General features: G+C 47.1%; 5 protein-coding genes across 13 annotated transcripts; 2 read left to right on the top strand and 3 right to left on the bottom strand.

Moving 5' to 3' along the window:
* The first annotated feature begins 19379 nt into the window (after positions 1–19379).
* Positions 19380–41987, top strand: NDE1 (nudE neurodevelopment protein 1). Of its 3 annotated transcripts, none has more exons than XM_053363993.1 (9): positions 19380–19467; positions 28663–28773; positions 29992–30145; positions 33067–33215; positions 33480–33616; positions 34794–34970; positions 36644–36735; positions 38161–38288; positions 40988–41987. In XM_053363993.1, the coding sequence occupies exons 2-9, from the start codon at positions 28688–28690 to the stop codon at positions 41079–41081; spliced, it is 1017 nt and encodes a 338-aa protein (XP_053219968.1). In that variant the 5' UTR covers positions 19380–19467; positions 28663–28687; the 3' UTR covers positions 41082–41987. The 3 variants fall into 3 exon arrangements, with proteins under 3 accessions (XP_053219968.1, XP_053219970.1, XP_053219969.1); XM_053363995.1 differs by having other exon boundaries at positions 19383–19467; positions 41249–41987; XM_053363994.1 differs by lacking the exon at positions 19380–19467 and adding an exon at positions 25175–25303.
* Positions 41988–42703: 716 nt separating this feature from the next.
* Positions 42704–137903, bottom strand: MYH11 (myosin heavy chain 11). 5 transcript variants are annotated; one of them, XM_053363992.1, is made up of 42 exons: positions 133945–134067; positions 128361–128722; positions 123079–123235; positions 108646–108673; positions 99134–99236; positions 97709–97729; positions 95096–95188; positions 93867–93930; positions 90049–90147; positions 89262–89405; positions 84957–85052; positions 83876–83994; positions 83547–83699; positions 82378–82551; positions 80838–81011; positions 79162–79276; positions 78847–79040; positions 77432–77553; positions 76574–76643; positions 75965–76125; positions 74014–74122; positions 72924–73055; positions 71469–71675; positions 69695–69832; positions 67728–68023; positions 65621–65833; positions 64493–64637; positions 62873–63079; positions 62199–62303; positions 61955–62107; positions 59385–59633; positions 58610–58822; positions 57689–57901; positions 56352–56513; positions 54941–55069; positions 52506–52594; positions 51609–51732; positions 49842–50050; positions 49111–49219; positions 47030–47202; positions 45408–45440; positions 43351–43454 (listed from the first exon to the last, which is right to left on the bottom strand). In XM_053363992.1, the coding sequence occupies exons 2-41, from the start codon at positions 128703–128705 to the stop codon at positions 45416–45418; spliced, it is 5832 nt and encodes a 1943-aa protein (XP_053219967.1). In that variant the 5' UTR covers positions 128706–128722; positions 133945–134067; the 3' UTR covers positions 43351–43454; positions 45408–45415. The 5 variants fall into 5 exon arrangements, with proteins under 5 accessions (XP_053219964.1, XP_053219963.1, XP_053219965.1 ...); XM_053363989.1 differs by lacking the exons at positions 45408–45440; positions 133945–134067 and adding an exon at positions 137785–137903 and having other exon boundaries at positions 42704–43454; XM_053363988.1 differs by lacking the exon at positions 45408–45440 and having other exon boundaries at positions 42704–43454.
* A 4530-nt stretch (positions 137904–142433) lies between these two features.
* Positions 142434–146008, bottom strand: CEP20 (centrosomal protein 20). Of its 2 annotated transcripts, XM_053365224.1 has the most exons (5): positions 145893–146008; positions 145182–145379; positions 144770–144854; positions 144162–144282; positions 142434–142927 (listed from the first exon to the last, which is right to left on the bottom strand). In XM_053365224.1, exons 1-5 carry the CDS (start codon positions 145918–145920, stop codon positions 142901–142903), a joined length of 459 nt encoding a protein of 152 aa, XP_053221199.1. In that variant the 5' UTR covers positions 145921–146008; the 3' UTR covers positions 142434–142900. The 2 variants fall into 2 exon arrangements, with proteins under 2 accessions (XP_053221199.1, XP_053221200.1); XM_053365225.1 differs by lacking the exon at positions 144162–144282.
* An 11642-nt stretch (positions 146009–157650) lies between these two features.
* On the top strand, positions 157651–235116 carry LOC128401328 (multidrug resistance-associated protein 1-like). 2 transcript variants are annotated; one of them, XM_053364209.1, is made up of 32 exons: positions 157651–157997; positions 178706–178882; positions 179673–179798; positions 180903–181040; positions 182277–182402; positions 188231–188292; positions 189560–189691; positions 191023–191250; positions 192827–193004; positions 194821–194982; positions 196024–196116; positions 196808–197011; positions 200114–200260; positions 201712–201799; positions 202419–202491; positions 202848–202974; positions 203620–203796; positions 204139–204306; positions 206341–206518; positions 208165–208188; positions 212220–212304; positions 214458–214596; positions 220416–220623; positions 221760–222070; positions 224040–224239; positions 225583–225709; positions 226788–226889; positions 228258–228404; positions 229557–229715; positions 231426–231592; positions 232794–232988; positions 234515–235116. In XM_053364209.1, exons 1-32 carry the CDS (start codon positions 157947–157949, stop codon positions 234621–234623), a joined length of 4608 nt encoding a protein of 1535 aa, XP_053220184.1. In that variant the 5' UTR covers positions 157651–157946; the 3' UTR covers positions 234624–235116. The 2 variants fall into 2 exon arrangements, with proteins under 2 accessions (XP_053220184.1, XP_053220182.1); XM_053364207.1 differs by lacking the exon at positions 208165–208188 and having other exon boundaries at positions 157818–157997.
* A 3784-nt stretch (positions 235117–238900) lies between these two features.
* LITAF (lipopolysaccharide induced TNF factor) lies at positions 238901–266806 on the bottom strand. The gene is made up of 4 exons (XM_053365092.1): positions 266672–266806; positions 242323–242513; positions 240614–240770; positions 238901–239535 (listed from the first exon to the last, which is right to left on the bottom strand). Exons 2-4 carry the CDS (start codon positions 242507–242509, stop codon positions 239427–239429), a joined length of 453 nt encoding a protein of 150 aa, XP_053221067.1. The 5' UTR covers positions 242510–242513; positions 266672–266806; the 3' UTR covers positions 238901–239426.
* Between the last annotated feature and the right edge of the window lie 18329 nt (positions 266807–285135).

Here is a 285135-nt window from a genome sequence, read left to right as displayed (position 1 = left end):
AGCACTCCTCTCCATAGGCCTGCTCCCTGCTGATTACCTTTTTTGTGCAAGGAGAAGCTGTTGGGGGAAGGAACATCCTCAGCTTCTGTCCTTGAGATCAGTGGCCACTGAAACAAACCAGAAATCCAGCTGCAGGCGGAAATCTCTTTCCAGAGACATGTTTCTTGAGCAGCTGTTCTGATTTGTTCAAATGCAAATGGGCGCTTTTCAGAAGAACTGTTTCCCAAGAGGCACCTCTGGTAAAAGAGACTGCAGAAAACCAGCTCCCCCCTCGACCAGTTACAAAGAATGGGCCGGCCTGGAATGCAAAAGTCCTTTATCAACTGCTGTGCATGATATCAGTTCCAGATAGCTGTCACCATCTTGAATTCTAACGAAAGCCCTTTTTGGGTGGAAACTGCTTATCAAAAAGCCCAGGGAGATGCGGAGTGATAGATCATTTGAGAAGGAAAGGGAAGGGTGTTGGTTCTTGTGGTCCTTCCTGGAAGAAGGTTTCTCCGGCTGCAGGTCTGGGAACTCCTGCTGGGAAGGAAGGCCCCGTTGAACCCTGCCGGACTCCTTTCCAAGCAATTGTGCACCAGCTCTTGCAACTTCAAAGAGGGCTTGTTCAAGGCAGCCCCGGCAGATAGGGACCTGATTCCCTGTGCAAAACGGGCAGCTGAGCTCTCAGCCCTTCTAGGTTAAGACAGGAAAGATTTCAACAGGTCGTCTCTTCCAGGCATTGATGCAACTTGCATTCTGAGAAATCTCAGGCCATAACAGCCCAGCAGGATCAGGCCTAGTCCAGCATCCTGTTTTCGCAGCGAGCACAAAGATGTCCCAGTGGGAAACCCACAAGCAAAATCTGAGTGCAACAGCACTGTCCCCACTGGCGATTTCCACTGATATTCAGAGCATGCTGCCTTTGTGGCTGGCGGCCCCTTACCTCCATCAATGTTATCCTCTTTTAAAGCCATCCAAGCTGGCAGCAAACCGGAGACTGTTTGGAGCGAATTGGACAACGCTGGGTTTCGCGGTGATAGCCAGGACCCAGGTTTTAATATCAATTGTTCCGTTTGTGGGGTGCTGCAAAACATGGGGTTTCCGCTGCAAAACTCTTGCCAAACTTTGGATGCTCTTGGGTTTGGGGGCGTCAGCTACGAACCCCGGGTTTGAGGTATCAGTTGCTCGGTTTGTGGGGCATTGCAAAACATGGGGGTTTTGCTGCAAAGTGCTAAAAAACCATCCCTAACATGGGATATACCTTTTTGCAGCTGCCACACACTGGGTCAATAACTTAATAGAGCAATCCGCTGCAACCCCAAAGTCTCGTTCCCAGTCAGCTACCATCACTATTAGCCTATATATGCCAAATTAGGATTTTGTGTCCCAGCATGCAACGCTGCACACCTCTCTACGCTGAACTGCATTTGCCGACGTAGTGTAGCCGTTAGAGCAGGGGTAGGCAACCTAAGGCCCATGGGCCGGATGCGGCCCAATCGCCTTCTTAATCCGGCTCGCGGATGGTCTGGGAGTCAGCGTGTTTTTACAAGAGTAGAATGTGTCCTTTTTATTTAAAATGCATCTCTGGGTTATTTGTGGGGCATAGGAATTTCTTCATTCTCCCCCCCCCCCAAAAAAATATAGTCCAGCCCACATGGTCTGAGGGACGGTGGACCGGCCTATGGATGAAAAAGGTTGCTGACCCCTGGGTTAGAGTGTTGGGCTGCGGCCTGGGAGACCTGGGTTCAAATCCCCACTCAACTATGAAGCTCACTGGGTGACCTTGGACCAGTCCCTCACTCTCACCCTAACCTACCTAACAGGGTTGTTGTGGGAAGAGAGAACCATGTACACTTCCTTGAGCTTCTGGAATGAATAGGTGAAATATAAATAACGATAATGATTCATAATAATAATAATAATGCTACAGCCCATTCGCTTAATTTGGAGAAATCTGTTGGGAGCTCCCCACAATCACTTTTTGTTTCAACCATCCAGAAACCAGCACCTGTTGAATTTTTGCCTGCTCTGCAGATGTTATCGACGCAGAGCCCGTGCCCGCAGATAGGCGCCGGAAGATCTGGGACAGATTGTTCCAATGCAGCAGACCGGATCACGGTGCGGGTTTTCTGGCCCCTGATTGGCTGTGGCGGTTGTTTGTTCTTTCCTCCGACGTATCGCCTCCTTTTTCTCAAGGAAGGTCTGCTTAATAAATATCTCTACTTCCAGTGACTCTTGACATCAAAGCTGTTTCCTGAACTTGGTTTCTGATCCTCTTGAAAGATTGAAACTGTGGTTTCTGACTTTTTCTGAAAAAGCTGATTTCGGGGAAATTGAACCACACGCATATGAAACTGTAGAATATCAGCTCTGCCCATGGACCGCCGAGAAGGGTCCCCGATTCCTCCTAACTCCCAGTTTCTCAGTAGAGACAGAGATGGGAACAATTTGTTCATGTTCTGTTGATGCAGTTGCTTGGGGTTAAAACAGCTCAAAGGAAAGTCTAGGTCTCTGTTGGGTATCCTGAGATAACATCATAACACTCATTTAAATCACTCTTACATCACTTTTAATAGTCATGAATTCCCCCCAAAGAATGCTGGGAATGGTAGTTTGTTAAGGGTGCTGGTATACCACTGTAATAAATAAAATAAAATCAGAATGCACAGCGATGGCGGCCAATAGCCATCAGGGCTGGTAGGGTTAAGCAGTGTTAGAAACTGAGATATGCAAGTTAGGCACCAAACGGCTCCTTAAACCAGGGTTATAGTCGCCAAAACTGAATGCCTGGTTGCCATTTTGGGGCCAGACGGCTAAAAAGTATTTTTCAATATCGGTTCGTTCTGATTGCGCAGATAAAATATCGCCGATAAAATTCTACAGGATGTGTTGCTGGCAGGTGAAAACAGTCAAGGTCCAAGGATCCCCGGTTGGTGGAGATATCGGGCCCCATCCTGGCACCCGGGCACCATCACTGGGTCGCAAGTTGCCCATAAAAGGTAAAGGGACCCCTGACCATTAAGTCCAGTCATGGCCGACTCTGGGGTTGCAGCGCTCATCTCGCTTTATTGGCCGAGGGAGCCGGCGTACAGCTTCCAGGTCATGTGGCCAGCATGACTAAACCGCTTCTGGCGAACCAGAGCAGCACACGGAAACGCCATTTACCTTCCTGCCGGAACGGTACCTATTTATCTACTTGCACTTTGATGTGCTTTCGAACTGCTAGGTTGGCAGGAGCAGAGACCAAGCAACGGGAGCTCACCCCGTCGCGGGGATTCGAACCACCAACCTTCTGATCGGCAAGCCCTAGGTTTAGACCACAGCGCCACCCGCGCCCCCAAGTTGCCCATGTTGTTGTTGTTTAGTCGTTTAGTCGCGTCCAACTCTTCGTGACCCCATGGACCAGAGCACCCCAGGCCCTCCTGTCTTCCACAGCTCCCGCAGTTTGGTCAGATTCATAAGTTGCCCATAGCCAGGTGCAAAATGCGCCTGGCAAATTTTGAACACTGCCCATAAATCGCTGACCCCTTACCCTGGATCATCCTCTGCCACACACTCCTCAGAGCCCTACCAGCCCCTGACTGGATGCAAGGAAGAAGATAGGCATGTGGGGGCTGCCTGAGAGCAAGCAGAGGTGCCTAGTGCATTGCCCATTTGCTGTAATAGACCAGCCTCCCCTGCCATCAAGCACTTTGCAAATTATATCTCAGAAATGTTTGAGGGAAGTGGGGCAGACTAAACGTCCGCTGAACACACAGCGATAGGGTTGCCATATTTCAAAAAGTGAAAATCCGGGCACTAAAGTTGTTGAGCTTTCTCTCTCTCCCCCCCCCTTCCCGCCCAAGTTGTTTTTGAGCTATTTTTTAGCAAATTCACCAAAAAAAAGAGCAACACTTCCGACTTGGGTTGCCCTACGCCCTGGTTTCCCCAGACATTTTAATCTGTTTGTGGAAATTCCACCCGGTGGCTGTTTCTGGCGCATGAATTCCAGATATGTCATGGAGATTCTGGGTGTATGGCAGCCCTACGCAACCATAATATAGCCTGTTTTTGGAATTCTGCCTGGGCGGAAGCAAAGCCCACGCTGCCCAAAACCGACGCAGATTCGACAGGAAGAGCTCGATACTAACATGGCTCAAATCGTTAGAGAAGTACAAGACAGAAGTACTGTTTTTGGGGGACAGGGGGCGGGCGGGGGTGGGGGACTCCCTGGTCCTGAATGGGGTAACTGTGCCCCTGAAGAACCAGGTGTGCAGCCTGGGAGTCATTCTCGACTCACAGCTGTCCATGGAGGCACAGGTAAAATCTGTGTCCAGGCCAGCTGTTTACCAGCTCCATCTGGTACGCACGCTGAGACCCTACCTGCCTGCGACTGTCTCGACAGAGTGGTGCATGTTCCGGTTATCTCCCGCTTGGACTACTGCAATGTGCTCTACGTGGGGCTACCTTTGAAGGTGACCCAGAAACTGCAACTAATCCAGAATGCGGCAGCTAGACTGGTGACTGGGAGTGGCCGCTGGGACCACATAACACTGGTCCTGAGAGATCTGCATTGGCTCCCAGTACGTTTCCGAGCACAATTCAAAGTGTTGGTGCTGACCTTTAAAGCCCTAAACGGCCTCGGTCCACTATATCTGAAGGAGCGCCTCTGCCCCCATCGTTCTACCTGGACACTGAGGTCCAGCGCTGAGGGCCTTCTGGCGGTTCCCTCACTGTGAGAAGCCAAGTTACAGGGAACCAGGCAGAAGGCCTTCTCAGTAGTGGCACCCACCCTGTGGAACACCCTCCCTTCAGATGTGAAGGAAATAAGTAGCTATCTTATCTTTAAAAGGCATCTAAAGGCAGCCCTGTTTAGGGAAGTTTTTAATATTTAATGCTGTATTGTTTTTAACATTCGATTGGAAGCCGCCCAGAGTGGCTGGGGAAATTCAGCCAGAAGGGCGGTGTATAAATAATAAATTGTTGTTGTTGTTGTTTTTGTTGTTGTTGTTGTTGTTGTTACACGAGGTTCTTAATCTCAGGGTCGTGGGTTTGAGCCCCACAGTAGGCAAAAAATTCCTGCAATGCAGGGGGTTCATCTAGATGACCCCTGGGGTCCCTTCCAGCTCTGCAGTTCTATGATTCTGTTATTCTACTCTTGCGTGTGTTGTGCCCCAATGAAGCAGGCAAGCAGGTTGTGCACGCATGCACAAGCACACAGGTGCAGCTGTTGCACCACATACAAATGCAGGGAGCGCCGGCAGTTGCAAATCACCTTTGCCACACATTTTTGGCCCAGCCAAGCGACGGCCTGTGCAGTCATCACGGCAGACATATGCAAAGCGAGCGCAATGAGCGATGCGGCAGAGATTTCCTCCCCTGGCTTTGCCCTCTCCCTGCCCCCCCCAGCTTGGGAAACAGAGAAGCAGCCTATCTGTATCGATTTGCTTATTTCTGGGGCTTGTCTTCCGAGGAAGCGCCACTTTTATCTGCAGTGCTTTGCAAAAGTTCCCATAATTAGATACTTGGGTATTACTCAGCTTCCAAAGAAACACACACAGACATATGGTTTTGTAAGAAGTGGCAGGCAAAGGTGGCCTGTTCACCTCTTGCCATCTGCTGGACAAAAGTCTCGTACGCCAGAAGTTCACTTTTCCTAAAAAGAGAGGGGTGTGGGGAATGAAATGCTACTTCAAGGGAAGGGAACTGTTTTATAAATAGAGTTAACATTCCCTCAGTTTCCCAGGAAGAGGAGTTGGTTGCTAAACCACTCTGAGCATTGTAGCTCTGGAAGGGGAAGCAGGGATCTCCTAACAGCTCTCAGCACCCTTAACAAACTACAGTTCCCAGGAAACACAGGAGCCAAGTCCTGGTTGGCATCTGTCAGTCTTGAGAGACAATGGAGTGCACCTCTGGGGGTAAAGTCAAACCACTGTGTTCGCAGAACCAAACTGACCTCCCCAGGACACAAGCCTGGGCAGTGGTCAGCGATGAGGGGAGTTGTAGTCCGCAGGTTCCTCAGCCCCAGTCGACCCTCGACTGGTCAGAAGCTGGTAAATGCTTTGTTGTTGTTTAGTCATGTCCGACTCTTTGTGACCCCCTGGACCAGAGCACGCCAGGCACTCCTGTCTTCCACTGCCTCCCACAGTTTGGTCAAACTCATGCTGGTAGCTTCGAGAACACTGTCCAACCATCTCGTCCTCTGTCGTCCCCTTCTCCTTGTGCCCTCCATCTTTCCCAACATCAGGGTCTTTTCCAGGGAGTCTTCTCTTCTCATGAGGTGGCCAAAGTATTGGAGTCTCAGCTTCAGGATCAGGGCTGATTTCCTTCAGAATGGAGAGGTTTGATCTTCTTGCAATCCATGGGACTCTCAAGAGTCTCCTCCAGCACCATAATTCAAAAGCATCAATTCTTCGGCAATTAGCCTTCTTTATGGTCCAGCTCTCACTTCCATACATCATTACAGGGAAAACCATAGCTTTAACTATACGGACCTTTGTCGGCAAGGTGATGTCTCTGCTTTTAATTCCATGCCTGTTGTCACCATCTGCAGTGATCATGGAACCCAAGAAAGTAAAATCTCTCACTGCCTCCATTTCTTCCCCTTCTAATTGCCAGGAGGTGATGGGACCAGTGGCCATGATCTTCGTTTTTTTGATGTTGAGCTTCAGACCATATTTTGCGCTCTCCCCTTTCGCCTTCAATAAGAGGTTCTTTAATTCCTCCTCACTTTCTGCCATCAAGGTTGTGTCATCTGCATATCTGAGCTTGTTGATACTTCTTCCAGCAATCTTAATTCCGGCTTGGGATTCATCCAGCCCAGCCTTTCGCATGATGAATTCTGCATATAAGTTAAATAAGCAGGGAGACAATATACAGCCCTGTCGTACTCCTTTCCCAAATTTGTGATCTGCAATAATAGTGAACATGTGTAATCTGTTGCTTTCAGTTCCTCTCATTTCCCCACATTTCCACATCGGTTTGCAATGATTAAAAATAAGAAAGCCCTCACGAAAATTCATCAGCATTTATTTGCTATATATATATACATACATACTATGCTTGACCCACACATTTTTGCAAAGCCATTTCCCCATACATCAATATATACATTTTTATGCACACTTTACTCTATCCGCTGCATTTTTTGCACACATGACACGGACTGGAGAGCTGTGCTGCAAAATTCAGACAGGCGTGCATTTCAAAGGATGGCTGTGTTTCGGCTCACATACTTGTTTGGGGAGGTGCAAATGACATCGCTTCACCTTTCCGTGTGATTGGAATAAAATATCTCCCAGAGAGGATGCTTCGAACAATCCCCAATGCGCTCAAACACCCCTAAGCTGTAGAGATTCTCCATAGGTTGGCTCCCACCCCTGTAGTATCTCCTTATGTTGGCGGGGGGGGGCACTCCAGGCTGCACACTGCATTGGCCCTGGTCCACAAAAACACACACACTGTTTTGAGTGTATTTTTGTGGCTGGAACAAGCTGTTGAATTGTGCTTACGCATCTTGGCGGCCTGGGTGGAGAGATGGGGCACACACAGGTGTGTATTGAAACCTCTGGCTTTGGAGCGCTCGAATGTGATTCGCCCAAAGATGGAAGGAAGAAAAGGTCCCAACGAAAGAGGAATGGCAACAGGTATTATTGGACTATGCAGAAATGACGGAGCTTACCAGAAGAACAGGAAATCGTTTATTGACTACAGTCATACCTCAGGATAAATACGCTTCAGGTTGAGTGCTTTCAGGTTGCGCTCTGCGGCAACCCGGAAGTAACGGAGCGCATTACTTCTGGGTTTCGCCACTTGCGCATGCGCAGACGGTCAAAATGATGTCACACGCATGCATGGAAGCGGCGAGATGCGGCCCACGCATGCGCAGACGTGCTGTCACGTCTTGCGTTCCGTTCGGGATGCGAACGGGGCTCCGGAATGGATCACGTTCGCATCCCGAGGTACCACTGTATTTACGAACGTCTTGAAACAGAGTAAGACATTGGCAGGATTGATGTAAAGACATGCAGTGCTATTAAACAACAGCTGATTATATGTGTTAAATAAAAAATAGGTTTAATTTGCAAATGCAGTAATATATATATGGAACTGCAGAAAGTAGGGGAGAGGAGTCAAAATATGATATAGTGGTATTTTGGTTCTCGAACGTAATCTATCTCAGAAGTCAGTTCAACTTCCGAAATGTTCCAAAATCAGCTTCTGATTAGCGCAGCTGCCCTGGAAACAATAGCCCACAACCACATTGGGCGTTCAGATTCCAAAATAGTCCCGAAACTGGAATACTTACTTCTGAGTTTACAGCGTTTGGGAGCTGGAATGTTTGAGTACCATGACGTTCAAGAACCAAGGTTCCACTGTATGTAATAACTTGATTTTTTAAATTTTTTAATATATTTTTTAATAGTTTTTATTGAGAATTTCAACATAACAAATTATCAAAACATATCATCTTCTTTTCATTTTTTAAACTTGATTTTTAAGAGTTTTTTTTTTGTAAAATGAAAATTATAAATAAAATTATTATTATTTAGTATAAATAAAAATTATTATATATATGAGAAACCTCTGGCTTCTCATCACAGAATGCATCCCTTTTGTGGAAAGGTAAGAGGCAAGTTTGTTGCTTTGCCTGTTCTGTCTCTGGCACAGTCCACCCCTGGCATGTGCCCAGGTTAACCATTCCCACCCTCCGAACCGAAGGATGGGGCAATGGCGGTGATGAATGGTGGCAGTTAAGGTTGTCGGCGAAATATTCTCTGTCCTCCCCCCCCCCCTTGCTTTTCAGTTGCCAACGAAAACAGAGGGAGGCCTGAAAGTTCCTGAGAGCTCAAGGCAAAGTCCTGCAGTTGCAAAAAGGAGACTTTTATTATTTTTGCACGGTTACCTTTTGCAAAGATGCAAAAATCCATCTGGGGGGAAAAATCAAAACGAAAAACAACCCAAGCTGTGACATTTGGAAAGGGAAGGGGGGTCTGCAAAATTCTGCACCGTTTGAAAAATTGTTCAAAGTGCCTTGTTAAATTAAGCTCTGAAAAAGAGAAAGAGGGAGGATGGTTGCGACTCATGAGTGGGTTTCATGCTAATAAATCCATTTTTAAGTGTTTTAACGTAATTATATTTCAGGCAGGGGTGTGAACTCATTAAAGTTGCCTGTAATATACTGTGAGAACAGTGTGTATCCTCCAGAGGTTAAATGAGCATTTAATCTTAATTACAACTTCCAATGAAGGGTAAAATTAGAGAGGGTTCTGCAGCCAGTTTAGCTCTGTGCAATGTGGAAAAGCAGGCTAGGATTTTGATACGTGGAACATGGGCTGTTTGAACTTGGCTTAGCATTGCCCTCTTAAATTGTTTTCAAACAAATGTGTTGTCTGTGAGTCCCTGAATGTTCAAAACTCTGTCCTAGCCTCTGGGCTGTCTCGTTGCTGGGTTTCTTCCGAAATCGTAGAATCGTATTTACACTTCCCAAAAGGCAACACACAGCCAGCCACTGAAATTCACTCTCCTCCAAACTTTGTGATTTTGTTCTCTGGCAAGATAGCGCATATAAAAATGCACAAACAGTTGTGCCTTGGTTCTCAAATAGAATGTGTTCCGGGAGTCCGTTCGACTTCCGGAACTGTTTGAAAACCAAGGCGCGGCTTCCGATTGGCTGCAGGACCTCCTGCAGCCAATTGGAAGCCGCACTGGATGTTCGGCTTCCGAAAACCATTCAAAAAACCTCACTATGAGTTCCAAGGTGTTCAGCAACTGAGGTACGACTGTACAGTCATACCTCATGTCACGTTTGCTTCATGTTACGTTTTTTCAGGTTGTGTCCCACGGCGACCCGGAAGTACTGGAAAGGGTTACTTCTGGGTTTCGCTGCTCGCGCATGCGCAGTAGCACTAAATCGCACTTCGCACATGCGCACAAGCGCCAAATCACGCTGCACACCTGCGCAGATACGCTGCTTCAGGTTGCGGGCTTTTTATGTTGTGAACGGGCCTCCGGAACAGATCCCATTTGCAACCAGAGGTACCACTGTACATGGGAAAGTGCAATATAATTGCGCCTGTTGTTGAAAACAAAATGCATTACGTTCAGGGAAATTGCATGTGAAAATGTGCATGGATCAGGCAGAACTGCATAGAAAAATGTGTGCATTGAGGAGAAATGAGTATGAAACTGCTGGCCAATTTTCATGGGGACGCTTTATGCAAATAAATAAATAAATAAATTTAAAACAAATACTGTGTCTCCGCTTTCAATTCACAGAGTCTTATTCACGGTTTGTTAACATTCGGTATGAATTCGGTTTACATTCGGTCACAGACATTGGGGCATAAGCTGTCAAGGTTTCCCTTTTTTAAAGGGAAATTCCCTTATTCCGAACAGGATTCCTCGCAAGAAAAGGGAAAAGTTGACAGCTATGCGTTGGGGAGGAAAGAGAGGGGAGGGGTGGGATAATGATCTCCCCTCATTTTCAAAACAAATTCTTTTTGTTAAAGAATTTTGGGCTGACAAAGGGACATACAGCGTCCCTGCTTTCAGTTCGTAGAGATCTTTCTGCAGATCATTCATATTCAATGTGAGGCACTAATGTTAGAGACAGCATAAAGTTGGGGGGAGAACAAAGTGGGGGGGGAGAGAAGGGGGAGGAACCATAAGAGCTTCATTAAAGTACCAAGTGTATTAAAATCCAAGGCCATTAAAATGAAAAGTTGTGATTGGGCGCCCCCTCTCTGCAATGCCATGAATTGCACTGGAAAAGGGAAAGAAAACAGGACCGTGCTGAATGTAAGAAAAGAAACCTCAAAATAGAGCTTTCCAAACTGTGTGCCGCAACACGGTAGTGTGTCGGCTGCAGTTTGTAGGTGCGTCGCACAAACGCTCCTCACGCTCCTCCTGGGGCCTGGAAAGGGGTTAGTTTAACCTCCGGTTTGACAGTAAAGCTGGGTTACTGTGTCACCGCATGTCTAAAAAGTGCGTCACCAGCATGAAAAGTTTGGAAAGCTCTGCCTTCAAAGCTCCCTGGTTCCTTTAGGGATGAGTAGAATCTGTGGCTTTCTATATATTGTTGGACTCCGATTCCCATAATCCCTTCTCATTGTTCATGCTGGCTGGGGCCGAAGGGAGCTGGAGTCCGCAGAACATCTGCAGGGCCACAGATTCCTCGCCCAGCAACTTAGCTTTGCGGTTTCCAAGGGCCTTTCGAGCCTGAATTTTTAGTGCTGTTGCAGGAATTTATGTATAGGTTGGGGGGGTTGCCCCTCCAGCAGATATCATGCACATGCAGCCCACTACCAATATCAGCCCAATCACTTTCGTGACTTTTGTGATTTGTCCCCACAAAACACTTCATCACAGTTCCTTCCTATCTATTCAAAGGGCCTTTGATACCAAATGTAAGAATTCACTGATAAATGTATCTATGTACTGGCTCACTGGGAAAACTTCAGAAATTCATATAGACATGTGAGCTCAGCTCCTCAGCAGCCCCTCTGCCTGAGTGATAACCCCTGGCATCCTGATACCTGAGTGCCAGACAGGTAGCCATTCCAGAAATAACAAACCCAGATGAAGACAAAAGGGTGTGATTAACTTGGCTGGGAAACAGGGAAATGTAAATATCTCTTTTGTTTCACTTGATGGGTGTTTGGTGGAGGGCAAGGAGAACCATGGGGCAGGGTCCAGGATGCTCAGATTACTGCCACCAGACCTCCCCTTTCATAATATAACCATGATGTATTAGTGATGTAGTTTGGGGGGTGTAACATGGGGATTAGCAGCTAATAAAAGTTTGGGTTCTCTTTTGTTCAGGGCTTCCATCTAGTTCCACCTTGTGGCAGGTGGGAGTCCCGTCGCGACAGTCTTCAATAAAGACCAAGCCTACTGGCTGCTGTTTTGCTCTGGTATTCCTGGCTGGTGTCCTTGTTTTTTGCCCAAGGGAGCCCTCAGATTTCTCCATTAACAGTGCGCACAAAATGTGTCGAGGCAGCACAGCCCTGCTGAGCTAGAACCCGTTAGATGGATTCAGAGGGTAGCCTGCTGATATTTGCATGAAGGGCGTTATACAAATATCATAGAATCTTAGAAGAGACGGAAGGGACCCAAGGGTCATCTAGTCCAACCCCCTGCAATGCAAGAAAATTTAATAAAAATAAAAATAAAATAGAGCATGCCCAGGTAGGGCTGGGAATACCCCCTTCCTCAAACCCTGGAGAGACTCTGCCAGTCACTCTTGACGATTCTGGCCAAGTGGACCAATGGTCTGACTCAATATAAGGCAGCTTATGACGTTATTAAGGCTGCATACAAAGCATAACTTCGCAGCACAGTCTTTCTCTCAAAGAATTATGGGTGCTGTAGTTTGTTAAGGGGACACAGGTGGCTCTGTGGGTTAAACCACAGAGCCTAGGGCTTGCCGATCAGAAGGTCGGCAGTTCGAATCCCCGTGACGGGGTGAGCTCCCGTTGCTCGGTACCTGCTCCTGCCAACCTAGCAGTTTGAAAGCACATCAAAGTGCAAGTAGATAAATAGGTACCGCTCTGGCGGGAAGGTAAAGGCGTTTCCGTTCGCTGCTCTGGTTCGCCAGAAGCGGCTTAGTCATGCTGGCCACATGACCCGGAAGCTGTACGCCGGCTCCCTCGGCCAGTAAAGCGAGATGAGCGCCACAACCCCAGAGTCGGTCACCTTTACCTAGTTTGTTAAGATTTTCTGGGAATGGTAACTCTGTCTAGGGGGGGACGACTTTCCTTTTCTCCCTCTGCTGCGGTCTGGGGGAGTGAATGGCTTCTCCCAGAACTTCAGTATCTTTTAGTAATATCCACTCTTTCATCCAACTCCAGCACGCTGCTTCAAAATATCTTCTTAAGTCTGGGACTGCAAATCCCCAATTTCTTTTGGCCCCAGACAGCTTTCTGGGTCATGTGGACAGCAGGACTAAACCGCTTCTGGCGCAACGGAACACCATTTACCTTCCCACTGCAGCAGTACCTATTTATCTACTTGCACTGGCGTGCTTTCAAACTTCTAGGTTGGCAGGAAGCTGGGACAGGGCAATGGGGATTTGAACCGCCAACCTTCTGATCGGCAAGCCCGATCGGTTTAGACCACAGCGCCACCCTCAATTACCAAATGTAGCAATTAACTGATAAGTGTACAGTGGTACCTTGGGCTAAGAACTTAATTCGTTCTGGAGGTCCGTTCTTAACCTGAAACTGTTCTTAACCTGAAGCACCACTTTTGTAATGGGGCCTCCTGCTGCCACTGCGCCGCCACCGCGCGATTTCTGTTCTCATTCTGAAGCAAAGTTCTTAACCCGAGGTACTATTTCTGAGTGAGCGGAGTCTGTAACCTGAAGCGTCTGTAACCTGAAGCGTCTGTAACCTGAGGTACCACTGTACTCCACTGCCCTCCTTCCCAACCACCATCAATGGCCTTCCCCTCCATAACTCTGTCTAATCCTTTTTTGAAACCATCCAAGTTGGTGGTTCATGTTCTATGGTGGATTTCTCCAGGTAAGCCTGAGTTCTCTCATTATGAGAGAATCATTTGTTCTCTCTCTCTCTCACACACACACATCTCTTCTTACCACCCACAATTTTAACATTATAATTTAAGACAACAAAGGCTGTCACTAGGTGTGTCCGGCGCCTGCTTCCTGAATTAGATGCCCAAATGAGCACAAATTACTAGCTTTGTAGCATGAGCCACCTGCCTCTAATGAATGGGGAAAAGCTGTCATTGGCCTTGTTATCAGTCATGTGCCTTCTCCCTCGTGCAAATCAGCCGGTTGGACAAGATGCTCCCAGGATAGATACTCCTGGCAGGAATTCTGAGATTACCAGGAAGCTCCCGCTAATCTGTATGACACAGAATTGATCATGGGAATCCCGCCCAGGGCCATGCAACTTAACACCAATCAAAGGGTGATGAATTGCTTTCCTTTGAATCAATCAAATCTAAGCAAACACTTGCATTAGCAGACAGTCAAATGTATTTATTTTGCCCCACATTGGGCAAAAGATCCCTGGTTGGACCAGACCTTCGTGGTCCTTTCCAGTTTTACAATTCTATGATTCTGTGAAGTTTTTGATCTATCAACATCATCATTTTATTATTTATACCTCGCCCATCTGGCTGGCTTGCCCCAGCCACTCTGGCCAGCTTTCAACACATATAAAAAACATAATAAAACATCAAACAGTGTCCCGATACAGGGCTGCCTTCAGATGTCTTCTAAAAGTTGTGTAGGACCCAGGGCAGCAGACACACTAGCAATAAAACATCTAAAAATAATTTTAATGCAGGTGCAGACTGGGAAAGGTCTGCTCTTAAGAGACTGATTGAAAAAGGAAAGTCTTCAGGAACCACTGAGAAATATAAGAGAAATTGTGTTTGTCTAATATTCCAGGAGAAGGTATTCCACAGGCTTGAGGTGCCGCAACACTAAAGGCCCAATTGCCATATTGTGGGGGACTGATCTCTTGATAAGATGGTATCTATAAGAGACCCTCACTTGCAGAGCACAGGGACATATAGAAGACACAGATTATATTTCAGGTGTATATATATATATTGTTAGGCAGGGTTGCCGAAGTCTGCACTTCTGATGTGGGTTGCCATTCGTCCGGATTTCCCAGACATTTCAGTGATTTCCGCCTGGACACTGTTTTCAATGGTCGAATCCTGGCAATCTCTGGGAAATTACAGATGTATGGTAACCCTATTGTAAGGAGTTTAAGGGCTCAGTCTGGGTTATTCTTAATAATAATAATAATTTATTATTTATACCCCGCCCATCTGGCTGGGTTTCCCCAGCCACTCTGGGCAGCTTCCAACAGAATATTAAAATACAGTAATCTATTAAACATTAAAAGCTTCCCTGAACAAGGCCACCTTCAGATGTCTTCTAAAAGTCTGGTACAGTGGTACCTCGGATTAAGTACTTAATTTGTTCAGGAGGTCCGTTCTTAACCTGAAACTGTTCTTAACCTGAAGCACCACTTTAGCTAATGGGGCCTCCAGCTGCCCTCATGCCGCCAGAGCACGATTTCTGTTCTCATCCTGAAGTAAAGTTCTTAACCCAAGGTACTATTTATGGGTTAGCGGAGTCTGTAACCTGCGGTACCACTGTAGTTGTTTTCCTCTTTGACATCTGGTGGGAGGGTGTTCCACAGGGCAGGTGCCACCACTGAGAAGGCCCTCTGCCTGGCCCTCTTTAGTCTTTAGGTCCCTTCCATCCTGTATCTCTGAGAGTGGAATGTTTAAGAGAGAGCCTGAGGAACCAGTCAAGCTAGTTCCTTTGTTAAGATAATGGTTTTGGCTGGCTAGTTAAGTGCCCTGATTTAACATATCCAAAGGAGCTGCTCTGTTGCCGTGGAGACAAATGGGAGGACCTTTCCCCACCTCACCTGGCACCCTAGGGTGCAGAACGAAAGGCCAAGGGATAGCTGGGTTCAGGAGAGTTGTGTGTGTGAGTTGGGCTGAAGCTGGAAGCTTGAGAGACAGAGACTGACGGCTGCCCCATCAACTGAAAGATAATCTCCCCTTTATTCCTACTTGCCTCTTCTCTGAATGGAAAAGTTCCAAATGCTGCACCCTTTCCCTGAGTCCCTCCGTCCCTGCCTTCAGCAAGCAAACCATTTCTCTCAGACTCCTTCCCGTTCATTGATAAGTGATTGGTTCACTGCGTTGCTGCAATGGCCGGATAAAGTATGTGAAGTTCTCTACTGGCAAAAGGTTATATTCCCCTTGCCTCCTTTTGCTCAGGAATCTGTTTACAAAAACAACTGAAGACAGTTGAAATGTGAGCATTGCCCCTATTATTTTAACAATTCCGAAGTGCCGTGTAAGTGCTAAGTGGTGGAATCTACAAACATATAAGAAACGCTGTGAAAATGCTTTGAAAACGTTTTGAAAAATAAAATGAATTTCGCATAGCTCACTGTCGCCATCTTGTGTCACATTTGCATGTTGCACTTCACAACACATTTGGAACGTTTTATCTGCAGCTGTAAAGCTGAGTCCAGTGTTTTTGCTGTGGCTTCTGTGAGTTCGTTGCTGTGCTGGTCCCGGGGGGAAGGTTACCGTTGGTGTGGTCAAAGTCCGGTCCTGGGTCACAAGTCTGGAAACAGTTCACAAAGAGTGAGGCGGGGTCTGAAGCAGGAAGCCGGGCGGGGACGGGAACTCTGGAAGGACAGGTCTGGGTCCGGGCAGAAGCAGGTATTCAACGACGCTGCTCCCACAACCTGGGACTTGGCTGACTGGCCTTTATCTCCTCTGAGGCCAGGGGCGGTCCCGGCCCCCAGGTGACCCACCTCTTCTGGCCTTAAGGCGAGCACTCCTCCTGGGAAAAACCAGTTCCCTCCGCCTCTCTGCCCTGAGCCTCTGCAGCTCAGGAGAGGCTGGAGGGTTACTGGACCCAGGGGGAGACTCACCTTCCCCTGACAGGGCTGGGAGAGGCGCACCTGTAGGCACTGTGTCCTCAATCACCTCCGGAGCCAGAGTGGAATCACCTGGTGCCTGCTCCTGAGGATCCGGCACAGGTGCAGGCACTTCAGATCCAAGGCCCTGCCCCAGCTCAGCCGGCCCTGGGGTTCCTCCGGTTCAGCCTCTGAATTGGATTCCCAGGCCATCACAGTTGCTGTTTTTAAGTGCATTTATTCTGATTTGTTTTTACATTGTACACCACCCTGAGAGCCCCATTATAGAAGAGTGGCTTACAAATCTGCTCAATAAATAAACAGGAAAGAGCAGGTAATGGTGTCCAAAACCTTTCATTCACAAAGAAGTGTGCAAATGAAAATCAGTTAAAACATCTGTGGTTTCTACTGCTGCAAATGTTTCTGTAACTTCAGGCTGGAAGAGAAGCATATGGGATTTGTCTGTCATGATTTATTTACTAAATATATATTGAAATTATTTTTATCCCACTCTTCAGCCAAAACAGTATCCGAGGACAGATTACAAATCATTACAGGCAAGCAGTGTGGACAAACATCAATTTTTTTTTTTTTATTTAAATCAGATTTTTAAAATTATTATTTAAACTGGATTTTTAAAAAATAAAATGCTTTTGGAGGAAAAAATCTTTCTAAAGATAGTTTTCTATTTACGTTACATTATAGTCCAAAGGCTATTCATCTGGAAATAAGGGTTTGTGCAGCCAGCACAGTCTTTAGAATATGCACCGCCGGGGTGCAAAGATCTGCCCAGTACCCCCAAATTTAGTTTCTAGCTTGATCAAAATTATTTGCATTTCATAACAGGTAGATAGTTAAGAGCTTAGGCGGCTTCAGCAGTGGGTGCCGGGCACCCCCCAGAATTCAGCGCCTGGTGCCCCGCATCCCTTGCACGCCCGGATAAAGACGGCCCTGGATGCAGTACAGTGAAACAAAAACACTTGTGGAGGCTGAAGGCAAACTGGTAAGGGGTGTGGCCTAAGAAAAGGTTGTGTGTGGCTGGGGAGGTTCGCAAGGGCTGGATAATAGAGGCTTGGCTCCTGCGCCCGAGGTTCCCCCCTTGAAATAAATGACACCACACTCCCTTATTATATAACAACTAGCCAGAGGCTCTTAGGCCTTAGGCGGTGCACAAACCATACATTTAAAGTGCATGACTTTCCCCCAAATAATCCTGAGGACTGTAAGGGTGCTGGGAACTGTAGTTCTTTGTGGGGCAAGCTACAGTTCCCATGATTCTCTGGGGGAAAGTCAAGTGCTTTAAGGAAGATTTAAATCTGTGTGTGCAGCCTTACATATAAAAGCAATTGGGGTTATCATTTGGGATAGAAAAGCTAGCATTATAATCAGGAAATCCCATGCAGTAATCCCCACATCTGAATGCACCTTGCAATGTGGCTTCTAGCCATGATGGCTATGGTCTGACCTGATGATCAGAGCCAGTGTTGATGTAGTGGTTAAGAGCGGTGGACTCGTAATCTGGTGAACCGGGTTCGATTCCCCGCTCCTCCACATGCAGCTGCTGGGTGACCTTGGGCTAGTCACACTTCTCTGAAGTCTCTCAGCCTCACTCACCTCACAGAGTGTTTGTTGTGGGGGAGGAAGGGAAAGGAGAATGTTAGCCGCTTTGAGACTCCTTCAGGTAGTGATAAAGCAGGATATCAGATCCAAACTCCTCTTCACCCTAGACTGATCAAATTACTTATTTTACCTGAGGCAGAAATTCCCATATGTGGCCTCCCTGGCAGTAAAAATGCTGTGGTGATAAACTGAATGACTAATAATTTGCTTTTATTTTGTGACATTTAAAAGCAGCTGCCTGAGTAAGCCCATCTGCCTAATGACAGGGCAGACCCTGAATAGAGGCCTACCTACCCTGCAGGGCTGTTGTAAGGCTACTTGAATCCATGTGGAATACTGTTGTGAGTTGCGGGGGGGGGGGTGTATGTGTAGCCTACATGATGCCCGAGTCCCTTCTAATTCCTGTGGTCCTAGATCCAGCAAGGCTTAAAACCAACGCCGGAGTGGTCCTGCACACGTTTACTGAGAATTAAGGCCTGCAATGTTCAATGAGGCTTGTTGTTGTTGTTGAGTCGTTTAGTCGTGTCCGCCTCTTCGTGACCCCCTGGACCAGAGCATGCCAGGCACTTCTGTCTTCCACTGCCTCCCGCAGTTTGGTCAAACTCATGCTGGTAGCTTCGACAACACTGTCCAGCCATCTCGTCCTCTGTTGTCTCCTTCTCCTTGTGCCCTCCATCTTTCCCAAAATCAGGGTCTTTTCCAGGGAGTCTTCTCTTCTCATGAGGTGGCCAAAGTATTGGAGCCTCAGCTTCAGGATCTGTCCTTCTAGAGAGCACTCAGGGCTGATTTCCTTCAGAATGGAGAGGTTTGATCTTCTTGCAGTCCATGGGACTCTCAAGAGTCTCCTCCAGCACCAGAATTCAAAAGCATCAATTCTTCGGCGATCAGCCTTCTTTATGGCCAATGAGGCTTACTCCCGTGTAACTGTGTTGAAGTGTGTGCAGCCAAGCTGGGCTGGAAGTCATTCGCATCCTGTCGGGTACATGACGCTTTAGAACCGCTCAACTAAAGTCAGCAGTTTTGATCGAGAAAAGTAAAGGCGGGAGAAGGACAGAATTCGGATTATACTGCCCCGATTCCTCCTGCTCTTTTCTTCAATGATCTGGGCCGTTTCCCAAGTCCCGCCCCCCCACGTCATTCAAAACATTCCATTGAGAGGGAGGGAAGGAGGGAGGAATCAAAAGGGAAGAGAAGAGACACAAAACTTTCAACGTTCCAAGAGCCGCATTCCACCGGCGCTGATTGGAGGAGCCCGGCGGAGCCGCGTGACCCGGCAGCCAATGGGAGTCCGCGCAGAGCCTGGTTGTAATGTTTCGGATCGGGCAAACGGGGCGAGCCGGTGCGAGGACTTTGCAGCCTGTTTTTTGATCCGGAGCGGAACCGGAGCAGGAAGGCGGGCGGAGGCTGTTGCTGCCGGCGCGACTCTGCTTAAGTGGAAAAAAAGAGAAAATACAAGGTGAGCCAAGGGCTGGCTGGAGCTTTTGCCCGCAATCGCTTGGACCCCCCCCCCGAAAGAGCAGGCGAAAAGGGAAGTTGAGAGGGGAACAGAAACCTCGCGGGGGGGGGGTCCCTTAAAGATCGAGAGGAAGCCAGCAAAGCTCTCCCCCCCCCCCGCTGCCGCCTTTCACTATGGATCCACTTTCTGAGCCACCCTTGTAGCCTCTGAGAGCTCCCAGCTGTTGTTTTTTAGGGGGGGAGGACCTTTAAAGATAAAAGAAAGAAGCCTCGCTTTCACCCCCTCCCCTCCGCTCCCGCCCTCCGGGGGGGGGTCTTTCCCCACTTCCATTTGTACGCCCCGCTGGACTGAATTACGTACTGGATTCTTATTTTTTTTGCATTTATTTCTCACCATTCCCCCCCCTCCAAGAAACCGAAGGGTGGCGTACGTGATCCCTCCCCCCCCCATATCTATTCCCCACAACAGCCCTGCGAGGTAGGTGAGGCAGAGAGGCAGGTGCTCCCCCCCCCCAAGGTCACAACTCACTGGGAGAGCTTCATGGCCAATGAAGGTTCGGACCTTGAGGAGTCCCACGCTCTAAGCCAGCCTTTCTCAACCTTGAATCCCCAGATGGGTTTTTTGGACTACAGTTTCCATCATGAGCTAGTGAGAGGAGCCAGCAGTCAGGGATGGTGGGAGTTGTAGTCCCAGCAACATCTGGGGACTCCGGGTGGAGAAAGGCTGCTCTAACCACTACCCACACTGCTGTAGAGCTGCTATCTCTGCGGTCATTTCCACTTGGAGAGGATCGGCACACTGCTTTTCCCCATAAGTGTGTAGTTTTGCTTGTGAACGTGGTCTGGATGCAATTGACCTGCTGTATGTGAGATGAAAATTTTCATTTTGAATGATTTCCTTTACTCTTCTCCTCCGGCATCTCATCATCATCATAATAATACTTTATCAATATCCCAGAAATAGCTTTGATCGCTGCATAAATTAAAATAGGGGCTCTTCCCTCCCACCAAAAAAAACCCCCTCCCCAGTTATGTCTAGCAAAAAGTTCTGTACAACTGGGGAGTCTTTACATCGGAGGCATCCATCCACAGATGTCAACAACATCCTCCCCTGAGCATCTTTTGATATTGCATGCTGGGCGTCCTCTGATGAAGTGCAGAGTAGATTTTCGGCCTTGTCTGCCCTGTATGTTTAAAGCAGTATCATTTTAAGCAGCCCTGGCATCCCCCAAAGGATTCTGGGAGTTGTAGTTTGTTATGGGTGCTGGAAGTTGAGAGACTCTTGTTCCCCTCCAAGAGTTTCATAGGAAGAGGAATGGACTGGGAGTTGTAGTTTTGGGAAGGGAACAGGGATCTCCTAACAACCCTCGGCATCCATACCAAACTACAGCTCCCAAGATTATTATTTGGGGGAGACGGACAGCCACAAGTGTTTAAAGTGGTATGATACCACTTTGAATGTATGGAGGCATTAAAGCACGGGTGTCAAACACAAGGCCCGCGGGCCGAATCCGGCCCGCCAGACCTCGTCATGTGGCCCGTGTAGCCGCCGGCGGCCGCCAGCCTTCACCTTTTATTCTCGTTCTTTTTTTTGACACAAGAAAGCCGCCTCTTCAGCGCATGCGCGGCAGCCTACAAGCCAGAGAACGTCTGCCCTCTAGCGGCGCCGGCCGTTCTACACAGGAAACCTCCACTTTACATGCATTCAGGAAACCTCCACTTGTTTTTATATTGAGTGCAACCGGCCCTTTGAGGGTGACCAAACTGCTGATGCGGCCCCCGATGAATTTGAGTTTGACACCCCTGCATTAAAGTAAAAGTGGGCCTCATTTGGGGGGGGCAAGGGACCCATAACCTGTTGGTGGGCTTCTGAACGATAATTATTATAGACTACCCTTTTAAGCGGTAGGGATGCGGGTGGAGCTGTGGGTTAAACCACAGAGCCTAGGACTTGCCGATCAGAAGGTCGGAGGTTCGAATCCCCATGACAGGGTGAGCTCCCGTTGCTCGGTGTCTGCTCCTGCCAACCTAGCAGTTCGAAAGCACGTCAAAGTGCAAGTAGATAAATAGGTACCGCTCCAGAGGGAAGGTAAACGGCATTTCCGTGCGCTGCTCTGGTTTGCCAGAAGCGGCTTAGTCATGCTGGCCACATGACCCGGAAGCTGTACACCGGCTCCCTCGGCCAATAAAGCGAGACGAGCGTCGCAACCCCGGAGTCGTCCGCGACTGGACCTAATGGTCGGGGGTCCCTTTACCTTTACCTACCCTTTTAAGCACCTCACAGGGATTGAAGCTGGCAGCTTTACAAGAAAATGCAAACCCCCCTCACAGTGCAAAACTGCCCCACACTGCTGGAGGCCTCTAAATATCACTTTTGAGGATAGCAAGCGAGACAGATTCTGCGCTCTGTTTGCAGACTTCCACTGGGAGAACAGAATGCTTGGCCTGAGGGCCGCTGGTCTGATCCAGAATTCAGTCTCTTCTTATGTTCTTAATGCCATTGTAAAATTGCAAATTGGTTTCATAGAACTGTAGATGCGCTCTATGTGGGGCTACCTTTGAAGGAGACCCGGAAACTGCAATTAATCCAGTATGCGGCAGCTAGACTGGTGACTGGGAGTGGCCGCCAAGACCACATAACACCGGTCCTGAAAGATCTTCATTGGCTCCCAGGACGTTTCAAAGCACAATTCAAAGTGTTGGTGCTGACCTTTAAAGCTCTAAACGGCCTTGGTCGAGTATACCTGAAGGAGCGTCTCCACCCCCATCGTTCTACCCAGACACTGGGGTCCAGCGCCGAGGGCCTTCTGGCGGTTCCCTCACTGCGAGAAGCCAAGTTACAGGGAACCAGGCAGAGGGCCTTCTCAGTAGTGGCACCCACCCTGTGGAACGCCCTCCCATCAGATGTCAAGGAAATAAACAACTACAGTGGTACCTCGGGTTAAGAACTTAATTCATTCTGAAGGTCCGTTCTGAACTTGAAACTGTTCTTAACCTGAGGTACTACTTTAGCTAATGGGGCCTCCCGCTGCCGCCACGCAATTTCTGTTCTCATCCTGAAGCAAAGTTCTTAACCCGAGGTACTAATTCTGGGTTTAGCAGAGTCTGTAACCTGAAGCGTCTGTAATCTGAAGCGTCTGTAACCTGAGGTACCACTGTATTTTACTTTTAAAAGACAATTGAAGGCGGCCCTGTTTAGGGAAGTTTTTAATGTCTGATGCTGTATTGTTTTTAATATTCGGTTGGAAGCCGCCCAGAGTGGCTGGGGAAACCCAGCCAGATGGGCGGGGTATAAATAAATTATTATTATTATTATTATTATTATTATTATTATTATTATTATTATTAGTTGGAGGGGACTTCTGGGGTCCTCTAGTCCAACCCGCTGCAATACAGGAATCTCCATTAAAGCATCCATGGCAGACAGCCATCCAGCCTCTGCTTAAAAACCTCCAAGAAAGGAGAGTTCACAACCTCCCAGGGGAGACCGTTCCGCTGTCGAACAGCTCTTGCTGCCAGAAAGTCCTTCCTGATGTTTAGTCAAAATCTTCTTTTTTGTAATTTGGGTCCTGCTCTCCAGAGCAGGAGAAAACAAGCTTGCTCCATCTTCTTCTTTATTTTCTTAAATTTTATTTATTTCAAATTTTATAAGCAATACAAATAGAAAGAAATCAAACAAATAATACCAAAATAAAGAAGAAAGAGAAGAAGAAGAAGAAAGAAAAGAAGAAGAAAGAAGGCAAACAATATTATTTTTTCTTATTGCTTGCTCCATCTTCTGCCTGACAGCCTATTAGATATTGGAAGATGGTTCTCATCTCTCCTCTCAGTCTCCTCTTGTCCCAGCTAAACATACCCAACTCTCTCAACTGTTCCTCATATGGTTTGCTTTCCAGACCCTTGATCATCTTGGTCACTGTCCTCTTAACACCTTCCAGCTTGTCTATATCCTTCTTAAAATGTGGCACCCAGAACTGGACATAGTATTTTTGTTGTTGTTTAGTTGTTTAGTCGTGTCCGACTCTTCGTGACCCCATGGACCAGAGCACACCAGGCACTCCTGTCTTCCACTGCCTCCCACAGTTTGGTCAGACTCATGTTTGTAGCTTCGAGAACACTGTCCAACCATCTCGTCCTCCGTCATCCCCTTCTCCTTGTGCCCTCAATCTTTCCCAACATCAGGGTCTTTTCCAGGGAGTCTTCTCTTCTCATGAGGTGGCCAGAATATTGGCGCCTCAGCTTCAGGATCTGTCCTTCCAGTGAGCACTCAGGGCTGATTTCCTTCAGAATGGAGAGGTTTGTTCTTCTTGCAGTCCATGGGACTCTCAAGAGTCTCCTCCAGCACCATCATTCAAAAGCACCAATAATAATTCAAAGGCAGAATAGAGCGGTACTATTACTTCCCTTGATCTGCATGCTATACTTCTGTTGATGCAACCTAGAACAGTATTAGCTTTTTTTGGTGCTGCATCGCACTGTTGACTCATGTTGAGCTTGTGGTTTGCTAAAACACCTAGATCAGGCATCCCCAACCTGCGGCCCTCCAGATGTTTTGGCCTACAACTCCCATGATCCCTAGCTAGCAGGACCAGTGGTCAGGGATGATGGGAATTGTAGTCCAAAACATCTGGAGGGCCGCAGGATGGGGATGCCTGACCTAGATCTTGTTCACATGTACTACTGGCAGCTGGTTCTTGCTGCCTAAGTGTGGAACCTCACATTTGTCCCTGTTGAAATGCATTTTGCTCGTTTGGGCCCAGTTTGAAATTCAGAACAGAGGAGAATGGACTCTGGAACAGCGAGGTCCATTTTAAACTGGCGACGGTTCCTGACACAGAGTCCTTCACCTGCTGCAGCTGTATGCTGTTATTTTCATCTGCTTAACTGAAGGAAGTATAGGCCATCCTATTAAATTAAGAAAATTCTGAGCAATTTACACACTAACAAGGACATGGGTAGGCAAACTGGATCCGGCCCAATCGCCTTCTAAATCCAGCCCGTAGATGGTCCAGGAATCAGCATGTTTCTACATGAGTAGAATGTGTCCTTTTATTTAAAATACATATCTGGGTTATTTGTGGGGCATAGGAATGTGTTCATTTTTTTCCTCTTCAAAATATAGTCCGGCCCCCCACAAGTTCTGAGGGACAGTGGACCGGCCCCCTGCTGAAAAGGTTTGCTGACCCCTGAACTAGGAATATACAGGTAGAAACAAATAACAGACTTTTAAAAATGTTGGGGTGGGATTTGCTGTTCCGATGACGTCCGTCGCCAGTTTCCCCCAACTACGACTCGGACCAGACCCATGGAATTTAATGAGCCTAAGTTGATTATGTTCATTAGCTGCAATGGGTCTACAGTGAGTAGGGCTAGCATTGGCTCAAATCCTGAACGTCCCTGCAACTGTTGCGTAGGGCGCTTTTGAAAAGCACTCCGCAAATATTTTAAAAGTAATTGGTTTGGAGAGGAAGTTGGTTTGGAGAAGTCCGAGAATTGCTTAGTGGGATGTAGAAAGCAAGCTGACATTCCTTCTCTCCCTGCACCTTCTGACTTGCGGTCTCCACCCACCAAAACTTCCAGTTCCTCTGTGACTCAGGCTTTGTTTTGTAATGTTTATGACCAGCTGTTCTACTTAAAGGAAGGAAGCTCCTCCTGTCCGTCTGTGTCTGAGTCTTTTTACGTTGGTGTCAATAGCAGAAGTTACTTGGTGTTTGTTGTGGGTCAATTGCCATTTTTCTTTGGAACGTTTTGTCACATTCGCACCATACAGAGGTAGCTTGGTTCTCAAACGCCTTGGTGCTCAAACAACTTGGAACCCAAACACTGCAAACCCAGAAGTAAGTGTTCTAGTTTGTGAACTCTTTTCGGAAGCCAAACATGCTCTGTTTTGAGTGTTACTCTTCCAGTTTGAGTGCCACACTTCCATTTTGAGTATTACACTGAGGTCTGTCTGTTTTTGCTATTTATTTTTATTTTTGTGGCTTTTTTGTTTATTTATGTGACTGGGGGGAACCCAGTTCAGCTATTGATAGATAGATTGATTGATTGTGTGACTGCAGTACATTGTTTATTGCTTTCATTTTATGGTCTCGTTAGATAGTAAAATCCATGTTAAATTGCTGTTTTAGGGATTGTTTTTAAAAGTCTGGAACAGATTAATCCAGTTTGCATTACTTTCTATGGGAAAGTGTGCCTTGGTTTTTCAAACGGACTTCCAGAACGGATTAAGTTTGAGAACCAAGGTACCACTGTACATTTAAAGCAGGTGGAGTATAAATTTACAAAATAAATGCATTTGTAGAGAATTGTCCTGTTCCCACCAAGGGTTTTCGCCACTGCTGTGCCCCATTACCTTTGCAACAACCCTGCGAGGTGGTCCAGGCTGCGTAGGGATTTGCAGCAGGGCCTTAATGCGCAGACTGTAAGCTTCCGCCACCTGGATTATCACATTATCCTTCCATGCAATTGGAGAGAGCCAAGCCTCTGTCAACTAAATTGCAAAGGGAGCTCGTAATTGGATTTGGGAGCGTCCACGGCTCTCCTTTGGAAGACTCTTGCCAGCACTGCTGGATTGGCGTTGCTTGAGTTGTGCCCTTCGCACGCTCTCCGTGGTCATTCTGCGTGTCTGTGGCAGCCACATGTTCTCACTTTCTATTTTTAACCTATGGTGTTTATTTTAAGTGTTGTTGGGGGGGGGGGAATTATTTTTAGAAATATCCAAGACATCCTTTAATCTTCATTAAAGATTAAATGTTTATTAAATGTTTATTAAATAAAGATTAAATGTTTATTGGATGGATTTCCCCCCTAAATTGATTTTTGAATTCTTAATTTATTGTTATTCATGTTTTATACTGTATTCTATGCTGTTTTTTGTTGCATCAATTAAGTGTTTTAAATTTGTTGTTAGCCGCCCTGAGCCCGGTTTTCTGAACCGGGAAAGGTGGGGTATAAATAATAAAATTATTATTATTCTTATTAATCTTGCAATGCAGCGACTTTGGGCAAGGGGGGCATATTGTTACTGTGTTTGTTATTGTGGTATGCGTTCAGCATTTTTATGCTGCGATCCTCAGAATATAAATTTAGTAAATAACATGAACATATAGGTAAGGTTAAATGGCCAAAAATGAATTTTTTGTGTGTGTGCTTTTTATTAGTTTTCTTACTGAACAAACACATGCAATAAATTGACAAAAATAGCAAAATAATAACAACAGAAAAAACATAGATGCATCCATAAATCCCTTCAGCCTTTCTCAACCTGCGGGGTCCCCAGATGTTGCTGAACTACAACTCCCATCACCCCTAGCTAGCAAGGCCAGAGCTCAGGGATGATGGGAGTTGTAGTCCAACAACATCTGGGGACCCCACAGGTTGAGAACCACTGCAAGTTAAATGGCCAGAAATGAATTTAGTTTAGTGGCTTTTTCCTCCCACTCTGAAGTTTATTCGGAAATAACATAGCTATACAGGGGTAGCTCAGTCGGTGGAGCATTTGACTTTTAATCTCAGGATCACGGGTTCAAGCCCCAGGTTGGGCAAAAGATTCCTGCATTGCGGTGGGTTGGAATGGATGACCCTCAGAGGTCCCTTCCAATGCTACTCTTCTGTGATTTTATAGCAACAGAGGAAGCTGCTTTATATAGAGGCAGATCATTGGTCTATCAGATTGGTGTCAGACCGATGTCTCTCCCAGCTCAACTTTGAGATGTCGGGGATTTGAACCCAGAGGCTTTGGCATGAAAGGCACATTCTCTGCCCCTGAGCTACGGACCTCCCCCAAGAAGTCTCATACAGTTCTGTAGGTCTTGCTCCTTTTGGGATTGCTGTGTAAAGCTCTGCAATGATTATCTACATGCATAAATAAAGAAAATAATAATAATAATAATAATAATAATAATAATAATAATAATAATAATTTTTTATTTATACCCCGCCCTTCCCGGTTCAAAAACCGGGCTCAGGGCAGCTAACGACAAATTTAAAACATTTACCGTATTTTTCCCTCTATTACACGCAGATTTTTTCTCCTAAAAAGTAAGGGAAACTGTCTGTGCGTGTTATTGAGCGAATGTGTGGTCCCTGGAGCTGACAAGCGCGAGTGAAGGCATAAATCAGGCAAATATCAAATCGTCAGGAGAAGGGAGGAAAGGAGGAAGTTGCTGCTTTCCTGCATTCTGCCTCAGGGTCTTACTGCCCACCCGCTTCTGTTTCCTTACTGTGTTTGCTCAAACGGAACAAAGAGCAGAGAAAACCCCTCCCCTCCAGGCAATTCCTTTCCGTGCGTCTGGGACTCGAAGGCAACATGCAGGTTGGGGGGGGGGGAGAGAGAGAGCTGGCTGGCTTGTGTGGGGGGGGACTTTTGCCTTCCTTTCCTCCCTCCGGTAAAACCCCTCTCCTGCATTCTTAGCCAGCTGCTTCTCTGCACACCCCTCTCCTTGTCGCTTCTATGTTTTTCCTTCCCTCCCTACTTAAAACGTGGTTCCAATCACGGATCCACATGGATCCTCAGGATCTTTGCATTGAGTCACCCCAAATTCACCATCAGATCACATAGCAATGATCTGATGCAAAAACAGGGCTGCAATGGTGCAAAAACATGGTTACAAAGCACGGATCCACATGGATCCTCAGGATCTTTGCATTGGGTCACCCCAAATTCACCATCAGATCACATAGCATGTCCATGGCTACAGCCTGCACCAAAAAAATCACGCACCCACTGTTGCCTGGGGCTGCAATGGTGCAAAAACGTGGTTACAAAGCATGGATCCACATGGATCCTCAGGATCTTTGCATTGGGCTACCCCAAACTCACCGTCAAATCACATGTCTGTGGCCGCAGCATGAAGCACAAAAATGATACATCCACTGTTTCATTCAGAATTTTTTTTTCTTGTTTTCCTCCTCTAAAAACTATGTGCGTGTTATGGTCAGGTGCGTGTTATCGAGCGAAAAATACGGTAATTGTAAAAGCAGCATAAAATACAGTATAAAAACATGAATAACAATAAAATTCAAAATTCAGAAATCAATTTAGGGGAAATAAGCATTAGATAATTCCCAGGCCCAGCATCTTTCGTTTATGCCAGCAACTGGGCATTGCATGAAGATTTGGTCAACTATAGAAAAGTCTTTGGGTAGGGGGAAAAATTCTCATTCCTGTCTTCTACCCCTGCACCCCACATTGTAGGAAACGATGCTAGAGAGCCTCTACGATGAACGACGCTGAAAGGAAACAGTTTGGCTCAGTGGAAGAAGAAAGGAACCACTGGAAGGAGCTGGCTGCGAAATACAAGCAGTGGTAAAGCATTCAGATGTCCTTCTGTGATATGGGCAAGGTGGGGGGCTTTGGAACCCTGAAATACTCACTTCTGTGCCATTGCTGAAATTGTAAGCCCCTCAGGGCAGGGACCAGTTTCCTTTTTATCGCCTGATTCCCTGACTACAGCAGCTTAGGCCCCATCTGCATTCTACATTTATTATACCGCTTTAAGCGGTCATGGCTTCCCGTGTAGAATTTTGGGAACTGTAGTTTGCTCATGGTGCAAAGAGTTGCTAGGAGAACCCCTCTTTCTCCTCATAGTGCTACAGTTCCCGGAATGCTTAGCGATCAATCCCTCTTTTCCAGGCCAATGGCTGGAACCAAACTGAACTTGGCCTGTCTGTATGTCAGGAACCCAGAGGGGAAGTGAACCCTTTAAATTTGAAATTAGCAACTTCTCGCGCCCCCCCCCCCAGTGGAAATAAAGACACATGACACAATTAAAGTTAATGGGCTAAAACAGGCCACAACTTTATTGGTTACAGGTGATGAGCGGTATTGGCTTAGGCATTGGTCCTAACCAACTATATCCGGCTTCAGCCTGTCTGCTGGAAGTCCGGGAAGATTAACCACCAGTAGGGGGAGTCCTGCTGATGAACATCAACTAGGAACTCCCCCCGGTCACCGATAGGGGGCGTGCCTTAGGCCCTCACCTCCTTAGGCTTCAGACAGGGCCACGCCCCCCGGAATCCTTTATCGGACTGCCCTTCAATATGTGGGGCAGGCGATGGCGCTTCCTCCCCTCTTCCATCTACAGAACTATACCAATGCCTAACCGCCAATACCCAGAAAGTTGTGACGATTTGCTACGAGATAGGTGAAAACCAAGTGGCTGGAGCCAATTTGCCAAGTGGGAAAATTCCTACCAGGCCCCTCAACGGCGACCAACCAAGGTCCACAGCAAGGTCAAAGAAGGAAAACCTTATAGGGCGGGAGGGTGGGGAAAACAGGAACAGATGGCAGGCGGGAAAGAGGGAGATCCCCGGCCACACCTGCATTTAAATCAGGCAGGCCATGCCCCCCAAGCCAGCCGATTGGCTGGCCAGGAGGTGACGCAGCCAGGGATTCCCCCAATCGCACAGGGGCTGGGCCGTGACGCCTGCAATCCCACCTCCTCTGCAGGGCGGAAGTGGCTTTGCGGAATATGTAGCGGCAAGGAGGGCGCTGACTCTGAGCCTGGCTTTGTCCCCACCCCAGCGCAGAGAACGCCCAGGAGGAGCTTCGCGAGTTTCAGGAAGGGAGCCGCGAGTATGAGGCTGAACTCGAGGCGCAGCTGCAGCAGGTGGAGTCGCGGAACAAAGACCTCCTCTCGGAGAACAGCAGGCTGAGGATGGAGATTGAGTTGGTCAAGGTGAGGCATCAGAGCCTGGTGTCTGGTGGGCAGAAACAACAAGGGTGTGTGTGTGTGGATTCCTGCCTTCCTGCTGACGTCCTCATGGCGTCAGATTTCGTTCTATAGTGGGGAGCATGATGCTGATCTAGCCAGACCTTCAGTCTTGAGTTGTGTTAGCTCAGTTGGTTAGCGCATGATGCTGATAGTGCCAAGGCTGCAGGTTCGATCCTACCTTGGAGCACATCTATGCTTCCAGGTGTCACAAGAAAGCTGCAGAGATAGCGCAGGATAGTGCACACCCCGGAAATGATCTCTTCCGGCTTCTGCCTTCTGGAAGAAGGTACAGGGTTATAAAGACTAGGACTGGCCGTCTGAGAAACAGTTTCTACCCAAATGCCATTTTGGTTTCAAACGCAGTGTAAGGTAGTCTCTATGGGAGTATATTGTATTTAATTATGGGGTATCAGAGTTTCTAGGGGGATAACCAGGCTGGGATAGCAGGCCTCTTGGTTTTTGAATGTCTGATGTAGATTTTTTCAATTTTGTTGTTCTGTATTGGACAATGACAATAAAGATGATCGTATCGTATTGATTCCTACACGGGGCAGCTGCATATTCCTGCACTGCAGGGAGTGATGGTCCTCAGGGTCCCTTTCAACTCTAGATTTCCATGAGTCTATGATCCTGCAAAGGGACACGGGTGGCGCTGTGGGTTAAACCACAGAGCCTAGGCCTTGCCGATCAGAAGGTCGGCGGTTCGAATCCCCACAACGGGGTGAGCTCCCGTTGCTCGGTCCCTGCTCCTGCCAACCTAGCAGTTCAAAAGCACCTCAAAGTCCAAGTAGATAAATAGGTACCGCTCCGGCGGGAAGGTAAACGGCGTTTCCATGCACTGCTCTGGTTCGCCAGAAGCGGCTTAGTCATGCTGGCCACATGACCCGGAAGTTGTACGCTGGCTCCCTCGGCCAATAAAGCGAGATGAGCGCCGCAACCCCAGAGTCGGCCACAACTGGACCTAATGGTCAGGGGTCCCTTTACCTTTAGTGAATGCAGATATTTTTTAGGGGGTCTGAGCTCTTTGTGGGGATCGGAGTGTGAGTTTGGTCCTGCCAGGTCCCTGACCCTCCTGCTTTGGGGCGACCTGCTATAAAAAGAGACAGACATTACAGCGTAGGGGTTAGAGTGTTGGACTAGGACCCAGGAGAGACCAGGGTTCATATTCTCTCTTAGCCTCAGGCCAGTCGCTGCCTCTCGCCTGACCTACTGCGCTGGGTTGCTCTTTGGGTAAATCCTGCACATCCCCTTGAAATCCTCAGTGAAAAACAGAGGGGCAGGAATGCAATAAATAAACGAAAGCCCAGGGTGGGGTGGGGCTGAATGGATGTGGTTTATCCCCGCCTTGCCCCAAGGCCTTTTGGCAGAAATGCTTTTCTGCAGGAGGCAAATCTCTCCTGACAATTGGCTCATTCATCCATCCGAGCCAAAGAACAGCATCATCGCCCAGGAAGGGAAAGGACAGAGGGGCTATTGATGCTCCGACCAGCTGGTGGCCGGTTCCAGCTGGGTGGTGGCAGAGCAGGCCAGGTGCCGGGTGCGAATCCCGTGTTCAAGGGTCGGCCTTCTCCAGCAACGGGCTCCGAGGACGCCAGCCAGAATCTGGGTAGCCACCCGAGAGCTTGCCAGGCCACCCAAGTGTGTGTCTTTCTCAGGACTGACCGCAGAGTTTGCAGCAAGAGGAGTATGGGGCAAAGGAGCATTTTTCCTGCAGAAATCCCCATGTCATCACGGAGGGACTCGCTGTTGGGCAAGGCCAAGCCAGCCCTCCAAAAACTGCATCAGTGGGGCCCAAAACAGAGAGCCTTCCCCGCTTTGTTTTTTTCTGTGTTCTGAGGGTTTTGGGGGTTTTTGACTTGGAAGAGACTGTAAATTCATTTTTGGTGATAAAATTAATTTGCCCGTTGCTCATTACCTTCCATTTCTTACTGGTACAGTGGTACCTCGGGTTAAGTACTTAATTCGTTCCGGAGGTCCGTTCTTAACCTGAAACTGTTCTTAACCTGAAGCACCACTTTAGCTAATGGGGCCTCCTGCTGCTGCCGCACTGCCGGAGCATGATTTCTGTTCTTAACCTGAAGCACTATTTCTGGGTTAGCAGAGTCTGTAACCTGAATCATATGTAAACTGAAGTGTATGTAACCCGAGGTACCACTGTATTGCAAAAGGTGTTGCATTTGGCTCAATCTAAAAAGCACAATGGGTTGAAAATGCTGTCAACATTAAGATAACTTAAACAGTGTAAATAAGTTTTGGTGGATGTAATAATGGAACTCCAAATGGTTCAGTTTTGTAAAATACAGTGGTACCTCAGTTTATGAACTTAATCCGCTCCGGAAGTCCGTTCTTAAACCGAAACCATTCTTAAACCAAGGTGCGCTTTTCCTAGTGAGGCCTTCCGCCACCGGTGCCCTTTCACCCTTCAGATTCCATTCTTAGACCGAGGTAAAGTTCGCAAACCAAGACACTACTTCGGCTTTTGCGGAGTTCATAAACCAAGTTGTTCGTAAACAGGACTGTTCTTAAACCGAGGTACCACTGTATGCAAGGATTTGTGATATGTAAAATGAACCATGGAATGAGAAGAAGGGAAGTCATTGATGTATAAAGGAGTTCTTCCAATTGTAAAACAGAAAATGCAATAAAAAACTATCTATGAAATTCCCTCTGCATTTTCCTGCAGAGGACTTTCTGGGAGCTAGCAAGGGCCGCGCTGGAGGCCAGGTTCCCGCAGTGCTCTTACATTTGCTAAAGCTAAGCAGGGTCCGGCATGGTTTTAGATTGGAAGGGGGACCCACGCTTTGAGATTCCTGCATTGCGGGGGGTTGGGCTAGATGGCCCTCGGGCACCTCCCAACTGTGCCAATTCTGTGATTCTGCAATTAGGAGAAGATCACGACCCAGCACTCCGAAGGCTACCAGCAGGTCTCCACCCTGGAGGAAGAGCTTGCCCAGACGAGGGCTGTCAAAGATCAGCTTCAGAAATACATCCGGGAGCTGGAGCAAGCCAACGACGATCTGGAAAGAGCCAAGAGGTACTGACCCAAAATGGGGCTCCCTTGTGGTGGATGGTGAAGCCCAGCCCCCCCCCGGGGGGGGTTGGACAGGACCTTTCTTAGCCCGGGGGCCGCATTCCCTTGTCGGGGACTTTCTGGGGGCCGGGTGCGAGGTGGTTCAAAGCGAAAGCTGGCAGCTTGCCGGCTTGGAATTTGAACCCAAGTCTACTCAGCCTGACCTCGGTTCCTTTATTAGGTTGCCGAGTTTGCCCGTTCTAGAGCAGTCTTTCTCCTTCTCTGCAGAGCCACAATAATGTCTCTGGAAGACTTTGAGCAGCGCATGAACCAGGCCATTGAACGCAATGCCTTCTTAGAGAGTGAACTGGACGAGAAGGAAAACCTCTTGGAATCGGTGCAGCGGCTGAAAGATGAAGCCAGAGGTTAGGAAAGGGCTGGGTGGTTGTTCGCCTCCTCTTTTTTTTCCTTTTCTTTTTAAATGAAATTTATTTGGTTTTTCAGATTGACGTTTTGCAATCATGTATCCAACATACAACATAAAAACTAGATTGCAAGGAATCTCCTGAAGTTCCCTCCTCTGCTTTGTGGGTCCTAACTGTTAATCATTTCCTCCTGCATCTTTTATAATACAGTGGTACCTCAGGTTACAGACGCTTCAGGTCACAGACTCCACTAACCCAGAAATAGTACCTCGGGTTAAGAACTTTGCTTCAGGATGAGAACAGAAATCGTGCTCCGGCGGCGCGGCAGCAGCAGGAGGCCCCATTAGCTAAAGTGGTGCTTCAGGTTAAGAACAGTTTCGGGTTAAGAACAGACCTCCGGAACGAATTAAGTACTTAACCCGAGGTACCACTGTAATATTCACCCTTAAGCTACAAGTGATATTCCAACCCTACTAACAATTTTAACTGTTTACAATGGTCCTTAGGGTAAGTTTCCCCCAACCCTCTCCTTGGCTTAAGGCACAAAAAATTCATCGCAAACCTCTTTCTCCCGAGTCGCACCATTGGTCTGTCCAGCTGAGGGTTGCCTGCACTGACTCGCAACCCTCTCTCCCGGGTTCCAGACAGAGAGTCTCTTCCCAGCCCTGCTGGGAGTTGAACCCGCTGCCTGCAAAGCAGACTCTGCCTGCACTTCCATTTTTATCCCACCTTTTCGTGCTGCCAAGGAGCACAAGGGGGCGGCCGTCAGTCTCCCCCACCCCCCCACCCCGTCCCTGTTCCATCATCGCAACAACCCTGTGAGGCAGGTTAGGCTGAGAGACACTGGCGGCCCAAGGTCACACGGCGACCTGCGCAGCTGAACGGGGATTCGAACCCAGGTCCTAGTCCAACACTCGAACCCTTTGCTGGCTCTCCTTTGCGCTTTGGGAGGGAAGAGGCTCCTAGGGAACCCCTTTCCACCCTAGAGGGATGGATCCCTCAAAAAGAACTGCCTTTGCTGATCATTTCCCCCCTTACAAGAGAGAAAAGCCTTCAGGTGCAACCATGACATTTGTGATTTAGGGGTGTCCCCCTTTTTTAACCTAACTGTGCCAAACAAATGGGAAGAGAACAGCGGCTATCGCTGTCCGTCATGCCCCTCTCTCTCCCCTTCCAGATTTACGCCAAGAGCTGGCCGTGCAGCAGAAGGAAAAACCCCGGGCCTCCATAGAAGATTCGCTGGAAGTAGATCGGATGGACACAGCCGTCCAGGCCACTTCCTCTGTGCCTTCCACCCCTGTAGGCCATCGGGGGCTCAGCACTGGAATGAGCACCCCAGGAACACCCAGGAGAGGTATGTCTTATTTTTATTATTTAATTTATATACCCAGTTTTAAGACGTAACTCCCTTTTCAGCCATCTAATATCAGGGCCGAGTTGTGCAACAGCTCCCCCTTGTGGGCACCTGAAGCAGCAGCTGCACAGTGCGCTTCAGTATACTTTAATGTGGCCCAATTAACTCTACAGTCGTACCTTGGAAGTTGAATGGAATCCGTTCCAGAAGTCCGTTCGACTTCCAAAACGTTCGGAAACCAAAGCTCAGCTTCCGATTGGCGGCATTCTGAATGTTGGCGGTGGGGAGTAAAACCCTTCTCCCACCGCAAGTCTTCAGGACAGGTCCGGGAACAGAGGAGAAGGTGCACAGCGCTTCTCCTCTGTTCCCGGGGCTTGCGGTGAGAGGAGGGTTTTTCCTCCCCACCGCCAACATTCAGAACAGCATTCTGAATGTTGGCAGTGGGGAGGAAAACCCTCCTTCCACCGCAAGTCTTCAGGACAGGTCCGGGAACAGAGGGGAAGGTGCGCTGCGCTTCTCCTCTGTCCCCGGACCTGTTCTGAAGGCTGGCGGTCCACCGCCAGCCTTCAGAACAGCCTTCCGAAGGCTGGCGCAGGGAGGAGGTCTCTCCGCCCCACCGTCAGCCTTCGGAACAGCCTTCCGAAGGCTGGCGGGGGGAGGAGGTCTGTCCGCCCCACCGTCAGCCTTCGGAACAGCCTTCCGAAGGCTGGCGGGGGGAGGAGGTCTGTCCGCCCCACCGCCAGCCTTCGGAGCAGCCTTCCGAAGGCTGGCGGAGGGAGGAGGTCTCTCCGCCCCACCGCCAGCCTTCGGAACAGCCTTCCGAAGGCTGGCGGGGGGAGGAGGTCTCTCCGCCCCACCGCCAGCCTTCGGAAGAGGTCCGGGGACAGTGGGGAAGACGCGCTGCGCTTCCCCGCTGTCCCCGGAGATTTCCCTATGGGCTTTCATCTTGCGAAGGAAGCCCATAGGGAAATTCGTCTGGCGAAGCACCTCGAAAAACGGAAAACTCTTTCTTCTTGCGAGTTTTCCGTCTTGCGAGGCATTCGTCTTGCGAGGTACCACTGTATTAGTAACGGATATGACCTCCACTATTTTTAAGCAGCATTTGAACACGGTTTGGCATGGAGTCTACTAGTTTTGAACAGTCACTGTTGATTTTCGGATCCCTGTACCACACTTGAATCAGCGCCTGAATGATCTTCTCCATAGTCGTACAGTCTACAGCACGGAAACGACTTTTGCATATATCCCACAAATTCTCAATGGGATTTACGTCCGGGGAAATCCCTGGCCAATCAAGTACCTGTATTTGCTGCTCTGTCGTGAATTTCTTCACCACTTTCGCTGTGTGACAGGGGGCTAGGTCCTGTTGCAATATCCCAGTACCATCAGGATACCTCTTTTCCAGCTCTGGAATAACTCTCTTTCGTAGAACCTCAATATATTGTGGCGAGCGCATCATTCGTTCTAGTGGCTGCAGGCTTCCAACACGATAATGATCAACTGACTTTCCATGTTTCTTTTGAGTACAGGATTGCTATGTTTCAATTAATTTGCACAAGGGTGTAGCGTTGATGGCTAGTCACTTGCTGAGTCAGCTTATGTTCCAAGGGTGCAGAATTTCTGCCTGGCGCTATTTGTACTATTTGTGTGAATGAAGATATCCTTTCCTAAAGGTCTTGAGGACAGCTACAGCGCAACTCCGCTTACACCAGCTGCCCGAATATCCGTGCTAAACATTGTGGGAGATCTGCTCCGGAAAGTTGGGGTGAGTACTTGGGGCCTGTTTGCCCTGGCCCCGTTTGGAATACAGGGCCTAGTGAAAAGTGTAGGATGAAGGACATTTTAAGAAATCAACTCGGCCCTTCCAAGATCACTGTGTAATTAATTTTGGCAATTATACCCCACCTTTTAAGCCCTCCAGGGAGCTCAAGGTAGCACACTTCTTTTTCTTCCTTGTCTCTATAGCCCTGGTCAGCAACTAGATTTGAATCAACAGCTTTTTTTGCAATAATAATAATAATAACAACAACAATAAGAAGAATAATAAGAATAATTTATTATTTATACCCCGCCCATCCCCAGCCACTCTGGGCAGCTCCCAACAGAATATTAAAATAACCTAAACATTAAAAGCTTCCCTGAACAGGGCTGCCTTCAGATGTCTTCTGAAAGTCTGGTAGTTGTTTTTCTCTTTGACATCTGGTGGGAGGGTGTTCCACAGGGCGGGTGCCACTACCGAGAAGGCCCTCTGCCTGGTTCCCTGTAACATGGCTTCACACAGTGAGGGAACTGCCAGAAGGCCCTCAGAGATGGACCTCAGTGTCTGGGCAGAACAATGGGGGTGGAGACACTCTTTCGGGTATACTGGACTGAGGCCGTTTAGGGCTTTAAAGGTCAGCACCAACACTTTGAATTGTGCTTTGAAACATACTGGGAGCCAGTGTAGGTCTTTCAGGACCGGTGTTATATGGTCTTGGCGGCCACCCCCCAGTCACCAGTCTAGCTGCCGCATTCTGGATTACAGTGGTACCTCGGGTTACATATGCTTCAGGTTACAGACGCTTCAGGTTACAGACTCCGCTAACCCAGAAATAGTACCTCGGGTTAAGAACTTTGCTTCAGGATGAGAACAGAAATCGTGCTCTAGCGGCGCGGCAGCAGCAGGAGGCCCCATTAGCTAAAGTGGTGCTTCAGATTAAGAACAGTTTCAGGTTAAGAACAGACCTCCGGAATGAATTAAGTACTTAACCTGAGGTACCACTGTAGTTGTAGTTTCCGGGTCACCTTAAAAAATGAGAACGTTGCTGGGACCACCACAGGTCTGTTTTGTGGGCCGAAAGCTGGCAGATCCCCTCCCCCGGTGTGAGATTCCAATGTACTCACCTTCCATGTACCCCCCCCCCAAAAAAAACAACAACTCCAGTGTGCTCAGATAGCTCAGTCAAGGGTCGAGGGTCCGAGCCCCACTTTGGGCAAAAGATTCCTTCATTGTCAGGGGTTGGAGTCGATGACGCTTAGAGTCCCTTCCAACTCTGCAGTTCTCTGAAAACTGATTTGCTCACGAGCCATTCAGACCTGTAACCCTGTTTCCCCACCTGACCTGGTCCATGCCAGATAACGCATATGCTCTCTGCCTCCCCCCCCCTTCCTTGGGCTTCCGGACTGAAACTAACTTTGCCTTTGCTTCTAGGCCCTGGAATCCAAGCTGGCTTCGTGTCAGAACTTGGTGTACGACCGGACTCCGTACCGAAGCCCCGCGCCCCCCCAGGTCCACATGGTACATGATAGGCGGCTGAGTGGCCCCTACGGACCCCCGGGGTGAGTGTTTGCTTTCACGTCTTCAGAGAGTCTTAAGTCAGGGCTTGACGGGGGGTGGCGGGTTCGAGAGAGATGGTCAACGTGATTTGTCCGGTTGTGGCATCGAGGTTACAGGGAAATGACCGAGAGCTCGATGAGCTGGGAGGGGAAGACCTTGGGAGGTTCAAGACAGGCAGAAGGAAGTCCTCTGTGCAGCGTGGTGTTTAGCTGTGGAACTCCCTGCCACAGGAGCTATCAACCTAGATGGTTTGAGAAGAGGATTAGACAGATTAATGGCAGGAAGGCTGTCAGTTACTACTGGGCACAGAGACTGTGCTATACATCTGTTGCTGGAAGCATCGGTGCTCCTGAATATCAGTTGCTAGAAGCCACAGGAACAGGAGAGAGCTCCTGCATTCAAATCCTGCTTGCCTGTATCCCATAAACTTCTGGTTGGCCACTGTGAGAGCAGCATGTCGGGACTAGATGGGTGGGATCCAATAGGCTCTTTTTAAGTTCCTAGGGTTTAGCAGAGCATCTATTGTGTTCACGAGTGGAGCCTGGCACCCATTAGGGACCAGTAAGGTGGCAGGCAGGGACGCCCTGGTCTCCCAGTTCTCCCAGTACACGGCAACCACACTGGTGCTCACGCAGGGGAGAGAGAAAAGGGAAGGCTGTGTTTTCAGCCAGTCTGCACATAGGCTATCGAAAGCCCTTTTAAATGTGTTGTGGAGGGGAGAATTAATTGGGTTGCTTTTATTTTTATTCTGTCTTTTGTCTTTTGTATATTGTCATTTTATGTTGTGAACTGCACTGCCCTGAGATTTACAGGTATAGGGTACAGAATACAAAATTTAATAATAATAATAATAATAATAATATGCTGTGGAAGTGCAGAATATGGTAGCTGATGAGATAAATCTGTACCTTGGAGGTGTGTTCGCCCTGGCAACTTATTCCTGGAATTACCTCTACAGAGGGGTGTGGGTCATCTGGTGTTTGAGCTTTAGCCAGCAATAGTTTAGTATTTTAACTTGCTTTTGGATGAGCTGTGGTTTACAGCTGTGGCCCCCTTGGCTCAGGTGGGGAGGGGAATATACCGTGCAGAGGATTCTGGGACAGGTTGCCTCTTCTCTGCAGCTGGAATTTGGAATCTTGCCTTTGCATAATTTTCACTCTTCCCGGTGCAAGCCTTGGGCCTGAATCTGTCCAGCAGAATCTGTCCGTCCAGGTGATACAGGCTGAGAGTTGCTTGTTTTGCTCGCTTGCTCATTATGTCAGCGGAAGAGAAGGCAGTGTTATGTCACTGGGCTGGGCCCGTTTTTAAATGTTTTGGCACGTTACATAACCTAAATTGCCCAAGCTTCCTCTCCAGTTCGGCTGAAATCTCCAACACATCTACTTGCCTGAATACTTGGTGGCACTGTGGGTTAAACCACAGAGCCTAGGACTTGTCGATCAGAAGGTCGGCGGTTCGAATGCCCGCAACAGGGTGAGCTCCCGTTGCTCGGTCCCTGCTCCTGCCAACCTAGCAGTTCGAAAGCACCTCAAAGTGCAAGTAGATAAATAGGAACCTCTCCGGCAGGAAGGTAAACGGCGTTTCCATGAGCTGCTCTGGTTCACCAGAAGCGGTTTAGTCATGCTGGCCACATGACCTGGAAGCTGTACGCCGGCTCCCTCGGCCAATAAAGCGAGATGAGCGCCGCAACCCCAGAGTCGGCCACGACTGGACCTAACGGTCAGGGGTCCCTTTACCTTTACCTAGGCAAGGGGGTCAGATGACAACGACGCCTTTGAGGTCATCTCCTGGTGCCCATAACACATTTGGGGCCCCTTCCTCTTTGGCCACAGGGTGGCAAGCTTGTGAGGCCCCCTTTTCTGCCTTGGAAAGGACATAGAGCCGAAGGAGGGAGTTTGAAGAGAGACGCTCTTTCCCACTTCCTTTTTCAGCTCTATGTCCTTGTCGAGGTTCAGTTTGCTTCTCCCGGATTCAACTTTCCCCCAGATTCCTTGGGAAATCCAAGTGTGTGTGTTTTTCTCTTTCTGATTCTTGGGGAAAGGAGAGAGGAAAATGATCCAAGACAGCCCACAGCACTTGCCCAAAAATCCAAATGTGCCCATAGATCTAAAAGGGTTGGTGGTGACCCCTGACCTGGCCAATTCCAACATTTAACATTGGACATTTAATATTAGCTAATTGGAGCCTCCATGTTATGATGCGGTCTACCTGCAAAAGAGCAAACCTGTTGGCACACACAGCAGAGGTTCCTTCAGGTTCTGCCTGGTGGTGGTTGGAAATGCTAGATTAGATGGGACCTCCAATGAAGCTGAGCCTTTCCCAGGCTCTGTCCCCCTCCAAATATTTGGTGGACGACACTTCCCATCATCGCTGACCACTGGCCACGTGGGCTGCCGTTACTGGGAGTTGGAAGTCCAAAATATCTGGAGGGCCACAGGTTGGGAAGAGTTGCTGGGCTGCTTTAGTATTCTGTGTGTTTGTGAAGCAAGGCTGAAACCCCTTCCTGCTTGATCAGTCACTATTGCCATCAAAACAATGAGGACTACCAGCTTGTCTGTTGGAACCTAATATTTCCTCCTACCCTTCACAAATTCTGGTGCTTCCTTACTGTGTTTTTCCCGGCTGCCATAAGTCATAACCCCTCTTGCATTTGTATGCTTACTGCCTTTTCCTTCCCTCCACCCCACTCCTGTTTCAACAGGATGGTTAAGAGGCTGGATCTAGGGACGCGGCCATCAAATCTAGCAAGGCCAATGGGCCTTCCTCCGCAAGGAGTAGTTCAGATGCTTCTCTGAGGAACCGCCAGCCCAGAGTGCCCTCCTCCTGTGTGGTGGAAACTTTGGTTTCTTTTCCTGTGTTTCATGGGAATACTAACACTCGCTTTTGGCCACTCACTTGAGATAGGAGACTTGGAGAAATGCCGTTGTACCCAGAGACCATTAACTGCATCTTGTTCCACCAGACTGGGGCTCGTCCCCACCCCACAAGCCTGGCGGTTTCTGTGATGCAGGAGATCCACACACAGAAGACTTACTTGGAAGATCCATCACAAAGACCTGCGTTGAGGCCCTGGCTGGGATGAATGACACCAGGCCCAGAACGTTGGATGGAGCCACGTCCCATTGCACCGATGGAAAGCTGAACTGAACTCCTTCAAGCTAGCACATAATGCTGTGTCTTCTGCTAGAAGATGATGGATGGTATCCGTGTCGCATCAGAGCCAATCTTCCACCGGAACGCAGCGTTGCTGGGCCATAAATCTTAATAACAAATCTGAAGGAAAACGGCTGCTTAGGAGAAGATTTCTGAAGGGGGCAAGGTTCCCTTCCTTTTTGTCTGCCCATACTTGGTCCTGAAGTAATGTGAGGCTGTGCTTAGCTGGGAGAGCCCCACCAGGAACCATTTTCCTTGCCTAGAGGATTTTAAGCTTGGTTTGGCAGCCGAGCCATCTCAGCTCGTCAAACGCCTTTTGTTAAGTGCTTTCTGCAATTGGAGCAAAGTCACACCACCTCTTACTTTGCCAGTGGTGGTTGGGGACGGTGGTATTTTTAAAAAACACACCCGCACACAGCCCTTAAAGCCAGCTGCACGTTTGGAAGAGGAAATAAGAGGTCCTGCATTTTTAGGGGGGAAACGTGCTTAAGAATTTGAAATCTCATCCATTGATGTTGCATCGTTGTTTATAAAGTTTTGGAATTCAAGGTCTCGATTGTGTTTGTAAAGAAGCAGTGTTTGCATTGCATGGAATCTTGGGGGGGGGGGACATTGTTGGGTTAAAATTTCCCATTAGTCTTTTGTCCACTAGCTGAACTCGTTGACAGATGTGCAACCCACATCTTTTCAGGAGCCTTGGGATTTGGGGCTGTGGAGAGAAATCTCAGATTCTACCCTTGAAATATGCAGTATTGTTGACTGCAGAATTTAAACATGTTGGAAAGTCCTTTGGGTGATGGGAACTGGCTGCATGAGGAGATAGTGTTTTATGCCACTGGTGGGGTAAAAATTTAACAACTTACTGTTCCTTTTCATTTTGCCCCCCTGTGTGTTCCCAGCCCTCCCCTGCTATGGCATTCCACCACCGGTTAGAGTCTCTTTAATCTTCTGGAAACTTTCTTTTGGAAACAGTTATTTTTGTTCTTTTGAAGGAGATGGAGTACACATTTTACAGTTTAGTGTTCAGTTGGCAACACTGCACTGTCAGAAGCTCACCCGAAAAACACCAGTCAGAATTCGAATCCATGTTGGGAGCACGCTTGCCCCATGAGGATTCCTGTGACTGTTTTAAAACAGAGCAAATCTCTCGTCCTCTTTGCAGGCAGCTTAAAAGTTTCCTGCCTAAAGCTGGGAAACGCTGCTTAGTACCTAATACTGTTCCCTCTGCTCACATCAGCCCAACAAAACTCGAGAGCAGCCCCAGTGATTTTATAAACCTTTATTAGTGTGTATTTAAGCACAAAATCCATCTAGAACAATAACAGTTGATTTAGTACTCTTCATTTCCCCCCCCCCAAAAAAAAGTGATGAAGAAAGGCACTTTGATCTTGTGAACTGGCTGGAGGGAGTTGGAAGAGGGGGGGTGCGCAATCTGGGTGGGGGGAACAGTACCTGAAACTTTACCAAGGAGAAGAAAGGGACAGGTAGCGAGATTAGGGAAGAGGCCAGTGCCCAATAGATTTTTGCCTTGCTGTTGTTCTATAATAAAAGGGGGGTGTTTTTGGTCGCCCCGCCCTGTTGCGTTAGTCCCTCGGTGAAGTACATTCGCTCTGGAATGATGCCCGGCAGCGGGCAAAAAGAACAGCGATTCTGCAACAGCTAGGAGGGTTGGTGTGTACATTGGAGTAAAAGGCAGCTGTGCTCTCATCAAGGCCTCAAGGGAGGTGTCAGTATGTCTTTTGGAATCAATAAAGCAGCATACAGTGCTACAATTACCCCTCTTTTATACCCCCCCTGTTTTCTTTTTTGGTGCAGAGTTAAAATCAGCAAGCGTGTCTTTTAAAACAATTTTTTAAAAAAATCATTATTATTCACTGGCTTTTGTTCCGTTGAAATCCCCATCCCGGGCGTCCGCTTCATCTTCCGACCCTTCAGCGTTTTCGATCACACGACGGCCGCCGCCACCACCCCCAGATCGGCGCGAGGGGCCGAAGGAGGATGGCTCGTTCCCACGCCTGCGGTTAAAGGAATGCAAAAAGGGAGGAAGAAATGGGAATCTAGCAGCTCGTTGAACTTTTCCACCACCCCTGGCCCTTAGAAGCAGGGAAAGGTTGAAGGTATAAGCCAGGGGTTGCCAACCTGGTGCCCGTGCGCGAACAAGATGTCTGGAAGATTGCCCTCCCTCTCCCTGTCCCCCGTAATGATGCTTGAAAGCAGAAGTCTGTGATGGTGTGTTTCCCCCCAGTTTGCAAATGCACCCCCAAAGGTTGGCAACCCCTGCTTTTAGCAGGCTGTTGTTTGCAAGGCAGCTCTACCCACTAGGTCAATCTGCTTCCTGGTGGGGGGGTGGGGGGTTAGTTTGCTGGCTGCGAACAGGGTTAAAAAGCATCGTTCTTGGATCAGGTGTGGGGCTACGTGCTCAGCTTTTATTCTGACATAGAGGGGTGGGGTGCAGCTACAAGTGATTCAGGTTGTTATAAAAGACCATGAGGACAATCAACTTTCTGCTTGGAGTGATGATGCCAGAGGACTAGGCGAAGCTGAGAATGGGGTGCGGTGGGGGCTGAAGGCAACACTATACCTTCCTTTTCTGATGGCAGACCACCTCTGACTCCAGAATTTTTTTCTAACCTTCCTCAGTTTCGAAACAAAGCTGCCCCCCCAAACATCTCTTGGGGGTTTTTAAGCAGTGGTTGGATGGCCATTTGTCATGGATGCTTTAGTTAAGATTCCTGCATTGCAAGGGGTTGGAAGGGACCCCCCCCTCCAATTCTGCCATCTTGCAGCAGACAGTTCCATAAATCCATTATGCGTTACGTGAATCTACCGCAAGCCAGTTTAATTCCGATGACCCACGCTGTTCTAGCACTGCTCTTTTATCTGCTTTCTCCCAGATATTCCTCATTCTTTAAAACCTCCACTGAGTCACCCCTTTGTCAACCTCCCCCCACTGCAAAAAAAACCCCTACAGAACCCCAAATGTTACATAGCCTGTTCTTAGGTTGGGGCAAGTTTTCAAATGCCATGAGCATTTCAGTTACATTTTGTCCCAGCCTTGCAATATATAGAGGGAGGGTAGTATGGGTGTGAATGAATGGTTATGTCCACACCCCTGTGCCTACCAGGAAGAGGAAGAGGACAGGGACCAGAATCTGTGTAGCAACAGCTAAGCAAAGCACGATTGGTTTCCTTGCAAAAAGAGAACCTACAAATATTACAGAATGCAAGTGGTTTTCCCAGGCTGTCCGTCAACGATTGGCAGTAGAAGGAGCTCAACACACCTGAGCAAGTTCCAGAATTGAGCACATCAATACTGCTAAGGTGGTCCCTAGCTGTGGTTGCGGGTGTGCATATCCCTAGCTCAGTGCTTCTCCGTTTTCCGTGCAGAAAGGGTGCAGGTGACACACAAGTCAGTGGCAAGTTTCTAGCCTTTAAGGCAGGACAGTGCATTTTGTTTTGGTGCCAAGTGAATGCACACGATGGTCAGTTAACAGTACTGCACCCCGAAGTTCTCAGGTAGTTCCTACAGAAAAGCAGCCCAGAGGATGCTCAGGCATTGTGATACATGTCTATGCCTGGAACGCAGTGTGCCATTCTGCTTACACCCGGCAGATGGCTGGTGCTTGTGGTTTTGCAAAGGCAGCGAGCATTCAACAGAATCGTCCGAGAGAGGAGAAAGTAGGGAAGGAAGGCTATGCCAAACTCTTAGCGTTTTGTGAAACAGAGCACAGATTTGCAGATGTTCACAAAAGAAGGGAGGGAGGCGACAAAGCAAAAATCTGTAATATTTGTCTCTTTTGCTACAAGACATTGACATCTAGATATCCAAGCCTTCAGAGTTTGCAGAAATCTCACATGGGTTTTATTCGGGACAAAAAGAAAAGAGGGTGGGGGACTGGGATTTGATTTGATTTGATTTTTTTTTTTTTACAAAACACAAGGGGACTGCAAAGATGAAGGCATGGTACCTGCTCAGTCACTGCGAAGGTTCTGGGTTCCCTCTGAAAGAGAGAAGGTATCCCAAGCAGTTAGCTAAAGGAGACACTCAACATCTGTTTGCAGGAAGGGTTATTTCCAAGTCATTTATTGGTTTTTGTTATTAAAAAAAACCACTCTGTTCATGCTCTGCCGGAACATCAGTCGGGAGCCTCTGGTCCACAGGCCTAATTAGCCTGATTAGGAATCCTAGTTTGGGCCACCCCTACCCATCCCACGTCATATGAAGTCGTGTGAGGGTCACATGAAGAGACAGGTGCAAAGGAGCAAGCAGGGGTCTTACAAGGCACTCCCAATTTGTCCTGGGAAGCGGAGTTTCTATACAGGGCCATTTAAATAGGAATTTGCTCCTGTGTGGAGCTGATCCCTGCTGATATGGAGCCCAGCCGATCAGTGCTAACCTCGAGCCCCACTAAGAGCAGCTGAGATCTTCCTTTGCACCAAGGCTTGAGCTCAAGCAATGCTACTATGGAGAAGAAGTTCACCTGGAGTCAAGATGTTTGGCAAGGGTCACACAGCCACATTAAAGTGACTTAATGGAGAGCTTAGGAATCTAGCCTGCTGCCTGGAAAAGGTTTCTCCATCCCAATGCTAGATGGTAAAACTTTCTGTGTGTTTTGTGTGCTACTCTCTTAATTGCAGGAGGGGGGTGGAAGGATCTGCCCATTTTGGTTCTCCCACTTTCTCATTTTTCTCCCATCTTAAACTCGGTGCTGCACATTTTGCAGCAATTTCCATTTTATTAAAAAAAAACACCTCGTGAAAACTCATCAGCATTCAAGCACAAATTTCTCCTAATAAACACATTTTAAATATGAAATTTTGACAAGCCGTCTCCCTTAATATAATCAATTTCCCCTGCTATCTTCGTTTTTAAGCATACTTCCCTCTAATAGATGCATTTTGGGTAAATGTTGCATTGCAAAATTCGGGTACGTGCAAATTTTGAAGGCTAGCTGTGTTCCAGTTTGCATGCTGCTTCAGAAAATGCAGACTGGGTAGATTCAGCTTTGAATGTACATTGAATTGGGATTTCTCCTTGCTAAATGCAAGAGAAAACGGGCAGCGGAGAGGAAGAAGGTAGCTGGGGCCGTGGAATGCTTCCTTCCACCGAATCAGACGACTGGTTTGCAGAGGCCTGCCGAGCTCACAGGTTGATGTCTTCCGCAGCCTTGCCTGAAGATGCTTGGGACTGAACCTATGACTTTTTGCGTGCAAAACGGGGGCCTGACCCCTGAGCTGTGGCCCTTCATAAATGACCCCCAACCGCTCCCACAGCCAGGGCAGAGAGGAGCCGCAGGCTGTGGCAGCGATGGCATCCTAACAGAGCCTTATGGACCAGCTCTCTCATATGTGCCAGCCTCCATCTGTGGGCAGGGAACAGAACATACAGAGGAACGTTGACAAACTCTTAAGTGGGCAATTCCATACACCAGAGTTGACACCCATCAGAGAGGCAGGACCTTTTTCAGGCAGAGGGCCGTGTTCCCACATGCGCAACCTTCGGGGGGGGGGTGTATGTCAATGGTGCATTCTCCTCTCTGCTCTATGGCGCTACCGCAAACAGGAGGAAGTTGTGCCAGAGAGCACTCACCTGAGTTTGTTCTTCAAGGCGGTCACCTCCCGCCCCATGGCCTCGTTGCTCTCGGTGGCTTCATCCAGCTCCCGCTGCAGCTTCCTGCGGTTTGCGTTGATGCGCTGGGACTCCTCCTCGGCCTCCTCCAGCTGCCTTTTCAGCTGCTTGACGCGAGTGCTGGCTTTGTCAGCCTAAAGGAAGACGGCAAGGCAAGGAGGGCGTCAGATGGGAGCCCAGAGTTGGCGCCCTCAGCCAGCCTTTTGGCTTTCTCAAGCTTTCCTGTATACCTGAAGCCCTAGGACCCATGTACTTACAGGACCGCCTCTCCTGGTATGCCCCGCGGAGGACCTTAAGGTCCACAAATGACAACACTTTGGAGGTCTCAAGCCGCAAGGTGGTTAGATTGCTCTCAACTAGGGCCAGGGCTTTTTCAGCTCTGGCCCTGACTTGGTGGAACGCTCTGTCACAAGAGACCAGGGCCCTGCGGGACTTGACATCTTTCTGCAGGGCCTGCAAGACAGAGCTGTTCCGCCTGGCCTTTGGTTTGGACTCAGTCTGACCCTTATGTTTCCCTCCCCTGACAGTTTTGATCCATGGGCTACTTTTAAAATGAGGCTGCATTTTAAATTGCATTTTAACCTGTATTTTAAATTGTTCCCCCCTCCCCATTATGTTTTTATTGTAATTTTACTGGTGTTAGCCGCCCTTATTTATTATTATATACCTGAAAGAGCATCTCCACCCCCATCATTCAGCCCTGATGCTGAGGTCCAGCTCTGAGAGCCTTCTGGCAGTTCTCTCACTGGGAGAAGTGAGGTTACAGGGAACCAGGCAGAGGGCCATCTCGGTGGCTCCCATCAGATGTCAAGCAGATAAACAACTATATGACTTTCAGTAGACATCTGAAAGCAGCCCTGTATCAGGAAGTTTTTACGGGTTGGTCTTTTACCGTGTTTTTATATTCTGCTGGAAGCTGTCCAGAGTGGCTGGGGCCACACAGTCAGATGACTAGGGTGCAAATAATAACATTTATCATCATCATCACCATCATATTTACTCTAATGTAATGTGCACCTTTTTGGGCCAAATTACGTCATGGGAATTAGGGTGCATTTACACTTGCCAGAACATACTTTTTTTGGTTTCAGGGTTTTGAAAATTGAGATGCACTTGGATTAATATAAAAGATGCAGGAGGAAAAAGTTAATTTATAAGGACCCACAAAGGGGACGAGGGAAGTTCAGGAGGTTCTTTGGAATCTTGTTTTTATGGTGGTTGTTGGATAATTGATTGTAAAACTTTAAAGCCTGAAAAACTAAATTTTCAAAAAGAAGGAAAGAAATAAAATTGAGATGCGCATTAGATTTGATGGTGCATTAGATTTGCAAAAATATTGTATTGTTCCCTTTCTCCCCCCCCCCCCAATAATCTTTATTAGTTTTCCAGTTGCATACTCCACATACACATAATGTGTTGCATTTTACATTTATACTTGCTCCTAAGCACTGACTTCCCTCCTTCCTTCTTCTGGTTTTTTATATCACATATAATTTTATTGCATTATTTTCATCCATTTTGTATATTGTTATTCATTTTCCATATTTGTCCATAGTATATCCATAAACAAATAAATCCTCCTGTTTATACAATTCTTGTTGTCTGTCTGTATTCATTTACAACTACTGTTATATTAATCTCCTTATACAGTTTGCTTCTTATTATTTTCATTATCCATCACTTTCCCTTTATGAGGTTTATTTCCAATTCCACTGGTTTCACTATTTCATCTTCTCTTTCCTATATACGACATAAATTTTTCCCATTCTTTTTGAAATGTTTCCTTGCCCTGTTGTCTAGTTTTCCCTGTTAATTTGGCTATTTCTGCATATTCCATTACCTTCTGTCGCCATTCTTCTACTGTTGGTATTTGCTGTTGTTTGCAGACCTGGGCTAGCAGTAACCTCACCACTGTTGTTGCATATAAAAACAATTTGTTTCCTTTCAACCTTCCAACAAATCCTTCAGATCAAGCCCTCTTCCCACACTGCCTTCCTGTTTGACTTCTCGGCTAGCCCACGCTACGTGACACATCAACACACCTGGTCTTTGTACTGTTCTGCTTGCTTCCTTTCATCCTCAACCTGCAACAGGACTTCCTTGAGCTTCTTGTCTTTCTGGCGCAGGGTCTTTGCTGCTGTTTGCTTTTCTCTGTGGAGCAACGGAATTGAACGGGAAGGTTAAAGGTACTAGTCCTCATGGAGGAAAGTTGTGGCTGGGAAGATGCACATGTGGTGAAGGGAGTCAGAGGGAAACTGAGCAGGATTCAAGGGCAGAAAAATGCAGTTCTCTGTTAAAATCTTTCCAGCTTCCCTAAGGGATGAAATTGCTTTGGATTTCAGCTTGGACTGTGGAATATCAGTAACTGATTCTGCAAATGATCCCTCTCAATAATTTCGAAAAGGAAAGGAAAAGGGCACACCACAATTTGCACTCCTGCATGAATATTTTTAAAAAAATAAAAATAATAATAAATGGTAGAAAACCCCAACAAAGTATGTCTATGTATGTGTGCACACACATATACGGTAATGCACAAAGAATTTCTTTTTTAACCATTTTGGATATATTTATAAAATCATTCAAAAGTATTTCCCAGAACTTAAAGCAGTTTGTGTTGTTTAAAAGCACACTGCTTATATTTGCATATTTTAAATTTCATGCAGACATTCACAAGCACACCTCCTGAGCAATAACAGATTATGACATATTTACGTCCAATTCCAGCACACACCCCTTCTTTGAGCAGGTGGGCACCCCCAGCTGCCAGTACCTGGATTCCTGTTCCAGCTGTTCTTCCAGCTGCCCAATCTTGGCTTCCAGGGCTGTGATCGTGGCCTTGAACTTGGATTTGACAGCTCCCTCCATCTCCTGCAGTTTGGATTTCAGCTCCTTGTTCTGCCTCTCCAGCTGCTGCCGGGCGCTTTCGTTCTTCTGCGCCGCAGTGCGCTCGGAGGCCAGCTCGTTGTTCAGCTGCTCGGACTGGAACCGATAGATGGGAAAGATCAATCAAAGCGGGGCAGGGAAAACAGGTCTGATTAGGGTTGGCCAAGCCAGTTCAGTTGCTCTCTGGACCCGTCTGCGCCAAACATTTAAAGCAGGATCACAGCACTTTAAGCAGCCATCAAAAAACCATGGGAACTGTAGTTTGTTAAAGGTTCAGAGAGCCTTTAGGAGACGCTCCCAGAACTACAGTTCCCAAACTTCCCAGGGAAAAGGGATTGTCTGAGAACTGTAACTGTGTGGGGAATAACAACTCTCAGCACCCTTCAAAAAACTACATCTCCCAGGATTCTTAGAGGGGAAACCATGGCTGCTTAAAGTGGTATGATGCCGCTTTAAATGTATAGTGCAGGTAAGAACTCAGTTTCCCATTTTTCCAATCTTTTGCTCCGTTTCCAAAATCAGATTGCTTTCTCTTTTTTCCATAAGAGACCGCACAAAATTTCTTAGCAATCTTTGTGCGAATTTCTCCAAACACAGCTGCTTTTGCAAGCAAGCGAGCAAAACTGCATGCATTGGGATAAGTGCACACACCAAAATGCTTGCAAATCTTTAGTTATAATGCTATAAGGAGTATGAAAAAATGGACTATTAATAAGCAAAAATCTAATGTTACATTATTTTAAGATTAAAGATTAGGATAAGCAAAGAGGGGAAGGATTTGCTGAACTGATAAATTAAATTGGAAAACAAAAAGGGAGGTTAGAGGAGGTCCGGAAAATTAAGTAAATGAAAGAATGTAATGGAAAGATGGAACTGTTTTTTTTTATTTGTATTTTTCTTTTTCTTTTTTCATTTTGTAAAACTTTAATAAATATTTTATAAAAAAAAAACAAAATGCTTGCAAATCTTCAGGGGGCTTCCCTTATATCATTAACCCCAGTTGGTGCATGTACAGGCATACCCTGGGGATCATTGCGGGTTCTGTTCCAGGCCGCTGCAATAAAGCGAACAATGCAACAAACCGAGTCGCATAATTCTTTTGGTTTCCCAGTGCATAATCAAAGTTATGTTTGCTCTACACTATAGCCTGTTAACTCGCATCCTCACAAGGAGCAATATCTGTGGGGTGCAACAAAGCAAAGCACAATAAAACAGGGTAAGCCTGTATTGGATTTCAACTAGGTTTTAACTACATAATCATTTTAACTGTCTATATGTTTGCAATATACATATGTATGTTTTTTACTGAGCCGTGAAATCGTTTTTGAGAGGCTTCATGGGAAGTGGTTCACATATGAAATAAATGTCTATATATTAAAGACATTTTCCTAGTACGTTATTTTCACCAATCTGCAAATTTTTGTGCATGCTTTCCTCTCCTATGTGCTTTATTAAAGTATGCATTCTTTTGGTTGGAGAAATGCATTGCAAAATTAGGAGAGAAGCGTGGATTTTGGTTTGGGAAGTTGCTGAGTGGGGAATGTGTTCTATTTCTCATTTGAAGGAGCTGCAAATAGCAAGCAAAATTATTTTTTGCTTTACTTTTCTTGCAACTCCCATCCTCCTTGCAGAAATCAAGGTGTCTGCAACGTACCTGCTGGACAGCCTTGCGGAAGCGGTCGCTCATAGCTTCCATGTTGCTCTGCTCCTCTTCCAGCTCCTCCTCTAGCTGGGAGATCCTTGCTTCAAGGCGCCGCTTCTCATCCTGGAGGCTGGTCCTACAATCACACGGTGTCAGGGGCTGGTCAGAATCGGACGCCAGAGACTGCTCTGACTCCGAAGATGGGGGAATGCAGACACAGACAGAGGAGTCTCTAACAGAGAATGGAGAATTTGCCCCCCCCCTTCAACGTTCCCAGCAGCCGATTCAAAGGCAGGCTGCACAGTCAGGGGAAGAGTTAGATAGCTTTGAGATAGTAGCTAGGCAACCAGGAGGGAGAGAGCGTTTGGGAGACTCTTCATTCAAGAGTGGTGGGTAATTCCCTCCCTCCCCTCGAACTCAGAGGTCTGAAAGGGTTAAGGAACAATGGAAGCACAGGGGAGGGAGAGCTGGACGTTGGCGCGCTTCTTGCTGCGGAAGGGGAGGTGATTCAGAGTGAACAGCTGATATCCTGATGGAGGGTGGCCCAAGGCTGCTCTCTGTATATCGTTGTAAATAAAGGACTATAAACCTGTCAGAAGCTCGTTAATTCTTATCGGAAGCTCCCACAGAGAAGGGGAAACTCCCATTCCTGCAAAAAGATGCACCAAGTCCTCTATTTAATTTTCATTTCTGTGAAATTTTGACACCAACTTTTCATCCCCAAAGACCCAGTCAAATGAGCAGGGTATAATAATAATCATCACCATCATCATCATCATCACCATTGTCATATTTGGGGAGGGTACTGTGTAAGGCACCTTTTATACTTCTTGTTTGGACAAAATAGCAGCAGTGAGTGGAGTTGGGCGCATGGTTCTAATAGCCTCCGAATCCTGGCCGGGAACTTACCTCCCAGAAGCAGAACTTGCCAGCTCTTCAGCCAGATCGTCCTTCTCCTGCTCGGCTTGTTTCCGTGCCCGTTCCGCAGCTGCCAAATCCTGCCAAAGGAGGCAACATTGAGCCCCTCACTCGACAAAGCAAACATGGCTACTCTAGATCCAAGGCTGGGCGGAAGTTAGATCTACTCATATACCTCTGGGAGATCTGCAGTAGATCAGCAACAGTTTCCAACTTGCAAATAGCAACTAGCAATAGCAAAAACTAAAATAAGTTCTACCCATCTTAGATTAAAGGTAAAGGGACCCCTGACCATTAAGTCCAGTCGCGGACGACTCTGGGGTTCTGGTGCTAATCTCGCTTTACTGGCCAAGGGAGCCAGCGTTTGTCCGCAGACAGCTTCCGGGTCATGTGGCCAGCATGACTAAGCCGCTTCTGGCGAACCAGAGCAGCGCATAGCGCATGGAAATGCCGTTTACCTTCCCGCTGGAGCTGTACCTATTTATCTACTTGCACTTTGATGTGCTTTTGAACTGCTAGGTTGGCAGGAGCTGGGACCGAGCAACAGGAGCTCACCCCGTTGTGGGAATTTAAACCGCCGACCTTCTGATCGGCAAGCACAAGAGGCTCAGTGGTTTAGAACACTTGGCGGGGGGACAGAAACCAGGAGTGGCTTTTTATCGTGGTACGGGTCACAATTCCCTGGCTGAACAAGTGCTCCCCTGTTCCTTAGAGCAGGAGAGGTCACACATGTAACAATTGGTTGTCCTCATAACTTGGTTTTTTTTTTTACATGTGGTGAACTCTGGCTGAACACATGGAACACAGTTCCTTGGGCCGCATCAAATGTTCTCTGCTCACTAGCGCAAGGGCCTGTCTGCTAGCGGATGTTAGTGCTTAAACGTTTGCAACAAAGAAATCCAGTGCAACAGTTGTGTTAGTGGAAGTCTGCTGGTTCCTGTTGTGCAATCTGTTGCACAACCTTCGGTAAGGCGCTTGTGTTTTTCCTTGTGCAACAACCTCCCCAAGTGCAAGTTTAAAGGGCCTTTAACTTAGCAGAACATGGCATTTGCCCTCATATGTGTGTGACATCATACTGGGTTCATAGGGAAAGTCATTGTAAAATGACTAACCAATGGGAACCCAGGGAGCAGAGTTAACTGTGTATAAGGTTGAAGCACAGAGGGTTTTTTAGGAGAGTTAGAGTTGTTGAGAAGAGTTGTCTGGAGTTAGAAGAGACAGATAAGAAAAGTATGTGGGTTGGGCTAGTCTGGGGGGAGAGAGTGAGAGAATTTGTTAAGAGAAGCCAGTCAAACAGTTGAGATAATCAGTCAGAAGGTATTAGGAAGGTATAGGCCAGTAAAGAAAATAAAGTTAAGATATTGACAGGAATAATAATAATAAAAGAAAGATATTGAGATATTATCTGAGAAACCATAAACTTGTTAATGTTTGTAAAAGAAACTTGGGTTTTTTTGTTCACTTTTAACAACTGACTGGACTCAGTGTTTTACCAGAGAGTAACTGGTTGGTGGCAGCGGGGAAGCAAGCACAGTGGTGGCACAGGGATCAATAGACCGTTAAACATCCGGAGACCCTGTGTGATCGCCACACAGAGCTACATTAGATACACGCCATGTTTTGAGAGTATACCTGTGATAGGAATTTTGAGGTCTTAGATATATGGTAATGTTCATAAGTGTACCAACCAAACATGTACATAGATCAGCACAGGAAGACCGACCTGGAACCATTTTGATTCCTAAACTGAGCAAATGTTTTCTCTGCAAGGTCAAAGTGGGAAACCTCCCCATTGTCTCTTTCCTCACAAATCTCCTCTTAAGGGCACATTTAAGATATGAATAGGGTGAGCCTGTGATCTGGCCCATGAACTAAGTATTTATCATTACAAAAGACTGGCCAGGCTCCCCAGGCAATCCAATCAAGTAACCTGCCAGACAGGAGATAAACAAGGACAGGAGAAAAACAACATTCAAATTTCTGTTTTAGACCGCCTTTTCTGTGATGTAGATATGATGTATCTGAGGGGTGGTCTTAGGTTACACCCCTTCTGTGATGTATGTATGATGTTTCTGGGGGGTGGTCTTGATCTACAGGGTGGCAATTTCAAAAGTCTTTATAAGGCCTTGCACGTCATTGTTCTGGGTTCCTCCTCCTTTCCTGTGGGTGAGGGGAGCACCCTGTTGCAACAGATCAATAAAGATCAGGCTTACTAGCTGCTTTGCTTCTCAATATTCTCTGGTTGGCCTCTGTTATTTTCTCCTACCGATAGGGAACCTACGTAAGGAATCTATGTGGGCTCTTGGATACCCCATAAGGGGAAAGGACAATTTTTGTTTACAACAACCCTTAACTGTAGCCCTTGGGCAGACGCTGAGCTACTCCATCCCTCAAGTTCTAGCCAGGACCCAGATTCTCCATTTTACCTCTTGAACCTGCATCAGCTCAGCCTCCAGATTTTTGGCTTTCTTCTCGTTTTCTCGGGCTGTTGCAAAGACTTCTTCCCGGGCAGCCCGGGCATCGTCCAGTTCACGCTGGAAGTCCTTCATCTGAGCCTGGGTGAAAAGAGACACTGATTTAGGATGGAGCCTCATCCGCATTCAGGTTCAAATCTTCCTCAGCATCGCCCTCCACCTGATGGGATGTTTCAAGGATCAAAGAAGAGAGTCTGAAGTTTAAGAAATAGGTGATTAGGGTGCGGGGGGGGGCATGATAATAATTTATAAAGGATGTGCGGTGTTGAGTGGGAATCGCACAAATCTATCCAGTTCTCTCAATTTCTGGAGAAATATGCAATTAAAAAAAAGTCCTCATGTACATTCAGCATTTTGGAAACGATTTCTTTTAAAATATGCATTTCCCCTCCAGATCTACACATTTTTCGCAAAGGGATCTAATATAACACTTTTTTAGCACAGTCGTACCTCGGATCCTGAATGCCTCGACTCTTGAACAAATCGGCTCCCGAACGGTTGAAACCCAGAAGTGAGTGTTCCGGTTTTTGAACGATTTTCGGAAGCTGAACACCGGCACGGCTTCCGATTGCTACCAGAAGCCACGCTTTGGTTTCCAAACGTTTTGGAAGTCAAACGGACTTCCGGAACGGATTCCGTTCGACTTCCAAGGTAAGACCATACATTATTTCTACTAACATGTGCATTTTGATGCACACTTAATCCTAGCACATGCATTTGTGGCACACATTACTTGGCTGAAGAACTGCATTGCAAAAATTTGAAGAAATGAGAATTTCAAAGGGTGCGTTTCAGTCCATGCATCATTTCGGAAAGCAAGAATTAGGCTCAATTTTAAAGGCAAACCGAACTGAATTTCTCCCCCATCTCACTAGGTTTGGAGGGCCCTTGGGCAAGACACCCTCCCATCCCCCCCCTCGGCCTGAGAGAGTCTCTCCCTCCTGACTGCAGTGGATCTAGGAGGCTCTTGTCCTTTGGGAAAGTGTCTCCATCCCCATCGTTCTGCCGGACGCTGAGGTCCAGTTCTGAGGGCCTTCTGGTGGTTCCCTCACTGCGAGAAGCCAAGCTACAGGGAACCAGGCAGAGGGCCTTCTCAGTAGTGGCGCCTGCCCTGTGGAACGCCCTCCCACCAGATGTCAAAGAGATAAACAACTACCTGACATTTAGAAGACATCTGAAGGGAAGTTTTTAATGTGTGACATTTTGATGTATTTTTAATCTTTGTTGGAAGCCATCCAGAGTGGCTGGAGAAGCCCAACCAAATGGGTGGGGTGCAAATAATAAATTATTATTATTATTATTATTATTAGGCCCCCGGCAGATGCCCAACCCTCCTGGGTGAAAGCAAGTGGGTTGCCCTGACCTGGAGCTTCCGCAGCTGCTTAATGGCTTCGTCCCGGGACTTGTTGGCGAAGTCCAACTGGCCCTCCATGTCCTTGATGTCCACCTCCAGTTTCTTCTTGGCGGCGGCAGCCAAGCCCCGTTGCTTGCGCTCGTCTTCCAGTTCCACTTCCATCTCGTGGAGCTAAGTAGCAGCAGGGAAGCAATTGGAAAAGGTTTAGACGTGCACCGTGGGTTGGGCTAGATGACCCTCAGAGGCCCTTCCCGCTCTTCAGTTCTATGATTCTGTGAAAGGCACTGCTCAGTGACTCACAGCTATATGTGTGGAAGGCTCACAGCACTTCCTCAAATGGTAAACACGCTAGGGGGAGAGAGAGCAGGGCAGTCTTTGGCAAGGTCCTATTCTTCAACTACTTTTTGGGAATATCTATCTATTTCAGAGCTGTACAATGGAGAGGTGGTTGCGAGCGATTAGTAAAAAGGTAAAGGGACCCCTGATCAACTCTGGGGTTGTGGCGCTCATCTCGCTTTACTGGCCGAGGCAGCTGGCATGCAGCTTCCGGGTCATGTGGCCAGCATGACTAAGCCGCTTCTGGTGAACCAGAGCAGCGCACAGAAATGCCATTTACCTTCCCACCGGAGTGGTACCTATCTATCTACTTGCAGTTTGACGTGCTTTCAAACTGCTAGGTTGGCAGGAGCAGGGACCGAGCAATGGAAGCTCACCCCATTGCGGGGATTCGAACCGCCGACCTTCTGATTGGCAAGTCCTAGGCTCCGTGGTTTAACCCACAGCGCCACCCGCGTCCCTTGCAAGCGATTAGGTTTCCCCAAAAGGCCTTTGGGTTGTAGATGCGGTCCAGCTAAGTTCATTCGTTCATTCGTTCTTTCAAAGCATTTATAACATGCTCTTTAGCCAGAAAAGCTCACAAGCAGTTTACAGATCAAGATAAAAATAACATGGTCCTTGCCCTCAGGTCTACATCTGAAAAAGGAGATGGCACAAAAGGAAACCAGGATGGGGAGAGAAGAGGAAACGAGCACAGACAGGCCCCAAATATCTTAATATTTAAGCTAAGGTTACCAGCAGGAGGTTACCACACACACTTCCATATTGAGTTCTGCTAAGTATGTAGTAGCTATCAGAAGCCATTCATGTTCAGATATCTTCCAGCCATCAACTGGAGGAGGCATGTTTAGGTATTGGACAGCCCAACGCCTAGATTCTACGCTGGCCTTCCTCAAGCTGGTGCCCTCCAGCTGTGGTCCAAAACTCTAGAATACCCCTGGCCCTGTGGGGAAAGGTCTCCTTACCCTCTGAGGCTACGAGAAGATAGGTGGTGAAATGGAAGCTCATACCTGCTTCTGCAGCTGCCTCCTCTTCTCTTCGTTCTGCTCATCCCTGGCTTGCAGGTCTCTTTCGAACTGTCCTTTCAGCGCTTGCATGTTGACCTCCAGCCTCAGCTTTGCATCCTCTGTCGCCTGGAGCTCATCCTCCAGCTCCTCCAACTGGGTCTTCATCTCTTCCACCTGCTGCTCCAAGGCCCGTTTGGATTTCTCCAGGTCATGGACCTGTTCAGAGCAGGAGGCAAAAAGGCAGGGCGAGTGACGAGAGAGGATCGAGGGGGGAACTCACCAGCGGTGAATGAATAAATAAGGCAAAAGCAAAACCTGGAAATGTGATGACTGGGCTCACTTGGAAAGAAAAGTCACTGCAAACTGATAATCAACTGGCAAACTGCACGTGTGTTTTTACAAGATGCATGTACTGTATTTTTCGCTCCATAAGACACAATTTTTTCCTCCTGAAAAGTAAGGGGAAATGTCTGTGTGTCTTATGGAGCAAATGTGTGGTCGATCGCTGGGTCCCTTTCCGGCCCCGGCCCCTTGCCCAGGCCTCCATTGTTGAATGTTCAGGCTGTTTGTTTCCCCAGCGACATGTGACTGGCTGATTAGATGATCTGTCTGGAAACTGTAGAAACGGCTCCCTTTCCTTTCCTAAAGAAGCTGCAGAACTGTGAGCTGAACCCCATAAAAACAGGATTTCCCCCTTTGCAAAGTAAGCTCAACAACTTTGAGCTGATGCTCAAAAAAGGAGCTTTTCCCCTTTGCAAAAGAAGCTGCACAACTGTGAGCTGAACCCCCCAAAAATGGGGCTTTCCCCCTTTCCTCCTCTAAAAACTAGGTGCATCTTATGGAGGTCAGGTGCGTCTTATGGAGCGAAAAATATGGTAAGTGACTTGTTTCAGGCAGGTCAGCAGACCCTTCGAGGGAACTTACGTTCTTGCCGACGTCATCTTTGGAGCTCACGAGATCTTCCATCTCCGCTTTCAACAGCTTGTTGGTTCGCTCAAGTTCCTCCTTTGCTTCCAGGGCCTCCTCCAGAGCCCGGGAGAGAGAGAGAGCCTTCGTCTCCTTCTCCCGAGCTTCAGCCTCTGCGCGGTCTCTTTCTTCGGCGTATTTGGAAGAGATGTTCTTCTCCTCTGCTAGCATCTGCCAAGGAACAAGATGCTGGTGAGCTTCTGGTCTCAGCAAGGAGGCCATTGTTTTGATTCAGGGGCAAGAGGGCTTTCCAACAGCAAAACGGCTCAGAGAAGTTGACTGCTTAAGGGGTAATATAAAGAAGGAAATCATCATGAAAGCCCAAGATGCACTGGACAGGAAGCAATAAAGGAAAACTACCAGGAGGAAGCATTTAATTAACATTGCGGGGGGGGGGATTTCCTAAACAGGACCTATTTGTTAAGTGAATAACATGGAAGGGTTTGTTGTCTTGGGAACAGGCCATAGCACTATATTATGTGCTGTGCAAAACCTCAGTAAGCAATAAAGGAAACAAAAGCTGCAAGGAGGAAGCATTTAATTAACATTGCAGGGGTCCCTTTCCTAAACAGAACCTGTTTGTGAGTGAACAATATGGGAGGGATTTTGCCGTGGGAAAGGTTATTGCTGGATAAGGGGCACATCAATGGCAACCCAATCCTATTAATGTTTTGGTCACTCTGGGCACAGTGGACAGCACAGAAAGAGAGCGTGCAGGGAGCTGGGCTCTTGCCTGGTCGAACTTCTTCTGCTTCTTCTCCAAGTTGGAGACCATCTGTCGCTGGTTGTCCAAGTCGACCACCAGGTCGTCCAGCTCCTGCTGAAGCCGGTTCTTTGTTTTTTCCAGTTTGTCGTACGAAGCTGCTTTCTCCTCGAACTGCTGCGTCAGGCCTTCAATTTCCTTCTGGAGCTTCTTCTTCCCTTCCTCCATGCCCTCGATGGTGCTGACGTACTCCTGGAGCTTCCGCTTGGAGTCGGAGAGCTGCAGTTTGGGGTTCAGAGAAAGGTCAGCCCTCGTGACACCCAGCGCCCCAACCGATGCAAGCATCTTCCCCATGAATGGGCGGAATCAGCTGATCCAACAGTATTGTGGGAATGTAGAGATGGGCCCATGTACCCTTCCAGCTCCCTCCTACTGGCCCTCTGTTTGGGGCTTCTAACAAAGATGGGGAACCTGTGGCTCCCCAGAAGTTGTTGGACTACAATTCCCATCATCCCTGATCACTGGGCTCCCATTATCCCTGAGAGCATGGATCCCGGTTGTCGTCGTCAGGGGCATACCTAGGGGTTTGGCAAAGGGCAACGTGAATGTGAGCCCAACCTTGCCTTGCGTTTTCTGGGCAGTGAGCCATGATCTTTCAACCTGGAAAATGGGAATTTAAAACAGTCTGCCTCACAGCGGGTGTGCACAGTAAGAAACCGAAGGGGTTCTGTTTTTGTTTTTAACACCCAAAGTGGATAAATTCAGCGTAACTACTGCACCGCGCTCTACGCGAGGCTACCTTTGAAGGTGACCCGGAAACTACAACTAATCCAGAATGCGGCAGCTAGACTGGTGACTGGGGGCGGCCGCAGAGACCACATAACACCGGTCTTGAAAGACCTACATTAGCTCCCAGTACGTTTCCGAGCAAAATTCAAAATGTTGGTGCTGACCTTTAAAGCCCTAAACGGCCTCGGCCCTGTATACCTGAAGGAGCGTCTCCACCCCCTTCGTTCAGCCCAGACACTGAGGTCCAGCTCCGAGGGCCTTCTGGCAGTTCCCTCACTGCAAGAAGCCAAGTTACAGGGAACCAGGCAGAGGGCCTTCTCAGTAGTGGCGCACCCTGAGGAACGCCCTCCCGTCAGATGTCAACGAGAACAACAACTGGATTTGGAGATATCTTGAAATATGACTTTGGTTTTGGTCATGAAAGTTTAGCTGGACTGTTCAAAAGCGGCGGGAAGATGGAAAGTTGGCAAGATTTTACTACACAAGAACTCGCAGACTGTTGGCGTCTGGAGGAAGTAGGGGATTTGGGGGCTCTTGGACTTGGGGACATTTTGAAACATGACTTTGGTCTTGGCCATGAAAGTTCGGTTGGATTGCTCAAAAGATGCGACTGCAACATCAGGATGGAATTTTCCTGGGATCGGTTATTTGACATTAAGGAATATGAAGAAAGCCTGCAGAAGGGGCCTGGAGGGGACTTAAGAGCCTCGGATATTAGATTTCCGGATTGAAGGACTACTGGGGATAGGACCGGCAGTGTCTGAAACCAGGGGGGGAGCTGAGGGAAGAAGATTGGAAATTTAAAGTTCTTATTAAAGCATATATTAAGCTGAAGGTTTATATGAAACTAACAAAAATTCCTTTTGAGGGATAGGGAAACGGAGGATTGACACTTCATGGATTTAGCAGAAATGTTATTAGAAGTTAAGTACTTTTAGGTTTTAGCTTTAAGGTTAAAATAAGGTTAAGAAAATTATGTTATGTATAATTGAGATATAAGGGAAAGAAAGAGGGAAAGGATTTGTTGAAATTAATTAAATAAAAGTGGAATACAAGGAGGGAGGTGTGAGGAAGTCGAGGAAATAAGTGAACGAAAATAAGGTTGTGTTATTGAAATGTTTTTTCTTTTTTCTTTTTTCTTTTTGTATTGTGTGTGGTTTTGCTCTTTTTTGTTGTTTTTTCTGTTTGTATTTCTAAAATGCAATAAAGATTTTTTTTTAAAAAAAAGAGAACAACAACTACCAGACTTTTAAAAGACACCTGAAGGCATCCCAGTTTAGGGAAGCTATTAATGTTTGATGTATTACGGTATTTTAATATTTTGTTGGAAGCCACCCAGAGTGGCTGGGGAAGCCCAGCCAGATGAAAGCGGTATAAATAATAAATTATTATTATTATTATTATATAGTAATGGTCAGAACTTTTGAATTATGGTGCTGTTTTGAATTCTGGTGCTGGAGGAGATTCTTGAGAGTCCCATGGACTGCAAGAAGATCAAACCTCTCCATTCTGAAGGAAATCAGCCCTGAGTGCTCACTGGAAGAACAGATCCTGAAGCTGAGGCTCCAATACTTTGGCCGCCTCATGAGAAGAGAAGACTCCCTGGAAAAGACCCCGATGCTGGGCAAGATGGAGGGCACAAGGAGAAGGGGACGACAGAGGACAAGATGACAGTGTTCTCGAAGCTACCAGCATGAGTCTGACCAAACTGTGGGAGGCAGTGGAAGACAGGAGTGCCTGGCGTTCTCTGGTCCATGGGGTCACGAAAGTCAGACATGACTAAACGACTAAACAACAACAATGGTCAGAACCTGCACGGTCAACGTTGAAATGTGCCTCTCCAGGTTCTGCTTTGCTTCCATCTCTTCCTCCAGCTGGTCCTGGATGCTGTTCTTCTCGTCCTCCATCTGGCGAAGCTTTGTGGACAAGTTGAGCTTCTGGCGGGTTTCCTCCTGGAGCAGCTCCTGGGGGCAGCAAGAAAGCAGAAGCCTTTGCTGGTGAGTCTTCCCCAAGACCCTCTCTGAAAACCTCAGTTTGGCTTGCGGTGGTACTCACCTGAGTGTCCTGCAGCTGAGACCCCAGAGTCGCCACGTCCTTCGTCAGCTTGATGGTCTTGCCCTCTGCTTCGTTCAGCAGCCCCGTCACATTCTCAACCTCCACCTAGAAGGGAGGAAAAGGTAAAGGTAAAGGGACCCCTGACCATTAGGTCCAGTCATGACCGACTCTGGGTTTGTAGCGCTCATCTTGCTTTACTGGCCGAGGGAACCAGCGTACAGCTTCTGGGTCATGTGGCCAGCAGGACTAAGCCGCTTCTGGCGAACCAGAGCAGGGCATGGAAACGCCGTTTACCTTCCCGCCGGAGTGGTACCTATTTATCTACTTGCACTTTGATGTGCTTTCGAACTGCTAGGTTGGCAGGAGCTGGGACCGAAGAACGGGAGCTCACCCCATTGCGGGGATTCGAACCGCCAACCTGATCAGCAAGCCCTAGGCTCAGTGGTTTAACCCACAGCGCCAACCTCATCCCTTACCTGGAAGGGAGACGAAGAGCAAAACAAAGCAGTGTTTGGATTAGCCTGACCCGCACTCTTCTCACAGGAAAATAATAATAATAATAATAATAATAATAATAATAATAATAATAATAATAATAATAATATGCTAGGCTTCTGCAGCCCTTTTTACTTCTAAAAAACTACAGAAATGAAAAAGGGACACTGCATTGTCACCTGCAGCTTGTGGACTTTTTCGTTCAGCTCTGTCCGGACGCGCTCCCCGTCTGAAAACTTGGACTGCAACTCCTGCAGCTGCACTTCCAGCTTCTTCTTCTTGTTCTCCACCTCCTGCTTGGCCTGGTTGAGTGACCGGACCTCGCTGCTCAGGTCGGCGTTGTCCTTCTCCAGAGTCTGCTTGGTCTTGTCCAGGTTGGCTTTGGCCTGAAAGCACAGAGGACGTTCGGCGTTTACGTACGCAAGAAGGGACCCAGGGTTGGCAAGTCTTCCAGCAGTGTGGCAGCCACAGATCTCTTGTATACGTCAATTTCACCACCGTCCAATCACACTTCTTTAATCTGACCTTTGACACACTGGGTCAGTGCGTCTGGCTATAAAGCAGAAGAGTGGTGGTTCAAGCCCATCCTATGGGAGGGTTCTTGCAGGGGTCCCTTCAAATGCTACAATTCTATGATATTATGAATGTTTTGGGGACCCGTCCTATTCTTATGACCGGGATTTGTTTTAGACTGTTTAAATACAGTCACACCTTGGTTCTGGAATGCCTTGTGACTCAAACGTTTTGGCTTCCGAACACCGCAAACCCAGAAATGAGTGTTCCAGTTTGTGAACGTTTTCTGGAAGCCGAACGTCCGATGCGACTTCCGCAGCTTCTGTTTGAGTGCAGGAAGCTCCTGCAGCCAATCAGAAGCCACACCTTGGTTTTCGAACATTTTCAGAAGTCAAACAGACTTCTGGAACGGATACCGTTCAAGAACCAAGGTACGACTATATTGTGTTTTAAATTGTTCAAACCTTCCTGGGGATTATATGGCGAAGAAAGGGCATGGAATAATATATCAGCAGCAGCTTTTCATTATTTTTTACTATTTGACATCCAATATCATTAACGCTCACACCTGAGACAAAAATGTGCAGTGTAAAGTAAACTAAAGCATGCATAGATTGTGTTGTTATCAAACCGGTGACCAGAAACGTTTAGGAATTACGTCTGCCTATTCATTCTGTCTGTCCTGAATTTTGTAACATTCAGAAGAAGAAGAAGAGTTTGGATTTGATATCCCGCTTTATCACTACCCGAAGGAGTCTCAAAGTGGCTCACAATCTCCTTTCCCTTCCTCCCCCACAACAAACACTCTGTGAGGTGAGTGGGGCTGAGAGACTTCAGAGAAGTGTGACTGGCCCAAGGTCACCCAGCAGCTGCATGTGGAGGAGCGGGGAAGCGAACCCGGTTCACCAGATTACAAGTCAACCGCTCTTAACCACTACACCACACTGGCTCCATTCATGCCGCTTCTGCATTTAAAACACTGTGCCCAGAATGCCTAGACTGCAGTGGGCGCTGAGAGTTGTTAGGAGACACACGGCCACACCCCTCACAGAACTACAATTCCCAGAGTTCCATGGGAAGAAGGGTTGATTGCTCAACCACTCTGGTATAAAAGGGTGCTTTAAAAATGCACAGCATGAGTGTGAGCTCTGTTGCATTGGCTGGCCCCGAGTTCTAGTCTCCTTGCAGGAGTCCCAGCGGTTTGCAAATTCTGGCTCTGAAAGAGCACAGCCACCCCCAAAGCAATGCCCTGAGTTTGTTTATATATTCGCTCGCTTGCTTGTTACCCGTTTGAATTGTTCCAGCTGCTCCGTCAGCTCCTCCACAGCCTGCGTGTGCTTCTGCCTCATCTCCTGGACCTGAGCCTCGTGGGTGCGTGTCTCCTCATCCAAGGCTCTCTTCAGGATGGTGACCTCCTGCTCCCGCTTCGCTCTGAAAAGAACAGCACAGGCGTGATTTTTTTTTGCCATCCCAAACCACATTATTTGGGGATACAGCCGGCTCTGCCGTCGCCTCCAGGCTAGGAGCGTTGCAAATGCATTCCAGGAAATTTAAAGAGGATTTGAAGTGTTCTTGCGCCCTATTGCAAGACGAACCATACGCGGCCCTCAAGTCCTTTCTATGTGGCCCTCGGAACCTCCCCCTGGCTACACACGTCGCTGGCCTCACTTTGCACCTAGAATGGTGAGTCATTTTGGACTCACAGCTGTCCATGGAGGCGCAGGTCAATTCTGTGTCAAGGGCAGCTCTCTCTACCAGCTCCATCTGGTACGCAGGCTGAGACCCTACCTGCCTGCGGACTGCCTCACCAGAGTGGTGCATGCTCTGGTTATCTCCCGCTTGGACTACAATGCGCTCTATGTGGGGCTACCTTTGAAGGTGACCCGGAAACTGCAATTAATCGAGAAAGCGGCAGCTAGACTGGTGACTGGGAACGATCACCGGGACCAAATAACAACCAGTCCTGGAAGACCTACATTGGCTCCCAGCACGTTTCCGAGCACAATTCAAAGTGTTGGTGCTGACCTTTAAAGCCCTAAACGGCCTCGGTCCAGTAGACCTGAAGGAGCGTCTCCACTCCCATTGTTCAGCCCAGAGGTCCTGAGGTGCAACCCCAAGGGCCTTCTGGCGGTTCCCTTCCTGCGAGAAGTGAGATTCCAGGGAACCAGGCAGAGGGCCTTCTCGGTGGTGGTGCCCTCCCATCAGATGTCAAGGAAATAAACAACTAGAAGACATCTGAAGGCAGCCCTGATTAGGGAAACTTTAATATTTGATGAATTATTATGTTTTAATATTTTGCTGGAAGCTGGCAGAAAGCAGTCTGAACTTGGCGGGGCAGCACCCCAGTTGCCCTGCCATGCACCAGCCTCCACCGCAGGGATGGTGTCCACTTTCCGCTCCTCTCCCGTCCTCACCTGAGCTCCTGCTGGGTGGCAGTGCTGTCCAGGGTGTCTTCCAGCTCTGTCTTGAGAGCCTCCAGCTCCTCGCCCAAGTCCCGCTTCTGCTTCTCGGCTTTGTTCCTTGCGGCGCGCTCAGAATCCAGGTCCTCCTGGAGGTCAGAGATGTGTGCTTCCAGCTCGCGGATTTTCTTCAGGGCGTTGTTTTTCTGGCCCGTTTCGTCTTCAAGCCTGGGAGGATGGGATTTTTAGAAGATATTTTTTAAAACAAACAAATTAAAGGAACCAACTTACTTAGCGGTAGATAGTTTGTCATTAAAGGCACAGAATGCTCAATCCCGTCACTACAAACTCCCCCATCCCCACGTATCTCCCAGAACCAGAAGAGGCATGAAAAGGGCAGAGAAGAGGTTGGCAATGAGCAGGCCCAGTCTCCAATTGCTGGGGGGGGGGTAACGTGGAGGGGAGGGGACTTAGGCAGCTGTGGGGAGGTGGGGGCCTTCAGTCTTGGCAACTGATTAATGGGGCAAGACCGACCAGAGATGAGTTGCTGTGCTCTTTAGGCCTGACACTCCTGTACAGAACGTCTTTTTGCTAATACAGTGGTACCTTGGTTCTCAAACGCCTTGGTACTCAAACAACTTGGAACTCAAATACAGTACTGCAAACCCGGAAGTGTTGCAATTTGCTAACTTTTTTGGGAAGCTGAACGTGCTCCATTTTCAGCGTTATGCTTCCATTTTGAGTGTTACACTTCCAATTTGAGTGTTACGCTGAGGTCTGTCTGTTTTTGTTATTTATTTTGCGTTTTTGTACTTGCGGCTCTTTTTGTTTCGTTTTTGTGACTGTGCAGAACCCAGTTCAGCTACTCACTGATTGAATGTGTGACTGCGGTACATTCTTTATCCTTTCATTTTATGGATCAATGGTCTCGTTCGAGAGTAAAATTCATGTTAAATTCCTGTTCTGGGGTTGTTTTCAAAAGTCTGGAACGGATTAATCCATTTTGCATTATTTTCTATGGGAAATCGCACCTTGGTTTTGGAACGCTTTGGTTTTGGAACGGACTTCCGGAATGGATTAAGTTTGAGAACCAAGGTACCACTGTAAAGAGCTAACTCCAACTTGCACGGTGTGATTTACTGCTGGCTTGCTCCTGACAATGTGGCCTTCGGGATGAATAAAAGATTTCCCACCCCACGTTTAACTACAGACACCAGCGGTCTAACCCAGATACAAAGGAGATGCTCCGCTACCCCATAGCTATTGCAGGAGTGTGAATCAAAGTCCTGGGGGCTCGTTTTGGCTTTCCTCAGGAGGGCAACAGAAGCATGCAGTGGTTTCAGCAGAGAGGATAGTGTGTCCCACCAGCAACAGCAAATCCTTTGTCATGCAAACATGATCCACGAAGAAATAAAGAAAATATTAAGAATATCCTATAGTAAAAGGCCAGAGGCATTCCTTTTAGGAATTTTAAATGACGATATTCCAAAAGACAAAGCTATTTTTTTCTTATACGCAACGTCTGCAGCAAGAATCCTGGTGGCTAAGTACTGGAAAGGGAATCAGTTACCCACTAGGGGAGAGTGGCTATGTAAGCTCTCTGAATACTTAGAATTAGCCAAATTGACAGACATAATAAGACAAAAACCAAAAAGTGAAGTAAAAAAAGAATGGGAGTGCCTAAATGAATACCTCAAAAGTCAAGGTTCGAGGGCAGAAATTTGGCTGAGTCTGGAATAACCTTGTGAAGTGAAAGGATATGAAAGAAGGATTTATATCTAGATGTTAGGATAGAGATGATAAAGAAAACAGGAAAACAGGAAGACACAATGAGAGATAAAGGAGGTGCTGTGGGATTGGTGGAAGTCAATGTCTTGTTGTTGTTTTAGTGTTTATATTATTAACTTGTAAGATATGGATTATTTGTTGTTGTTGTTTTTAGTTTTCGAATGTTGATTTTTGTGTGTTGTGTATTGTTATTTTTTGATATCTTTCGTGTTGTTGTTGTTGTGTGGAAAATACTAATAAAATTCATTTAATTAAAAAAAGAAATCCTTTGTCATGCAACCACAGTCCTAAATTACCAGCCATCATCTGGGGTCCCTCAAGGACTTGTCCCCACCTGGCCAGGGCCGCCTGGAGCTCCTCTTCCTTCTTGGCCAGCTGCATCTTCAGCTCCGCAATCTGGGCTTGGAGATCTGCGATCTGCTCGTGGAGGTCGCTCGAGTCGCCCTCCAGCTTCCTCTTCATCTTCTCCAGTTCCTGCCGGCACTTCTCTTCTTTCTTCAGGCGGACTTCCAGTTCCGAGATCATGGACTCGTGCTTGTTCTTCAGCTTGGTCAGGTTCTTGGCTTTCTCTTCCTCTTCTGCAAGGTTGGTGGTCAAGTCGCTTATCCTCTCCTCCAGAAGTTTCCTTTCCTATGGAGGAGAAGAGAGGGAGGCACACACAAAAAACCAACAATCAGAAATTGCATTTAGTTTGCATGAACTTACTAAGGAAAAAACCAGCATTGCTAAATGTGCCACATAATACTCATTCTGCATTTGTGAGAATTCATTGCCTATTAACATCAGACAGCCACTTCTGCTGTACTCTTCTCAGCACCTGCTTAAAACCATTTTGTTTAGGCAAGTCTATCCAGACATGGGGGACGCGGGTGGCGCTGTGGGTTAAACCACAGAGCCTAGGACTTGCCGATCAGAAGGTCGGCGGTTTGAATCCCCTCGACAGGGTGAGCTCCCGTTGCTCGGTCCCTGCTCCTGCCAACCTAGCAGTTCGAAAGCACGTCAAAGTGCAAGTAGATAAATAGGTACCACTCCGGTGGGAAGGTAAACGGCGTTTCCGTGCGCTACTCTGGTTCGCCAAAAGCGGCTTATCATGCTGGCCACATGACCCGGAAGCTGTACGCCGCTCCCTTGGCCAATAAAGCGAGATGAGTGCCGCAACCCCAGAGTCGGCCACGAATGGACCTAATAGTCAGGGGTCCCTTTACCTTTACCTTTATCCAGACATGGATGCCTCTATCCATCCATTAGACCTCCCAGTACATTTCCGAGCACAATTCAAAGTGTTGGTGTTGACCTTTAAAGCCCTAAACGGCCTCGGCCTAGTAGGAGTATCTCCACCTCCATCATTCTGCCTGGATGCTGAGGTCCAGCGCCGAGGGCCTTCTGGCGGTTCCCTCACTGCAAGAAGCAAAGCTACAGGGAACCAGGCAGAGGGCCTTCTTGGTAGTGGCGCCCGCCCTGTGGAACGCCCTCCCATCAGATGTCAAAGAGATAAACAACTACCTAACGTTTAGAAGACATCTGAAGGCAGCCCTATTCAGGGAAGTTTTTAATGTGTGACATTTTGATGTATTTTTAATCTTTGTTGGAAGCCACCCAGAGTGGCTGGGGAAACCCAGCCAGATGGGTGGGGTACAAATAATAAATTATTATACTATTATTTATTTATTTAAGATATTGTCTCACTCGTCTTCACCACAAAATCCCAGGGTGGGTTGCAGCCATACATATCGCACAATATGAAAACCCCCATTTCAATGAAACCAAACGACATTGTGTCAGACAGCAGAGGGGATCTCGCAAAAACGACACACAAATCTTCATTGTCGAAGGCCAAAGAGGAGCTTCTTCAGCAAAAGGACGGGAACTACGGGTGGTATTCAACGAATCTGTACTTCTGGCTGTGCGACAGAACATCACCGCCTTTTCCTCCCCCCCCCGTAAATCTTCTCTCAAAGGTTGGGGGGGAACCCTCTACAAATTTAGGAGGTGCACAGTGAGGGGAAGGACTACTGGGCAGCCCAGAGTGCTTGCACTCGCAGAACCTTTTAGCTGGATACAGCTCTTTGTAATGAAGGCGCTAGGCGGGCCTCTGCAGGGAGGGAATTCCACATTTTGGAAGCTGGCACAGAGAACGCCCTCTCCCAGTCTGCCAGCCCCCATGTTTCTCTGACTGGCAGAACCACCAAGAGGCCACCCTCTGCCCCTCTCAGTTGCTTAGGATTTCAGCAGGTCTTTCCCTCACCGCCACCTTTGCACTGGCTCTGAAGAGCAGGGCGTGGTTTGCTCAGCAGCACGGACCTTTGTGAGTTTGTTGTTCTGGTCGTCCATCACCAGGATGTCGTCTTCCATCTTTTTGATCTTGGCCTCCGCAGTTACTTTCTCCAGCTGCAGCTTCTGTCTGGCAGCTTCCTCTTCTTCCAGCTGATCCTCAAGTTCCTGTTTAGCGGTTCATGGGAGGTGGAAGGTAAAAAAAGGGGGGATGTGAAGTTTATGTATTCATTTGCTTCTTCAGATGCAGTGGTACCTCGGGTTAAGAACTTAATTCGTTCTGGAGGTCTGTTCGTAACCTGAAACTGTTCTTAAGCTGAGGAACCACTTTAGCTAATGGGGCCTCCCGCTGCTGCCACCATGCGATTTCTGTTCTCATCCTGAAGCAAAGTTCTTAACCCAAGGTACTATTTCTGGGTTAGCGGAGTCTGTAACCTGAAGTATCTGTAACCTGAGGTACCACTGTATTTTAAGCACCACCTGTTAGGCAAGCATGTGAACTATATGGCAACTGGCGCTGGATTAAGATCCCTGTATTGAAAATATTACGGTGCCCCCTCAATATGTAATTCTACACACACACAGACACACATATATGGTGAGTCTTTTAAAAGAGACCCTGTGGAACATGTGTACTCTGTATCCACAGGACCTCTTTTAAAGGACTCACACTGTCTGTGTGTGTGTGTGTGTGTGTGTATTCAAAATGACACAAAACCTACGTGTAGGCTGAAATTAAAAGTAGCTTCTTTCTAGATTCCCTAGATGACTACTTTGATGGGTTGGGTTTTTATTTGAAATATCAAAATCTTTCTATGTATATTTTTTGCGTGTGTTCCAGCTTTAATAGAGCTTAGTCTGCCTATCGGGTCATGCAGCCCTGAAAGTACTACCATAAAATCCAGCGCGCGCACACACACACACACACACAAAATTAGAATCAAGCCCAGTAAGTAGTTGTCCAATCAAGGACTTGGCACAGCGTTGAGGGGAAAGCAAGATTCTAGTCCTCATTGGTGTGAAAATAAATTTGCAAGTGTGCCTTCACCGTATGCGGAAGGGACTGTCTCCAGGCCACCCTCCCACTCAGTGGGTAGAGAGGATGAGACTCTTAATCTCAAGGTTGTGGGTTTCAGCCCCACGTTGGGCAAAAAGACTCCTGCGCCAGAGGGGGTTGGACTAGGTGACCCTCGTGTTCCCTTCCAACGCTGCAATTCTATGAGTCTACGTTTCTACATCTCTCCCTTCCCTGCCCCTCGGCAGCCTGCTCTTCCTCTCCATTCTCCAGCCAAGCCCATTTCCTTGGAGCAATGCTTTTAAGTCTCCCTCTAATCTCCCAGCATGAGAACCCAGTGATGGTGTAATGGTTAAAGTGCCAGACTAGGACCTGGGAGAGACCAGGGTTCAAATCCCTGCTCAATTTGGTCGCTACAAACTCACTCCTCCCCACATGTCTCCCAGAACCAGAAGAGGCATGAAAAGGGCGGAGGTTGGCAATGTGCAGGCCCAGTCTCCAATTGCTTGGGGGGGACGGACATGGAGAGGGGGGGACTTAGGCAGCTGTGGGGAGGCGGGGGCCTTCAGTCTCGGCAACCGATTAATGGGACAAATCCCTTCACTTGGCCATGAAGCTCACCAGATGACCTTGAGGGCCAACCTACCTCACAGGGTTGTTGTGGGGGATTAAATGAGGCGGGGAGGTCCATGCATACTACCCTTGAGCTCCTTGGAAAGGGGGAAAGGTGTGATATAAATAAATATATAAATGCTGATGATGATGATCATAAATTTGAAGCTTGGGTACCAGCATTTGCTGCTGCATCTTCTTCTTCTCGGCCTGCAGCTGCTGCCCGCGTTCTTCCTCCTCCTCAATCCTGGCCTCCATCTCGTGGAGAATCTCCTCCAGCTCCTGCTTCTTGGCGGCCAGTCGGATACGCATCTCCTCGGCTTCTGCGTAGAGCTCCGTCTCGGCCTGGAGCTGCTCCTGAAGTTGGTTCTTTTCTTCAGACAGCTGGCAAAAGACAACAGGACAATGTTAAAATTCGGGCAAAGTGGTTTCTTTACCCAAGGGCAAACTCGTTGTTGCTCAGGAATTTGAAGGGGAGGAAAAAATTAGCAGAGTTTTGAAGTAAGTGGTTGAAATTTTGAAAGCCTCAGTGCACTATCTTGCTTCAAAACGGCTATCCAGGAATAGCCAAAATGACTCCTTGATCTCAGAAACCATCGCACCCCATTGGGCTGAAATCAGGGCAGGTGTGAAAGGTTCAATCCCTCGTCTTGATTTGAACCTCTGCTTGCATTTGCCTGTCGTAGGGAGCAGCACCAGTTCTGGGCACCACAATTTAAGAAGGATATTGATAAGCTGGAATGGGAGCAGAGGAGGGCGGCCAAGAAAATCAAAGGTCTGCAAACCAAGCCTTATGACAGACAGCCTAGGGAGTCGGGTTTGTTTAGCCTGGATAAGAGGAGACTGAGAGCAGGTACGTTAAAAGGTAAAGGTAAAGATACCCCTGCCCGTACGGGCCAGTCGTGTCCGACACTGAGGTTGCGCGCCCATCTCGCTTAAGAGGCCGGGGGCCAGCGCTGTCCGAAGACACTTCCGGGTCACGTGGCCAGCGTGACAAGCTGCATCTGGCGAGCCAGCGCAGCACACGGAAACGCCGTTTACCTTCCCGCTAGTAAGCGGTCCCTATTTATCTACTTGCACCCGGGGGTGCTTTCGAACTGCTAGGTTGGCAGGCACTGGGACCGAGCAGCGGGAGCGCACCCCACCACGGGGATTCGAACCGCCGACCTGACAATCGGCAAGTCCTAGGCGCTGAGGTTTTACCCACAGCGCCACCCGTGTCCCACAGCGCCACCCGTTAGCCATCTTCAAATATCTCAAGGGCTGTCACAAGGAAGATGGAGCAAGCTTGTTTTCTCCTGCTCTGGAGGGTAGGATCAGAACCAGTGGCTTCACATTGCAAGGAAGGAGATTCCAACTCAACATCTGGAAGAACTTTGGGACAGTAGGAGCTGTTTGACAGGGGAATGGTCTCCCTCGGGAGGTGGTGGTATCTCCTTCCTTGGAGGTCTTTAAGCAGAAGTTGGATGGCCATCTGTCATGGATGCTTTGGCTGAGATTCCTGCATTGCAGGGGGTTGGACTAGATGACCCTCAGGGTCCCTTCCAACACTATGATTATGTGAGCACCTAACCTGGCAAGGAAGGATCCGGGCGCTTTGGGTGGAAAGGTCAAGGCACCCTGCAAGCTCACCTGGCTGTGCTTTTGTTCCAGTTCTTTCAACTCGCTCTCGGCCTTGATCTGCCTTTCCTTCACCGCCTTGAGCTCTTCATCTTTCGCCTGCATCTCTTCCTCTTGGCGGGTGACCTGGAGCAGCGGCTTCACCTGAAAGAAGAGAATTTCTATGGTCACTTCCGGAAACACGCTGCCTGACCCCTCCACACACACACACCTGAAAAAGAACATAGCTTGCCTTCCCTAGTCTTTCCCCCAGGGAACCTTTGAATGGGAGCAAGCTGGGAGATATAGTCCTCAGAGAGCAGCCTTTTGGAGGAAGGCTGTTGCGTGGCAAGTCCCCCCTCCCCCCAGGTGGAAATAATTACACATGACACAATTATTAAGGTTAATGGGATAAATAAGGCCATAACTTTATTGGTGACAGGTGGTGAGTGGTATTGGCTTAGGCATTGGTCCTAACAGACTATATCCGACTTCAGCCCATCCGCTTGAAGTCCCGGAAGGGTTAACCACCAGTAGGGGGAGTCCTGCTGATGCACATCAACTAGGAACTCCCCCAGGGTCACCGATAGGGGGCGTGCCTTGGGCCCTCACCTCTCTAGGCTTCGGATAGGGCCACGCCCCCGGAATCATTTATCGGACTACCCTTCAATATGCGGGGCAGGTGATGGTGTTACCTCCCCTCTTCCATCTACAGAGCAATACCAATGCCTAACCGCCAATACCAAGAATGTTGTGATGATTTGCTACAAGGTAGGCGAAAACCAAGTGGCTGGTGCCAATTTGCCAAGTGGGAAAATTCCTACCACGCCCCTCAACGGCGACCAACCAAGGTCAAGGAATGAAAACCTTATAGGGTGGGGTGGGAAAAACAGGAACAGCTGGCAGGCAGCAAAGAGGGAGATCCCTGGCCGCGTCCTGGTTTAAATAGGGCAGGCCACACCCCCAGAGCCAGCCGATTGGCTGGCCAGGAGGTGACGTAGCCGGGAATCCCCCAATCGCGCATTGGCTGGGTTCCAGCCACCGCGCACATGGTGGGGCCGTGAAGCCCGCAACTCCACCTCCTCCAAAGTCCTAGGCAGGGGCAGCCAAGGAAGGCACCTACTTTGGTGAAGAGTCTCCACCACTGCCAGTTCCTCAGCTTCAGGTAAGCAGCACAATTCCTTTGGATGACCTTCATGGCGGTTAACTGCTGCTGCCTCTTGGCAAAAGCCCTGACCAGAAAGAGAGAAATATACAGTCAAACCTCGGTTTTTGAACGTATCCACTGACATACATTCCGGGTTTCGAACATCGCAAACCCGGAAGTAAATGCTTTGGTTTTCGAACATTTTTCAGAACCCGAATGTGCGATGCGGCTTCCGCTGATCTCAGGAGCTTCCGCTGAGTGCAAGATCCCACGCCTAGCTGGGCACCGTGCCACGGAGGTGATATTTAGGCTTATTTGGGCTAGCTTTTTTGGTTTTATTTTGGTTTATTTGGAGTTCTCTTGCAACCAATTTGATTTTGTGACTGTGCGGAAGCCAGCACTGAGTGAAATGGATAAAAGCTGCAAAGCCAAGAGAATGGTTAACATAATAATAATAACATAATTGGCGGCTTCCAACAAAATATTAAAATACAGTGGTCTGTCAAACATTAAAAGCTTCCCTAAACAGGGCTGCCTTCAGATGTCTTCTAAAAGCCTGGTAGTTGTTCTTCTCTTTGACATCTGGTGGGAGGGCGTTCCACAGGGCGGATGCCACCACAGAGAAGGCCCTCTGCCTGGTTCCCTGTAAGTTCATTTCTTGCAGGGAGGGAACCGCCAGAAGGCCCTCAGAGCTGGACCTCAGTGTCTGGGCAGAATGATGGGGGTGGAGACGCTCCTTCATGTATACTGGACGAAGGCCATTTCGGGCTTTAAAGGTCAGCACCAACACTTTGAATTGTGCTCAGAAACATACTGGGAGCCAATGTAGATCTTTCAAGACCGGTGTTATGTGGTCTCGGCAGCCGCTTCCAGAACAACATTAGATAGTATCATTAGACAGTAAAAATTATGTCAAATTGCTCTTTTAGGGGTTGGTTTTAAAGGCCTGGAACAGATTAATCCATTTTGCATTACTTTCTAAGGGAAATCACGCCTCAGCAACTGGTACAATACGTGCATGCCAGATATCTGTTATACCCTCACAAAAGCATGTTGGCATGGGACAGTCTTAGTGTTGTGTCCAATGCAGTCCTGCTCAAAGGAAACTCCCCAAATTAATGGCCCAATGCCCATTCATTTCAGTGGGTCTGCTCTGAAGATAACTAGCATTGAATAAAACCCTTCATCATCTGTGTAAAACACCCCACCCAGCTGCGTATAAAGATAAAGGTAAAGGGACCCCTGACCATCAGGTCCAGTCGTGACCGACTCTGGGGTTGTGGCACTCATCTCGCTTTATTGGCCGAGGGAGCCGGCGTACAGTTTCCGGGTCATGTGGCCAGCATGACTAAGCCGCTTCTGGCGAACTAGAGCAGCGCATGAAAATGCCGTTTACCTTCCCACCGGAGTGGTACCTATTTATCTACTTGCACTGGCGTGCTTTCGAACTGCTAGGTTGGCAGGAGCAGGGACCGAGCAACGGGAGCTCACCCCGTCGCGGGGATTCGAACCGCCAACCTTCTGATCCGCAAGTCCTAGGCTCTGCGGTTTAACCCACAGCGCCACCCGTGTCCCAGGGAAGAGCAATTTTGATCAGCAAAATGTCCAGTAAAGGGGACCTTACTTGGGGCTTCTGGTTACAGGAACAAATAGCCTGCCCTGGAGCAGGAGCTGAAGTGGGAGGAGCCTGGTAGTTTTGCAGACTCTCCCTTCTGACAATGCCCTGCCCCTTGCAGACTGGCTTGCTTGCATGAGCTGTTCAAAAGCTCTCTGTCCTTTTGGTGGGCCCATTACACAGGGCACCTGGTCCAGCAAAATCATACCACTTGTGGGAGTGACCATGCTTGATGCTTGTGATTCTGCACCTCCCACCCATCCTAAGTTTTGTTTTGTTTGTTTTAGTTGCTCTTTGGGGAAAAAAACGTACTTTCTTGCCAGGTAGCCTCGGGATTGAGCCTGGAAAGTGATGATGACGTCTGTGATCTTCAGGTCCCTCTCTTCCTCCAAATGAGCCAAGACGCCGGTTCTGAAGAAGATCTTGCTCTGCCCGATCCTGTACAGGTTGGGGTCAAGTTCCAAGGCTTTGATCTATAGGGGTGGGAGGAGACAACAACTTGTAGTGTTCGATTAAAAACCAGATACAAGCTAACACTCTTTGTGAGCTTTGTGCAAGCGAATCAGTACGAATGCTCAATAAACGGATCACCTGGGGGAGGCTGCAGAGCAACTCAGTGTGTGTGTGTGTTTTTTAAATGGCATGCATTTATTTATACAGCATTAGAGCACCGCTGTATAAATGAATTCTGGAATACGGGGTGTATTTAAAAGATACGTCCCAAAACACAGAGTTGGTCCGGAGTGGAGAAAATAAAACATCTTAAGGGAAACGCTGGAAGCAGAGAAAAAGAAGGAAGAAAACAAAGGAGAAGAGGTGAAAGGAAGTCCGGTCATGTTGGAATGTGAAGCAGGAAAGTAACAGAAAACAAGAGTCATGCAAACAGGGACATATAGCAAAGGGTGAAAAGGCTTTGCTCACCATAAGTATACATGCTTGCTTTCCATCCATAAATCCTTTCGGAATGGCATTTGCAGCAAGAATTTCATAGCTATGGGCAAAGCACATTGAAAATAGCATTGAATTCTGCAACATCTGAATATAGGCGTGATCCAAATAATGTAAATCCTTGGGTATGAAATGTGTGTCATGAAATAAAATGTATAGTCTCTCTTGCTTCTGAATTACAATTTATCCATTAAACTATTAATGTCCATAATTTGATATTTATTTATTTATAGGACCATTTTTGGGGAGAATCCCTACTAATTTACTTCTTCCATTAGTGTGCAATTTATCTAATTTGGGTTTTGCAATTTCATTCATATATCCAGCCGATATAAGAGAAATACAGATTAGGTAAAAAGTTAATCAAAGTATATTAGACAAAAATGGGTAAACTGGGAGAAAAGCACACTAAAATGCTGATGAATTCTTAATAAAATAAAAAAAGTAAAAACGTGGAGAACTGAAGATTGGGAAAAGGAGAAACTGAGGGAAACAAAAACTGACAGATTTGCCTGTTCCTAATTAAACCCTTCGATAACAATCCTGAGCTCCGATCCATGAAACAAACTGATAGCAACAGTGCTCTTGCACAATTCCCATTCCTTTCAAAAGAGATGATCTTGGTGAATTGGAGCCTACAGTTTCACTTTGAGACCACCCATACTCCTGTAGCTTTGTGATGCTACAGGAAGCCAAGCAGTTTGCTCCTGGTCATGTTCAAGTCATGCAGCCCAGTCACTGAGATGCCTAGACCCAGGTCTGATTTGGGAAACTCTTGCAAAACATGCCCCCCCCAAAAAAACACCTTATCGCTCCTTGCAAGCCTCTTACCGCTGGCGGAATTCCTGGAAGACGATTCTGTTAGGGAAACCCTGGCGACAGATTCGGATCCCTTCCAAAACACCATTGCACCTCAGTTGCTCCAAGACCAAGTGAGCATCTAGCTTCCCGGCCTGTAAAACAGGGAGACGTTCTTTTATAATTCCATCACCCAGCATAGGAAAGGGGGCAGGAGGGCTTTGCAAAATGCCCATTTTTACGCTTCTGGAATATATAAGTGAATAAGCTTCAAAACCAGAGCAGAGAATTCTGTCTAGAGGCTTTTCTACACTAAAAACCAGTGGTTCTGAAGGAGCAATTATGTGAACCATAGTTTGGTAAAATGATGGGATTCCTCCATTAAAGATTCTTAGCTTCACATGCACAGTGGAAACTAGTCCATTAGGGCAGGGGTGGGGAATGTCTGGCCACGAGGCTGTTCTCCCTAAACCACACACTTGTTCCTCACCTGGCATCATATGTGGCATCGAGTGCATGAGCTCCTGACTGTTCCTTTCCTAGAGTAAGACATGCTTGCTGATGGGCAAACATTGCTTTGTTCCAATAGCAACAATTGGTTTCCAACTGAAACTGCTGCTAAAGTGAAGAGTTACTCCCCAGGTCTCTCCCCAGACAAGTTTCCTGACTCCAAAGGACACATCCTCTCACTGGTCCTAATCTGTACCCTCCCCTCAAGTGGGGAAACCCAGCCAGATAGACAGGGTATTCTTCTTCTTATTATTATTCTTAGGCTTCAGGTTTTATTTTGGCGAATTACATGGCTGCTTTCTAGTTGCTGTCTTTTCCATTTTGGAAACAGTTTGGTTTAATATTATTGTTGTGGTTTCAGTTTCTTGTTCTCAAATTGCTCTGGGGGCTTTTCTGAAGCATAAACAAATATAGTGATAACCTCTATTTTCGAATCTCCGTTGACGAACATTCCGGTTTTTGAACGCCATAAGCCCGGAAGTAAATGCTTTGGTTTTCGTACACACCTCAGTAGTCAAACATGCCACGCGGCTTCTGCTGAGTGCAAGATCCTGAGGCCCAGCTGTTGGCAATTGAGTTTTCAGTTCTCGAACATTTCAGAACTCCAATGGTCTTCCGGAACGGATTACAGTGGTGTCTTGGTTCTCGAACTCAATCCGTTCCAGGACTCCTGAAACCACTCGAAAACCAAGGCACGGCTTCCGATTGGCTGCAGGAGCTTCCTGCACTCAAGTGGAAGCCATGTCAGACGTTCAGCTTCCGAAAAACGTTCGCAAACCAGAACACTCACTTCCGGGTTTGTGGTGTTTGGGAGCTGATTTGTTCGGGAGCCAAGCCGTTCGAGTACCAAGGTACCACTGTACGTTCGAAAACCGAGGTACCACTGTACTTGGAAAAGGAGTGGATGTGCTCACTCTCAGTGCCAGCAGAGTACTGACCCTTTTTTCATGATTCGGGATGATGCAGCGGACAAAGTTGGGGCTGGTGTTCCTCAAGGTGGTCATGAGCTTCGTCAGCTGCTCCTTGTACAGCTGCCCAACCGTCCGGAACATGCCCTTCTTCGTCTTGGAAGCGCTCGGGAGGGAACTCTCCGTCATCTTGGCCATCTGGTCCAGCCCCACGATGCGGTCCACTGAAACAAAGCCGAGACTATAAATTCAGCCTTTAGAGGAAGCCTTTAGGGGCAGAGTGGCTACTTGGCGTGAGGAAGGGGCTATGCTCAACGGACGGCGTTGCATGCTTCATGTCCTTACCATCTTTCCAGAGATCTGCCACAAACTTCTCAGAGGACTGGTTCAGTAAGGACGTCACATTGTCGTTCAAGGGATCCATGTTCTTGGTCAGCCAGGCGGTGGCGTTGTAGTTAACCTTCCAGGAAAAACAAAAACCCAGCATGCGTGAGTCACTGCAAGTTGTCACTTGGCAACTTCCAGCAGGGGCAGATCTGGGTAATATGGCACCCTGTAAAAGGCGGAAATTTGATGCTCCCCCCAGCCCTCCCTCTGTGAGTCTACCTCAGAGGTCGGCAACCCAAGGCCCATGAGCCTGTTGACATTTCCATTCCACTTTAAGGAACAGGCATGAGATTGTTGTATGTCACATGTCTGTTTACATTCCAGCATAGTATGCTGGGAACTTCCATTTGTGTATAGCTTTTGCTTATGCTGTTCTCTCTGAGACGACATGAGAGAGAGAAACGACATGTTTCTTTGTTCTGATTTATGTCTAATCTGTTAGAGTATGACTTCACAACCCTCACGCCTATTCTGTGTGCTAATAGCGTGCCCTGGTTTTTTAAATCAGGGTCGCTGATTTACGTCACAGCATGGGCCGATGGAAGGAGACGGCACAGCTGGGGCTTATCAGCTGGCCTCCCGGCCCTCTGCATGTCGACAGAGCCACCCCCGAACCGAGCCGCCCACTCGGCAAGTCCCGTGTGCTGCGCTAAACCTGCGCAGCATGGTGCAGGGACTCTCTTCCGTGGCTCCGGAAATCGCTTCTGCACATGCCCAGACACCAGAAATCGCATCTACACATGTCTGCAGCGCTGGAAATCACTTCTGCACATGCCCAGACGCCGGAAATTGTGCCTGCGCAGAAGCTATTTCTGGCATCTGGGCATGCGCAGAAGTGATTTCCGGCGCCGTGTACATGTGCAGATGCAATTTCCGGCATTGCACTGCGCCGGTCCGGCCCACGGAGGATCTCTGCAGGAGTGATCTGGCCCACACCCGGTAAGTCTTGCAGACCCCTGGTCTACCTCCTCTCTGCCATTGTTGCCAACTGCTGATGCTCCTCTGCCCCATCACTGCTACCAGACAGAATCATTGAGCAAGCAGGCAGCAGGAGCTGACTCTTCTGCCTTCTTACCTCTGCCGTTATTTACTTGCTCATTACCCTCCAGGCCAGAGCAAGAGGTAGGTGAACAAGCAAGTTGCAACAGTGAAGAGGAAGAGCAGGTGTAGGGAAATCGGGGGGGGGGGGCACAGCAATGGCCTGCCCATGCCAACCCTTTGCACTGTCCCAGAGCACTTCAGCCTGCAGGCAGGGAGGCGGCAGCATGTGTAGGGCTGCCATATGTCCGGGTTTTCCCTGACTCAGCAAAATGAAGTCCAAGCGGATTTTTGCTCAATTAGCAAAATGTCCGGGGAAACCCAGACCTATGGCAAGTAGGGCTATTTCCCCCCCCCAAAAAAAACAAAGGAAGGCAACCCTAAGTATGTGCACTGATAAGAAATTGTCACAAAAGATGATTGGATATGTAATTTAAGCGAATTTATAGAATTAGCAAGGTTAACAGCAGCCCTAAGACTTCAGACAAATCAAAAATTAAGATTTTTTTCTATCATTTATTAAGAATAAATAAAAAAATATTTTTTTAAAAAAAGAATGAAATTGTCTATTCGGATGCCCCTGTCCTGCTCCTTACCTTTCCTGCGTAATGAATGATAGAGAACTCTGTTTTGTCCTTGAGTTGCTTCTGCTTTTGGAACTTGGGGTGGTTGCCTTGTTCGTTACCCAGCTTCTCCACGAAGGAGGTGTCCGTGGCCTTGGGGAACCAGCACTCCTCATCCAGCAAGGCCAGGACACCAGGGGGGTTATTCTGAAATGGAGAAGAACAGAACATCATCAGATCACCTCTCGGAAGAGACCTTTCCAACATACTGGGCGTTGACTGCTGAAATTTACTGTCATGCTGGTGTCCATTTGGTAAAGAGCTGGAAAGAAAACGGTGTTCATTTGTTTAGAGGAGGAGTGGGGAGTCTTGGGGGGGCGGGACAGATCATTGTCTCCTCAAGCCCTAGCAGGTCAAATTTGACAGGTGGGCAGGGTTGCCATCTATCACTGATATCAGGTGATGCTGCGCTTTGAAGCCCCGATTGTTGAGACCTCAAAGTGCAACGCAGGGCTGTTTGAAAGCCCTTTTGCAAACAGTCCTGCACTGCTCTTTGAACCTCCTAAACCAGCTGGTTTTAGGATGGTTAAAGAGCAGCGTGGGGTTGCTTGCAAAAGGGCTTTCAAACAGGCCCACACTGGGCCTAGAAACTCCAGTTTTAGAGGTTCAAAGAGCAGCATAGGGCTGTTAGAAAGTCCTTTTGCAAACAGCCCTGCGCTGCTCTGTTAATCCATGGCCACAGAGATAAAAATTAACGTAGGAAATTAAGAGCAGCCCTCCTGGGTCGGGTGAAAGGCCCATCTAGTCCAGCATTCTGTTCTCACCACTGCCAAACAGATGACTCTGGAAAATTTGCCATAACTGATTAAAATTAGCCTCCGGTTGCCAAACGCTTCCATTGATCAATTGATGGATTATACCCAAGGTAGCTAATCCTCTGTGATACAATGCTAAGGTGTCAGTGTGGTGTAGTGGTTAGCGGGGTGGAATAGTGTCTGGAGAGCAGCACTGTTCCTTAGCCCAACCTACCTCAAAGGGCTGTTGTGAGGACAAAATGGGGAGAGGGAAAGAACCTTGTATCCGACCTTAAGCACCTTGAGGGAAAGGCGGGATATACATTTTGTGTGTCTGTGTGTTAAAAATAAGAAGTCAGAATTTAATACTGAGAAATTTAGCAAGTCACACTTGATGCAATAGTTTAAATTTAATGAATTGCTTAATTTAATTTAATTTAGACCTGACCAGAAGCCTGACCAGACTGTAAGAAATTCTGAAGAGTTTGGATTTGATATCCCGCTTTATCGCTACCCTAAGGAGTCTCAAAGTGGCTAATATTCTCCTTTCCCTTCCTCCCCGACAACAGACACTCTGTGAGGTGAGTGAGGCTGAGAGACTTCAGAGAAGTGTGACTAGCCCAAGGTCACTCAGCAGCTGCATGTGGAGGAGCAGGGAAGCGAACCCGGTTCACCAGATTACGAGTCCACCACTCTTAACCACTACACCACACAGGCTCTGTGAAGATGGTTGTAATGGGTGAATGGTCAACCAGATGTTCTAGACAAAGCAATCTTACTGGTCTTTCGATCAGCTCAATGCAGGGCTGCAGGTCCAGTCCAAAATCAATGAAGTTCCACTCGATGCCCTCCCTCTGGTACTCTTCTTGCTCAAGGATGAACATTGTGTGGTTGAAGAGCTGCTGCAGCTTCTCGTTGGTGTAATTGATGCACAGCTGCTCAAAAGAATTGACCTGCAAGGGGCGGGGGGGGGGGGGTGGGAGAAAGAAAGTAGGGGTGAAGCAGCAGCCATGTACAGGGTTAATCTTCTTAAATCAAGGTAAGACCAAAACAATTGGGGCAATTAAACCTTAATAAACGAGGACTACTTGTCTCTTTATAAACCTACAAGTTCATAAAGTTTATAAAACCCACAAGCTTATAAACCTACAAACAGTATGGACAGGACCAGCCCTATCATTAAGCAGAGTGAGGCCCGTGCCTCAGAGTTGCTGGAGGATGGCAGTGAAGTGTTGGAGGGCAGAGCGGCGTATGCCGAACAGTCTGCCTGCCCCCTCTGAGTGAAGCCCACCACCATCATCTGCTCCAGAGGATGCTGCCCCATTGGACCAGCATCGAACAAGATTCAGCTCCAGTCCAGCTGGCTTCTGCACAGGGAACTGGGGACAATGCACCATGCCCTTCACCTCAGGCAGCAAAATGCCTTGGACCACGGACAGGGCCGGATTTAGCTTTGATGAGGCCCTAAGCGACTGAAGGTAATGGGGCCCTTTATATATCCAGCTGTCCTTTGTCAACAACAAATTTTTGCTGTTTTTTGGTAATTTATTGACCTAGTAGGTATCTAAAGCCATTTGCACATGTGGCCATGCAACCAGTCCATGCAGAACGTAGGCACCCTATATATAGAAATGAGCAAACCAGTGATATTTTAGGAGCAGGCTAGCAGGCGGGGACCATTACTTACATCACAGGAGCCTACACAACACAAATCACTGTTGCTGTATGTAGGTTTTATTTTTATTTTTTAATGTTATATTTTGGAAATGTACATCCAGGTTGTTTTTTCTTTAAATTTTTTTGGGGCCCCCAAGAGAGTGGGGTCCTGAGCTAGAGTTTGTTTAGCTTATATGTAAATCCGGCACTGACCACGGAACACAAGAAAATGAGCTGGCCTTGACTGAGGTCAGCTGCTCCAGTTACCTTGGGCTGAATAAAGGGGGCATACCTCAAAAATCTCAAACCCAGCAATGTCGAGGATTCCCAGGAAGGATGCTCCTTGTCTCTTGGTCTTGTCCAGGGCTTTGTTCACCCGGCTCAGAATCCAAAGGAAGAGGCGTTCATACGTTGCTTTGGCTAAGGCCTCTATTGCAAAATCAGCCTGTTGAAAAAGTTAAACAGAAGCTAGACCGAAATCAATGAAGGAACCACAGCCAGCTTTTACTGCATGGCAATCATTGGTGTCTAGGCTTGGGGAACTTCCCATAGTCTGGGTGTTGGAGCTTTTGAAGACCAGGACCAGAACTGAGGAAACAAGGGAAAGAAGGCCATCATTACCTGTTCCTTGGTCTGAGCTTTCTGAACAACATCTCGGCCAACCTTGATTCTTGGGGTGAGTATTGACCGGGTGAAATCTGTCACATTGATACCCATAAGGTGGCACACTTTTTGTGCAGCTGGAACAGAAGAAGAAGAAGAGTTTGGATTTGATATCCTACTTTATCACTACCCGAAGGAGTCTCAAAGTGGCTAACATTCTCCTTTCCCTTCCTCCCCCACAACAAACACTCTGTGAGGTGAGTGAGGCTGAGAGACTTCAGAGAAGTGTGACTAGCCCAAGGTCACCCAGCAGCTGCATGTGGAGGAGCGGGGAATTGAACCCGGTTCACCAGATTACGAGTCCACCACTCTTAACCACTACACCACACTGGCTCTCAGAAGAGATTTGAAATGTCATTTTATACTAGGGTTGCATGGAGAAATTCAATTTTGGTTGCATTTGAACAAGAAGCTACCTAAGTTGCACTTTTCCAACCGATGTGGGGATGAAAACGCAACTATCCTTCAAAATCTGACGTGCCCTGAATTTTGCAATGCAGTCCCTCCAACCAACGTGTACAAAAAAAATGCACATATTGATGAAAACAACATACCAAGATGCATTATATTCGGAAAACCTGTTTGTGAAAATGTGTAGGTCGGTCAAAGCTCCATACAAAAATGTGTTTGTTAGGGGAAGTTCTCACCCAAATACTGGTGAATTTTCAGGAGGGTTCTTTATAAACAACCCCCCCACACACACACCAAAACCGCTGCAGAAATGTGGAGAAAGGAATTTAAGACTGGGGTGGGGGGGAATGGGAAACGTGGAGAAACCAAAACTGACTGATTTGTGCACCCACTATGTCATACAGCATCTTTCCCCCATTTGAGTTGCAAGTAAGAGATGTCAGATGTACCATCAGAAAAGCAGAGTTTTGTTTTCCATGAGCAGCTGAATATTGATATACAAGTTTCTTCTGTTGTGTACAGGCCATGTGTGCATGGCTGCTTGTAAGCTATACATGGTCCATTTTTGCAGGGGGCAGGACTCACAACGAGGGCAGAAATCTGAATCCTGCACAGTCCTCTGTCTTACCTGTGTTGTCTGGCATTGAAGCTTGGTCTGTGTTCCTCTCCTTCTTGAAGACGATGTTACCAAGCTGGAGAACGGATGAGACGACTCTCAGCATCGCTGCGCGGATGTAAAGGAGACATCTTTAAGAATAATAATATACAGATTCGTACTCCGCTCAATCAACAAGGGGGCTCAGAAAAGAGTTTTAGCCCCACCACAGTCTGATGGAAAGGTCTGTTTTACATTTCGTACCCAGGATGAACCCCTAAGCTTCCAAGTCCCAAAGATGAGCGAGAGCCAATTGGGTGCATCTCTCTCATACTCAGAATTCCAGGTTACAACCCTATGGCCTGTTAAATGCTGGGCATTATGTTTTTATTATTATACTGCCTAAATTATGTTCATAATGTTGCACACCACCCTGGAATCTTTGGATAAAGGGTGATATATAACTGAAGAAATACTTAAGAATAATACTAATAATACTATGTTTACACGTAAAATTAGTTTATGTTCGGGTTCCTCTATTTCAGAAAGTAAAAACCAGGACACCCCAAAAGTTGTTGAACTTTCTTTAGACAACCCCCAAATTTGTTGAGCTTAAGGCCAGAGTTCGCCCTGCCCACAATTTGTTTCTGAGTTGTTTACTCTCGCATCTTTTATCTCAAGATCGGTTACACACACTTTAAAATCTGTCTGGAGGATACTGCAGACAGCAGTAAAATTTCTGGGCCAGTAGGTGTCACCAGACTGAAAAACTACAGACACTGTGTTCCCTTAGGCACCAAATGCAGTTAGAGAGCCTTAAAGAAAAGAGGGAGAGCATTTGGAAAACAACCATGGCAAACAATTCATCTGACTGATGTCTCCTCTTCATCCAGTCATAAAACATTTTCAACGCAGCTGCCGCTTCTCTTTATTTATAAAAATAAAAAAATAAATCCCAATCCGAACTCCCATGTCCCGATCTCCTTGCAGCTCTCTGCTTGGACGCCAGTTCTTGGAGGCCCCCTAAATCCTAGCTTTAAATGGTCATCTGTCTGGTACTTCCTGGCTGAAGTTCAAATCCCTTCTGCTGAGTTTGTGCAGAGTCCTGTCACAGGAATGCTTAAAAAGTTTATCTTTCCCTCGCTGCATCTCAAACATTCAGAGCCCAGGTTTCCAGCTACTGCTCTGTGCTGAAAAATTTATCAACGGTGTTGAATCTGCAGAAACACTGCCTTTGAAAAAACAACAATTCTAATTCATTCTTGATGGTGATCGTACATGATCCAGGCAGGGCTGGGAGAGGCCCAAACCCTGCAGATCTGCTGCCAGTCTGTGTAAAGGTAAAGGTAAAGGTAAAGGGACCCCTGACCATTAGGTCCAGTCGTGACCAACTCTGGGGTTGTGGCACTCATCTCTCTTTATTGGCCGAGGGAGCCGGCGTACAGCTTCAGGGTCATGTGGCCAGCATGACTAAGCCACTTCTGGCAAACCAGAGCAGCGCAAGGAAAAGCCGTTTACCTTCCCGCTGGAGCAGTACCTATTTATCTACTTGCACTTTGACGTGCTTTCAAACTGCTAGGTTGACAGGAGCAGGGACCGAGCAACGGGAGCTCACCCAGTCGCAGGGATTCGAACCGCCGACCTTCTGATCGGCAAGTCCTAGGCTCTGTGGTTTAACCCACAGCGCCACCCGCGTCCCTTACCAGTCTGTGTAGACAATACCAAGTTAGATGGGTCAACAGTCTGACATGTTCTGTGGCAGTGTCCTATGTTCAAAAAACTCATTCATTCGGCACAAGTTACTGATCAGAGCTGTGCAAATGATCAGCGGTAGATGAGAAATCAATGGCAATTGAATTTGTTTCTCATTTGCAATCTAATAATAATAATAATAATTTATTATTTAAACCCCACCCATCTGGCTGGGTTTCCTCAGCCACTCTGGGTGGCTTCCAACAAAATATTAAAATACAATAGTCTGTAATAGTAATAGTCTGTAATGTAATCTAATGCACAGATGCAGATCATAAGTTCCTGATGTGACTGAGTGGTAACGGAAACAGTTTCTGAGTTCTAGACATTTGAAGCTTGGCGCTGTGGTCTAAACCACCGAGCCTCTTGGGCTTGCTAATCGGAAGGTCAGAGGTTCAAATCCCCGCGATGGGGTGAGCTCCCATTGCTCTGTCCCAGCTCCTGCCAACCTAGCAGTTCGAAAGCACATCAAAGTGCAAGTAGATAAATAAGTACCACTGCAACACAAAGGTAAACAGTGTTTCCATGTGCTCTGGCACTCGTCACAGTCCTCCATGCGCCGGTAGCGATTTAGTCATGCTGGCCACATGACCCAGAAAACTGTCTGTGGACAAACAGCGGCTCCCTCGGCCCAAAAGTGAGATGAGTGCCGCAACCCCATAGTCACCTTTGACTGGACTTAACTGTCCAGGGGTCCTTTATCTTTTACTTTACCTTGACCAGGTCAGGCCATCAGTTCATCTAGCACAGGGATGAGGAATGGGGTAGTCATCTAGACCAGTGGCATAGCAGGGGGAGAAGGGGCGGTTGCCCAAGGCACAAAATTTCAATGCCTAGTGATGCCTCAATACAGCTGTGTGCTTATGTCTCTGGGCTCCATTGAAAATGGCTTCTCCATGCGAACCAGGAAATGACCTCTCCAGACAATGGAACAACTCTTATTTTCTTACCTCTGTGGCTGTGATCTCTTGGGTGATGCAGACGCCATTAGGCAGTTGAATGCACATGTGTACTCTGTCCGTTTCCCTCCCACACGGCCCTGGGTGCTGGTAACCCCTGCTATGACACTGCTCCAGATATTGTTGACCTTCAGCTACCATCAACCCCAGCCTGCATCGTGGATAGATGGGGATGATGGGAGTTGTGTCTGACAACATCTGGAAAGCCACGTACTTCCCATCCCTGATCTAACCCAGTATTTTCTGTGCCAGATATAGCCAACCTGGTGCCCTCCCAATGTTACTGGACCACAAATCCTATCCCTGCCCCCCGGCCTTTGGCCATGCTCGCAGGAACTGTAGTTCAACAATGTCTAAAAGGTACTACAGTGGTACCTCGGGTTAAGTACTTAATTCATTCCGGAGGTCCGTACTTAACCTGAAACTGTTCTTAACCTGAAGCACCACTTTAGCTAGCGGGGCCTCCCGCTGCTGCCGTGCCGCCGGAGCACGATTTCTGTTCTCATCCTGAAGCAAAGTTCTTAACCTGAAGCATATGTAACCCGAGGTACCACTGTATGTCTTTGGTCCTCTTCCCTTGGGTCGAAACCCATTGATATGAGCTAGGTTGTGACTATCACCAAGCAAATAGATGGTAAAATATAGAGAAGCCGGTTTCCAAATCTGGGTTAAAGCTGGGTCCCATATCTAAAAAGGACGAGGTCTAGGCTGACTAGTAGCACCTCTTCAGGAGAAATCTTTAAAATCACTACTTAAAACGTTTTCAGCTTTTGCAAGGAGCATATGTCTGCCAAGGCAATTCCCCCTCTCCTTTCAGCTTCTTGCAACAGGCCTTTCTGCAGAAGGCGCTGCCATTGCACACCTCATACATCATCAATGCCCTTTCCCCTTCCTTCTAAATAGCGGATAATCAGGAAGAAGAAACCCAGAGGCTCTGTGGAATCCAGTTGCAGATCCCACCCATTTTTGGGTTAGTGGTTCCTCCCCTCCCTAATCTAGGCCTCCATTAACAAAATAATCTCCCATATTGCACTCACCATCCAATTCCACGCTACCCACAAACCACCCAACATTTCACAGGTGAAAACAGGGGCGTGGTTATAATAGAGAAGGCAGTAAATTGCAAGCATAATTCTGGTGAACAAAAATCCCCCCCCCAACATTTACTAGAATAGTTGCTAAAATAAACACTCTCAGGCATTGAAGAAGTGCAGAGGAAGCTTGAGAAGGTAAAATTTAAAATACTACAAACCTAACATTGGAAATCACAATCCTTTCTCTTCAATTTTGCTTCAAGGTATCTGAAACTAATCCTACAGCAAAGCTAATTTAAGCCTGGAAGCTCAATGCATATAACTGGACCGCTCTCAATATCAGCTTTGCTGAAAGGCTCTTTTCAAATACCTTCATGCAAAAAACCTGGATCCAAATGCCACTATTCCTATGAAATACAAGACCAAAAAAAGAGAGTGATGCAGTTCACCAGACTAAATCAGGATAGTTTTAAACATCCATCACCACTCCCTTAAATATCCATCCTGCACTGGGTGACAGATTGTTGTTGTTTTCGGGATACAGAAAGAAAAGAAATGGATAAAGCACATGTGCTTTTTGCTTTCTTCCTTACCAACTTGCTCTTCCTCATTGAAGCCCATAATACCCATAGCTTCCAGGGTCTCCTGGAACATCTCATCGTCTTGCTGAGAGGGAATGGGCACGTAGCCATTAGACAGGAAAGTGTAGTTGTTGAAACCTTCGAGCAGCAGGTCATCTAGAGAGTGAACAGTAGCAGAATTGAGACGAGCCAGTGCTATAAAAGAAAACTGCAGGGTTTTATGCCTCTTATAACAAATTCTGCACGTTTTAATGTAATTTATGTCCTCCCCGTCATACTGCAAGCGGCTTTGTGTGGGTTATAACCTCAAAAGGCAGCCCATGAAGTACATGCAGAGATGAAGGGTTGTAGCCAACTCGGTCCTGCTCAGAGTAGAGCCATTGAAACGAATGAACTTAACATGGTCCCTTGGGCCCTATATATGCTCCTGTAACATTCACCCTCTAGCCCAACCTTTCCCAACCAGGTAGCCCCACCCCAAAGCCCACCCTGCCCCATTATGCCCTCGCCCTGCCCCCTTTCCCTGCCACTTCTGGGTTGCTGCAGTGTGCGGTTTCACATCAACTGGATGCGTGTTAATCAGTTGTTGCCTGCACCAAGTCAGAACCAATCTTCCACCCAGCTTAGTATTTTCTGCACTGACTGGCAGAGGCTTTCCAGGGGTCCAGGCAGGGAGTTTCCCCCAGTCTTGCTTACGGATGCCGCTGGGAACTTCTGCATGCAAAGGAGAAGTTCTACCACTGAGATACAGCCCCTCCCCGATGGTTTGAAACAGAAGCTGTCACTGCCAGTGCCTTACTCTTCATTTGTTCCGTGGCTCCAGCGAGCAGGTAGTAAAATATGTGGAAGGTCCTTTCATCTCGGGCTTGCCGGATGGCCCGGGACTTTTCCAGCAAATCTGTCGGCAAATGTTAAGCAAGCAAGCAAAAAAGCGAAACTTTGGGTGCTTTTAAATATTGGCTCTGGAGTTTTCACTACTTGCCATAGTATCTCTTGCATAGGTTCTAAATGGTTTCAATTGTGCAAAGCAATTGGATTGCTTTGTTGTTGTTGTTGTCGTCGTCATCAGATCTCCACCTTAAGTGCTAATTTAATACAGTGGTACCTTGGTTCTCAAACTTAATCCGTTCCGGAAGTCTGTTCCAAAACCAAAGCATTCCAAAACCAAGGCGCGCTTTCCCATAGAAAGTAATGCAAAATGGATTAATCCGTTCCAGACTTTTGAAAACAACCCCAAAAACAGCAGTTTAACCTGATTTTTACTATCTAACAAGACCATTGATCCATAAAATGAAAGCAATAAACAATGTACTGCAGTTACACAACCAATCAATCAGTAGCTGAACTGCACAGTCACAAAAACAAAACAAAAAGAGCCGCAAAAACAAAAATGCAAAATAAATAACAAAAACAGACAGACCTCAGCGTAACACTCAAAACGGAATTGTAACACTTAAAATGGAGCACATTCAGCTTCTGAAAAAAGTTTGCAACTGAAACACTTACTTCTGGGTTTGCAGTGTTTGGGTTCCAAGTTGTTTGAGTACCAAGGCGTTTGGGAGCCAAGGTACCACTGTAGTGGAAAGCTGGGATATGTAACCTAATAAAGTTGTTTTAATAAAGAGCCCCATGGCAGGCCAGCCGCATCTGGCCTCCTCTCCCCTCAGCTGTCAACTGGGGGCAGCCATTACATCAGACCATCTCAGTGGGAGAGATGGGAAGCAGAAGACGCACTCCATCACTTTCCCCCCAAAAGCCCATCTCCATCTGGCACCTGAATTGTGACAGCTGTGTCATTATAAGAACTGCTTTAAGAATTGCTGCCTGAGTTTGATTTCTCCACCTCCTCTTTCCTCCCTGACCCCTTTCCTTGTGCGCCATGTTTGTTTAGACCAGGGATTTCTCAAACTTGGGTCTCCAGCTGTTTGGGGACTACAACTCCCATCATCCCTAGGTAGCAGGACCAGTGGTGAAGGATGATGGGAAGTGTAGTCCAAAAACAGTTGGAGACCCAAGTTTGGGAAACCCTGGTCTAGACTGTGGGTGAGGACTGTATTAATGGGTTGTATGTGGGAGCTCCTTTTGACTCAAGAGCAAGGTATAAATGCTCTCTAATATATATATATATATATATATATATATATATATATTATAACAGCATCGAATTATGGTGCTGGAGGAGACTCTTGAGAGTCCCATGGACTACAAGAAGATCAAACTATCCATTCTGAAGGAAATCAGCCCTGAGTGCTCACTGGAAGGACAGATCCTAAAGCTGAGGCTCCAATACTTTGGGCACCTCATGAGAACAGAAGGCTCCCTGGAAAAGACCCTGATGTTGAGAAAGATGGAGGGCACAAGGAGAAGGGGATGACAGAGGACGAGATGGTTGGACAGTGTTCTTGAAGCTACCAACATGAGTTTGACCAAACTGCGGGAGGCAGTGGAACACAGGAGTGCCTGGCGTGCTCTGGTCCAGGGGGTCATGAAGAGTCGGACACGACTGAACGACTAAACAACAACATCGTCTGGGAGCGCCTTTTGACTCAAGAGCAAGGTATAAATGCTCTCTAATATATATATATTATAGCAGCATCTTTCAGAATCTAAGCCAGAGAGAGAGATTTCCCATTCGTGCCAACCTGAATTTATTTTAATTGAATGTCCCTGGGGCTGAGCACAGAACCATCTGTATGGGAAGAGGGAGCCATTCCCCTGTGACATTACCCCTCCTTTTCCGAACACATACCCTGCATGGATTTAGCAAGACCACTTAAAAGTCCTTTCTGGGGATGTCATTGGCAGGAGTGGAGAACCTCGATATATATGGCCCTTGGGACTTTCCCAAAGCCATATCCCTCATCAACTCTGCTCCACACTCTGCTCCTTAAGCACTTTGCCTTGCTGGGATGTGCCTCTTTCTTGCCAAGATAGTGGATGGAGAGGGTGAGAGTGAGCTTATCTGGTTTTTACATGGCTGGAGTCTCATCTACTGACCTCCTACATTTGTCTCTGGCCATGCCCAGCACCCATAAGTTTCCCCATGACAGATTGCAGCCCTCAGGTTCCCTGATCTATGGCAACATCTTGTAGCAATGAGTTCCCCAGGTGAGATGTTGGCCCCGCTTCTGGCTTTCTGCTTTGCTTCAGCTGTGATGAAGTTAATGAGTTTCTCCCTGATGTTCCTCCTTTTTTTCCGTCTCCCCCCTGCAGATATTTAAGCCTTCCTGTGTAAGGGAGATGCTCCTTTCCTGTGTCTACTCCAGCTCTACAGAAGTTTCGGCTTTGCCAATGACTTCACTCATTTGCTTTCGATATTTATGCAGAGGGTGACTACGGGGTTGAATCTGCTCATTTGTTTGTTTCTCTGTTTAAACAAAGCGCTTTTGCACAAACACCGCACCAAGGAAAAACGCTGCTGGCAGCCACTCCTGCACGAAAAGCAAATTTTTACTGGAAATGTTGACATTTCAGCTTGGTTACTGGGAGTGACCACCAAGAACACATAACACTGGTCTTGAAAGACCTACATTGGCTCCCAGTACATTCCCGAGCACAATTCAAAGTGTTGGTGCTGACCTTGAAAGCTCTAAACCAGGGGTTGGAACCTAAGGTCCATGGGCCACAAGCAGTCCATGGGGGTTGTTTAACCAGCCCATGGACCCCCGCTGCCCACTCAGCTCCCGTACGCCACACTAAACTGGCAGGGAGCAGAGCGGGGACCAACTTCTGGATCAGGCCCAATTGCCTTCTGGATCCAGTCCATGGACGGTCCAGGAATCGCCACGTGGATCGCCAGTGCGCGCACGTTCTTTCCCTCTCCCTCCCTTGGCAACGGTGGCAGCGCCTCCTCCCTCCCTCCCTCCTCCTGGCTTCTCCCTGCCCTGCCTAGAGGAGGAAGGGGCTGGGCTTTGTTGCTGCCAGCAGCAGTAGCGCTCGAGCGGCCACCATTTTAAGCAGCCCCTCTCTGGAGCCCTTTTGTGCACTGCTCATCGTCCTCCTACTGCTGCTGCCGCCAGTCCCTGCCACTCGCAAGACACAGGTAAGCAGCCACTGGGGCTCCTAGGGCTCTTGCATCATTTCCCCCCCAAAATACAGTCCCCCCAACAAGGTCTGAGGGACAGTGGACCAGCCCCCTGCTGAAAAAGTTTGCTAACCCCTGTCCTAGCCTATTCTCTCCTATGGCTTAGTGCCCCCACTCTGGGTGGCCAGAAGGAGCTATTGCTGCTCCTCTGGAGTCAGCTGACCTGAGGAACCACACTGGGTCCAACACCTGGGCCTAGAAATCTGCAGCTTCTGGAGTGCCTCTTCTTCCTGATCTGGGGACGAGGAAGAAATTAGGCGTTTTGATTCACCCTTTCATGAGAACCTAGCTAATTCTTGCCCTCCCCAAAGCGGCGCACAAACTCAAGCGGCAGCCATTCGAGATCTGCACAAAGAACGAAGGCACCAAGCTGCCAGGATCAGCCCCAAACAGAGTCACCCACATCAGCCTCCTGCCTCCTCTCCCCACCCGGCCTTGGAAACGTTTGCCTTTCTCAGGCACAACTCTGAGCTCTGAGTACAACTTTCTCGTACTCCTCCAAGTTCCATCCCACGTTCCAAAAAAAAGGATACAGGTTTCTATGTTTGCTCCCACGATGTAGCCGGTTACGTCAAAGTTGATGCGGATGAATTTGCCCTGTTGGTGATAAGAGTAGACGGCTTTTGATATCTGCTAGCACAACATGAGAATTATAGGCTTCCCCAGTCTAACTTAACCAGAATGGAATTGGGAGGGGGTTAGCTGGAAGGGACTCTGCACAGAGATATACAGCGGTACCTTTGGTTGCGAACAGGATCCGTTCCGGAGGCCCGTTCGCAACATGAAAAGGACGCAACCCGCAGCAGCGTGTCTGCGCACGTGTGGGTTGCGATTCGCCACTTCTGCGCATGTGTGTGGTGTTATTTTGCGCATCTGTGCATGCGCGAGCGGTGAAACCCGGAAGTAACCCTTTCCGGTACTTCCAGGTCGCCGCGATACACAACCTGAAAAAATGTGACATGAAGCAAACGTAACATGACGTATGACTGTAGTTGAAAAACCATTTTTGGACACATGGGTGGATCTGAATTTTTGAGGGCCACCCCCTCTGGTCATTCCGCTTCCCCTCTCCTAGATCAGCTCCCCCAGCTGCCCAGATAGAGAGAACATGTGTGCATGCAGAGTTCGGTTTTCCACGAGGGATCTGCGTAAAAGTTGGGTCCAGTGGAACTGAGCCTCGAAAAGACCATAGAGCTGAAAGAGGAAGTGGGGAAAATAATCCTTCTTCTGATTTCCTCCTTCAGCTCTATGTACTTTCCGAGCGAGAAATGGGTAACTCTCACCACCCCATGACCCAGAGGGCAGTGAAGGGGGCCCCTTGGTTTCGTGGGTACCAGAGGAAGACCTTAAGGGGGCCATTGCACTGAGGTGGGGGGCACACTGGTAACCCCTCACAGGGCTGATGAGAATTGTGATTGAAGTTGTTTTCTGGATTCAAGCAGAGATCTCCTGCTCCAATTGTGCCTAATTTCCAGAGGTGGTGTCAGATTTACAGAAGCCATCCCGATTTCTGATTTGAGACAGGAACGTCCAGCTTTTACTTAGGACATCCCTATTTTCATTGGATAAATGCCTAGGGTATGGGACAATGGATATGCTTTAAAGCACTGTGTCATTGAGATCCATACACCTTGTAGCTTAGTTTCCCGGAGGCAAATGAATGCACTGGGCCCAGTGCATTCTTGTTGGCACCCCATAGCTCATAGTCAAGTCCCACTTGGTCTATAAAATTCAAAGCAGTATTATATCACTTCCAACTTACAAATCGGGAAGAGTTGTCGTTCTTCACGGTTTTGGCATTCCCGAAAGCTTCGAGGATGGGGTTCGCCTGCAGCAGCTGTTTCTCCAGCTCACCCTAAAACGGATTCAAACGCCATTATCATCAGGAAGCGGACAAGTCTCTCTGCCGTAAACAGTCGCACACAAGATGCATACAGAGGCTTCGGCCAAGGCAGGTCCAGCCTTGATTCCCTCCCCTGCAGATAATCTCTTTTTAAAAAATAAATAAATATGCATGTATATTGTAATGCAAGCCGGGCAGGGTTTTCTTTTGCTATGGGCACCCCAGTCAGGATTCTACTACAACACACACAGCGTAAGGGGGTGGGAACCACAGCACTGGGTATTTTATACCAGTCTAGCCCTCCATACATTGCTGGACTCCAACTCCCACCATCCCTGGCTATTGGGGCTGATGGGAGTTGGAGTCCAAGAACATCTGGGGAGGCCATGGGTGTCCCATCACCCGTGCTTTGCACATTCCAGTCTACAAGCATTTTGGAGATTATCTCTGTAAGGGATGGGAATGAGAAGCCTGAAGCGGCCTGCCGTAAATGTTGAGCTCTCTGTTTCTTCCTGCTCCTTGTTTAGCCTGGCGCTGTCCACTGAGCCTCCTCTGGATGGACAAGGCAGCTGGTTGCTGCAGATGAAATCCTTTCTTCGGATGGCCACAACGGAGGGCAACACAACTCTTTTCACTGTGTGTCCAATGCTCCATCAAAGGCTGGCCGTGATATTTCTGGAACGGCCTGCTAAGAACTCCTCCCTCCCCCTCAAACCCCAGACCTAGAGTGTTGAAGCGTTTACTTAGCAAAGGGACAATGCTGTAAATTAGGCAAGGGGAAGAAATGGCCAAAAAATAAAAACCTGCAAGGTAATGCAGCACAAAGCAGATTACGCCGCATCTATTAATCATGTTAAATGCAGGGCTTTTGAAAAGGTTGAATATGACAATGTATTATTTTGGTTTTTTAAAAATATCCAGATTCCCCAACCCCTGTGCAAATGCATGCATGCAGTTACACACAGATGATGATGATGATGATGAACACACACACACAAGCCATGCAATGCATCCAGGCAAACGCTAATTAAGCAAATTCCGAAAGCAATGACAACAGGCCAGTTAACGGATTTAGGTCAAAGAAAGAGGAAGGCGGAATATCGGAGGCAAATATCTTTCCACAAGAGGCATACTTTGCTTTGGGCTTCTAAATCGTCTCCTCCACCAACTGTGGTGATTATGAATCAGCTCCAGGTGACTAGATAGCAAAACTCCCATGAACTGGAAGAGAACGGTTTCCTTTTTTCCTTTCAAGCTGTCAATATGGGCGAATAACTATGTTCCATTTCTTCGCCACTAAGCCAGTTGTTTGGGGAGGAGTGGACAGAGGGACAAGTAACATCTGTAGACTTAGCTGCCAAACTATGCTGTGCATAACAGCTGTTCAATTGGCACTTCACTTCTGGAGTTTTAGTCAAGTCATTCTCTGCCAAGAGCTGAAGGAATACTGGATCATTCCTGAAACCAGAACTGAACTTTCAAAATTACTGATGGACAAGGAGCCCCACATGTGAGGTTTCCATTTTCCTTGGGGGGGGTGTTTTGTGAAAGCATCAATCAAAAAGGAGAAAAGGCCTCTGAAACCTTGGAGATCAGAACTAGGGCTGTGTCCACACCATACATTTAAAGCACACACGACCCCCAAAAAAGTATTCAGGGAACTGTAGTTTGTTGAGGATGCAAAGAGCTACCATTGCCAGAACCCTTAACAGATTACCATTCTCAGGGTTCTTTTGCAGGGGAGGGAATGCACTTCAAATGTGCCCTAAATGTATGGTTTGTACACAAGCTAGAGGTCTCTGCATTGTCTCACTCAGCTACTCTTTCCCACATAACTGGTGCCTATTGCTGCTGCAAAACTGCCAAGTCTGTATTAAATAAATTCCCAAAGTTTAAAGCTTAATTCTTTTGCATGGCAATTGTTATAACCTGGCCACTTTGAAGGCATGCGGAAGGAGGCTTGTTGCAGGTGTAGCAGAGGGCAGGCAGCAAGCAATGTCAAAAAACGAACAGCGTGCAAGCAGACCGGGATGATGTCAATCAACTACCACACTGTGATCCTTGGGGAGAGTAAGGCACTCTTTCAAAAGCGGTCCAGTTTGAAGCACATCACTGCTTGGGGCTGTTTCCTCTCAAAATGACACTTCTTTTGCTCTTCCGAGATGTGTTGGAAAGAGGAAACGATTCCAGTGTGCAAAACCGAGCAGTGCTACTGGGAAAAGCAACTCTCGTGGCCTCAGTTCTCATGAAGATGGTGATCCCAAGCACACTTTTTCTGGGAGCAAGACCTGCTGAAACCCGGACCACTAACTCTGACGATGGTGCATTTGAGATCAGGGCATTGGGAGAACATACACGTGAACACTGGGTGCTATTGTTGCCCTGGGCAATGTGGGATCTTGTCACATTGAACCATTGGGTGATTTCTTCTAGAAGGTGGAGTGCAACAACACCATGCAGATCTACACTCCGTGCCTTTGTATATATATATACACACACACACACACACACCAAATAATCCAGGTTACTCACGTAAGCAAAAGATGGACCTTGCTGCAGTCAGATAACACGGCATAAAACAGTTGTCAGTATCATTCCCGTCACATCCCGAAATACTTTTTTTTTTAAAAAAGGTGTTTCCACCTGAATTCACAATCCACAGCGGCAGGTGTTTATATGTATGTATGCATGTACCATATTTTTTGCTCTATAAGACTCACTTTTTCCCTCCTAAAAAGTAAGGGGAAATGTGTGTGCGTCTTATGGAGCGAATTCAGGCTACGCAGCTATCCCAGAAGCCAGAACAGCAAGAGGGATTGCTGCTTTCACTGCGCAGCGATCCCTCTTGCTGTTCTGGCTTCTGAGATTCAGAATTTCCCCCCCTTGTTTTCCTCCTCCAAAAACTAGGTGCGTCTTGTGGTCTGGTGCGTCTTATAGAGCGAAAAATACGGTATATTATACATGCAAACAGACACACAACACACATCCTCAAGGAAAAGAAAGGCAGAAGGACCAACCTGTGGATCTGCACTGGTATGTTTAGATATGACCTAAATAAATGTTTTGCTCGGGGGCGGGGGGGGGGAGATAGGTGATAGATTAGTCTTAAATTGAGCTCTCTACTTTTTCACATCAACCTGCCATTTTTCTTTTAAGTCCTCATGAAAATTCATCAGATTCTGAGTGCGGATTTCTTCTAACAGGTGCATTTAAAAAAAAAATACACTTCTGCCAAATACAACATATGCTGGGATCTTACTTTCACCAATATTGGCATATATTGCATGTTTTACGTTTATGGAATGCATTGCTGCACACAGGAGTTGGCTAGAGGGCTGCACTGCAAAAATTTGGGGAAGTGCGGATTTCGGAGGGCGTCTGGTTCGCATCTTGTTTCGGAAAGGGAAGATTGGGCAGGTCCTTGTTAAAATACGCAAGCCGAATTGAATTTCTACCCTGTCCCTAACTCTCAACTCCCATCTCCCCTGACCATTGGCCATATTGGCTGGGGAGCTGATGGGAGATCCCACATGATCCTGAGAGCCACAGGTCCCCCCGCAGGCCTGATGGAAGGAAAGGATCCAGCTCTGTCTCACCCATAAGCTTTAAAGATGGGGAGGGACTTCCACATTTCCCCAGCATCAGCAACTCCCAAGAGGAGGAACCGCATATGGAAAGCTATGCGCTCTTCTCCTGCCTGCCTGTGCTTAAGGAGGGGATGTCAAACAAAGAGCCCTTTTTCCATAAACACACAGGGGTTGTGACATAACTGCGTCCTCTCAGTAATATGTCAGCAATTTGGCAACGAAAGGGATGCTGAAAACGGCCTGAGCTGCAAAGCGGCTGGCCTGGTCCAGGTACCATCTTTCACTAAAGACTATCCCAGTGCTCCGCTAGGAGACATTTGCGTTGTTTTTGTTTGTCGAGACAGAAGAGGCTGCTCCAGAAAATCCTTACCGTGATGCTGGTGTCCTTCTTGCCCTTGTGAGAGGAGGCCACGACAGCCAGATACTGAATGACTTTCTTGGTATTTTCCGTTTTGCCGGCACCAGATTCCCCTCTAAGAAGGAAAGGAGAGGAGAGAGGGAAGGTAGCATTGCATTTCTCTCCCACCACTCAGCAATCAGGGAAAGGGAAAAGGTAAAGGACCCCTGGACGGTTAAGTCCAGTCAAAGGCGACTATGGGATTGCGGCGCTCATCTCGCTTTCAGGCCAAGGGAGCTGGCGTTTGTCCACAGACAGCTTTCCTGGTCATGTGGCCAGCAAGGCTAAACCAATTATGGTGTAACGGAACACTGTGATGGAAGCCAGAGTGCACAGAAACACCATTTACCTTCCCGCCATGGCGGTACCTATTTATCTACTTGCACAGGTGTGCTTTTGAACTGCTAGGTTGGCTGCAGCAGGGACCGAGCAACGGGAGCTCACCCAGTCACAGGGATTCGAACTGCCATCTTCTGATCGGCAAGCCCAAGAGGCTCAGTGGTTTAGACCACAATGCCACAAGCTGAGTGCTATTTTGCTTCCACTAGGGGAGAGGGAAGGAGGGAGGGAAGGAGAGACAGATCCAGCCAAGACGAAGCCCATTCATTCTGGCCTCTGCTGGCCCCCAGAGAATGACCTCTGCCCACATTAAATGGGGGGCGCCCTTTGCGTGGTCGCGCAGCCCCCTGGACTCTATGCAGGACCATTAGCACAGGCTTGGCTTCGCCTTCCCCTGGAGGTCTCCACCTACCTCAGCCAGTTGCCCAATCCCGCCTGGGGAGGCGTTGCCAAGGTGATCAGGCCAGGTAGGGGGAGGGACCACCTGCCCACACAATAGGGGGAGGATCTTACCTGGGCATCCTCAGTTGGCTCCAGAGCTTCTCCCACCCTACCCACCCTCAGTTAAGACTTCTTTTGCAGGTTAACCTTTTCTCCACAGGGACGCGGGCGCTGCTACGTCAAGGTCGCTGTTGAAGGGCTGGAACCTGCATTGGCAGGTTTGCCTTTCCCGTTGCAAGACGTCACAACTTTGGTGGTATCAGGCCTTGGGCGGAATCCTTAGTCTATCTTCTGTAAATGGGGGTGGGCGTGTAGCGGTGACCCATGCCCCCCTCCTCTTTGTGGTGGCGATACCAGGGGGATAAACGCCCAGGGGGATAAACGCCCAATGCCTGAGCCAAGATCTACCCACATCTGAAACATAATAAAGTTGTGGCCAATTTTAATCCCATAGCACAGTGTTTCTCAACCTGTGGGTCCCCAGATGTTGTTGGACTACAACTCCCATCATTCCTAGCCAGCATGATCAGTGGTCAGAGATGATGGGAGTTGTAGTCCAACACCATCTGGGGACCCACAGGTTGAGAACCACTGCATAGCACGTTGTCTTGAGTCGTTATTCCATACGGGGGCCGCCCAGGGTTTTTGGGGACTCCGCCTGACCACGCAAATACTAGCTTAAACTTCCTACAACATACTCCAACAGCAATGGACCTACTGCCTTTCCGCTCTGCCTCTGAGAATTCATGCGACACCATGCACACCAAACTGTGAGATCTAGCAACAAACCGTTCTAGGTCCCTTGCAACATGTGTGGGGGAGCTCAGGCCCATGTGCAGAAACTGCCTTCTTGACTGCTGGACCCACTCTTGGTCTCGTCCGCTTACTCTGCCAGAACCTGTCTTCTCTTGCAGCGGAAGTCCCTAACTCATTGAGGGTTTGAGACCCATCAGCTACCCTCACCTGGTGCAGCCGGCCAGTTGAAGCCGTTTCCTGGGATTGTGGCTGCTGTCACCTGCTGACAGCTTCTAGGAGCCACAGGTGAGAGCTGAGGTGTTGCGTTCTACTCCACCTTTTGTCCAAGGAGCTCAAGCTGTGAGCACCCCTGGATCTATGATTAAAACCTAATGTATTACTTGTGTATTCCTTTGTTCTGTTTGTCTAGAAACAGTTCCTTCCTCCAATATCCTCTAAAATTGTTTCCCCTTCCCTCTCCCCAAGGCACTTTCACGTACATTTGTGAGGAAATGCCCTGTGTGATTTATAAATGTTAATTGTATTGGTTGTGCTGACTGAAGGTTTTATTTAACTAAACTGGAATATACTTTTATTCATTAGAAAAGGAAATGGGGTGAGGGCTGTTAAAGAAGAGAACACACTTTTGCTCTCCTTCAGCAGTTATCAAACGCACATGCTTAATTTTATTATATTTACTGTACTCAGTGGAGTCAACCATTACTTTAGGTTGTTCATATTTATGAGTTTGCAAGATGAGAAGGGCTGTTTAGGGCAGCCCTGTTTAGGGAAGCTTTTAATGTTTAACAGACTATTGTATTTTAATATTTTGTTGGAAGGCGCCCAGAGTGGCTGAGGAAACCCAGCCAGATGGGCGGGGTATAAATAATATATTATTATTATTATTAGTATTATTATTATTATTATTATTATTAATTAACACTTCTGCTGCTCTCCATTTTATCCTCTCAGCAACCCTGTGAGGTAGGTTAGACTGAGAAACAGCAGCTGCCCCAGAGTCGCCCAGTGGACTTTGTAGCTAAGCAGGGATTTGAACCCTGGTCTCCCAGGACCTAGTTTGGCACTCTAACCACTATTCCACACAGGCTTTCATACTCCTTGCCACTTATCCAATATTAAACTGAGAGGAGTCAGGGGTCCTAAAGGGCTGGAGAGCTTTTTGCCTTGGTTCCAAGTTCCTTCAGTCTTGAATGCACATCTTTTAAAATATTGGGGAAAGGATGTGGAAACAACACGAAGAGATAGATAGCTATCGCAGGAGTGCATAATCAAGCCTTGAAGCTTACTCATTTGTCTGGGACATCGTCCAGGGGTTTGGAAATATCCACAGCTGGGCGTTGGGCTTTAAATTTACAAATGTTATTTCACATTATCTCCAACCTGGCCCTCAGTCCCTGCCTGGCCCTTGATTCTCTCCCTAGGGCTACATACCCTTCACCAGCCCTGCTTTGCACCTTCCTTGAATGTTTTTGCCTGACTGGAATGTGCCCTTCAACTCTGAAAATGTCTCTCGCTTGCCTGGATGGAGGACTGAGGGGACAGGGTGTACAGAAAGTAGCCAACTGTACGAAGGCAACATTTACATCTGCTGCTCTCCTTCAGGGGTAGGCAACCTAGGGCCCACGGGCCACAAGCAGCCCGTGGGGGTCATTTAACCGGCCCACAAGCCACCCCCGAACCAAGCTACCTGCTTGGTGAGTCCCCGTGCGCTGTGCAAAAGTGGCGCAGCAAAGCGAGGGGACTCGCTTCCGTGGCGCCGGAAATCACATCTGCGCAGACACCGGAAATCGCAGGGATCTCCACTGGAGTGAACTGGCCCAGGCGAGGTAAACCTTGCCGACCCCTGAGTCTCCTTGCTCCTGCCTTGGACCCCCGCCCACCATTGCCATGTGGCCCCCCAAAAGCTTTGTGGCCCTCAGGCTGGAAAAAAGTTCTCTGTTCCTGTCATAACAGTAACTAAAAGCAGGGACAAGATGGTTGCATCCGGGATAACGGCCCCCAATTCATTTGCCTCCCCAACATTCCTGAAGTGAACACACAAACACATCAAGGAAGCAAATACTGCTAAGGGAACTGATGCATTTTCTTTTTTTAAAAAAAGGAAGGACATTTGCAGAGGAGTGAAGAGTGGATCTGCCTGAGGTTCCTTTGATCTTGGAGCTGTTCCACCAACTTTGCTCTGCTCAATTCCTTTTCCTAATTAGGAGGTGCCTCTTCTCAAATGCCGGCCCACAGATAAATGTCCATGCGACAGCCCCACATGCGCACCCAAGAGGAGGAAGGTAGGAGAGTGCTTTGTGTTGGCACCAAGCCTTAAGAAGGCTAGATGCTGTTTCTTCCTAGGGTGCTGTTCCGTGGGGGAAGCCACGACTGTTTAAAGTGCTACAAGACTACTTTAAGAGCAGTTTGTTAAGGGTGCCGGAAGTTGTCAGGAAACCCTTCATAGAGCTAAAATTCCCAGAGCTCCCAGGGAAGGAGGGCTGACTGTTACACCACTGTGGGAATTGTAGCTCTGTAGAAAACTACAGTCCCTAGTAGGAAAGCTGTGACTTCTAAATATATGGTGAGTATATTGTATATATTTAGAAGTCACAGCTTTCCTACTAGGGACTGTAGTTTGCTACAGAGGTACAATTCCCACAGTGGTTTAACCACAATGGTTTACTATATTGTGAGTATGTTGCTTAACTGGGACGCGGGTGGCGCTGTGGGTTAAACCACAGAGCCTAGGACTTGCCAATCAGAAGGTTGGCGGTTTGAATCCCCGTGACGGGGTGAGCTCCCATTGCTCGGTCCCTGCTCCTGCCAACCTAGCAGTTCGAAAGCACGTCAAAGTGCAAGTAGATAAATAGGTACCGCTCTGGTGGGAAGGTAAACGGCGTTTCCGTGCGCTGCTCTGGTTCGCCAGAAGCGGCTTAGTCATGCTGGCCACATGACCTGGAAGTTGTATGCCGGTTCCCTCCGCCAATAAAGTGAGATGAGCGCCGCAACCCCAGAGTCGGCCACGACTGGACCTAATGGTCAGGGGTCCCTTTACCTTTATGTTGCTTAACTGGTGCCTGGCTACAGCATACCCATTCCTCCCAAACAAACTACGGAAAACCCCCACAACACTAAACAGGTTCACACAGACCATGCTTAAAGCATGGAAAGGAGAAGTAGGTAAACTGTCCCCAACCCCATCCCCACTAATTCCCCTGGCACACCACCCACTATTCCACCACGCAGCACAAAACCTCCCAATAAAAACCTGGCAAGCCAAAGGCTTATACAGTGGACTCTCGGGTTGCAAACGTGATCTGTGTGGGAGGCGTGTTCGCAACCTGCAGCGCGCGTCCGCGCACACGCAGGTTGTGATTCAGCACTTCTGCGCATACGCAAGTATGATTTAGAGCTTCTGCGCATGCGTGAGCGCCAAAACCTGGAAGAAACCCCTTCCAGTACTTCCGGGTTCAGCGCGGTGCGCAACCCGAAGACACGCAACCTGAAGCTTCTGTAACCCAAGGTATGACTGTACAGTGGTACCTCGGGTTAAGTACTTAATTCGTTCCGGAGGTCCATACTTAACCTGAAACTGTTCTTAACCTGAAGCACCACTTTAGCTAATGGGGCCTCCTGCTGCTGCCGCGCCGCCGGAGCACAATTTCTGTTCTCATCCTGAAGCAAAGTACTTAACCCTAGGTAATATTTCTGGGTTAGTGGAGTCTGTAACCTGAAGCGTATGTAACCTGAAGCGTATGTAACCTGAGGTACCACTGTACTGCCTAGCAGACTTCTACAAAAATAACAAAGCCATATCAACACATCACCGAAGAATTGATGCTTTTGAATTATGGTGCTGGAGGAGACTCTTGAGAGTCCCATGGACTGCAAGAAGATCAAACCTATCCATTCTGAAGGAAATCAGCCCTGAGTGCTCACTGGAAGGACAGATCCTGAAGCTGAGGCTCCAATACTTTGGCCACCTCGTGAGAAGAGAAGACTCCCTGGAAAAGACCCTGATGGTGGGAAAGATGGAGGGCACAAGGAGAAGGGGACGACAGAGGACAAGATGGTTGGACAGTGTTCTCGAAGCTACCAGCATGAGTTTGACCAAACTGTGGGAGGCAGTGGAAGACAGAAGTGCCTGGCGTGCTCTGGTCCAGGGGGTCACAAAGAGTCGGACACGACTAAATAAACTAAAGAACAACATCAACACAAAGAGATACAAGACAAACTAGGGGGCACCCAAATGCCCTGGCTAACACACCACCAACTGGTGCCTGGCTGTCGCTGAGGCCAGAAGGACTATTGGTCAGATCCGGCAAGGCAATGCTCCTGTGTTCTTAAGGGAGGACATGTGAGCTCTCTGTCCAAGCCCCTCTGAAGTGAACAGCTCTGCAGCAGGATAAACTCTGCCTAAGGACCCAGCCTCTTTCTTCAAATGGTTTCTTTGGGGGGGGGGATGATGAACCCTGATCTCGCACAGTTTCAAGTCTGCCTGCAGCTTCACATGGGGCCCGAAGCTGAAATATGTGCATGTTTTATTGATAAAAATTAAGTGTTCTGGGAACGGCTCCAGACTAAACATGCCAGTTTGAAGACATTTGCGTAAAAGGCTTTCACATAAATCTACTTTACATCCTTGCTTTTGGGAAGACCAAAAACATGCTTAAAAAAAAAATACATTAACTTCACTTATTATACTTTAGCCATCCTTCCTCTTCCACTGAATTTCCTTTGCCAGAGGGCAGGAACAGTTTGCCGGAGACCCTATTTCCCCCCCTCCCCAGTTTTGAAATCAGAAAAACTGCCTACCCTGTGGCATCACAGCAAGGACCCTCCTGCAAGGGCACATCTAATCCAGTATCCTGTTTCTTAAGGGGGGGGTGGACAACAACTAGATACCTCTAGCAAAGCCAACAAGCATGGCATGAGAGCATGTATTTTAATATTCTGCTGGAAGCCGTCCAGAGTGGCTGGGGAAACCGAGCCAGATGGGCGGGGTATAAATAAAAATATTATTATTATTATTATTATTATTATTATTATTATTATTATTGCCACCCAAGCAACTGCTGCTCAGATATACACTGCCTTTAAACATGGAGGCTCCACAGCCAATCCTTTCTGCTGTGTCATGGGGGGGGGTGTCTTGGCTGCCTGACCTCGCAGACTACGCAGTTTGGAAGGGCGTCAAATATGGGCGCTTACAGACCGCTGCTATATCCGAGTGACCGTCAGTCGCATAATGGCCTATTCAAATTGAATAATCATGGCTGACAAGCCAACATTCCCACTCCCCCCACAACCTAGACTTTTTGCAGTAAGGAAAGTGATGCAGAAAATGCACTAGAATGTATGGAATGGGGCTTGCTTTGCACAGTGCCCTCCAGCCTCCCAGCAAACAAATCAAGGTGAATGCTTAGCAAACAGGTAACCTGGAAGAGGCTGGTATCTTAAAATCTCCATGCGGTTAGCCCCCACCCCCCCACCCCGGGCTGCCAATAATATTTAAATATTGCATTGTTAATGTTACAGTTCTGTGCCATCGCCCAGACTTTGCATGAAAAATATTTCCAGTCTGATACTCGGCATCTGCATTGAAAGGGGCAGGTAGAAGTTGATGCTACCGGAGAGCTGGGAAGATCTGCTGCCTATCAGACAGCAGTATAGGACTCAACAGACAACTAACCTGCTCCAGAGCAACTTCCTCCATTCCTAAGTAAATTAACTGAAGTGTTCTGTGAGCCCAAAGTAGCCACTTGCTAGAGAGGTTGGCCACTGCCCCTCTGAGTGAGTCAGTACTCTGGCCTACCCAAAAGCACACCCAGACTCAGTTCTTCTTTTCTGGGGGTACGCATACCCCTAAACATTTTGTGAATCTTTGTCCATTTACTGTATTTATTTTTCCCAATTTGAACTATAAAACAGGGATTTTCTTGAGTACAGTGGTACCTCAGGTTACATACGCTTCAGGTTACATACGCTTCAGGTTACAGACTCCGCTAATCCAGAAATAGTGCTTCAGGTTACGAACTTTGCTTCAGGATGAGAACAGAAATCGTGCTCCGGCGGCCCGGCGGCAGCAGGAGCCCCATTAGCTAAAGTGGTGCTTCAGATTAAGAACAGTTTCAGGTTAAGAACAGACCTCCGGAATGAATTAAGTACTTAACCTGAGGTACCACTGTACCTCTAAACATTTTTTTCTAGAAAAAAAGCACTGCCCAGACTGCAGACTCACAGAGAAAACACTCCTTTGAAAGCGGATGTTTGCTTTAAAACAAAAACAAAAGAAAACCCAACCTGCTACTACTACTACTGAATCTACTTTTAGCTGCAAGAGTGAGGAGGTGGCGGTGTCGCCCATTTTAGTTCCCAAACATCAAAGCGCCTTGGAGTTTGGAGCAGCTAGCGCTGAGCGTTTCTGGCAAGCTATACCTGGAGCTTGTGGTCAACTGCTTGGCAGCAAAGGGTTTGCTATCCAACATGTAATAAAATCTTTCCTTGCTCACTGATATTGCCCCAGACCGCAGCGTCACCCTGCATGCCTCCCGTTCACAGTCCATTAAAACGGAAGGTAAACACAGGGCATGGATGAATCTGTCAATACTGGCCTCTCAATTTTTCAGTCTTAAATTCAATTCTCCACATTTCCACATCAGTTTGCATTTTTAAAATAAAGAAAGTCACCATGAAAATTCATCAGAGTCTTAGTGTGATTTTCTCCTAATATCTTCCTATAGACATAAAAACGTAATGCTGTCATCAGGCAGCCTGCCTGGGAGGATGTGTAGTGCTGCATCAGTCTTGAATTAGCATGAAGTCAGAGCATAGCCCCCGTCAGAGTTTTTTAACAGTCAATCCCTCTCCCCACAGAACTCTGGGAATTGTAGCTCAATGATGGGGAATAGGGGTCTCCTGACAACTCATCGCACCCTGAACAAACTACAGCTCCCAGTACCCTTTGGGAGAAGCCATAGCTGCCCAAAGTAAGGTTACCAGACATTCCCATTTCCCAGGGACAGTCCCCGGATTTACAAATCAGTCCCCTGACAAAATCCATCTATTTAGTAGAAAGTTGAAACATGTCCCCGGATTCATTGGAAAAAAATCTGGTAACCTTAGTCTAAAGTGGCCTGATACTTTGAAAGTATAGTGCAAATACACACACTGCACACATATTTTGCAGAGGGCCTTCTTGGTAGTGGCACCCGCCCTGTGGAACGCCCTCCCACCAGATGTCAAAGAGAAAAATAACTACCAGACTTTTAGAAGACATCTGAAGGCAGCCCTCTTTAGGGAAGCTTTTCATGTTTAATAGGTTATTGTATGTTAGTGTTTTATTGGAAGCCCCCCAGAGTGGCTGGGGAAACCCAGCCAGATGGGCGGGGTATAAATAATAAATTATTATTATTATTATTATTATTATTATTATTATTATTATTATTATTAATCCAGGCAAGCAGGGGGCAATATCACAGTTTGACGACAAATTCCAGCCAGGCAAAAGTATTCAAGGATGGCGAGAAGTGCCTGGGAGCGGTTGTAGCCAGGGGAGCATCCTGATGGCGAGTCAGAGAAGATGGAAGAACAACATTTAGTAACTGACCTGCAGTTCCCCACCTCTGTTTTAGTGCCATCAGAGTGCACAGTGCCCCACACTTAGCAGCTATGCAAAAAAAAGGAAGCAATTTTTCAAAAGCATGGGGGTGAGGGAATTAACAAGCTCCCACAAAATGGAGCTTACAAGCTTAAAATGGGAAAGACAACAAAGGGAGGTGAGTTGGGTAGACAGACAGCTCAGGGCGCCTTTAAAAACAATTCCAAACCTATAGGTTTTGGTCCAGAACATGCTATTCAGTCTAAGAGCTACACATATGTCAACTGATAATATTGGTTGTACTCTCTGCAAGTGAAAATGTGAGCAGAAATCGAAAGGTGTGCATGATCAAACTGGTTCTACTTACGTGCAAAGAATGGACTGGTCTTCTCGATCTGTAGATAAAGAGAAAACAGGTATTAAGTCTGGGATATTCAAGAGTATGGTGAATTATTTGGGCTTGGTGTATACAGTACCTTACCATTTCATATAGAAACGAGATCTGAATAACAGTAATGCAGGGATCTTCAAAAGAGTTTATTAAACATCTACTAGCAACTTCATACTGGGCATTGCTTAGGAATTCAAAGGAACTTTTTTAAAAAGTGCATTTTTGAAAGGTCCAGCCCACCATCTTCATTCAAAATGGCATCCCACTGTATCCAAGCACAGGCCAAATCCTGCTCCTTGATCTCAAGAGCCACCACACCAAACTTGACGGCAATGTGCCAAAATGCGTAGCAAGCAAACACTTTTCCAAAATATACCGCTGGTTATTTATTACACAGAAGCAGAAAGAAAGCCATTCTGGCCAAACCATGCCCACATGCCCTATATGCAACATCACATATGATGTGTGGTGTAGGTAAAGAGACAGCTGGGCTAAAGAGATTTACAGGCACACTGATCAGCTGGTTTCTGGCACTTTAAAAAACCTCCCTGCACTGCGCTTTGTAAGCCACAATCAACTGAGTGCCCATGATGTCATTGTGGCATCTGGTGATTGGCATGTGGGCAGCCACGCCCACCTGTCAAACTTGGCCCAGGGGGGACGGATGGGAGAGATAAGGATTCCGATCCAATCCCCCACCCCTGTGCTAAGTGGAGATGCCAAGAGCGGAACTGAAGACCTTCTAGCACCCATTGGGACTGTTAGGGCAAAAAGCAGGGAGGTCAACAGTAGGTGGCACCAGAGAGCCCATGACAAGTAGAGCTGTCTGATTCTAGTTCTGTTCCCATCCTCTCTGCTAAGTTCTACAAGTGGCAACACTGAGACTAAAGAGGAAGAGGAGGAAGCTGAGAAGCAGGGGCACTCCCTGGATCAGTTGGAAGTCAGGTGGCAGGCAAGAGGGAGCTTTTGGTGGGTGACACATTTGTCCTAATGGACCAGCCATCACGGGCAAAGCCAGTGACCTAGCACTGAGTTTCTGCTTCTCATGACTTCTGAGCATCCGGACAAGTCTCTGTATCACTTGCCAATCTTATGCATCGGGGGATCAGCAGAAAACCAGAGACGCCACAATGCACACACAATACTTTTATTTTTATCACACTCCCTAGGTTAGCAACAATGGACATCTTGGTTTTTGTCCTCTGGGACGACACTGAAGACAAAAGGTTAAAGATTCAAGTTGTTTCTATTTCAAAAATAGAAACGGTCAAGTTCCCAATAGAGCGGTGGTTCTTTAAACCGGGGTCCACAATGGATGTGATGTTTTTGGACAGTTCCCGGGGCTGCCACAAAAAGCAAGAGAGAAGAAACTGACGTAACAGCGATGTAGGCCAGACTGCAATCCCTCTCTCCTATACTCTGGGACTGCATATACACCATACGTTTAAAGCACATTCTCCCCTGCCCTCAAGGATCCTGGGAACTGTAGTTTACCTCTCACACAATCCACAGCATCTTCATTTTAAAAAAACCTACAGTTCCCAGGATTCTTTGCAGGTGAGCGGGTGTGTTCTAAAAGTATGCAGCCGGAATGGCCAAGCACGGAACAGAGAGCAAAAGGAGAAGCGTCGTTTTGCAGCAGAAAGGTGTTTACTGCATCTATCAACTGACAAACCTCATAAGAGCATGGAGCACACACAGATCTGGTTATATATCTTCAGGACACATCCGAAGCTCTGTATGCTTCTGGAAGGAAATCTCTGTGATCAAACAACAGTCGTACCTTGGTTTTCGAACAGCTTAGTGCTCGAACATTTTGGCTCCCGAATGCAGCAAACCTGGAAATGACTGTTTGCGAACTATTTTTGGAAGCCAAACATCTGATGGGGATTCCGCAGCTTCTGATTGGCTGCAGGAGTTTCCTGCAGCCAATCCGAAGCCGCGCTTTGGTTTCTGAATGTTTTGGAAGTCGAACGGACTTCCAGAACAGATTCCGTTTGACTTCCAGGATATGACTGTACAGTGGTACCTCTGGTTATGAACGGGATCCATTCCGGAGCCTCGTTCACAACCTGAGCAGAACGCAACCCACGTCTGCGCATGCGCGGGTTGCGATTCGCCACTTCTGCGCATGACATCATTTTGAGCGCATGCGAGAGCGGCGAAACCTGGAAATAACCTGTTCCGTTACTTCCAGGTTGCCACGGGACGCAACCTGAAAACGCTCAACCTGAAGCAAACACAACATGAGGTATGATTGTACAGTGTTACCTCAGGTTAAGTACTTAATTCGTTCCGGAGGTCCGTTCTTAACCTGAAACTGTACTTAACCTGAAGCACCACTTTAGCTAATGGGGCCTCCTGCTGCTGCTGCGCGATTTCTGTTCTCATCCTGAGGCAAAGTTCTTAACCCGAGGTAATATTTCTGGGTTAGCGGACTCTGTAACCTGAAGCGTATGTAACCCGAGGTACCACTGTATAAGTTTTCGCACACACTTGAATTTACCCCAGCTGGCAGCCTCGGAGAGAGTCCTCATTAAGCTTTTCCTCAGTTCCAGGCTCAGAGTTCTGCTCTCTCCTTTTAATCCTGCTAATCACCCCTGCTGACAAATTTAATTGGGTGCACTTAGCAGAGAACGAATTCCACTTGGCCTGAGCTACGCCAACAGTCAACGCTAGAAAGGAGAACGGCCCGGGAAATTAAACAGGGGCATGTCAAAAGTTCTGACAACACGGTTGGGGGACAAGAAAAAAGGCATGGCAGTCCCTTCTTCTCCACTGTCTCCTTCCCGGGTGCCCCACAAGCGTTTTATGCGCCCCATGATCCCGGATCTGCTTGCTGCTTGCTCCATCATGTGACATTCTTGGGTGGACATTTTGGGGGGGGGGGTCCTGGGCTGGACCTCAGCCCCAAATGACAATCTATACAGCAGAGGAGACATCCAGCACAGCCTCTTTTTTCTCCCCAGGTGATGACTGGGTTAAATGGTACCACTTTGAAAGGACAAGCTTTCCCCCAGCATCCCACGCTTCCTTCTTCGAAAACAACATCGTTCTTTTGGACCCCCCCCCCTTCCTCCTCCTCCTCTAGCCTCTGTTTGCGCCCCCGCTTCCCTCCCGGAGGACCAGCTTGCTCTGCTTAATCGCAGCCTTGAATCGGATGGTTTATCACAAGGAAGCGACTCTGAGCTGGCAGCTTGACCATAAAAGGAGAAACCAACAGAATCGGGCATCCTGGCCTGCAGCTTCTTGACATTTTATTATGGGCTGGTCTCCCTGAAGGGTTTCTGCATGTTTCCAGCGCAGACAGGGGGGGAGAGAGAGAGGACGGCAGGAAGAAGACCGCTTACGGCTGCTACCATTTGACTACCAACCAGGGATAGATGGACCCGTCAATTTCAGGCCCTATCAGCCTCTCCGATCTTAAGTTTGGTTCTCCACGCTTCCCCAGTTAGCAGCTTTTGCATTTTGTGAAAAGTCGTTACGAAAAATTCATGAGCATTTAGTCAAATTTATCCAAACGTACAGACATTTGTAAACAACTTTGTCTCATATACAAATGCATGCAAAGCCATTTTACCACCCCAATGCATTTTTTTTAGTACGTTACCTTTCCTAATATATGCATTTTTAGGCACACTTCACTGAGGGATGTGTACTTTTACACCCCTTACTTGGCCGCAGAGTCACATTAGAACGTACAGAAAATTATCCATTTCGAAGGATGGCTGTTTCTTGAGTCCACATATTGTTTTGTGAAGTGCAATTAGGTCAGGTTCCCCTTTAAATTGAATTTCTGCCACATCCCAACTTACCATGTCAACAGTGGGATGGAGAGGGAAGAAGGAAAGGGACAGGAGCACAATAAAGAAAGTGATGGGAAAATGCACTAGGAAACGGGTGGTCACAACTGCGTGGAACAATGTCATATAATTTATCCTGCAAAAAATCAGAATGAATGCTCCATAGATAGCCAAAATTGTCTAATCTCCCAACAAACTCTGGGCAAATGAATCAGGATGAGAAGGCCATCACTATATGAGCACACCAGTCTGATATTTTTATGGGAGGGAAATACGTCTATAAATAAATAAATCTGGAAGGCCATCTGAAATAGTCCTAAAAGCATTGTGCAGTGGCTGGGGGCAGGGTTCAAGGGTATACCATAAATTTTGGTTGGGCAATTAAAATCTGTGCTCTTTTGAGCCTGTATGACAAATCCACCTTGTTGTGGTTTGGAAAGTGACAGGTATAGGCATTGCAAAGCACGGTATGGAAGATTAACAGAAAGACGTATAAACTCTGCGCAAGCAAATTGGGACGAATGTTTGTTGTTGCATGACCTCCCCAGAAAGAAATCTGAATGAATAAAAGCCATAGCCTAACTTCTGCACAAGCTTTGTGCTGGCGAATCAGGATGAACCCTGAATAAACAATCTGCCTGGAAGAAAGACAGCCTCTATAAATTCGTCTAATCCCCTCTTAAAGCCGTTTGAATTGTTGGCATTCAAAACATTTTGTGAGAGCAAATCCCATAGTTTAACTACATACTGGGTGAAGATGTCTGTCCCAAGTCTCCCATCATTCTGCTCTCATTAGATGGTCCCACTGGGTACTGGGATTATGAGAGAAGGAATTTCTGAAGGTGGTTGGAGGATGGATGTCGGCTAACAGATTGAGGTTGAATCCTGATAAGAGAGAAGTACTGCTCTTGGGGGACAGGAGGCAGGCAGGTGTGGAGGACTCCCTGGTCCTGAATAGGGTAACTATGCCCCGAAGGACCAGGTGTGCAGCCCGGGAGTCATTTTGGACTCACAGCTGTCCATGGAGGCGCAGGTCAATTCTGTGTCCAGGGCAGCTGTTTACCAGCTCCATTTGGTATGCTGGCTGAGACCCTACCTACCTGCAGACTGTCTTGCCAGAGTGGTGCATGCTCTGGTTATCTCTCGCTTGGACTACTGCAATGCGCTCTGTGTGGGGTTACCATTGAAGGTGACCTGGAAACTACAACTAATCCAGAATGCGGCAGCTAGACAGGTGACTAGGAGTAGCTGCCGAGACCATATAACACTGATCCTAAAGGATCTTCACTGGCTCCCAGTACTAGATTCACGTTGGTCTGATGCAGTAGAAATATATATATAAAAATAAAAAATTTTCCACTAGCACCTTAGTGACCAACTAAGTTTGTTCTTCATATGAACTTTTGTGTGTATGCACACTTCTTCAGATATATTTTTACTGGCTCCCAGTACGTTTCTGAGCACAATTCTAAGTGTTGGTGCTGACCTTTAAAACCCTAAACAGCCTCGGTCCTGTATACCTGAAGGAGCATCTCCACCCCCATCGCTCAGCCTGGACACTGAGGTCCAGCTCTGCGGGCCTTCTGGCAGTTCCCTCACTGCGAGAAATGAGGTTACAGGGAACCAGGCAGAGGGCCTTCTTGGTAGTGGCACCCTCCCTGTGGAACGCCCTCCCTTCAGATGTCAAGGAGATAAAGAACTATGCAACTTTTAGAAGACATCTGAAGGCAGCCCTGCATCAGGAGGTTTTCAACACTTGATGTTTTTATTATGTTTTTAGATATGAAGTGAGCTGCCCAGAGTGGCTGGGGAAACCCAACCAGATGGGCAGGATATAATTATCACCACCACCATCATCATCATTACCCTTTCCCTGTGCCCTTTCTCCACACCTAAGATAATTTTAGACACCTCTACCATGTCCATGTCCATTGCTCACTTCCCCCCCAAAAGAAACCTTTTAAAAACCCCAAGTGATTTCCTCATAAGGCAGCTGTTCTAGACCTGTGGCATAGCATGGGGTGGGTGGGTCACAGGCCCCGCTACGCCACTTCTCCAGACCCTGATCTAAGCATTTCCTGCATTCTACAGCATCCTTTTCTGAGCAGAACTGTACCCGGTATTCCAAATGTGGTCATATCATATAGGTAAAAAGGTAGAGGACCCCTGGACGGTTAAGTCCAGTCAAAGGCAACTATGAGGTTATGGTGCTCAATTTGCTTTCAGGTTGAGGGAGCCGGCGTTTGTCCATGTGGCCAGCAGGACTAAACCACTTCTGGCGCAACAGAACACCGTGACACAAACCAGAGCACACGGAAACGCCGTTTACCTTCCCGCCACAGTGGTACCTACTTATCTACTTGCACTGGTGTGCTTTTGAACTGCTAGGTTGGTAGGAGCTGGGACAGAGCAACGGGAGCTCACCCCGTCATGGGGATTCAAGCCGCCAACCTTCCGATCAACAAGTCGAAGAGGCTCAGTGGTTTAGACCACAGGGCCACTCGCATCCCATAATATCATCAAGGGCAATAGTCCCCATTTGCCTGGATCCCTCCCTTCCTGCACTTCCATATTAAGAACATGCAGATATAGAAAGCTGCCTTATGCTTGGCCAGGCCATTGGTCAATTTAACTTAGTACTGTTTACACTGACTGGCAGCAATGGCAGGGGACGTTCCCAATCCTATCTGGAGATGTTGGGGACTGAACCTGGAACATGCAAGGAGGATGATCTACTGTTAAGCTACACTCCTTCCCCAACTGCTCTCTGGAGGCAAAGAGGCTGCATTCAACCCACAAACTCCAGAGACCACTTTAACTAGTAGGAAGTTATATGTTTACTCACGGAGCAGCTACATTTGCCGCGTCTGAACAAAAGGACGTAACTTTAAGCAATGCTTCTGAGCATCATGCTGGAGACTCACACAGCTGTATATTTTTAGCTGCTTAATTAGACTTCTCTGTTTTATACGCATTCGGATCCTTTAAAACCTTCCAGTTGTATATAGCAGTTGTTAGTATATCTTGGCAGTCAATCTATGTGAAGGATAGCAGCCGAAACAAAACAAAAAATTAAACCGAGTGAAAATTACAACCGTAATTCAGACACTCATGGGTGGAAGCGAGGCAGAGGAAGCAAAACAGCCCCAGTTCGGAAGCTCAAATGTGCTCAACCTGTTTGTCCATTTTGAAGCGCCCAAATGCTGACAAATGATGAAACAATCCAGATGTAGACAGGGAAAGAAGGGACAAAGCAGAGAGGAAGGGGGGGGAGTGGAAGATGGAGATGGACAGGCAGAAGCAAAACAGAGACTGCCCATTTTTTGGCAAGCTTATTTCCTCTTGGCCAAATCAAAACCCATTCTAGAGGACCAAGTTTCCCAAACATCCCAAACATGAAACGCATTTGCTATTGTGAAAGCTGCCTGCACTCGGAGGTTGGATTGGGGGAGAAATACGGTTTCGATTGCATTTTAATGAGAAACGGCCTAATTTGCACTTCTTGAACCAATACATGAACCGAAACACAGCTCTCCTTTGACATTCACAATTCTCCAGCCAAACAATGTGCATTATATTTGGGGGGGGGGAGTATGTATAAAAATGCATGGGTTAGTGCGGGGGGGGTCCCGGGCAGACACTTGTCTGACAATACGAGGAACATAATTAATATTCTAGAAAAACTACAAGTGAATATTAATACTAAAGCAGTTTTGATATTTGTGGACGCGGAGAAAGCCTTTGACAATATTTCTTGGAGTTTTATGAAGAAGAATTTACAGGGGATGGGGGTTGGTCAAGGCTTTGGAAATGGTATAGGTGCAATTTACTCAGAACAAAAGGCTAAATTAATTGTGAATAATGTAGTGACGGAAGAATTTAAGATAGAGAAAGGAACACGACAAGGTTGCCCAATCTCTCCATTGCTTTTTATATCGGTCCTGGAGGTTCTCTTAAACATGATTAGAAGGGACCAAATGGTTAAAGGTATACAAGTCGGAACTAAACAGTACAAATTGAAAGCATTTGCTGATGATTTGGTATTGACATTACAGGAGCCAGAATCTAGTACTAAAAGAGTACTGGAACTGATTCAAGAATTTGGTCAGGTAGCAGGTTTTAAGTTGAACAAGATGAAAACTAAGGTTTTAGAGAAAAATCTAACAGTGACTGAGAGAGAGAGGTTTCAGAAGGAGACAGGATTAACACCGGTTAAGAAAGTGAAATACCTAGGGGTCAATATGACTGCCAAGAATGTGAATTTATTTAAGGATAACTATGAAAAATGTTGGATGGAAGTGAAAAAGGATTTAGAAATATGGTCAAATCTGAAACTATCATTGCTAGGCCGAATTGCTGCGATAAAAATGAATGTATTGCCAAGGATGCTGTTTTTGTTTCAAACGTTGCAAATTTTGGATAAAATGGATTGCTTCAAGAAGTGGCAGAGAGATATTTCTAGATTTGTCTGGCAGGGCAAGAAGCCTCAAATAAAATTTAAGATATTACCTGATGCTAAAGAAAGAGGTGGATTTGCCCTGCCAGACTTCAAACTTTATTATGAATCAGCCGCTTTTTGCTGGCTGAGAGAATGGCTGCTTCTTGAAAACACTGACGTGCTGGATTTAGAAGGATTTAATAATGTATTTGGGTGGCATGCATATTTGTGGTATGATAAGGTCAAAGCACATAAAGCATTTAAAAACCATATTGTCAGAAAGGCACTGTTTAATGTTTGGATAAGATATAAGGACTTGCTTGAAAATAAAACCCCAAGGTGGTTGTCACCAATGGAAGCGAAGGCTCAGAAAAAGCTCAATATGGAGGTCAAATGGCCGAAATATTGGGAAATTTTGGAACAAGAGGGAGATAGATTAAAACTGCAGAGTTTTGAAAAACTAAAAAATAGAGTGCGAGACTGGCTCCATTATTATCAAATAATGGAGGCGTATAATTTGGACAAAAAAATTGGTTTCCAGGTGGAAAAATCAAAATTGGAAACAGAACTGTTAGATCCCAAAACTAAGAACTTGTCAAGAATGTATAACTTGCTGTTGAAATGGAATACTCAGGATGAAACGGTGAAATCAACTATGATTAAATGGGCACAAGATGTAGGACATAATATTATGATGGCTGACTGGGAACAGTTATGGACCACAGGTATGAAGTTTACGGCATGTAATGCCTTAAGAGAGAATATAATGAAAATGATTTACAGGTGGTACATGACACCAGTCAAGCTTGCAAAAATTTATCATTTGCCCGATAATAAATGTTGGAAATGTAAAGAGACTGAAGGTACATTCTTTCACCTTTGGTGGACATGCCCAAGGATTAAGACATTCTGGGAGATGATTTATAATGAAATGAAAAAGGTATTTAAATATACCTTTCTGAAGAAACCAGAGGCCTTTCTCCTGGGCATGGTTGGCCAATTGGTGCTAAAGAAGGATAGAACTTTTTTTATGTATGCCACAACAGCAGCAAGAATACTTATTGCAAAGTACTGGAAGACACAAGATCTACCCACCAGGGAAGAATGGCAGATGAAGGTGATGGACTACATGGAATTGGCGGAAATGACTGGCAGAATCCGAGACCAGGGAGAAGAGTCGGTGGAAGAAGATTGGAAGAAATTTAAAATTTATTTACAGAAACATTGTAAAATTAAGGAATGTTAGAAGGATGTTGGAATGAAGTTATGTGGTTTTAGCAGAAATGTTATAAAGGATTAGGAAAAAACAGACTGTTAATTGGTGAAAAGAGGGAAAGTAAAGTTACATTATATTAAGATAAGGACAAAAACTGGAAAAGATGGAAAGGATTTGCTGAAATAGTTAACCGAACTAGAATACAAAAAAGGGAGGTGTGAGGAGGTCAAGGAAACAAGCGAATGAAAGATAAGTTATGGGAAGGTTTGTTGTGTTTTTTAATTGTGTTTATTTTTCTGGGGTTTTTTTCTTTTTTTCTTTTCTCTTTTCTTCTCTTTCATTATTGTGATGTGTTGTTTTGTTTTTGTTTAATATGGCGTTTTCTATTTTTTCTTTTTGTAACCTTCAAAACTTTAATAAATATTATTTAAAAAAAAATAAAAAAATGCATGGGTTAGTGAAGGTGACACAGAGATGCATTAGGGGAAATTCGCTGCAAAACCCACCCACCCCACCCCCCAAGTATCTCAGTTAAAATTGCATGCAATGTCTTCGTCGGGAGAAACTTGCGAGAAAACTCTGACTATTTTTCATGAAGATGTTTTCGATTTTTAAAAACAAATTGCACACTGCTGCAGAAATGTGGAGAAGTAAATATAAGGTGGGGGTGGTGGAAATGAGAGAAACTGAAATGGACAGCTTCATCCTTCCCCAGTTGGAGGGGGCAATTACTTGCAGAAATATGTACATTAGTCAAAACAGCATAGGAGAAATTTGCCATTTTTCTAAACTGAAAAAGCCCCATATGCTGTAGCACAGGGAAGGCAACCTAAGTCCCATGGGCCGGATCCGGCCCAATTGCCTTCTAAATCCGGCCCGCAGACAGTCTGGGAATCAGCGTGGTTTTACATGAGTAGAATGTGTGCTTTTATTTAAAATGCATCTCTGGGTTATTTGTGGGGCATAGGAATTTGTTCATATTTTTTTCCAGAATATAGTCCGGCCCCCCACAAGGTCTGAGGGACGGTGGACCGGCCCATGGCTGAAAAAGGTTGCTGACCCCTGCGTGTAGCATTTTCTCAATGGGAAGTGGCTCCACCCCCCACCCCACCAATCATTTGGGCCGCCCTTTTCCGAACATTATTCCAGCTCTGCAGCATCCCTTCTGAGATGAGGCCGTATGCAGCGCTCTAAACGTGGCCATGCGATAGATTTGTATACGGGGATGGCAACATTCAACTATATATACTTAGGTGCAGTTTGAGTAAAAGGTAAAGGTAAAGGTACCCCTGACCATTAGGTCCAGTCATGACCGACTCTGGGGTTGCGGCACTCATCTTGCTTTATTGGCTGAGGGAGCCAGCGTACAGCTTCCGGGTCATGTGGCCAGCATGACTAAGCTGCTTCTGGCGAACCAGAGCAGCGCATGGAAACGCCGTTTACCTTCCCCCCGGAGCGGTACCTATTTATCTACTTGCACTTTGACGTGCTTTCGAACTGCTAGGTTGGCAGGAGCAGGGACCGAGCAACGGGAGCTCACCCTGCTGCGGGGATTCAAACTGCCGACCTTCTGATCGGCAAGTCCTAGGCTCTGTGGTTTAACCCACAGCGCCACCCGCATCCTGCAGTTTGAGTAAAGGGCTCCAAAAGAATTTCTGAAGAGATCCTTACAAAAGATTCGGCTGCATTTTAAATTATAAACCCCTTCGCAGATGAGTACCACCGAAAGGGAACCATTTCTGTATGCACAAATGCTACGGCCTCATCTGCACCATTTATTTAAAGCAGAATCATACCTGCTTCAAGCAGTTTTATGGCTTCCGCCAAAGCATTCTGGAAACTGAAGTTTGTTAAGTAGGTGCTGAGACGTGTTTGGAGACCCCCTCTTCCCCTCAAAGAGCTATGGTCCTCAGAGTGGTAAAACAGTCAATCCGTTCCAGTGGAAAAAACAACACAGTCCCAACAAAGGATGAATGGCTATTTAAAATAAGAGAGTATCTTGAATTGGCAAAACTAACAGAAATAGTAAGAAATCAACCAAGTGAAAAAATCAGGAGAGTATGGGACGTTTTTACAAATTATATGAAGAAGGTCAGCTCCCCAAATTATGGTGATGACTGGCTTAGTCTAGATTAAAACTCCATAGGTAAACAAATTGCATCTCCACAAAGTTCAGAATGCTTACAGATAACCAAAGACATAAGAATATAAGAACTGTAAAGTAGTCGAAGGAAGTCAATCTTTTTTTCTTTTCTTTTTCTCTTTGATATTCTAACTCATGGGTAGGCAAACTAAGGCCCGGGGACCAGATCCGGACCAATCACTGTCTAAATCCAGCCCGCGGATGGTCCAGAAATCAGCATGTTTTTGCTATTTATTTTGTGTTTTTGTTTTTGAGGCTTTTTCGGTTCATTTGTTTTTGTGACTGTGTGGAACCCAGTTCAGCTACTGATTGATTGACTGTGTGACTGCAGAAATGGATAAAAGCCCCCCATCCAAACAATGACTATCATCAGTGCAGGGAAGAAAAACATTAAATTTTCATTTTTATCAGCCACAATACTGTCTTATTAATTTTATAGTACAGTACATTGATCATTGCTTTCATTTTATGGATCAATGGTCTCGTTAGGTAGTAAAATTCATGTTAAATTGCTGTTTTGGGGGTTGTTTTTAAAAGTCTGGAACGGATTAATTCGTTTTGCATTACTGTCTATGGGAGAGCACGCCTTGGTTTTGGAATGCTTTGGTTTTGGAACGGACTTTCGGAACAGATTAAGTTTGTGAACCAAGGTACCACTGTATAGCAAGTCTCACTGAAAGCCTTTCTGGCTAAAGGGTAGGGGTGTAAACGCAGAAAATAAATAAATAAATAAAATAACTTTTGCAATGCATCAGGAAGTCACATAAGGAGGAAACACTCTCTTGGGAACCTCAGCAGCAACCCGGGCGCCAGATGCTACAGTCCCGATGGCTCAAGTTCTGGACTTTGTCATCCCTGCAGCCCAGCACTGGCAGTTCTGACTGGCAGCAGCTGCCTTATATGTTGGGCAGGAGTCTAGAAAGATGAAATTCACAAATGCACCAGAGGCGAGGCCGACAAACGTGAGGATTCTGCAGACTTCTAGCTACTGGGAAAGGCCAGTTCAGTGGCAGAGCATCTGGTTTGCATGCAGAAGATTCCAGGTTCAGTCCCTGACACCTTTGGTCTGAAACCCCGGATAATTGCTGCCAGTCAGGGTGGACTATATGGAGCTTGATGGGCCAATGGTCTTGACTCAATATAAGGCAGCGTCTGATACTCCCATGTTCCCAGATGGCAGAGCGGCTGCCCCCACCAGTCCACGGGGAGCACCTCTCCATGCCCCTATTTGCCAAAAGTATTTGCAAAGCATTCGACCCTGCCCACACGCCTGGCCCAGACGGGCAAAGGGAGAGGAGCGTTCCCTTTTTGAGTCAGATTGTGGATGGCAGACAGTGCCAAAGGATTCCTAGGAATGTTTTTGCAAGCCCGCCTTGCCCCCAAGTCATGAAGCAAAGACAGGAGTTAGGGCTGGCCCCTTACGGTGCTCTGGGTGGAAAAGGCAAACCTCAGGAACTGGCGCAAGGACTAGGGATAGACGGATCTGGCAATTTCAGTTTCTCCGTTTTCCAGTCCTAAATTCAGTTCTCCACATTGCTCCACCTGCTTCCAGTTTTTTTTTTAAAAAAAAACACCTCAGGAAAAATTTTCAGCATTCACGTTTTCTCTAATATTCAGATTTTTGCAAGCAATTTCTGCTAATATAGTGCATTTCCTGGGTTACTATCAATGATACATGCACTTTCCAAGAATATACACATTTTGCTCACTTTACCAGTACAGTCAGACCTTGGAAGTTGAACGGAATCCGTTCCGGAAGTCCATTCGACTTCCAAAACGTCTGAAAACCAAATCGCGGCGTCTGGTTGGCTGCAGGAAGCTCCTGCAACCAATCAGAAGCAACGGAAGCCCTGTTGGACGTTCGGGTTCCAAAAGAACGTTCGCAAACCGGAACAATCACTTCCGGATTTGCAGCATTCGGGAGCCAAAACATCCAAGTTCAAGGGCGCTCAGGATCCAAGCTATGACTGTATTGTTTGCTCCAATTGGCAACAGGCTGAGAGAGATCCTTTTCAACTCTGCCACCTCCTGAGATCCCTTTCAATGTGATCATCGGCAGAGGCCCTTCCCCATGTGCTACCTCCAAGGGAGGTCTGGAGGGTGGCAATTTGTGCGTGGGCTTTTTAGTGGTGGCTCCCCATTTGTGGATTGCTCTTTCCAGGGAAGCATACCTGCCACCATCATAGTCAGCTTTTAGGGATGAAACTAAGACATTCTTGTCTGTCCAGGCTTTTCCTCCTTAACTTGGATGAAAACAGGTGTGATTTCTGGCCTGTTTTGTGGCAGTTATCTTTACCTGAGCGCAGGATTTGTCCTTGTTATGGTTGGATGAGCACTTTTTAGGAAATTTGCTGTGCTATATTTTCCTGATGTATTTCGAGGTTCTTTTTTTATTAATGATTGGCAAGCTGTTTCGTATTCCGTGGGCTCGTAAGTCCCTTTGAGCCACATCTTGCAGAAAGCGAGCAATAAATGCAAATAATCATGGAACCTGGAACTTTCTGAATGTAAGGCATGTTCTCTATGACTATGCTATGGGTCCATTGGTGTCAGAGACCTTATACCACAGCCAGACCACTGCTCCATGTAGCCCAGCGCTGTCTGCTCTGACTGGCAGCGTCTCCCCTAGAGAGAAGGACCTCTAGCGATGCCAAAAACCGAACCCAAGACCCTCTCCGCAGGGGCTCCTCCAAAGTGCTATATCGCCCATCATTTTCTTTGGCCTACTTTTGGCCAGAGAAAGTTGGCACAACATTTTCCACATGGTATTTATTTTTGTGACTCTTAGAAGCAAGTTACCCAGTCTTACCTTGCATCATACTCCTGTAGGCTGTGTCGGCGATGGCATAAATATGTGGGGGCATCTCGTGACGTTTCTTCCCTTTGTACATGTCGATAATCTTCTCTGAATAGATCGGCAGTTGCTTGTATGGGTTTACCACCACGCAGAAGAGACCTGAGTAAGTCTGTAAAGGGAGTAAACGTACCAACAATGTGACATGGGTTTTGTTTTTTTAGAAGCTCCCTACATTCCCTTACTGGGACACGGGTGGTCCTATGACCTAAACCACTGAGCCTAGGGCTTGCTGATTGGAAGGTCGGCGGTTTGAATCCCCGCAACAGAGTGAGCTCCCGTTGCTCGGTCCCAGCTCCTGCCAACCTAGCAGTTCGAAAGCACACCAGTGCAAGTAGATAAACAGGTACCGCTCCGGTGGGCAGGTAAATGACGTTTCCATGTGCTGCTCTGGTTTCTCCAGAAGCAGCTTAGTCATGCTGGCCACATGACCCAGAAAAACTGTCTCCGGACAAACACCAGCTCCCTCGGCCACTAAAGTGAGATGAGCGCCGCAACCCCAGAGTCGTTCATGACTGGACTTAACTGTCAAGGGTCCTTTATCTTTACTCTTAACAGTCCTTTCCTTTCCCCCACAACAGAGCTGCAGTTTTGTGAGGGGAGGTAAAGAATCGCTAGCAACATTCTCAACCAAATTACAGTACCCAGAATCCTTTGGGGGGGAAGCCATGACAGTTCAAGGGATATGAAACTGGTCTAAGTTAAGAGTGTGTGGGGTCAACCAAAATGATCAAGAGGATGGAACAACGAAGGTTGCAGTGTTGGGGGATGTTTTAGTTTAGAGGAAAGGTGTATAAGATGTAACATGACAGCAGACCCTCCAAGTGTCCCTATTTTCCAGGGACATTCCTGGATTTACAGAAGCCGTCCCAGTTTCTGATTTCACCTCAGAATGTTCGTTTTTACTTAGGACGTCCCTATTTTCATCGGAGAAATGATGGAGGGTATGGAGTTATGCAACCCCCGAGCCAAGGAGATAAGTAACTCTACAACTTTTAGGAGACATCCGAAGGCAACCCTGTTTAGGGAAGTTTCTTAATGTTTAATATCTTACTGTGTTTTTATATATGTTGGAAGCCGCCCAGTGTGGCTGCGGCAATCCAGTCAGATGGGAGGGGAAGAAGAAGAAAGAAGAAGAAGAAGAAGAAGAAGAAGAAGAAGAAGAAGAAGAAGAAGAAGAAGAAGTCCCTATTTTCGTCAGAGAAACATTGGAAGGAACGTTATAGAAATTTATAAAATTACGCATGATGCAAAGAAAAGAAAGTTTTCTCTCTCACAACACTAGGACTCAGGGGCATCCAATAATGCATAAAGTTGGAAGTTTCGGGACAGACAAAAAGTACTTTTTCACACACTTCATAGTTAAACGATGGTGGGGTTGCCATATGCCTGGGAAAACCTGATCATGTCCTCTTTTGGGGAGGCAACATGCCCATCCAGACGGATTTTTACATTTGAAAGGAAATGTCCGTTTTGGGGGGCTCAGGCTCGGCCTGCGCAGCCGCACCTACATCCACACGCCTTTTTCCACAGCTCAAGCTAGCAGCAGCTGGGGCTGTCCTATTTTTTGCTCTTCAAGATAGGGCAACCCTATTTATGGAACTCTCACCTGCAGGAGGCAACAAGGGCCACGAACCTGGCTGACTTTTAAAAAGGATTGGACAAATTTGCAGAGAATAAGCAATCGGTGGCTGGTAGCCAGTTTGGCTAAACTTTGCCTCTGCCAACAGAGGTCTGATGCTTCTGAATAGCAGTTGTTGGAAACCACAGGAGGGGAGACTTCATCTTGTGTTCGAATCCTGCATGTGGGTTTCCCACGGGCATCTGCTTGGCCAGTGTGGGAAGAGGATGCTGGAACAGATGGACCATTGGCCTGATCCAGGAGACCTCTCCATGTGTGTGTATTTGACTGAGTTGACAGTCTCATTGTCGCCCACTTACTGCATTTCAGTCAGCAAAGGACTCTTGCAGCTAAATAAACCTCTTTCATTTTTTTCGTATCGCAGCAATTATGCACAGCGGCAAACAACTTGACACCTGCACCTACAAGAAATAGGGGTAGCCAAGCAGTGGCCCCTCCAAAGGTTCTTGGGCTCAAACTCCCAGCAGCTCCAGCCAGCAGTGTCAATGGTCAGGGATAATGGGAACCGTAGCCTAACAATATCTAGAGTGCACAGGGTAGCCAACAATGCTGAAGAACATAACAAAGGCCTGTCCCGTTCCCCTCAACGGCCAACCATTCAGGCAGAATGTGAGGGCTACAGTTCTCTTTTCCCATGGCTCCATTTAGACACCTTGCTCTCTGGGAATTTGTCTGATCCCCCTACTAAAACAGGCTGCCGCCATCACTATTTCTTGTGGCAGTGAGTTCCACAGTTCAACTACATGAAGCGGTGTCTGTCCTGAATTTCCTATCGTGCAGCTTCGTTGGAGGAGCCCAGTGGGTTCCAGAGAGGGAGTTCTATCACGTCTTTCTCCCACAGTAGAATTTTACCATCACACATGTCAGGAACAACACAGGTCTGTGTTTCAACGTGGGACGCTTAAGATCATTGTCAACAGTAAGAGCACGGATACTATTCTAGGATAACCATGCAGGTTTTTTATTATGCACTACTTCACACATTTTTTTCAGGGGTGACCTCTTCTTCCCCCCGCCCCCATCTTCCTCCCTTCTCTCTCTCTTCTTCCCCAAGCATCTGTGCAAAATTTGGGATCAAGGCACCTGGTTCATGCACCCACTGAGGGCATTTCTGCAACAACTCCAGTTCTCTCCACCGCCACCCCCAGTTTTCTAATCTCTTATTAAAGCTCCCAAGTATGTAATTATACAAAAACCATCCGAGGCTGACCTTTTAAATCAACTCACTATGTCCTTGAGCACAGATTTGAAGCCTGGGGTTTCCCTTTCTTGACCATATTAGGAGACGGCCCAAACTTTTCACACAAACTAAACACTTTATATGGCATGAAAGCAAATGCAGAAATATCTGTTGGCAGCGCTGAGGACCAGAACAGCTCAGATGCCCTGGGCTGAACTGCATAGGTTCAGTAAGTCCGTAGCAACTCATTCTTCAGGGCTCTGTTTTGGCTCTGAAGGGGGGTTTGCTTTTTTTTTTTCTTTTCTCCAGAAGAGCAGAGTACATCCTACCTTCAAGGACTGTCAGCCTACGCTGGGCCTGTTTACAGAATCAATCCAGCCTGGGCAGTTGTCACAGCTAAATCCACAATGGCAGGTGATGAGGGCTTTAGCTCACCTTACTTGCAAGCATCCCAGAAATATCTTGCTGGCTGCTCCAACTACACTAGACAGACCTCTTGGTCCAATCCACAGCGGGTTGGACTAGATGATCCTCAGGTCTCTTCCAACTCTACAATTCTATGATAGTTGGATACTCCCATTCTATGTGTATATTCTGTGTGTATAATAATAAAGACAGCATCTTAAAAAGCAGAGACATCACCTTGCCGACAAAGGTCCATATAGTTAAAGCTATGGTTTTCCCAGTAGTGATGTATGGAAGTGAGAGCTGGACCATAAAGAAGGCTGATCACTAGAGAATTGATGCTTTTGAATTATGGTGCTGGAGGAGACTCTTGAGAGTCCCATGGACTGCAAGAAGATCAAACCGATCCATTCTTAAGGAAACCAGCCCTGAGTGCTCACTGGAAGGACAGATCCTGAAGCTGAGGCTGCAATACTTTGGCCACCTCATGAGAAGAGAAGACTCCCTGGAAAAGACCCTCATGTTGGGAAAGATGGAGGGCACAAGGAGAAGGGGACGACAGAGGACGAGATGGCTGGACAGTGTTCTCGAAGCTACCAGCACGAGTCTGACCAAACTGCAGGAGGCAGTGGAAGACAGGAGTGCCTGGAGTGCTCTGGTCCATGGGGTCACAAAGAGTCAGACACGACTAAACAACTAAACAACAACAAATTGTTATTATTATTGCACAGCCTCAGTCTGGCCTCAGGTACAGTTTTAGCACTGAAACATACTTGTTTGCCCTGCCTGGTGACCTTAACAGGGAGAGAGACAGGGTTGCACAGTGGCTGTTGACACCATTGAACATTGCAGGTTTTGAGTGCTCTGTCTGTGTGTGTGTGTGTGTGTGTGTGTGTCTAATTTAACTGCTTTGCTGTTTGCCGCCCGGATAGGTGTTTAATTAATAAATAAATCAAAACCCAACAGCTCCCAGTCACCAACTGAAAGGCAAAAGCCTTTGGATCCAATTCAAGGTGCTCACTTTAGTATTTAGAGCCCTATATGGCTCAGGCACCAAATATGTGAAACAGCACTCCCTTCTCTACAGACCCTCTTGGGTGCTAGTACCGATCAAGTGGTACTTCCACCGGCCTCCGAAGCTCAGAGTGGGGTGGCCTGGGGACAGTCAATTCTCTGTGGCAGCCCCTAAGATATGACAGCCATCTTCAAATACCTCAAGAGCCGTCACACAGAAGAGGGGGAAAGTTTTGTTTTCTCCTTCTCTGAAGGGTAGGACTCGAACCAATGACTTCAAATTATGAGGAAGGAGATTCCGACTCAACATCAGGAAGAACTTTCTGACAGTAAGAAATGTCCGACAGTGGAACTATCTCCTTCAGGAGGTTGTGGGCTCTCCTTCCTTAGAGGACTTCAAGAAGAGGTTGGAGGGCCATCTGTCATGGATGCTTTGGTTTAAATTCCTGCATTGCAGGGGGTTGGACTGGATGACCCTTGGGATCCCTTCAAACCCTACGAACCCTAAGGCCTTCTCGGTGGTGGCACCCGTCCTGTGGAACGCCCTCCCACCAGATGTCAAAGAGAACAACAACTACCAAACTTTTAGAAGACATCTGAAGGCAGCCCTCTTTAGGGAAGCTTTTAATGTTTGATGGATTACTGTATTTTAATATTTGGTTAGAAGCCGCCCAGAGTGGCTGGGCAGGCCCAGCCAGATGGGCAGGGTATAAATAATATATTATTATTATTATTACGATTCTAGGATTCTATTATTGTAAGCTGTAGGTTCCCTCCCCAGAGAGGTCCTCCTGGCACCTTCACTACACATCTTCTGGGTGAAGACACACCTCTTTTTGACACTCGAGATCTGTATTTTCAGGACCCACCTCACCGTTATGATTTAAAGCTGTTTTAAACTGTTTCAGATACCGTGCTGTGATGTTGTGACCTGCCTCAGGGCGAGTGACAAATCGCCACCACAGTAGGTGGCGCATGGATCAAATGCAGACTTACGTAAATGAGGCCAGAGAAGTATCTCTCTCTGAGGTTGTGCAGGACGGAGGCTTCGTTGAGGCAGGTCAGCTCGGCCATGTCTTCCACCTTGGAGAATTTGGGGGGGTTCATCTTCTGAATGTCGTCCTTGCTGCAAGTCACCTTCTTCCCATTCTCCGCTAGCTCCACCAGCACCTCGTCCCCTTTCTCCTCCTTGATGCTGGCCGCCTCGAAGCCATGCTTCTCGGATGGGATCCACACGAGCTTTTTGGCCGACCAGTCCGCCTGCGCCACCGTGCTGTTAAGGATGTTCTTGTCCACAAAGAGGAACTTCTCGTCATCGCTCAGCTGGCCTTTCTGTGCCATTTTGACTTAATGGGCACCTGAGAGAAATAGTTAAAAAAAAAAGTTTTAAAATTATTGTTGTTGTTGTTGTTGTTGTTGTTGTTGTTGTTGTTATTATTATTATTATTTGAATTTATATACAGTGGTACGTCAGGTTAAGTACTTAGTTTGTTCCGGAGGTCTGTTCTTAACCTGAAACTGTTCTTAACCTGAAGCACTACTTTAGCTAATGGGGCCTCCTGCTGCGCCACCGGAGCACAATTTCTGTTCTCATCCTGAAGCAAAGTTCTTAACCTGAAGCACTATTTCTGGGTTAGCGGAGTGTGCAACCTGAAGCATATGTAACCTGAAGCGTATGTAACCCGAGGCACTACTGTACTGCCCTATAACTGGGGGGGGTCTCAGGGCAGTTCACAGAATAAAATCAAGATATAAAACCACAAAATACATAATGAAAATAAAAACGACAACCCAATAGCCCCCCCCCGAATAAAATATTTTTAAAAGGGCATAGGATGTAAATCGGATCAACCAAAGGCCTGGTTAAAAAGGAATGTTTTTGCCTGGGGCCTAAAGGTGTATAATGAAGGCACCAGGTGAACTTCCCTGGGGAGAGCATTCCACAGTAGGGGAGCCACTGCAGAGAAGGCCCCGTTCTCATGTTGCCACCCTCCGGACCTCTCGAGTAGGAGACACACGAAGGAGGACCTCAGAAGATGATCTCAAGGGCTGGGTAGGTTCATATGGGAAGAGGCGGTCCTTGAGGTATGGCGGTCCTGAGCCGTTTAAGGCTTTATAGGTCAAAACCAGTACTTTGAATTGGGCCCAGAAACTAATTGGTAGCCAGTGCAGTCGGACCAGGATCGGTGTAATATGCTCAAACCGCCTTGCTCCGGCAACAAAAAATAATTTTGCACAACTTAGTTCACCAACCTGGTGCACCCTCCAAGTGCTTATGACTACAACTCCTATACTGTAGCTGGGATGGCTCAATTGGCAGAGCATGAGTCTCTTAATCTCAGGGTCGTGGGTTTGAACCCTGTGTTGGGCAAAAGATTCCTGCATTACGGGGGGGTGGTCTAGATGACTCTGGTGGTCCCTTCCAATTCTATAATATTCTTCTTTTATGTTTATTAAGTGTTTGGGGGAAAACCTGATAAACTTTTCAGCCCATTGGGACTGAAAACAATCACAATGAACTATGGAGGAGCATTAAGCTATTTTACATGGAATAGCCTACCCATTTCAAACCATTCAATCTCTCCAAAGCTTTCTGTGTATTTGTGAGTTTGGTTCTCCCTGTACAAGAGGAAAAGGTTGCCAAGAGGCAACAGAAGGATAATGGGTCGAATTTCTCTTTGGCGGCACGTAAATGAGACGTCTGTTTTTCTGCTGGTCCAACAGTTCAAACACCGGCAGGCCCATCTTAAGTCTTTATGAGATACCCGCTTCTTTTTGAGACAGCAACACATTGTTGAGAGGGAGGGTGTCTTGTGCGATGTGGCCTTCACAGCCACGAGCGCCGCTTCAGCATGTTTTTAAATTTATTTGCTTTATTAATTAAATCTGCAGCCTGCGCTTGGGGTTTTCTCTTTTGAAAGTGGGACCTACGCCACACAAACTGTCGCCGAACGGAGTGGGAGGGGGGATGGCCGAAAGAGATCGCCCGGCCGCCTTCCTTTTAAGATGACGGAGCTTCAAAGGCAAACCCAGATCCCCGTAACTAAAGAGTCCAAGTCGTTTGCAAAGCTCACTGGATCTGTTTGCAAGAGGTCCACGTAGGCTACCATATATGGGCATGTTCTGCTCATTACTAGCCGATCGGCCAAAAAAGAAAAAAAGGAAATCCAACGATAACAAGTTCAAAACAAATACCTTTTAGGGAATAACGAAGTCCTTTGCCATGTCGGACAATTAAAAAAATGGTACCGTTCGTGTCTGAGACAGCATGGCTGATGAGCCTAATCAGACAAGTCGATATTTTGAGGAGGACAGGACCTGAGGGGGCCACCGTCAAGAAGACACTGGGAATTAACGCGTCTCTCAAAACCTCAACTTGCATGTTTGGTGCCAAGTTAGCGAAAGAGAGGTGTTTTTTGGACGGATGGTTTTTGCCCTCAGAGTTTTTTCATGTTCTTTCTCTCACAGATCTGTCCTCCCTTGCAGGGTGGGTGTTGCTAGCCGCTTCAAGCAAGCACCCAGAGGTGGGGGGCGCTCCTGAGGCAAATTTGCATATGCTAAGGTATGCTAATTTGCCTCTGGGCAAATTAAGATGGCAGGCAGCTGGGGTCTTGCCAGCTTTGCAAGTGCACCCGGCCGCCCTGTAAACAAAGTAATAAAAAAAAAGAGAGAGAGTTTTTACAAAAGAGAGGGGAAAGAGGAGGAGAACATGCCTCTGAGGTACTCCCTGACAATGCTCCTGCTCTGAGGCACTGCTTAATAAAGGGCACATCGGCCATTATGCAACGTATTTAAAGGAATATCCTATAATTTGAATAGTTATGGTTTCCCCAGTCCAAAGGATCCTGGGAACTGTAGTTTGTTGTGGGTGCTGAGAGTTGATCGGAGGCCCCTATTCCATACATATCCCAGCTACAAATCCCACAGTGTTTTCACAATTAATCCCTCTTCAAGGGGAACCAGGGAACTGTAGCATTGTGGGAAGAATAGGAATCTCCCGCCAATTCTCAGCGCCCTTAACAAACTACAGCTCCCAGGTTTCTTTGTGGGAAGCCATGACAGTTAAAGGGGCATCACAGAGCTTCAAATGTGGATGTGGCGGAGGATTATACAAAATGAATCTTTTAGGTGTGCTTCAGGTGCTACACTTTTCAAGTGTTCAACCTAAAAAAAAATTAATGAATGATGGAGAAAAACACACACCAGTTTGTTTCCGGCCCAATCCAAGGTGCTCACATTAGTGTTTAAAGCCCCAAGCAGCTCAGGCCCTGAATACCTGAAAGACATACCCGCCAACATTTCTCTGATGAAAATAGGGACGTCCCATTCCCTAATGATAATTTATACCCTGCACATCTTAATGGGTTGCCCCAAGCCACTCTGGGCAGCTTCAAACATATGTAAAGCATAAAACATAAACAACAACAACAGCTTCCCTAAACAGGGCTGCCTTCAGACAGCTTGGGGGTTAGATAACTCCACACCCTCCAACATTTCTCCAATGAAAATAGGGACATCCTAAGGAAAAGCGGGACATTTTGGGATCAAATCAGAAACCGGGACGGCTTCTCTAAATCAGGGGTGTCCCTGGGAAATAGGGATACTTGGAGGGTCTGCCTGAAAGACCACCTCCTTCCTTACAGACACCTGAAATGTATATTTTTAAGACTTTATCTGATTTCAGTCTCGCATTTTTACATTGCTGTAACCTGACTGTGGAGGAGGACAATGATGATGATGAAGATGATGATGACAAGAATATAGCCACAGAGCCAAGAGGGAGACCAGAGTTCAAATCCCCACTCAGCCATGAAGCTCCCTGGGTGACCAGTCACCGTGCCTCTCAGCCTGTCCTGCCTCACAGGGTTGCTGTCGGGGTTATATGAGGAGGGGGAGAATCAATAGGCCATCTTGAGCACCCCCTTGAGCAAAAGGAGAGCCATCAATGCAGTAAATATGTAACAAAAAGTGGCTGCAGCTTCTTGTCAATGGGGACCTCAGCTGCAAGCCCCGCTGTGGCCATGTAACAGCGTGTGGAATCGCTCTTGTGTGGAGCGCATAGGAGGCTTGTGAGAATCATCTGCCACGACCCCCAATTGCTGTTGCTTTCCTTTACTGCCATCTACTGACTTTCCCCTTCCTTTGATTTGAAGCCTTAATACTTTCCTTTGCCTTATTTGTCCTTCTGAGGATGAAACAAAACAAACCAGTAACCAAATGTCACCAGGAAAAAAAAGGACGCCCTTGGAGCTCCTTCTGGACAGATCTGACTTTTTAACCTTTTAAAAACCAAAAGAAAAAAGAAAAAAAAACAGGTTTTTGCTTGACTATGACCATCTCTCCTGTAAGGCAGGGCCTTATCATGCATGATAACGAAGGGATGGATGGGGTGGGGGGAGAGAAAGCCAATTCAGTTTACATTGAAAGGCGACCTTAACAAATGCACATTTTCCTAAACCAAATGCAAACCGAGGGACAGCCACCAATCAAAACCCTCACCCTTCTGAGTTTTGCAGTGCAGTCTTCCAACCAAGCAGTGTTAGGATAAAGTATGCACATATTAGTAAATATTATGCGTATATTTGTCAACGCTGCATGCAAGAAATGTGTTTATTCTGAAAAATCAGCACTAAAACGCTGAGGTTTTTTATTTTTTTAGGCAGCAAATTGTTGCAGAGGCACAGAAAACTGAATTTAGGGGGGAAATGAGAAACTAAGAAAACTGAAAATTGATAGATACTCTCATGCCTGCTGACAGCCTTCCCCAACTTGTTGCCTGCCAGATTTTATTGGACTCCAACTCCCACCGGTCCCAGCCTTTATGTCCGATGGTTAAGGAGGCTGGGAGTTGTAGTCCAACAACCTCTGAAGAGCGACAGGTCAAGGAAAAGCTGGTATTTATGCTGCAATCCAAGATCAAACGAGTAGATGGCTTGAATACATTTGCACTAAGATCGCCGATTCATTAGGGGAATTTGAACCATCTGTGGGACTCATTCATCACTGTAATAACTGGCAACAAATCCTTTCTCATGTCAGTAGCTTGTTAAAAGGCAATTTGCCAAGATGAAAAATGTCAAAATTCAGTTACTTGCCATGAATGATTTCTCAGCATATATTTTCTTTTTAACAAAGCTGCAGCAGAATCTCTGCTTCTTAAAGCCTCGTATAACATAATTAACTCTGCAAAGATTTTCATTCTTAACCCTGTCCCTATACATGAAAGGCACACTTTACACACCTTGCCTCTGAGTGGTTTTGGTAAGAACAATTACTTAGCCATTTAAGAATATTACACCCTTCCTCCTTACAAATTGCATTTTAAAAACAAAACAAAACCCACCCTAAAAAAAGCAGTAGCAAATCTCCAGGAAGCTCAGCACACTGGGAATCCCACCTGCTAAAGCAAGTTCTATATGCCAAGCCATGGTGATTTCTACATCTGCCCCAAAGGAAACTTCCTAACTGCATCTTACAAAGAGGAGCAATTAATTTCAGGCTGATAGCAGGGCTGGCTTTGAACTCACAGCAGCGCTGGCTTAAGCAGGAGAATTCATTTGCTGTCAAAAAGAGTACTTACAGGGGTCCAATTGGGAAAGCAGAAAATGTCTTGGGAGAGTCCGGAACTGATACTGCTAACAGCTGGGGCAGACCAAGGCTGCTCTCCCTTTGCAACCTCCCTATATAGAGGTGGACTGACTCCCATGGGGAGGGTCCCCAGAGACCGCCCCCTGCTGGAAAACCCTGGCACTACCTGGGGGGCCCTAACAAATAAAGAAACTGTCTGTACATTCTCAGGTTCAGTTTTCAGCTGCGGCTAAAACAGATCTCACTACCACCTCCCGATAAATTGGGGTTTCTGTCTTTTGTTCGTCATGGCTTGCGGGAGAGGTTTGTGTGATGTCTCAGAAATTATCAGACTCCTCTCTCACGCTCACTTTTTAATAAGCCATTTCCCAGAAATAATGGAGGGGGGGTTATTTGGTCTGCAAAGCAGCAATATGACCCTTCTTAACCCCTTCTTGATTTCTCATGTCTCTGGGTTTACAGCAAAAGTGGGAGAGAGGGAGACAGAAAGAGAAGCATCAGTTAGGAAGGATTAAGAGTGGAGACTCCCAAATTTCCCCCCTTGCCATAAAAACAGTGTTATCTCTCATCGGCCTTTTGATGCTCTAAACATAAGAGCAAAATATGCTCATTTCCATGAGAAGGGTCTCTTCCATGGAAGTGGGAGCGGGAGACGAAAGGTCCCTCTTGCCAAGCCAAGCCAAGCCCTGGAAGGAGAGGTCTCCCCGCATCTCCCACGTGTTTATGTAACATTTGGGAACCTTGGGCCGTTTTAAGCCCGGTCTGTCTCTGGGGAGCGAAAGGGTCGTTTTTTTCCCAGCTCCTGCCCCAACCAGCTCTCCGCCGAAGCGGCTGTTTTGCAGGGAATCCCAGCCTCCTGAGAAAGTACTGCACATAATTTATATATATAAATACCTCCCTCTGTCCTTAAATGGGAAAAGATAACTGTTAAATGGCTTGTGGCATTGGAGTGTGGGGGGAGCAGGGGGGGAAGAGGGAGGGAGGGAGGATGGAATGGGTGCCTCCGGTGTTGTGGAAAGAAGAAGAGGCAGGCAGGACCAGCTGGCAGAGGAGGAATGAAGGACAGAGGTGCCTGCAGCCAGCTTTGGGGAGAGAGGAATCTGGTCCTCATCAAGGCCGGCAGAAGTTTCAAAAACAAAACAAAATTCTATGCATTCAGACTTCCAAACTCTCTCTCCCTCTCTCTGTGCGTCTCCCTTGCCTGGGCCTGGGCTTCTCAGACATCCCAAAAAGGGAACGCGAGGATCCTCCAGGAATTCCCATCAACATACCGGATACAAAATGCCCCACATGCAGCAGCAGCCTAAATAAGGAGCCCCATGTCAAAAGCAGAGGACCGATGGACCGGGGTGGGCGGGCAAGGAGATGCAAAGTGCTTTGCAGGAACCAAAGGTGGAGGAGTTCTTGAGACGCAGCAAGGCTTGCTAACTTCTGCAGGAAGGTGCCGTGGACCACCAGGCCAGGACTGCGTCTACACTGAACAGAAGCAGTCCCTGAGTTTTCACAGCAAAGGATCTTTCCCAAGTCCTACCTGTAGGTAATTCCTTGATCCATCTGGGACAAGTCACTTGATCTATACTCACCTGGGCCCAAAGAAACACAACCGCCACCCTTCTCATCCCCGTTTGACCCTGAACTTCTTCTCAACGTCACCACAGCGATCCTTTATTTAATAGCACAGCAATGTTATCGATAACCGGCATGGTCCTGTGTCTTTGCTTTTCTGTTAATGCCTTTGCAAAATGCTTGTTTTGAAACTCTGCACAAAAAGTATTTTTGAAAGAGTCCATCTAGCTCAGTACTGTCCACACGGACTGGCAGCAGCTCTCCAGGCAGAGAATCTGAGCCTCAGCTGGAGAGATCAGGGAATGAAGTTGGTGCCTTCGGCATGCAAAGCTCTGACACTCTGACACTCCCTCCCAAAATCAAGGAAGATTCTAGTCTTCCTTGTGCAGACTTAAATAGAGCAGAGTTAAATAGGAATACAGTGGTACCTCGGGTTAAGAACTTAATTCGTTCCAGAGGTCCGTTCTTAATCTGAAACTGTTCTTAACCTGAGGTACCACTTTAGCTAATGGGGCCTCCCGCTACTGCCATGCCACCGGAGCACGATTTCTGTTCTCATCCTGAAGCAAAGTTCTTAACCCGAGGTCTATTTCTGGATTAGCGGAGTCTGTAACCTGAAGCGTCTGTAACCCGAGGTACCACTGTATAGGAGGAGCTATCTTTCACCAAGTTGGAAAATAGAATCATAGAGTTGGAAGGGAACCCTGAGGGTCATCTAGTCCAACCCCCTGCAATGCAGGAATCACGACTAAAGAATCCATGACAGATAGCTATCCAACCTCTGCTTAAATACCACCAAGGGACGAGAGCCCACCACCTCCTGTCAAACGGCTCTTACTGTCAGAAAGATGTTTAGTCGGAACCTCTTTCTTGCAACTTGAATCCATTGTTTTTTCGGGTCCTACCCTGGTCCAGAGCGACCAGGGTTACATAGACCTGGATTGGCAATATGGTGCCTAGAGACACCACCAAGTGTTCCCAGGGCCCCTTCCCCTCTACACATACACACGCTGAAATTAGGCATGGGATAAAAGCCTTCCATTGTCTCCAACTCAAGGCTTTTCTCAAGCCTAACTGATGCGGAGAGGTGAGACTGGCCTTCCTGCAATTCTCGCATTTCGCCTATGCTTTCCAAGTAGCTCATTCCCCCTCCCAACCTTAGGGTTTTGAAAACCACTTTTTCCAAACTCAATAGCTGGCCAGGGATGGAGTGTGAGCATGTACATGCAGGGTTGCTGCACATGGACAATGCCCATAACACTCCCTTTGGTTTTCAGGTTTGTTCATGGGCCCCGCAAAAGGTTGAAGACCCCTAGTCCACACTGACCCACTTCAAGTCTCCGGGTTTTCAGACTGAGGTTTTTCCCTGGAGATGCCAGGGCTCTGGAGCCGATGTTCTCTGCTACTGAGCTATGGGCCATTCCGTTCCGTGGTGCTACCCTCAACGATGGCTAATGGAAGGTCCTTCCCAAGGCCAGAGAGCTCTGCTGTCCTAGTCTTCTCTTCCTAAAAGATGCCAGGTGTTTGGAGGTGATGGACATCACTGCTAAGACACACTGCCAGGAAGGATGTACGAAACTGGGCTGGGAGGAATCATAGAATTGATTGGAAGGGTCATCTGGTTCAACACTCTACAATGCAGGAATATGCAGGTGGCCCATATGGGAATCGAACCCGTGACCTTGGGGTTATCAGCACCACGCTTTCACCAACTGAGCTAACTGGCTCCACACTGCATCTTCTGAAGCAGTTTTGGATGTCGCAAAAGCCCAGAACTGCAAAGAGAAACGAGGGACTCAAAAAACAACCCTCCATTTATGCAAACTAGGAGAAAGCACCTTCTGGCCAAGTTTTCAAGTTATTGCTTTGTAAAGCTGAATGCCCCCTTCGAAAAAGCACGCAACCCGACTGTAGCAACCACCTTAAAAAAAGGCTCTGTGGTGCTCTCCCTGGAAGAGTTATAAAGCTTGTTTCGTAACTATCTGCACCTCTCAATGGTCGTAGCTTAAAAAGGAGTGGAAATTCTTTCCCATTCTCTGCGTTCATGTACATCCAGAGGCTGCTGGCAGACAAGTGCGCCTAACAGAACAAAGAGTGGCAGATGATTTATAGGGCGATAGGAAGCTGAGCTGGAAAGCTTGAGGACGATTCGTTGCAGGGTAGCGGCTGAGGGCATGCAGGTCCACAATGAAAGAGAAGCAGAGCGCAAGTGCGCTAAATAAAAAACAAGGCATCCAGCCACAGCCTGGAAGCTGAACTCACTTACCTGCGTGTGGACCGTCTAGTTGATGCTGGAGTCTACGGGACTAGGACAGCTTCAGGTTTAAGTCGGGCAGCTTAGGGAGATGGCGAGCTGTGCCATCAGAGCAGAACACCAAGCAGAGCCGAGTAGCAATTGCCAAGGTCAAGCGATTCCGCCCTCAGATGCCAGCTCTGTTCAGATGGGCAGCTGAAAAGTGCGGCTGGGCGATTTGAAAGCATCACGTGTCAATGCTTGACTGAGGCTTGCTGCTGCTAACGGGGTCCGAAATCTCTCAGAAGAGGGCCTCTCGCTGCTGGCATCAGAGGGGAAACCCCTTGCCCAGTTCTACAGACAAGATGGTGCAGAGAACAGGCTGGTGGTGTTCCTCCTCACCATGTCTGCACAGATCCTAGATGGTGGGTGGGCCGTACAAGGGGCTTCTGTAGACCAGTGTTCTTCAACAGATGCTGTTGGACTAAACCAGGCATAGGCAAACCCTCCAGATGTTTGGGACTACAATTCCCATCATCCCTAGCTAACAGGACCAGTGGTCAGGGATGATGGGAACTGTTGTCCCAAACATCTGGAGGGCTGGAGTTTGCCTATGCCTGGACTAAACCAAAAGTATTGTTCTGCTTCCCTTTGGGCCACATCAGTCTTGTCATCTGGGCAGCCCAGGACCTCCAAACACACTGCCCAGGCTTGCACCCTGGGGAGGTCACTTCGGTGCTGCTAACACAGCAGTTTGACTTCACCCCCGGAGGTGCACTCCGTTGTCTCTCAAGACAGACAGATGCCAACAGCAATTCCCATCATCCCCAGCCAGCTTAGCCATTGATCAGGGATGATGGGAGTTGTAGTCTAACATCATCTGACTGTAGACCCAAGGTTGGGGAACTCTAAAACTTAAAACCCCAACTACTCATGACATCAGCTACTGTAGCACGGGATGGCTCCTCCTGAACAATCCCCTCCTGGCAATTATGACATTCATATCACATCCTTCCTCCAAGGCTGGCACACGTGGTCGTTGTCCTCCCACCTGATTTTATCTTGCATCAAACCAGGGAGGCCAAGATACAGGGGAGCCTCCTGGGGAGATTCAGGGCTGAGTGAGGATTTGAATCCAGATCTCCCAGTTTGCAACGTGAGGCGAAAGACAAGGTGGCCCTTCCTCCTAATTCAATGTACAGAAGCCAGCCTGACTGGCAGCTGAAACTTAACTTTTAACACTGGCAATAGGACAGTGTCCTACACTGCATCTGAAGGCAGCAGGCTAGCTTAGGGGGCAAGGGGCAAGCACTGCAAGACGCAGTTTCCCTTTGGCAGACAGGCTCCACCAGGCCTCCTCTCCCTCAACAGCCATTACATCAGACTGCCGGGGGCAGGGGGGAGAGAGATGGGAAGCAGAAGGCTCCCCCAGGCATCTCCTTACCCCTGCACTATGCAAGTTGGTTGTTATAGGAACCACAACTTAAGAATTGGTGTCCGAGTTTGCATTTCCCCCCTCCTCTTCCCTCCCCGTCCCTTTTCCCTTGTGTGCCATGGGTTGTTTTGTTTTTTTAGATTGGAAGCCTGTATGCCGCAGGCATCCATGGGATCAGAGCAGGCTCGAAGAAGAGCAAAGGGGAGCAGTCTCAAAGGAGGATTCCTAACGAAATGGAACAGCATCCTGAGCAGCTAGCTGAACTGGAGACAATCCCAGAGCAGTCTTGTTGCAGCTAGTAAAACACCTTGGCAGAAGACCAACCCAGGGAAGGACTGGGGGTGAGGCAGGGGTGTCCAGTTATAGGAAAGAATATTCCTGATGAGTACAGTGGACGCTTGGGTTGCGAACATGATCCGTGCGGGATGCATGTCCGCAACAGTGCATCTGCACACGCGCGGGTTGCAATTCGGCGCTTCTGCGCATGTGCAACCGCCAAAACCTGGAAGTAACCTGTTCCGGTACTTCCAGGTTTTGACGCTCCGCAACGTGAAAAAAAGTAACCTGAAGCGTCTGTAACCCGAGGTATGACTGTATTAGCTCTGACACCAAAGGGTGCTCTCTTTAAAGAAAGGGCTGGGCAGAAGGAATAGTAGAACATGACTTCAAGTAGCAAGTTGTTACACACATAATCAATGCAAGTTTCCTGCCAGAGAGTGGCAGGGAGGTCACGAGCCGTTTCTGGAAAATCAGGACTTGCCATCAGGTGACTAAGGTGTTCCTCCTAGGGAAAGATGGAGAGGTTTCTCAGCAAATGAACGTTAATCCAATTCCTCAGGGGAGTTGCTTGCTGGAGGCTGCCTCTACTCCTGTCTCAAGTTCATTAAGGCTAAATAAGGTTGTCTGCTTGCATTAGATATAGTTGGGAGTTCTGGAGACCAATTAGGCTTGCACCTATCAATCTGCATAATAGGATCATATTACTGTGAGGACATTCCCCTGAAATGCAGCTACTATGGGAGAGGATATTTGGCACGAACCAGTGAGGTTTCCTCTTGACACTTAGGTCGAACTACGGTAGCTTTCTCCAATTCCTTGCCATGGTGCTGCCCTCACTGCTTGAAGAAAAGCAAAAGCAAAATATCTTGGGGCATATGCAGAGTGCCAGCTGAAACAGAGATTCTTGGTAACACAAGGGGGGCTGGTGTTACCCACAACATAGAGAAACAATACCATTGCTAGCTGAGACTTGCAGATAAGCTTACACAAGAAATAGTACTTTCCAGGCTCAAAGTGTAGAATCTAACCAGAGTTTCTGTGCCCCCGCCTCCCAGAAAATACAGCAGTGTCAAGTGGAATGCCCGCTTCACTTGTTCTGCAAAACAGACATCATAAACTTTGTTGCAGGCTCAAGTTTCTATCTAGCCACTGAACTCCAACCATCTGAGCACTGAAGGTCAGTTTTCCCAGCCATTCAGACCCAAAAGCACATCTCGTGAAAGGGGCTTTTGTAAAGCAATAAATGATATCGGGGGACAATCATCCTTCAGCCAGGCAAGCAGAAAAAAAGAAGAAGGAAGAAAGATTACTACATGTTCAGTGTTATTGCTTAAAAGCAGACTGATGCAATATGAAATACAGTATGCCAACTTTCTAGCCTCTAAGGAAAAAAAAGTGTATGTGTAAGAAAAAGAAACTATTGTGCCTAAAACTGCACAGATGCTTGTGGGGCCAGGGAGGGTGCACACTTTCCTAGAAAGTAAGTGACAACATAGTTTTAGGCCTCAATCCTAGACAGCCATAGCCTGGGTGAGGAAAAGCATGTATGCGGGCAGAAGTTTTTTGCAAGTTCCAGCTTCATGGGAATGGCAAGCTGCTGTTCCATTTTGAAGCGGGTCAGCTTGATGATGATGATAAAATTAATTATTATTATTATTATTATTATTATTATTATTATTATTATTATTAGAGTTTGGATTTGATATCCCGCCTTTCACTCCCTTTAAGGAGTCTCAAAGCGGCTAACATTCTCCTTTCCCTTCCTCCCCCACAACAAACACTCTGTGAGGTGAGTGGGGCTGAGAGACTTCAAAGAAGTGTGACTGGCCCAAGGTCACCCAGCAGCTGCATGTGGAGGAGCAGAGACACGAACCCGGTTCCCCAGATTATGAGACTACCGCTCTTAACCACTACACCACACTGGCTCTCTATTATTATTATTATTATTAATCTGTACCCTGCCCATCTGACTAGGTTGCTCCAGCCACTCCAGCTTCAGTAAAAACCCATGAAATGCCCCTTCTGTTGTGTACAGAAAACTTCCCCTTGTCCAGAACTAGTCTGATACAGGTTTCCTTTGTGTGTGTCTCTTAAAATTATTCCTGTGAGAATGCCAGATCAGATAGCTAATTTAAGTACTTCACTAAAGCACAGGCAGCTGCAGCTACTGTAACTCACAACAGAACAGAAGAAATGTTATATATGGGTTGGATTTGATCTGGTTAGCCATCATTAATCTACACCCTGTCTGAGGGCGTTTCCTAACCCAACCTTACATTTTACTCCCCTCTGAAGTGACAAATCCCCCCAAAGAAGCCTGAATGTTTGTGAGCATTCCATGACATCGCAGCATTTGCTCAGCCAAAGGTGGTTTGGGAGAGCTGTTAGCTGAACACTGTATTCTTCCTATTTTACATACAGATATTAATTTTTATCCTCTGATTGCAAATTTTGTCAAATGAGAGACCAGGGAGAGCAACCTGCCCTCAATCATAACACTGCAGTGCTGTTCCAGTGAGGAGAAGCAGCTAGGGGCTCAAGTCTTTTATCCTACTTCACCCAAAATTTCAATCTTGGCTTGTAGGCAGTGCTTAAACCAGAGTTACCTTGTTTGGATGTCACAGGAAACTGTGGTTAGGAAATCAGGAAGTCTCTACTCAATCAGGGCATGTGAGAAGAGGAAGGAAAGGCAGAGCACATAAGCTCAACAGCATTACATCTGCACCATACCCATAACTTGGTCCTAAATCTATATAATATCCTTAGCTGAGGCTTAACACTGTTCTTTGCTGAACACTGGAAAACACTTCAGGCTTGAAAGGAAGGCCGAAACATTTCCTAAAATAACATGATCCCATTTCTGTAATTGCTAACATCAATTATTGTGGAAAGTCCCTATCGTTGTTGTGAAAAGTCCCTATTTCCACCACATAAGGATTCAATTATCGGACACCCTCGCAAGTCAAAGTTTAAGGCAAACTATCTTTTATTCATGTACAAAGAACCAAAAATAGAATTCAGTATGACACTGAGCTGAAAAGCTGGATGCTTTTAATTTTTAGATCCCGGACCCACCTATAGCCCAAATCTGCTCCCCCCCCCCCTTTATTTACCATTTATCATACCATGAAAATAAATGAATTCTGACCCACCAAGAGAAGATTGATGCTGTAAAACTGTCACAGTTTCTTACATTTCCACACTAACATATCCCTCCTTTTACCAACAATATACCTTGGACTAGAACTGTAAAGCACAGCACAAAGATGATTAGAAATGTCACATCTACAAAATAGTCCTTACCCATTTTACCAATCAATCTTGAGAACTTTGCACAGTAACAAATAAACACCTGCTCTGCATTAAAGACACGTGATGGTTTATTTCATCTGTTTAGGCCCCATGAACTCAACATATCTTCAAGCTTTGGGCCGCCTATGCATCCTGGCTCCGCAGCAGCGCCTGAGAATTAAAACAAAGACGTTGTGTTGCATTTCAACATGGACGGCCATGTGGCAGGGAGAAAGGTAAGTAATGCCAGCTCTTGAGTGGATTGTTCACAGTAATCATATTTTCTTATGAGAGCTACTTGGGATGAGCTGAACCTACAGATCACATCACTGGCCAACTAGTTTTCCTGCATGGAAGCCAAAAACCTTCTTGGAAAATTGCTTTCAAGTTGCAGAAGAGTCATACTATGCTGTTGCACAACTCTTGCTCATTTAAGCTAGGTTTATGCAAGTTATCTTTCCAGTGAATGGCACCTCTCATTCACTGTTTCCAGACAGGATAAAGGCAAGTCTTGTGCCTTTGCTTCTGCAGTCCTGTGCACACTTAATTGAAAACAAGTCCCACTGAATTCAGGAGGACTCACTTTGAGTATAGAATCACGCTGCCAGCAGCTCTTGCAATACTAATTTGGGTGAACTGCGTAGCAGATCTCCTCTGTGACCAATGTTACCCAAACATCCCAATCAATAATATGCCATTCTTCAATACAGATTCTCAGAACAGTTTCCAATATAAACAAAACTACAGAAGCAAGCAACTTGCACAGATTAAAAGCCAAAGTAAGAGAAGAAATCCAGAATGCAATTAAAAGATAATAAACTCAGCACCAGGCAAACCACTCGAGGGAGGAAGTTGCAAAGCCCAGAAGGCACCGCAATGAAAGCTCTCTCTCCAGTTGCCATCGACATTGACTCCAACAATGATGGGACCCAGTTTTGAACCTCCAAAGCAAATCTTAACAACATGGCCAATTCATGTAGGACTGGAGCGTTTATGCCCCTCCATACATTGCTGGACTACAACTCCCATTGTCCTTTGCTGGCTGGGGCCGATGGGAGTGAAAATCCAACAACATCTGGAGAGCATCAGATTCTCCATCTTAATGCAGGAGGAAGTAGACCCCAAGGTGGCCAGGTTTTATGTTTGGTTATGTCTCAGTACCAAAGACAATGTGTGCCAGTGTCAGAACAGTAACTTCTCTTTTCCTTGAAAGTAAAGCTTATTTGCAAGCCCCTCTCGGGGTGGCAAACCTGTGGTTCAGAATTTTTTTGGTCTTCCAACTCCAATCAGACTTTGCTGGCACAGCCCAGGGATTATGGGAGTTGTAGTCCAACAACATTTGGAGAACTATAGGTTAAACACTCCTGCATTATATACACTCCCACACACCCTAACCAAACCATACCCATTTGACTCCTTTTGTTGGTTGGTTCGAAACCTGTAACGAAGGTGCTCTGGGGAATGTATTGCAGACCTTTTCTTCATTACCATGTAACAGCTGGTTTATAATTCCATACAGAAGTGGCCTGTTAAAAAATGGGGGGGGGGGGAATGTTGAGTAGAGAGAGCTGAAGAAACAAGGGGCAAAGGATCATTAGCCACTCCCATTTACTTCAGTGGAACTTGCACAGAGGGAATCTTTGCTGGACTATGCTTGCAGATTTTCAGCAAAGAACAAACAATTGCCATATGACTGTAACTCAGAAGCAAGGCCCTCTGGGTCCAAGGAAATTGACTTCTTTGTAAGCACTCTTTGGAGGCACACTTACAGCATAATCTTATCTACTCAGAAGCAGACTTATTGAACTGCACGGGACTTTATTCCCAGGTAAGTATGTATAAGATTATAGCTTTAGCAATTTACCATAAAGCCCCTGAAGTGTAGGGAAAACATTATATGTGTTGTCCTGCACATATATGATTAAGAATGTATTCATCATATATCAACACTTAAGGCATTCAAAATCCAGAGGGAGTTTATAGAACAAGAAGATATGGACTATGTCATCTTACACTGATCTGCTGTTTGGATCTTCAACTATATTTAATTCATTAACAAGAAATTCTCTGTCCAACGGAACTTCAGGCTGGCCAGATTCTGAAAAACAGAGCATGTGAAAATTAAATCTTCCCAATCCTTTCTGAACTCGGATTCATAGAATCATAGAATTGTAAAAGTTAAAAGGGACCTCAAGGGTCATCTAGTCCAACCCCCTGTAATGCAGGAATTGTATGTACCTAGCTATTTTAGTAACCCCCATCACGCATAGCTCGCAAACAAATCACTATTCACCAGCCACCAATCTCCAGCCACCCAGAGACACATTTCTGTAGGACTGTAACTTCTGTGATTTCCATTTCCATATTCATTATTTATTGGACAGTATCCATGCAACAGAGAAAAGGAAATAGGAAAAAGGCCCACCTGCTGTTAGAACAGATGAAGCATATTTGTATTTGTTGAACTCCAAGTATTCACGGATCAGTTCGTTGATTAAAAGGTTCTCATGGGACAACGATGGCCGTGGTTCGCTTTGGTCATCCAGCGCGTTGAAAACTTCAGCTCTGATCCTTGCTTTGATCTGTCCCAGCGTACCTCTCTTCTCCAGCGTGTCTGTTAAAACTAGGGAGTACAAAACCAGGCAGCTTTTCTATTAACTAGAAACCCCGCTGTAGCTGTTCCAAGTGTGAAAACAAATGAACAAACACATTACACCCCAAAAAAGAGAACAACTGACAATAGCTAAGCCTTTAGTTCTCATAAGCTGCATTGGATGGAAGCCAAGTTTCATTAGAAATGCTGGACATTAAAAAAATTGCAAATTAACAAAGAAGAATGAGATTGTCGTCTTTTTGTAAAGCAGACAGAATTAAATATGCTTCCTTGTTGGCATGATAAAACGTATCCCCATCAAGTCCATGACGGGCAGCCAGGCAACAGGTGCAGAACCCCACAACAGAATAGCAGCTGCACCAGGTGAACTTCCACCTGCTATGCAGCTCTTAAAGGCTTAGAAGCAGAGTTGGGGGAGGGCAGACACACACACACACCCCAGTGAAAAATAAGTTTAAAACAAGTGCCCCCCCCCTCCGCGCACCAAGACAAATGAAAAAGAATATTCCCACTTCCCTTTACCTGCTTTCAACTCTGTTATGGTCGCCATCTTGGAAGGGGCAACCGGAGGCGGAAGTGGGAAGGGAGAAATAACCGAAAGTTCCCGGATATAAACAAACCGGCTTCTCGGTCTCTAAGGCAACCTCAGACGCAAAGCACGCGTGCGCATTAGGGACTGAGGAGCGCACGCCTCCCTCCCCCCGGCGGCGTTATCTGCTCCCCACTGGTTGCGCGCTCAGCCAATAAGCTCATCGGGAACCGTTAACCCTTTCCTTTCCTCGGGCTTGGATTTTTTCCTTGGCGTGGAAAAAAATTGCTGATTTGCTAGTGAATGCTAATTTAGATTTATTTATGTGGGGTTATTTATACACGAATAAATTCTTCCCTCCTTGCCCAACAGCATCCGCTGCTGCATGGAAGGCAGATGCTCAATAGGTGATGCTGTGCCCACCTTCCTTGCAGTTCCACGCTGGGGGGAAAATATCTACCTGTTGGACTTTTTACTTGTCCTGCAACCATTAAGGCTTAGATGCCTTAATGCGTGTCCCGGTTTGCAACCTTTTTTTTGGATTACAAGCCATTTTGGGGCGGGGGGGATTACGAACAAATTTTTTTTGGAGGCCCCATTGGCGAAAGCGCGCCTTGGGTTACAAACTGTTTTGGTTTACAAACGGACCTCCGGAACGGATTATGGTTGTAAACCAAGGTCCCACTGTAGTGGGTCAAGACCCACCAGTTGAATGCTGATGAGTTTAATTATTAACTTTTGACAGTTCCCAGGTCACATCTACGTTAGATAGCCATAGGCCAGTGGTTCTCAACCAGTGCACTGTGGCACCCTGGGGTGCCTTACATGATAGTCAGGGGTGCTGCAGGCAACACTGCCCTCGGTCCCTCTTTCCCTTCCTCGTCTGATGCCCTCTCGCATCTCTGCCTCCCAAAGCTTTGTGCGGCTGCTTGCTTCACGTTCACATTTGGGCAGGCGGGCCACTAAGTCTGGGGGCATCCTTTTTCCAGGTCCCTGTGGGGTGACGTGAGGAGGCACTTCTCTTTGGGGTGGTGGGCAGTGGATCAGAGACTGTGTTGTCAGCAGCTGCTGCCGGAGAGCTCCCAAGGAGAGGGGAAGAGGAGAGAAGGCTGAGGGAACACTCCACAAGGGAGGGTGTTTTGCAGGCAAGGGGTGACATAACTGGGATTCTGAGGCTTGGAGCACGTTTCCCCACAGGGGAGCCACAGAAAGAATGTAGTTGGTCAAGGGAGCCGTGCACTCAAAGAGGTTGAAAACCGCTGCCCAAGCAGCTGTTTTCTATGTTGTACACTAGAGGGCAATGGTACATGCATGTGTTTATTATTGGCATGTTTTTTTTTGTTAGCCATAGTCCTGAGCATCCCATCTTCTACCTGTAACTATATCTTCTTCTTCTTCTTCTTCTTCTTCTTCTTCTTCTTCTTCTTTGGCTGGCTTGGCAAATAAAAAAAAGAAAATCCCAAAATACAATCATTAAAATAATATTGGAAGGAAAAGAAGTAGAGAATCCAAAAGAAATTAGAAAAGGCTTTGTAAACGTTTATAAACAGTTATACAAAAAAGCTGGAAAGGAAAATATAGATCGAATAGAGGAATTTTTGAAGCAGAAAGGCGTGCAACCAATTCCGATGGAAAAGAAAGAGCGACTGAATGAACTAATAGAAATGGAAGATACTCCATTTATTTTATGTCAGGCAGGGGAATTACAATTACAAGAGCTCAGGACCAAAAAAACGAGCATCCTAATTTAGATCAGCAGGATGTTGGGTGGGTATGCACTACAGTGTGATCCTAGGTAATGACCATGGCGCCCAGGATTGGACAAACAAGAATGTCTTAGTCTCATGCCTAAAAGCTGACTATGATAGTGCCTGGTGTGCTTCCCTGGGGAAAACATTCCACAAACAGGGAGTATGATCTCTGAGTCAGGACCTGACAGCCTCGCTGAAGGGATGCAAAAGGTCACTTTGAGTGTAATCTTAAAGGTGTGCCATTTTTTTAAAAAAAAATCCCGTTTAAAAGCTTATGGAGGCGCTACATTTTTTCTTTATTATGCCAATTTAGCAGGGGCAGCTTTTCCTACTTTTTCCTGCAGGCATCCCTGCATTAAGAATGCTTGCATGGGCACAGTTCAAGAAGCATCTGGTAAGCCTATGATTCTCCAGAGATTGTTGGACTCCAGTTCCCATCATCCCTGCTCATTGGTGATGCTGGTTGGGTTTGATGGGAGTTGGAGTTCTGGAGGGCCATGGGTTGCCCGTCTCTGCCATTATACCAAGGAACCTAGCAAATTGTCTTAGTTTAAGCAGGAGAGCTTCAGTTGTTTTCCTCAACTCATAGAATCATAGAATTGAAGAGTTGGAAGGGACCCCAAGGGTCATCCAGTTCAATGCAGGAAAGTACAGCATCCGTGACAGACGGCCAGCCAACCTCTGCTTAAAATCCTCCAAGGAAGGACAGTCCACAACCAGCCAGCGTTGATGTAGTGGTTAAGAGCGGTGGACTCAACATCTGGTGAACTGGGTTCACTTCCCCGCTCCTCCACATGCAGCTGCTGGGTGACCTTGGGCTAGTCACACTTCTCTGAAGTCTCTCAGCCCCACTCACCTCACAGAGTGTTTGTTGTGGGGGAGGAAGAGAAAGGAGATTGTGAGCCGCTTTGAGACTTCTTAGGGTAGTGATAAAGTGGGATATCAAATCCAAACTCCTCCTCCTCCTCCTCCTCCTCCTCTTCTTCTTCTAGATCCTTGATCATCTTGGTTGCCCACCTCTGCACACATTCCAGCTTGTCAACATCCTTCTTAAACTGTGGTGCCCAGGATTGGACACATTATTCCAGCAAATCCGGACTCGCCAAGTCCAAATTTGCAGTGAGGGTATCTTTAAATGAAAAAGAAGGAAGTGATCATCTTGCATATGTTGAAGAGAGTGAAAGTTGCTGATTAACCACAAATGCAATTCTGGTTTGTCAGAAGCTGCCTTAACATCCGGGTTCAGATATGTAACATCTGTTACTAAGGTGGGGAGGGGGACATTAATATATGATACTGTTCCAAATCTGGGGTAGTAGAGTTTGCCGGGTGCAAGGGCACCCATCACTGCAAGAGTTAGTGAAAGTTATACATTAATCCATGGTAGAGTTTAGATAATATTTGCGGGTAATGAAGAGAAGATGCCGGGCCAGTGAAAAATACAGGATGAACCAGTTCTCCTGCTCAGGAGATCGCTTATCATGATGCAATTAAAAGCACAAGGAGAACAATTGACCATGTGAACGCTGCCCTTCCCTCCGACCAGCTCAGTGTTAGGTAAAGGTAAAGGGACCCCTGACCATTAGGTCAAGTCATGGCCGACTCTGGGGTTGCTGTGCTCATCTCGCTTTACAGGCCGAGGGAGCCGGCGTACAGCTTCCGGGTCATGTGGCCAGCATGACTAAGCCGCTTCTGGCGAACCAGAGTAGCTCACGGAAACGCCATTTATCTTCCCACCGGAGCGGTACCTATTTATCTACTTGCACTTTGACGTGCTTTCAAACTGCTAGGTGGGCAGGAGCTGGAACTGAACAATGGGAGTTCACCCCATCGCAGGGATTCGAACCGCCGACCTTCTGATCAGCAAGCCCAAGTGGCACAGTGTTAGCAGAAGACAACATCAGAATTGAGAGGGGGTGGGGTTGCTAGGGTAACGGAGGGGCATGATGAAACACAGGAAGAAAATGTGCCCTTTGGAAATGTAGAGATTGGGGAAGAATGAGGATGACTGGATGAGCTGATGCGGAGGCCAGAACCATCTTGACAGGCTAGGACACTGGTATGGAAATGGTGCGCAGTTTGCCCTGGATTCCAGCGCCCCCCTGCTGTGGGGAACAAGCCCCTCTTAACAGGGGTGCCAACTTCAATACAATATTGAGGAGACCCAAGTAAGCTCTATATAACCGATCAAATGGCGCACAGACACCATTTGAAAGGCGATGCTCATCAACTTTGAGGGGACAGCAGCCTCCTCAAATTTTATATGGGGGACTGAAACCCCCTCCGTCAGCTCCTAAGCCTCTTAAGATGTCATGCTCTGAACTCTCTCCAAAGTTTGACCCAGGTGTAAACACGGGTACAATAAACCATATTTCTTGAAGGCACTAGTCTCCGCAGTGCCTTGATTTCCCAATGGAAACTCAACTTTTGGTGAGCACCTGGAACCCCCTGGAATCTTGCTACTCCTAGGCAGAGATTGGGGTGTTGTGCAACCTCTGTAATAATGCTTAGCGAGCATGGAAACATGGTAGCAAATATGAGCATTCCTTGTAAATTAATGGTGGACCAGCAGCCAAATGAAACCATCCAGGTGTCTCCTTCCTTCCCTCCCTCCCTCCCTCCCTCCCTCCCTCTCTTTCAGAAATCTCCCCAAGCCACACATACCTGCTAGTTCTGCTTCGCATCCCGTTTTTTTTGGGGGGGGGCTGAAATATGTCTTTGAACTCTGCCAATGCCTCTTGCTTGCCTAGAAAGAGAGGGGTATTGGAGTGTAGAAACAAGCCTACTGTACAAAGATAACATCTGCATTCATTGTATTGCCCACTTTTGCCTCTGGCCTTGGGCCCTAGAAGACAGCCAGAGCAGGAGGAAATAAGCTTGCTCCCTCTTCCATGTTACAGCCCTCTAGATATCTGGTAGATGGCTATCATTTCTCCTCTCTGTTTCCTCTTTTCCAGGCTAAACATACCTAACTCCCTCAAGCGTTCTTTTTTTTTTTTTAGAATATTTTTTTATTAACCGACCAATCACATCAAATCAAACCAAATTACATAAATTCCAAATTACACAGCCGAATTTTAAATTTCTGTTGGGGGTACCCATATTTCAAGTTCCGAAGGGGATCCAATCAACTTCTTGCTTCTTGCTGCTGTTTTAATGTCCACAAATCTAACCTTATGATGTTCACAGTATTATCCAGTCCTTTCTTATTGTTTTTCCACATCTCTTGTTGTTATTTTCATATATTTTTCCTTTCTCTTTGTGACCTCTGAAGTCTCCACAAGCTGGTTAGAACAGTTTGTAATCCTGCGTGGATATATATATATTTTTATCCAGTAGCCATATCCAAACGTTTTCCATATAACATCACTTCCATACATCAAAACAGTCTTAGCGTCATTAATCTTCACCAATCTGCCTCCTTTCTCAAAACCTCTGAGGAGATTCACCAGGAATGCAGTCTGACAAGTCCGTTCCTCCTCCCGGCTATAAATCCTTTGGCAAGATGGCGACTCCGAATTAATTGCTGCGCCATTCCAAAAGCTCTTATTGCTTCTCGATCTCCATAAAGCATACTTTTGGTTAAAGTTTATCTCCACACAGACCTTAATCATCCTGCTTGGGTCAGTTCAACCGACGATTCTAATGAGGAGGGGTTCTTGTAAATCACATAGAAGGGAAGTAAAAAAGGTCCCCCCCCCATTCAGTCCCGTTGTCAACATACCCAGCCTTTGGTGTATCTTCATCGTAAAATATTCCTGTTTCTCCATCCCGTCGTCTTCTTTCGCAGAGGTCACTTAAATTAGCAGACTTCACTCCCCTTCCTCACTTGAAATATGTGCATTTGCTTCTTTTGTAATTAATTATTCCAAATTGCTGCAGCTAGTGCGCAATCAGAGACAGCATCCAGGAGAGCCGAGGTCCACACGGGGGCAATCTGCCTAGGGCCCTCACCCCCTTCTTTCAAATTAGGGGGTGATTTATGGGCACAGCAGGCAAAGGCAGTGTTCCCCATTTCCTTGGGGCAACAAGGGAGGCTGCCTACCCCCATAACAGCCTCTTAATCCTGCTTGGGTCAGTTCAACCGACGATTCTAATGAGGAGGGGTTCTTGTAAATCACATAGAAGGAAAGTAAAAAAGGTTCCCCCCCCCATTCAGTCCCGTTGTCAACATACCCAGCCTTTGGTGTATCTTCATCGTAAAATATTCCTGTTTCTCCAGCCCCGTGTGGGTCGGAGAGATGGTATTGTCGGCCATCTTCCAATGCGCCCCTAGTGGCCCCCCTCCCTCAAGCGTTCTTCATAAGGCTTGGTTTCCAGGCCCTTGATCATCTTAGCCATACTCATCTGCACATGTTTTGACTTGTCAATATCCTTCATGAATTGTGGCGCCCAGAACTGGACACCACATCCCCACAGTATTCCTGATGAGCCACAGCCATTCCCTATTACTATTACTATCCATTTTAATTTGCTTAATCTCTTTTTAAAGCCATTGAAGCTAGTACCCATCAGCACATAAGATGTTCCATAGAGTAAACCTATGCCATGTCAAATGCTGTATGCCCTGAATCTGGTGCCAAATAATTTCACTAAAGGATCCTAAGTTAGCATAGGGCAGAATGCTTTTCACACACATTTGTGTCTACACTGATCTCATCAGCATATGTTGCCTAATAATAGGGCTGGCTAGTGCCTTTTTTGGTAAAAAATGTGGTGCTGGTATTCATATCTTGATAAAAGATATTGCCAAAATGGCTGCCATGGGCAACAAAAAAAGAGAGGACAGTACTTTGTACTGCTGAGTACCATCGAGGAAAAGAAACACAGGGGGTGGCATATTTTAATGGCTTGTCATGAATTCCAAGTCTGTGTTATTTTACTGGTATGCTGGAAATTGCTTTGTGATGAAAAGCTGTCAGAAAAATAAAACAAGCCACTCAAATCTCAAGAACTCTTTTCTGAGAACTTGCTGCTAAGGGGTGACTCTTAGGAAACGTGTTGAGGATTGAGGCGACACCTAAAAAGCTGTTTTATGTCCACCTCAGGAACCCAAAGCAGCGTACGAACGCCAGCCTGTGGAAAATTTATTTTCCCGTAAATGGTGCCCTGTGGAAACTCCGTGAGCTATGTTTGTTGGAAAATGTCAAAGAATGGATGGCTTTGTTTAGGAGTCTTGATCCATTTGATGTTAATCGCACTTGATCCATTCCCGCCGCTCTGACTCTGTTCCTCAGCTTTCCCTTGGAAAAGCCGTTATTGTTCGTCAAGTTTATTGTTGAATTGGCAGCTGGCCTCTTTGGCGTAATGGTTTCCTTGTAAAACTTGTTTTCTGTGAGCACCGAGTTCATCCTCGGATTGAATTTGGCTTGTATAACTTATTGTATGGGCAGAGTTGGTAAGGTGAGGCAAAGGTGTGCCTCAGGCGGCCAATTTGGGGAAAAGAACTGGGTGGATAGAACTGGACTGTGAATGCAGGTGGCGGTTCTCCTCTGTAACCCCACAGATATGGATGAGAGATGGGCAAAAGGAAAAGTGGACTATATTCAGCGTAGCTACACTGGAGCTTGGCAACACTCCTGGCTGCAGTTAAATTCTTACCAAGCCTGTTTAGGGATTTAGAAATTGGCATATTAGGGGGCACAATCCTCACTGAAACTAGGAGGATTCTGCTCTGTGTATCCATCTCCCATGTCACTGGCTTTAATGATTCCCTGAGGTTCATTATGATGTTCATATTGTTCACCAGCCATACTAAAGCCTTGGATGATGCCTTCCTAGAGCAAATTACCAAACATTCAAAAAGGAGAGCTATAGTAGTCATGGGAGACTTCAACTTCCGCGATATCTGCTGGAACTCAAACTCTGCCAAGGATGTAAGGTCCAACAAATTCCTCAGTTGCCTTGCTGACAATTTCATTTTCCCAGAAGGTGGAAGAAGCAACAAGGGGCTGGATCATCTATCTTAGACTTGGTCCTCACCAACAGGAAGGAACTGATTGACAAAGTGGAAGTACTTGGAAACTTGGGAGAAGTGATTGTGTCCTCCTGAGTTTCATGATACAGAGGCAAGGGAAAGCTGAGTATAGTCGGACATGCACTCTGGACTTTAAGAAGGGCAATTTCAAAAAGCTTAAGCAGCTACTGGGAGAGATCCCATGGTCAGAAATACCCAGAGAGAAGGGAGTGCAAAATGGATAAGAGTTCCTTAAAGTGAAATATTGAAGGCATTTCCAACAAGAAGGGAGTGGCATCTAAAGAAAGCAGTGTGGCTGCATAAGGAGCTTGCAGATGAGCTGAGATTTAAGAAGGGAATGTATAAGAAATGGAAGAAATGAGAAATCACAAAGGAGTATACACAAGTTGCGGGGAGAAGGTCAGGAGGGCTAAAGCTCTGAATGGGGTCGGGTTTGCAAGAGAGGTTAAAAATAAAAATAGAAATATTTATTTGGCTATGTTTGAAGCAAGAGAAGAACAGGCAAGTAGAAGGTCCTCTGCGTGGAGAAGATGGATAAATGCTACTGCATGACAAAGAGAAGGCAGAACTACTCAACACCTGCTTTGCCTGCCTTTATCCAAAAAGAAAGCAGTGCTGAACTTGGTGATAACAAAATAAACCATGCAATGCGGGAGCTGCAGCTCAAGATAGGAAAAGAGGAGGTAAGGGAACACCTAGCTACTTCAAATTAATATAGATCTCCAGGGCCTGGTGAACTACCCCCAATGGTACAAAGGATCTTGCTGATGTAATTTCTTTTTATTTAATCCCCCGCACCCCAAGAATAACATTCAGTGCCACAAGATGCAGGGGGTGCTTGGTTGAAACTTGATCTTCTAAGCACTCTTATTCAAGCAAGACCCAATAATTTCAATGACACTTTCAATCAGTGCTATTTTTCTACAAAAAGGGGTGTTGGAACTCACCAAAAACACCCCCTTCTTCTCTTATAATAGCAATGGCATCCACCTGAGAGGTGCTGGGACTGAGTTCTGGTGAGTTCCAGCTGAAAAAAGCCCTGCTTTCAAATATTATTATTAGTAGTAGTAGTAGTTGTTGTAGTAATAGTGGTAGTGATAGTAGCATTTTCATTCTACTTTCCCAGATGCATCTGAAACAGCTCACACAACACAAGTCATTGTATGCATACTTGGGAATAAGCCCTGTTGAACAAGATTTTTAAAAACTATTCTATTTCAATATAAACAGACATATCTGAGGATAAATGCAAAGAATGGATCAAAACATGTATAAAAGAGGGGTTGGAAATTAATGCTACTGTAGAAAGCAGAACAACGATAAGGAAAGGAAGTGCAACCATTATTTGCAATTGACATATGGGGGCGTGTGAGCAATGTAATGGTGCCATAAACCAATAAAATAAATTCTTTATTACTCTGTGCCTGTTAACTCAGAAAGCCCTATGGTGTCAGTGGAAGTTACTTGTTCCAAGCCAGTGTGGGTGGAATTGCTGCTTTAAAATGCAAATCTCTCAGCACCATTCCTCAGAAGTCTAGCTCTGCATTCATTGGGGCTGCCTGCAGAAAAATGTATTTTGGGTTGCAGCCTGAAACTGTTTTAATATTACATTAATATCCAAAGCATTTATATATCTCCTTTCAGAACAGTTTACCAACCTCCTATTATTGTGTTTATTGAGTTTTAATCTTAAAAGATTACAAAAGGGGTGGAGATAGGGAAGTGATGATCATAATGATGGTGTGGTTTGGCCAGTACAGTGGTACCTCGTGTTACATACGCTTCAGGTTACAGACTCCGCTAACCCAGAAATAGTGCTTCAGGTTAAGAACTTTGCTTCAGGATGAGAACAGAAATTGTGCTCTGGTGGTGCGGTGGCAGCAGGAGGCCCCATTAGCTAAAGTGGTGCTTCAGGTTAAGAACAGTTTCAGGTTAAGTACGGACCTCTGGAACGAATTAAGTACTTAACCCGAGGCACCACTGTATTAACCTTTAGACAGGCTTTTGGTGCAGTGACTTAATTTCTTCTTTCCACCCTGCTGTGCATTTGGGGTTGTTTCCCACTACAGATGCTGTTCGACTGAGGTTGTATTTACCTAATTTTAAGACCTGCTAAATGGGACGCGGGTGACGCTGTGGGTTAAAGCCTCAGCGCCTAGGGCTTGCCGATCGAAAGGTCGGTGGTTCGAATCCCCGCGGCGGGGTGCACTCCCGTTGCTCGGTCCCAGCGCCTGCCAACCTAGCAGTTCGAAAGCACCCCCGGGTGCAAGTAGATAAATAGGGACCGCTTACCAACGGGAAGGTAAACGGCGTTCCGTGTGCTGCGCTGGCTCGCCAGATGCAGCTTGTCACGCTGGCCACGTGACCCGGAAGTGTCTCCGGACAGCGCTGGCCCCCAGCCTCTTAAGTGAGATGGGCGCACAACCCTAGAGTCGGACACGACTGGCCTGTATGGGCAGGGGTACCTTTACCTTTTAAGACCTGCTAAGCAACAGATGGTTGTTATTACGTCCTCAATATGTAAAACCACAGAATTCAAAGCGGGAGTACTTTCTCTTTACTGTGACTGTATACATATACATATGTATATGCATGTATACACGGTTTACATCCATCTGTCTCAGGAGACATTGGAGAAGTGTGACCCTGGGAGCGAAGTCCAATTTTTGGAAGGTTGCAGTGCTTGATGAGGCTGTAGACACTGATATATGTGGCTGATAAATGTATATATCATGTGCATATATATGTTTGTGTAGGGTTGCCATTATTTCAGAAAGTTACATTTCTGACACCCGCAAAGTTGTTGGGGGACAAGCTGTAGAGACTGAAATATGTGGCTGATAAATGTATATATCACATGCATATGTGTGTATATATATATATATATACACATCAGCGGAAGAATTTTTATTTGCATCAGCCAATAAAATAAAATGTACTGAAGATAGAGGTAAAAACTTAACTATACAAAATACATTCTGGACATTTACATCAATAATCAAATAATAGATCTTATTCTAATTGACCCTGCTAAAATGTTTGCAGTTTTTTTGCTGTCACCTGATTATCTTGATCTGCTGGAAGAAAGGACACAGTAGCAATGGTTGAGCGACCTGGTATGGATAGTAGTAGAGGGGCAAGAACCTCAAATCTTTATAAAGAGTGCAAGCTAGAAGCACACGAGCTACTGATCCAATACTGCCATCTCCACATGGACATAAGCGTTTTCGTAGTGGGATTTTCTGAAACCGACCTTCAAGCACAGCTGAGGGCAGTCTATCCAATCTATCCAATCCAGTCTAGCCAAGCCCGTCTGTATGTTGGAATTGTTACAATTTTGCAAACAGGGGGCCAACGTGTCAAAATGACTAGATGGCAAATAATCATACCATGGGCAAAATGTCCTTATTATCGTGGCCAAATTAGTCTGCCGCTCGATATCAAATAGGCACTGTCTAATTGTATTATTATTATTATTGAATTATTATACACACACATTTATATATTCAGTAAAGCAAGTAATTCAATTAGATAGCACCTATTATTATTATTGAATTATTATACACACACATTTATATATTCAGTAAAGCAAATAATTCCATTAGACAGCGCCTATATGATATCGAGAGACAGAATAATATTATATATATACACACACACACACACGGTTTACATCCGTCTGTCTGAATTTTAGTCTCTTGGGTTACAGAAGGCCAGTTGCAATATATATATATCTATAATATATAGATATATATATATATAGAATTGCTATATATATATATATATATATATATATATATATATATATATATTGCAATTCTATATATATATATCTATATATTATAGATATATATATATTGCAACTTCTATATATATATAGAAGCCATGACTGTTTAAAGCGGCACCGTCGCACTTCCACCGCACTGTGCAGACGGGCCCCTATCCAAGAGCAGACCCCGGCCGAGACCAACGGGGCCTGCTGCAGCCCAGGGGACCTACTCTGAGCAAGGCGCCCGTGGCCCGCTACGTGGCCTCCTCCCCCGGCCCTCCCGGTCTCGCCTCGCGGGCAGAGAGGCGGGCGAGGGCCGGGGAGGAGGAGGGCGCGCCTAGGCCGCGGCTCTGAGGCGGCTCCTCCCGCGCCGGAGGGGGGCCTCTCCCTCGCCGCCCCCGACCGCTCCGCCCAATCAGCTCCGGCCCGGCTCGGCCGGCGGCTCCTCCTCCCCGGCAGAGGCTTCCTTTCCCTCGAAGCCGCCGCCGCCGCCGAGCGAGGCAGAGCTTTCACCGGCCAGCCTGGGCGAGCGCCGACGCCGACGCCCGCCATGGACGTCCAGCGGCTCTGCAGGGGCCCGGCCGGCTCCGAGCCCTTATGGGTGAGAGAGTGTGGGGTGGGGTGGGGAGAGATGGGGCAGCATCCCCGAACCCAGAGGCCGGGCTTTGTGGGGCGGGAGGGGGGTCCCGCCTTGCCCGGCAGCGGCGAGGCAAAGCCCCTTTGTGTGCGCCGCCTCCACCCTCAGCAACTGGGATTCAGTGGGGAAACTGGGAGGATGGGGGGGGGGACAAAGACACCCGCCCCATATCTTCCCTTTTTAGGTGCATCTCTCATCTCCCCCGGTTTTGTTTTTCATTTGGTTTATTACAGAGCTTGGAAAAGGTGCAGGGTTTTTTGTGGGGGGTGTTTCTATTTTCCCTGACAAAAAATTATTTGATTGGGGTGTGTGTGGAGGGGGTGTTTAAAGGCAAGTAGCAGCGAGGAGGAAAAGCTGCAATGCTTGGGGAGAGGTGATTTTATTTTGTGTGAACTCTGTGCATGCTCTGGGGAAAGGGAGGTCTTTAACCTGGCAGCTGTGAACTGCCCCCAAGACCTACAGAGGAAAGGCGTTTTGCAGATTGAACAGGCCAATAAAGAATTGAGAGATGATCCACATCTTTTGTCCGGCTGCACAGTTAAACTGTGGAACTTGCTGCCACAAGCTGTGGCAAATGGGGATTGGAAAAATTCGCAGGGGGATAAAGCTGCTGGCCATAATGGTGGCTGTGCTGCTTCAAGGCTCGGAGGAGGCGCCATGTGTCTGAATTTTAGTCTCTTGGGTTACAGAAGGCCAGTTGCAATTATGTCCTGCTTGTGGGCTGTTGGGATTTCTGGTTGATCCCTGTAGTAAATGGGATGCTGGACTTGGGATGTTCTTACCCTGACTAGGGGAGTAGCTCCCCATTGAGCACACAGCAGGGCCTGCTCATGAGTAAGCATATTTAGGATTTGCACTGCTAGGCAGCCACCCTTCACTCTCATTAACCTGGGAGTAAGCGCAGTTGCATATGCTTCTGAGTCATGTGTGTGCATTTTGGGCTCCGTTACTGTTTTTCTGCTGCCTGCTTTAGTCTGTAATTTACACACACTGTAATGCTAAGCATGTTTACTTGGAAGCAAGTCCCATGGAGCTCAGTGAGGCTTACTCCCAGGTGAGTGTGCATGGGATCATAGTCTTTCATATAAGTGGGCTTAACAAATTATGTTTAAAATTGCATTAGAACAGTCAGCAGTCCCCCAGCTCCCTTCATTGCCATTAACAGACACAGTTAAACTCATTTGAAGATCCCTGGATTGCAGAGGGTTGGACTACATGACCCTCATGGTCCCTTCCAACTCTACAATTCTATGATGTTGCCAACTGCCCACTGAATGCAACCTGGAGCAAAGGAATCAGGTTTGCACCTGCTCTGCTTTTGCCTGCTCTCATTCAGGATCCTCAGGTGTTCCCCTAGCCTGCTTGTAAACGTGGAACGGTTTTCATAAAGCAGAAAAAGGGAGAAGCCTTTGCAACGTGTCTGTTTTTAAAAAAATATCTGTTGGATCTTCTTTCCTGGGACTGGCCGCCTGGCAGTTACTATTGTGGCTAATCTCTGGTTCATCTTTTGTAGAAGTGTTGCTTTTGTGCTGGTGTCATGTTTAACACGTCACATGGAAGCTGTGTGTTTCAGACGGCATGTTTTACCCTCTTGCAAAACTTGAGAAGACGCCCTGAACTTGTTTTGCATTCCAATTCCTTTTTCTTGTTCTTGTTCTGAAGTGGCTTCTATCCTTAATGTGGTTAGGGTTGTCTTTGTTACGAAGCGATGTAATATGTTATACACACACAACTGTGTGCACCAACAGCTTATATAACAGGCCCACACCTAAGAGATTGTAATATTGGAGTACAGGGCAAGGAAGTGGTAAATGCTGCTGTCTTAACTCCTGTTCCTTTTCTAAAAAAACAAAAACGTGTTTTTGCTGACTTCTGCATCTGTTCATTTGGATTTAATTTCTGTGTGCAGAAGCTACTTAGGCTGCAATCTTGTGTACCCTTAACAAGAAATAAAGCACATTGAACTCTATGAACTCAGACTTTTGTCCGAGTAGACTTGTAGGTTTGCATTGTTAGTGGAAGTTTCTTTATTTCTGACATATGGTATATTTGTTGGCACACGTGTTTTAGAGAGAATCTGACGCTTGGGGGCAAATACTTATACTTTTCTGCTTTGTACTGCAATAATGAGCATTAATGCTCTTGAGTGATGCAGGTATGTGAAGTGAAGTGGCATGACTCCAGTTCGGTGAAAGTTTGCATGGAGAAATTATGTCTCATCATGACTTTCTCTTTAGAATTTCGTAACCAGTGAAAGCTGGAGGTAGTTGGTTTTACCTGGTTCTTGTCATTCGTGTATTGTGCATTAATAAAGTGGCTTTCTTATTAAATAAAAGGGGCCTTATTTGCTTAAAAGCATTTATGCTGCATAATTTTTGTAAGCTGTTTGAGGGTTATTTTTTTAAAACAAGCAAGCAGTATATAAATTGCATGAAAAAATGAGCAAAATTTTTTTTCTGAACCTCTAAGCAATGTACAGTCTAAAATAACAAAACTCTGTAATTTAAAAAAAAATGCAGCCTAAAATCAGTAAGCAGCAGTATGAAAAGAAAGTAAAACAGAAATTAAGAAGATTCAGACACGTGAAACAGAGCCCTATCTTATGGGCCAGGGAAAACCTGAAAAGAAATATCCCATAATGTGCCATTTGATCCTTCTTTAAAAAACAAAACTGGAAAATCCAGGTGTTCAATCTGGCACCTCATATATGCAGAGCCCCCTCCCTTAGCACTGACCGTTTCCCTCCACTGTCTAAAGCAGCTGTTCCCAAACTCTGGATAATTTTGGCCTACAATCCCCATTGTCCCCAGTCACCAGTATCAGCTGCACGCATCAGCTTCTAGTTTAGCCCTCCCCAACCTAATGCCCTCCAGGTGTGGTTCAACTACCGCTCTCATCCCTTCCCATTGGCCATGTTGTCTGGGGCTGATGGGAGTTGTAGGCCAAAACCACTGGCGGGCGCCATGTTGGAGAAGACTTGGTCTAACTTTGGAATTGGGGCAGAGGCACCTCTCGCACGCAGTTGTGTGGCTCTGTAACTGCCATACATTAATTGCACTGTGTGAAAAAGCAGCCTTGCACCACCAGGAAGCCTGGCACTAATTTGCATGCACCCATTTGATCTGACATAACGCTGGGTGTGTCAACCTGCCTGCTCTTTTAGATGCCTTTCCCCGAGTGCACACATCCGTTCTTTGAAAGAGATCAAGTTAGCTTTCGCCAACCTGGTTCCTTCCAGATGTTTTAGACTTAAAAGTTCAAATCATTGGGGAAGGCTGGGTTAAGTTACCAGAGTGGAGCCTTGTCCTGTGTGGCAGCACCCTGTTTATGAAACTCCCCCCTGGGACATGGCAGTAAATTGATTGCCTGATGTTTTATGGATCCATTAAAGCATCTGTTGGCAAAGATTCCTGCTTTTTCACGCCTCCAGAGGTTGCCTCGATGTCTGTTTTTCCTCCCTTTGCTGTTTGTACTGTTCTTGCGTCAGACTTTTGTGGGTGTTTTATAATCTGATATTCTGCATGAGATTTAAATTACTTTGATGGAATATTTTTTAATGGGAAATTTGGGGTATAAAGGAGTTAAATACAGCATTTTATAGCTTACCATTGGTGGCTACCATTTTTATGCTTAAGCAAGGACAAAAAAAGTATTGTAAGTTAGTAAGATATTGGTGGGAAATTTGTGAGAGTGATTAAAATGGGCATTTCTGTCAGCCACTTTCCTTTTTTTTTTTTACCCTGTGTAAAAACTTCCTCCATGCTGAAATTTTAATAATGGTCATAAGGGTGGATAAAAATCAATGATTTTTTTAAAATAAAAAAATGGATTTTTTTTATTCAAATCATTTTTTTAATTTAAATTGGATTTTTAAAATAAAATGTTTTTGGAGGAAAAAATCTTTCTAAAGATAGTTTTCTATTTAAGTTACATTATAGTCCAAAGGCTATTTATCAGGAAATAAGAATTTGTTTTAAGTTTTTCATGTGTGTTGAAACTCAGCCTAAGTTGGGTGTTTTGTTTTGTGTTTTTTTTAAAAAAGTTTAACCACATGGTTAACAAACATGGATGCATATGCTATAATGTTATTGTTTTAGTTAAATAAATGGTTTAAATTGTTATTAAGGAAATGATTATTTTTCTCCTTCCAATAAAGTACAGCAGAAAAGTTGTCCAAATATAAACAGTTAACCTATTAAACCTCACAGTAAATTCATAATTATCTGTCTATATATTTCTAATAGTATAACCAAATCAGTAATTTTTGATATCCCAGTAACTGTAAAAACTACTGTGAAAATTTATTATTCAAAAAATGAAACCTTCATCTGGTTGTAAATATTAATATTATACCAGCAGGAATGTCTTTCTGTAAAAAAAAAGATTTAAATCAAGTCTTACTGACTAGTGATTTAAATCGTGATTTAAATCGATTTGATTTAAATAAAATCCACCCTGGTCATAAGGGAATTTAAGAATATGTGCAACACTGTGGGTTACTGCTTAGGTAACTGGTTTGTCCGTCCTCAGACTTGTGCAAGGGTGTATACAATGGGGTTCCTCTCACTCATCCAAATATTATGATTTACCACTTGCTGTCTACATACAGCTGAAAATTGCACAGAAGACTCTATATATAAGTGATCTGTCGCTGTTGACTGAATGAGCGTTCAGAGCACTATTTGCAACAAGAAAGGAGAGAGGGATCTGACTTACTGGGATCACAGTGTCCCGTGGGTGTGTGGGTGTTCATGGGGGTGCGTCCCTGCCCTGAGGTGCTTGCAATTGCTAAGCCAATAAATAGGTTCTTGCTCTCCTGACTGGGTAAAGCACCAGCAGCTTTGAAGTCTCACTTAGCTGCCCTTGTAAAGTCAGGATAAGTTGTAGCTTGCTACTTGGCCAAAGGTTTGTGACTAATGAAGGACTTCTGAAGGTTGGAACGCTTTGATAACTGGACCCACCGGCTGGGAAATAGTTATTACACAAGCCAAAGTTGCAGTGGAGACTTGTTGAAAGGGAGGTTCCCTGTGGAGACTCAGATTTTCCTAGAAGGCACTTCTTGTGTGTTCTGCCTTGCTTGCGATGGCAGTGTTGGCATTACTGTAAGGAAGCATGCCTTAAATTGGATTCCAGTTGTGTGCAGCTAAACAAAATTGGTAAGGGGTGTTTGTGCAATGCTTTCTAGAATACTTCTGCTATGAGGCAGCTCTGTAAATTAAGCAGGTAAATAGATATGGGGAAAACAAAATGTCACTTGGAGAAGGATCTGAAATATTTTCCTGGAAGCTTGAATTTGTTTTACAGTCGTACCTTGGTTGCCAAACGCCTTGGAACTTGTATGTTTCGGCTCCCGGACGGTCGAAAACCAGAAGTGAGCGTTCTGGTTTCTGAACAATTTTCGGAAACCAAGCATCCTGCGCGGCTTCCGATTAACTGCAGGAAGCCGCGCCTTGGTTTTCGAATGGTTCCGGGAGTCGACTCCCGGAACGGATTCTGTTCGAGAACCAAGGTATGACTGTATTCTGGATTGTTTCCTTTGATGTTTTAACGTGTTGCAAATCACTTCGGGATTTTTTTCTTTAAAATATAAAGCGGAATAGAAATGAAATAAATAAGAAAAAGAAATTTCTTTGAGGGGGAAACAGTGCCTATACTTTCCATTGCAGCACCAGTAACCCAGGTTTAAGTTGGCCTGGAGCCTGGGGAATTTCTAACACTGCTCCCCACTAGTAATTTGCTGTTTGCATTCCTGTACCTGCTTTGATTTTGGTGGGAATTTCTGGGTTCCTAGTTCCACTATAGAGCTGCAATATTATGCACTCTAGACTAGAAAATATAGGCGTACTTAAGCCAGTTAGATGGGCATGGTGTGACACAAGTTGTGTCATCCTCCTCAGCCTCATGGTCAGAGCTTTTTTCTTTAAAAAAATTGTTTAGGAGTACTCTTATTTTCCTACTCATATGGAAATACTGCCCCTCAATGAGGCCAAACATTCACAAAATGTTTAGGGGTATGTGTAGCCCTGCGTCCCCCCCAGAAGAAAGCACTGCTCAGGGTAACTATTAGCATGCCAAGGGCCCAAAGTATTCATAGACAGAGGGGGCTGCCTGGTGTACCTCTGTGTGAATCACTGCTCTGGTCTTCCTTTCTGTGTGCCTCCATTTGGGACGGGTAATTCTTCCTCCAGCCTACATCCCCTGTGTTTGAATAATTCAGTCACTGCTGATGCAGACAGCAAAAGGATCTGTTCTCCGTGGAGGCTACCTGTTGCCTCTCTGTAGCAATTGCTGATTTCAGATTGCCTCCATCTGGTTAGAAGGCATCCTTCAGACAGGTGACTTGCACAGACGGGGAAGGTGGGCCTATCTGCAGATGGAGAATTCTTAGTCTTCCACACAAGTTAATTGTTTCAGGTGTAAGAGCATGTCTCTAACATTGATTCTCAAAACACATGAAGGCCTAGAAGTTTCAAGAATGCAGTCATTGGAAGAAGCCTTTCAACACTGAGTTGGCTGTGGGCAGAAAGAAAGGGAGTTTATTGTTTGTTGAAGGTCATGCTAACTCCCTGCTAAGTTTCCTTTCTTATAGTTTTTAGCAAAAGTTTCCATCGGTGCAGTATGCAAAGTCCAGTGTGTCTAGTTTTCAATATGTGTGGATGTCCCTTTCCTTGTACTGTAGTAACTGATTGAACATCATGCACTCTCAGTCTCGCTTCTGTTTTTGGCTTTTTCCCAGAGTTTGACAAGAAAGCCAAAACCTTTACCCAGTTCCACTTAAGTCCTGCCTTGGTGGCCTTAATTAAAGGAGCAATTACTGTTTTCTGATTCTGCTGTTTTGTCTGCTAACTTGTAGTCGTTCTAATAATGGTTGAAAAAAGAATGGCTTTATCCTGTTTCTCTTTAGGAATGGAACTGTGTGGCTGATTGTAACAGCCTGAGTTCCCAGTGCAAACAGATAATTCACCTAAACAGGCTCAATTGAAACAAATTTGAGCTGCAAAAGAGTAAAACTCAAGCCTCTTAGTGCTCTTCCCTTCCTACCAGATTATCTCCCCACATATCATGGGTTGCCATCACAGTTTTGGAAATTGTAGCTGAACTGCTGGGATTGGGAATAGGGCCAATGGTTAAATCAATAAACACCTCTTCTTTAATAATACTGAAAGTTAATATGCATATGGGGATATGTGCCAGGCATGTAGGATTATTATAAGTTATGCAAGTATATTGGAGGCTGAACAGTAGTTATGACTGCGATTTATTTATGGCGAGAAAGATGATTAATTGGAGCGAATGTGCCATTTCTCTAGAACAGGGCAGTCCAACTTTTCATATCAAGTGGGCCACAAGAGTTATTCAACACAGAACTCTTGGGCCGCATGCTGAATTTAATTTCCCCCATCGTAAATTAAAAGGGTTCACAATATATTTAATATACACAATATATTTAAATATATGAATTTTAAAAAATATTAAACAGAAATAATACACAAACAGATGGTAAGGGGAGAGAGACGTTATGCTGGCCACATAGCTGCGATAGCTAGGTTTTTAGAGCATGGTGCTGATAACACCGGGGTTGCAGGTTCGATCCCCGCATGGGACAGCTGCATATTCATGCATTGCACAAGGTTGGACTAAATGCTCCTCACGGTCCTTTCCAATTCTACAATTCTATGATTCTGGCAATGGCTTTTTCCACCTGCCTTGCCCCACCCTCTAGCCCTAGGAGCCTGCAGAAGGGAACTGCTGCTGCAGCCATTATGTATATGTGTTGTTGATTTTTTGAAGAACTGAACAGTGTGGAAGATTATGAGTCATGAGGATGGGGAGCGTGTTTGTATGAATTCAACAGTGCTTAGTTAACTTTTGGTTGCTGTTTGTTAAAGCTTTTAATGCTGCTTTATAGATTATGAATGCTGTGAATCCTATAATACGACTTTTATTGTAATTTTTTATTGTAATTGTGCCATTCAGCTTTTTTTCGAGCTGTTTTGTAAATAGTGTCATAGATTGTAATCATTTTACTGGTGATTTCTTAATTATTCTGTATGGTTTATTATTCTATATTCTATATGGTTGTTGTATTTGTGATGTTATATTAGGTTATTGTTGTTTATTGTTTGAAAGTCAGTTTGTGGTTCACGTGAATGAAAAGTGACATGGAAATAAAATCAATCAATCAATCAATCAATGACGCACACACACAAAATATAATTTTAAGGCTTTAAGATGTTTTTCCTTGAATGTTGCCAAGGGCCTTGCGGGCTGGACCGCCCATCTCTAGAGCTTTTGCTTTTGTTGAAACTGCCAAATTCCTGGAGAAAACATTTAACGGATCGGCTCCTATGTGTCTCTGCTAGAGAATATTTTTACTCCTCAAGGATACCATCTTCGCATCTCCCTGGTATTGTTAGTTATATTTATGTTGCTCTTCCTTCAAGGAGCTCAAGGGGATGCATCAGAAAACTCCTCTACATTTTATCTTATTTGTACCCTGCTCAGGTAGGACTAAGAGCCAAGAGATTGGTCCAAGGTCACCTGGTGTGTTTCATGGCTGAGTGGAGATTTGAACCGGGTTCTCCCTGGTTGTGCTCTTCATACTCTAACCACTACCCCTTCTCTGGTAAGCCTTGCAAGCTTCAGTAGTTCAACAAGTTTCTCATGTAGGCAGAGAGCCATGGTTGCATTTGAACCCCCTTTTCCCCAAAGTGTGAGCACGAGGCACATATTGCTTGTGAGGCATCTGATCAGCCACTTTAGGACTGGGATGTAGGCCTTGGTTCAACCCAGAACAGCTTTTTGTGGATTTGTTTGTTGTTTAGTCATTTAGTCGTGTCCGACGCTTTGTGACCCATGGACCAGAACACACCAGGCACCCCTGTCTTCCACTGCCTTCCGCACTTTGGTCAAACTTATGTTGGTAGCTTCGAGAACCCTGTCCAACCATCTCGTCCTCTGGCGTCCCCTTCTCCTTGTGCCCTCCATCTTTCCCAACATCAGGGTCTTTTCCAGGGAGTCTTCTCTTCTCATGAGGTGGCCAAAGTCTTGGAGCCTCAGCTTCAGGATCTGTCCTTCCAGTGAGCACTCAGGGCTGATTTCCTTCAGAATGGATCGGTTTGATCTTCTTGCAGTCCATGGGACTCTCAAGAGTCTGCTCCAGCACCAGAATACAAAAGCATCAATTCTCCGGCGATCAGCCTTCTTTATGGTCCAGCTCTCACTTCCATACATCACTACTGGGAAAACCATAGCTTTAACTATATGGACCTTTGTTGGCAAGGTGATGTCTCTGCTTTTTTGTGGATTTAGCACCCTCTTTACAACCTGTGCAGCCATTTTCCTGCATTTTACCTTATATTCAGATAAGGTGCTGAACTTTTGTGTGCTTTTCTACCTCTGTCTCACAAGGAGAGATCGGAAGCTTTTGCTTCCATTTTCAGTAAGCAGCAGTTTAGTGTTTTGTCTGAACCCTAAACTGTGGTTAATCTTAACTATGGTTTGTTGTTAGCTGGCTTCAGTCAAACATACTAAAGAATTGCCACATTTGTCTTGATTTGGATATAGTGGTAAACTTCAGTTAATTTAAAGATAGAAGCGAGTTTTTTTCCCTGATCTTCCCATGACTCCTCCTTCCATACAGCAACAGACTTTCTACCCAACTCATCTTTTTGTTTGTTTCCATGGCTTAGTCAGTGCTTTTTCCCGCAGATATTCATGACTCATGATTATGATGAATGCTGTGCAAGGAGAACCACAGTTTGGAACTGTTACTGCACAGTACTTAAAAAAAATATATTATTATTCCTGTGACATAAAAATGCTTGGGCCAACTCTGTTTAGGACAAGGCTGTTCTGCTTTTTGAAGTCATGCAGGAAACATCTCTTCCTGCCACGAGAAACTGCACATAGCAAAATTCTACCTTTTGCACCGCTGTTGGAAGGAAAACGTGGCCCTCCTGCCTTGCTTGACATCCCTGAAAAGAGACCGCTGTTTAAAGGGCTGTAGTTTGTTCCAGTAACCTGCTGAAATAGAATGGGAAAGAAAATCTGTTTACTCTGCATTTGTGTGACCGACGCTGGAGCAATTTGTTTGAGGACTGCCGCTTCTCTTTGGGATTTAAATGCTGAGAGGGTGCCTTCGCTGCCCGCTGGTGGGCCCTGTAGCCTTCTGACTCTGGCTAATCAATAGCACCGCTGTCAAAGCTGATCTGGACATTTCTCGTGTGTTTTTGGGCTGCTGATCTGGTGCTCTCCCCATGAATGCCGTTTGCAGGAGGGGAAACGAGAGCGGTGGGGAAAAAGGCATTGTTTGAAAAGGCCAGTGCTTTTAGTATGTGGCACTATGAACAGTAGTGTGGCGCGGGGGGCGCTGTGGGTTAAACCACAGAGCCTAGGGCTTGCCGTTCAGAAGGTCGGCGGTTCGAATCCCCGCAACAGGGTGAGCTCCCATTGCTCGGTCCCTGCTCCTGCCAACCTAGCAGTTCAAAAGCACGTCAAAGTGCAGTTAGATAAATAGGTACCACTCCGGCGGGAAGGTAAACAGCGTTTCCATGCGCTGCTCTGGTTCGCCAGAAGCGGCTTAGTCATGCTGGCCACATGACCTGGACGCCGGCTCCCTTGGCCAATAAAGTGAGATGAGCGCCACAACCCCAGAGTCGTCTGCGACTGGACCTAATGATCAGGGGTCTCTTTACCCTTTACCTTTACACCCAGTAGAGGCAACTCTGTTATAAGTTACATTTGAGGCAAGCTTATTGTCCACATTCTCCTTGGAACTTACAGTTTTTGTTTTGTGCCCCCCCCCCCACATTCCTTTCATACACCCAGTAAATCTTGCCCTTAAAACAAGCTGTTCTTTCATCAGTTGCTTGGCTTTTACAACTAGCTCACTCTTGGGTTCACAACTCCAGTACACCATGACCCTTTCTCTAGGTAATTCCCATTTTTCCTTTCCCAAGAGGTGCCATAAATCAGGACACTTTGTGGAATTTCCGTTCTGCTCAGAAGAGAGGAACTGTGCTCACTTAATAAACTGTTTTCTACTTACCTGTACAGCCAGTGTGTCAGTATCTTTATTACTGACACATCCATGGATTTCCTCTGAATCTTGTGCCTGTTGGTTTTTATTTTAGTGCCGGTATTATTTCCGCCTGTGGAACTCAGTGCAGAATTTACAAGGGGCTCCAAGGGGTCTGTTGAGATATTGAGCCAAACTCAGTTGCTTAGCTTCAGCGTAGTGGCTGGATCATGTGCCTTCAGACTGTTTTTCACAATTTATTTTACTTGTTTTCTCCAGGAAGCGAATTCCCTTGTGCTTCTGAATTGGGCAGGCTGATTTCAAATCTATTTTATAATGTAACTGCAGGGCTTAATGATGCATGATGCGGATAACAGTGTGATTGCTCTTATTCTGAGATAAGTGAGTTGCTCTGTTAATATGTCCTAATAACCTTGCAGAAACAGATCTGGCCAGATCAGATAATAATGTTTGCCTACGTAGTTGATGGTTGCTGCAAAGTACATACATGCAGGCTTTCTGATAGTGACTTTTCTGTGTCCAGTGTCTGATATGCAAAAAAATGTACCGTATTTTTCGCTCTATAGGACGCACTTTTTCCCCTTCAAAAATGAAGGGGAAATGTGTGTGCGTCCTATGGAGCGAAGACACCATAGCCCCGCGGCCCTCTCCCGGCTGGAGAGGTGACGCGCGGCTATGGCAGGAGCCTCTCCGCTGCGCCTTTCCGCTGCTCCCTGACCTGCTCTTTGGGGCTGGTGGTGGGCTTCCCCCCGCCAGCCCCAAAGAGCAGGTCGAAAGGAACCTGAAGCCTGGAGAGCGAGAGGGGTCGGTGCGCACTGACCCCTCTAGCTCTCCAGGCTTCCAAGGTAGCCGCCTGAACGCACCTTAAACGGCACCTTGTTTTAGAGCGGGAAAACAAGAGGGAGGAAATTCTCCCACTCTCTGCGCAGCGCTTCCTGCCACTTCGCTGAAGGGGCGCTGGGCAGAGAGCGGAAGAATTTTTTTCCCTTGTTCTCCCCCCTCTAAAACAAGGTGCGTCCTATTGTCCGGTGCGTCCTATGGTGCGAAAAATACGGTAGCTTACTAATTCAGGTTACATTTGTCTTCAAAGGATTAAAATTCTAGAAATACCTGTTGCAATCTCCATTGATGCATACTTCTGTGGGCGGGTGAACAGTAATATTAATTGGCTGTTAAGTGTTTTGAACTCAGAACGGGCTGCTTTGCTTTGTCCTCCTTTTTGGCTTGGAGTTTTCACCCGACATTGCTCATCTTTTCGAGCCTCTTTATAGCAACTTGCTTGCTCTTTTCTGTTTCCTTTAGTTAAAACTGCAGATTGCCAGGATCTTTCAATTTGGTGCTAGGAACACAGCAAACTTCTGAGTGTAGTTAAAGTGTAGTAAAAGCAAAATAACAGTGGCAAAGGTTGTTTTGAGGTGCTGTTTGAGGTAAAATGCATGCAGCAGATGTTCCTTGTTTTGCAGAGATAGATTTTTCAGGCTATCTTCGCAGAAGACCTGGTTGAATTGCCGGTGGCTGTAATTACCTGCAGGATTTTTGCAGGGAGGGGGCAGCAGTGTTTGGCATAGGGATGGCACACCGTGCCGTGAAGTAGCAGCATATTGCAGTAATTTCATTTTCGATGCATTGCCTCTCGTTGCACAGTTAAGTCATAGAAAATACCCGTGAAAGAAGTTGGCGGGGAGGTGTGTATGGTTTTCTCAAGGTGGTCAAAAGTTTTTTGGATGTGCCCTCAGATAACCTTTAAGATGACTCGGTTCAGCTGTGGATTCTTCCTTGGGGAACCTTTCCACAAGTCACCCACCTGCTACTTGTTGCTTCTGCTCCCCCCAAATATAACAGGGATCAGAAGGGACCTGCTTTAAGAGCCGGTGTTTGTTTCGCTCCCGGGATCCATCCCAGGTTGTGGTACAGTGGTGCCTCGCAAGACGAAATTAATTCGTTCCGCGAGGCTCTTCGTATAGCGGTTTTTTCGTCTTGCGAAGCAAGCCCATTGACAGCTTAGCGGATTAGCGCTATTAGCGGTTTAGCGGCTTTTAGCAATCAGCTGTTAAGCGGCTTATCAGTGGATCAGCTGATAAGCAGCTTAGCAGCTTAGGAAAAGGGGGGGAAGGGGAAAAAACCCGAAGGAACTCGCAATACTTTTTCGTCTTGCGAAGCAAGCCCATAGGGAAATTCGTTTTGCGAAGCGCCTCCAAAACGGAAAACCCTTTCGTCTAGCGGGTTTTCCATCTTGCGAGGCGTTCGTCTTGCGGGGCACCACTGTATTCTAATAGTTCACAACGTCAAAGGTGGAGAGAAATATACCATGCTCATCCCACTTGAATAATCTGCTTTGTATGCCAAATAAAAACATTAGTGCCTAGCAAAGCACCAGCACCAGCTAATTAAGGCCACGCTTGCACAAGCAGCAGATAAGGTGGCAAGTCTGTTTCTGGGCAGTTATCACTTCAGGCTGCAAGTGGGAGTTTGTGTGGCTGGATGTTTCCCTGCGAAGAAAATTCCCTTTATGTAGATAATCAGCTTGTTGAGAAAGCTAGTCTAGAACTGTCCTCTCCATGATAATCTTATTTTCTCTCTCTGGGATTTTTCTTTTTAAATATATATATATTTCCCTTCCGCCCGAATTTTGGATGAAGGAACATTGTTGTGTAATTTCCCCTGCCGTGAACCTCAGTCTGAAGCAGCAGAGCAGAGGACTGGGCTTCCCAGGTTGACGAGCTCCATGTGCCCCTCACTTCCCGCTAGATCAGCCTTTCTCAACCTTGGGTCCCCAGATGTTTTTGGCCTACAACTCCCATCATCCCTGACCACCGGTCCTGTGAGCTAGGGATCATGGGAGTTGTAGGCCAAAAACATCTGGGGACCCAAGGTTGAGAACCACTATGCTAGATCATGTGCAGAAACTGCCTTCTTGACCGTTGGTCTTGTCTGCTCAATCCACTGGAGCCTTTCTTTGCACGCAGGGGAAGTCCCTAACTCACTGAGAGTTTGAGACCCATTAGAACCCCTCCCCTGGTTTAGCCGGCCAGTCAAAGCCGTTTCCTGGAACGTGGCTGCTGTTGCCTGCTGACAGCTTCTAGGAGCCACAAGTGAGAGCCGAGTGCAGGGTGGGGACCAAAGATGGACAGACTACTCCAGAAGGAACACAACATGGCCCCCCACCAGAGGTACTACCCCTCCCCTAACACCCCATACACAAAATGTTCATGGACTGAGGCTCTAGTCTGCTCCAACTCCCATCAACCCAGCCAACATGGCCAATAGTCATGGACCATGGGGAGCCAATGTGCTCTCTAGATGTTGCTGAACTTCAGCTCCCATCAGCCCCAGCCAGCTTAGCCAATGGCCAGTGATGATGGGAGCTGCGGTCCAGCAACACCTTGTACTAGCCCTTGAAAGCTTCTGCCATAATGAGTCTGTTGCAACCAGACTGCTGCTGTTTTTGGGTGCCTTTCCAAGGGATGAAGAAGCAGGTGTTGACCCTAAGCTCATCCTTTAAATGTGGTGTGAGTTACCGGATTATTGCAGGATTGACGGTGCGTGCAACTGCCCTGATAGGCTGAAGTACTGATAATGCCAGCGGAAGTGGTGCGAAAGCTTCAGTATCTCTGGAGGGCACAGGAAAAGGCAGGAAGGGCACCTGCCTCATCTTCTTTACATTAACTTTTAAAGTAAGATCTGGTGTGTGTGTGTGGGGGGGCTGTATGTGCATCCTTTTGCACGCTCAATAAGCTTCCCAGATTGAAAAGGCAGGTGCTCAAACGTCAGGCTTAGGCTAGGGTTGAAAGATGCCTTGCTATATTCAGCCCCTGGGAAGGTTATGTGAGGCTTCACTCGGCGCCGGGTTCACCCAGGGTCACCCACCACTAAAAAAAATGTGAGCTGTCATGCCTTCACCCCCCTCTACTTTCCAGAGGCTCCTCTTAACATCTGCAGAGCTGTCAACAAAGGAGTGCAGATTCAGGTCATGCAAAAACGGCTTCCCGTCTCTTATCTTTCCGTTGCCCCATTGTGCAAATATAGTCCCTTGCATTTGTCCTGCATTTTCCTTCTTTTAGCTCTGAGCATTCCTCTCTTTAAAAATCTTCCCCCGCTTCCTCATTTAACAAAGTCTTTGGTTTCCCCCTCCCCTTTTATATAATTGCTGCAATCACGTAAGCTGGGGCGTGCTTATTCTGTGAGAAGGGAGCTCACATTCTGGGCTTAATCTCCCCGTGGATGAATTCTAAGCAGGTTGCTGGGTGACAGGGTGGGGTATAAACTTATTATTTTTAATGGCTTGTATCCTATCTTAGTCCTACTCAGTGGACCCGATGAACATGGCTAACTTAGATCTGTTGACTTCAGTGAATCTGAGTTGAACTTGGCTGGACAAACTTGTTTTATTCTCTACTTGATCTCTGGAGTTTTTGTTCAGACCAGGATTTCCTTTTCCCAACAGGGCAAGGGGCGGGGAGCTTGATGGCAAGAGGGTGAAATTGGTACACAACAGAACCAACTGTCTCAAAGCTAAGTGTTGATATGCTCTGTAACGTAAGCTGTGTGTTGCATCACAAATCCTGCAAGGAATGCTGTAGGCGTGGGTTAGCAATGGCCAAGAAGCCTTCGCTGCAAAAGACATGCGGTTAGGGGAGTGAAATTCTATACACGCTTTTAAGTCCTGTTGAACACGATGGGATTTATTTCAGTTGTATGCGTTCTTGGGGTCAGGCTGGAAGGCTTGTGAGCGCAGCACCCACCATGGAGTGCAGACTTAACAAAAGCCGCAAGGTACTTTGTACTCCTCGTCCAATGACTGAACTACAACTCTCCACTTAAACTAAAAGCAAAGCTGTCACCCAAAACCTGTGTGTTTGTATAGAGATTATGAAAGCTGCCAGGCTGTATGAGTCTCTGAAAAGGTGGAGATATCAGCCCTGATTTCTGAGAAGAGTAAACTCTGTCCTCGTTGCAGAGAGGTGATCCTTAAATGCCTTTTGCTAGATGTGCTACGAAACTATGAAATTGTTTTAGGGTTGTTGTGTGTGTTTTGTAATGGTGCTGAAATAGCACACTGTTATTTTGCGTCATTTATATACTCTTCTCCTCAGGTTCCCCAAGAATTTGGAATTTCTAAACAGAGAACAGGAGAATGGGGAACTAGGTGGGCTGAAGTGATGGGAAGTTGCAGAATATGTGCCTCTTCACCCAGGCTTTTCAGGGTGGCTGATTTTGTTTTGACCACCTGGAATTGATGAATTGCCACCACCTGTGCTGTCCTTTGGCCTGTTTTTAACTTTTCAGACATTGTTTTCTTTGTGTTCAACCCTGGGATTGCATGATTAAAAAAAATCAAGTAGATATGGACAGCCATGAGTAAAGGACAAGGAGTTGCATCGGGCACTGAATCCCTTGCCTTGTGCCAGTACATCTCTATCCCCATCTTTGGGCACCAAATTCCATGCCTGGGACGGGACAGGAGACCATTCTACACTGCAGACGCAGACATCATGTCCAGAACCCTTGTCTTTTTTCATTTGGGAAGGTTTCGTGTACCTTCTTTACCCTGGCTTATAGAAGCCTCGGAAGGTGTCTCCATGAAAAACAAGAGTGTGTGTCGTGAACTGCCCTTTGATCTTCAGATGAAGAGTGATATACAAATTTAATAAATAAATGAATAAATATCTGTTGAATTTTGATCCAACTTCCCATTTCCTTTGGAAGGTACTTTCTCTGTTCTCACCATCCCTCCTTCAGTTACGGTTGGCTTGCTGCTCAATTGTGTGGGAGCTTTTTAATCTTTTGTTTTTTCCATTAAAATAGCTTTCCCTTTGCCCACGCTCTGCTCATAATTAAAAATAGCCAGCAAATCTCTCTCACAGGGTTTTGGAGGGGCTACCGGGAGAGCTAAGCTAATCTCGTTAGGGCATTTCTGGCATTGCTGTGAAGTAATCGGATGCTGTGTCATGACAAGCGCCAAAAACTCAGTGGGTGCGATCTGGAAGGCACTTTTTTTGCTGGGCGTCCTCCCCTCGCTGAAATCAGGCTGCTGCTGTGAAATTCCTTGCAGCCTCTTACAATGCTGGAAGGACCCCCAGCATAGAATTTGATAGGCTTCATAGAGAGCAGAGTTGCTTACAGGTGAAATCTTGCAGGGTAGGAAGCAATTGTATTATTACAGGGTTGCTGAACTGAGTTGGCTAGAATCTTGATAATATCCGTTACTGCCAATTTGATTAGCACTCTGGCGCGATTCTAGGTGTGCTTTTGAAGACGCCAGTGTACGTTTGAAGATTGGACGCGGGTGGCGCTGTGGTCTAACCCACCGAGCCTCTTGGGCTTGCCGATCAGAAGGTTGGTGGTTTGAATCCCCACAACGGGGTGAGCTTCCTTTCCTCTGTCCCAGCTCCTGCCAACCTAGCAGTTCGAAAGCCATTGCAAGTAGATGAATAGGTACCGCTGTGGTGGGAAGGTAAACGGCGTTTTTGTGTGCTCTGGCTTCTGTCACGGTGTCCCGTTGCGCCAGAAGCGGTTTAGTCATTCTGGCCACATGACCCAGAAAGCTGTCTGTGGACAAACGCCAGCTCCCTCAGTGTGAAAGCGAGATGAGCGCCGCAACCCCATATTCACCTTTGACTAGACTTAGCTGTCCAGGGGTCCTTTACTTTTTTTTTTACCTTTTACTTTTGAAGATACAGGTTGGTTTTCCCCATGGAATGCACAAACACCAACACCACCCTTCCCCATCTTGGTGACCTCAGGATGTATTGAGATTGCAATTCCCTGCAACCCTGACCATTTATTGGCTAGGGAAAATGGGTCTTGGGCCCAAACATCTGAAGGGAACAGGTTAGGGGAAGCTGGTCTAAGCTTTGGCACCCAGGTACACACATCCATAAGAACATAATAAGTGTCTGCTGAATCAGGCCAATGGCCCATCTGTTCCCACATCTGGGTAGTCATCGTGGCTACACAGATGCTTATGGACCTCCTTTGGTTTCCAGCAAGGGGTATTCAGAAGTATATTGTTTCCAGCTTTGGGGGCAGAGCATCTCCATCGTAGCTCCTCCTCATGTTTGTCCAGTGCTCTTTTAAAGTCATCCAAATTGGGGGCCATCACTGCCCCCTGCTTGTGAGAGCTCTATGGTTTATGCACTGCCTAAAGAAGTATTTTATCCGTCTCAAAACACCCAGTGTTCAGCTTCATTGCATGTCCACGAGTTCTAGCGCTATGAGAGAGGAGGGAAACTTCCTTTCTGACTGCTACTGTTCTATGCCACATACAATTTAATCCACCTCTATCGCGTCTCCTCTCATTCACATCTGCAACCATTCCTCGTAGGGAAGGCGCTCCATCCCCTTGATCACTTTGGTTGCCCTTCTCCGAACCTTTCCCAACTCTTACAAATATGCCTTTTGAGGCGAGGCAGCCAGGGAAATGGTGTGAATTGCCATTTGCCCGAGTGGCTGCAGTAAGTCAGAATCGCTCTGTAGATTACCTAGTAGGAAAGCTTTGCAAAACTCGGTGTTTCGGTTTTTTTTCTTTTTTGGAGAACGGCTGTAGATCAACAACAGAGCACCTGCTTTGTATGCAGAACGACACAGGTTTGTTTCCTGGCAACCCAACGTAGGGCTGGGAGAGATTGCTGCCTGAAACCCTGGTGAGATGCTGCCAGTCAGTGTTGACTGTACTGAGCTAGATGGGCAAATAAGCCCACTTGCGTTGTTGATTGTTGTTGCTGTTCTTAAGCGACAAAATAACTCACTTTTATGAGTGGAGCAGTGAACTTTTAGGTCAGTGTTTGGAGACTTGACTTGCACATGACTGGAGCAGCATAATGTTTCTGAGTTGGCATAAACCAGACAGACAGGAAAACCACCAAGTAAATGGCTTGGAACAAGCACCGTCTCAACAATACAGCAAGTGACCCTGTTGCACCCAGTTTGTCTGGCCTCAGGTTAATGAGACAGAGGAACAGGAAGCGAGCAGAGGAGCCTCCCTTAAAAGTTTTCTTGCCCAAAGACTGTGTCTGGTCTCAGTAACTTCGCCTTGATGCTTCTTGCCTGTTACGCCAGAAACCCGAGAGTTAAAAAGTGGCTTTCAGAAACGGAAAACAAATCTCGCTTCCAAATTCTTCCTCTGTTTCCCCGAGCAGCAGTGATAGCATCAGTCCTGAGTAAAGTTGCAGCATCTCAGTAAAATCTTATCTCTAGATTATCTCTTGTTATTTGTTGACAAGAGTATTGCAGGCAATACAAAGCAGCAAACAGCATAAATAGATAAGCATTGGTCCAGCCATATCAGTAAACAGTAAGTAATATAAATTTTTCAGTCGATAGAAGCAAAAGCCGTAGCAGACACAACTAGCAGTGTGTGGCAGTAGCAGTGAAGGTATAAGCGGCACATGAAACACAGATATAGTTTCAAGTATAAATAGAGCCAGAGCAAGCATAAATAGAACAACAGAAGAGCAGTAAACACCTCCCCAGAAACACACAGCCACCCACTTGCAAGGAAATGTACTGTATTTTTTGCTCTATAAGACTCACTTTTTCCCTCCTAAAAAGTAAGGGGAAATGTGTGTGCGTCTTATGGAGCGAATGCAGGCTGCGCAGCTATCCCAGAAGCCAGAACAGCAAGAGGTATCGCTGCTTTCGCTGTGCAGTGATCCCTCTTGTTGTTCTGGTCTGGCTTCTGAGATTCAGAAAATTTTTTTCTTGTTTTCCTCCTCCAAAAACTAGGTGCGTCTTATGGTCTGGTGCGTCTTATAGAGCGAAAAATACGGTAGTCCCATGTCTCCAGCAAAGGCCCAGGCAAGGAAGTAAGAACCCCCTCCAATTGAAATAGAAAGGCGATTGAAAAGAAACGTAGGAAGCTGGTTTGTAAGAGCTCATTGGTGCATTTAGCTTCTCTCTACAGTGACAGGCAGTGGCTCTCTGGGGTTTCAGACAGGGAGGAAGCATGCCAGTGCTAACTTAATTACATAAATATATCTGCTGACAAGGAGATTCGCCTTCTCCTGACAGCATCTTTTTTTACCTTTATCACCTACAAGGAAGGTATTCAGTAGGCGCAGCTCTCTCGCTTCCTCGCATTTCCATGATGGAAAGAAAATCTTCACTGCTTTTTGGGCTTCCTCTTTGCCCTTCAGCCGTTAAAGGCATACGTACCCCACCAAGTAGCATTGCTTATCAGCAGGACCCAATCCTCAATGTATTTACTTTCATTGACCTTTCAGCGTCACCACAAGAGAATAATGCTACTGATTTGTATCACTGTTGTTGTTCATTTGGCGGCGATTGATCGATCGATTCATAAAACTTTTGGCCAAATGGCATTCCTGAGATAGCTCAGTCGGTAGAGCGTGAGACTCTTAGTCTCATGGTCGTGGGTTCGAGTCCTGCATTGCAGGAGGTTGGACCAGATGACCCTCACGCTCCCTTCCAAGTCTATGATTCTATCCTGCCTCTTCTTATGCAGAGGCAAACCACAGGCCCATGTAGCTTAGTATTGTCTGCACCGACTGGCAGCAGCTCTCCAGGGTTTCAGGCAGGGAACATTCACAGCCCCATCTGGAGATGCTGAGGATTAAACCCAGGGCCTCCTGCAAACTCTACAGCGTGCTAACCCGTTCCCTTCTTTTCTCAGGACTGGAATTTAACATGGTACACCGAAAACCCAGACTTCACCAAGTGCTTTCAGAAAACCGTCCTCACCTGGATCCCTTGCATTTACCTCTGGGCTTGCTTCCCAATCTACTTCGTGTACCTCCAGCGCCATGACAGGGGATACATCCAAATGTCGCATCTCAACAAAGCCAAAACAGTAAGTGGCGCATTCATGCTCCGTCCCATTCCATAATGATAATTTTACTATTTATACCCCACACATCTTACTGGGTTGCCCCAGCCACTCTGGGCAGCTTCCAACATATATAAAAACATAATAAAACATTAAACATTTTAAAAATTTAATGCTGTATTGTTTTAACACTCGATTGGAAGGCGCCCAGAGTGGCTGGGGAAACTCAGCCAGATGGGCGAGGTATTAATAATAATAAATTATTATTATTATTATTATTATTATTATTATTATTATTATTATTATTATTATTATAACTTCCCTACACAGGAATGCTTTCAGACGGCTTGGGGGGGCGGGTGTTGGATAACTTCATACCCTCCAACATCTCTTCAATGAAAATAGGGACATCCTAAGGAAAAGCAGGACATTCCAGGATCTAATAATAATAATAATAATAATAATAATAATAATAATAATAATTTATTTATACCCCGCCCATCTGGCTGAGTTTCCCCAGCCACTCTGGGCGGCTCCCAATCAAGTATTAAAAACAATACAGCGTTAAATATTAAAATCAGAAACTGGGATGGCTTCTCTTAAGCCCCTGGAAAATAGGGACACTTGGAGGGTCTGCATGATATATATGAAAGCTAAAGTCTTCAGAATCAATTGTTCCACCAGCCCAGTCCATTCGTGCGCACGCACAAAGTAGCTCCATACAAAATGCTGCTAAGAGACCCTGTTCTCCTAATTCTATGTTTCATGAGAACTATTTATCTGAAAACGATCTTTTTCCCCCTTCCTGTTTCAGGCCTTGGGCCTCTTATTGTGGATAGTCTGCTGGGCAGACCTTTTCTACTCTTTCTGGGAAAGAAGTCACAACATTTTCCGAGCTCCTGTTTTTTTAGTCAGCCCTACGATTTTGGGCATAACAATGGTGAGTGAAAATGATGTTTTATTCTTCTGCAGCTTCATTTTAGCAGCAGAACTTGTTCTGTTTGTAACCAAGGACAATGGGGACAGCTAAAACGAGCCGTTTCCACCTATAGGAAACCTCGTTATGCTTGTGTCCTGATTGTAAATCCCGGCAGTAGCTTGTTGCTGCCTTGGTGCAGCCTCACCAGATCGGATTCCTGCACAACGCCTGATCAGAGAACCAAGGAGGAATGGCTTCAGAAGTTAATGGACTATGCGGAAATGGCGAAATCTAATGGACTACAGTGCAAATGGCGAAATCTACAGTGATAAAAGTGACCAACTGTTTATGGAAGAGTGGAGACCCTTTTCGGACTCTTTGAAATACTGTTATAGTCAAATGAAAACACCGGCAGGGTTCGAATCGCATGCGCAGAATGAAAACAATGATAAGTGAAATAGAGGATAATTGTATAAGATTAAAGTTTGTCATATAAAGCAGTAGGTATAAGGTGGAAATAAGAACATCACGGAAGTAAGAGCAGGAAGTCAAAGTTTTAAGAAAAACATATGTTGAAATATAAGTAAATTTTTAAAACCTGTGAAAATCAATAAAAACTATGTCTAAAAAAAAAATACAGTCGTACCTTGGAAGTCAAACGGAATCTGTTCCGGAAGTCCATTTGACTTCCAAAACATTCGGAAACCAAAGCCGGCTTCTGGTTGGCTGCAGGAAGCTCCTGTAGCCAATCGGAAGACGTGGAAGCCACGTCGGACATTCGGCTTCCAAAAATAGTTTGCAAACCAGAACAGTCACTTCCAGGTTTGCAGCGTTCGAGAGCCGAAACATTCGGGAACTAAGCTGTTTGAAAACCAAGGTACAACTGTGGATCAATAAATATAAAGTTGGAAGGTACCCTGAGAATCATCTAGTCCAATCCCTTGCAATGCAAGAATATATGACTGTCCCATATGGGGATCGAACCTGCAACCTTGACATTATCAGCCCCATGCTCTAACCAACTGAGCTGTGTCCAAGGGGAGGATTTGTGGCCTTGTTCTCGTTTTGCTTTGCCATCATCGTTCTGATGGAACAGTAATCTCCTGCCCTTTGATATCTCCACAGCTGCTTGCCACATTTTTGATACAGTACGAGAGGATGAAAGGAGCCCAGTCTTCAGGAGTCATGTTGCTCTTCTGGCTTATTGCGCTCCTGTGCGCCACCGTAACTTTTAGATCCAAAATTATGCACGCCTTGAGTACGGTAAGCAGCCTCCGCTAAGCACAGATGACTCTTTGGAATCGTGAAGGGAATCAGTTGCTTGTTTAATGATTTAACTCGGGATTCTTGGCAATCTCTGTGCAGCCACACAAGTGAGTTAATGACCCATTAAACCTCATTCCGAAGTGTTAAAGGCCACTAAAGTGTGCTCGCTTTCCTTTTTCCCTGTTTGTTTGAAACTCCAATCAAAGCCTGGATGAGCTTGTCAAGGGACTATCAAAACGGCCCTGCAGCCTCCTTGGAAGTGCAGTTTAGAGATACCCCACCCCACCCCACCCCGACCAAAGCTGTGGGCGGCGGCTGTTGAAAGAGCTGGGGAAATGTTTTGTTCTTTCTCCTGATCATTATGCAGAGAATTTTCTGCGTTTTTATTTTTTTAAGATGTGTTAACTAGTGCGTGCATGCGCATGCACATTCTAGCATGCTGTAAAATGCAAACCCTTCCATTTGCTACAGCTTTTTTACATTATTATTATTATTAATATGATTATTATTATGATTTCTATACCACCCCTCATCATAAGCTCTCAGGGTGGTTCGCAGAATAAAACGCAGGATAAAAACAAGTAAATAATGAAAAACAAAACAACCCTTGAGGAAATGGTTCGTTCTCAGGTGTGTGCAGAGCTGCCTCCGAACATGGCGAGTCTATAGATCAGGGTCAGCAAACTTTTTCAACAGGGGGCCGGTCCACTGTCCCTCAGGCCTTGTTGGGGGCCGGACTATATTTTGTGGGGGGAAGAATGAATTCTTGTGTCCCACAAATAACCGAGAGATGCATTTTAAATAAAAGGACACATTCTACTCATGTCAAAACACGCTGATTCCCAGACTGTTCGCGGGCCGGATTTAGAAGGCAATTGGTCCAGATCCGGCCCCTGGGCCTTAGTTTGCCTGCCCATGCTATAGATTGTCATGGAATAATAGCCATTGGAATCCCCTTCTCTTCCTCCTCATTGGACTTCTCTAACCCCCTTCAAAACCTTCTAAAACTGTGGCAGTCAGCACGTTTTACGGCGTACCATATTCCATAAATTAGTTACACCCTGTGTGGAGACGCCCTTCTTTATCTCTGCCCTGAATCTCCTGCTGATCAATTTTGTCTGACGCGCCCAAGTATTGATGAGAGAGTTTTCTCCATCTCCTTTCTCTACAACGCACGTTATTTTGCTGGTTTCTGTCAGTCCGCTAACCACAGCATTCAATGTCTTCTTCTAGGGTTCTGAAGTCGATGTTTTTCGTTATATTACATTCTACATCTATTTCACTTTGGTGCTAATCCAGCTGATATTATCCTGTTTTCCTGAGAGGCCGCCTTTGTTTTCGGAAACAGTTCATGACCCTGTAAGTAACTTGCCTTGGGAGGTGCCTCTCTGAGGGATGCCTGGGAATTTGCTTAAGTAGGTTGCTTCTAATAATTTTGTGATTGATTGATTTTCAATTTTATACATTTCAGTAATTTTATACTCATTTTAACATTTGAAAACTTGTCTTCCTTCCCCTTTTTTCTGCGGTTCCTTAAATGTATTTTTTAATACATTCTGCATATCCAAATTAACTTAATTTGCTCATTTATTCATCCACTTTAAATATATACTCCTCTAAAACTGCAGGTTATTACAGTAACCCTGCCAATGTTCTTACCAGTTTTCTTCTAATAATTTTGTTTGACCATGTTATATGCAAACAAATTCTTAAAATAAGAATTCTGGAACTCTCTTCTTAGAGTTTCCAGAAAGAAGCAAGTTTATTGGCCGAATTGTTGGTGGTGGTTTTGTTTCTTAAAGGTCATTTTCTTCCTATTTTTCTGGTCCTATAAATACTGCAGTGTGGAAACTTGTGTGTCTGTGTATCCTAAGCTGTTGTTCAAAAATCTCTGCAAAGAGGCTCACGAACCAGGAAGCGGACATTTCTGCTATCTCGTTTGTGCACAGGCCTTCTCTCTGTTTTGTGGGATTAGCACCATTTCCCCGGCTTGACAGTTGTGATTTAGCTCTTAATTAGGTCCATAGTTACAAGTTCTTATTTTTAGACGGTGATGTACCTTGTGGACTTAAATGGCCTCTGGTGGTTTATGTATTTGCTCAGCCAGACCATGATACTGATTTTAGTGAACAGGTGAGCTGGTTTGGGAGTTTGAGCTGGGACCGAGCGGTGGGATAAAACTGCAAAAAGAGGAGCAGTCAGAGCTATTCAGCTTACTTTTCCCAATAGTAGACTAGCTGAAATATCTACTAACTTAGTCACAATCATTAATTTCAGCAGGTATACAGTCGTACCTTGGTTTTTGAACAGCTTAGTTCCCAAACGTATTGGCTCCTGAACGCCACAAACCTGGAAGTGACCGTTGCAGTTTGCAAACTATTTTTGGAAGCCAAACGTCCGACGGGGCTTCCACTGCTTCTGTTTGGCTGCAGGAGCTTCCTGCAGCCTATCAGAAGCCGCGCTTTGGTTTGCGGACATTTTGGAAGTTGAACGGACTTCCGGAACGGATCCTGTTTGACTTCCAAGGTACGACTGTACTTTGAATAAAAGTTAATTGCAGACCACCCATAAGAATCAAATTTATACCAAGTCAGGCCCATTGGTCCATCTAGCTCAGAATTCTGTACACTGACTGGCAGCAGCAACCGCAGCTCTACAGGATTTCAGGAAGGAATTATTTACCAGCCCAACAGGAGATGCCATTGAGGGTTGAAGCTGGCACTTTCAGCATGCAAAACAGATGCTCTGAGCTGCAGCCAGCAGGGGCATTCAGACACACACGAGAACAAACCTTTGGCTTGCATACACTCCTCCTTCCTTGCACACAGTGGCTCACTTCAGACAATGATTCTCCTTCCCGCTGCATGCTGGTTTCAGCACACTGTCACTGGGTAGCTCAGTTGGTTACAGCGTGGTGCTCATAACGTCAAGGTTAGAGGTTCAATCCCCATACGGGACAGCTGCATATTCCTTCATTGTAGGGGGTTGGACTAGACGCAGTGGTTCTCAACCTGTGGGTCCCCAGATGTTGTTGGACTACAACTCCCATCATCCCTCAGCTCTGGCCTTGCTACGGGTGATGGGAGTTGTAGTTCAACAATATCTGGGGACCCACAGGTTGAGAAAGGCTGGACTAGAGGATCTTTGAGATCCCTTCGAACTCTACAATTCTATGGTTCTATGATTCTGGCTTTTATTAAGCCAGAGATCCCTGTTATATTTGAAAAAGGGGAACTGTGGATTAATGTCAGCAGGTTAACGAATTAGGAGAAATAAGCCAGGATACCCTGGAATGATTGCCCAACCCAGCCATTGATCGATGACTTCCTGGTTCGGTAGCAATTTATACTTTCCCAGTTCTTTCAATTAGTAAACTATGAAACCAGGTTTGAGAAGTTGCTAATCTCGGGGTGCCAAGGAAGAACAGAATATGTGAGCCCAAGATTCCTTTGGTCTTGTTTTTGTTACGCCCAACCACCACTTGATGTAGTAGTGCTTGAAGAACCCCTGTAATGGGTGCAAATTCTTAGGGTAGTCTTGTCCCTGTAGCACTGCTGGCTGATGGCACACTGCGGTAGAACACACTTCCTAAATGGAAACTATGGCAAACGATACTCTTAACAGGTAAACAGAACAAGTTAGCAGTTATTCTGGTTAAAAACTGGATATCACTTCTAAGTTAGAAATGTTCTCCAGAAGGAGAGGCCTGTATTCAAATCTTACCCACTCTAGGGACTTGCTTTCAGTTCCCTGTTTGTGAGTAGAGAGTTACCTCACCCGAGTGGTTGCAAACCTGAAGAGATTATGGTACCTGCTGCTGCTGCCCATTTAGAGTTATATTGTTTGAGTAAAATATCTTAATGAAGACGCTAATGAATGGTAACGTAATCCAAGGCAGAATTTGCTTGGAACCTGAACTCGGGTCTTTTGTTACAGCGACTGTTTTGTCGTGAATTGATTCATTTCAAAGGGGAGGCATTTCTTCCTAATAGGAATGCAATCAGCCAGAAAGAGCAGTCAAAGCCCTTCATCGTGTTTGACCTGTTGCCACTGACTTCTGCCAACATAAATATTTGTCTTCAGCCTATTCTCTGCCTCTTTTGATCACTGGGGCAGATAAAATCTTGCTCTCTGGCTCTTGCAAGTAGCTTAGTTTTGATAGATAGCAAAATGCTGGTGGGGCTGGCGAGCAAGCGGCCCAGGCTCCCCTTCCCGTTGTGCCTGTTCATCCTTTCCCCAGATCCAGAACTGAGAATCTCACTGCCTTTAAGCCATATTCATCAATGGCCACTGGCTGTTCTGGTAGTTCAGAAGGGTTTCCACGCAGATCTGCTTTCTATTATTTTTGGGAGTTGTCCGTATGGTGTGCTTCCATGGAAAACTTGAGCACACGAAGGAATGCGATAATGCGGGAAGTGCTTGGCTTCTATACTGCACAACAACGCTCTCGGTAACCAAGAGGTGGTTGTGCCGGCTGTGCCAAAGTTAGGAGAGGAATCGGGGAGATCCTTACGCCGCCCCCTTGGCATTCCTTGGGAAATAATAATCATGGTTGGGTGGGTGGTAGCGGCTGCTGTTTCCCTTTGCTTTTAAATCAAAGCATAACTTGTGCCTGGTTTCATCTGTCTGAGATGATACGTAAGAGCATGTTGGCTTTTGTTGTTTTTTTAGCTGCTGCTTTCCGCCTTCACCAGAGGGTGGGGACCACCATGCCTCAATGTGTTGTTTTTGACCTCGCAAGCCCTGCCACATGTAAACAGGCTTCCAGACGCAGATGATTAATAGGGCAGTTGGGGCTCCAGCGGCTGTTTGATAAGTTAGGGACACTCTGGACTGTTCAGCGGAAAGCAAGGACAGAGGGTGCCTTGTCTCCGGCCCGGAGAAATAACTTTATAATGTGTTGTGTCGCTGGGCCAGGAGCAGCGAGTTCTCGCTCGGCTTGGCTCTGTGTGGCCAAAGCAGCCCTCTTCCCTTTCCCGGACCCAGCCGAATTCCTGCAGGTGGTGGTGGTGATGATAAGAACAGGCCAAGAGAGGTAGTAGTGAAGCCAAGAGGCCGAGACAGGTTCATGGTGGCTGGGATTGGGGTGTTGGTGGAAGCTGCCTGGCAGCAAAAGCCAGCCAGGGCTAGAGAGCAGCAGGTTGGCAAAAGCTGGCTTATAAGTACAGCGGTACCTCAGGATGCGAATGGGATCCGTTCCGGAGCCCCGTTCGCATCCAGAAGCAAACGTAACTAGCGACGGTACGTCTGCGCACGCACGTGTCACTTTTCGTCGCTTCTGCGCATGTGCATGGCATCATTTTGAGCGTCTGCGCATGTGCGAGTGGCAAAACCCGGAAGTAACACGCTCCGTTACTTCCGGGTTGCCGCGGAGCGCAACTCGAACACGCTCAACATGAAGCATATTCAACCCGAGGTATGACTGTAGACAGCAGTAGAAGAAAGACAGTCAGGGAACCGAGAAAATCCCTGAAACGAGAAGTAATCGACTAGAAATACTATCTTATGGAAATGGACTAAATAATAAAAATCAAAAGGTTTAAGGGAAAAAAATGAGAAAAACCTAAAATTGAACAAAGCCTTAACGGGTTGCTGGCCGCAAACCTCGTTTCACTGAACTATTCACTTTCCTCAGAAAGAAATAGAAAAATCATAAACCTTAAATGACCTTTGCTTCACCTAGGTCAAGCTAGGATTATAATACTTCAGAATTTTTGGGAGTTCTACACCCTTTCTTTGAGTTTTGGTCATTTAAGGTTTATGATTTTTCTGTTTCCTTCTGAGGAAACTGAATAGTTCAGTGAAACGAGGTTTGTAGCCGGCATCCCATAAAGGCTTTGTTCAATTTTAGGTTTTTCTAATTTTTTCCTTAAACTTTTTGATTTTTATTATTTAGTCCATTTCCGTAAGATAATATTTCTAGTCGATTACTTCTCATTTCAGGGATTTTCACTGTATTTCATTTGTTTGGGGCATATAAGTAGACAGCTTTTGCAGAACAGAAAGTATAAGCTTTCTCATTCCCGGGGAAAGGAACTTGAGCAGTGCCACCGCGGGCTTTTGTGCTCACCACTCCAGGAAGGGAGCGCCAACCAGGGTTGGTGCAAGGGGCTCTCCTCCTTGGCAATGTGCTCTTTGTTGAAGTTGGCGGCTGCTTTTCAGCTCTGCGGTTGGGCGTTGAGCTAGAATGGAAGTGAGGGACTGAGCGATGTCTCACCACCGGGGAGACTGCCCTTTCCGTAACCCTGACTTAATGTTGTATAATTGGCTGGGCCTTTTAATCTGTTGGGAGGGACTGAGACGCCGAATATTTTCTAGTTTGACTGCGGGTTTGGCTGGGGAAGGGAAAGTTTTTCCTGATAGCTCTAATAAAACCGCTGACGTCCTTGCCATATGTGTGCTAAGGTGCTTTCGGAGCCAAGCAGCACTGATTCCAAATGACCGGAATATTTTTCGGTTTGTGGCAGGAGGATTTGAGTGAAGGGCAGTATAGCTCAGAGACAGAGCCAGCTGCATTGCATGCAGAAGATCTCAAGTTCGGCCTCTGGCCTCTCCAGCTAAAGGCCCCTGCCTGAAATCCTGCAGGAGTCTTACCTGTCGGCATAAATAATACTAGCATCATCCAGGATTTCGATTGGGGGCCTTTAGCTGGAGATGCCAGGGTCAGCCTTGGGACATGGTACAGGCAAAGGAGGTGCTCTGAGGTAGCTTTCTGTGTTCTCGAACATGTTGTTTAAAACTAGAGTCTAATTGCAGAGGCAGGGAGTGGGGCCTTGCAGCTGAGAATTAGCTAGTGGCTCCAATTTGGGGTTTCAGCATGATAAAATCTCCCCTCCCCCTCCCAAATCTGGTACTTCTCCCTATCGCTGTTAGAGAGCTCCATTTGAAAATGTTTCTCATGTGTTATATACATACACACGCTGGGGTTTTGTGAGACGTGCCATCTACGTGCTTGGTTTTAATTTGGCACGCATTATTGAACTGAATTCATAATGTTAAATGGGAACCCTTAATGTTTGTGTGCAAGTTAGCATGTATAATATGACTAAAATTCGGGATGGAAATGAGAAACTAGGTGTGGCAAGCTTTGTTGGGATTTTAAAAAAAGCACTTGGATGTTACATTCTGCAGAAAAGCAGAAATATTAAATCAGATTTGTAACAGGTTGAATATTTTTCACTCCTTAGAATCCCTGCCCGGAATACAGCGCTTCTTTTCTGTCCAGGATCACATTCTGGTGGATCACTGGGTAAGAGGACAAATGGTTCACATTTGAGCTCCATCAACCTACTTTCCCTATGCCTGTTTAAGGTTTGCTCGAGGCTCTGTTATCCTTGGCAGTTTGACATATAAGTCATATTGGGTGCTGGCTCCTCCTTAGAAAGAAATGAGAAACAAAAACGGTTGTGTATCAAGAATTCCAAGTGAAATAAACCAATGACCATATGAATAACAGCATATTTGAGGGGTGAAGCATTGAAATTCTCAAACACAGTGGGCTGGCTGTTTTCTTTCTCTCTTTCTATTTCATTCTCTCTCTGTTTTCCTTCCTTCCTTCCTCTTTTCTTATCTAAGGCAGGGATGGGGGGGTGTCCTTGACCACTCCCATCAGCCTCAGCCACGATGGCCAATGATCCGGGATGATGGGAATTGTAGTCCAGCACCCATCTACTGGTGGTCTAAGGCGTTCACCTATGTTTGCATTTCATATGAGCTGCGCTTGTGCACCTTGTGGCTTATTAGTCCCATGTTTCTGCTACAGAAATACTGATTATATATACTTGCAGTTCTCTGTAAGTGGTTTTGCCACTGGACGTTGCCCAAAGCAATGCAATATATTATTATTAAAAAGCAGCATTAAAACAAATACAGGGTAACTCTAGTTGCGTTCACCTCCGGTTACGTATTCTTCAGGATACGTATGTGGCAAACCCGGAAGTATTTTTACGAGTTTCGTTGCGCGCGCATGCACAGAGGTGCTGAACAGCGCCATGTGCAGAAGCGGCCCCTCCGGTTGCGAATTCCTCAGGATCCGACCAGACCTCTGGAACGGATCACGTGCGCAACCAGAAGTACCACTGTACTTAAAAAACAGCAGCAGCAGCATAAATAGAATAGAATTTGATATAAATACGGTTGTGTAAAACAGCAGTAACCAGGTAAAAAGAGTTCAACTGAATACATCAAAGAAAGCTTATTTTTATTTTTGTAAAATAGACGCAAGCAGCAAAAAAGTTCCACTCTAAGGCCAAGCCGATCTAGTTTCAAGGATAGAAGGGACCCTGAGCCACAAGCTACCCATGACTGGAGAAGAATGGAGAGCTTTTGAGGGAGGCCATATTGTTCTAGGGAGAGGGATTATATCACACTATAAAACCATGATGCCAATTGGTGTGCTATTCAGTAGAGGAGAAATTGCAGCTGTTTCTATAACTTTTGGCTTGCAGGGGGGAAGGCCTCGATTTTCTAATTTTCTATGCACTCTTTGACTAACTGCTGCACATTTTCTAACGTAGGTTGATGATTCAAGGATATCGGCAGCCGTTGGAAGCGAAAGACCTGTGGTCGTTAAACAAGGAGGATACATCTGAAGAAGTGGTGCCTGGTATGGTTCAGAACTGGGCGAAGGAGTATGCGAAGGCAAAAACGTAAGTGTTTTAAGTTTACCGTCAGTGTTAAACTACTAAGAATCCGAACGGGAGCCTGTGGCTGCCAGATGTTGCTGGACTATCCTTCCTTGTGCTGGCTAGGGCTTGTAGGGGGTAATGCAGATCATTCTCGGTATAACTCCACTGAGGTTTCACCTTTCGTTTTCTCCGTAAACTTCCTTTCTACAACAAAGTCTGTAAAACAGAAAGAATGAAGTGGGGAGGGGGGGAGCTCCTCAACCGTTTCTGTCCTGGCTCTGCAAAAGGCGAGAAACTCTTGGTGAGTCCAGGAGAGGGGAGAAGGCAAAAAAGTCAATGAGTAGCTGAATTGCAAACCCTGCCTTGCAGCTATTCAAAGCCTCAGACTCCAAAACACAGTTGCATGCAGGCAGTTCCAAAATTAACGGATGATTTACAGCAGGGGTCGGAAGAGTTTTTGTGGCTTGGGCCGGTTTACAGTCCCACAGACGCTGCGGTGGGCCGGAGCTTCCTGCAGCCAATGAGAAGCCGGCCAGTGTCGTGGAAGGCGGTCCCCACTCTGCCCCGTGCTGGTTTAGTGTGGCGCATGGGAGCCGACTGAGCGGCCAGAGGGGGTCCCTGAGTGGGCGGCGGGGGTCCATGGGCCGGTTAAACAACCCCCATGGGCCACCCATGGGCCTTAGGTTGCCGGTCCCTGATTTACAGTATATTTGCAAGGAACACAGGCCTGCTTCTCTGCCAAGGCATTTTCCGCCTCTTCTTTGACCTCCTTGCAGATGCAAGACTTTGCATAACTTCGAAACCCATTTGCCTCTCATTTAAAGCAGCCCGATGCAAAAGAAGCCAGGGTGTGTGCACCTTTAACAGATTATTATTATTATTTATTGAATTTATATACCGCCCTATACCTGAGGGGTCTCAGAGAGTATTTCAGCAAGCCTAGCCTGTCACGCAAGGTAAAGCTGCTGCAATTCTCTCTTCTATACGGCTACTAAACATGCAGGCAACTTGACTCCTTTTGCATGTGGCCACCGCCCTCATCTCTCCCTCTGCCCCTCACAAAAAGCAGCAGGTAATGGCCAGGTAGAGAACTGCGTCTGACCTGCCACCTGCACCTGGGGTTAGAAACTTGCTCACCGGGTGATGTTGGCTTGGCAATTCCTGGCCAGCGTTCAAGGGATGTTAGGAGCTGTAGTCCAGCAATATCTGCAGTGGGCGGTGGCAGCGATGAGTTCTACACTATTTCCCCCCACAGTTGTAATAAAGAAATATGAAAATACCATAAGTACACGTTGTGTGCAAATGAAGTATGCCAGTGAATACAGAATCTCTGGACGCTTCTGTTTCGATAGGCTCTCGACGCCAATGCTGTACTCGCCCAAGAAACCTACAAAATCCAGTGGCTCGAACGGGGATGTGACGGAAGAAGCTGAAGCTCTGATCATCAAACCTTCTCAAAGGGACAAGGAGCCGTCTCTTGCTAAGGTGTTATACAAGTCGTTTGGGCCATACTTCCTCATGAGCTTCCTCTTCAAGGCCTTTCATGACCTTATGATGTTTACAGGACCTGAACTCTTAAGGTAAGCAGAGAGCTGTCTTGCTCCCATCACTGTAGAGTGCATGGATAGTTGCTGCTGGTATCAAACTTTTCCATGGGTGGTTGTTGATTGCTTTTGATACTCCTCTTTCCTTTATAAAGCAGATAGTGATTTACTTGGGTCTCCCAGCCCAGGCGCCTCCAAATGCGGCCCTCTAGATGTTTTGGAACTACAACTCCCATCATCCCTAGCTAACAGGACCAGTGGTCAGGGATGATGGGAATTGTAGTCCCGAAACATCTGGAGAGCCGAGTTTGGGGATGCCTGAGCTAGCCATTTCCCACTTTCACACTCATCAGAACCAGAAATAGATGTCCCCAGATTTCATACAGTCTGGCACGCTTAGGAAAACGGCTGTCTAGGAGTTTACATGGTGTTTCTGTTCCTCCACTTACGACAGCGGTTTTCACAGCATTTGGAGGCACTCTTGGCAATCCCCTTGGAAGATTTTCAAACATTCCTTGGTGAGAAGGTACAGAACATCTTCCCTGAAGATGGCATGCTAACCCTCTCCAGACCTTCCCCTCCAATGGAGTGCAATGTGGCTGTGTTTGAGCAGGAACACTTTGTTCACATAAAACGGCAATTGAACTCTAGTAAGTTTGCTCAGCGATCCATGTAAATGGGCTGTGCCTCATATGAAAGTCAAGCGTTCAAAATGAACTTCTCTGGTGTATAATAGCACTCCAGGATCTTCAGCAGAGAGTTGCCTTTTGTATTGCCTTCCACTTTCTGCTTTTAGCCAGAGCTGTCTGGGATTGACCCTTATAAATGCAAAACTTTTGCTCTTCCATCAAACTCCGGTGCTTCTCTCTGAACATTGCACCCTGGAGTTTTAGATAGAGAACACGGGCAATGTGATTTTTAAGGAAATATTTGGGAAGGAGGTGCTGAAATCTCAGTGGCAAGCCCACACCGTACTTACTTTGGAACGAACATTGTTTTAACCAATTCTAATTTTTATATAGTTGTAACCCCTGGAATCTTACGGTGGTGGAGGGAGGGGTAAGAAAGCCAAATAAACAAACCCACAAAAACCTCCCTTATGCATGACAGGCTTGGAAGTCTGTCCGGTCTCATAAGTTATGTATTTTCCCCACTTTAAATCTCCCTGGCTGGGTTATTGCACAGCAAAGGCAGCACTCTGAAATAATCAAGCTTCGCCAATGGCCTTTTTAGTGGTGGCTCTGCAGAACGCTTTTCCCAGGCTGCTTGCCTGGTCCATACCATTGTCAGGCAAGGATACCTATTTTTTAAAAAAACAAACTCTTAATTTGCCCATGAGTTCATGTATATTTTTTAGCAGCTATTTAATTGGATTTTAGGAGACCTTACAGCTGTAAAATTGTATTGTCGTCTGTTTCTTTCATTAGCCACTTCAAAAATGTTTGCATTTAAGAGCTTGTTGGAATTCCCCCCCTCTTTAATTGACCCTTCAGGCCCACGCCATCTTTGGACCTGTAGGGAACTGGAGATGGTGAACTTCCCTCGCTCACTGGCTAACCAGGGCTTTTCGCTGGCTTCCTTTCAAATGTCCCCCGGCCTGCTTCGTTCGCAGGTTGCTCATCAACTTTGTGAATGACGAGAACGCCCCCAATTGGCAAGGCTACCTGTACACGGCGCTCCTCTTCGTCTCCACCGGCCTGCAGACTCTGGTCCTCCACCAGTACTTCCACATCTGCTTCGTGACGGGGATGAGGCTTAAAACAGCTGTGATTGGTGCAGTCTATCGGAAGGTAGAGACCTGCAAATGTATACCCTAACCCCACCTGACATCACTTTCTCCACAGGGATTGGCGCCCGCAGTGAACTAGACTAAATGTCTCTCTCAATAAGCTTTCATCCTAAACCCCCACGGTTGGCTTTAATTTTAGGCTGGGGTAGCATTGCTGCATTTGTCCCCAGCTGCATAGGGAGCTGTGACGATCCTCGCCCACATCTCGAGACGCTGCCCTGGCTGCAGCTGCTTACAAATGACTTCCACCCTAGAAGTGTAGCTTAGCAACACTGCCCCTTATCCTTTGGGGAATGGCTTACTCCAGATGGCAAATGCAGCCGATGTGCTCTAATTACTCAACTGGAAGAAGGGCTGTGGCTTCTTTAATAATAATAATAATAATTTTTATTTATACCCCGCCCTCCCCAGCCAAGGCCGGGCTCAGAGCGGCTTACAAGCAATAATAAAAACAAGTTGAATGCTTACAACTTAAAAACAAAATTAAAATACAACATTAAAATATTGAAACATTAAAATATAAAAATGTAGCCTCATCGCAGGAAGAGAAGGAAAGGAAAAAAGAAAGAGAGGGAGGGAATCAAATTGACTCCAAGCCAAAAGCCAGGCGGAACAACTCTGTCTTACAGGCCCTGCGGAAAGAAATCAGATCCTGCAGGGCCCTGGTCTCATGAGGCAGAGCGTTCCACCAGGCCGGAGCCAGAGTTGAAAAGGCCCTGGCTCTGGTTGAAGCCAATCTAACTTCCTTAGGGCCCGGGACCACTAGGGTGTTGCTATTTATGGACCTTGAGGCTCTCCGTGGGGCATACCAGGAGAGGCGGTCCCCTAGGTACGAGGGTCCTAGGCCGTGAAGGGCTTTAAAGGTCAAAAGCAGCACCTTAAATCTGACCCTGTACTCTACTGGGAACCAGTGCAGTTTGAAAAGCACTGGGTGAATATGCTCCCATGGCAGAGACCCCGTGAGGAGCCTCGCTGCAGCATTCTGCACACTTTGCGTGAAGGTCCCTACCAGTTAGGGCTGAGAACGTTCCCTGTCTGAATCCCTGGAGAGCAGCTGCCAGTCATTAGTGTAGACAATACTGAGCTCAAAGAATAGAGAGTCCGGCTACATATTAAGCCAGCTTCCTATGCTCCCAGTGGCATTTTCATTCCTTTCTCCTTGGTGATGTTTGTTTTGAATGGGATCCAAATTCACCTTAGAGACACTGCCTGCTTCTATCAGAAACGATGACAGGACAGTCTTACACCAGTTCACCCCGGCTGTTCATCTCACCCAGTATTGCCTGTCCTGATTAGTAGTAGCTCCTCAGGGTCCATGGCTAAAAGAGATCTTTCCAGTCACCTTCTCCCTGATTCTTATTAGTGGAAGATGCCAGGGGTTGGTAGTGGGAGCTCCTCCTTTCAAAAGAATGTGCTCTACCACCAAACACCGTGTGCATACCATCTAGCAAGTTCATAAACTCAACTTGTTTGATGATATATGCTTATTTAGTTAACCTCTCACTATTTAATTGATGTTTCTGGCTTATAGGTATGACCTATCCAAAACCTTTGGAGGTTATTTTTTTAAGAGAGAAAGAAGAATTCTTTTGATTTCTAAAGCTCTAGGCATGACAGTTTTTTCCATCTGAGAGCATTCTGTCCCAAACTTTAAGCCCATGCTTGGCTTCCCTTTAGTTCATGTGTTTATATATATTTGCTGCCAAACTCCTGCATGTAAGGAAGTAGGATTTTGCCAATCAAAGTTCTTTATGCCCCAGCAAACCTTCCAGCCTCTAGACTTTTCATTTTGTCTTCCTCTCCTCTACCCTGCCAAGGCCTTGGTCATCACAAATTCAGCAAGGAAGACTTCTACAGTTGGAGAAATTGTCAACCTGATGTCGGTGGATGCCCAGAGGTTCATGGACTTGGCTACCTACATCAACATGGTCTGGTCTGCACCTTTGCAAGTCATACTGGCTCTCTGTTTGCTGTGGCAGGTATAAGTACTGTGCATTCATTGTTTCCTTTACCGTAGCTAAACAATGGTTCTTATTTTACTCAAGGGAAAGCCAGAATCCTGTCATTAAAGGATTAGGGCTTCAGAATCCAGGATGGGATAGCAGGGAAGGGAAAGAAGTGCAGACAGCTCTCTGTCTTGGACTGGTAAGATGCAGAGGAATGGTGGACGGAACCAGCTGGGGAACCATCGAGGGAAGAAGGCTCAGAGCCCAGGGAGTGGCAGTGGGACAATGATGAGTGGTCACAGGGAGAAGACTGGGGGGAGGAGGCGTCAGAAGCCGAAGGGTTTAGTGAGCAGGAAGAATCTGTGGCAGAGAGAAGTCCAGAATCAGAGGCAGAAACTGAAGCAGGAGAGGAAGGAGGCCAAGAAGCAGAGATGAGTCAGGCTTGACGCAGAGTCACGGATGTCTTCCCCTCCTCCTGTGTTAAGCTCCCCTCCCCGCTGGTCTCCCAGAACCAGAAGAGAGCTGAAATGGGCAGAGCAGCGGCAGGCTGCACGCAGGCACAGTCTCTAATTGTTTGGGGAAAGCCCTGGGGAGGCAGGGACTTTCAGACTTCGCAACTGATTCATGGGGTCAGACCTGCTGAGGATGAGCTGCTGTGCTCAGTAGGCCTGACAATCAACCGTTAATAAAGAGCTAGCTCCAACTTTGAATGGTGTGATTTACTGCCAGCTCGCTCTTTGACATTCTCATGCTGTAACCCTCAACTAATGACTGGAATCTGAATATGCAAAGCTGCGAATCAGACTCCTGTCTCCTCTGACTGGCAGTGGCTCGTCAGTTTCTCCCACACTCTGTTACTTGAACCTCTTAACTAGAAATGGCAGGGGTTGAATCGGGGGACTCTGTGCCTTTAAGGCAGGTGCTCTCCCACTCAGCACTCTTCCCCCGTTTCCTCTCGCTAGAAGGCAGGAAAGTACCTGCTCATTCCTGCAACGGTTCACCTTCAAGGTTACTATTTGGGCCGCGGGTTTTTTGTGTTTTCGTTATGCTGCATTCTAAACATGCTCTCTTTAGAATTTAGGTGCCTCTGTGTTGGCCGGTGTGGCTGTCATGTTGCTCCTGGTTCCAGTCAATGCTGTGATAGCAATGAAAACAAAGACCTATCAGGTAAGAGACTTCCTTTCTGCACAAGAACGATTGAGTCCGTCTCTTAAGGCACGTGTTGAGACTTCCTGCCTATTGTGCCTCACGGAAGAATGTTGCAAATTACCATACCAGCCAGTAATAGCAAGATCAGTATCTTGTGGTCTGATGTGACGGTCAACCCTGCTTGTAAATTGCTATGCATCTCTGGTGGGAAAGGACCTTCTCTAAGTGATCTTGCAAAAATGGTTCCCCATTTTTCTTTCTGCTTAGACCCCAGATAACTAAACACGTATGTTTAGTGTACTCAAGGGCTAATGACTCCTCTGGACTTGTTTTGCAAGGTTAGGCAAATCACATCGTTAACTAAGATGCTGCTACAAAACTAAGATGCTGCTAAAACATCTATCAGTGGTGTTTTCAGCCTTCCTGTCTTGTGGAGGAGCTACTCAAGCCAGTCTAATGCTTTCACCTGCAACCATCTCTTTGTTCCTTTCCTATTGATGGCTTGCCAGCACGTGTCAGTTGTAAGTTTTACAAAACACAGTTTCCATTTCTTAAAGCCGCCTCATTTTATAGCTCAGAGCTACAAAGAAACCCAACAACAACATTTTTAAAATGACGGCTCCTGTTCAAAAGTTTTATCGCAGGCCGACTTGGGAGAGAGAGAGAGAGCTGCCTCGACTTGCTTTTGTTGCGATTGGGTTCGTTTCAGGTTGCTCACATGAATTGCAAGGACAACCGGATTAAGCTGATGAATGAAATTCTCAATGGGATCAAAGTGCTAAAACTTTATGCCTGGGAATTAGCCTTCAAAGAGAAAGTCCTGGGGATCAGACAGGAAGAGCTGAAGGTGCTCAAAAAGTCCGCTTACCTCTCTGCTGTGGGGACGTTCACGTGGGTGTGTGCCCCGTTCCTGGTGAGTAAAGCAGTGCTTTCAAAAAGCTGCTGGTAGATGGTATTCTTACACACTGCTGTTTTCTGTGCATAGAACTCTGCTTGTTGTTTGACACACATCTGGGCGCTCATTCAAAGAGGGGATGCTACAAGAATATTAACACACCGTATTTTTTGCTCTATAAGACTCACTTTTTCCCTCCTAAAAAGTAAGGGGAAATGTGTGCGCGTCTTATGGAGCGAATGCAGGCTGTGCAGCTATCCCAGAAGCCAGAACAGCAAGAGGGATTGCTGCTTTCACTGCGCAACGATCCCTCTTGCTGTTCTGGCTTCTGAGATTCAGAATATTTTTTTTCTTGTTTTCCTTCCTTTCCTCCTCTTGTGGCCTGGTGCATCTTATAGAGCGAAAAATATGGTACATTGTCTTTTTGTCATGCTGTCGTCATTCAAGCTAGGAGATCCTTGTTGCCCATTGTTTATTTCATTTTATGCAGCATGCAATCCTGTGGCCTGGGGAATCCCTGTCTGTTGTGGGAAACTTCAGACACCTTTGCCCAACTGATGTCAGTAGGACCAAAAAAGGTTGCATGCTGGGGGAGGGGTTTGGGACATGGTTTGGGTCCAAAAGATCCAAAGTTCTCCTGGTCCCCCAGAACATCACCAAACCAGAGAGAGAGATTTAGACCAGCTTAGAAGCGGGCCCAAATCTTTCCCAAGGATTTTCCTTCCCCTTTTCCTGCTGTCTAAAAAAAAGAAAAGGGGAAAGCAGAGCATACAAGGAGCACAAGTGCTGCCCTCTGACCTTACTTCCTCCCTGCTCCCTTCTTTTTGTAAACTGCTTGGAGGTTTTATTACAACCAAGCGGTATATAAGTCTTGTGAAATAAATAAGGGCCCAGCAAGGGCGTTGGATGGGTGTTCAGAACAGAACACCAGCTTTCCCAGCCCTGCCACCACCAGCCTTAGGATTGCAGCCATAGTACATTTTATGCCATCCTTCAGCTTAAACAAATCCTGGAGCAACTGCTACTAAAAAAGAAAGAAAGAATGTAAAATAACCCAGTAGCAAGAAGAAGAAGAAAGCATTAATGCTGCAGGAGCAGCAAAAACAATCACTCAATCGATCAAACAAACAAAGTTGGAGCAGTAAAACCAACAGACTTTAATAAAACTGCTCTTGTCTGCTAGGTTTGAGCAGTTTCAGAAGGTCTTGCATTGAAAAGGAAGTGTTTTGGGTTTAGTGCCAGGCAAGCCTCCCTGGGGAGGACATTCCATAGGCCACCACCAAGAAAAAAATCCCCCTCCCTGGTTATCACCCATCTAATTTCTTGACAGCATCCGTCCTTGGGGCAGGGTGTTGGCAAAAAACACTTTATGGTCTTGTCCAGCCTTAATCTGTTGCTTAGAGCCGATTTGAGTCTGGGTGGCGCTGTGGGTTAAACCACAGAGCCTAGGACTTGCCGATCAGAAGGTTGGCGGTTCGAATCCCCGTGACGGCATGAGCTCTCATTGCTCGGTCCCTGCTCCTGCCAATCTAGCAGTTCGAAAGCACATCAAAGTGCAAGTAGATAAATAGGTACCGCTCCGGTGGGAAGGTAAACGGCGTTTCCGTGCGCTGCTCTGGTTTGCCAGAAGCGACTTAGTCATGCTGGCCACATGACCCAGAAGCTGTACACCGGCTTCCTCGGCCAATAAAGCGAGATGAGCGCCGCAACCCCAGAGTCGTCTGCGACTGGACCTAATGGTCAGGGGTCCCTTTACCTTTACCTTTACTATCTTTCCAACTTGTCAGGGCAGCACAGGAACCTCCTATATGAAGCCATGTTCTGTAATGCTTACTTTTCACCAGCTGGATTGGGTTCTGATTGCATGAAAATGGTTTGCTGCGCTGGGCTCAAACAAAGGGCGCCACTTGCCTGGCCTGGAGTGTGGAACATTTAGCCCTCGAAATGTTGCTGGACTACAACTCCCGTCATCCTGGGCCATTGGCCATGTTTGCTAGGGCTGATGGGAGTTGTGGTTCAGCGGTGTCTGGAGGACCAGAGTTTCCCCACTCCTGCAGTAGATGATACTGGGCAAGAGAGGCAAATAGACCAGGTCAGACTAAGGCAGCTTCCTGAAATCTTTGAAAACCAACAGCTCTGGACTCCAGTCATGGTTTACTCTTAGCAATGTGAAACGCCCTTCTGCACGTTCTTTACACAACACTAATATTTGCACAGTCCTGAGGACAATGAGTGACCGAGCCACGGCCATGTACAGGAAGCCTGTTAAGTCCACCACGGGTGTTCTTAAGAACAGCAAAATAATCAAGAGCTGTTTTGAAAAGGAACCCTTTGATTTAAGTGCTTTGTTGCTGAAAGGTCCTCCTAAGATGTAGGCCCAAAGCGTCTTCTCGAGAGCACCAAAGAGCCCATTGCAAGTGTCTCCATCCTGTAGCTTTTCGAAAGACTTTATTCCAAATATTTATACCTGCTTATCCATCTGCATTGTCTATGCCACGGGGCTGTCATGCCCCAACTGAGGGCTTACCCACACTTTCTCTTTCTTATTCAAGGGGTCTGGCCTCATGGAGATACGGCGGAAGAAACATGTCTCATGGATAGTCTCTTCCCTGGGCTCAACATTTTTCTGAACACACTGGTTCTTTGGTACCAACGTGTCATCTCTCTCCACCCCCCCAAAACCCCCGCACATTTCTTTTTACTGAAAAAATACAGCCTTCCCAAACATGGCGCCCTCCAAGATGCCTTGGACTACAACTCCCATAAGCCACGGGTCTGATGGGAGTTGTAGTCCAAAACATAAAGGATATCAAGTTGGACGAAGGTCTACAGTTCGAATCCCCGCGAAGGGGTGAGCTCCCGTTGCTCGGTCCCTGCTCCTGCCCACCTAGCAGTTCGAAAGCACATCAAAGTGCAAGTAGATAAATAGGTACCACTCCAGCGGGAAGGTAAACGGCGTTTCCGTTCGCTGCTCTGGTTTGCCAGAAGCGGCTTAGTCATGCTGGCCACATGACCCGGAAGCTGTACGCCGGCTCCCTCGGCCAATAAAGCGAGATGAGTGCCGCAACCCCAGAGTCTGTCACAACTTCACATCACGTCATTGATTTCTCTTTTTTCCAGGTTGCTCTGTCAACATTTGCTGTTTTTGTCAAAACTGCCGACCAGAATGTCCTGGATGCTCAGAAGGCCTTTGTGTCGCTGGCGTTGTTTAACATCCTCCGGTTCCCCCTGAACATCCTTCCGATGGTCATCAGCAGCATTGTGCAAGTAAGGGTTTCTTTGGAGGCCGTTGCCTTGGGCCGGGGGCGGTCGGGGGGGCAGGGGACTGTTAAGGACACAGTTAAGAGTCTCATGCATATTCTTTTGCTCCTGTCCTTGCTCACAACTGGAATGTGGCCCCGGGTAGACTGGCCACAAGGAAACGCAACTCCTGGGCTGGAAAACAAGCGAAAGCACTCAGGGTGCAGAACAAGCCAGCGAGTGTTGTAGCCTTGCGGGGATTCCTAAAGGCCAAATAAGGAGGCTCCCCCCCCCCGTGTTTTCCACATTGGCCCACCAGTTGCTTCTGGGCAGCCCTTAATTGGGGCACGAAGGCAACAGCTCCCTCCCATGGTTGACCCAGAGAAGCTGGGATGCGGTGGCTTCCTTCCTGGAGGTTGCACTTGGTTATCACTGTTATTGGTGTTTGATAGATCACACCATAGATTGGAATTGTACAGCTTGGCATCTGTCTGTCTCAGGAGACAGAGTGCGCCTTTGGGGGTGAAGTCAAACTGTTGGAGAGTCGCAGCGCCTGCTGTGGCTGTAGAGACTGATACAGGAGGACTATATTGTGTTCCAGCTGGGGCAGATGAAGGCGTCTGGTGATTGTGCTGCTGCAGATGCACCATGGCGTTTCTTCTCTCTGTGGTCTGCCCAGTGGTCATTCCTCCTCTGGTTGCTGCTGTGGATGCAGACTTGTCTGTCTCCAAGCGCTGCAGTCATCTGCAAGGGATTCCCCACAGGACAGGGTTGATGTTGCCAGCCTTCATGTCCTGTTTGCTTTGGTGGGCCCGGTGCCTAGTGCATTGTACTATTGCTTTAGGATTAATGTATTGAGAGACGGGGTTTGTACAATGCCTGGAGAATTTACCGCAATTTTCGCTCTATAAGACGCACCAAACCACAAGACGCACCTAGTTTTTGGAGGAGGAAAACAAGAAAAAAAATATTCTGAATATCAGAAGCCAGAACAGCAAGAGGGATCGCTGCGCAGTGAAAGCAGCAATCCCTCTTGCTGTTCTGGCTTCTGGGATAGCTGCGCAGCCTGCATTCGCTCCATAAGACGCACACACATTTCCCCTTACTTTTTAGGAGGGAACAAGTGAGTCTTATAGAGCAAAAAATACGGTATTTTATAACGCATCACGTAAGTGCAAATGAGAAACTTAATAATCTCATTGCCCCGTGCCAAAATGACAAATAAGATTGTTGCCAGGTGAGTCCTTGTGGGAAGAGCAGTTCCACAAAAGGAGGGGGGAATTCCTACGGAATACACCTAATCCGCTTCTTAATGCCACCTAAACTAGTGGCAGCAAGGACATCCTGTGCCAGCAGATTCCATGTGTTTGTTTTGCGTCGTCTGGCCAAAATTTTGTGAGAGCAAAATTGGCGGACGCCCGAAAACGAAATGCAAGAGGTATGCTTCATTCGAGCAACTTCTCGGTTTTGTTGCCTAGGCCAGTGTGTCTCTGAAGCGTCTCCGAGTCTTCCTGTCTCATGAAGAGTTGGATCCAGACAGCATCGTCAGAGGTTCCATCAAAGACTGTAAGTTCAAGGTTTATTAGGTGGATGGGGTGGAGTTTCCCAGTTCATTTGCCTCTGCCACTTCCCACCACCAGATTATCCAGTCAGCATTGCTCAGGCTTCAAGGTGGCTTCTTCTAAGGCAGGGGTGGCCAACTCCCAAGAGACTGCAATCTACTCACAGAATTAAAGAGTACTCACAGAATTAAAAACCGGCAGTTGTTGAGCTGCCCCGTTTAAGTGTTTAGCCTCCCTTGCCCAGCTCTTTGATGCTGAATGGAGCATGTGACAATGTCTAGTTTGCATCCAGGTACAGATGGACCACAAAGTTCTCCAAGTCTTCCTTTCCCTGCCCTATGCAGAGTAGTACTTTTAAGCCTTGGACCATGACCTGGTCCCCAATACAGCCAAGAAGTTCACTGGAAGACTCCTAAGAACACAGGAACCTGCCTTACATTGAGTCAGACTCAGTATTGTCCAGGTTGGAGCTCTCTGGAGCTTCAGGCAGGAGTCTCTCCAACCCTCCATGGAGATTCCAGGGTTCAAATCTGCCTCAATTGTTTTTGTATGCATGTAACCTATTTTCGGTTGTGTTGGTGTTTTGACCTGCATGAAAAAAAACCTCTTTCATTATTTGCTAGCTGATGGAAACAGCATTATTGTGAAGAGCGCCACCTTCAGCTGGTCAAGAAGTGATCCTCCATCTTTGAACAAGTAAGAGTTGCAGCTTTCTTCCCTCTCCTCTCCCATTAAATAGTTTTAATTGTAGTAATGCCAGGACAGGGAGCCTGTGACCCTCCAGCTTCTGTTGGACTACAGCTCACATTATTTCCTGGCCACTGTGTGTGCTGACTGGGGCTGATGGGATGACAGGTCTGAAGTGGCACCCCTCCCATTGGCCGCTCACAGATACAGACTTTTTTCAGGGAGTGTCTTCCCTTTCAGTTGCTTTTCCAATGCCCTTTGCTTGATCCAAATGCATTCTCCATCAGTGCCACTCCATGTCACATCTCAGTCCAGCAGAGCTGAAGTTGTGTGCTCTTCTCACCCTCCCCTGCCCCTTGTTCCAGCATCAGTCTTGCGATCCCAGAACACCGCTTGGTTGCCGTCGTCGGTCAGGTCGGCTGCGGCAAATCCTCGCTGTTGTCTGCTCTGCTGGGGGAAATGGAAAAGAGAGAAGGGCTCGTCTCTCTCAAGGTACGACAGCTTCCCTGCAAAACATACGAGATGTAAAATTATAAGAAGAGAATATGCCTGCCCTCGATGAAATCCGTAAAGGACATGTGCAGGCTGTTTGGTGGTACAGCCAAGAAATAGACTCTCTTTTTAAAAAGTTCAGCAGCACATATCTTCGAGACAGCTGGCGGCTGAGTACTGCTGCTTGCTCAGGGGTCACCCTGGCTGGAATTAGGAAGGAATTTTCTCCTGGTTGACTAGTGACCCCACAGGTTTCCTGCTTCCCCTGTGAGCATGTGATACTGCCTGAGCTCTCTGGATGGTTATACTAATCTGTTCTGTACACAATATCACTGCATCCACGGTGGGGCACCTTACTGGCTCCTGTTCGCTCCTTGCGGCGTGGGGTTGTCTGTTAGGGGCTTAATGTGTCAGGTGAATGTGGTGTGGTCCCAAAGAAGATTAGGGTAGTTTGGGATGAGCCGGCCAGCTAACCGAATGAGCTAGCATTGTGAGATGTCAGAATTGACTTGGTAGAGTGATGGGGAACAGAGAACATCATGGAGAGACAGTTCCAGGGGTTGATGCATCCTACAGGTTTGTTTTTTTAAAACACCTCTCAACGTGCACCAGAATCTTGCACCACTCAACCTCTCTTCTCTGCAGGGCTCCATCGCCTACGTCCCTCAGCAAGCTTGGATCCAAAACGCGACTCTGAAGGAAAACATTATATTTGGAAGAGAAGTGAAGGAGAACTACTACAAGCGTGTGATTGAGGCGTGTGCCCTTTTGCCAGATCTGGAGATCTTCCCATCAGGAGACCAGACCGAAATTGGAGAAAAGGTATTTAACGTGTTATAGTGGTCATGAGATCCAAAATTTGTTTTCTCACATTTGCTCCTGGGGTGTGAGAACAGATCCTGAATATGTGTAGCACCGCAAGTATAACTCCCAGAGCTCATCTGTCCCATTTTCTGCTCAAGCAAAGATGGATCTTTGTGGCTGCCTCTTAGGTGACTGCTGCATGGACCGAGACCTGTGTGTGCCATTTCTTTCCTTCCCCCGTGAAACTGCTGCTTTTTAAAAGAGTCCTTGTGGAAATGGAAATCAGGCCTTTCACAAAGCAGAAGCCCTTTCCGCTGGACAGTTGCAGGGTCTAATTTCCACCCCCCTTCTTTTCCCCAGGGTGTAAACCTGTCTGGTGGCCAGAAACAAAGGGTCAGCCTGGCCCGAGCCGTCTACTGTAACGCTGATGTCTACTTGCTGGACGACCCCTTGTCAGCTGTTGATGCTCATGTTGGGAAGCACATCTTTGAGAAAGTCATTGGACCAAAGGGAATCCTCAAAAACAAAGTATGCTTGGAATGCAGGTGGCTTCATTCTGTTCATTGGGGGGAAGATGCTTTGCAAAGTTCAGGAAAGCTGTTTGGAAATGTTTCCATGCCAGTCATAGAATTGTAGAGTTGGAAGGGACCGCAAGGATCTTCTAGTCCAACCTCCTGCAATGAAGGAATCTTCTGCCCAACTTGGAGCTTGAACCCACAGCCCTGAGATTAAGTGTCTCATGTTCTCTACTGACTGAGCCACTCTGAACATATAGTTAGACCAGGCTTTCCCAAGCTGTTTTTGGACTACAATTCCCACCATCCCTGTCCACTGGTTCTTCTAGCTAGGGATGATGGGAGTTGTAGTCCAACAAGAGCTGGAGACCCAAGTTTGGGAAATCTTGAGTTAGACAATCTAAGCCAGGGGTGTCAAACTCAAATTCATCGGGGGCCGCATCAGCAGTTTGGTCACCCTCAAAGGGCCGGTTGTATCGGCCTATAATATTTGAACAGGCTGAGACCCCCGAAGTTGATGGGCTTTGACATTTAAATGGGGTGTGTGTGGCATGTGATAAATTATGTGAGGTTCGAGCTGGTCTTTGACCAGTAATAAATTATTATGATGATGATGATGGTGATGTGAGGTGGGGCCTACCTGCCCCCCCTCAATATTTTATTCAGGCTGACACCCGTTATGAAAGATTACTAAAGTCTGCCCCTGTGGTGATGTATCGTAACATTGTGCAGGCCCAGTCTGAGGACACCTTTACCGGACTGCGTCTTGTGGCTGGGGCTTGTCTGCGCCTTCTCTTCCTTCTCCGCCTGTTGCTGCCTCCTCCCTGTGCCAGGCGCTGGTGGGGGGGGAGATGTGCCGGTTGCACCCCAGTTTCTGACGGGGGCCAATGCTGCTTGTTCCTCCCTCTGCTTTTCAACACTGCAATATATCGCTACCGTATCACAACATCACTATCACAATGTTGACAAGTTGGTATCGTCTGCTTTTAGGGGCTGAGGGGCTTACTCAGTACGGACAGAGGCACTCCTAGGAATTTATTGGATTTCAAATCCCATTGAGGGGGGGCAGGGGCGGACTTTGGTAATATGGCACCCACCCTGAGTGAGGACAAAATTTGGTGCCCCCCCAATAGAATAAATAGGCATCGTTATCATTATTTTGTGCTCCCTTGGCTCAGGGCGGGTGAGGCGCCCGCACGGCCCCAAATCTGGCGCTGGTGGAGGAAGCACATTTCCACGACGGGCCGAGCAGCCCCTGTGGATCCACGTTCGCTTGCCCAGGCGCCGGGCTCCCGTCCACTTGCTCCACGGCGCCCGCTGCAGCCCTGCTGCCAGCAGCCGTCGGGGAAGGCGGCCGGCCGGGCTCCGGGGCTCGGTGGGGCCCGCCGGCAGAGAGCAGCGCTGCGCCTCGCCTGGGCGTGGAAGCCCTGCTGGCACGTTGTTTCCCACGCCGTGCGTCCGCACTGCGCTCCCGCCTCCATCTCGGCTCGCTCCTTCCCGTCCTCTGCCTCCGCGCCTCGCCTGCCAGACTCGCATCCCTGCCCGGTGCCGCAGGTGCAGCAGAGGCCGAGCATGGTGCCAGCAGCGGCTGCAGGGCCCGCAGAGGAACATCCGGCCGGGCAGCTCCGCTCCGCTTGCTGCTGCTGCTCGCGCTGGGCGCCTCCTGGGCGGCGCGCCCGCCGGACTGGAGCGGCCACCAGAGACGCGGCAGCCCGCGGGACGAGGCGGGCGGCTGGCGGGGTCGCGCCGGCGGGGGACCTACAGAGGCAGCTTCTCTGCTCACCACCTCCTTCGTGCTGAAAGGCGACACGGCGCACAACCAGGCGATGGTGCACTGGACGGGTGAGAACAGCGAGAACAGCAGCTACACGGGCCACATGACGAGGTCTGGCGGGCCGGATTCGGCCCGCGGGCCTTGTGTTTGACACCCGTGATCTAAGCCATAAACGGAGGAGCAGCTGGAGTGTAGCATGTTCAACAAACGTGCAAGTTTCCAGGTTCCCACCCTGGCTCTCTTAACTGCTTTTCCTTTTCTTTGGGCACCTAGACTCGAGTGTTGGTAACCCACGGCGTTGGTTACCTTCCCTTTATGGATACAATCGTAGTAATGACAGAAGGAAAAATCTCCGAGATGGGGTCCTACCAAGAGCTGCTAAAGCAAGACAGGGCCTTTGCAGAGTTCCTGCGCACGTATGCCAGTGCGGAACAGAATGTGGACAAGGAAGGTAAGGGTCTCTCTCTCTCCGTTTGTGTGCTTAAAGCTAAATGGGCTGCATGGGGAGACCGTGAGAACTTACCCAGCATGCCTTGCTCCCTAGAGGATTCTGATCAAAGAATGGTAGAATTGTAGGGTTGGGAGTGACCCTAGGGGCTTGTGATGCATGATGGGAATGATGATACGAAAAACAGCAACAAGGTTAACCTCTTCCATCCCCAGAGGAGGAGGAGGCTGTTGTTGTTGTTGATGACTTGTTACTTGCTTGCTACCCTAAGGTAGAAAGCATTTAAAGGCTCAATGGCAAATCTGCTCATAGGTTGGTGAAAACGTTAATCTTGGAGCAGATTAACTTTCAGACTGACGTGACCGTGTGGAGTAATTTGCCCTGGTTAGGAAGAGGACTTGTTCAGTTTCATAACTTCCTCCCATGCAATCATCACCCACCCCTATGTAGTACAGCATTGTTTCTGCCTCAGCTTTGACCAAAATAGGGTTTGTCGTGGCCGTCGTTCTGAGCGTTAAGCTCTGTGGGATGGTTTTGGGTGACAGGGTAAACCTCGTAACGTTCTAGATAAGTTTAGAACCCATTGTTATCACTCCAGGCCTTCAGCTGTTTCTTAATAAAACCACCAGGATTCGCTTTTTTCTTCCATTTGGGGAGGGGGGCATAGCTCAGTGGTAGAGCATCTGCTTTGCATGTGCAGCTCTTCTCAATGTTGGGTCCCCAGCTGTCATTGGGACTACAACTCCCATCATCCCTGACCGCTGGCCCTGCTAGCTAGGGATGATGGGAATTGCAGTCCAACAACCCAGTGTTGAGAAACGCTGATGTAGAAGGTCCCAGGTTCAATCCCAGCAACTCCAGGTTGGGCAGAGAGAGAGAGAGATATCTCTCTCTGAAATCCTGGAGAGCCACTGCCGCTCAGTGTTGGAAATGTGAATCTAGATCAAGGGTGGGGAACCTCATATCTGGGGACTGAATGCAGCCCATCAGGCTTCTCTGTCCAGCCCTCAAAACTCTCCCCAGGCCACACCTCTTCCTGGCACTGCTCCATACCAAATGTCTTTGCCCGGCTGGAATGTGTCCTTGAACTGTGGCAAGGCCTCTTCCGTCTCCAGATGGAGAAGAGAGGTCCATGTGTGCGAACATATGTAGAAGCTAGTTTACAACTGCAAAATCTGCATGAATTGCTCTGCCCCCTATTGCCCCTGGCCCAGCCCTCCACTGGCATGTGGCCCTCAGATGATTGCCCAGTGGTTGATGTGGCCCTCAGGCAGAAAATGGTTCCCCATCGCTGAGCTAGGTGGGTGGACCAGTGGCCCGGCTCGGTGTGCTGCGCCATGTTTCTGCGGTGATTTTGGTGCGGCATTCTTTCGAACAGCAAAGCTTAGCCCTCATTCATTTCAGCTTGTGCAGCAGGGCTACCTGATGCATTGGTACACTTCCATAACAAGTATCTGCCATCCAAAATCTATAATTTGCTTTCCCAATCTCTCTCTCTCTCTTCTTTGTGCTCACTGTTGCAAAACCACACAGCCTCGGGGAGAGGAGAAGGTTTGTCTCTCTTTACCATAACAGAACAGTTTTCTCTTGAATTCACTTTGCGTTCGTTTTTCTTTTTGCTAATTTCTCCTTCTGACATGAATCTGCAGGTACCAGGTCAGATGAGGACGAAGGTTTGTGGTACTGGAAAGGTTTCCGTGCATGTTGTTAGAAGCTGTAGTTCTAAAAAACCCCGCGTCGTCTGAGATGAAAGCAAGCATGGTTTGGCAAATCCAATATGTGTGAATGATGAAGTGGTTCTTTTTTGGAACTGGCTATTCTTCCTTTGCCAACTCCTATTACCTAATTCTGTATTGTTGTTGTTGTTGTCAAGTTTCAACCACTTAGGGTCACTTAAGAATTTGGGCGTGCCCTCTGAGACTTCTGACTTTTTTGCGTTTGGAGATCGGCACTCCCAGGTCAGATCACAGTTTGCTTTTGGAAAGTCCTCTCAGTCCTGACCACGGCTTGCCACGTGACATGGGGATGTTGCTGTTTGAGAAACTCAATCCCAAAGTCTCCTTGGGAACATGGAGCAACGTTGTGTGCTCCTTTGGATCCCGGCCATTTTCTCTCAGCTGTGAATTCTGCAAGGGACTCGAATGCTATTAACAGAATCCTTGCACGCTTGGAAGAATGGCTCCCCTGCTTGCTTGCTTAGTAGAAGTAGGCAGTGAGTTTGCTTCTTGCTGGTCTGACATCTACTGAACTGGCCGTTTGTGAAGCTAATTTTTTTATTTTAAAAAAATTGGCAAAAAAGATGCATGAAAAGTGAGAGGATGACCTCAGCAGTTTTAAGCTGTTTCCTATCCCCGCAGGGTTTGGGACTGAATTGGTGAGGTTTATAAGAGAGAAATCTCTGCACTCTGAACCTCTGTCCCCCCAAAAAAATCCCACATGGGAGATTCCTGGCAGTGTGAATGGTTCAAATCTGACTTAAGTGGGCTCTGTAATTAGACCTCGGACTCTGGTCTTAATCACGAAAGGTTCAGTTTTAGATCTCACATTCATGGAACAGTTAGAGGCTTCGTCTTGTGAGTCAGTGTCTAACCACTCAGATGAAATGTAGTCAGTTGACAAGTTTAAGTTTTGTAGAATATTTATAGAGGCTTGCTTTTTAAGACGTACTTCCTTCATGTGCAACTTTGGAAGGCTCTGGTCTGCAGTGCGACTGGATCTGATATAGGCAACGTTCATCCTCCTTTCCTGAAATTCTCTGTTCCACTACCTCTGTTGCCATCTTGATTCTTGAGGCGTTAGAGAGACCTGGAGTTTGAGATGAAACCAGTGTCCGTTTTGTAGGTTCCGAGTTTTTATAGAGGTGGGGGAAATGGTTGTTAGGAATTCCTAAACAGAACCCCTACTTTTTTGTGTTTGTTTGCTTGTTGAGAAAACTACCCCAGATTCTGTCACTTACATTCCTTCGCAGGGATGGTACTCAAATGTACAGAAGTCTAAATGGGTGTTCATTGATTAGGCTGAGATTGGTATGTGTGGTGGGGAACCCGTGGCCCTTCAAATGTTGTTTGGGCTCAAACTCCCATCAGCCCCATACAGTGTGGCGAATAATGGCCAGGTAAGATGGGAGTAGGAACGCAGGTGGCGCTGTAGATTAAACCACAGAGCCTAGGACTTGCCAATCAGAAGGTCGGCAGTTCGAATCCCTGTGACGGGGTGAGCTCCCGTTGCTTGGTCCCTGCTCCTGCCAACCTAGCAGTTCGAAAGCACATCAGAGTGCAAGTAGATAAATAGGTACCGCTCCGGCGGGAAGGTAAACGGCGTTTCCGTGCACTGCTCTGGTTCGCCAGAAGTGGCTTAGTCATGCTGGCCACATGACCCAGAAGCTTTGCGCCGGCTCCCTCGGCGAATAAAGCGAGATGAGCGCCGCAACCCCAGAGTCGGCCACGACTGGACCTAATGGTCAGGGGTCCCTTTACCTTTACCTAAGATGTGAGTACCTGGAGGACAGCCATTATCTTCTGCATAGGTATGCAGGTGCAGCCTTAAATAACAGGCATTTCTACATGTAGAGGTTATTGCACAAGTATCTGCTGGGTTGTGGCAAGATATCACCATTTATTCCCTCATGGACTCTACAGCACAGTTATTTGTACATATGAGAAGGTTAACACGAGTCAGCTGTGTGATGCATCAGCAAAAAACGGTGGTTCGATTCTGGGCTGCATCAACAGAAGTCCAACGTCCAGACCAAAGGAAGTCATAGTACTTTTCTATTTTGCGTTGTTCAGGCCCCACCTGGAGCACTGTGTCCAGTCTGGGCGCCACAGTTTTAAGAAGGATGTTGACAAACTGGAATGTGTGCAGAGGAGGGCAAACGAGATGATCAAGGTTCTAGAATTCAAGCCTTGTGAGGAACAGTTGAGGGCATTGGGTATGTTTAGCCTGGAGAAGAAGAGACTGGGAGGAGATATGAGCACCAACTTCAAATAACTAAAGGGTTGTCACACGGAAGATAGAGCAAGCTTGTTTTCTGCTGCTCTGGGGAGTAGGACTTGATACAGTGGATTCAAGTTACAAGAAAGGAGATTCCAACTAAACGCTTTCTGACAGTAGGAGCTGTTCAACAGTGGAATGGATGCCCTCGGGAGGTTGTGGACTCTCCTTCCATGGAGGTTTTTAAGCAGAGGTTCGATGGTCATCTGTTTTGGATGCTTTAGCTGAGATTCCTGCACTGCAGGAGGTTGAAGCAGATGACCCTTGGGGTCCCTTCCAACTCTACAACTCTCTGAGTTGCTTGAATAATAATAATTTATTATTTATACCCTGCCCATCTGGCTGGGCTTCTCCAGCCACTCTGGGCGGCTTCTAACAAAATATTAAAATACCGTAATACATCAAACATTAAAAGCTTCCCTAAACAAGACTGCCTTGAGATGTCTTCTAAAAGTCTGGTAGTTGTTTTTCTCTTTGACATCTGCTAGGAGGGTGTTCCACAGGGCGAGTGCCACCACCGAGAAGGCCCTCTGACTGGTTCCCTGTAACTTGGCTTCTCGCAGTGAGGGAACCGCCAGACGGCCCTTGGAGCTGGACTTCAGTGTCCGGGCAGAATGATGGGGGGTGGAGACGCTCCTTCAGGTATACTGGACCGAGGCCGTTAAAGGTCAGCATCAACACTTTGAATTGTGCTCGGAAACACCTCCTTAAACAGTATTTTTCAGCAAGAACACCAAGATGTGAGTTGTAAGCTGGAGTTATGCCACCAAAATGCACATTTGCCATTAACCACTTGGGCAGTGGTTCTGAGGGTCCTGCTTTCCCATGCAAAGGTTTTCTTTCGTCTGCATGAACATTCCTTCGAATCCCAAACTTGGTGTTAGAAGAATTTATGCACAGAGAGACACACCATGCCTGTCAAGGCTATGCGAAGAATCTGGGGAGAGCTTATGAGAGGAGAAGGCTCCGTGCGTTGAAATGCATGGGAGCTGTGCAAGAACGCTGCAGAGTGCAGTCCCGACTGCTCCACGTCTCTTTCCTGTACTTTCGTTCCTCTCCTGAAATCAATAGGACCTGAAGAAGCACTGTAATAATAATCCTCTTCCTTGGGGCTGAGATCTTGGACTTCTGTCCCCGTCTCCTGGCCCCCGCCTCAAGTTTTTAAAATGAGGTTGTTAAAGGTGTCAGAGATGGAGGGGGGGTGGGCCGCTGGCAGTTTCTCGAACTGCCTAAGATCAGAAATAAGCACTCAAGGAAGGGATAAGCCTCCCCACAATTGGCTTTAATAATGTTTGAAAAGTGTCTGCTGTGCCCAGCATGCTTTTAAGGAGAAAACAATTTCATTTGACATTCCTCTCCGTCAGCTTTCTGCAGTTGAATTAAAACACTTGGTAGACTGGGTGGTCTTGTGGATTTCCTCAGTCGCTTCTAATGAAAAAAGACATTTTCTTGATGAATAAAAATGCTAGCCATGAGATCTAACCTGGACTTCAGTTGGCTACGGAGCAAAAGTTCTCTGTTCCATGCATCTCGTATCGGGGACAGGTAGTTGATGGACCTACGTGTGGCGCTTAAACCAAATGCATGTGTTTAGTTTAGATGCTAATCCTGGTTGGGGGCAGCAGGTTTAATTTGGGAGTAGCCTTCTGGCACTGGGAACTAGGAATTTGCTCTCACCCTTTTTGTGCTGTTATTCATCTCGCTTCTACAGATGCAAACAGCCCAACCACAAAGGAAGGGAAGCACATGGAAAATGGGGTTCTTGTGAATGAAGCCTCGGGAAAAGAAGTCATGAGGTATGGAAGCTTCTTGGATCTGCATTGAAGTTGCTTTGACATGGTCTTCCTGGTGGCTTTGTGGGGAAAGAAACCTCTGCTGAAAAAAGCACCCTTCCCAGTTCACTACTGTCATCAAAAGAAGCCCTCTTGGCTGTGATGTGACCTACAAGTATCCATCTCATGACCACCTTGAAGATGGGCTTTCTCTGCGATTGCAACCACTTTGTGGGATAGTCTCTCTCACCCCCCTCACCCGAATATTTAGCAGGCGCCAACAGTACTGATGTTTTGTCAGCTGGTAAAAACACGTCCGTTTACTCAGGGTTCCAGAACGGCACAAAGAGGTTAATGTCATAGCTCAGTGTTACTCAGACTCTGGTCTCTAGCTGTTTTTTCGACTACAAATCCCATCATCCTTGACCACTGGTCCTGCTAACTGGGGGTGATGGGAGCTGTAGTCCAAAAACAGCTGGAGACCCAAGTCTGGGACACACTGCTTTAAATGAATAATATGCTCTGATGTTTCTGATCTGAAACAGGAATGGCCCAACATCTGTCTTCTTGGGAGCTGCTCTGACAGTGACCGGAGGATCAGAAGTGTGTGGCCTCTGCAGACTGACACCTCATGAGCCCTTAAGTCTCCTTGCTAAAGTTGGCATTGCCTGGCAGAAAGTGGCTTTGCGTCAATGGAGCACATTTTCTCAGGCTCACATGTGGCACGGCAATTCCTTATAACTTGAAAACAACTTGGAGGTTTTGTTCCTTACTAGTGGAATGGTGGGCAAACTGTTTTAAAATCAATGGAACTATGGTTATCAGAAGGCCAGATGAAATTGCCAGGGTGACCAGCTGAACACCCTCAGTCTAAAACTGAAAACGCTAAACTAGCAGGTCAAGGTTCTCCCTCTCCTTAATCCCTCTGTAATCCTCCATTCTGAGCAACGCTACTAAGGTTTCTCTGCATGGCAGGTGGGGAAGAATGGTGCTCTGTTCTTACTTTCTGTTGCAAAGTCTGCCATTTCTCCTCCCTACCCCAGGGAGAATTATTTCCTTACCGGCTTATGTAGCAATATGGCATGCATTTTGCATAGCCTGGACAGAAGAGTACACCTGAGAAAGTAGAGTTGTCTTCCCGGTGTAAGTTTTCACTTTGTGGTCTAAATTTGGGAAACTGATTGCCAGATGTTCACCCGCCTCCAAATGACATGCGTGATGTGTGTTAGAACCGCACACACTCTTTAGGCCTAAGAAGAAGACCTCGGTTAAGCTCTAGAGAAACTTAGTGAATATATACTCAAATATACTCAGACCCAGAGCAGGCTTTTGTTCCTTGCAGGACACTGGAGAGGTGAAAGTGGCTGTTTCTAAAAGTTCAAATTCTTGACTCCCAGATTTTGCAGGGAGTGCTGTGGATTTTCCCAGCCTTGACGTTGATTTTATTAAAAATATTTATATAATTCGTTTCAACCCTCAAAGGGGACCCCGAGACCATAAACAGGCATCTTAATACAATGAAACGAATGAAACCACCATCAGTTTACTACGGTTAATTGTCCAGAAATACCGTATTTTTCGCTCTATAAGATGCACTTTTCCCCTCCTAAAAAGTAAGGGGAAATGTGTGTGAGTCTTATGGAGCGAACGCAGGCTGCGCAGCTATCCCTGAAGCCAGGAGAACGAGAGAGATTGCTCCTTTCACTGCACACTGATCCCTCTTGCTGTTCTGACTTTGCTTCACTGGAGAGGTGCTGCGCAGAGAGCGAGAGCTCCACAGCGCCCCTTCAGCGAAGCGGGAGGAGAAATGGAAGGGGCTCCGCTGGAGAGGCACTGCGCAGAGAGGGAGAGAATTTTTTCCCCTTGTTCTCCTCCTCTAAAACTAGGTGTGTCTTATGGTCAGGTGCGTCTTAAAGAGCGAAAAATAAAAATATGGTATATCAGCACAGTACACCCAAATCTTAAACACTGGTGTGGTTGTGGTTGTTTTAAAAAGTCATAGAATTGTAGAGTTGGAAGGGAGTGCGAGAGTCATCTAGTCCAACCCCTTGCAATGCAGGAATATTTTGCCCAATGTGGGGCTCAAACCTGCAACCCTGAGATTAAGGGTCTCATGCTCACGGGCAGCATCTTCAGCTTGTGCCTTGATTTCTAAGCCATCACGCATTTCCTAACAGGCAGCTCAGTAACTCTTCCATGCACAGCGGGGAAACTGGGAAGTCCTTGAAACAGAACAGCACAGCTGAGCTTCAGAAGACGCCGGAAGAAAAAGGTGCCTGGAAATTAACAGAAGCGGACACTGCCAAGACTGGGAAGGTGAGAGGTGAATTTCCTTCATTTGTGAAAATCTCTTGGTTTCCAGCAGCATACGATGCCGGCTTGTCACCGAACCACACCTTGCCTGCGTATTGTCTACACCAAGAGTAGCTAGCATGGTGCTGCTCCCTCCAAACACCCAGCTCCCTTCATCCCAAGCCTGCGGCGATCGCTCCGTGGGCCGGATGGATTTCCGGCATCTGCACAGACACTATTTCCAGTGTCTGCACATGTGCAGACGTGATTTCCTGTGCCATGGAAGCGAGTCCCTGCTCCGCACTGCGCCTGTTTAGCGCAGCATGTGGGGACTCACCGAGCAGGCAGCTCGGTTCGGGGGCGGCTCATGGGCCATTTAAACGATCCCCGTGGGCCGCTTTTGGCACATGGGCCACAGGTTGCCAACCCCTGCTCTTGCGGGTTTCATCCAGGGATTGAGCCTGGGGCACTTGGAATGCAGAGCGTGTTTTCTGCCATTGCGTGTCCAGCTCGTCCCCCAAAGGGAACAGCAACCTTTCAGTCAAGCAAGTTGGTTCACACACACACACAAACTGATGATGAGAGTAGCTTCAATTAAAAAAATAAATACAGTCATACCTCGGGTTGAAGTTGCTTCAGGTTGAGCGCTTTTGGGTTGCACTCCACAGTGACCCGGAAGTAATGGAATGCGTTACTTCCGGGTTTCGCTGCATGCGCAGACGCTCAAAATGACATCATGCGCGGAAGCGGCGAATCGCGATCCACACATGCGCAGACGTGGCTTGCGTTTACTTCAGGATGCGAACAGGGCTCCAGAACAGATCCCGTTCGTATCCAGAGGTACCACTGTAAATTAAAAGCCCTGCTCCATTGTTTTGCTGTAGGAGACACCCGGTTCTGAAGACAAGCGTTGGAGTTTAGAGTCTTTTTGGGGGACCGTTTTTAAAGCTCCTAGCATCTGTTCATCCCGTTTTCAAGCTTTTGAGTTGCGCCTAGCTAAGTTATACTGAGAGTAGACCCACGGATATTAATGAACCTAAATTAGTCATGCCCAATGATTTTAGTGGGTCTACTCTGAGTAGGGCTAGCACTGCACACCGCCGGAAGGGGTGGGTGGGAGGGAAAGAACTGCTGCCCAGCTCATCTGGGGCACTCTTTTAATTAGAGAGACTTTTCAGCCAGCCAATTAATCAGTCGAACAGCGTAGCCTTCATTATATGAGCACAACTACTTTGAAGCTGTTTCGAGAGTTGTCCGCCCCCAGAAATGTTTTAACTCTCCGGGTTGTTTTTGTGTTTTGTTTTGTTTCTTTAAAAGATGCCACGAGCTTCTAGCTTGGCTCCTGGAGCCTGGAAGACCTGGAGTCCAGACATCTGGCCCCACTCCAAGTTTCCACTGTCAAGCGCAGGTCCTTAATTCCTGCGGGCCAAGGGCATGTGTATGTTTGTCTTTCCCTGATGGGAGGCCTGCAAACCGGGCTGCAGCTGCTGCTGCTTCTAAAGAAACACTTTTCTTCAGCAGCCTAAATTTTTAAAGTGGTACCTTGGTTTTCAAACAGAATGCGTTCCAGGAGTCCATTTGACTCCCGGAACCGTTCAAAAACCAAAGTGCGGCTTCCGCTTGCCTGCAGGAGCGTCCTGCAGCCAATCGGAAGCCGCACCGGACATTCGGCTTCCGAAAATCATTTGAAAACTGGAATGCTCACTTCCGGGTTTCGATTGTTCGGGAGCCCATTTGTTTGGGAGCCGAAGGCATTCAGCTTCCAAGGTACGACTGTACATTTAATTGCACCTCAGCTCTGGAGCTGCAGCCCAGTTCTGAAACATGGTGCAGTCTCACCTTGTTGGATCAACTGCAGATGATGATGATGATGATAATAATAATAATGTTTATTATATTTACCCTGCCCATCTGGCTGGGTTTCCCCAGACACTCTGGGCGGCTTCCAACAAAATACAGTGGTACCTCAGGTTAAGTACTTAATTCATACCGAAGGTCCGTTCTTAACCTGAAACTGTTCTTAACCTGAAGCACCACTTTAGCTAATGGGGCCTCCCACTGTCGCTGTGCCACCGGAGCCCGATTTCTGTTCTCATCCTGAAGCAAAGTTCTTAACCCAAGGTACTATTTCTGGGTTAGTGGAATCAGTAACCTGAAGCATCTGTAACCTGAAGTGTATGTAACCCGAGGTACCACTGTATTAAAATACAATAGTCAGTCAAAAATTAAAAGCTTCCCTAAACAGGGCTGCCTTCAGAGTCTGTTATAGAACAGGGGCAGACAGCCTGTTGCCCTCCAGAGTAGCCTTCTTCAATTGTGGGTCCACAGATGTTGTTGGACCACGTATCCCACCATCTCTGCTCCTTTGGCCATGCTAGCCAGGGCTGATGGGAGTTGTAGTCCAGCAACATCTGGAGGGCAACATCTGGAGGTTGCCCATCCTTGCTCTCCTTGTGCGTTTGGGTCCTGGAGTTAGGAAAATGCTGCATGGTAATATGGGATATAATCTGGTGCTGGAGGGAAAGCTTTCCAGTTCAAGCCCCGTTGGAATAAACAGGCGCTATCTGCTTGCACAGCTTCTGTTTAAGTAAACGGGGATAGCACTGGAATATTTATTTTTATTATTAGTTTGTATTGAGTTTTTCCACCTTTATACATTAAAAAATCAAAAAGAGAAAAACAAAAAAGTTAAAAACACATAAAGTTTACAATCCTTATTTTCAATAACATATTTCCCTGACTTCCGCACACCTCCCCTTCTTATATTCCAATTCAAATTGTTAATTCAACAAGTTCTTGTCCCCAATTTTTGACCTTTTTATATTTAATTCATTTTTTTAAAAAAACAAAGTTTAACTTATAAACATCAGTATTTAAACATCAGCGCTCATTCTTAAAACTTTTTTCTAAAGTCGACCCAAATTCCCTTCCACGAATTCCCCAATTTTCATATTAATAACAAAACAAAATTAAAAAAACAGATTATTATTCTGCACCCTTTGGATTCCCAAACCCCAGCCCACCCTTTCCCGGTTTCAATCCCCAACAAATGACCATCAGTCTTAGTCTACTATCAGCCTGGAGACCTCACGTCCGAGGCTCTTAATTCTCTCTCATTTCCTCTCTGCCGGTTTTTTTGGTAGTCCTTAATATTAAACACCAGATCTCAGAGAAGCTCTGTCCCGATAGGGTCCATATTTCTTCCAGCCAGACCTCCATACTTAAAAGTGGAGCCTGAATCTTGTTTCTTACTCCTTTTAAGTCCAAATGTCCCAAAAGCTCCAACTTTCACCTTAATCAAATTTGTAATCCATAGGTCTTCAGATCTCCACATGAGATCTCTCCATTCTTCAATCTTCAATTCAAAACAGATTTTCATCATCCAGTACTTATTTTCCTTTGTAGCCATCATGTCAGGCCTCTGGCTCTCCTTTGTCATCTGCAACATTACATCTCCTCTTTCCTTTTCCTCAGAAACAACATATATCTCTTTCTCCACACTCTCAAATCTTTCAAGTTTCTCTTCTTGTCCAGCTGCATGGACTTCATGAGTCAAGTCCTTATCAAATTCAATGAATTTGTTTACTGTTAAGTCCAGAGTTGCAACATTTGTAGCCAAAACATCAATTTGGCCTTGTAACTTTCCCAAGAGAAGAAACACTCTGTCCAATTTAGCTTGAATTTTTCCTCCTTCAGCCATTCTTGTAATGTCCCAAAATCCCCTCTAGAGGGATTTTGGTTACTTTATCTTCCTTCCAGTTCAAATCCAAAAATCAAGTTAGTTTGTATCAGTTCTTCCTTGTTTTCAACAAAATATAACCAAATTGTAGCAAATATATCCAGCAGAGATAGCAGAAACAAAGTTCTCTTTTTCCTTCTTGACAGCTAATTTGACAGCTGTCAAACTCTTCTATATCTCCTCAACAGGCTCTCTCGCGGATCACTCCCGGGTCCGGGGGGTGGCACTTCAGCTCTCAAAATTAGCTCTTATCCTCCAGTAAAATTACTTATACTGCCAAATCGTGAAATTAATGTCTTTTACCCAATAAAGAAGAAGAAATTCTCTCGACCTTAGTTAGCTAGTCCTTGCTTTAGATTATTTATAAGACGGGGAGACGGACTTCCTGTTTGCGCCTTCCCCGATCGTGCCTAATTCAAAAAAAAAAATTTCTTTAGAAATCCAATTTCCGTATTACTCACGGATTATTGCTTTTAGAGTCCAATTGTTCACAAGAAGAAGTCAGTGCTCTCCGACCATGGCATGCGGCTTCACTCCGCAGGAGAAGCAGTCGACTCTCAGCACCGCGCCGCTCACCCCGTCCCCCGTTCCGAAGCCTTTAAAAAGGCTCCTTCGCGGGTCAGGGGGGGCGCAAATGGTGCCCGCCGAGTCACCAAGTTCACAGGCTTCAGCGCCTGTGATTTCTGAGGGTCCCCGCAGCGGCAAGACCCGGATCCTGCGGAGCCGATTCCCTCCAGAGCTCGGAGGGAATCCGCCATTAGCCGATGGCGCTAACCTGGAAGTTCTTTATCCTTAGATCTCAGGGCAGTTCACAATATTCTCCCCCAACCGACTATTTCCCATCCGTTAGGCGAGTCTTACCACCTTTAACAACACCTCTCACAGCTTTATGACTGAACCACCCCCAGTGTGATACTTTCAAGGCAAAGGTGTGTCGCCCTTGCACTTGTCCTACTAGTCTTTTAAAGTTGCTTCTGAGGAGTTCTTAACTGGTGGTGGAAGCAAAAAAGGGCCATTTGCTGTGATTTGTCCCTGCAATTTCATTATGATTGCCAAGTTTGATTTTTACATGGTTTTTAGACACCAGGGTAAAAAGAAATGGCACATAAACACACTTTAGTTATTTACTTTGTAAATAAGATTAATTACGGTAATTTGAAGCTTATATGGTTTCATACCAAGCCCAAGAACTACAAAATACCGGTAAGTGGTTGGTTAGTATATGTTTTGCCACCGCCTTCCCCCCCATACAATTGTTGTTGTGTGCTTTTTGTTGTTGTTGAGCACATTAATACCCCCCCCCCAAAAAAAGCACTCTCCTCTCTGGAAATAGGTCTTAATGACACTTGGAGTGTGCTCTTCCTCCTTTTCCGGGTGTTAGAAATCGTAGCTCCAGGACCTTCTTGGCAGTTCTTCATGGGCTAGCACAAGCGCTGACTCGGTTTCCCCCTCGAACTTTGAGCCCATCAGGGATTTGCACTCGGGTCCCGCCTGCGGCCTTCCCACAGCACCTGTCTGGGCAGCTGACGGCTCGACAGCACCCAGAGGGGTCGTGTCGGGATAAAGAAACCAAGTGAGATGGGGGGGGAGCCGTGGAGGGTTTAGACGACTAATAAGCCTATGCAGCTAGGGACACGGATGGCGCTGTGGGTAAAACCACAGAGCCTAGGACTTGCCGATCGTATGGTCGGCGGTTCGAATCCCCGCGGCGGGGTGAGCTCCCATCGTTCGGTCTCAGCTCCTGCCCACCTAGCAGTTCGAAAGCACGTCAAAGTGCAAGTAGATAAATAGGTACCACTTTATAGCGGGAAGGTAACGGCGTTTCCGTGTGCTGCGCTGGTGCCGGCTCGCCAGAGCAGCTTCGTCACGCTGGCCACGTGACCCGGAAGTGTCTCCGGACAGCGCTGGCTCCCGGCCTCTTAAGCGAGATGAGCGCGCAACCCCAGAGTCGGACACGACTGGCCCGTACGGGCAGGGGTACCTTTAAAGCCTATGCAGAGCAAGAGGGGCGAAGGATTTTGGCAGGGCAGGAGCGAATTAAGAGTCAAAGTTGGGAGTTTCATCCCAAGAGTGGTGTGCTAAGTCCGATCCCTTCTGTGTTTAGGTGAAGCCGGCTGTCTACTGGGAGTACATGAAAGCCATTGGGCTCTGCATCACCTTCATGAGCATCTTCCTCTTTCTCTGCAACCACACAGCCTCGCTTGCTTCCAACTACTGGCTAAGCCTGTGGACGGACGACCCTGTTATCAATGGGACGCAGCAGCACACAGACCTCCGGCTGGGCGTGTACGGAGCGCTGGGAACGTCTCAAGGTCTGTTTGCAATCTCTCTTGGTTCTCGTCGCCTTGCTCAGTTTATCCAACTCCTCTGAAGGAGTTCCTCCACCTCCAGTTTGGGCCCGGCTTGCAGTCCTGATTTGGGGATTCTCATAGGTGTAGGGATGCAGGAAGCTGCCTTAAGACAAGCAGACCATTGGTCCATCAAGCTCAGTTCAATACTGCCTGGCAGCTGCATTCTAAGGACCTCCTGCTAACAATCGAATGCTCTACCCCTGAACTACGGCCGTTCCCTAATCTGGCTGGTCGCCGTGAGAACAGGAGGCAGGGCTGGATGGACCTTTGGCCTGATCCAGAAGGACTCCTGTCACGTGCTCATATTCACTGGCTGCAGTAGCAACCCTGCTGGTTTCCTCCTCCTTCCCTTGTTTGTGGGGCCTGGAATAGGGTGCCTTTGCACCTCAAATAGGCATCAGGGGAGTTGCCCTGGGCCTCCTAGCAGGAGACCCTTTGCTTGAGGACACGGCGACACTCGATTCTGTTTGGCAACGTTTCTCCAAGCTTTTCCAAGAGCTCAGTGGCTGGGAAGGGTTCAGTCCAGGTCGTGGCTCCGAAAGATCACAGACAGGAGGGAAGCTGGGGTCGGGCTGCTTCTTGGCTTTCTTCTGCAGAAAATGGTAAACCCTTTTGAAAGAAGTACATTCTGAGTTGGGGATTCCAGTGGTCTGGGGGGCAGAAGGGCTTAGCCCAAGTTCTAGCTCCTCCTCGGGGCACAACCAGTTTGCTGGCACTGGGTGCTGAGCCGAGGGGCACCACAACAATAACAGAATGGAAGGCAAAAGATGGATGCCCCCCATTTACTGCCTGTGCCTCTCTGCTCTCCCCAGCCCCCTCACACATACACCCTTTAAACCTTAGACCGCCCCACAGTCTCTCAGGACATGCCCGTCTTTATTCAGCTCCTTGCAGAAAAGAAATTCAAGGCAAACACAAAATGTGGAACCCATCAGAAGAAAATCCTTCAGCGGAACTGGGGGGTAGTTTTCGACAGCGGTAGGCTCCATTCGCGAGCCCGCTGTGTTAATAAGGTCTTCAGTCCGTTAGTTCATAAGCAGAGTTGAAGGGAAAGACACTGTCACTTAGGGATGTTTTTTGTGCCTGTCTCCCTAAAGGTATTGCCGTGTTTGGCTACTCCATGGCTGTTTCAATTGGAGGGATATTTGCTTCCCGCCGTCTCCACGTCAACCTGCTCCACAACATTCTGCGGTGCCCCATGAGCTTCTTTGAGCGGACGCCCAGCGGGAATTTGGTGAACCGGTTTTCCAAAGAAATCGACACCATTGACTCCATCATCCCCCAGATCATCAAGATGTTCATGGGCTCCATGTTTAACGTCATTGGGGCCTGCATCATTATCCTCCTGGCCACGCCAGTGGCTGCTGTGGTCATTCCTCCCCTGGGATTCATCTACTTCTTTGTACAGGTACGCAAAGCTCTTGTCCCTGGTTCCAGCTCTGCCTCAGACTCCCCCTTAGCCAAGCTGGTTCTTGGTGAGACCGTGTTAGCAAACTCCGCAATTGGCTGCCGCTTCAAGCGGGAATCTTCATTCAGTCCTTTAAGCCAGTGTTTCTCAAACGTGGACTACAAACGTTGTTGGACTACAACCCCCAGCATCCCTGACCACTGGTCCTGCTAGCTAGGGATGATGGGAGTTGTAGTCCAGAGCATCATGAAGACACCAGGTTGGTGTGGCATAGCAGTGGGTGCCACTCCTTCTAATATGATCACAGCCCCTCTTGTGTGCTCTTCCATCAAAGAATAAGCTGGCAACACTTACTCCAGACATTCGCTGTATGTGTTTCTCCATCACCCCTTTTAGGAGGTTTGCTGTTCATTAACCAAGTGACCAAAGCTTCTCAGATTGCTTATTTGGTGAAGGAACCAAATAAGAGTCTGCTGGGCAGGCACAAGGTACTTCTTGGCAGAACCAGTCTTGGATCAGTGACTGCTCAACTTAAATATACAAAGCAGGATATCAAAAATAGATGGACTGATGTCAAAGTGCTGCAAGCAAATAAACAAAATCTAACTACAGTGGTACCTTGGTTTCCGAATGTAATCCGTTCTCGAAGACCGTTCAAGTTCTGAAACATTTGAAAACCGAAAACTCAATAGCCGACAGCTAGGCCTCCTGATCTTGCACTTGGCGGAAGCTGTGTGGCATCTTTGAATTCCGAGGTGTCTTCAAAAACCAAAGCATTTACTTCCAGGTTTACGGCGTTCAAAAAACGAAATGTTCGTCAACGGAGGCGTTTGAAAACCGAGGTACCACTGTATAATAAAAATTCATAGTTCCCAGAGTCAATTTAATTATGGTGGTGATTTTCTTCCGTAATCATATAACCAGGCAGAGGACCTTCTCAGTAGTCACGCCTGCCCTGTGGAACGCCCTCCCGTCAGATGTCAAGGAAATAAACAACTATCTGACTTTTAGAAGACATCTGAAGGCAGCTCTGTATAGGGACATTTTTATATGTTTCATGTTTTATTATGTTATATTTGTTGGAAGCCACCCAGTGTGGCGACCCATTCAGATGGGCAGAAGATAACTCCTACTCTTAGTTCATTTGCTAGAGGCCTCCATATTTCTGTTTCCTCGCTTGGCCAGTTCATTGTGCCTGCAGCTGCTTCTCCATCATGGAGGAGTTCCAGCTCCATCTTGGAAGCACACCGTCTGGCTTCTAAGGTTAAAATAGTTTATGTAGAGGTCCTTTCCCAAAAGGCAGCTAGCATCCTTCGTATTTATCGCTGCCAGAGATACAAAGTCACCATTCTGCTTCCCCATCCCCATGCACAGAGACAGCAGGAAATTTAATCCTCGCTTAAATGGCAGGGTGAACAGGGGCAGAATTGAAGCGGGTTTCCTGTTGTGGTAGTGAAGCAGTGCATGTTTGTTGCATGCAGCACAGTTTCCAGTCTGCTGCAGTTCAGCTTCTGACAACATTATGCATCTTTGTGTCCGCTGCAGCAAAATGTCACATCATTGACTATGTCATAAATTACACATTTCATTGCAGCATTACATTATTCCACACCCAGTCATTTCAGTGCATGGGTCATTCATGTCAGTGCAGGGGAAACACAGTGCAAATGGGTGAGGTTGGGAAAGTCAGTGTTTATATATAGTTTATGGGCTGAAAAGCAGCAGCTGCAGCAGCTAAGAGGGATCATATTCCCTGGATTGATTTGCATTCCAGACACAGGACAGTTTCCACTCCTGTTTCCGTCAGGATTCCCTGACATCTCCAGCTACAGCTCCCAATCATCCATGAGTATTGGCCACACTGGGCGGGGCTGGTGGGAGTTGTAGTTCACATTGGCTATCAGGAGCAAAGTGGGTGCGAGCGGCCTCTTACCCATCGCCTTGATTTCTCTGACCTGGCCCTTTCCAGCGCTTCTACGTAGCCACTTCCCGCCAGCTGAAGCGCCTGGAGTCGGTCAGCCGTTCCCCGGTCTACTCCCACTTCAACGAGACGCTGCTGGGGGTCAGCGTCATCCGAGCCTTCGAAGAGCAGAAGCGCTTCATAAAGCAGAGCGACGTGAAGGTGGACGAAAACCAAAAAGCTTACTACCCAAGCATCGTCGCCAACAGGTAGGTGGACGACCCAAGGAGGGTTGGGTTTGAGTTACAGAAATCTTTCCCCTGCTACCAGTCTGTATGAGTACAGTGGTACCTCGGGTTAAGAACTTAATTCATTCTGGAGGTCCGTTCTTAACCTGAAATTGTTCTTAACCTGAGGTACCACTTTAGCTAATGGGGCCTGCCGCTGCGCTGCCGCCGCACAATTTCTGTTCTCATCCTGAAGCAAAGTTCTTAACCTGAGGTACTATTTTTGGGTTAGCGGAGTCTGTAACCTGAAGCGTCTGTAACCTGAAGCTTCTGTATCCCGAGGTACCACTGTACCTGGGGGATTTCATACACATTTGTCCTTCAGCTCCAACAACACTCCATTGGAGTTGGTTCAGAATTTGAGGCCCTCTGCTGGACGTTTGTGGAGGCGAGCAGAATCGTTCCTGAGTCCCAAACTCCAATCCCTAGTTAAAATTGGGGCACCTTGAGCCTGTCAGCTGGTCCTGAGGACCTGTTTCTTAAGTTTTGACCAGCTTTTAATTCCCTGTGCAAACTTTTCACGACTAACTACCTGCCCATGTACACTAGTGGCCAAAATTGTGGAAACCTTTCGGGAAAAGTGTATTTTTAAGGTTTGATGGCTCGTAACACTTTTTTTGGAGTAATACCATAAAATTATGTATCAATGGAAAGATAATTTAATGAAGAATGTAATGCAAGAATGTTTGTTTAATTATCTGTATTCTATCAAATGTTATAGCCAAATAACGAGAGAGCCAATCAGGTGTCATCTTGTTTTGGCAATGATGGCTCATAACACCACTTTTTTAAACTTCACTTTGCCCATGTGGTTTACTGCTGGTTGGCTCCTGACACCCATCATCTGAAGACCACTGCCCTGTCCTCACTTGATGTGCCAAATAAAGCAGGTTTTTGCCCACAGGAGCTCATGGCACTGTAAACCCTCTGGTCTCTTTAAACCAGAAAGATTAATATGGCTGCATTTGCAGAATGATCCAATTCCAAAGGGCGTCGATGGGCTTTAAAATTCTGCCCTCATCTGCTGGATGATCACCAGGAAATGCTTGATCCAAGCCTGCATTGCATTCTTCATTAAATTATCTTTCCATTGATATATAATTTTATGGCATTACTCAAAAAAGAAAAAAGAAAAAGTGGTGTTATGAGCCATCAAACCTTTTTCCAAAAGGTTTCCATAATTTTGACCACCAGTGTATACTGCTCCCCCTGTTTCTCTCTTCCCCCTTCCCTGCAGGGATCTCTCTCTCTCTCCCTCCTGTCCTCATGCAGGTGGCCTGCAAGGGCCTGGTGGGTATTAAAAGAAGCCCCCTCTTTCCTTCCAGGTGGCTTGCAGTCCGGCTGGAGTACGTTGGGAACTTCATCGTCCTTTTCGCCTCTCTCTTCGCCGTCATTGCCCGCAATAGCCTGAGCCCTGGACTGGTTGGGCTCTCCATCTCCTATTCGCTGCAGGTAGCTCACGGAAAACAGGCTGGGCTTGCTTTTGGAGCAGGAGCCTAATAATCTTTTTAAGAAAACCTTTTTGAGGGGTGCACTTCTTCATACTTGGTGGGTTTTGTAAAGCTATATAGATAATTCAGCAAGGAGAGAATTGTGCTTTTTAGGTAGCATTTAGCAAAAGGTTAGGAGATGTTAAGGGAGCAATCCTGTTACTTTCTGAGGAGGCAACTGAGGGTGCTGTAGGCCCCCTCTTCTGCAAGAAAGTGAGGTCAATCGCTGGAGGCAGTCTCAGTATGGCGGAGGCAGGGTGTATACAAGGAGGCAGTGGATCCATAGAAACTATGCAGTTTCGTTCCCTTGGCCCTAGTACAGGAATTGGCCCTCCAGATGTTGCTAGGACTACAACTCCCATCACCCCCCACCAACATGGTTAGGGATGATGGATGCTGTAGTCCATAACATCTGAAGGTTCTTCATTGCAGCCCTAAAACCATGCCACTCATTGAGCTGGCATGGTTAATCTGTAGGGAGGGGTGGGAAAAAATAAGCCCCCAGACCCTCTTCCCTGCCACCACCTGACCTGGCAGGGGGCTTTGGATGCAACAGTAGCTCCACTGTGGAATTTCTCTTCTTTATCCCTGGCCGCCCAGGTAAGATACTTGAGTTAAAAAGATAGTACTTGCAATAAAACAATTCCAGCCCCCAAACGAGGAGCTGTTCTGTCTATGCTCTTGAGTCTGGGAATTAGCATTCAGACGTGAGGTCTTTCCTCTTGCAATTCTGAAATTCCGCTTGATCTGAGCCTCTCTCTCTCTTGCGTTTTCTGCATGTGCAGATTGGCTCTTAACTCTATAAACAAAGACAGCATGCCTGAGACCTCCTTGTTAAACAAGGCAGTGCTTCATGAAGATGTAGACTTTTTAATGGTTTGCCAAAACCATTTCAAAATTTTCACCCGGAGATAGAGAAGGAGATAACGTCTGAAACAAGACAAGAGTCCTCAAGCATGTTCAGCAGGCAGAACTTGAATTGGCAGCTTGCTGGGATGTATGCAAAACACATATTTGGGGCCTCTGTTCGTTCTTGTTAGATTACCACTTACTTGAATTGGTTGGTTCGCATGTCGTCCGAGATGGAAACAAACATCGTTGCTGTGGAAAGAGTCAAAGAATACTCTGAGAAGGAGAAAGAGGTAAGTTTAAGACCGCTCCTCTAGCTGCAGTTTTGAGGGCACATTGTAAACCTGTAGGTTACCCAGGTACAGGGATCTGCATTTCTTGCTGGTCACCCAGCAGATGAGGGCAGAATTTTAAAGCCCATTGATGCCCTTTAGAATGGATCATTCTGCAGATACAGCCATATTCGTCCTTCTGCTTTAAAGAGGCCACGGGATTTACAGTGGCGTGAACTCTGCTTTATTTGATGCATCAAGTGGGGACCGGGCAATGGTCTTCAGATGATGGGTGTCAGCCAGCCAGCAGTAAATCACATGGACAAAGTGAAGTTAACTCTTTATTGGAAAAACAGGATCTGCACAGGGGTGACCTATAGAAAGCACCTGAAGGCAGCTCTCTGCAGGGAAGATATTAATGCTTTATTGTGTTTTTTAGTGGCTGGGGCAACCCAGTCAGATGAGCGGCATATAAATAATAAAATTATTATTATTATTACTACTGCTATTAATACTATGCACAGCAACTCTGTTTCTGAGGCCAAGAATGTAGCATTTGGCTCCAGGATGCTATGCTGGAGGACTGGGGGTGATACGGTGGTATAAAATACTGGTAAATTAGTTGGGGATAATTCAAATGGAAATTCCCAGGTGTCAAAAAAAGAAAGAAAGAGAAGAAGGCTATTTATGTATGCCACTACTGCGGCCTGTGTTTCGTTAGCCCCAAAATGGAAAATGAGCAAGGTCCCAACTAAAGAAGAACGGCAACTTAAGCTGATGGAATATGCGCAGCTTGCAGACGATATATAGAATAAGAAAACAAGAAGAAAGTGTGTTTAGAGAAGATTGGAAAATGTTTTTTTAATATATTGGGGGGGAATTGTGTACACTTGAAGACGCTGGCAGCATTAAGATCAATTCAACAGTGTAAATAAGTTTTGATGGATGTAATAATGGAATACTTAATGGTTTGGTTTATGTAAAGTATGCAGGGATTTATGATAAGCAAAATGAACCATGGGAAGAGAAGAAGGGAAGTCACTGAATAGTGGAATAGCTGCCCTGCTAAGTCAGACCAGAGGTGCATCTTGAGTAGCATCCTGGTTTTCTGCTGTGGCTCTGGGAAGCTCACAAGCAGAGCAGGAAGCATGAGACTCTTAATCTTAGGGTTCGAGCCCCACATTGGGCAAAATATTCCTGCATTGGAAGGGTTTGGACTAGATGACTCTTGTGGTCCCTTCCAACTGCATTCTACGGTCATGGATGATGGGAGGTAGTGTCCTTCTACATCTGGAGGACTGCAGATTTCTCCCCCATGCTATTGGGGTCTACTAGATGGCACATCAGAGGCTAATAATGGAAGCTCCTGGCTTTTTTTCTTCCTCTCAGGCAGAGTGGACCATTAAGCAGACGGCCCCACCAAGCAACTGGCCCCACGAAGGCAAGGTGGAGTTCAAAGGCTATGGCCTTCGCTACAGGGACAACATGGATTTGGTCCTGAGGGACATCAACATCACCATAGATGGAGGAGAAAAAGTGAGTCCCGGGTCCCATTAATGGACACTGAAGCCGGGGGGGGGGGGGAGTTAAGAAGGCAGAGAAGGTGCTCTTGTAGGAAAGGGGAGGAGGGAGGGAAGTGGAGCCTCTACAAAGCCTTAAATGGCTCAGGGCCGCAGTATCTCAAGGACCACCTCTCCGCCTGACACTGCATTCATCATCTAAGGCCCTTCTTCCTGCACCTCCTCCATGTGACATCTGGAGGGTGGCAACACAAGAACAGGGCCTTCTCTGTAGTGGCTCTCCATCTGTGGAATGCTCTCCCCAGGGAAGTTCACCTGGCACCTTCGTTGTGTATCTTTAGGTGCCAGGCAAAAACAGTTCCTCTTCAACCAGGCCTTGGTCTGATTTAAAAATCTATGGCCTTTCAAAGGTGTTTGCGGGAGGGTTTTGTTTTACTGTAAATATTTTTGTGTTTTCATTCTGCATTTAATGTGGTAAACCGCCCTGTGATCTCCAGGCAACGTATATAAATTTAATAAATAAAGGAAGAGCTGAGGCTGAAAAGAAGCTGTGTGGAAGGGAAAGCTGGAAAGGCAGAATTTGTGGGAGGTGAGAGGAGACAATAAAGGAGACTTGATCAAGAAGAGTATCGAAGAGAGAGGGTTTTTTTAGGGCTGCCTGGCGTGTTACTTTCTGAAGACATGATGGGGACACACACACACACATTGCCTCTCCATGTCTTCAGGCAACTTGAAACTTAAAACAGCAGTTTCAAGGCTGGGCGTTCTGTTTTCCAAGACTCCTGTGTGCCACGACTGACTGCTTTGTCCACAAAGCAGGGCCGGGGAACCTGTGGTCTTTCAGCTGTTGTGTGGCACTTCTGCTCCCATCAGCAGGGATGATGCAAACTGCATTTCGGCATCCGGCTCGGCTGCAGGTGTTCCCTGGCTGTGCCATTACAAAGGCGGTGTCTTTTCCGCTTTGCAGAGCTGCAGAGTTTCCCAAGCAGAGCTTGCTAGTCCAGGTTTCTTAAACAAAGTCTCTTCCTTCCTCAGTCTGGAGGGGATGGGCAGGAAGATCCCCTTCAGATACTGCCTGCATCCTTCGTCCTCTTGGCTCCAGCCTTGCTTTCCAGAACTAAGAGCATTGTGGCTCCTTCCCCCTACCCCCTTCTGCCCTTCTCAATAGGTGGGCATCGTTGGAAGAACGGGAGCTGGAAAGTCGTCCCTCACTCTCGGCTTGTTCCGCATCAACGAGGCAGCCGAAGGGGAGATTCTCATTGATGGGATTAACATTGCAAAGATTGGGCTCCACGACCTTCGCTTCAAGGTCACGATTATCCCCCAGGTAAGCGGGAATCTCTGCTCATGCCCACAACTTGACTATTTCGTTAGGAGCCGTGCTTTCTAACTCCTTTGGCCATGTTCACTGCTGATGCCGCCTCGTTACAGGCTTGAGTCCACGGATCTTAATGGGTGCCTGGTTTTATTTGCTATCTACATGCATATGCAGCTTCTCTGCCAAAGCATTTCAGGTGGTGCCAAGAGAGAGAACGCAAACGCAGAGGGGAAGCAAATATTTGCAAGGCCATGTCAGATGGCTGATCAAGGCGGTTTCGGGAGGGAGTTGGTCTTTGCTGGCATGAGCAAAGGGCAAGCCCAGCTTTTGTGTTGGCTCAGATACGTTCTTGATGAATTTACTTTCAAATTGTCTGTTGCTCTGTAGATGGAGGGTGGAGCCCCATTTTTTTTGCACACATGTAAGGGGCAGGTAGGGACACAGGTGGCGCTGTGGGTTAAACCATAGAGCCTAGGGCTTGCCGATCAGAAGGTCGGCGGTTCGAATCCCCATGACGGGGTGAGCTCCCGTTGCTCGGTCCCTGCTCCTGCCAACCTAGCAGTTCGAAAGCACATCAAAGTGCAAGTAGATAAATAGGTACCGCTCCGGCGGGAAGGTAAACGGCGTTTCCGTGCACTGCTCTGGTTCGCCAGAAGCGGCTTAGTCATGCTGGCCACATGACCCAGAAGCTGTACGCCGGCCAATAAAGCGAGATGAGCGCCACAACCCCAGAGTCGGCCATGACTGGACCTAGCGGTCAGGGGTCCCTTTACCTTTACCTTTTTAAGGGGCAGGTGAGCCTCATCAACTTGGGAAGGAAGCCCATCAGGAGAAGGAAAACTCTGGTCCTAACCTCTGCTGCCTTGCAGGATATCTTTGGGGAAGAGAAGAAGGCTAAGGAGTAAACCCTACACAAACCTGGAGTCGTTTGGACGGCGCTTTGTACGCCTCCTTCCGGCAACTCCTGCATCCTTGCTGTTGCCAAACGTCTTGCTCTGCTTTCCTTTGGGCTGAGAGGGGAGTCTTGTCGTCTGGGCAGCCCAGGACCCCCATTCACACTGCCCCGGCTTGCATCATGGGGAGGTCTCTTCGGTGCTGCAAGCGCAGCAGTTTGACTTCACTCCCAGAGGCACACTCCACTGTCTTATCGAGACAGATGGATGCCAACAGGATATATACATATGAACCTAAGAGGAGATTAAACTTGTGCCTACAAAGGCCTGTTCTGGCATCTGTTTGCTCACCTTGTTTCTTCTTAAAGTGCAAATGTGCACATTAATTTCTGAAAGGATTTGGATGCACAACCGGTGGCCTCTGGTTCCTACAGTACACCCACGTTGCATTCTTGTTAGTGTGTAACCCACTAGTCCCATGGACATGACCTCTGCTGAGATCTGCCCAGTCCTGCTGCTGAGACTGATTTCTAGATACTCAGGCTGGAAGGAGGCCTCTTGGAGGGCACTTCGCTTATGGCTCAAGCGTTTCATGTTTCCTGCATTGGAAGCAGTTGCGTGTAGGTAGAGGAAATGGGGTTCTGACTCCCATCAGCCCCTCTCCGCATGGCCAGTGGTCAGGGAGCATGGGAGTTGTAGGCTAGCAGCGTTTTCAGGGCACCATGTTGTCTACCTCTGTTGTAGACTGAAGCACACACCTACCTTAGTAGAAATTTCTGAAATGTGTGGTGCAGACCTGATTGATGGCTTTCTGTTCTCCAAACAGGACCCCATCTTGTTTTCTGGCTCCCTGCGCATGAATCTGGACCCTTTCGACCAATACTCCGATGAAGACGTCTGGATGTCTTTGGAACTCGCTCACTTGAAAAACTTTGTCTCGGCACTCCCTGATAAACTCAACCACGAGTGTTCCGAAGGAGGAGAGAACCTCAGGTATTGTACAGTTTCTGCCCCTTTTTATTTTCCTTTCAAATCCCGTTATCTTAGGTTTCCCCAGCTGTTCGTTGGACTACAATTCCCATCATCCCTAACTAGCAGGACCAGTGGTCAGGGATGATGGGAGTTGTAGTCCAACAACAGCTGGGGACCCAAGATGGAGAAACACTGAGCTACAGCATTAACCTCTTTGTGCCGTTCTGGAACCCTGAGCATCCATGTGTGCAAGTCTGGCTGAGGGTAGCAACGTTTGGATACCCTTCTCACTCTCACTTCTTTTAAAACCAACCCCCACAATGTAAAAAAAAAAAAAACCCTAACCTCTCAGTGCAAAACCCACATTTTGTCCACATAATATGTTGTAGGGGCACACTCCCTTGGGCTGTAAAAGAGTCCTCACTTTAGGAGCATTGGGTGAGGACACGTAATTGCAGGAAAAGCAATATTAGAAACAGAAACTCAAGCTGCCTTAGCGAGTCACATGGAACCCTGTCTGTGAGAGCTGACGCCTCATTTTGTGTGTCTGTGCTTAAGTCTAATACAGTCGTACCTTGGCTCCTGAAAACATTAGGAGTCGAACGTTCCAGCTCCCAAGCGATCGAAAACCAGGAGTGTTCTGGTTTTTGAACGTTCTTTAGGAAGCCGAACGTCCAAAAGGGCTTCCACGGCTTCCGATTGGCTGCAAGAAGCTTCCTACAGCCAATTGGAAGCCGTGCTTTGGTTTCAGAAGTCGAACGGACTTTCGGAACAGATTCTGTTCAACTTCCAAGGTACGGCTGTACTGGAATCCAAATCAAAGCGAAATCCTGCAAAATCTGGTTCTTAGGGTTTTGCTCGGCTTTTTAACAGAGGATCTATTTGGTCGTTTTCCTCATGATCACAGAATGCAGGTTTCTGCTTCCTGTTGGACATAGAATAGTAAGGAATGATGTTAGATATTTTTTGAAAGAGACTGTTGAATTGAGCTGTGCAGTAGCGTTTAAATAAGCTGTTTAGATTTTGGTGTTTTTTTTACAAGGTTGGCCTTTTCTGGGTCCCAGATCACGGGTGCACATTTGCTTTTCCTTTTCAAAATAAAAGTGAAAGCGGTCTTTAAAAACATGATTAATTAGCTATTTGGCCCTGAAATGGACTGTTGTTAGAGATTCAGTTTTTAAAGTTTTTGTGTGTGTTTGTGTGTTTTCCTTTCTGCCTCCAGTGTGGGGCAGCGGCAGCTGGTGTGCCTCGCTCGAGCCTTGCTTCGGAAATCCAAAATCCTGGTTTTAGATGAAGCTACAGCAGCCGTGGATCTTGAAACAGATGACCTCATACAGTCAACAATCCGGACGCAGTTTGAGGGCTGCACAGTCCTAACGATAGCACACCGGTTGAACACGATCATGGACTATACACGGTAAAAGTGGATGAACCATGCGAGTATCTGAGGAGAAGGGAGTTTGGAAAGGCTCTATTGTGTTAGCTTTTGTGTTGTATACATCTCTCTTTCTCCTTTTTTAAAAAAACAAAACAAAAAGCCAACCCATTTGTGTTCTTTCATCCCTGCTTTACTGAAACCTCTGCTGTTGTTTAAAACTGCCATTTTTCTCTCAGTGTACCTCCAGGCTTGCTTTACTCAAACTTACGTGTTTTAAACAGTCAACATTTTCCTCTCAGTGTTCTTCCCTTCCAGCTGTACTCAAACTTCTCCCTTTTTCATTCCTCAGCTGCCTCGTGTGAGAGGATATAGATGAAATTATTATTATTATTATTATTATTATTATTATTATTATTATTATTATACTGACACTGAGGTCCAGTGCCTTCTGGCAGTTCCCTCGCAGCAAGAAGCAAAATTACAGGGAACCAGGCAGAGGGCCTTCTCGGTAGTGGCACCCGCCTTGTGGAACGTCCTCCTACCAGATGTCAAAGAGAAAAATAACTACCAAACTTTTAGAAGACATCTAAAGGCAGCCCTGTTTAGGGAAGCTTTTAATGTTTAATAGGTTATTGTATTGTAGTGTTTTGTTGGAAGCCGCCCAGAGTGGCTGGGGGGACCCAGACAGATGGGCAGGGTATAAATTTATTATTATTATTATTATTATTATTATTATTATTATTATTATTATTTAGTTTATTTATTTATTTATACCCCATCCCTCTGGCTAAGTTTCCCCAGCCACTCTGGGCAGCTCCCAACAGAATATTAAAAGTACAATAAAACATCAAACATTAAAAACTTCCCTAAACAGGGCTGCCTTCAAATGTCTTCTAAATGTCAGATAGTTGTTTATTTCCTTGACATCTGGTGGGAGGGCGTTCCACAGGGCGGTCACCACCACCAAGAAGGCCCTCTCCCTGGTTCCCTGTAACCTCACTTCTCGCAGTGGGTGGGGGGGAGGTGAAAACTGGGGCAAACGGGGCTGCAGAACAGAAGTGGCGGCTTAAGAAAGGGGCTGGGGAAGGTGAAAAGTGAGCTCCATAGTTGCATAGGGCAGGCAGCAAAAGCTCTGCAGGGTTAATGTGAGGAGGGGAAACAGCAGGGAAGTCGGTGTGTGGAGTGATCAGGGGCACAGCAATGGAGCCTGTGGCCCATCTAGTTCGGCATGGTGCCCTCGCAGCGGCCAACCAAATGCCTGTGGGAAGCCTGCAAGAGGGACCAGAGGGTTCCCCAGTTGTGATTCCCAACATACTGCCTCTGACAGTGAAGGGAGAACACAGCCATGGATAGCCTTGCCCTCTGTGATTTGTACTTGTATTTGCAGGTTATCCCTGTGCATGGCCAGCGGTGCTGAGTCAGGGATTAGCCTCTGCCCCCTATTTTGCCCTTGACTCCCATTGATGGACTTCCAGCAGAAAATCAAAACAGACCCTGCATCTCTGAAATCTGACCCACCCCGCTGGAACTGTAAATGTGTTGACTACATTTCTGTTTTGTTTTAGGGTGATTGTCCTTGACAAGGGTGAAATTGCGGAATATGGCTCCCCTGCCAGCCTAATCCAGAAGAGAGGCATTTTCTACAGCATGGCCAAAGACTCTGGCTTGGTTTAACGCCTGGTCCGCGGCGTCTCTCGCTGGGGGTGCAGCTCAGAAGAGGACTGGCGAACCAAACACGGACGAAGACGGCAGCCTCTGCCAAAATCCATTGCCCAAGAAACTCCAGCCAAACAATTCCACTTCTTGCAACATAATGGAGACACAACAGGCACAAAATCTACTTCTCTCCTCTACACTTTCCTGACCTTTTAAAGGGTTAGTTTTCAAGCATAGCAATGGACAGGTTGTTTCTTTGAGCCCCAATCCCATCTATTTACCCAGAGCAGGGGTGGTTATATTTTGGCCCTTCGAATGCTGCTGGTCTGAGTCCCCTCTGACCCCGTTGGCCACGACCAAATTGAGTCCTTGGAGGAGGCTTGGCTGAATTTGTGCCTAAAACATTGCTCAGCCATCCTGGTTTTTGTGGCAAGGAGCTCTTGGAGAGACTGGGTAATTTCCTTTTGAAAACCCAGCATCTCAATGGGAGAAACCTTTAGAGAGGATAGGAATAGCACAATCCGAAACTTTGACAGATGAGCAGAATTGCCACATGCCGGCACGGGGTGGGGAGGAGCGAGGGATTTCCCTTCTATTCTGATAAAATATGCTTATTGCATACATTTATCTAGAGCAATTCTGGCTTGTTTTGAGGATGGCGGAAAAAATGAAAATGGAAGACCAGGTGATTTTTGTTCTTGGCCGTAGGAAGATGGAGATTTGTTTTATTATTCCCAATAACTTCACCCTGTACCATTAGATACATATATATTTAACCCTGTGGATGAAAGAATCACTCCCAGTTGTAGGCAAAATGCTTTTTTGTTGTGGTTCCAAAAAGGAAAATTCAGCCTAATCGTTTCTGTCTAAGGTCCTTTCTCCTCTCCCCCCTCCCCCAGCCGTTGTGTTCTTTTAATTGGAAAGGATCTGCAACAAAAACCCACAATTCTTGTGTTGTCCACAGTCATTTTACCAAAGCGAAGCTGGAAGGAAAATCAAACTTATCATTGCATCTAAATGCTCACTCCAGGAGCTTGGAACAGCAGACTTTGAATTATGTTGCTGACTTTTTTTTCTTTTTTTAAAAAGACACGTCTTTTCTTAGAATAAAGTTATTTATTTTTTTGTAAATACAATTCTCTAAAGTTAAATAGATCGAAATTTACTTTGGTATTTTTGTAATGACTCATGGAAAGAGCTTTCAGTAAAAACCTTTTTGTTTGGAGAACTGTCCTCGTTCTTTGTAAACCTGCAGAAAATAACAGTAGGGTTGCTGTATACAGAGGTGGAAGGTTTTGTCTCCCCTGCATGGGAATACTGGACTTATTGTAACTCCTTGGGTGTGTGGTTTAATTTGGGTTTTGCAAGGTGAAATATGTGGGTTTTGTGGACAATTGTAAGTTGCACTTCTGTGTTTATGAATAGGCTTAGGTAACTCTGTGCTTTAATAATGGTAAGTGGCCATGGGGCTGTAGATTAGATAGCTTTTTCTATGGTCTTCTGACAAAGGTAGCAAAGATAATTTATTTTGAACCAAAGCTCTGAACTTTTTAGTGTCATGCGAGGAACAGTCCCATGATAGCTGGAACAAACAAAGAAAGAAAGCTAGGAAATCCCCTTCTGTGGCAACCCTGAGGTCAAACATCACATGATTTCAAGAGCATGTGATCAGCATGGGAGATTCTAATCAAAGGGGAAACCCATTCTTAGAAGGGAAGCTGTTGGAAAGGGCCCTAACTCAGCAGAACACATGCTGGTCATCCAAACCTTTTATTCCCATTTGGGCCTGCATGAAACTTAAGGCCAAGCCTGGAGACACGGGGATGCAAATTGCAGCATCCCAAGTGAAAGGGCGCATGAGTGACCGGTTTCATGTGGTGTGGCAAGGAGAATGCTCCTCTGTTACCTCCATTGTTCCAGGTTGAAGGCTGCCAGTACGTTTCCAAGCACAATTCAAAGTGTTGGTGCTGACCTTTAAAGCCCTAAACGGCCTCAGCCCAGTAGACCTGGAGGATCTTCTCCACCCCCATCGTTGGACACTGAGGTCCAGCCCAGAGCACCTTCTGGTGGTTCCCTCCCTGCGAGAAGCGAGGTTACAGGGAACCAGGCAGAGGGCCTTCTCGGTGGTGGCACCCTCTATCAGATGTCAAGGAAATAAACAACTATCTGGCTTTTAGAAGACATCTGAAGGCAACCCTGTTTGGGGAAGTTTTTAATGTTTGATGTTTTACTGTATTTTTAATATTTTGTTGGAAGCCGCCCAGAGTGGCTGGGGAAACCCAGCCAGATGGGCAGGGTATCTGCATTAAAACATGATAAAGGGGAGGGGAGGGGAGGTGGGCAGATGGAGAGAAGGGCCTTCCCCATCCTCTGTATGAATGTGGCAAAATAGCTTATTTTCAGCAGCAGCGGAGAATACCTGCCTTGCTGCATCAGACCAAAGGACCATCTGTTCCAGCATCACACACACACACCCATCCTTTCCATGCCAGTTCCTCTAGGACAGGGGTGGGGAACCTTTTTGGCTGCGGCAATCAGATCTTTATCCTGGTCCCAGCCCAGGTCCAGCTTCGACAGGTGGGTGGGGCAGCACACCTGCCAGTCACATGACATCACAATAAAACCACATGTCTGGCAGGTGGGTTGTCCTGCCTGCCAAAATCCCTCCCCCCCCCCCCGTGCGAGGTGGAAAAAACCACCTTTCTCCCTATCGACTGATGGGGGGGGGGAAGCCTGCATTTTGCCTGCATTTTGCCTGCATTTTGCAAGCCTGCATTTTGCAAGCACCAGCTGCTTGAGGGCAAAGTCCATCTCATAGCAGATATCTGCCCCCAAAAAACAGAGCTGCTTGGCTTCGGCTGTGAGAGATATTGCTGTAGAGCTGCCTTACTTAAGAGGAGATGGGAGAAAAAGTTTGCCACCTGCAGATCTCAAAAGCACACCATTCCCCCAATTCAGAAAGTGAAATCTAAAGTAGGAAGAGCGTGCTGGATGAGGAAATCAGTTAGGCATCTGTGAAATGTTTCCACTTCAGGGTGGGTGGATGGGAGACCTCAGGTCAGGAGTGGCTTTCCAGGCTGATTTATTGAGGTCTTGACGCTCTGGAAGGCCACGAACCCTCCTCTCTAGAGCTGCAGTAGTGCCAGAACACAATAACAGAAGGCTGCTAGATCAGGCCAATGCCCATCTCCTGCAGCATCCTGTTTTCCCAGCGGCCAAGTGGGAGCCTGCAAAGAGGACTGCAGTGCAACAGCGCTCTCTCCCTTCCTGCAAGTTGCAACAACTCATCCTCCAAAACATGCCGCCCCTGCAACACAGCCATCCGAGTTAGGAGCCACTGATGGCTTCATCCTGCACAGAACCAGCATTAACAGCCAATTTACAAGATGCGCCTTTTTATTTAGAGGACGAAACCGTTGTTTAATTCAAACTAGATCACGTGTGTATAGCCTATGCAAAATAAAACACACACCAAAAAAAAAACAATGTATTTAAAAATCTCCAGCGGTCTGCTTTCCTTTCAGGCTTAGGTGGGGCAAATCTGTTGTAGATAAACTTGCCCAGATCTGCAGCGGCAGAGCTAAGAGTCTTTTGCAAGCTGCATCCTGCTCGTTAAAAGAGAAATAAAAGCATATATCCAATGCTACTACCCACAATTCCTGCTAGCAAGTCTTCAGCTCTCTACTGCGTTGTACTTTTAGTTCAGAATAGAAGTAGGTTTCAAGTATCTCCATCATTGTTGCATCTGCTTGCGATGAACTCGTTTGGCAGCTGCTCGCCTGGCCTGCAACTTGCCCGTGGGGACGAAAGAAAAGCAGAGGTTTTCTCCTATCGGGTCACTGGGGCAGGAAATTTCCAATAGCCGCCCAACAGAGAATTTAGCCTCAACATTCACAGCATCGGTTTATCTAGATCACCTAATTGGACATTATTTTCCCTAGGATTTGCTCTGCACTCTATGGACACATCAGAAGCTGGTCCTGCTCTAGCCAAACATGTAAAGAGGAGGGAAGGATCTGAGGCACTGGACTGAGGCACTGAGATCTTTGGCTCTTAGCAGAAAGATGATCATTTGGGTCAGAAAGACAAAATTCTAGGCCTGGAACCTATTTCCTCACATTTACTTCTCAGCAGTAATTTTAAAATGCTTCGGAAAGCTCCAAATGGAATACAAAAACAGATTTTGGAGCACCCAAGTTCGGGTAGCAAACAAGGGACCTACCAGGCGGTCTCTGAAGTTGAAGAGGCAACCTGAGTTTCTGAGGGCCCCTGCAAAATAAAATTAAAAAAACCTGGCCACCAACTTGAAATCAGTTGCTACAGAAGCCCTGAAGTGCCTCATTTTGTTAGAAGCTACCTTTAAAAAAACGGGATTTATTTTTCCACAGGGATCTCATCAACATTCCCCAGGGAGAGAGAATTTTGGAACCAAGTGTGTCTTGAGGCTGCATAAAAGGCCTTAGCAATTTACACACACAAACAGAGAGAGAGAGAGAGAAATATCATTGAGGTTTCCAATTGCAACGCTTCCTCTCAGTGCCAAAAAGAGGAGAATGTGGGACAGTGCCAAAGCACAAAGATGAATTAAGATGCTGCACTAGTTCAACACTTTTCCGTGGACGGTGCAGGCATGCTTTTTGCAGGAAAGAACATACACTTGTTGGACGTGAGGCTGGATAAACATCCCACTTCTTGGCCAAAGGTTCTTCTTGCACCCAAATCTTCAGAGGCAAAAAAAGGCACAGCGGAAAAAATTATTTCCATGAACTCCAGAAAAGGGAAAAAAGCATATATTTTAAAAAAGCATGTGCCTAATGTTGCTCAGAGACGCCTGTAGGTGCCAACAAGAGCGTTGCAGCTGGGACAGTAGTGGTCAACATCTTGAAGCGAATCCACGCAGAAGGGGATGAGGCAGCAGCCGGCGACACACCTGTCGAGAGAAAGCAGGCAGCCTTCAGAACACAGACTCTTGCCCCAGGTACTCCGTGACTGCCGTTTCCGGATAAGATCAGTAACACGGCTACAGGTGTTACCAATACTGAGCAAGGGGGAAAGGACCTTCCGGCTCAGCTCAAGGCAGTTTCCTAGTGCAATACAGCACCATCACATCTTACTCCTGTTCTGTGGATGGAGCATCTATGCAAACTTCCGTGCGTACAAGCATCCCTGGTCTTTAGCTGATGGGACCTCCTGCTGCTGCTGCGCCGCCGGAGCACGATTTCTGTTCTCATCCTGAAGCAAAGTTCTTAACCCGAGGTACTATTTCTGGGTTAGCGGAGTCTGTAACCTGAAGCGTCTGTAACCTGAAGTGTCTGTAGCCCGAGGTACCACTGTATATCCCACACCTCTTTATACCATTCTTCCATTTTATATTCTGCTTTCCCCTTCCACTTCCTGGCTATCATAATTCGTGCAGCTGTCAATGAATCTGTGAGCGAGGCCTTCATAGCCTGCGAACCTTCCACCCCATTGTAAACTGATAATAGTACTACCTCTGGACTTTTGGTCAGCTTTAACCCAGTGATTTCTGTATTCTCCTTAAACACCCTTTGCCAAAAAAATTGTACATATTTACACCCCCACCACATGTGAACTTAATTCCCTGTTTCCTGGCATCCCCTCAAATGGGACCCCTTCTACCCCAACAACTCCCAAGATTCTGTGAAGCTCACTGGGTGACCCTGAGCGAGTAACTCCCTCTGGGCCTAACAGGGTTGTTGTAGACGTTACATGAGGAGTGGGAGAGCCCACATACGCCACTTGGAGCTTCTTGGAGAAGGTGGTTGATATATGCATCATCATCATCATCATCATCATCATCATGTTGGTTGTGAATGTTCCCCCGATGTAATGTGGGAGCAGCCAACCTGCGGCCCTCCCAAGAAACTGCGAGGCTCCTATCTCCCATCGGCCACAGCCAGCATGCCCAATGGTCACAGCTCAGCAGCCCCCAGCTTAATGCATACAAGAGATCAGCATAGAAAGGCAACTGACAAGGACCTACTTACCCCACCAGGAAGAGGCCGCCACAAGCCAGCCAGGTCAGCGCCCCAGAGGTGTACGAGAGGCGCGTCAAAATGGTTTTTTGACACGCAGGGCAGTTCATCTGGACGGGACGGTCATGGAAGACCAGCGGTGCCTGGACGTAAACCGTCTGAACAGTAACTGGGGCAGCAGAGGAGGCAAAGAGACAAGGGCGAGAGGGTCACACTCCTTTCCTGCTCAACCTCAGACTCCCTCTTCCTCAACACCCGGGCGAAAGTGCCTTGCAAATTGCTGTCTGGCTAGCCAAAAGCTCAGATCCGCCGGGAGAAAAGCCACCCCAATGGGAAATCAAAACGAACCATCTCAAGGAAGATGCAAGAGGCTTCCTCTTCTGTCTCGGCTGCTGGCTTTCAGATGCCAACATGGCTGAATTCCCAAGAAGGGAACAGGGGATGTTGCTAGGCTGCAGCTCAGCCTGGGCGAGGGTCAGAGACCATGATGGGAGCTGCAATCCAACCGTGCCTGGAGGGTTATGGGGCTCAGTCTGAGGGGCACATGCTGATGCTATAAAGGCCTGGGGTTCCGTTTGCACTGTGTGTTTAAAGCTCTACGCTACTGTCAGGCTTCAAGGAATCCTATCCCTCCCACAGTGGCAGCCAAGTAGAGAAACAAGAAGAGTTCTTACCGAGTCTTTTGCAGTGGTACCTTGGTACTCAAAACGGCTTGGCTCCCAAACAAATCGGCTCCCAAACGCCACAAACTCGGAAGTGTGTGTTCCGGTTTTTGAACGTTTTTCGGAAGCTGAACATCCGACGCGGCTTCTGCTTGGGTGCAGGAAGCTCCTGCAGCCAATCGGAAGCCGCACCTTGGTTTTCGAATGGTTTCAGAAGTCAAATGGATTAAGTTAGAGAACCAAGGTACCACTGTATTCAATATTCACAGAGAGAGACGTAGAAATGTCATCTCTCTTAAACAATGGCGTTGCTCCAAGTAAAGTCCCACTCCCTCCATCTCTCCTATTCTACATCATCCCTGCGTCAGTTGATCTGTGCTTTCTGCCTCTGAGTTTTCTGTTCTCCTACTCTCAATGCCTGCCGGGTCCTGGGAGAGTGAGGGGTCAGGAATGCTTTCAAGAGACACTGAGTTTGTCAGCTGTCTCGTCCCTGGTGCTTCTTCTTCCTCCTGCCCCTCTCCCAATATTTCCCAGATTCTCCCCTCTGCAGCCTCTGAACTATGACCTTCTGCAAACCACTGTTCTGAATCTATACTGCCCTCCTCTTCTCGGGAAGGTTCAGGAGGGGAGGGCGGTCTCCACCATTCCTCCTCAGTCCAGTTCTTGAAAGCTACTTCTTTAAACAGCCACGACTCCGCCCAAGGAATCCTGGGAAGTGTAGTTTGTTGAGGGTGCTGGGAGTTCTTCAGAGGCCCTTGTTCCCCTTATGGAGCTACAGTTCCCAGAGAGCTTTGAACACCAATCCCCCTTCCCAGGGAACCATAGCTCTGTGAGGGGAACAAGGGCCCCCGAACAACTCCCAGCACCCTCAACAAACTACACTTCCCAGGATTCCTTGGGAATGGCTGTTTAAAGAGGTATCGTAGTGCTGTAGATTTAGAGGGGGCTCCAGTTCTGCTCAGAGGGTACCAGGGGGACCTTATATTTATAGCCTTCAATCTTCCAGACGGAAGGAAAGTGGGGTGTAAGTGGACCAAGATGGTGCAGTTGAAGGCTTACCTGGTTGGGGACCTCCTGTGACTCCAGGTTGCATGCCATATGGCGGTGCCTGTTGGCCTTTCATATTTGGTCCAGGCCCAGGCCCTGGGACGGGATAGGGCTGGGGGTACGGAGCAGAATGGATGCCGGTTGTCTCGGTGTAAGGAGGAGGCTGGGCCCCCTGAAAGCCAGGAGCGGATGGATCCATTTTTCTGGGAGACAGAAAATGGAAAGGCATGCATGTTATTATTTCCTCAATATCTCGCCCTTTGTCCCAAAGGATGCAAATGCATCAAAAACACACATTTTTTAAAAAAAGTATTCTAAACATAAGCTAGTGTTAAAAGCTTATCTTTCATATATAGATATATTATTAAATAAAATGAAGAGCATAAAGAAATGTTTTTACAGGTTGAAAGCAGCAGAAAGTATTCGTTCGTTCATTTATTCATTCATCCATTCTCCACCTTTTCCCCTGATGGGATTCAAGGCAGCATGCAGATAAAACCAAGGATTGCTTAAAAACCACAATCACTGCAGAATTGTTGGATATTGGTAAAGTTATCACTGATCTTCTTGTTCCAAAACATTACAAAAAATGTCCATTTTTTCATAAATCTTGGGCTGGTTTATATGTATTCTTTTAGCTCAGTCATAGTTACCATGGACCACATTTCCTCAATCCATTCAGATACAGTCACAGATATGCTCCACAAAGGGGGAGCCACCACCAAAAAGGCCCTGTTATGCATCAGCACCAACTAGGCAGCCCCTAGTGGTGACACCACCAGCGAGGTGGGCATAGAATGTAGGTGTCGTGCTTAGTAGCCATTTGTCTTATCCTCCACTGGTTGTCTTAACTGAAAGAAGGAACTTCAGAATTAAAGGGAGATACGGATAGAGGAAGAAGGTGGTCTGAAGAACAGGTGAACCGCCCTGAGACCTTCGGGTATAGAAATAAAATAAATATAAATAAAATCAGACAAGCCATGCTGGACCAGGCCAAAGGCCTACCTGCTGTCACAATGACCAATGGTGCTGTCACAATGGGAAACCTGAAAGATGGGAAACCTGCAATCAGGAGCTTAGGCACAACCACAGTCTCCTCAATTGTGAGTCCCAGAAACTGTTCAGAGGCCTCTGAATAATCAGAAGGAACAAAGGCAGCAGCATTAATTTTAAGGCCAGCTAAAAATAGTCATGTTCTTAACTTGCTTTTGACATCATTGTTAATGCTGCTGCCTTTGTTAATTCTGATAAACTAAACAGAGTGGTACTTTGTACAGTAGCTCTGCAGAAAAAGCCATAAACAAAAGATTATTATTTTTTAACCGCATTCAAAAAGCCTAGTGAAATATACTCAGAGTCGCAAAGTGATTTCATGCTCTTTATTCAGCTCATAGTGGTGAGGAGGAATGAATGAAAGTCCCCTCAAAGTATCTGCTTTATATACATTATTTACACAATGAGCTGCACATGATTGGCTAATTCCGGAATTCTACTGTAAGCCAATCAGGTTGTGGATTCACTTCTATCTGGAGCATGATTGGGTAGTTCCTGCCAACCAATCATACTGCTGCATTGTTCTAGGACCAATCAGACTGCTGCCTTTTGGATCCTATCCTATTGTTCTAGGACCAATCAGACTGCTGCAGTTTGGATCCTATTCAACTCAGTACATAACACCTAGAAACTGTGGGTGCCAACAGGAAGGAGACGGACTCGCCGGGTGACCAGTTACAGTCTCCCAGCCTAATCTACCTCACTGGGTTGTTTTGAGGATAAAAGGGGGGAAAGGGAGGGGCAGAGAACCGCCTTCATCTGCCTGCTGGAAAGGCAATGTGTGAATGTACTACCAATCATAGTGAGAAGTATCCCAAAAGGAATAGAAGAGATTTCTCCTGTTCTGATAAGACTCTTAAAAGTGAATGCATTCCTGGCCTACTAGACCCAGGAAAGGGAGCCTGTGGCTCTCCAGATGTTGCCCCATCATCTCTGGCCACTGGCCATGCTGACTGGGGCTGATGGGAGTTGGGAGTCCAACAGCATCTGGAGGGACACAACCAGGGCTAGAAAGTCATACGCAGGCACCCCCAAACTCGGCCCTCCAGATGTTCTGGGACTACAACTCCCATCATCCCTAGCTAACAGGACCAGTGGTCAGGGATGATGGGGATTGTAGTCCCAAAACAGCTGGAGGGCTGAGTTTGGGGACGCCTGGTCGTATGTATAAGCTAATCGCTAGATGCCATCTTAAACCTAGGTTGTGGTCACCACAACGGAAGGCACCATGTTTTCCTGCAGTGGTTTTGTTGCTGTTGATTTCATTTCTATACCATTTTATATTTTAAAGAAAAAATCTCAGAGCACTTTACAACACATTTAAACATCAAAGGAAACAATCCAAAATAAAACAAATTCAAGCTTTCAGGAAAATGTTTCAGAGCCTTCTCTGAGTGACATTTGGCTTTCCCTATTTGCCTACTTAATTTATAGAGCAGCCCCATAGTAGAAGGACTCTAGGGAGCCAGTGTGGTTTAGTGGTTAGAGTGTCGGACCAGGACTTGGGAGATCAGGGTTCAAATCCCCACTCAGTCCTGAAGCTGACTGGGTGACCTTGGAGTCAGTCACAGCCTCTTAACCTACCTCACAGGGTTGTTGTAGGAGGGGAGAAAGCCCTGTACTCCTTTGGAGGGAAAGGTGGGGTCGAAATGCAATTAACAACAGACACTCGCTCTTGAGATGTTGAACAGCTGTCTAGCTGTCTATGGGAGATTCAGAACTTCAACATCCAGTGGTTAACCCAGAGAAAAATATGACTTTCCACTTCCAGCTAATAGCCAACCACAACCTTTGCATGGCCGCATCCTGCATTAGGCCAATCTTTCTCCAGAAAGACCAAATGGCTGCGTAAGCAAACTTGCGGCAACAGATTTCCCCATCCAGCTGCGCAAAGCATAGAGCTGTCTTTGGGATCAGCGGGTTCTTTTATTGCTCATCAGTTCACTGGTATTTTATCTGCAAGTATATCTTACCATCACTACCCAACAGCTACATGTGCAATACTACCCACAAAACCCACGTAGGAAAAAAAAACCACAAGATGGAGCAGGTTGGAGCCACAAGCCTTCAAGAGATCAGATCACACATGCAGGCCAGAAGACCCCATGGTGCCATAAGCAGAGTGAAAATGTGTTGTGGGAAGAACTGGGAGAGAGAATATGGATCTCTTTATGGGAAAACCCTGTGTCAGCAGCACCAGAGTGACTTGCATGGGGCACAAAGCTGGGCAATGCGTATGGAGGTCCTGGGCTGCCCAGATGACAAGACAGCCCCCCCCCCCGCCTCGCTGATTATATAATACAGTGGTACCTCGGGTTAAGTGCTTAATTCGTTCCGGAGGTCCGTTCTTTACCTGAAACTGTTCTTAACCTGAGGTACCACTTTAGTTAATGAGGCCTCCTGCTGCCACTGGGCCACTGGAGCAAAATTTCTGTTCTCATCCTGAAGCAAAGTTCTTAACCCGAGGTACTATTTCTGGGTTAGTGGAGTCTGTAACCTGAAGTGTATGTAACCTGAAGTGTATGTAACCCGAGGTACCACTGTACAGGCATGTCCAACAGGTAGATTGTGGCCTACCAGTAGATCACTACCAGTTGAACACTGGTAGCTCACTGGCTCAACAACTTTGGCTCCCCTAAAAAACAGGCCGCCTTTGTTCCTAAAAAACAACTTTGACCTGAACCCCCAAAAAGCGGGTTGATCACTGTCAGTTTTTAACTCTGAGTAGATCACACAGTCTCTTGGGAGTTGGCCATCTCTGATATAATATAGTCATACCTCGGATTACAGACGCTTCAGGTTGTGCGTTTTCGGGTTGCGCACCACGCCAAACCCGGAGGTACCGGAATGGGTTACTTCCAGGCTTCAGTGCTTTGCACATGCGCAGAAGCACCAAATCACAACCTGCGCATGCGCAGATGCAGCGCTGAGGGTTGCGAACGCTGCAGGTTGCGAACGTGTCTCCCGCATGGATCACGTTCTCAAGTCGAGCGTCCACTGTAAATCCACATACAAACAAATGATCTTAAAAGCTGTAATGTTTAACCGGCTGTATTAGTAAACCAAAATGGGTTTCTTCCCACCAACCAAAGGACCCCACAATCAAATGAAGCGGCAGGTTTATTTTTAACCATTGAATCTTTAAAATACAATGGTACCTCAGGTTACATACGCTTCAGGTTACAGACTCCACTAACCCAGAAATAGTGCTTCAGGTTAAGAACTTTGCTTCAGGATGAGAACATGGCGGCGCGGTGGCAGTGGGAGGCCCCATTAGCTAAAGTGGGGCTTCAGGTTAAGAACAGTTTCAGGTTAAGTACAGACCTCCGGAACGAATTAGGTACTTAACCCAAGGTACCACTGTACTTAAATGTAAAGGGCGCCATTCCCTTCAGAACCACATGTAACCAAATAAACATCCAGTGTTTCTTTATCTGGGAAGCAGGCTCAGCCGTTTCCGGGAGGTGGAACAAAAAGAACAAGTCTCACCGCTTGGCCTGGCAAGGCGCCTGCAGGTGGTTTAAGTCCTCGGCCGTTCCGGCTTCCAAATGTGAAAAGGGGGTTTGCAGAGCACAGCCAGGCGGAGCGAGGAATAAATAATGCAGATGGCACCCAGATGCTTTCAGCAACCCAGAGTACACAGTACGATAAGAGGATGCAGGCTTCCTGTCCAAGCTGGTGTGTTTGCTCAGGGAACAGCTCTATTATCCTTCCAAAGATACTCTTCCACCTACCTGGCCTGCAGTGAAGCATAAACTTCCGTGTTGTAGACATTGCATATATATAATTTATACATGCAGGCTGAAAAGGCCTCTTTTTTTTTTTACAGTACGCATTTAGCATCTCTCTAAGAAATTGCCAGTATATTCAAGCTGCTTTGATGGCACAAATGCATCTTATTAAAAAGCATATGTCAGAGATACCAGCCTCACTTCTCTCTGTTTTTTTAAATTTTCTTTTCTTCCTCCAAACCTTTATTAGGCACTACAGATGTAGACCATCTTAAAACATCCATATGCAACATTTTAAAATATATATATATACAAAGAAGCAGCCGTATAAGACATATAGTAACAGAAACTGTCATGGGAGTGTCTTGCCGGCTAAATGGTGCCAATAGGAGTTACTATTGACAGAAACTCAGCGACCTCCAGTTTAATATCAGATAGGTAGAGTTTGATATCTTCATTGTGCCATGATGTTAAACTACCCCAAAATGGGAATAACACGTGTTTACGTAGCTGGTTGTATAGTGGACAGTAGAAAAGAATATGTTCTACTGTGTCTGGCATATTCAAATAACTTCCACAATGTCTATCATTTCTAGGGATGTTTAAATATCTGCCCTTAACAAAAGCTGAGGGAGAAACGTTCAGCTAACATAAATGCCCTGCGTTGGACTGGAATTACCATACTTTTCTGTGTATAAGACTAGGTTTTTTTAATTTAAAAATTATGTTCAAAATTGTGGGTCGTCTTATACACGGATACAATCTCCACCCATTTTCTCAATTAGGAGTCCCCCAAAATAGGGGGCATCTTATACATGGGGGTATCTTGTACATGGAAAAATACATTATTAACTTTGAGTCATCCTGTTATTGGTTGTATTAAAACCATAGAACTTGGGGGAGCAGATTTGATTTACAGCTGACTCAATGTTCTGTTTTTCAATATCCCTTATCTAATTTGGATATTGCAATAAATGTACTGCTCACTAGAATTACACAATAATTCCAAGTCAACACCAATAAATTGAATTTTGCTGTGTATGAGTTGGAGCCATCTGGATTTATAGGAGTCCTTAAGTAAGTCAGAAAGCAGACTCGGTGGTTGGGAACGGAAATGGCAATGAAGTCAGTATTTTATAGTGCTAGTCCACGCTCATCATGTGTATACCTCATTCTGTACACATTGTCTCATACTTGATTGAATTTGGGAGCCCGAGGACAGGCTAAATCACTATTATATAAAGGTAAAGGGACCCCTGACCATTAGGTCCAGTCGCGGATGACTCTGGGATTGCGGCACTCATCTTGCTTTACTGGCCGAGGGAGCTGGCGTACAGCTTCCGGGTCATGTGGCCAGCATGACTAAGCCGCTTCTGGTGAAACCAAAGCAGCGCACGGAAGCGCCGTTTACCTTCCTGCCAGAGCGGTACCTATTTATCTACTTGCATTTGACGTGCTTTCGAACTGCTAGGTTGGGAGGAGCAGGGACCGAGGAATGGGAGCTCACCCCGTCGCGGGGATTCGAACCACTGACCTTCTGATCAGCAAGTCATAGGCTCTGTGGTTTAACCCACAGTGCCACCTGCGTCCTCCATCCATATTGGGATCCTAAAAAGTAGCTGAGATAACACTTCAGCTTGAAAAATCTGAATGGCAGCTGGTATAAACCCATTACATTTCTGAAAATAAAAGTGGGGTACATTTTGCCTGTTTTATAGCACTTGTGCAATGGTTTGCCTAACTGGCACTGCTTCGGCACAGCATGGCAGAGGTGGGCGAGGGCAGTGAGTTGATGCCGGGAGGCGCCGCGCCCAGCCTCCACCTCTTCCCTGTCGCCCTCCAGAACTTGGCGCCCTGGCACCCCACACCACTTGCCTCTGTGGGCAAGACGCCCCTGCATTTTGGCGACTGCAACCCTGGTTTAAAAAGCCATTTGGTGCCTGGCCTATACAGTGGTACCTCGGTTTTCAAAAGTAATCTGCTCCGGAAGACCGTTCAACTTCCGAAACATTCGAAAACCAAAGCATTTACTTCCGGAAAACTCAATAAGGAAGCCGCATGGTATGTTCGACTTCCAAAAAGCGTTCGGAAACGGAAACAGTTACTTCTGGGTTTTCGACCTTCGAAAACCAAAACGTTTGACTTCCAAGATGTTCAAAAACCGAGGTACCACTGGATCTGAGTTTCCTAGCACTGACCAGGAGCAGTGCAAACTGAAATGTTTTTTGCCAGCCTCACTTGTCAGGGATTCTGAACCCAAAGCTCTAAAACGAGCCCGTAGAATTTCATAGGGCAGCGCTCAAATGCAACCACTGAATAGAGATGTTTTGCCAGGAGAGGCCAGATAAGCGATTAGCATCTAGCCAGCCGTGGCAGATGTGCATGCAATGATTTACTTGCGGTTTTATTCTTAGAACTGATGGAAGCCAGAGAACTCTCCACTCTGATGACTCTGCCTGCATCAGATTTTACGGTTATCTATGCTGCTTCCTCCCCCCCTCTCTTTCTTTGTTTCCCATAATTCTTGGAAGTGTTACTGGAAATATTAACACAAACACACTTGGGATCTTTCTCAGTGGTTCTGGGACTTCATGTGCCAAAAATTAGGCAAGAAGAAACAAGGCCACAAACCAACCCCCCCCCCCAGTGTTAAGCAACTTGACATCCTCACATGCGATCTGATGCTCAATTATTGTTTACAGATTTTTTTGAAAATGCAGATGCAAAAAGTCAGTAAGATGTATAGCTCAATAAAAAGAAAAGTGTTAACTATAACTGTGACCAAGCAATATCTTCAGTACAGTTGTACCTTGGAAGTCGAATGGAATCCGTTCCGGAAGTCCATTCGACTTCCAAAACATTCGGAAACCAAAGTGCAGCTTTTGATTGGCTGCCGGAAGCTCCTGCAGCCAATCAAAAGCCACTGAAGCCCCATCGGACGTTTGGCTTCCAAAAATAGTTCACAAACTGGAACATTCACTTCCGGGTTTGCGGCGTTCAGGAGCCAAAATGTTTGAGAACTAAGCTGTTCGAAAACCAAGCTACGACTCTATTAGGAAATAATTATTGGTGGTATTTTGTGGTATCTGAAGAAGTGTGCATGCACACGAAAGCTCATACCAATAACAAACTTAGTTGGTCTCGAAGGTGCTACTGGAAGGAATTTTTTTTTTTATTTTGTTTCCAAAGTCTATATAAGGGCTTGCGCACCATTGTTCTGGGTTCCTCCTCTTTCCTGCTTGTGGTGAGTAAGGACCCTGTTGCAACAGTTTAATAAAGATCAGGCTTACTAGCTGCTTTGCTTCTCAATATTCTCTGGTTGGCCTCTGTTATTTTCTCCTACCAATAAGGAACCCACTTAAGGACTCTATACTGGCTCTTAGATACCCCATAAGGGAAAGGGGGCAGTTTTTTTCTTATAACACAAGGAAGGTGCAAGAGAGGAACTGAAGAGTTCCTTCCACTTTGACAATGTCATCGGACTAGAAAGTGAACATGGAAAGAAGGAGACAGCTGAAGCATCAAGCTTTCAGGTTCCTCTCCATCAGTTTCTGGCTAGCGGTTCCTCTTTGGGGACATTCACAATCCTGCTGAGTCCACGGCCGATCACAGAAATATAGACACAACACGTAGGCTAATAACTGTTAAATCATATGTGTCAGGGGCTCAGGAGCAGAAGCACAGGGGAGAGAGGAAATGGAGAGCGAAGGGGAGGAATCCGAGGGCAGCGTAGGGGAGTATGACAGTGACCCGAGAGATTCCATGAGCTTCTCCAGCGAATCAGAAGATTCCCAGAAGGGGGCGCCGATGGTCAGGGCAAGGGGGGTCCCAGGGGGGACGCACCAGAAGCAAGGGGCCAGCGGGGACTCCCAAAGCAGCAGCGGGGGATCAGGACCAGCTTCCCCACCAGAGCGTAGTGGGGGGGAAGAGTCACATGTGTCAGGACCAGCGTCTCCTCCAGCGGGGAGAGAAGATGAGTCAGGGCTGACCACGCCTTCATCGGAAAGTGGGGAAACGGAGGGGAGGTCAGTTCCAGCTAGCCTCCCCGAAGGGGGGAGCAGTGACAGCAGCAGTGTAACGGTCAGAAGGAAGGTGGCAGGCTGGGCGCGCGCGCCAAATTCAAATGTACAGGCGCGCGGGACAGCAGGAAACCCGGATTGGGAACCAGGTCCTAAAGCCCGCCGGAGGGAGGGGGAAGATTCAGGGGACTCAGCGTCAGAAGAGTCTAGGAAGGGCGAGACCCCGACGGACAGGCGGACCCAGAGGAGGAAAGAACAAAGGAAGAGGTGGAGCAAGGCTAGAGTCTTAAACTGGTGTCAGGGGGGAGGAGATTCAGATGGAGCTTCGGCGGTCCAGAGTTTGAGACGTAGGGCTGCGCGCTGCGGCTGTGGAAGTGAAACTGAACTTCAATAAAGACTTTTACACTTAACAACGAAGCAGCGTTGGTCCTTTGTGAGCTGGGACTTAGGGCAGCTCTGACAGTATGTAATAGAATAATGGTATCATTCAAAAGGTAGAAATAAATCTATTGGAGTTCATATATACAATGTAACAGACTAGTGGCGCAGAACGTCAAGCCATGTGTTCAAGGTAGGCGTCAAAGGTCAGTCTCACAATGGTTATTCAAAGGTTTCAACAAGAGACGTCTCAAAAGTCTCAAAAGTAAGGTTTTCTCAAATGTTTTTCAAAAGTTCCAACGGAAGACATCCCAAAAGTCTCAAGCACAGTGTTTCCGAAATGATGCTACTGTTTTGTGCTAGTCTTCATCAGCTGAAAATACAGTGGTGCCTCAGGTTAAGTACTTAATTCGTTCTGGAGGTCCGTTCTTAACCTGAAATTGTTCTTAACCTGAAGCACCACTTTAGCTCATGGGCCCCTCCTGCTGCCGCTGCGCCGCCGGAGCACAATTTCTGTTCTCATCCTGAAGCAAAGTTCTTAACCTGAGTTACTATTTCTGGGTTAGCGGAGTCTGTAACCTGAAGCGTATGTAACCTGAAGCGTATGTAACCTGAAGCATATGTAACCTGAAGCGTATGTAACCTGAAGCGTATGTAACCTGAAGCATATGTAACCCGAGGTACCACTGTACAATAATGCCCTTGTTATATTTGAACACATTTTCTATTAACACCAACTTTGTTTGGATACTGATTTGGAATGCGCAAATTAATCTGTATGTGTAAATTAAGATGGATGCAGATTTATTGTACTCTGATGTTTTGTCTTTCTTTCTTTCTTTCCTCAAATTTGCAGAGAGAGAGAGAGAGAGAGAGAGAGAGAGAGAGAGAGAGAAGTAAATGAAAAGCTAGCTTAGCCCAGGGCATTTTTGTACAACTTGACCTACCTTTACAGCTTTCTGGTGATGTCACATTCTGGAATTAAAAGTCAAGTCGGTCATACCTACACCAGCCAGACCTCATGGAACATTTGAGAAGGCAAGTTTCCTACAGTCATGTTCCTGAGGCTTTTATTAGCATGAAACCAGCCTCCACCTAGGAAACTGTCCTTTCAAGGAAATAAGGGCAGAACTCTTAGACGAGGTTGGTAGTGTATGATGCAATCCTGGAGCACCCAGATTCCTGAAAACCTCACCTTTCATTAAGTTGCTAGCTGTCACGGAAGTGTCAGAAGCCCAGCGCAGTGGCTGGACAACATTTCCGGCAATCGAGAGGAGAGGGAATTCCATGTTCCAGCTGAACCGGAATGAAACACATCTTCGCTCGACTTGCAAGGGACGAGCAAAGGCTGTAGAATAGCCTATGCCAACGTGGTGCACACCAGACATTTCGGACGACAAATCCCACCAGCCTGATGGGAGTTGTAGTCCAAAACATCTGCAAAGGCTGCTGGAGGATTCCCAAGCGTGCACAGGCCAAACAACACCCAGGAGCAATTGCAACCAACATAAGAAAATCTTTAATAAAAACTAGGTGTTATATACTGGGACGCGGGTGGCGCTGTGGGTTAAACCACAGAGCCTAGGACTTGCCGATCAGAAGGTTGGCAGTTCGAATTCCCGTGACGGAGTGAGCTCCCGTTGCTTGGTCCCTGCTCCTGTCAACCTAGCAGTTCGAAAGCACGTCAAAGTGCAAGTAGATAAATAGGTACCACTCCAGCGGGAAGGTAAACAGCATTTCCGTGTGCTGCTCTGGTTCGCCAGAAGCGGCTTAGTCATGCTGGCCACATGACCCGGAAGCTGGACGCCGGCTCCCTCGGCCAATAAAGCGAGATGAGCGCCACAACCCCAGAGTCGTCCACAACTGGACCTAATGGTCAGGGGTAACTTTACCTTTACCTAGGTGTTATGTATTCAGTGTGTCTGCCTGAGCTTGAGTCTGGACTAAGAATTCTGAGCTCATGTGTTCTGATTCGATACGTGGTGTCCAGTCACAGAACATTTCTGATTTGGGCCTCTGCCATTGGCCCTTGAACTCGGAGTCGCGATTCGCAGCTTGGAAGTTTAGACAGCCAATCACGGGGGGAGTGGGAGTGGCCCAGGCTTTCAGGAATGTATATAAGCAGTTGCTTTGCCCGTTTCCCAGTTATGTAGTTCAATAAAAGTTCTTGCTGTTATCGCTGTGTCTTGCCTCGTAGGAACCCACCTACACTTCAATTAGTTCCTGGTGTGTTTTTTTTTGTAATGTCAAAAGCATCTGTGTTTGACTCTCTCGTTCTCTCCCTCCCGCAGTCCCCAACAAAAAGCATCCTATCTCATCACAAGTCCCTGAATCAGGAAGTGCTAACTACAGGTATCCGCAATAGCCGCCATGACTCAGACCTGAAGAGGAAGTGGCAGAAATGCATGGTTCATTGCACCTTCGCCAAACTTTGCGAAGCATGAGAACAGAGCTCACACCAAGACAGCCTTGTGAAAATTCTCATGCAGGAGTGGGGAACAGGATTGAGCCACATTGGTTACTGCCCTCCCCTCAGCTTGTGGATCGAATCTGACAGGCAAACAGAGCTGTCAGTCACCTGACATCAGACATTTCTTTGCAAGACCTTTGTGGTTAAAGTGCCGTGTTAAGCCCTCAAGAAAGCACTTGGCGTAGGATTTTGCTGTCTTGGCCAATCCAAAATGCCTACACACCTTCCTTGGGCTGAGCCAGGTTTTCAGACTGGCATCGACTGTGACATCAGGTGTTGGGCAAGCAGGTGTGGCTCGGGTGAAAAGGTATCACAGGCCACACCTGGGTGCATGGAATGAAGTTTGGTTATCAATGCAGTACAGAACAAGAAGGAAGCCGAAGAGAAAAGCGTCATTCATAAAGTGGTGGGCATTTGCATGGTTATCTTAAAAGGAGAAACATTTCTGCAGGAGAGCAATCCAGAGTCAGGCACAATTGTTTCCAGGTTCCCAGGTAGCTAAAGGAGCCTCCCAGAGGCAGCGTGTCACAACAAGGAAAACAGAGAGGGAATTGGCAACTAGATATTGCCGGATGCCTCAAGGATGCCATCCATTTGGCATGCAAATCCAGCCATGATTGACAGGAACCCAAATGCTCAGACATCACACACTCTTGCCTCTCTGAAGCAATTTATCGAGCAGCTATAAAAGAATCACTTCTCCCAGTAAGATACAAAGCAGAAGATTCGAGAAGGAAGCTGGAATTCCCCGAAGCGAAGTTTTAAAGAATGGGCCAAAGAAACAGGCCACCAACCAAGGTCCAAATGAGCAACCCACCCCAGAAATAAAAAAACTGCCCCAGCCTCTCCTCGCTGCCTGTTCCTCAAAGTGAAAATCGTGGGTTTCGTTTTTGCTGTTGGACATATGTTTCCTCCAAATCAGGCTCTCATCAAGACAATCATTTCATTCAGGCAGGGGCCGGTCACCCCCCACAGTAACTGCAAGTGCAAAAACTGTTTTCAGAGATGAGCTGCGTGTTGAGCATGGGGGCTTTTTAGTGGTGGTTCCTCAATTCTCGCTTGGTGTCAAATTCTCTTTCAATGCTGTACAAAGTCCCTCTCCCCATATCCTCCAGTACTTAAGGCATTTATATACTCAGTGTTTCCAAGTGGCCCACATGCCAATAAACCGTGCTGGGAACAAAGCAATTAAAAAAATCACCATAAAACCCAACGGAAGCCTGAACGCTTCAAAAAAATAGTACAAAAAACTATTTGTACAGTTCACACATATTGCTACTTGCAGTTTCTCTTGCTCCATCTGCCTGCTTACGGTGGAAAGTCCCTACACCTGTCCTCACTAACTTAAGAACATAAGAAGAGCCTGTTGGATCCACCCAATGGCTACTTTAGCTCAGCATCCTCTTCTTGATGCGGCCAATCAGATGCCTCAATGGGAAGACTAGAAGCAGAACCCAAAGCACAAGAGCTCTCTCCCCTCCTGTGGTTTCCTGCAATTGTTATTCAGAAGTATTGCTTCCTCCAGCTATGGAGGCAGAGCTTAGACATCCTGGGTACAGGTAAAGGTAAAGGGACCCCTGACCATTAGGTCCAGTCGTGACCGACTCTGGGGTTGCAGTGCTCAGCTCGCTTTACTGGCTGAGGGAGCCGGCGTACAGCTTCCGGGTCATGTGGCCAGCATGACTAAGCCGCTTCTGGTGAACCAGAGCAGCGCACGGAAATGCCGTTTACCTTCCTTCCGGAGTGGTACCTATTTATCTACTTGCACTTTGATGTGCTTTCGAACTGCTAGGTTAGCAGGAGAAGGGACTGAGCAACGGGAGCTCACCCTGTCGCGGGGATTCGAACCGCCGACCTTCTGATCAGCAAGTCCTAGGCTCTGTGGTTTAACCCACAGCGCCACCCGCATCCCAGACATCCTGGGTAGTAGCCATCAATAGTTTTCTCCTCCACAAAACTGCCCAATCCTCTTTTGAAGCCACCCAAGTTGGTGACCACCACCATTTCTTATTGGTGAGAGGCGGAAAGGTGGGATATAAAGGAGAGCCAGCTGGAATAGCTCAACTGAGAGAGAGCATGAGACTAAATCGCAGAGTCCTGGGTTTGAGCCTTGGGCCAAAATATTCCTGCGTCACAGGGGGGGTTGGGCTAGATGACCCTTGGGGTCCCTTCCAACTGGATGATTCTGTGGTTCATAAGCAAACAATAACATAGGAAAATGGTACTCTGGGGGCTAGACGGGTATGCAAAGCAGACGTGCCTCTTCTCCATCCTGCTGAACAGCCTTCACCAAGGACCTGAACAGGAAAGCAGCTCACATGGAAGAGACAACCATCCTTTTTAAAAAACCATGGTTCCAAACCAAGTTACTTATCATTTATTTGCTGTATCGATTAGGTACCTCTTAATTAAGCAAGTCCTCTCTGGGATCTCACAAATCTGTTAAAATGTAATAGATTTTATTATTGGTAAATCAGATTCCTTATATTTACATTACAAAACATTTCATTTCAAACCTACAAATGTTTTCAGATGTTTGCAGTTTTCTTTCATATAAAATATAAATCTGTTCCAGTCCTTTTGAAACAGTTTGTCGCGCTGATGGTAAAAAAGTAATTATAGAAATGCCAAGAACTCAGAATGATGTTTGAAAGTCAGAAAGAGGGAGGGAAGGAGGTCGATTTTCTGTTAGAGTGATGTATTAAACTATAGATTAACGTACAAAATGTGAATATGACAAAGATGGAAAACTTAATAAAAATTATTTTGGGGGGAAAAGATGTAATAGATTTAAAAATCCAATCCTTCAAACCCTAGCAAACCCAGGAGTGAAAACACAAGGGAATAGCCTGTAGCTCAAGGGCAGAGCAACCGCCCTGTGCCCAGAAGGTCCCGGGTTCAAGCCCCACAGAAATCACGAGGTGGGGCTCAGAGACGCCCTTATTTAAACCCCTGGAAAGCCGCCAGGAAGTCAGCATAGAAAGAGCTGAGATAAATGGATAAAGTGCCTGACATAGTGAAGGCAGCTTCCTGAATAATCATATTAAGATATCCTGCCCTTCCGTTTAACTGGAAATGTTACAATGTGTAGTTTATTGTACAGTTATATGGAGGGGGGGATTAAAATAAAATTACAGAACCAGACTGAAGCAGCCCAAGTGTCAACAGGCCTAGAAGAATAAGGCAAAAGGTGCAGTTTGTAAATAAAATAATTTCTTCCCAACTGAGATTAGATAAACCCCCTCCCTGATGGACTTTCCTCCAGGTGTTTTAAAGGCAGCGTTCAGGCTTCCGTTGGGTTTTATGGAGATTTTTTTAATTGCTTTGTTCCCAGCATGGTTTATTGGCATATAGGCCACTTAGAAACACTGAGTATATAAACACCTTAAGTATCAGAGGATATGGGGAGAGGGACTTTGTACGGCATTGAAAGAGAATTCGAGACCAAGTGAGAATTCAGGGGCCACCACTAAAAAGCCCCCGTGCTCAACACGCAACTCATCTCTGAAAGACTCGCTCAGAGGAAGACTTGGAAAGAAGCAGCTGAACGTTTGGGGGAAGTGATAACACACCCACCTGCCCATCAGCCAATGGAGAAGGTTTAATCCTGCTGGGTACTGTTCTGCCAGCATGTTCCGTGTGTGGAATCTGCTAGCAACGCAAATCACTGCAGGGATCAGGGCTGAAGCTTCCCTTCATTAGCTTGTGAGCAGAGTGCTACCCGCATGGATCAACTTCTAACAGGTGGGCGGGATCGCTCACCTATCAGTCACCTGACATCGTCATGACAACCAGTGACTGGCCGGTAGGTGACTCATCCCAGCTGTCAAAGTTGGCCTGTGGGTGGGGGGAAAGCTAAAGATCTGCCCGGGTGGGCCAAAAACATTCCCCACCCCTGAGATACGGGGAAACTCTTTTGACGCAGAGCTGTTCCTTCGCCCTCGTCATGAGCAAAAGTCATGAGGACGTCATATGATAACTTTGGCCAAGGGGAGCCACACCCAGGCCAGTAGCAAGATGCAGGATCTGCCCCATTGATAACGTGATTGATCATTAACCCATGCAGCCTTGCCCCAGCCTTCACAGCTGCGAAAGAGGCAGTTAAAGGAGAGCAAAGGTTCATCTCCCAGAGCTGCTTAGATAACTTTATCTTTAAGGGCCAGGCAAAAATGTTTCTTTATAATCCAAGCTTGAGATGACTAACATCCTCTGCCCTTTTAAATGTGTTTGTGGGAATGGGGGTTATCGGTTTGCTTGTGTTTTATTATGTATTTCGTGTTCTCATTTTGTATTTTTATGTTGTGAACCGCCCTGTGATCTTTAGATGAAGGGCGGTATACAAATTTAACAATAATAGCTATTTTTCTAGAAAAAGAGGTGCCAGAACTCACCATGAACTCTTTTAATGGCAATGGTACCCACCTCAGAAGTGCCGGAACTGAGTTCTGGTGAGTTCCAGGTTTCGAAAAGCCCTAATAATAATAATAATAATAATAATAATACGACTAAAGTTCTCATCAGCCCCAGCCAGCACATTGGCAAAGGCTGCTTTTTTTACATTTAAATCAGTGTAAAGCTCTTATGGAAGGGACGCAGGTGGCACTGTGGGTTAAACCACAGAGCCTATGGCTTGCCGATCAGAAGGTTGGCGGTTCGAATCCCCACGACAGGGTGAGCTCCCGTTGCTCGGTCCCTGCTCCTGCCAACCTAGCAGTTCGAAAGAATGTCAAAGTGCAAGTAGATAAATAGGTACAGCTCTGGCAGGAAGGTAAACGGCGTTTCCGTGTGCTGCTCTGGTTCGCCAGAAGCGGCTTAGTCATGCTGGCCACATGACCCGGAAGCTGTACGCCAGCTCCCTCGGCCAATAAAGCGAGATGAGCGCCGCAACCCCAGAGTCGGCCATGACTGGACCTAATGGTCAGGGGTCCCTTTACCTTTACTAAAGCTCTTATGGGGTGTTAGGGGAGAGGTAGTACCTCTGGCAGGGGACACATTGTGCTCCTTCTGGGGTAGTTTGTCTACCCTTGCCCCCCCCCACTGCACATTTCTTCAACTAGCTGGCTAAACCAGGTGAGGGGAGCTGATGGGTCTCAAACCCTAACTGAGTTAGGGACTCCTCTGTATGTGAAGACAGGCTCCAGCAGATTGAGCAGGCAAGACCCATAGCGGGTCCGACCGTCAAGGAAGCTGTAAGCTCTTCTGGTGACCTGCTTAAGTAACCTGGAGGACTTCTTTAAATCCTTTAAACATACAAAGAATTTATTTATGTATGCTACAACAGCGGCAAGAGTCTTGACAGCACAAGGCTGGAAGAATGAGGAAACCCCGACGAAAGATCAGTGGCAAGAGAAATTGATGAATTATGCAGAACTGGTCAAGCTGACTTAGAAGTTGCAAGACAAGGACAACTGTTACTTTAAGGAGGAATGGGAACTTTTTACAAAAGATCTAAAAAGACAACAAAATGAATTGGACTCCTTGGCAGGTTTTGAATAAGCATCCAGAGCTTTGGATTTGGATTTGATATCCCACTTTATCACTACCCGAAGGAGTCTCAAAGCGGCTAACATTCTCCTTTCCCTTCCTCCCCCACAACAAACACGCTGTGAGGTGAGTGGGGCTGAGAGACTTCAGAGAAGTGTGACTGGCCCAAGGTCACCCAGCAGCTGCATGTGGAGGAGCGGGGAAGCGAACCCGGTTCACCAGATTATGAGTCCACCGCTCTGAGTCCACTACACGCAGGCCAAAGGGGGAGACCTGACAGGCCACGTTTGACCCACAAGCCAGAGGTGCCCCTACCACTGGTCTGATGGTGTATTTAGAAGCTTCTTGAAATGCTGCAAGTCTTCCAAAAGTGAGCGGTATTGGAGCCTGCACAATTTGTGCAATCAGACCACACCAAGATGATGATGAAGAAGAAGAGTTTGGATTTGATATCCTGCTTTATCACTACCCGAAGGAGTCTCAAAGTGGCTAACATTCTCCTTTCCCTTCCTCCCCCACAACAAACACTCTGTGAGGTGAGTGGGGCTGAGAGACTTAAAGAAGTGTGACTAGCCGAAGGTCACCCAGCAGCTGCATGGGGAGGAGCGGGGAAGTGAACCCGGATCACCAGATTACAAGTCCACCGCTATTAACCACTACACTACACACTGGTTAAATAAATCCATAAATTTATTGGTTGATAACATGATGAATAGATAGGTAAGGATATGTACAATTTTATAAGATGCAGAGGAAATATGTGAAAAGAAATCAGGGAGAGGAGCTGAGGGAAGTCCTTGGTTGGGGGGGTGGGGGGGAAGAGGGGGGAAAACAATGTATGGTTTGATAATTTGTTATGTGGAAATTGATCAATAAAAAATATTTTATAAAAAAAGAAAGAAAGCTGGAGGAGCCAGCCAAATGGAGATGTCCACTGCCAACTTGGCATTTAGACATCTCCGCACGGTCGCAATTGGACCCCTGCCAGTCTCAAAATGCACCTGGCGCCTGGCTAATTTCTAACACTGCCTGAGATGCCCCAAAAGGAATCACAGCTGTGGATGTGGACCGCAGCCCCTACTGATTAGCGGCAATGCCCTCCTAACTGCGTCCCTCACAAACATGTTCCCCATCACCCGCATTTCCGGGAAAGCTCATTTTCGGGAAGTGGATGAGCGGCGGCAGCGGGGGTGGGAATCATTCTTGTTTTTAAAACACAGCATTAATATCCCAGGCACCCAAGACACAAAAGGAGCTTTCAGAGCAGCATGAATGCAGGCCTATCAGCGAACGCAGAACTGGCACAAGTGCCAGGATAGCCTCCGAGTCTCAGATGACAGCAGATCCACTCGGGGCCAAGCTGGGCACAGACAGAGCTTGCCTTCAACTAGCTATGCCAATCACAGCTCAGCAGCAAAAAGACAAGACCAAGGAGGAAAAGGAACAGGACTCCAGTGCTGGTTGTGTCCAGCTGTGGGTCTGCAGAGCATCTGTTTCTGATGAAGAAGCATAGAACTGTAGAGTTGGAAGGGGTACCCGAGGGTCATCTAGTCCAACCCCCTGAAATGCAAGAATCTCAACTCAAGCATTCATGGCAGAAAGTCCTGGGTTTAATCCCCGACATCTCCGGGAAGGGCTTGGAAGAGGCCCTGGCCAAAATCTCTGCACAACTGCTGCCAGTCAGTGTGGGTAATACTAAGATAGATGGGCCAACGGCATGACTCAGTTTCAAGCAGCACCCTCTGTGTTCCCGCCCACAGATGAGATATGCCAACCTTACATCTCAGTCCCAACCCCATATCTGCACAAACGTATTATCCCAAAATGCAGACGTGCTTTTACACTTGCAAGACGGGATGTTTTGCCATCTGCGGTACTTGAGGGTCGGTTCCAAAAGATCCCGCCTGAGAAACGTCTTTGCCCTTGTGGAGACGGTAGCACCGAAACAGCAGCACACATCCTCCTGTCCTGTACTCTCTACAAAGACCTGCGGAACAAGATCATCACCCCACTCGTACTAGCCATCCCAGGGCGCTCAACCACTGCCACAATGTCCTTTCTTCTATCAGATCAAAATGAGCAGATAACAGCAAAGGTTGCTAGGTGCATAGCAGGGGCAATCAGAATAAGGGCCACTAACTGACTGCTGATTCGGGACTTTAATTTGTGCTTTTATATCAAATTTCCTTTTCCGCATATACTGTAATGTTTTACTGTTGCTGTGGCCATTGGCTAATGCGAATAAAGTTTTATCTCTCTCTCTCTCAGTCCCAAGCTCCTGCCCCCCCCTTTCACCAAGAGCATTACAGAATTATGGCTAACGAAAATAATTACAGCTTGAAGGTTTCGCAGTTCAGTACTCTACCGTATCCAAGCTAAATTGGCTGCATTTTTAATTGTTGTAGCTTTTCATAGGCTGTGTTCCGTCCACACTTACTGTAAAGTGGTACCACTGGTTAGGTACTTAATTCGTTCCAGAGGTCCGTTCTTAACCTGAAACTGTTCTTAACCTGAAGCACCACTTTAGCTAATGGGGCCTCCTGCTGCTGCCTTGCTGCTGGAGCACGATTTCTGTTCTCATCCTGAAGCAAAGTTCGTAACCCGAGGTACTATTTCTGGGTTAGCGGAGTCTGTAACCTGAAGCGTATGTAACCTGAAGCGTATGTAACCCGAGGTACCACTGTACTGGAAAAGTTCCACCCAAAAATAAAGTTCAGAGAAGGAATTCTTTGCTAACAAATATAATCTGGGTACTGAAGTCTCAACTTTCTCAAACTGTTCTGTGATTTGCAACACAGAAAATTGCCACATCCTTGAATATGCAACAGGAAGATTTGAATGTCCTTTAAAAATAAAACAGCTATTGAGAAAAACAACTTTCATGACCGCTACTCACTAGCAACCAATTCATTTTTCAAAAACCCTCCATGGAACCACTTCCAAGCTGCTAATTTTGGTGGAGGCACCCCAATTTTGAATGGAGCCCCCATCAAGACTTTCCTTCCTTCTTCTAAGCCAGTGGTTTCCAAACTGGGTAGTACCACCCCTTGGGGGGCAGCGGGAATACTTGTGGGGGGGCAGACTAAGAGGCAAGTGGGGGGCACTGGATGTGCAAATGACTACCAGACTCTGAAAAGCTGGTGTCACTGGATCAAGTTCATTAATGTCGTTGAATTAATTACAATAAATAGTTTGGATTTTGAATAAACATGCAATTTATTTTTACTTCTTTAAATTTTATTGTGTTGTTATCTGTCAGGGTGGGTGTTGGAAGCAGGTGAACGGTAACTCACAAAGCGTCAGTGAGCTTCATTCTTTATTCAAGGAAATAAAACAGCTCAGGCCTAGGAAGCACAGCAACTCTTCCCAGTAAATCTCAGCCTAATGAAACAGTTGTGAGGACTGAAGGTCTCTGCCTTTCCATTGCTCCCTAAAGCTCCTCCTTCTCCAGGGTTTCCCCCAAGCAATCTGAGACTATGCTAGCATGTCTGTCTTTGCTTCTCCCTCTTCATACCTCTGATGGTACTGGGAGAGCTGGCCACAGCAGTGGGTGGGACCCCATGGCATCTTCAGCAGCCTGCATCTTCTCAGCCTTTTGGCCTCCCTCCTCTTCAGCTTTGACTTCTGCCTCTGGTCCTTGACTGCTCTCTGTCACAGCCTCTTCCTGCTCACTAAGCCCTGTTACCCTTTCAGCTTCCAACACTTCCTCCCCCCCCCCGTCAGCTTCCTCTTCTTCCTCTTATGACATTGTTGTCCCACCAACACTCCCCGGGCTCTGAGCCTTCTTCCCTTGGGGGGGGGGTTCCCCAGCTGGTGCCTCCCACCCTTCTCCTGCGTCCAACCAATCCATAACATCACCTTCCTTAATGGGTCGTGCAAACTACTAATTTCAATACTGCTTGTTATAGGTTAAGGGGCACTGGGGTTGAGTTTACGGAACCAAGGGGGTGGCGGCATGAAAACATTTGGGAGCCGCTGCCCTAAGCTGTTCAGCCTGTTTGGTAACCAGAGGCATTCAGATTTTGTTTCACCCTTGAACTGATGACCCGCAGAATTTGGACATTTCTCAAGTCAAGCCAGGGCTGGACAAAACTGTCTTTCAGAACACAAGGCACCTGCTGCCTGCCTTGGTTACAAAAACGGGGTGGACAGAACTGGAACGATTCACAGCAGCACAATTGCGAATGCTTGGAAGAGATTACAAAAGGCAGCTCAGGAGAAAAGGTTTCTGTTGCACAAGGCTCCTTCGGAAATCACATATGACTCAGCTTCCCTCTGCACATACTTATTTGGGGGTTGGTTTTCCAAGGAGCAGGACCTTTCCCTCAGCCCACAAACGGGGGGAAACCGACAAGAATTACAATGGGTAGGAGGCTGTGCTTCAAGAAAACGGGTTCCTTCGTTGCTCAGCTTCTGCTCATCAATGTGAATTTCTAAGGCTCAACCTTGGGCTAAAGGCCAGAGCAGCAGCGTTCGAAATTTGCCAGGTGCATTTTGCTATCAGACGCTTGCAACCAAGTGGGGATGCCTGAGTGCAAGGATGGTGCCTGACCTCTCCACCATCTGGAGGTGCATGCCTGGGGATCCTCGAATCTAGACCATTTTCATACCTCATCCTGTAGAATTCTGTAAGTTCTGTTTTATCTGCACAATCAGAACGAATTTCAGGAATCAAAAAGTCCCCTTGGCCCAAAAATGGCATCTAGACATTCAGTTTTGGCGACTGTAACCCTGGTTTCAGGAGCCATTTGGCACCTAGGTTATATATCCGAGTTTCTAAGACTGCGTAGCACACAGGTAGGTTTGCACACAGAAGGTCCCAGGTGTGATCACTGGACACCTATGGAAGAAGAGGCTGCTGGATCAGGCCAATGGCCCATCTAGCCCAGCATCCTGTTCTCACAGTGGCCAACAAGATGCCTGTGGGAAACCCAAGGCAGGATCTGACCACAAGAGCAACTCTCCCCCCTCCTCTGGTTTCCAGCAGCTGGGATTCAGAAACATTGCTGTCTCCAAAAGGGGAGGAAGCACAGGCATCATCATCATCATCATCCTTTTATTTGTATGCCGCCTTTCCACAGTTAAACCAATGCTCAAGGCAGCTTACAATACGAAAAGATTTTCATAGTTACAAACATAGCAAAGTAGTCATAAATATAAATAATAATAATTTTTTATTTATACCCCGCCCTTCCCGGTTCAGAAAACCGGGCTCAGGGCAGCTAACAACAAATTTTAAACACTTAATTGATGCAACAACAAAAAAGCATAAAATACAGTATAAAATTTGAACATCAATAAACTCAGAATTCAAAAATCAATTCATGGGGGAAACCCATCCAATAAGCATTAGATGATCTCCAGGGCTAGCTGGCTATGTTAGTCCTATTTGGGCCAGTGAGGAGACCAGGGGAGAATTAGCTGTGGGATCCCAGAGCGGGTAATCGTCATAAAAAGGAGAGGGGGAGGGAAGGAAGGGGAATAAAAGATCAGGCTAAGTTCAAGTTGAAAGCCAGGCAGAACACGTCAAAAAACTGCATAACCAAACTGAACAATTTCCACATAATGATACAAAAAACTAATATCAATAACAGCAAAAACTCCCCCCCCTCAAATACCCCAGTCCTTGCTGGGCAGCAGCAGCAGTTCTTATGAAGCCTGAAAGGCCCCGCCATGGGCCAGGTGGAGAGAGGCAGGAATGGGGCCCTCAGGCTCCCAGCGGGTCAGGCATCCTGGCTAGTAGTCCCCAACAGCCCTCTCCTCCATGAATTCGTCTCTTTTTAAAGCCATCAAAGTCACTGCCTCCTGTGGGAGGGAGTTCCACAGGTTAACTCTGCCCACGAATTGCCTTGAAAACACCAGAGAGCCACTATCAATTGACAGTATGGAGTCAGATGGATCAACGGTCCAATTAGATGGGACAACGCGTACATTTCATACATTTAAAGCAACTCCCTACCCCCAAATCCTGGGAACTGTAGCCTACCCCTCCTAGAACTACAACTCCCAGCACCCTGAACAAACTACAGTTCCCATGGTTCTTTTCTTGGGTGGGTGTGCGCTTTAAAGACGTGGTGCGTGGGCAGCCTTGGTTTCTAATCAGGCAGCTTCCTTTGCTCGGAAACATGACGAACGTTAGCCAAGAGGAGAGTCACCCTTTGAGAAGAAGCCAAGTGCACTCTATGTACCACATATTGCAACGCCACATGGGGCAAGGGCTGCCAAATCCAGCAGAGCCCCAGAGCTATTGCGTATCAGAGCTTAGTTTCACAATCTCCCCCTTCGCCTTGTTGCTGGAGAGCAAGAAGAGCGTCTTCCGAAAGAGAGAGTGAGAGAGAGATGAGTTCACCTGCCAATCTTCGTTTCACTCCCCCCTGCAACCCCTGCTGAGGATCCCAGAGCCTGTCCAAAGGACAGCCACTGAAAGGTGGAGGTCAGGCTCTCATTATTCCCCTTAATGAACTCCTCGCTGCCCCCAGAAGCTACGCGCAAACCGCCTAGCCATCTGGCATGCATGACCAGATGCAAAATTGGAGGAGAGGCTAGCAGCCTAGACACACACACACACAGGACCCCATCTGCCACTGCTGGGCTTGGAAGGAGCCCCCAAACGCCCTCCTAAGTTGGGAAGCGAAACAGAAAAAAGCCAATCACCTCGAGCTGCCAATTTGGGTCCCTGCATGTCTTTTGGGCTAAAACTCCCAGCGGACTCAGCTTGGCCAAGGGGGACTTAAACTTCCAGGTGGGTCCCACTCCGCAGAAAGCTAGGAAAGGATCGAGTTTCTCCGCCCCAGCTCTGAAAAACCCGACGGGGGATGCTGCCTCGGAAGTACCCAAACGCGGAGTCCATCCCCGCCCTGGTCCGGGTGCGTGGACTTGTCTTGTCTTCCACATTTAGAGCCCTCCCCCCCCGCAACATCCCCCTCCATCAATTTCATCTCTGCAAGCCTCTTCTCCTCCGCGTCCTCCTCACCCCCCAAGCCTGGGACTCCTCGACGCGCCTTGAAGCTTTGGCGAAGAAGCCTACCCGACGTAGCTTTTTGCGGCCACTCCCGTCTAGGGGGCTTTGTCGCTGAGGCTGCTCCGACCCACCTGCCCCAAACCCACGGGACACCCCAGGGACAGAACTTGGCAGAAAGCGAGTCCGGGAGGATCCCGCAGTTTCGTTAGAGAGTGGAGAAAAAGAGACGCAGAGCTGCGTTGGCGGCCGCCACGTCTGAACTTACCTGCCCTAGTTGGGTGGAGCTGCTCTGCTGTGTCCGCTGGGCTTGTTGGGCCGTCGAGGAAGAGCCGGAAGGTTTTGGGAGCCTTCGTGGGGGGGCGGCGCCCAGCCACACCCGGTGATGAGACCGCCCCCCGGCCCGCCCCCGGCCCGCCCCTTCGTCGGTGGAGAAGAAAAAGCGCAGCCTTTCCACCGACGGCTTACCGCTTGCTAGGCTCCGCGCGGGCGCACCGGCTGCGCGCTGCCTTGCGCAGGATGGCAGCCCGGGGGGGTCCTGCAAAACTTGTCTACTCGGGAGTCAGGCCCGGGGAGAGCTTGCTTCTTTCTCGGATTGGGGCTGGCGGGGTCCTCGAGCAGTCTGCTAGACGGTGGAGGCGCCGTCCCACCGGGGCTCACTTTGGAGCCTGGCGCGCCCATCGGACCAGGGCACGTTGCCTCGGAATTCTGACCCGCTGTGGATTGTTGTTGTTGAGTCGTTTAGTCGTATCCGACTCTTCGTGACCCCCTGGACCAGAGCACGCCAGGCGCTCCTGCGTTTCCACTGCCTCCCGCAGTTTGGTCAAACGCATGCTGGTAGCTTCGAGAACACTGTCCAGCCATCTCGTCCTCTGCCGTCCCCTTCTCCTTGTGCCCGCTGTGGATTAGCTGAAAATATATCCAAGCATCCGCTCTTGCCAAAGGAAGGGCGCGCAAAGTGAGGTGCTGGCGCCCCTGGAACTGTTAAGAGAACACAACCGCGGGATCAGCCCATTAACCCCGATGATTTGTGTGCTGGAAAACTTGCTATAACAACACCACCACCACCACAGTGGTACCTCGGGTTAAGTACCGGTACTTAATTCGTTCCGGGGGTCCATTCTTAACCTGAAGCTGTTCTTAACCTGAAGCACCATTTTAGCTAATGGGGCCTCCTGCTGCCGCCACACCGCCAGAGCCCGATTTCTGTTCTCATCCTGAAGCAAAGTTCTTAACCCGAGGTACTATTTCTGGGTTAGCGGAGTCTGTAACCTGAAGCGTAGGTAACCCAAGGTACCACTGTAATAATAATAATAATAATAATAATAATAAATAATAATAATAATAATAATAATAATAATAATAATAATAATTAATTTATTTATACACCGCACATCTGGCTGGGCTTCCCCAGCCACTCTGGGCGGCTTCCAACAAAATATTAAAATACAGTAATGCATCAAACATTAAAAGCTTTCCTAAACAGGGCTGCCTTCAGATGTCTTCTAAAAGTCAGATAGTTGTTCTACTCTTTGACATCTGATGGGAAAGGCATTCCACAGGGCGGGTGCCACTACCGAGAAGGCCCTCTGCCTGGTTCCCTGTAACTTGGCTTCTCGCAGGGAGGGAACCGCCAGAAGGCCCTCGGCGCTGGACCTCAGTGTCCAGGTAGAACAATGGGGGTGGAGACGCTCCTTCAGATATACTGGACCGAGGCCATTTAGGGCTTTAAAGGTGAGCACCAACACTTTGAATTGGCTTTTGAGACAGGTATCTACACTTCTGTTTCCAGCTGCAGGGAATATAACATTTTAAGTGCATTATACAAATGTGACACTAGATGGCGATGGTGAGTTCATGGCAAATTCAACATATTTTTCAAAACGCTTTTTAAAAAAAAGCATTTTCATAGTGCTTTTTCAAAAAATATGTGTCTAGATTCCACATGTGTTTGTTGTATTTCTTATGCTGGTCATTTAAAATAAGCCAAGAGGTTTCTACTTTTGTGCTTGCCGTTTTCCATAGAATCCAGTGCCGGATTATTGAGTAGGCAAAATAGGCCCTGGCCTATGGGCCCCACACCTTTCAGCAGCCCTGCAACAATGGATCTAAATTGATTTACTGCAATTGTTGGTTGGTAAAATAAAAAACGTCTTAGGAGATCATTTGTGAGGCCCACCCCCCAAGAATTTGACAGCCGAGGGGCCTCCCCAGGGTTTAATCCAGCACTGATATAATCACAGAACTGTAGAGTTGGAAGGGACCATGAGAGCATCTAGTCCAACCCCCTTCAATGCAGGAATCTTTTGCTTGAACCCATGACCCTGAGATTGAGTCTCGTTAGCAATTGGGTGTGGATGTGTCAGTGGTTAGCCTTGTCTAGGATACAAAATCACTAATGAATTGCGGGGGAATGTTTACCGTATTTTTCGCTCCATAAGGTGCTACGGACCATAAGGTGCACCTAGTTTTTAGAGGGGGAAATCAAGAAAAAAAATCTTATTTTGCTATGGCAATACCCCCACCTCCCGCAGAAGCCCACAGGAGCCGCACACCCTTTAAGGAGCGCACGGCTCCTGCAGGCTTTTCTACGAGGAGGGAGAAGGGACTGACTGACTGCATCAGTCCCTTCTCCCTCCTGGGGAAAAGCCCGCAAGAGCCGCGTGGAGCGTGTGTGCGGCTCTTGGAGGCTTTTCCTGCCTGGCTCCCCTCTGCATTCACTCCATAACACACACACACATTTCCCCTTACTTTTTAGGAGGGGAAAAGTGCGTCTTATGGAGCGAAAAATATGGTAAATTGAAATTGACAGGTGTCAAAAAGGTTATTTATGTATGCCACTACTGCAGCCCGCATTTTGTTAGCCCAAAAATGAGAAACGAGCAAGGTCCCAACTAAAGAAGAATGGCAACTTAAACTGTTGGAATATGTGCAGCTTGTGGAACTGGAACTAACATACAGAGTAAAAGAACAAGAACATATGTTTAAAGAAGATTGGAACATGTTTATTGGATATATGGGGGGGGGGGGAATTGTGTACACTTGAAAATGCTGGCAGCATTAAGATAAATTCAACAGTGTAAATAAGTTTTGGTGGATGTAATAATGGAATACTGAATGATTTAGTTTATATAAAATATGCAGGGATTTATGTTATCCAAAATGAAGCAATGAAAGAGAAGAAGGGAAGTTTTTGATATTTTAAGGATGTTTCAATGAATTGTCTAAATTGTAAAATGGAAAATTTAATAAACATTATAAGAAACAAAACAAAATCGCCAAGCACCAGCATTGTGTATATGCAGTGTGTGCTTCGAGAACACAGGTCTCTGCCTGCAAGGAGCCTACACACCAAACCTTTAAAGCATATGATTTCTCCCTCAAGGAATCCTAGACACTTTGGTACTTTAAAGGCTGCTGGGGTTTGTAATTCTGAGGAGTAAACTACAGGGTCCAGAATTATTTGAGGAGCTTAGGCTGAGAGGCAGTGACTGGCTCAAGGTCGCCCTGGCTTCTCTCTCTATAATCTTATCGTTACATTTTTCTCTTGCCCTTCCTCTCAAGTTGCTCAGGACAGTCCAAGCGCCCCACTTTTTAAACCTCAAAACAACCCTGTGAGGTAGGAGAGGCAAAGAGATAAGTGGTTCAACCCAAGGACACCCAGTGCGACGGTGTGATTTTAGTCAGTTACTTTACATGCCACTTTATACTTCAAGAGGAATCTCTAAGGTGTTTGCAAATCGCAACAAAAAGGAATCAATATAAGAAAAAGAAGAACCCAATACAAAATCCCATATTCAAAATGCAACAACACTGCCACTACCGTTCCAACATATTGCCACATTTTAAGTACCATAATTACACATAGCTAAACAATGTTACATAAGCAAAACGTGTAGGAGCCGCAAGGAAACAGAGATCCTGGGTAAAATTGCAAAACGTATCAATATACATCAAAATGCAACATCAAATTACAGTAGAGCACATACATTTCTTAAAGAATACCCCCGAAAGGCACATAATTCGGATTTCCCCCAGTCACAGATCAACATTCTCTAGCCACGGTGCTCTGAAATGAAGGCATGATTGAAAATTAGGGGAGGGGAGAGCCAGGATATATGTAATCCAGTACACCCCTAGTCCTCCCCACCCCCTGGTTTCAGTCTTGCTCCAGCCTCTGTGGATGGGATTCTTCCCCCCCTTCTCCCCTTCCACTTATAGGAGCCAACTCCAAGGGGCCAAGGTCCCTTCTCCCCCCCTTAAAATATTGAGGGGGCCACATACCCCCCCAAGTTGATGGGCATTGCCATTCAAATGGTGTGTGTGATTACTATTGATTTTGCAGGGCACTGCTTACCCCCACCCAATATTTAATTCAAGTTGGCACCCCTGCCTTCATCATCATCATCATCATCATAATTTATTATTTATACCCCGCCCATCTGGCTGGGTTTCCCCAGCCACTCTGGGTGGCTTCCAACAAAATATTAAAAACAATACAGCATCAGACATTAAAATCTTACCTAAACAGGGCCGCCTTCAGTTGTCTTTTAAAAGTAAAATAGTTGTTTATTAGTGAGGGAACCTCCAGAAGGCCCTCAGAGCTGGACCTCAGTGTCCGGGCTGGATGATGGGGGTGGAGACGCTCCTTCAGGTCTACTGGGCCGAGGCCATTTAGGGCTTTCAAGGTCAGCGCCAACACTTTGAATTGTGCTTGGAAACGTACTGGGAGCCAATGTAGGTCTTTCAAGACTGGTGTTATGTGGTCCCGGCGATCACTCCCAGTCACCAGTCTAGCTGCTGCATTCTGGATTAATTGCAGTTTCCGAGTCACCTTCAAAGGTAGCCCCACGTAGAGCGCATTGCAGTAGTCCAAGCCCCATTGAGCCCAGTGGGGCTTAAATGGGGATGGGCCATAGCTCAGCAGTGGAGACCTGCTCTGCATGCAGACAGTCCCAGGTTCATTCCCCAGTGGCAAATCCAGGTTAGAGACCTCTGGCAGAAACCACAGAGAAGCACTGCTGGTCACTATAGATGACACTCAGGAGGGTGGACCACATTGGTCTGACTTCCTAGGTTTCTATGGGAACAGAATTTGAAAGGGACCCCAAGGGTCATCCAGTCCAGCCCCCTAAAATGCAGGAATCTCAACTGAAGCTTTCAAGACAGATGCATGACCCAACCTCTGCAGAAAAACCTGGGCTGCAAAGTAGATTGAAAAGAAGATTTGCATAGGTGTCGGTCGTGGGGCTGGGATTCTTTTAATGCTTTCAGAGACCAGCAGAGGTCAGTACAGCTCCAGAGATGAGGCAGAGGAGGCCCTGCTTTGGTGAGCTGGCTGAAGCCCAGCCCTCATCCCTTGTGGATATAGCAAAAGGCCTGCTTCATTTCAGCTCTAATCGTAACCTTATTTACCTGGGAGTAAATCCCAGTGAGGAGACATGGTTAGGAATGCTCTGCACATGCATTTTTATTTGTTGCAACGTTCATTTCTTCCTCTGAGCCTCACTACGACCCTCCTGCTTTGGAGGCAGAAGATCCTAGGTCCCCCCCAAAGGCATCTACTGGTGGGGTACCCTGCCTGAAAACCTGGAGAGCTGCTGCCAGTCAGTGTAGGTGACACTGAGCGAGATGGACCAAAGGTCTGACTGCATGTAACACAGATTCCTCTGTTTCAGCTGGAATTTCCAAGGGAAGCCTGTAACTCGCTCTACGTGGGGCTGCCCTTGACACTGACCCAGAAACTCCAGCAGGTGCAGAATGCCGCAGGGAGACTCCTTACGGGGTCCTTGCCGCAGGATCACATTCACCCGGTGCTATACCAGCTGCACTGGCTCCTGGTGGAGTACAGGATCAGGTTCAAGGTGCTGGTTTTAACCTTTAAAGCCCTATATGGCCTAGGACCCCCGTACCTATGGGACCGCCTCTCCTGGTATGTCCCACGGAGGACCTTCAAATACGGTCTTCAAATAAAAACGTCTTGGAGGTCCCGGGGGACAGGGAGGTTAGGCTGGCCTCAATCAGAGCCAGGGCTTTTTCGGCTGTGGCTCCGATCTGGTGGAACGCTCTGTCACAAGAGACGAGGGCCCTGCGGGACTTGACATCTTTCCGCAGGGCCTGCAAGACAGAGCTGTTCCACCAGGCCTTTGGCCAGGGCACAGCCTGACCCCCTCCTTCGATAATCCACATAGAACTCTAGCCCAATGGTGGCCATTAATTTGATTTTGAATTGATTTTAGAATTGATTTTAGAATGCATTTCAATTAATTGATTGTGATTTTATGTAAACTGTGTTATTTTTACTGTTGTTAGCCGCTCTGAGCCTGGCTTTGGCTGGGGAGGGCGGGATATAAATAAATTATTATTATTATTATTATTATTATTATTATTATTATTATTATGAGTCTGGGACTTCAAAGGGAGATTGCAAAGGGAAATGGCTGACTTGAAATCCCCCCTGAGGTTCTGTATTGTCACTTGTGGACAGGGGTGAAGGAAGGCTAACCAGCGTCTGGTGCAGGGTGTCGGGGCAAATCGCCCAGCAGCACAGGCGTGTGACCATATGTACGGCACACGCGCACCACCACTATGTACTGCGCATGTGCATGTGCAGTACGTAGCGGCACCAAGCATGCGCCGTGGGGAGGGTTCCCTATGGTGCCACACGAGCACTGTATGGATGGCGGCGGGATCCTCTGCTTGCAGCTGCAGCGGCAGTTGAGGGATCCTGCCGCCATCCATACGGCGCTTGAGCGGCACTGTCGGGAAACTGCCTGGCGGCTCATGGGCACCACTGCTACATACTGCACATGTGCATGCACAGCATGTAGTGATGCACTTGCATGCACCCACTCAAGCACCGTACAGATGGCAGTGGGGTCCCGCCACCACCACTGCAGCCGCGAGCAAAGGATGCTCCACACGTGGCTGCTGTGGTGCGATGGCAGCGGCTCGTGCCACCACGCCCGGGGGTGCCTTGTCACCCCCTCAGAGATGGCACCCAAGGCACCTCCCCTTCCTCCACCACTGCTTGTGGATTGAATCAGGGCCAAAGCTGTTGTTGTATTTATCATGGTACAGTGCTACCTCGGGTTAAGAACTTAATTCGTTCTGGAGGTCTGTTCTTAACCTGAAACTGTTCTTAACCTGAGGTACCACTTTAGCTAATGGGGCCTCCTGCTGCTGCTGTGCTGCCGCTGCACGATTTCTGTTCTCATCCTGTAGCAAAGTTCTTAACCCAAGGTACTATTTTTGGGTTAGCGGAGTCTGTAACCTGAAGCGTATGTAACCCGAGGTACCACTGTATATTTGTGAGCTGGAAACAAGCATATTGGCAAGGTGTTTCCAGCAATGTCTGGCCTCTCCAAAAGGGTCTGGGAGAATATGATGCTAACGTCCAATACCAAAATGAAGGTCTACTGGGCTTTTGTGTTGAGCTTGCTGCTTTTTGGAAGTGAGTCATGGGCAACTTATACCCGCCAGCAGCGATGCCTCAACACCTTCTACCTGCGCTGTGTCAGGAAGATTTAGAGCATCACGTGGCAGGACACAGACACAAACAGAGATGTGCTCTCCCAAGCCCACATTCCCAGCATGTTCCCAGCAAGTCTATGTGGCTTGGTCATGCCCACAGAAAACCCAGTCAAATGAGCAGGGTATAATAATAATAATCACCATTGTCATCTTTGGAGAGGGTACTGTGTAAGGCACCTTTTATACTTCTTGTTTGGACAAAATAGCAGCAGTGAGTGGAGTTGGGCGCATGGTTCTAATAGCCTCCGAATCCCGGCTGGGAACTTACCTCCCAGAAGCAGAACTTGCCAGCTCTTCAGCCAGATCGTCCTTCTCCTGCTCGGCTTGTTTCCTTGCCCGTTCCGCAGCTGCCAAATCCTGCCAAAGCAGGCAAAATTGAGCCCCTCACTCGACAAAGCAAACATGGCTACTCTAGATCCAAGGCTGGGCGGAAGTTAGATCTACTCATATACCTCTGGGAGATCTGCAGTAGATCAGCAAGAGTTTCCAACTTGCAAATAGCAACTAGCAATAGCAAAAACTAAAATAAGTTCTACCCATCTTAGATTAAAGGTAAAGGTAAAGGGACCCCTGACCGCTAGGTCCAGTCGTGGACAACTCTGGGATTGCGGCACATCTAGCTTTATTGGCTGAGGGAGCCGGCATACAGCTTCCGGGTCATGTGGCCAGCATGTCTAAGCCGCTTCTGGTGAACCAGAGCAGCGCACGGAAATGCCGTTTACCTTCCCACCGGAGCGGTATCTATTTATCTAACTCACGGGTGTCAAACACAAGGCCCGCGGGCCAAATCCGGCCCGCCAGACCTCGTCATGTGGCCCGTGTAGCCGCCACCGGCCGCCAGCCTTCTCCTTTGATTCTCGCTTCTTCTTTTTTTTTGACACAAGAAAGCCGCCTCTTCAGCGCATGCGGAAGCACAAGGCAGCGGAGAGCCCAGCAAAAGTCGCACCTGGGATGCGGCGGGCGGAGCGGCTGCCTGCTGTTGCCTCGCTTCAGGGCGAAAAGCCCCCGGGGCGAGAGCCACGCCCCCCCCGCAGGTACTAACTGGCGCCTTGCAGCCCCAGACAAAGCCCCCGCCAAAGGCGACCAAGAGGGCCGACAGCAAGCAGAGGGGAAAGGGCCCGCCGGACTCAGAACTTGTTGCTCTCGGCGGAGCCCGTCCAGGCTCCACACAGAGAACTAGCGCCTTAACTTCGACAACAACACGCTCGGCGCCCACCCCCCACCCCGCCCATTGTTTCCCCGCCGCCTCCCCAGGAATCCCAGCACCGGGGAGGAGGTCGGAGCTGCTGGGGGAGGCAAAGTGGTCTCTCTCTTTTTCTCTCATCTCTCTCACCCACTCGCCGAGGGGCCGGGAGACCACCCAAGCAGGTCTCCCTCAGAGGAGCCAGCTCTCGCCCCGACTCCGTTGCCAGGGTGATGCCCGCCGGGCCCGCCTTGACTACAGCCCCGTCGGCCACTGGCCGAGGCGGGCTGTCAATCACGGGGCCCTCGGCTGGCCCGACCTGGCGTGGCGGGAGGCGGCAGTTTTCGAGAGACTACAACTCCCACCATGCCCCTCCCTGCCCGCCCGCCCGCCCGCCGCTCGGAGGCCCCGACGCGTGAGGCCTGGTGGGAAGTTCAGTCCTTGCCCCGAGTTTTGAGAGAAAAGGCGGAGAAACGCACTTTCCTCGCGCGCCCCCGCCCCCGACAAAGCTCCTAAATAAAATGAGCTGTGGAAACAGCCCCTTTTGACGTACGTGCTTCGAAAATAATGACAGGAATCGCCACATCGCACACATTTATTCTCAGACCGAGGGTTAATTTTGTCGTTGCTTGTTTTAGTTTTGAAAGACTGCACAAAACTACTCCGAAGAGAAGTGCCTGGTCAGCACTTTAGGCCAAGGCCCCAATCTCATCCAGCATCCTCGTCTCGCAATGGCCGGGCAGAGGCCCGTGGGAAGCCCATAAGCAGACACAGGGTGCAACCACCAGGGTCTCCCTGCATCTCTCAGAAACCAGCATTCAAAGGCACCAAGGGCAGTGAAGGCAGAACCACTGTGGCTAATAGCCCAACAGCCTTGTCCTCCCTGGATTTGTCTGATCCTCTCTTAAAGCCATCCAAAAAACAATAATAATTGAATGCAGTGACAATAATTTATGATAATAAAGAGTGGACACATAGTCCTATAGATACAACCGGCCCTTTGAGGGTGACCAAACTGCTGATGCGGCCCCCCGATGAATTTGAGTTTGACACCCCTGATCTAACTGCTAGGTTGGCAGGAGCAGGGACCGAGCAACGGGAGCTCACCCCGTCATGGGGATTCGAACCGCCGACCTTCTGATCGGTAAGTCCTAGGCTCTGTGGTTTAACCCACAGCGCCACCCGCGTCCCTCATCTTATCTTAGATTAGGTTGCTGAAAAAGAACACTTGGCGGGGGACAGAAGCCAGGAGTGGCTTTTTATCGTGGTACGGGTCACAAATTCCCTGGCTGAACAAGTGCTCCCCTGTTCCTTAGAGCAGGAGAGGTCCCACATGGAACAATTTCCTGTCCTCATAACTTGGACCCATTGCCAGACCAAGTCCATGTGTTACAAAGATGTCTGCAAACGTGACATGAAGGCTCAACCCAAGGTTCCAGGTTCAACAACCCACAATGGTTTTTCCAGGTAAGCTCAACCCTGTCGTGTGGGAATCGCTTGCCAATGGAAGATGCCAATAGTACATGGAGACAGACAGATTGGGCATTCATAGCAGTGACCAGAGGATGAATGCTCACTGGGAGGAGCGCACAGAGAAGAAACGCCATGGTGCATCTGTAGCAGCACAACCACCAGACGCCTTCATCTCCCCCAGCTGCAACAAAACATGTCTCTCCTGCTCTTACAGCCACAGCAGGTGCTGCAACTCTCCAACAGTTGACTTCATCCCCAAAGGCCCCCTCTGTCTCCCAATGCAGACAGATGCCATCAGCCTAGCTCAGCAAAGGAATCTATGCTTTGTACGTGGAAGGTTCCAGGTTCAACAACCCACAGTGGTGTTTCCAGGTGAGCCTGGGAACGTCACTAGTCTGAAATCCTGGAAACTGCTGCCAGTCAGTGTGGGAGAAAGATGAACCAGCAAAGTGACCATCTAAGTCAGTTTCCTATATTCCTGTTTTTAAAGGAAGGATCAATGGCAGAACATCTGCTCTGCATGCAGAATGTCCCAGGTTCAAACCCTGTTGCAGGAAACCCCCCCCCATCATAATTCAGTTTGTACAAACACGACACACACACACACACACAAACACACTCACACAAATCAGCCATACATCGGATCTGTACCATTCCACTCTTTTATTTTACACCATGAAGGAAGGACTATCAAAAGGGGGAAGACTTAACAGAACACAGCCATAATGCCCCCCCAAGCGTACCAACATGTCTGCAGCCAGCCCTACCCAGTTGGCATGCCAACCTTGATGGTCCTAGACAGAAATCATTACACTCACAAAGGACCTGCCTATGGAAGTGGATTCAGTACGGACTGAAACAAAGGACAGTGACCAGCCCTTCCCTCTGGGGGCAGGAAACAGTGAACTCCTCTTTGTCCTCAGGAATGTAATCATGGGGAAGGGGAAAGGAGGAACAGGTGACAAGACACTCAGGTTACCACCACAACTCCTCCCTGAACCCCTCCTCTTTGTGATGTGTCAGTGATGTAGTTGTGATGTAGTCTTAGGGGTGTAGCATGGGGAATTAGTAGCCAATAAAAGTTGGGGTCTTCTTTCGTTCAGGGCTTCCATCTTGGTCCACCTTGTGGCAGGTGGGAGTCCTGTGGCGACAGTCTTCAGTAAAGACCAAGCCTACTGGCTGCCGTTTTGCTCTGGTATTCCTGGCTGGTGTCCTTGTTGTTTTTGTCCAAGGGAGCCCTCAGATTTCTCCGTTAACAACCGCAGTGGGGGTGGGAAAGACTCCTTGCCTAAAACCTGGAGAGCAGCTGCCAGTCAGTGTAGGCAACACTAAGCTCAATAGGCCAAAGGATTGGCTGCGTATAACGCAGCTTCGTAGGTTGCTAGGGAGGTTTGGGAAAACCTGTGCGTCTTTCTTTCCTGCGCAGCAAAGCCTGTATCCCGAGCAGTGCCAGATTTACATATAAGCTAAATAAGCTATAGCTTAAGGCCCCACTTTCTTGGGGCCCCCCAAAAAAATCAAAGGGAAAAAACTGGATGTACATTTCCAAAATATAAGATTAAAAAACAAAAACCTACATACAGCAACAGTGTTTTGTGTTGTGTAGGCTCCTATGATGTAAGTAATGGGCCCCACCTGCTAGCCTTCTCCCTCAAATATCACTGGTTTGCTCATTTCTGTATGATAAAATACATATTTTGTTATGTGCAAATGGCTTTAGATACCTGTTAGGTCCATCAATTACCATAGGGCATATATTCAACACAAAAAACAGGGACAATTTGTTGTTGACAAAGGACAGCTGGACATATAAAGGGCCCCCATTACCTTCAGTAGCTTAGGGCCTCATCAAACCTCAATCCGGCCCTGATCCTGAGCTGGTTTCACAGCTCTTTGCCTCTTTTTGGCCCTGTGACAACATGAAGTCACCCTGCCCTCTCCCCTCTTTCTGGCGCCTGTTACCTGCACAAACTGTTAAGTGGAGAGGAGATGCCTGTCTTTGAAAGAGAGAAGATTTCACCGCGCACTAAAACAACCTTCCACGCCCACCTCCCTCGCAGTTCATTCACTTAGTAGCCCAGGGGGCCAACAGCAATTTCGTTTGTTATTGCTGATTGACGCAAATGGCATGTTGGAGGGATAAAGAAGATGTGTTTGTGCTCCACGCCTCCCCCACCCCCAGCCCAACACATTGCACGTTTTCCTCTAAGTGGAAGAGGTTGCAGCCGAAAACCTCATTGTGAGGCTTAATGGACATCTGACTCACAGCAAAAATGGAGGTCTGTATGTCAATGGATCTTGGATTTTTATGAATGAAAACAGGGTCAGAGATGTCCAGGTCTCTTTGCCATCCCTTCAGGACCCACCCCCCCCAGGTGACACAGGGTTTTTTGTTTGCTCTTTTGTTTGCTTGCGGTAGTTTATTTATTTGTTATGTACCGTATTTTTCACTCTATAAGACGCACCAGACCATAAGACGCACCTAGTTTTTGGAGGAGGAAAACAAGAAAAAACAATATTCTGAATCTCAGAAGCCAGAACAGCAAGAGGGATCACTGTGCAGCGATCCCTCTTGCTGTTCTGGCTTCTGGGATAGCTGCGTAGCCTGTATTCACTCCATAAGATGCACACACATTTCCCCTTACTTTTTGGGTGGGAAAAAGTGAGTCTTATAGAGCAAAAAAATGGTATTTATTGCATTTATATGCCACTTTTGCCTCTAAGGGGCCCAAAGTGGCATACAGTCATACCTCAGGTTACAGACGCTTCAGGTTGTGTGTTTTTGGGTTGCACACCGCACCGAACCCGGAAGTACCAGAATGGATTACTTCCAGGTTTCGGCGCTCGCGCATGTGCAGGAACACTAAATTGCGCTTTGTGCAATGTTCAGAAGCACCGAATCGCGACCCGCACGTGCACAGACGAGGCGCTGTGGGTTGCGAATGCTGCGGTGAAGTGATGGACATTGAAGCAGGAGCTGATAATGCAGGTGAGCTGCGCACAGGTGAGCTGCAAGCAAGCTGCCGGCCAGCCCTGTGGAGCCTCCTTTTATTGAGACAAATATGCAAACCAGGCAGAGACATTTTGGGCTGTGACCTTTACACATCTTCCGGTCCCGAGATCGTGGGGTGGTACAAGGCTATTTTGGCACCTGTTTCCACTGCATCGTTTTCCCCTTGACGAAGGAGACAAAAGGTCTCAGAGACAAAGGTTACAGACAGGGCACTGCAGACTACTGAGACCGCAAAAGGTTAGACAGAGGGCAAGATGTTCAGACAGCTGTGGCCTTATCTGTGAGGGGGAGTGTGCTCCGCACCCCAAGGTCAAGTGTGCAGGCAGACTGTGGCTGCCTGCGGGTGGGGAGTGTGTTCCCTCCGGACCCCACTCCCCACTCTGCGATCATCCCTACACTGCGGGTTGTGAACGTGCCTCCCGCACGGATCACGTTCGCAACCCGAGCATCCACTGTGCATGGTTCTCCCTCCCCTCATTTTGTCCCCACAACCACCCTGTGAGGTAGGTTAGTCTGAGAGACAGTGACTGGCCCAAGGTTTGACCCAGTGAGCTTCATAGCTAAGTGGGAGAGAGGAGGGGACCTAGGCAGCTGTAGGTAGCAAGGAACCTTCAGTCTTGGCATCTACTATACTTTTCCGTGTATAAGACCAGGTTTTTTTTCTTTAAAAATTATGCTTAAATGTGCGGGTTGTCTTATACATGGATAGTGCATAGGGTGGACGTTTGATTGGTTGCTGCTGTGTCTGTCAGCAGCGATTGGGCGTGTTATTGGTTGCTGCGTCAAGGGCTGTTGTTGATTGGCTGGTGCTGTGGGAATTGGGCGGCCGATTGGCCTCTTCTGCAGGTGAGAGGACAGACAAGAGGCAGATTTTGCCCCATGGGTGGGCGAGCAATTTTCAGCAATCCCCTGTAAAAAAGCTCAACAGCCCTGTGCAATCCCCCCCGCAAAAAAACTCAACAACTCTGAGCCATCTCCCCCCCATTTCCTTAAATTTGAGTACCCCAAAATAGGGGGTGTCTTATACATGGGGGAGTCTTATACACAGAAAAATATGGTACTTCATGGGGGCAAGACCTGCCAGAGTTGAGTTGCTCATTAGGCCTGGCATTCCTATGCAGATCCTGTTTTTGCTAATAAAGAGTTAATTCCAACTTGCTTGGTGTGATTTACTGCTGGCTCGCTCCTGTCAGCAGCCCAGATCCACACCCTTCTTGGGTGTTTTTGTCTGTGGGGATGTGTCCTTGAACTCTCTTCCTAATCCATTCATCTTGCATGGCAAAGGATACAGAGAAGCAATGATTCAGAGCTGTGGGACAAGTATCTCACTCGTCCAAGAGGCCAGCCGGCCTCAAGTAACAAAATCACCATGCTTTGCAATAGCCATTGCTGGGCTCGTCTTGGCCTGGAGCAGAATTTCCCCTGGGGAAACAGTCAGTGAGCAGCAGTCCTGGTGCGCATTTGAGGAGTGTTAATCTTCCTCTACGCGACTTTCAATTCCAATTCATGCAAAGAGGAGGACAAACAAAATGAAGAGGCTGAAGTAATCCCCAGGCATTCAGTCGCATAAAATATTCTGTGGAAGAAATTTGATTTATCCTCTGCGATGCTCGTGGAATCCAAATGATTGCTATGAATATAATTACCTTGATTAATCTAAGTGCCGTAGCTGATTTCTTGGAATCTGTGAGTTTGGAGGGTGTTGGGTAAATAATATCAACTGTCGTGACATGATTTAACTCAGGCTTCCTCAACCTCGGCCCTGCAGATGTTTTGAGAATACAATTCCCATCATCCCTGACCACTGGTCCTGCTAGCTAGGGATCATGGGAGTTGTAGGCCAAAAACATCTGGAGGGTCGAGTTTGCCTATGCCTGGGTTAGAGGGTGGTGCTGATAAAGCCAAGGTTGCAGGTTCAATCTTAATAATAATAATATTTATACCTCGCGCATCTGGCTGGGTTTCCCCAGCCACTTTGGGCGGCTCCCAACAGAACACTAAAAACAGAATAAAACTTCAAACATTGAAAACTTCCCTAAACAGGGCTGCCTTCAGATGTCTTCTAAAAGTCATATAGTTGTTTATTTCCTTGACATCTGGTGGGAGGGTGTTCCACAGGGCAGGTGCCACCACTGAGAAGGCCCTCTGCCTGGTTTCCTATAACCTCACTTCTCCCAGTGAGGGAACCACCAGAAGGCCCTCAGAGCTGGACCTCAGTTTCCGGGCTGAATGATGGGGAAACTGCATATTCCTGCATTGCAGGAGGTTGAACTAGATGATCCTCCTTGTCCCTTCCAACTCCAAAATTCTATTATTCTAATAAGACTGCATAAAAAAGAGCTCGCAATGTCCCTGATTCTGCATCGCTTGGTTGGAGAACTGCATTGCAAAATTCAGAGAACTGCAAATCTGAAAGCACAGTTATGCTTCTATTCACATATTGGTTCAAGAAGTACAAGCTAGGTAAGGTAAAAGTAAAGGGACCCCTGACCATTAGGTCCAGTCGTGGCCAACTCTGGGGTTGCGGTGCTCATCTCGCTTTACTGGCCAAGGGAGCCAGCGTACAGCTTCCGAGTCATGTGGCCAGCATGACTAAGCTGCTTCTGGCGAACCAGAGCAGCGCATGGAAACGCCATTTACCTTCCCGCCGGAGTGGTGCCAATTTATCTACTTGCACTTGGACGTGCTTTTGAACTGCTAGGTTGGCAGGAGCAGGGACCGAGTAACGGGAGCTCACCCTGTCGCGGGGATTCGAACCGTCAACCTTCTGATCAGCAAGTCCTAGGCTCTGTGGTTTAACTCACAGCGCCACCCGCTTCCCACAAGCTAGGTAGTTTTCCATTAAAATATCCCATCGTAAATTGCTTGGGAGAAAGCTCCCATCCCCCGGAAGCATGCACACACGCAAGGGTCATGTTGGGATCACACTTATGAATCTTCCGTTGCAGCCTTGAGAAGCGCCGGTTTTGCTTCTCTCCTCCAGGCACACCTCAGCAGCAGCTGCATCAGGCAATTAAAATAAAAAATGAAAACCCTATTTACAGCTTAGGTATGTTAGCGTCATCCATGGGCTGGTTTTTGGCTGCTTTAATATGACAGCAGTAGCGTCGTGATTTGGCTAGGATTTGAGATGTCTTACATGCTAAAACATTCAAGCTGCAACCTCCACTCTGGGAAAATGAGGCCACATGCATGCCCTGATGTGAAGGGTTTGCCGCTGACCCGGAAAAGATTCCTTCCATTCTCAGCCAGCCATCACCCCAGAGCCATTGAAACAGCTCCCTGTGCCTCCTCTGTATACAGAGCTGGCAAGACTGTCTGGGAAAAATCTGAGACCAGCAAGACCAACAGAAAAAGACTGGAGTAAATTTATTGTTTATTTGAAAGAACATTGTAAACACTAACAGGACCAGCTTAAAGGTTTGTCGGTTAAAATTAGAAACTTATTTACAATGATAAGGAATTTCAAAGGAAAAGGAAAGTTAGATGAGAAATGCGGGTGAAATTATAATTGGAAGTTGGAAAGTCAATTGGGATGGATGGGGGAAGTCGTTGACTTGAGAGAGTCAGAATACAGTGGTACCTCGGGTTACATACGCTTCAGGTTACAGACTCCGCTAACCCAGAAATAGTACCTTTGCTTCAGGATGAGAACAGAAATTGCACGGCAGCAGCAGGAGGCCCCATTAGCTAAAGTGGTACCTCAGATTAAGAACAGTTTCAGGTTACGAACGGACCTCCACAACGAATTAAGTTCTTAACCCAAGGGACCACTGTATAGGTAATGTAAAGTTATGTAAAATCACACGGTGTTTTTTGAAAATGAAAATGCCAATAAATAATAATAATAATAATAATAATAATAATAATAATAATAGAAACAGCTCCCTGTGCCTCATTTGGGCCTCCAAACTTCAGGGTCAAAGCAGCAGCATCTCTTTTGATCCCGTAAAGAGCAAGAAGTTGTGTCCTGTGCTATACTGAATGCTGGAGGTGCAGCTGCTTCTTTTAACTGATCTTGCTCGGTGTCCTTAACTGATGTATGCAGACATGTAGCCAGAGAAGCACTCTGCACATGGAACAGGGGAACAGGGCAGGGCCAGCCCAAGACATTTTGGCCCTTGAGGCGAACCACAAACCACACCAGGGAATAAATTTCATTTCACAGTTTTTTTATCATCTGTGTTTTGAATTAGATATATATGGGTGCACCAAAATCTTTTAAGGGTTTAGAGGCTCTAAAGGTCTTAATCTGGCCCTGGGAGAAGTTATGGGCTTTATAGGTATGTACACAGCCTTTGTGCTTTAGGACTGTGCCTTTTACGTGCTGTGTCCCTGCCTGGGAGCCCTGGTGTCTTTGCAACAGGGTTTTTGTGAGTGGTGTGGGTGTGTTTGTCAGGAGGTGAGATGAACAAGGAAAATTGGGCTCGCTGTGCAAGACGCCGGAGGGATGGCGAGCGAGGAAATCGGAAGCCGCACGCCAGCTCATGTCGCAGCAAATGGAAGGCAAACATGGCTTGGTCTCTGAGGACTGGATTAGGCCGTCCTTAATCCCCTCATTAGCTTGGAAGCCATGCGCCTGCCATCAGACCTGATCTGTCGCCTGACAGAAGGCCCGCAGAAGAAGAAGGCTGGTCTTGCTTTGCCATCTCAGCAGAGGAGCAGATCCAAACCAGACATTCAGAGCACATCCAACGCACTTGGAGAGCACATGGCTCTCCTCCCCCGAGAATCCTGGGAAATGTAGTTTGTTAAGGATGCTGGAGGGACGCGGGTGGTGCTGTGGGTTAAACCACAGAGCCTAGAACTTGCCGATCAGAAGGTCGGTGGTTCGAATCCCCGCCACAGGTTGAGCTCCCGTTGCTCGGTCCCTGCTCCTGCCAACCTAGCAGTTCAAAAGCATGTCAAAGTGCAAGTAGATAAATAGGTACCGCTCCGGCGGGAAGGTAAACAGCGTTTCCGTGCGCTGCTCTGGTTCGCCAGAAGTGGCTTAGTCCTGCTGGCCACATGACCTGGAAGCTGTACGCCGGCTCCCTCGGCCAATAAAGTGAGATGAGCGCCGCAACCCCAGAGTCGGTCACGACTGGACCTAATGGTCAGGGGTCCCTTTACCTTTAAGGATGCTGGCAATTGTAACTCTGGGAGAGGTGAATTGTACACCTGGCGCCCCGCTCAATTTCGTCCCCCTGCCCCACCCACCACTGGCTTGGCCTGTGTCCCTTGGGAGGCTCTGCAGCTCTTTCCCTGCCTCAGATCTCCTCTTTTTGCAAGAACACCCAGTTATATCCGCACCCCCATCCTTTCTCGCGCAGGGCTGCCATTCTGAGCTCCTCCAGGCTCTCCTCCCCCTGTGCCTTTCGCGCCGCCTGCGTTTGCTGAGTGCGGCATCCAAAAAAAGAGCACCCTTCTAATTAAAGCTTGCTGGTTTGGCTCCAGCATCACTCCCTCGGCAGCCGGCATTTTCTGACCCATTTTTTCCTCTTTTTGCATCTCACCCTGCAAGGACAGTTTCAACTACTTGGTGGAAAGA

This window comes from Podarcis raffonei, chromosome 14 (assembly GCF_027172205.1).
Source record: "Podarcis raffonei isolate rPodRaf1 chromosome 14, rPodRaf1.pri, whole genome shotgun sequence".
Taxonomy (NCBI): Eukaryota; Metazoa; Chordata; class Lepidosauria; order Squamata; family Lacertidae; genus Podarcis; species Podarcis raffonei.
The sequence above is the reverse complement of the archived record's forward strand: the minus strand, read 5'-3'. Positions and strand labels throughout refer to the sequence as shown.

What these genes read in the sequence shown, in the direction of transcription:
- NDE1 (XM_053363993.1), top strand. Translation starts at nt 28,688, where the DNA reads ATGAACGACGCTGAAAGGAAACAGTTTGGCTCAGTGGAAGAAGAAAGG. An exon ending in GCTGCGAAATACAAGCAGTG is followed by an intron (nt 28,774 to 29,991) that starts GTAAAGCATTCA and finishes TCCCCACCCCAG; the next exon opens with CGCAGAGAACGCCCAGGAGG. An exon ending in CCCAGGAACACCCAGGAGAG is followed by an intron (nt 34,971 to 36,643) that starts GTATGTCTTATT and finishes CCTTTCCTAAAG; the next exon opens with GTCTTGAGGACAGCTACAGC.
- MYH11 (XM_053363989.1), bottom strand. Translation starts at nt 128,705, where the DNA reads ATGGCACAGAAAGGCCAGCTGAGCGATGACGAGAAGTTCCTCTTTGTG. An exon ending in AGCAAGCATGTATACTTATG is followed by an intron (nt 76,126 to 76,573) that starts GTGAGCAAAGCC and finishes CCACCCCTATAG; the next exon opens with ATCAAAGCCTTGGAACTTGA. An exon ending in AGCTGATGCAGGTTCAAGAG is followed by an intron (nt 52,595 to 54,940) that starts GTAAAATGGAGA and finishes CTCCTTTGGCAG; the next exon opens with GATTTGGCAGCTGCGGAACG.
- CEP20 (XM_053365224.1), bottom strand. Translation starts at nt 145,920, where the DNA reads ATGGCGACCATAACAGAGTTGAAAGCAG. An exon ending in CATAACAGAGTTGAAAGCAG is followed by an intron (nt 145,380 to 145,892) that starts GTAAAGGGAAGT and finishes TGTACTCCCTAG; the next exon opens with TTTTAACAGACACGCTGGAG. An exon ending in CAACAAAAGGAGTCAAATGG is followed by an intron (nt 142,928 to 144,161) that starts GTATGGTTTGGT and finishes TTTAATTCTCAG; the next exon opens with GCGCTGCTGCGGAGCCAGGA.
- LOC128401328 (XM_053364209.1), top strand. Translation starts at nt 157,947, where the DNA reads ATGGACGTCCAGCGGCTCTGCAGGGGCCCGGCCGGCTCCGAGCCCTTA. An exon ending in TGAAAACAAAGACCTATCAG is followed by an intron (nt 196,117 to 196,807) that starts GTAAGAGACTTC and finishes GGTTCGTTTCAG; the next exon opens with GTTGCTCACATGAATTGCAA. An exon ending in CAGAGGTTCCATCAAAGACT is followed by an intron (nt 201,800 to 202,418) that starts GTAAGTTCAAGG and finishes ATTATTTGCTAG; the next exon opens with CTGATGGAAACAGCATTATT.
- LITAF (XM_053365092.1), bottom strand. Translation starts at nt 242,509, where the DNA reads ATGGATCCATCCGCTCCTGGCTTTCAGGGGGCCCAGCCTCCTCCTTAC. An exon ending in CACAGGAGGTCCCCAACCAG is followed by an intron (nt 240,771 to 242,322) that starts GTAAGCCTTCAA and finishes CTGCTGCCCCAG; the next exon opens with TTACTGTTCAGACGGTTTAC. An exon ending in GGCGGCCTCTTCCTGGTGGG is followed by an intron (nt 239,536 to 240,613) that starts GTAAGTAGGTCC and finishes TTCTCTCGACAG; the next exon opens with GTGTGTCGCCGGCTGCTGCC.